The 216774-nt window shown below is 39.9% G+C and overlaps 8 protein-coding genes across 14 annotated transcripts; 3 read left to right on the forward strand and 5 right to left on the reverse strand.

Moving 5' to 3' along the window:
• The first annotated feature begins 70801 nt into the window (after window positions 1-70801).
• On the forward strand, window positions 70802-75322 carry hnrnpa3 (heterogeneous nuclear ribonucleoprotein A3). The gene is made up of 11 exons (XM_079231418.1): window positions 70802-70833; window positions 71592-71714; window positions 71847-71993; window positions 72160-72370; window positions 72460-72549; window positions 72668-72739; window positions 73427-73474; window positions 73924-74070; window positions 74199-74333; window positions 74435-74526; window positions 74628-75322. Exons 1-10 carry the CDS (start codon window positions 70828-70830, stop codon window positions 74509-74511), a joined length of 1056 nt encoding a protein of 351 aa, XP_079087544.1. The 5' UTR covers window positions 70802-70827; the 3' UTR covers window positions 74512-74526; window positions 74628-75322.
• A 3064-nt stretch (window positions 75323-78386) lies between these two features.
• Window positions 78387-84989, reverse strand: nfe2l2a (nfe2 like bZIP transcription factor 2a). The gene is made up of 5 exons (XM_079231161.1): window positions 84848-84989; window positions 81619-81885; window positions 81250-81342; window positions 80978-81157; window positions 78387-80020 (listed from the first exon to the last, which is right to left on the reverse strand). Exons 1-5 carry the CDS (start codon window positions 84881-84883, stop codon window positions 78770-78772), a joined length of 1827 nt encoding a protein of 608 aa, XP_079087287.1. The 5' UTR covers window positions 84884-84989; the 3' UTR covers window positions 78387-78769.
• Window positions 84990-89986: 4997 nt separating this feature from the next.
• Window positions 89987-114738, forward strand: agps (alkylglycerone phosphate synthase). The gene is made up of 20 exons (XM_079231102.1): window positions 89987-90189; window positions 93248-93337; window positions 94542-94632; window positions 94732-94852; window positions 94978-95052; window positions 96065-96136; window positions 97157-97236; window positions 98632-98712; window positions 99846-99971; window positions 100266-100374; window positions 103286-103413; window positions 103875-103926; window positions 105405-105481; window positions 105570-105682; window positions 107509-107578; window positions 108286-108347; window positions 109237-109326; window positions 110653-110752; window positions 110901-110958; window positions 114605-114738. Exons 1-20 carry the CDS (start codon window positions 90005-90007, stop codon window positions 114724-114726), a joined length of 1902 nt encoding a protein of 633 aa, XP_079087228.1. The 5' UTR covers window positions 89987-90004; the 3' UTR covers window positions 114727-114738.
• A 6886-nt stretch (window positions 114739-121624) lies between these two features.
• pde11a (phosphodiesterase 11a) lies at window positions 121625-153156 on the reverse strand (the record flags this gene model as incomplete). The annotated part of the gene is made up of 20 exons (XM_079230701.1): window positions 121625-121864; window positions 125795-125878; window positions 126710-126784; window positions 127139-127202; window positions 127282-127359; window positions 127547-127647; window positions 129387-129477; window positions 130753-130862; window positions 133508-133615; window positions 133762-133908; window positions 136056-136106; window positions 137119-137211; window positions 137304-137371; window positions 140323-140398; window positions 142500-142632; window positions 144244-144308; window positions 144480-144620; window positions 145141-145230; window positions 151566-151724; window positions 152368-153156. The coding sequence occupies 20 exons, from the start codon at window positions 153154-153156 to the stop codon at window positions 121625-121627; spliced, it is 2763 nt and encodes a 920-aa protein (XP_079086827.1).
• A 1229-nt stretch (window positions 153157-154385) lies between these two features.
• LOC306747359 (cytochrome c iso-1/iso-2-like) lies at window positions 154386-156287 on the reverse strand. The gene is made up of 3 exons (XM_079230414.1): window positions 156210-156287; window positions 155484-155660; window positions 154386-155385 (listed from the first exon to the last, which is right to left on the reverse strand). Exons 2-3 carry the CDS (start codon window positions 155653-155655, stop codon window positions 155240-155242), a joined length of 318 nt encoding a protein of 105 aa, XP_079086540.1. The 5' UTR covers window positions 155656-155660; window positions 156210-156287; the 3' UTR covers window positions 154386-155239.
• A 10018-nt stretch (window positions 156288-166305) lies between these two features.
• Window positions 166306-193721, forward strand: osbpl6 (oxysterol binding protein-like 6; the record flags this gene model as incomplete). Of its 5 annotated transcripts, none has more annotated exons than XM_079230444.1 (22): window positions 166306-166452; window positions 177958-178080; window positions 178495-178548; window positions 179449-179562; window positions 179653-179823; window positions 182270-182411; window positions 182554-182657; window positions 183002-183127; window positions 184811-184979; window positions 186015-186145; window positions 187637-187744; window positions 188153-188284; window positions 189050-189137; window positions 190334-190587; window positions 190983-191120; window positions 191400-191463; window positions 191677-191755; window positions 191845-191989; window positions 192066-192210; window positions 192394-192520; window positions 192717-192839; window positions 192969-193721. In XM_079230444.1, 22 exons carry the CDS (start codon window positions 166306-166308, stop codon window positions 193078-193080), a joined length of 2796 nt encoding a protein of 931 aa, XP_079086570.1. In that variant the 3' UTR covers window positions 193081-193721. The 5 variants fall into 5 exon arrangements, with proteins under 5 accessions (XP_079086570.1, XP_079086569.1, XP_079086571.1 ...); XM_079230443.1 differs by having other exon boundaries at window positions 183002-183094; window positions 184772-184979; XM_079230445.1 differs by having other exon boundaries at window positions 183002-183094.
• Window positions 193722-196279: 2558 nt separating this feature from the next.
• Window positions 196280-201433, reverse strand: prkra (protein kinase, interferon-inducible double stranded RNA dependent activator; the record flags this gene model as incomplete). 2 transcript variants are annotated; one of them, XM_079230665.1, is made up of 8 exons in its annotated part: window positions 196280-197617; window positions 198141-198303; window positions 198434-198528; window positions 198636-198753; window positions 198843-198921; window positions 199337-199418; window positions 199974-200149; window positions 201393-201433. In XM_079230665.1, 8 exons carry the CDS (start codon window positions 201431-201433, stop codon window positions 197460-197462), a joined length of 912 nt encoding a protein of 303 aa, XP_079086791.1. In that variant the 3' UTR covers window positions 196280-197459. The 2 variants fall into 2 exon arrangements, with proteins under 2 accessions (XP_079086791.1, XP_079086792.1); XM_079230666.1 differs by lacking the exon at window positions 201393-201433 and having other exon boundaries at window positions 198843-198918; window positions 199974-200064.
• A 971-nt stretch (window positions 201434-202404) lies between these two features.
• On the reverse strand, window positions 202405-206181 carry LOC306747787 (interferon-inducible double-stranded RNA-dependent protein kinase activator A homolog). Of its 2 annotated transcripts, none has more exons than XM_079230886.1 (7): window positions 206072-206181; window positions 205441-205522; window positions 204954-205029; window positions 204751-204868; window positions 204549-204643; window positions 204256-204418; window positions 202405-203744 (listed from the first exon to the last, which is right to left on the reverse strand). In XM_079230886.1, the coding sequence occupies exons 1-7, from the start codon at window positions 206145-206147 to the stop codon at window positions 203587-203589; spliced, it is 768 nt and encodes a 255-aa protein (XP_079087012.1). In that variant the 5' UTR covers window positions 206148-206181; the 3' UTR covers window positions 202405-203586. The 2 variants fall into 2 exon arrangements, with proteins under 2 accessions (XP_079087012.1, XP_079087011.1); XM_079230885.1 differs by having other exon boundaries at window positions 204954-205032.
• Between the last annotated feature and the right edge of the window lie 10593 nt (window positions 206182-216774).

Genomic DNA, 216774 nt, shown 5'->3' on the forward strand with positions numbered 1-216774 from the left:
GTGGTGTCTGTTAGCCTCCTGAATGTTAAAATCTGCCTGCATTGTGGAACTTGCTTAGCTGGCTATTCAACAGGGAAATGTTGACAATTCAGCCCAGTTCCATCTGGACACAATCTTCCTGGTCGAGCTGCTCTGTGAGGTCTCCTGTGAAATGATGTCCTCTATCAGCAGTGAATGTCACAAGCCCTACACCATTATTGCAGAATAGGATCCCCACAGACTCTGTGGCAAGAAAGGGATTCAACATCTCTTTTGCACCTTTTTCGACTCCCTCACATACGAGGAGTAAAACAATCCAAAGCTATAAGATGCACCTTCACCTGAATCTTGAATGAGCAGAAGCTATCTGCATATTATCACCAGAAAACAGAGTGCGACTAACTAGTGAGTCACTGGTTCAGAAAATTAGCTTGTTTTGATTAAGGCGGAGGTTTTCACAAAACAAACCAGTTTGTAAAAAAAAATGTTTATAATGAAAAATAGCAATTGTCGGACCACGCTTTTATTTGCTTCAATCACTGAACTCAGCCGGCGTATATTTGATACATAACAGCCCTTGAATTCCTTTTGCACAAACTCTTGATCAGCAAAGATGGGCTATACTATCAAATTGTTTATTTAACTCAGTATGAGTATTACTTTTAAGCTATAGAAGAAAATATCAAATTCAATCATTAATTTGATCTACCTCCCCATAAAATGGTGCAGAAAGAAGATACAATAGTGTTTGTGTCAGTTAATGTACTGTCTTAGTTTGAAGAGCGAAGTTAGCAGATAGTGAGCAAAGAACTTGACATGACTATATTCACAACTTGGATTCATAAAAAATTTAAACTACATTTTGATTCTTTTGATTAGTTGTTGAAAAGAATATCAATAATGGAGGTATGGACACATATTCAGACAACTATGTCTCGCATGTACAAATTGATCAAAGTTAGCGTCTAATTGAGCAGCCCGGTCTCACCAAATGACAAGTCATAGCGTGCAATAACAACGTGACTGTGTCTCTGTGTGTCATTTTAAGCCATTTTATCTCTACTCACTGCAACTTTAACGTATAGGCGTGAAAACATCGTATATAAAGCTAGGCGATGGAGGGGTCAAGCAAACACAGGACTTGTTAGAGACTGGCGTTACTGAAGTTAGATTAGTGCTGTTTCTTACTTGTTCTTTGTACTTATGTTACTTTGTTTACATTTAACTAAGTAAAAGTAAAATCACACATGAAAAGCCTGAAACAAGTAATCATGCTACATGGACTGTCCTTAAAATGTTATCCTGTACATACGGCTTCCCATGAGATCCGGTTGATTTGATTTATCCGAACATGTAGCCGCACCCGGTGAGTTAAAGGGATTCTGCGTCTAAGTGGGGCTCGGCTTTTAATTGAAGTTTCACAATAGTTGTTCTGAATGACCAAACTTGAAGGTGAAATGAAAAGCCTGATGTAATAGAGAGGGCAGGGATGAGATATTTGTTTAATTACAGGGATTATGGACCATACTTTCGAACAGTCTCTCCTGGAAGATTTATAGTTATGCACTTGTTGCACCCACAAAAAGTAACAGAAGTATTTGTGTGAAGACAAAACATTTATAACTTTCTTACCTCCACACACTTGGCTAATCGTTGTGTGAAGTGTACTGCGTTATTAGATGGTATGTTTGGGAAGATTTCTCTGAAAATTTTCCCACAACAGGCAAACGATTAAATTATAGTTTTCAACAAGGGCCTGGTGGAGAGGCCACCATAAAAACGTTGGTACAATAAATACAAACAACATAAACAGCATGTAGAGTCGCTTTTGCATGTTTCAAAAGTTCAACAGTTATATGATCTTCCACAACTTTTAAAAATAAAAGCAAAAACAATACATTTAAAAGCAAACACAGACCAAGAGTACTGAAACACATAGCTTCAGTGCAGTCAGTTTCATCACCTGCTTCCACACTGTGACCTACATGCAAGGCAAACAAGCCTTAACGCATCATGAATTACATTATGACCTGATGCAACATTACTCCTGGCCTACTTAACTCCCAACTCTTTATTTAAAAACAGATATTTCATCTTTGGTGGAAGTTGTCTTGAGTGAGAGACTGAACCACGTTGTGCACAAGCGCTGATCAAACATGGAAGCTGACTGTCAACTCAAGTCAGAACTATGAAAGGTTCTAGGTCATCAAGTTCAACATTTCTAAAAAAAAGGTAATGCAAAAGGAAACAGCTGTACTGCATTATGCTATAAATAAAAGCAACTTTGCAGCAACTGCTATGTGTTTGGGACCGGCCAAGGCTCATGCCGACTTGAAAATAGTGCTTTAAACCATATTATGCATTTGGATTTAATTTTCATCTGGACTATGCAATTATAACATGCCTATCATTCTGATTATTGTATTATATGGCAGACAGTTGCCTCATACCTGTGATTAGCTCATTTGCATACAGAGCAATGCTGTGGATGTCTGAACTGAAGCAGAGTCTGCACCTCTGAACCCTGGAGCAAAGGCCAAGGGTTCAGATGGACAACATGGCCCTCGGGCAGAAAATATGAACCCTTCCTACCTTAAATGACAAACATTGAGTGCATCAGCAGTGCAGTATTTTCCTGAAGCTGAGCAACCCACGAGTTGTATTGAATATTTTTACATTATGGAGAGTTTTTAATCCACTTATGGCACCAACCGTTCTGAGGATTTGAAGCAGCGCTGCAACAAATTCAATTTAGCACCACGGGTAATTCATTTTCGTCCGGTGTATGGAGATATAGATGGACATGGACGTATGGTGGTTCCTCATACACTTTAGCAAGGACATTCTAAATGGAAGTTAATGGAAGTTTCAAGTCATCAAAAAACTCTGAACTTGTTCTGATTGTGAACCAAATTTGTCTGTTATAAAACTAGATATAAAGTCTTTCAGTACACAACTCGCTATAGTCTTAATTAGGTGGCTACCATCAAATGGGAATTGTCTAATCACATTGGTAAGACTACCACAACATGGTCACCCCTAACCTTATACATTTATGAATTTCAATATTAACAGGGGCAAAGAATACTTAGAGGAATAATTAATGCCAGACTAAATTGAGTTTGAAAAGCCTGTGGTTTACTGTGTCATTGATGCACACTGTCAGCCAATTGCAGAGGCTGAGAGATTGGGAGGGTCAGTGTGTAATGTCCATGCGATGAGTAGTGCTGCTTTACGACTTCCATTTGCTCCGGTGTGGGCAGCTTTCCCACTGGTCCTCACTAATGACGTCGCTCTAATGCTGCCTGGTGGAGCAGAGGAGGCTAATGTAAATGGGGATAAGGGAGCCACTTGGGTAAGAATTAAAATACGATAGTTGATAATATTTCAATGTAGCTCAACGGCATTGCTTCATATCATGTTCTGCAGGATTATCAATGAATAATTAATACAATTTAGACGTATTTCATAATTAAAATGTATGAGCATTGGATGTTGGTCTGCTGAAGTACAGGATAAAACAAAAGGCTCACCATGAAAGCAATTCTCGAAATATGAGCATTTTTTTGAGTGGAGGCTGTAATGAATGTTATCCTCCTTGGGTTTGTTTTATTTGCGGCTTTTATGAATTCAAAGTATCGCTGTTATGAATAAAGCTGCCCATACCTTTCTGTTTCTCCACATTTTCCTCATTATTACCCCAATAGCTTGCGACTAGAAGACTTCTTATCTTAACAGTAGAGATCCTACAGTAGCACAAACTGGGCCCCTCATACATACACAATGTCATCGTATATGTCTTTCATGATGTCTGAAACATCTGCCCTTTTTAACCTCCATGCTATTAGCAACGCGCTTTGTTTTGCATAGGTATGTTGTTTTATGGGGGGCACTGTAGTGAAGGTAATGGGTTAATAGTCATCGAGGGCTCTTCTATAGGTGAACTGGAGGAGTCATTAGAGTCAACTCCAGTGTCATGGTGCTATAGGCTCTAGTCGTGTTGTGCTTCGGAAGTAAAATAATTGCAGGAAGCGGGCGACCCAGCTAAATCATGCCAGTCTGGGGGAGTGAGGGCAGCAGACAGGAGTTGCACTATTCGGCTGTGATTCCTAAGTGCATTTCCTCCTCCGTGCCCCCTCTGATCCAGCTGTCCCTTATATCAAAGATGTTCTGTTTATGTTTGGAAATCAATTGACACTGTGCATGATGAATGACCTGTTGGCAGACATGCCCTCTCCTTGGAGTGGAGTCAGAGGTGGCCCGATTGAATGGATAGCTTGTCGGCTTGGAAACTAAATGTGCATCTATACAGGAGGATAAATATATAATATATACAGCTAGTGGAGGGCGGTGTTAGGTTATATATATGTCATGATATCTACAGTGAACATGAATATGATGAGTGGTAAGACGTCGGCCCTTCTTCAATTCAAACTACCATCAGATGGCATATATTTCATTTCATGTCTTGCAAATTGTCTTGTCTAAAAGCTGCAGTTATTGAATTTAAAACAGACAGAGGTAAATATTTTTTGCGAGGACACAATGTGACTCAGAGGAGGCTCATTTTCCACACATTAGAAAAGCTGTCACGGACATGACGCTTCACAAACATTGCTTGTTTAGATGGTTCAGTTTAAGGCAGATATAATAGGTGGATTATTAGGTGCTGGAGTGCTTTTTAATGGATCCGCTAGTGCTTCTGCCTTCAGATAGTCTGGGAAGTATAAGACAGATAGGTGGTCTAGATTAGATAAAGCTGTGTGTGTGTCTTCCCAGTCTTATACAAATAGGGAGAGCCCAGCAATAGCCATCGTCTGAACGTGCACTTTCATCCTGGTGCTTTTTCTTGCCTCCAGCGATGGGAGTGGATGACCTTTTACTGTCAACTTCTAACATGACAAATTACAGAGGCTGGATGACCGTGTTTTTTAGGAATGCAAGAGTTCACTGCCTGGTCAGGCCGCTAGCAGGGCAGTGGACCCCTACAATGGAGACAGATGTATTAATTGATAGATAATAGTCATAGATATATTGGCTGGGGGGCTCCGTATTTTGAGGCCAGAAATGTGATAGCCAAGGAAGCCTTAAAAGGGTTTCGCGATTCTCTCCCCAAAGGGAATGCTGGAGCAGTGCAGACCTGCACAGAAACTAGATCATGTACCCAACATCAGAGCAGAATACTCCTGTGATAAACCTCCATTGTGCTTCCAATGGCTTTGCATGAATATAAAGACACAATTAGGTGCAACCATGTTTTCTGTGCTGCTTGTGTGCGTGTGTGTGTGTGTGTGTGTGTGTGTGTGTGTGTGTGTGTGTGTGTGTGTTCCTTCACAGACTCGTGGTGAAAGCTAAGGGAGTGTGTGTGTGACATGTCTTGGCTTGTAATGCAGAGGTGGCTCTCATGGTCTGCTCTGTTGTGTGATGTCAATGGCATGTTTAATAGGAGATCAGCTGGGCCAAATGCAGCGAGAGCTTTGCTTTTTGGCCTCATCGGGCTGATCTGTGCCATCCATTCAGCCCACTCTGTTGCAACCACATCAGTCACAGGTCTGTCAGTTTGCACAAACAGCTAGTAAGTATTTATTGTACTGATTTTGTGTGCAGCACTGACTTTCCAAAGGCTGGTCTTTTAGGATGCACACCTGATGTTTACCTAATTTACAGCCCTTCCTGCATGTAGTGAGGTCATGGATACATTTAGTGCTGACCACACTGACAACTGCATGATCAGGGTCATTGGTAAGGCACAGTGATGGCTCTTCTTCCACCCGTCAGATGTGCAGCCATGTGGAAATCATTACATATTTACTTGCAGTGTTCATTCTGCTCCACACAGATTGGATCATTACATATTCCTCATTTGCTGAACAACACTACTGTATTATGCAAATGCTCATTGTAATGGATTTAGCCCCATAGACCAAATATTACTGCTGTAGTTATCACATATTGCAGTGTAGCCAACAGTTAGTGAGCTGAGAAGATGAAACAGAAATTGCACAACATCCCATCCACATTTATGGAAGTGAGCATTCTGCATTGTGGTAAAAAATGATTATTTTATCCCTGGGGTTTTGAATTGCTCATAAACAATCACACAGCTTTCTATGCAAGCAGAAATTCCTGTTGGCTATGATATTAACTCAGGTCCTGTTGGATTTCAGTTATTCCATAAGAATTAATTCCACTCAGTACAAACAGCGAGTGTTTGCTGCGTTAACCATAACTGCACGTTTTATTTGACTAATTTGACTCCATAAAGAGTGTGGCAACAAACGCAGCGAAGGTATAGCTTATATGTTTTTGTTATAGAAGTACATTTTTGCATTTTTCTGTAAATAGAACATCATAAAGAACACATGCTGATGTGTAGAGAAGGCTGAAGACCAAACACACATCTGTTTGCTATTTTCACCATTGAACTGGAAAGACATATTCCTGGGTGCCTTCAGTGTGGAGAAACAAATGCTTGGCTAATAAAATCTCTCATGCAGACTGAGGGGCTCAACCACACTGTGGCAATATCACTGAAGGCTACCTAGATTCATGGCTAGTCCTCCAATAAAATAAACAGCCAATAAAACATCAGGCCGGGACTCCCCTGACAGCGCTTTAACATCATTACACTTTCAACAGGCTTTCATTGAAAACTTGAATATATATTTGACTGTTCCCTATTACTTGTAGTCGACCACATGGGTCCAGACAAGGTTTTATGGCCGTCTACTTAATATCACATATCTCAATCCTCCGTGTGAAGTGCTGCGAGCTCAGTGAGTGTGAGCATCTTGTGGGGAGATCTGGGGCCGATTTACGCTTACCATTGCTTACATAAACTCCATTTCCACCTAATCACTCTGCCTTGACATCAGTAGCCAGAGAGCATATGGAGCGTACACATTTTCCATCCACAGAGGAATTCAGCGGGATTTTTACCATCGTACAGGGAATTATATCACTTGAATTAGAAAATAATAACAATTATATTAAATAATGACTCAATGATAGCAGATTATGGGAGGAAAACTTGCCCATTAAAACATCAAATTGTAATTATGCAAATTGAGCATAAATAAACTGTATCACGGTTTGCATTATGTTTGGTTTTCATTTTGAATCCCGTCCTTCAGGAAACATTTTCTGAATAATTCCATTTTCTGTGTAAAAATGTATCTCTATATGATACATGTGTAATACAATGACAGACATAACTTGCAGGTAATATGCAGTGGTATTGTTAAATTATATTTAGAAAATCTATAGAATTTTTACATACAAACCGAGCCAAGAATCAACTTTGAACTAGCGCTGCTTTTTTCTTCTTTTTGGAAACACCATGAGATCTCATTCTGAGAGGTTAATCCGATTGACCTTTCCTGTTGCTACAGTATTTAACCTGGTGTGTATACAAAGGATTTTCAAGAGGATTACAGAAGTCCTTAATGGGGGATTAGCCAAATCCTCATGTTGTCTGTCCCAAATTCTATTGAAGCCAGGGATTAGCTGATCAACAATAGCTGAAGGCAGCTGGGTTCAGAGGATGGTGTTGATCTCCTCATCCTAATTGGACTTAAACAGTTTGTAAGCTTCACAACACAGTGAGTGTAAAACTAAAGGGTCAAATTAAAGGGTTGTGTACCACTTTCCAATGAAATCAACTCACAGTGGGAAGGTTTGAAAGACGTCACACCAGCAGAGACTGAAGAAAATGTATTTCCCTCTCTTTTTTTAAACTCTGAAGTTTGGATTTTGCTGGATAAAGTCTGTAATTACAGGCTGACGACAGGATTGCTCATTCCACCAGTGTGTGGTCCAGTGTGTGTGTGTGTGTGTGTGTGTGTGTGTGTGTGTGTGTGTGTGTGTGTGTGTGTGTGTCCCCTTGACAGACAGAGGTGATGCCATACTCCCCCTATAGGACTCCACCAGTACTTCAATACTTCCGTGAGGGGTGGAAACTGCCCTTCTCATTGATAAAGCAATTCAACTGGAGAAATTCATGAACACATCAATCATCATCAATAATGGCTCGTCTTGCCTTTTTATTTATTTATTGATGAAGTGATCTTTGTCTGTTATTGCAACACATTGTATGTTTTTTTGGCGCTGTATTGTTGCGTTATTGTATTAAGCCACTGATCTGTACAACTGAACAAGACAATAAATGAATAAAAATCAGCATATTAATTAATAGAATCCACAGTGGATATGCTTGATCTCATAGGGTTGGACTAGACTGTATTCATTTTAGCTTGGTGTATAGCTCAAATGTGGCAATTCAGTTCATGTTTAGATGACAATGAAATTTATAATATCACCCAGTAGAGCATACACAGAGTCAGTTATGTATATTCACGCTGAAGAACCCTCCCAACACCATCACCTCTCGCTCGCCCTCGATGAGACACCGAGAGGTTGCTTTCCTTTGCGTTGGAGTTCAGGCTGTACTGTTCGTTTGTGTGTGAGTGTGTGTTTGCTATACCATACCGGAGGTGTAACCAAAGGCCAGCACACTCCTCTCTCTCCTCTCTCTTGTGTTCTTCATTGTTTCCTCCTCAAGAAACACAAATAACTCAATTTGTTTGTGACTTATGTTTTGAGGCATCCCGCTTGTCAACATGATATTCATGGTATTTCGGTGAGGAGCTTCACAGTGAGCCTGAGCAGAGAAGCAGGGAGGCTGACAGCGCTAATGGCTATAAAGATAAGTGGAAGAATGTTGACGCTCGGGAAAGCCACAGGCAATGGAAGAGGATGAAAGAGAGAGTTCACCACTTAGAACGCTCCCTCACAACGGGGGGACACAACTATGTATCAGCTCTCACACTTCAAATTATTCCCTTTAAATGCCTTCTTGTAACAGTGAATAAATATAGCCGACTTATGCAATGCCACAAACCAGCACTGTGCTTGATGCCATTACATCATACTTTGTCTGTAGATGTTTTTGGCCACTTGCCTGATGCTTGAATGGGAGTTTGCAGCAACATCAAAGCTTAAATAAGCACAGAGAAGACAGTGATCGTTGCCTATTGAGAAATAAGATTGTTGCAGCCAGCCTGTTTTTTAAATGTCTTTTTTGGCCCTCATCTCTCTCTCTCTCCCTCTATCTGCTTCCCTCTGAGGTGCGGCCAAAGTAAACACCATGTTCAGCGCTCTCAATCACAGGATCTCTCAGAGGAAGAGGGGGCAGTGCCCTGGCACAGTGCTGGTGGCCCGGCCTGTGGAGTGGGAGAGGAAGTAGGCCACTGCCTCAGAAACGTTCCAGCACCAACAGGGAATTCACATCTATCAGAGCATGTGCTCGCACACTCAAGTGCTGATACTTGACATAAATATTTGCATGACATAGGTTGACATGGGAGATCCTATCATAAGTCATACAAACTCATCATAGCCCATTACAAGCAGCACTCCCAGTGACCACCAAGACAGACAGTGGCTAAGTAGAGAATAATGGCTGACTCCTGGACCGGCAGCAGCTACAGTTACAGAGACATGGGATCATTCTGTCATCAGGTTTTTAAACAAAATGTCATCCCTGCTATTACATTGTCATTTTTAGCTGCTCTGTCACAGCCCTGCAAAAAGACCAGTGACGGATCGTTCTCTTGCTGAACGCCTCTCGGCGGTTATGTGCCTGTGCTTTTTCCCACATACTTCAACCTTTGCCTGACTGCAGCACACATCACTCTCAATTGTGCTTTTTGTAGCAGCACGAGGAAGAGCATCTCTGTTATTTTTGGTGTATGAATGTGTCCGTGAGGTGTTGTGTGTTTACGACAGGCCTATTCATTTTCATTTTCGTCCATCATCGCTTACTGTATTTGAGAGGAAGCACTGACTTCCGTGCAGCACAGGGGCCGGTTTGCGTCTATGTGGGCATTTCCTTCATTTAGAACAAAAAAAAAACATACTTTGTGACAACTACTGGGTCGTTTTCAGGCTCAGCCCGCTCTTCTGATTCAAAGTGTGTGTTACAGATAGCTTTGGCTGGGAACCAGCACAGTTTGCCAAGCGGGTTATCCCGCTGTGCTCTTAAACATAAATCTACTGCTAAATAGTAACTCCTTGACATGCAGACACGTCGGTCTAAGTAGCTTGAATAAAAAAAACACTTATGGGATGTTGAATTGGTGTTGGGTTAACCATACGGGATAAATAGATGAGCAGAACAGGTCGAAAATGTTTCTCACTTGCATGTAAATCTGAAATGTGTCTCAATCTCAGTGTGAGCCTCTTTACTGATCGTGTCACACGTAAAGGATTATTTGACCCTCTAGACTGTTAGACCCCTTAAAATAATGGATGTCAGTTTGGTCAGTGCAGAGGACTGTCAAAGTACGAATTATTTGCATGCATTCATGCTGCGACTCTGTAGAGGATGATCACTGTCATCCCGAGCCAATGGAGCTGATTTATGAAATATGACAATACTGAGACATTCATGATTATTGATTGGTATTGTTAGCAACTTTAAAAGAGCCATATGTCTTCATCTTCAGCAATGACACACGTATAACAAATAAGTTTACCGCACTGTGTGAAATCCAAAGGCAACATTTTAGGATTCTGATACACATCACAGGGTTACTCCATTATATCACGTGCCATTATAGTGAGATTCTTGCATGAATTAGCAAAATAAATGAATACAAACCTTTTTCTTGACAAGCACATCCATAAAAAAACAGAAGGGAAAAGTTTGTTATTGAAACACAAATGAGTTCTTTCTTAGACAGGTGTGCACTTATTGCACTGTAATAAATACAATATCATAATACACTTACAACTGCACTTACAGTGCTGCTTGGGAAGAAAAATACATTATGTGCATCACATGCATCTTAGTCAAGCGTGATTCCTCTTTGAAATGTGTGCATGAAAATAATTCTCTATTTGTTTTGAATTGTCACAGACCGGAGGATGTTGCCTCCTCTCAAGGTTAGCGAACTTGCTCAGATGAATGGTTGTTTGAGACCGCGCTCGTATGTCAATGTTTACCCCATTAGTGACAGCTCTGAGGCAGTAGGCCACTTAATATTGTCTGTGTAGCCCCAACTGTCCCCGCACGCCGGTTCAAAAGTTCAGTCACTTCCTCAAGGGTCTCATCACATTCTCGCCACATCTTGATTTTCAAAGCTACACAGAGAGACTCGACCTGTCAGGATAGATACCACAAAAAAGCATGATTGAACACAGGTTTGGAGCCAAGGCCCTTCAGGCCAACCAAGCTGCCTCCTGGCTCTCTGGTTAGGGGGCCTGGACGATGGAGCTCATATTAAAGGCGGTGTAGTGGTCTCGGGCACGACTGCCTGCATCGAGCTAGAGGAGGAATTGATTGTTCTGGAAACTGATGAAGCTCGGGCACAATTAGATTGCAAGGCAGTGCTGTGAGGTGAGAGAGCACCCTGCCTGCCTCGCTGTTGATTGATGGTAAAATAATAACCGCTGCGTATTAACTACAGAGTTCACCACCAGGTTAAGGTGGGCCAAAAAATTGCTGCTCTTATTAGATTCCAATATGATTTGCGATGTAAAAAGATTATTTTCATTGTGGCAGTGGACAGTCATTTTGCATGCAGTGAGGTGGTTTCCTACAGTATCTTGCTGTCAAACGTCTAGGTTTTGAGTCAGGAGGGTTATTGGGTCAGGAGTCACACCAGGACATTAGCGAATGTTATTCTGGCATTCCAGCCTGCAAAAAACAGATGTGAAGCTTATTCAAATACAATCACTCACACTGAAGGTATTGTAGTGTCCCTTTATGTTTCACTGTTTCCTTATATCTCCTGCACTGCATCAATGTCCGTGCAAAAATGTAGCCCCTAAAAAGCTGGGGGAGCATCAGTTCATCATATTACTGGATTTTAAAATGAATATCCTCTTTCATACACATGTCAAAGAGCCAAACCAGTGAGTGCACAACCATATTACAATATATGGGTAAATACATGTACAGCTCATGGACAGGGGTAGTTTCACTGAGCAATCTATCTATGTTTTAGATAAGGATTAGGAAGGCCAAATAGTCAAACAGAACATGTATCTTTTCGTGAAGAGTGTTTTCTCAATGTGTGGTCACAAAACAATTTCCCCTCCTGCTCAAAGTGTGTAATCCTGCTGGTCATTTGTTAGCTGGTGCATCTCCCATGTGCAGGCAAGGCCGCTGGCAGAGTGTTGGGGTATACAGGAGGTGAAAGCTTATAGTAGCATATCAGAGCTCTGAGATTCATGCTCATTTATCTCCATTTCTCACACACGGTGTCTAGTAATAAAGGCTCAAGTGAAAATGGTGTTTATCATTGGAATGACAACATCTCCCATGCTGCAAGAAGAAATCAAGAGAAGAGATAAGGCATTACAATAACAAGTCCTTACTCTGCGGAGAATCCAATTAGATGAGCCTTACATCATGATAATCTAGCGGAGGTGGACTGGTTCATTTAGACCAGGGGATAACAGAGCAGAGGGAGGTCTGCTCCTGGGGATCAGGGTTAGTTGCAGTTAGACGTGCTGCATTCATCAGCAGCCATCTAGGTGGGGAGGTTTACCCCCTAGTGGTTTAGAAAAGGATTACAAGCCTGAGCTGCTTTTAATACACATTATAGAAAATGTGTTTATATGCGGATTACTGCAATATAGTGAAACACCAACAAATGACTGGAAGCATCTTATGGGTTTACATTTTTCAAATAAATTCAGGTAAATACAGCTAAACAATGTAAATTGCAGGGTTTATGCTGCAGCAACCATGCTGGAAGTTGTTCTATGTGCTCATATGTGCACATGTTCATATGTGCATATGCCAGGAACGGCTGTGATGGTGGGACATGTTGTTGTGTTGTTGTGGAATGGGTGCACCACTGGGCATGTCTGTTCTGGTGTGTTGGTTTCCTGCTGCTCAGCATTTCGCAGGGCCTCGGGGGGACACAAGGGGGGACATATGACTGGGCCATGCAAAGCTGAGCTAGTCACTCCTACCGTTCCGCAACAGACACATCCCTTTGGCGTCCTTCTGTCTCTCCATTGTCAGCCCACTCTTCAGCACGGCTGCAGACATGGTGTTGAGCCTGATGTTCATCTCCCTGTTAGTTAGCGGCTCCAGATCTCTCACATTTTATAGCTGGAGACTACAGAACAGGTGCACATGTTGCCACAAGGGCAAAATGGACATTTCTGCACTCCTTTCTCAGCAAAGCTCTGTGCTGACATAACAATTTACCACCCACCAGCCCATACTATGTTTGGATCACTCTTTAACATTTACATGACCATGCAGTGATTTATTGATGCTGTGATAACTCTTTGCAAGGTGTAAAAGTTGGAGAACTAATAATGCTGACATATTACATTCCTGTCTGTTAGCAATTTTCTTTTTACAATAAAGCATGTGCACACAAATATCAACCAAGATAAAGGGGTTGTTTCATATACAGTATGTTTTATACAGAAGTAGATGTGTTCAAGATAAAAGGTGAGCTGATTTAACTTACAAAGGCAATACACATGACACAGATCTCATGCTCCAGTCCATCCAAGTAAAATTAAGTTTAATTTAAGATGGAAAATTTGCACAATACAGTAGCACAAGGAATAGTATAAAGATGTACAAAGGAAAACAAATAACTATTTAAAATAATACAAATACAGTAAAATGTAATCAGAAATTAAAGCAATAACATTCTATATTGTATATGGCTATAAATATATATATATATATATATATATATATATATATATATATATATATATATATATATTATATACCACGAGACTCACTATTTCAGCATATGTTTAAATAGTGAGTCTCGTTGTGTATTGTAATAGTCAAACTTGTTCCAATGCATGTTGTATACGTTATGTAATTGAAGTTACTGCGGTATTTATATTTCTTTCATGATTACATACATTATAAAATACTAATCAGAATTTCTGTATGAAACACACTAAATAAACAGTTAATGAGTTTCCTTTTTGAGGAAAAGCACAAATGTAGTGAGAAATCGATGAATACTCAAGGGAGAGAGATCATGAAATATGTTTTTGCGTAACTACATTCTGGCTCATATGAGCAGCCCGTGGTGACTGATCTTTTCTCTGTGCTGTGGGCCAAGATGTGCATTGTTTGTGATGAGCATGCATTCTGACCTCTGACTCCTCCAGTGGCCTCTGCAACCCCCTGAAAGTTCATAGGAGGGTCAGAGTCCTCTACAGACGCTGTGTTGATGGAAACTCCACCCCATCTCGTCCACCCCCACAGTAAATCTGTCTGTCTCTCTGTCTCAGTCAGAAACACACACACACACACACACACACACACACACAGACACACACACACACACACACACACACACACACACACACACACACACACACACACACACACACACACACAAGCAGCATTGAAAGATTTGTATCATGAATGAATAAAATGAAAAAATGCCGTTATCTGCATCTATTTAACAAAATTAGGCCTGTTTTGTGTTTTCACACAGTCATCAATGATACCTGCTTTTACTACGTGTCACGGTGCGGCTTTCGGGGCCTCAGCTGCTGGGGCAGATTCATGCATTTTCCTGCTCTGTGTCTTCAGGCACGACCATAGGCAAATAGGGTTGATGCTCATCACATGAGACACCACATGCTGCTAGGCAGAACATCTACCATGTCCTCATGTGATTTGCTGCCGGAACATGGAGATCATTTTCGTTTGGGGAAGCCATTAATACTGAATGTCTCAGTCCTTCTGATTTCACTATGTAAATTATTTTCTGTGAGCCCACAGCATGGCAGAGTGCTCTGGGTTTGCTGTGATAGGTTGTTTAGGGATCAGATTAGGCCCTGTGTCATTTCATGCTAGAGATGATAATAATGGCCGCTATTGCCGAGATGACTGTTGACATCATTACTCATGTGTTCTGCCACACGCATCAATCTTCACATGCTGTACGGACGCTCCTGAGGTGAATGAATTTTTCACTTTGTAGTTCAGAGCGGGGTCACGCAGACACATACGATCAGATATGAGAGGAGCACAGCAGGTAAACCAAAAGACTTACAACACTCATTTTTCTTTCCTTTCTTTTTTTCATTCACTGTTTCAGATTACTTGGGCTCTTCTTAATTTTTCCGCTCAACAGCCTGATAAGTTACTGATGGAAGTATGATGCTATCAAGTTCAATGACACGTTGGACAGCAGATGTATGCATACAAATCAGCAGCTGGATTGAAGTTTTGATGTAGTCCAACAAAAAATCTGATTCAAAGATCCTCACAAATGCACGTGTGCAGAGTGCTTCTTTAACCAAGGGTGATGCAGTGAAAATACAGTCTATAACCCTGCAGTATTAATGCCCCCCCTTTCGGATCTCTGGAATCCAGGAGGACAATACAGATGTAGATTTGATGGTGACTCATGTTTTAAGAGAGGTGTTCTCCACTGACAGGTGGAGTGAAGGTGTAAGAAAGGCAGGATTTACCCTCCTAAACTGTGTGCTGTCATCTTTACAAAGTATGTTCAGGGGGTGTGAAAAGGATCATTAGTTGTGTGGCAGCGGAAGCAGCCGTGTTGTCAGCTACCTGCTATTTACCTCCCCTCATTACTGTACGCTGGCTGGCGCTGGTAGGAGTGTCAACATCATTAACATGACTGTCATTAGTCCTGTCCCACACTGCATGGAGAAGTTAGTCCTGGGGAGAAAAATGAAGCGCCTTTCACCACCAACCTCTCTGCTGCTGCAGCTACTGCGCCTCCATTCAGTTGGTCCTGATAGAGAAAAGGTAGGCTGAGAAGAAGAAATAGCAGCTCTGCACAGTGAATTGAAATAGCTTGCTGTGAGATGCATCATTGATGCAGTTTATGCCACTTTTGAATAACATCAAAATATAGAATAATAGTAATACAGCAATACAATGTAACTGACACACTTAACTGAATATAAAAGTTGACGCATGAGCAACAGCTGAAATCATAGCACCAATCATTTCTGACAGTTGCCCAAAACGTAAAACATGCTTTAGAATATTTTGAATGAAACCTTTTATGAGAACATGGACTCATCCGTAGACGGTTGATGCATGGATAAATATATGAGAAAATCTCGATTATTCTGATTCACTAACTAATCAAAATACACTCTGGATTGCATCTCTGTTGTATTTTCCCGCAGAGTGTCTCTTTTGAATTGGCACCTATACAGGTTTAAAACAAACAAGCTCCCTCACACCTTGTCATCTGCCTGACTTGGTTGGATGTTATTGTAGCCAACTTCAAGGCCTCAGCAGCAGCTGCAATCACTTATGGCAGTCTACCTCAGTGCAGCCCCTCCGTGCCCCCAACTAGTTTCCCATCAGCCTTGAGGGGGTAGAGCTCCTCGCACTCAGTTTCAACCCTCCCGCTCTGTCTTGCCTCGCTGAGACCTCCTCGACCTCTGCAGAGGTGACTGGAGAAGTGGAGCAACCCAGAGCGTAGTCGTGCAGAACTTGTCCCCCTGCAAACCGATTGCGAGTGGATCCGCATACTCTGATTCCACATGGCTTTTGTATGTGGCTCGAGTTCAAAGTGGGCTGGGCTTTTAGAGGAACAGTGTCGTCCAATGGCAAAGGCGGGATCGCTGTTTGACTCGTCTGATTTACGGTACCATTAAGTCAGCGCATTCCTTCTCCCTGTGGCCCAGGTGGCTGTGGGGCCTGAGGCCCATACTCACAGGAGCAGAGGCCCTGCGTGGAGCACAGCACAGCCAAGGGGAGCCGCACATGATACGGAGAAGCAGCTGCAGACCAGCGGATCCAGCTCCACACCACAGCCATGCACTGCAAAAACAGCCTTTCTAGAAAGAAGCAAAACATTCTTATATTCAATCAAATCATCCTATATCAAAGCAAAAAAAACTTACCCCATTGGCATATTTTTTTGCTTGACAAGATTTCTTAAAATAAGCCAAAAATCAAGAAAAGTAAGGCATACTTTCCTAAAATTAGATATTTTTTCTAATCAAAACATGCTTGACAAGATTAATATTCTTTTTTTGGGCAAATATGACTTATTTTCTTGATACAAGGCTTTTTTTACTTTCTTGAAATTCCTTTTTTTGCAGTGTGGCACATCCTTCCATGACAGGAAGCACTTAATGCAATACATATTAGCACCTTCTGTGTCTATGAAGGATATATGTTGTCTTATTTATAGGCCCACAATCCTGTTTTCATTCAACTTCAACTGCGCTACGACTGCAACAAAGATTTAGCGCTAAAAAGCAAAGAGGGTGACCTATGACCTACACAGCAGTAGCATGTGTTACAAACAGGCAGTCATATATAATTTAAAATGAAGAGATTATTCCTCCCCAAAAATGAACCATCAGGCTAGATTGATGAACAGGTCTCATTGTGGAAAATGCATTGGCTTGTTCCTGTAACAAACATTCATTATATTGAGGATTTATGTGTTATATATTACATGTTGTAATTAGTAATTTACACCCTTTTGAATGAATGATCTGCCAAACATAGTCTTTTTTCATCTCCAATCTCTCAGCAGTCACAAATAACTGATGGTGTCTTGAGTCTTGAGAGATTTTTGGAGCTGCTTTGCCCTCTAGTGGTAACTCACAGTGTCAGAGTCCACACAGACATGTACCCGCCTCCTGTAACACACCAGCAGGCAGCCAGTGTGCATGAACCACAATCTACAGTTAAACACTTCGAACATGGTAATAAGATGACTTGTCAATCTTCACAGGGTTTCACATCAACAGCTTCATTGTGTGCACACTGACAGTAAAATAAATTAGCTGTTAGAGATTTCAGCACTTTATGAAACTTTACAAGCAGACTTTAATATTTACAAGGCTACTAAAAACTCTGGCAGTCCTTTCAGCTCTGACCTACGCATTAGTGACATACTGTGGTTTATGTTGGGGAAAGAGGCAGCTTACAGAAACTGGCTGAACAACTGTTTGATGTATCAGTTTTATGGTTTGTTTTATAACTTTAATAGACAGTACATATGTAAGTGGAGGAGAAAGTTCACAGCAGACAGGACTCCAGAGTGTCTGACAAAATCAAACAAGCCCCATTTGGTGGTGTGATGTTTTTAAGAGAGCGATTTTATTCACTATCAACGATAAGTTTATTGAGGAGGCGAACTTGTTAGAAACATTGTGGTGATGACACTGTCACTGTGTGTGTGTGTGTGTGTGTGTGTGTGTGTGTGTGTGTGTGTGTGTGTGTGTGTGTGTGTGTGTGTGTGTGTGTGAAGCCCCACAGAAATTGCCGTAGGTGTCGGTGAAAAGCTCCCCGGCCTCTTCGTTGACAGTGGTAACGTGAGACAGACAGTGTGCCATTTGCCGTGTCTGACTGAGATGTCTTGACCTGGCCAACTGGACAGGCCTCACTCTCAGCTCTGGCTTATCTCTCTGGCACAGCATTGGTCACTTCACACCCAGCGGCTTGATCGGGCACATTTGCATGGGATTGGTGAGACAGAACAAAGTCATTTTGCGGCATGTTGTAATGGTGTGGGTGTTACAGTGACATAAATAGAGTAAACTACTTCTATACATTTTATATCAGTGGCTTTGAAGCCGAATAGAGAAGTCTGTTGAAAGCTCCACTGACTACATTTTAATGATCTTACTTTGTATACAAATATCCTTGCAGTTCATTTGTCTAAAACACACTTCTTGTGTGATTTACTACTGTGTGTAACTTTGTTTAAAGTGGCCTTTATGTCTATTTGCTTTAATGCCGTTCTGTCACTGTGACTGCAGATGACAATTAGCTTTAAGCTAACTTTGGCAGAACATGTCAAAGATAAACTGTTTAATATCATACAGTTTCCCTTACAAATAAATAAATATGTATAGCCATCTTTACAACAAGTCAAGTATGAAGAACATACATAAAGATGTACTTGTTTTTGCAGGATTACTGTACTATTTTCAAAAAGATGTACAAAATATAATATATAATATTACATTATACCTTAAATGCATAAAAGTGTTGCCGCACATTCCTACTGACCTATTCCTACTATATACCCTACCTATTCAACATATATTTAACTACATATTTTTCAGTTTTTAATATGTACTTAATATGTAATAGATGACAACAAATCACAACTGTCAATGTGAACTTTTATATTCAACGTTTTTAAACATATTGTATCAGTTATCATTGCCAACCACAAATATATCACACTTGGCACATGTTATCTTGTGGTCATTGCACTGTGTGCAGCAGCTCATGACTTTGAAATAATACTTTGGTTCTGCTTCTGAAATATCTGACTGACCACTTGGGGGGAAATATAAAACCTTGTAATCAGTTGTTTGAAGTACATCTCCATCTTCTTTGTTACTTAATGTGAAAGTAAGCTAACATACACAAACGTCTTCCTCCCTATGTCTGCATTCATTTATCAGTGACTCAAAATGAGATTAAGCAAGAAAACGCATTACCTAGTACCTGCATACCTTGAAGAGAACCCCAATTCAAATGCTTCTTGAACAAAATGAATGAATTAAACATGCTGTGATATGGTCTCAGGTCTCTGAAGACATGGTGCGTGTGTCTTTGATGCTTTAAAATAGACACATGATGAAGCACAATCCACATCCCAAGTCTGAAATGAAAAAACATTAAAACTTCTAGCAAGAAAAATACCATGCAATGCCAGTAACACCAACACATAAAGCCCAAGTCTGTTTGCTGACACAGTAAGCCTGCAGCCGTCACACAAAATAAATGTTCTGCCCAATAGGAAAGCAATATTGCAATGCATCACTTTAAGTGAGTGGACCTCTGTCTCCTAACCTTTCCTTAATTCGTATTGTCTTGTTATGAGCTCTCAAGAACAACTCTGTCTTTTCACAATTTGCGAGCACTCCGTTCTATCTGAGAGGATGAAAATGTGAGTCAAAGTCACATTTTGTTGTCCGGCCATCCGCTAGAGTCGATCCAGCTGTTTCCTCTCTTATTCAGTCTTTGAAGACGCACAGAAATACTGCGTTGCAACATGAATCCGACACTCTGGCCTGTGTGCCTCTGGCTTCCTATTTTGAGAGCGCCGTCATTAGTGTGTTCAAATGAGAGGATAATAAAAAATAAGTTACTGCAACTTTCACTGCACACTTGATTTACTGCTTCCACCTTTCTTCAGCACACAAACATCAAACACTCCATTTCAACAGAGAGCTGATAAGGAAATGTTATCTCAGTGTGAAGGAGGCAGTAACCTCCCCTCTGGCTTGTAAGAGGTTGCATGAAAGTATTTACAGCATTGTCCCGCAATGCTATCCTCTGAGAGCCAAGCATAACTGTAGCAAATGAGCACATGGAGAGTGCTGTGTGGTTTTAATCTCGCCAGTGCTGGGAGCAGGCTCATAGTACAGGATTTGGTTTCATCTCAGTTTTATAAAAAAAATAAGTGTTGTCTGAGGAGTGCAGCTTTTCCACTTGTACATGGCATCATCACTCTCGTTCAACAACCTGACACATATGTTGGTAGGATTGTCGCCACAAGAAGGAAGTTGTAAACCAGAGAGGCTCCCAGTGCAGGAAGCCTCCTTTCATTGTGGTTAATGTCACCTTGAAAACGTGGTGGTCCTCAGTAGACCCTACACAGAGCTTATACTAAGAGTCTGAACAACACAAACCAGGATACTTCATAGCCCAGATAAAGTGTTAAAAATAATATAAACTCATTCCAAAGTTGGTGTAAAACAAATCTCAATCCATCGTGTCTGGAACAGTTGCAAGCAACACGTTTCAGATTGGCAAATTCAGTTTTTAGGACTTGTTTATGTTGTGTTTATTCCCTCTCATTCCCTGGACACTTTGGTAACTCCAACCCTTCATTAAGCCTTATTACGCACACCACTCACTCAACATCTGGCTTAGGGCTCCCAGAATGGCTCATTTGCCGTGCTTTTTATTGCAGTCATATAGTTGGAGTTGTAAACGACTGTGTGGCTATGTATTGTTTTCTGTTGTGGGGAACACACAGCATTCTCACCAGCGAAGGGGAGTGTTAATGTGCACAGGTTGTCTATCACATCCTCTTAACAAATTTTTGCTTTTGTCTGCAGGTTTTTGGTGTGAAAAATGGTTAATTTTTTACCCGAAAAGAACAGTGTCATTTATTAATTATAGCTGTATTAGCAAATTCCATTAGCAGCCACAATTTTCAGACTTTACTAGAAGTGGGTTGTTCAATTTAGCCAACGCTCGTGATTGGACAAATGTCAGTTGAGTAAGTGGCAAGTAGTGGAGGAATTGGCAGCTCTATAACTCCCTCAGACAGGTTTGTCATCTGTGTCAATGACCCACCAGGGAGCCAGTCCTAATATCAAACCCAATGCTGATGGATGACCGCAGTTCCAGCTGTTAAGGCACTGTCACAAACAGGTTCCTCCATAGCCCGTCACTGTGTGCATGTGTGTGTTGTATTGTGGGATGTAAACCCATAGTCAACCTTGATTTTTTTCAGTCTGTGGCTACAAGAGCTGCTGCTGTCAAGAGTATCTCACAGGCCCAACAATTACTTGTTTGTTTGTTTGTTTGTTGTTTTCATGTATTTGTGAGAGGTTGGGGAGGTCTGACAGACAAAGGAATCACAACTAGAAGTGCAAGCAAGAAATGTTCTAACAAAAGAAATCAAACCAATACAATGTATTTGTTTTGTTTTGGCTAATTCTGACTACGCCCATGTTCCAGTCTTAAATGCATTTTGGACTGTGGCAGAAAGATCGATGCACATGCATACGATTTTATTCTCAAACAGATTGAATGATGTTCACTGCAGAGAAATAGGATCATATTTTTGTAATGAGTCTACAATTGAGCCACTTTACAAATCACATCTTTGAGTTTGAGAGATTAAAATATTTTAATTAAAACAAATGACATAAATGTCACATGAATATCTGACACTGAAGGACGTATGGTTTGAATTATGCTGAAGGTGAGAGAAGGTGCTTTACACAGGCACCTCTCTACAGTACATGCTCTCATTGTTTCATTGTTCTGCCTCGCTTCTTTCAGCAAACGTGGTTCATAGTGGCTCAAGTGTAAACTACAGTACATCACAGGAAGGAAGAGGGACCTGGTTGTGGGGGTTGGGAGTACGATCCCAGACCATAAAACCTGGCAGCCGCCCTCCTGCATTGTTCACCACCACCATTCCAGCCCAGTTTCACTGTTTTCTCCCAGTGCTGTGTATCCTGTCCTTCAAGAGGCAGTAAATGTTGTTGTTGTTCATCAGACAAACATGAGCGACCGGGCTGCTCGTCTGCCTTTGTTCTTACCACGAAGGCTCTTGAAGGCAGGAAGAAGGTTGGGCCAAAAAAGCAAATGAATTACTTGGTTATAAAGTTTGACACAGGATTTATATGGGTCCAATCAGACACACATCAGGTTGCATGCTGCATGCATTACACTGCATAGAGAGCATAATAAATACATACAATTTCAGCTTTTCAGATGGATGCTAACACATCCAAATCTCCTCTTACAGCACCACCTTGTGGTGGACTACGTTGTTTTCTCTACATCTTCAGAAACATTGACTGCTGCAGTGTCATATATCACTAGAAACAGATAGTCACTTAAACTGGACATCATTTAAAATATGCACATTTCCCTTTTTCACTATGCTGACATGTAATTAGTATTACATTATTTTAAATGAAATGCAAATATAAAATGTATGGATAGCAAAAAGAATAGAAAATGTCTTCACAAAATTAATATCCCTGCATCTGCAAAAGTAAATAGTGAAAATTCCCAATCACACTTTTTAAATACCACAAACTGTGACCATGAAACTGTGTCAAAATGTAATTTTCTATCGTGAATTAATTCTCTGTTGTGTGCGTGACCGCAGCAGGAGAGTATAACTTTTGTGGAATCCAGATGCTTCTCTCTCTCAGTCTATCTATGTGATTTAAGGCTGTCAAGGAAGCCACAGGCTCCAGACAGGAGGCTGGACATGACAATGAAGCTGGAGCGCTGCAGGAACTGCTCCCCCTGCTGGCCGGGCACAGAGGCATCTGGAAACGCTGCATGACAACCAGAGGAAGGAATGTGCTCACTGAAAGTCTCCATAGTGTGTAACTGTCCTGTTACGATGGAATCGTCGAAACACTATTAGTCAGATCTAATTTGGAGATGAAGAAAGCAAGAAATAAAAACACAAAATGAATGTAAAATGCTGGACATAAAATGTTTATAGTGTTTGTGAAATGTTTTCCTGAACTTTATTTTTAGAGATTCTGGTTCAGTTATGAGAACAATAATGACCAAATAATCTTGATTTATGATCACCCATTTTCACCACAATCACACGTTCATTCCCAGTTTGTCTGATAACCACAAGGCCACTTGTTCTCCTATCACTCCTTCTGCTTGTCCACATGCTCTTGCCAGGACCAGAACTGTAAACAAAGGGGAGAAAGTGCCTGTGCTCTCCCGGCTCCAAATAGAAAGCTGTAGACGCAGGATTTTTTTTTTGCAAACTGCTCTACACTAAACTAAATGCTGGCTTTCTTCGAGATCAGAAGGACTGATGAAGCCTGTCATAATCATTTCTATGCTACATTAACAGAGGCAACACTGTAGTTTGCCTTGGCTCGGGCAAGTGTTGCTCCATGGCCTCAAACATTTATAGACTCAAGCCTCCACTCTGCTGAAGTGAAGGGTCAATGTCTGTCTGAGTTTAAGAAGTTTCACATCAGGAGCACTAGAGCTGCTTATTTAAAAAAAATCTGCTTGTGTATTTTGCTCAGTGGAAAATAAGCAAACTATTACTGGAAAGTGAGTCTAGTTCTAATTGTCACTTTGTATACCTACAAGTCAAAATCTAAGTATAGTTATCAAAGTTTATATTATACATACAAGATGTTTTTTTTTGTTTTGGGTAACTACATTTGGTCCTTTCTCAGATCAGCAAGCTCCTGGGAAACACCCCACCGTTTTCAGGCGCATGGTTTGTATTTTCAAAATCAATTTCTGTCTCACAGTTGCTAGCAGTGCCACTGAAGTCATCAGGGTTACGCACCTCCCTCCATAGTCGTTTGCCAGCCGTTTCCAGCTGAAAAATTGAGCTTTCTGGACTAGAGGGGTATATGAACAGAGATAGCTTGACACAACCATTTGTTTGGCTCAGGTGAATACAGCCAGACAGCAACACAGTCCCTGCTCTGCAATGGGGCTTGCACTATGGACAGATCCCACTGGACACTCATTCCTCAAAGACACTCTGAAGCTCGGCTCAGACACACTGCTACTGTACTTTGCTTTTTGAAAAAAACACAGTAATTACTATATATACAGTATTTTACTCAAATAATCATAAGTTTAGCTGAGGTGGGAATGTATATTTAAAGAGCTTTTCATGGATTAGAATGAAAAGAAGTGACAGCATAAAACGGTAGATGTGATATATGTCTGTTTTAGTAACATTTAACATACAACTGATAGTTTTTTTTTAGATAGATTTTGTGAAGATATATTATTTAAAATATATATATTTTCTCAAATACAAAATACATATGTTAAGAAATAATGTAAGTCAAACAAAAACTAGGTATCAAAATCTAGTGATAGAAGAAGTCTTCAGAATTCGTAATGGCATAAAATGCTTGATTAAGGGAAAGTTTGGCATTACGTATAAAGTACATCAGTGGTATCCAAAGTATGAGTACTCATTATGCAGCAGGATGGTCCCTGTTATTATAGTATTATCATACTCTGGATGATACTATCATCCAGAGTTACTGGATTATTTCCCCAATGCATTAACATGTAAAAAGCAATTTAATGTGGAGCTATACCTTTAACAATCTATTAGTAGATTAATACAATCTGTTACAATGCATCATATCTTGTAAATTAATTGTGTTTTGTTTGTCAATCTTAATCTGTAAAGTAACCATTGTCAAATACAAAAGTATAACAAGTACAATATTTACCTTTAAAATGTTATTTAGTATAAAGTACCTTAAAATTCTACTTCCACAGCTATCTCTCTGATCATATTGAACCACAATATAACTCAGAAACCAATACTGGAACACACAAGTATAGAAACATTCTTGTGACGTCTTGTGACAAGAGCAGTCTTATTGAGTGTTTGTCCATTTATATTATTCAATTAATCTCAAGATAAAGGGTTCTACTGTCACTGTGAAAAGTGTTTACAATCACCAAGTATATCTGACAAAAATACAGTGCTAATAAATATAATCAGTAAATAACAACACTAAAGCCAGACTCTGTCGACAGACGTTATCTTGCACCCATTCATTTCCCTGTTCTTTATTAACTGTGTTCGGTGACTTCATATACACTCTTGTGTCAACTGTCACAACTTCTCAGACTGCAGTTATATTCATGGTTATATACATGTATGAACAATAACAGCCCGGCACCTGAGGTGTAATGAATTTGAATCTGTGGCTGATTCAGTATTAGTCTGGGTTACCGCTCATCCCTGCAGGAAATGAATTGCCCTTTATTTACCATTACAAATTACAGGTGACCCACAGTGAGGAGAGCTGTGAGTTTGAAAGGTGCGACAAATAGATTTAGAGGGGCAATGATTCCCACTTAGATTCCTGTTGTGCAAATGCAAGAGATTAAATGACAGAGGATATTAGGAAAGAATTTGTGATTCCCACTGTGATAAACGTAATGTGGTTAGGAGACAATGAATATGTCTGTTTTTGTCACAATTCGATTAGATCAAGTATTAGATTACATTACATTGATTTGTTGTATTGCAAATTGTCATGTTGACGGTGCTAGCAGAAGGCAAATGAGGATATAGGGTTTGCATTGCTGCAGGGGTGGATTTGTTCGAGGTTACAATCTAAGTGCTTCCGGTGTTGACCGAACAACACCCTCATTAGACACATTGGACCCCATAGTAAGGATTAAATCCTCCCTTTTCCGTCAGTATTGTCCTTTGCCAATGTTGTTGCTAGCAAGTAATAACCTAGCTAAATCCTCCACAGAGAAATCCTGTTGTCAGCATGGTGGCCACTTTTGACTTTGCTCTCTCAGAGACCATTCAGCCAGAGTTAACCACATCAGTCAAATGGTAAAATCATATTACCCCGGAGATAAATCCATCAGTCCCCTCGTGGACGTATCGAGGCGAATGTGTTCAATCCACGCTTTACACCATTTTAGGCTCCCTCTCCAGCCAGTGACTTGGCCTGTTGAGTAATGAAGTGTTGGGGTTCAGTAATGAGACTGTTTACAGGGCGTGCTTGTTTCACATGAATCAAGCCCAGTGTGTGGTTAGATAAATACCAGCTTGGCCCTGCACGAAGCCAGTCAAACCTTCTCCTCTGCTCAGGAAATGGCAGCCAAATTCCTGTGAAATGAATGAAGAGGAAATCTGCGAGTGGCAGGCTACCACGAGATTGCTCTGAAAGGAGAGGGTGGAAAAGCCATGGCCCTTCCTCTGGCGTGGACCCGGGCCAGGGCTCACTAGGTGAGACTGATGGAATAATAATACACATCCTGAGTGTTCTTTTCATTAGCAGCACGGTTTCATGTTTTTCATCATCCTGCTGAGAAAAATGGAGAGACCCTTATTTCTGAGCTGGACAAATTACCCTTTCCCCTCTGGGAGATGCAGCTGCATTCAATATTGTGTGTCTCTATGTGTGGGGGTGTCCCGCTGGTGTCAGTGTGTTTCAGTTGAGGGTCGTAGCTGGATGCAGGGATTTCCTGTGGAAATAATAATTAACCACAACATGCACAAAGGGCCAGCGATAAACGCTTGGCCCTCTCGCTAAATATCGTCTTTTACAAGCATCCAAGTAACTGGATTCATCTAATTTCCTACATGAGATTTAAATATGTAGGAAGCATCTATTAGGATATAAGGAGTTTAAAGCCATGACCTCAATCTGTCAGTTGTCCAGGTTATTTGAACTGAAGTGACAGCATGGTTGTCCATATTTAGAACACATTATCGGTGATTCATATTAGACCTTAACCAAAGCAATCCCTACATTAACTCTACCTGCAAACACCTTATATCCCAGGTGACCTATTTTCCCAATTACCAATGCCATTACTCTGCACTTCCCTTCCACACCAGCCGTCACCAGCCATCCAGATTTGAGCCGATTTCATAGAAACTCCTCTGACGGTTACATTAGTGTACATTTTTGCGCACTCTTATTACAGAGCACAGAGATGAAGAGTTACAGTACCTCTCAAATGAAACAGGCTTGAGTGATAAATCTCCGGCACTAATGCACATGCTTAAGAGTTTTTGACTGTAAATAAATTCATGGGAGACATGTTGTACTTACATGGAGAAAAGCCTTGAGGAAATGGCTTCCCCTTTGAAAGAATGAATGGGTGTGTATGTCTGCAGCCAATCAGAATACAAGTTGAAAAAAAAAGGCTTTTTTTCTTCTTCCTGGAGTCTTCACCAAGGCCTCATTGCTGTTTTTGTCCACTTGTGTGTGATAATGTAACCTAATATTTCACAAATTATGACCTAATCATACTTGACCCATATCAATAACAATAAACTCCTGTTTCAGATGTTCAATTTCTTCCTCGAAAAAGGCACATAAGATAATCTTTTTGACAATAAAACAGGCAGAGGAAACAGCCATATGAATATTTGTCAGATAACTGGGGAGGACAGTTCATTCCGTGTCAATATATAGCTTTTCATCATGATCATCAAAGCGTCATCCATCTCCGTGTGCAAACACTGGTGACACCTTCATTGCCTTTGATAATACATTCATCCTGTCAAAACGAGTTGATAATCAACCACAGCAGCCATCGATATCTGAGCTGAATCTGTTCATGCACCGTTTAAAAAAAGGTGTCACAGTTAGACACCTCGGAGGATATTCAGGGAACCTGGTAATCTTACTTTTTAAATATAAGCTGCAATCTGTAACAACATAATACACAGTTGATGATTGAAAAGAAGCAGAGAAAATATACATATTGTATACTTGCCCCTTTTCTCAAAGAAATCCAACCTAGACATCCAATAACGAAATGGTGACATACGGACGTATTACAACTGAAAAATCAACTTGTAGCTTCATAGTGGCCAATATATTGGTGACACTGTTTCTAAATTACAACAAACAATAGTTTGACAATTCTCCACTGCAATTTTGTGTTACTTATTGGCCCTAATGTGTTTCCAATGTAGAAGATGGGGGACAAAATGTACAGTCCTCGTTCTGCGCAAAACTACATTAAAGAAGATACTTTTCTGCAGAACTATCTTTTGTTCACTAAATTCCCTCTTTGCATTAGTGATCCTCCACAGCAACAATCAAAAAGAGGGAATTTTAAACTTAAGAAGATATCCATTTTTGTTTGACTCATTCTGAAGCTTCATGTTTGCTTCAGGTTAACTTTTGTTTTTAAACAAAACGAGGACTGTGGATTTTATCCCCCATCACATAAGTACATTGGGAAGTTCATAAGGCCAGTGTGATCAAGAGGAATAATTACTGAAAGCAAAACGTGTTTCAATATACTGTACATATGGGTATGTGAGTATTGTTTTAAGACAGACTTGAAAAAATATGAACCTATCCTTTAAATTCAAAAATAGTATATGATGTTTGTACATGAGTTTTTCCCTCTGTGATCATTATTAGCTGTTCTGAACAAAAAACAACCTGCTAATTTACAGAGATGATCTGTTTTTTGCTCTATACACTAAGTTGTATTGCCTTTAACCTAAGGGCAATACAACTTAGTGTCGGACATTTTTCCCTTAAGCCTAAGTAGCTAAAATATGGTAAAGATATTGTAGATTATTTGTAAAGTTTTCAGAATAAACTTATAACACAACATATTGTATCTAACACATGCTGTTGCTCGTGTGAGAGTTTCAGAGTTGAATTTCCTGGCACTTAAACGCAAAGATCTGCTGGGTGGCGACGTATTGACTATTTAGATTAGCTCTCACTGGAGTGGAAACCTCCTTCACGCAGACCATCAAGTGCTAATTGGTTTGGAATGGAGGAAAAGTATCAAGGAACAGATTCCACATGACACTCCAGTGATGGAAACATCCTTTAAGTAAATGTAGCAGTCGGCTCCAGCACACTGCACCATGCTTCATCTGCAGGGGACGTCTGATCATGCAAGCAGCGACTGCCAGCCGAATCACAGGGTTCCTCAGAAGTGTACTCTTTGCTTTAATGAAGTGCACGGCTGCAGTTCTTGCTCTGGTTCTGTGTGAAAGGTATCTGCCCCTGCCTGTACTGTATGTGGGAAAGAATCTGAGGCAGCAACTTCCCGATGGGATGCAGTACAGATGGAGCAATTAAAGTCGAGGCACAACAATTGTCTTTTTTGATGCAGACATATTGGAGAGTGAGTAGAAACAATGCATCCAGTTTAGAATATGTTACTGAAGTTCAGTGAAAACAATATAACTAGCCACAGGAGGACAGAGCATGTGAGACTGCAACTAAAATAGCCTGCAAGTCTGTTTGTTCAGTAAATCTATATTTTACTGTTAAGAGCTTCATGAAAGTGAAGCTGTGTGTTTATATGTAGTGTGTCTGCTCTATGTTTTATTTCACATCTCTTAAAACAAGTAAAATTCAATAAATATTGAATATTGGGAGAATTGAAATATGTTAATCCTAAATGGTTCCCAGTTCCACAAAAGCCAAAACTATGTACTGGTTGTTCCCCATAGAAGATCATTCATTCTCTGCATTTTGGAAAAGAAGATACTCCCATGTCTATCAGAGATCATTTTGAAGAGCAGACTATCCTGGCTCTAATAGGCCGTCTCCTCAGCTCAGTGGGAGAGGGACAACAGCAGGAGGGAGTTGGTGGAAATTGTATTTTCTCTCTCATCATGGGGTCTCCTCCCAGCTCGCTGTGCTCTGGAGGTGTCTGGACGCTGTGCTGAGGTTGATGATATCAGGTTATAATTAATATAGAAATCAAATTCCACCCACTTTGCATCTTCTCTGATTTGATTATTTCTGTGTGGGTTAACATCATATAGCACCACCTTCTCCATATGACATGTTTAACCTGTTTACTATGCGTCACCCACTAGATACAGCTTGATTCAGGATACAATCGTATATCCCTTCAAAATCACAAATGCAAGAGCTAAGTCTACGATATATAACCTCTTTATCTCTTTACACATAGACAATATTCTCTCAAATACTGTAACTCATAAACATACTCTCATATAGCTAATAGTTGTTACTTTTTACAACAGTGTCAGTCTGATGTGTTGTACTGGAGGCGTGTTGCTGCAGCAGGAACACAGATGGCTCACACATCAGACACTCAGCACATCATTCCATTATGGCAATTAAACAAAGAGGACCTGGTGGGCAGAAATGGAGAGTAAGCTGCTTGGCTTACAGTACGGCTCAGGGCCATTTGGTCAGCAGTCTTTATCACAGACTCAAAGTTGTAACTGAACTTGTCCAGCAGCTCTCTCCTGGGTTGGGACCACTGTTTTGATGAGCAGCCAAACTCCTAGCCTCATTTGCAATTTACTACAGAAGTTCCTCTGTGATTCTGTCACATAATGGTCCCTCATCAAACCTTAGTGTTGTTGTTTTTACCTGGTATCCCGCAGTGAGTTGGATCTTCAAAGTTATTTTCAGCAGATGTTTTTTGTCTGCCCGGAAAGAAGAAAAAAAGGTTCCACAGACTAGAATGGAAATATTTAGGAATAGTTAGATGTTAGGGAAAATACGCTCAAGCTCTTTCTTAACGATATCAGATAGGAAGATTAATACTCTACTTAATACAGCCAGCAGCCAGTTAGCTTAGCTTTGCGGTGTTTATTAATGATGACAAAATCTGCCAACCAGCACTTTGAACCAACCAGCAGCTCAATAATTACCACAGTATATATTTGTTTTCCTTTTAACAAACAGGGAAACAACTCATGGGTTTATACCAACCGCTGGTAATGGCTTCATATTTACTGAAGGCTACTTACTTGACATTGGAAATAATCGGGTTGGATTTCAATACTAGTTTCATGTATCTTCATTCCGGGTAGAAAATACAAATTCATTAACTTTTTCCCCTTAAGTTTGAGTGCGGAAAGCTATCAGATAGTTACTTATGAAATGCTGAGGTTATATTGGGTGACTAAACTTAATGCATGTGACTATTTCACACATACTGAAGTCGTTTGCGTGCTCTTAAACACACTATTCCCTTCATGCCAAGTGCTTTACGCCTGTCAATGCTGTTCCTGATTATATAATGAAGATGCAAACCATAAAAGAGCTATACTTAAATAGTTGGTGACCAAGCTCTTACATAAGGGCATGCCTCTCTGTTTGTACTGCTGTTTATTGATGAAAAAGTACGTATCTGTTAAATGTAATAATGAATCTGCAAGATAAATTGAGAGACGTTACTTCTTAGCTCTAGTTCAAGCTATAATGAGTGCAGCAGCAGACAAAACAAAGGCTTGCTTAATGAACAGGATTATGTCTTTGGAAACATGAAGACAAAAAGCATAATCTAAAAAGTTCTGAAGCAATGAGTCCTAGTTGCAACGGACAATAATGTTAGCTGTAGTGAAGATATAGATCACGGTTTGACAAATGATTATGATGATTTTGATATTTCCTGCAGACAATTCAACTTTTTCATTTCCTGGTAAATTGTCTCAGCTCCGGTCCCGTCCTGGTGGGCTTCCCTCTCGGTCCCGTCTTCGCGGTGTGCGTTTATTAAAGCTAACATTTGTCAGCAGGAAGATGGTTGATATGCAAAATGTGGAGCAGCTCACACCTCACACTTTAGTTATTCTGGCTGTTTGAGAAATGATATATGAGGAAATGCCCTGCTATGACACAACAGATAAGAGACATGAGTAATGTTCAGAAGATTTGGGTGTTATTTCTCTTTATTATATATTTATTTATTTGTACCTGAGTATGTGTTGAAGAATGATGTCACTGGAGAGAAAACATTGCATTTCATCAACAATTTAAGATTCCTATAGAATATGTATTGAACATGTTTTAATCTGCTGGGTGCATCTCATGTATTCTTTCTCATGGAATAGTAATAATGTAAAAGAAAGCATGTAAACAAATTAAAATAAATCCCAAATGGGTGATTGCTAAATTTAAATAGATAATGTTTATTGCATTGCTCACTGGAGTGTGAATTAATTTGCAGCATTCAGCCATAATATTAATGAACAATTATTTACCACAAATCTGCTCCATTCATACTATTGCTGGCTGCCACAATGTAATTGCAGCAGCCCCGAATGTCAATATATTAGGTGTCACATGATCCCACGAAAATGTAATTAATCTAAAGCCTTCATGCACAGGATGAGATAAATGTAATTGTTTCTAAATTTCAAAAGCTATTACTTTCCAATTAAATGTTTAAATTGTTTAATATAATAATTAAAATGTCCAGACTATTGCGATGTGATGCTGATGAGATTGGAGCATAATTTAGGTCAAATAAAACTGCTTGGATTTTTCATAAACGTATATTAAGTTTTTACTCTGACATATAGTACACAATGTTAGTACAGCAACAGTTTGCCATTTGAATGATTATGTATCATAGCATTTATCAACTCAAAGGGACAGATCTTTTCCTCTTCACCTAATCGTGTTGGCAAATCAGATCTGTGATACAATAAGGTGCAGAACAGTATAGTTTGATAGCAAGGCAATTTCTCTGAATATAATTTCTGCTGGGAAGATGAAGCGAAAGGACCATGCTGTGTGAGGAAATTGTTCTGCTAAGTGACTCTTCCCCTCACATTGCCAAGCAGCATCTCTCTATATAAATGGCCGTCCAGGCTATTTGTCAGGAACACACATCAATCTTGGAGCGTATCGCCACAGAGCCAAGAGGCGAGGCGGTGTAGTGCTGCTGTTCCCAGTCAGAAATGTGTTGAGCTTGTCTCCTCAGGCTATCCTCACTCAGTACAGTAGAGGAACAAAGCTGCAGCCACCGTTCTGAAGACTGGGCACTTTCATTACAGAAGACTTTAAAGGAATGACAGGAGCCCGGCTATGGGTGTTTCTTGAATTATCGTACTTGGATTTAAATCAATTCATCAAGAATATAACTGAAAGGCTTCAGTAATTGTGACAGAAATGTTTGACTTTTTGTGAGAAAAGGAAAACTAAATATTTTGTACTGTGTGTGTGTTTAAACCCTAATTACACTATATGAGGCCAGAAGGATAATCCAGTAAGGGGACTATTTCAATTCTTCAACAAGGTGCTGAAAACAGGGGTCAGGGGTCTTCACAGTGACTGAATCATTCATTAATATGCCTAATTTTAAAATATACATCTGGTAATATTCTGTTTCTTACTATCAACAAAACTATGATGCTAACACATACTTTCTGTGTAAAATATCATCAAAATCTGAAAAAGGTATCTTTTAATAACATTTTCCACTGTGATGAGTGAGTCATCAGAAGGTTGAGAGTAAAATGATGATTATTGGTGGAGTGAAACTGAATAATCTCATAAAATCTTACGAGATCTGCAAGTAGAGACCAAAAAGCCCTTTTAAATGCGAGCCTATACTCATTTCTCAAATCGGCCAACTTTACTGGAGACACTTGAAATAAAGAAACGTTCTCATCTTTCTTCAGCATCGTTATTTCTGAAGATTTAGTTGTCTGAAAATAATCAGTAATCCTAAATCCGGCGTATCTATATGTGGATATCCACCGTTTTTTTCCTCCACTCATTTTTCATGCTTATATTGTCATGACCCAGAAGAGTGTGTATTCAGGGGATGTTTCTGATCTTGTGTCCTGAGCTGTGGAATAATGTAAGAGCACTGGTGTGTTGCTGCTGCGGCTGGGGGAGCGTGTTGCCATAAAATATTAACGACTTGGAAGCCCAGCCACCTGACAAGATGAATGTAATTGGCCCTCGCAGCTCTATCTGTGCATGTTAATGAGATGGGATGGTATTTAAATCAGTCGCGCCCCAGACACTGTGGCTGCAGACTAGAAAACCACAAACAAAGACGCAGTGAGAGAGCCTGGATCCAGTGAGATAGATACAGAAAATGTCACTTATTATTCCATTTTGGGGACTTGCTGCTTGCATCTCTTTGTATTATTGTTGTTTTGCGTTTAGCTCGACAGACCCCCATGTGGCTCTGCCCCCCCCCCCCCCCCCCCCGTGTTTCAGTAGCCGTAGGAACCCCAAATGAGTTCTAAAAATTGTTTTATTTTATATGATTTTTTTCAGATTTGTCTCGGGAATAAAATGTATATTTTCAAAAAAAATCACTTCACATCATAACTATGAATATCCAGCATGATATGAGCAAGATTCCCCAAAAATGCCTCCTTGAGCGGTCCCCAGGTTTTTCAAACTGTATGGTTCAGGGCCTTAACGCCAAACATACCAATAAGGCATCTTTTTGGAAAGATTAGGACCTAAAGAATCGGAATCTGCAACAATATCACAATCCAACAAAACATTGGCATGTTAGGAAGGAGTTTCAGTCGAAAAACCGTGTTGTTCGGTTCAAAAATGGAAAATCGACTCATTTTATGGAAAAACATTGTCCGATTCAGGCATGCTGGGTACTGAAATGTTCAGCAGCTTCTGCATGTGCTGTATGACACGGTTTTAGAAATGTGGGCGGAGCAGGAAGGCTACAGGACTCATAGTCTGCCGGAAAAAGAAAAAAAAGAACTCCGGCCGTTTTGTGACTTTACAGGTACTAATAAGGGGTTTATAAGGATTTGCTGTGTTAGATTGAATGATTGCTTAGTTAGACTCCCACAAGCCCGTAGGGTTACGGGGATGTGTCTTTTATTGAAATCCGATGTTGTAAGGGGTACTTATGTAGGATTTAGTGAAACGTTACAGTCGCCGCGGCAAGTTTACGTAAGTACTTTTTTAATTTAAATGAAGTTAAACAACCATGTGGTTGCGAAGATAATTAAGGTGCCGTTCTTAACACTTTTCTTTTGTCCAAAAATGAGGCGCTGGGGGCTTAGGGCGCATAAGGTAAGCAGAACAATATTTTTTGCTGAGCCTTTGAATCACATTTGATCAAACTAATGAAAACTAACGCTGAGATGAAAAAAAAAAGATGAAGAAAATGTAAAGCTAACAGCAAAAAGATGCTGTGGGCTGGGGGAAGAAGGCCAGACATAAAGCTGAGGTAAAGGTGTGCACCTGCACAGCACCTGTCCTGCCAAGGTGCTGCGGTCAAGCCCTGCCTGTCACCAGGGGTCTGGAATAAAGCTGTAGTCTCATAAGCAAAATGTGACCACCTCAGGAGAAAAAACAGGGCTCTGGTAGCCACAAACAACAGCTTAAGTCTGCTCTCCCAGGGGGCAGGACTCAGGAAATTGTAGCAGGTAGCAATAATATAACCTACATTTTAAAGGGAAAAAGGCCAGATTGTGTGTGTGTGTGTGTGTGTGAGATAGGCTAAATGCTTCTCAGATCTGGAAAACTGAATGAATAAAACAAGTTAGCAGATGGGAAACTGTGTCACTTTACTTTCATTATTCTGACAACTTTTGCCTTTTATGTGACAGCGTTGTGGTCATCCTCACTCGCACCCCATAAAACCCCACTCATGTCCTCCGCTGCAGTCATGTGATGCTGGCTGGACGAAGGTGTGATGTATCAAAGCCGTGGTGTCTCAGACAGAAATCGAGGCATGCTGTGTTTGTATCTGTGTGTGTGTAGGTGTGTGTGTGTTTGTGTGTGTGCAGACTGTGGGAGACCTGACGCCCAAAGGGTGGGGGAAGTGCAGGCAGGAGGACAGATGGTCTCCCTCATGGTGGCTGAAATAAAAGAGGGAATTAGAGGACTCCAAGGTGTACACTCTGACGGCAATTACAGCAAATAGATTGGAAGTGGACCTCCAGGCACCCAGGGAGACAGCTCCATGGGGGAGAGCTCCACCTCACTGCATCTGGTTCGTACACCCCCAAACAAGTCAAGATAAAACCACACACCCTGTCTCGCTGAAACAGATCTTACTGACCATTAGCATAGAACTGTAAATCAGAATAAGTGTCATAACATTAAAAAAAACTGAAAATAAACTTCATGCGCGCTATAGAGTTTGAAATGGATTTCTATATTACCATTTTTCTTAGTTTAGATATGTGGCTGAAGGATTTGCAAAACCAATTTCAGACATCCCTGGGAGCTGTGTTGGTTAGTTATTCTGCTGCCTGAAGGAGTTTGAAAACAGTCAATTATTTTTGTCTTGCTTGCTTCCGCCCATTGATTCTCAAACGATTTTCACTGCCCGTCCAAGTAAGAATATGCAGCAATTGAATTAAATAAGCCCAACCAATCAATATAAAATACGTAACACATCCACGCTTTTCTTTCATAGCCTGTGGAAACTGAGAATTCATTGCAGATGAAAATGCATACAAACTGAAAGATACTTTTATAGTGCGATGAAGGCTGTTATGAAGTTTATGGATAGCCATCAAATATTTTGAATATAAAATATTTAATGAATTACTTCTGGCAATATTTGTGCGTAGAATTTCAAAGAGAATTTGGGCTATATTCTTTCTTTCTCTGAAGTCATTTGGAGCAGTATCAGCAGCTTCTATTATCCTTGCCCTGTGGCTGAATGAGTAAAATACAATTTAGAGAATGTGTCTCTAACCCCAAAACCTTGCGTTCATCAAGGCATTAATGATAGAGACATTCTAATGAAACAAAAGTCCCCCTCCAAATCTGTCCATAAAAATAACATTTGGGTTGAAAGAGACCTAAAGCTTATCCATTAACCTCAGAAAAGTATCGTTACTGTTACTCCCACATCACGTTACGATCTGTGGAGCCAACGCCGCTGAAATACATACAAGACAACAAGGATAAAAAGTGATTCAAACTTTATACTTCAGTGAGTCCTTTTGCAATGCATTCCAAAGATCTGATGGTCAAACTAGAAGCATACACTGCCTAAATTGCCATGCAAAGTTTTATATTGTATGGAAAATCTCATGATGATTATGAATTTCATGACATTTGAAACTCATTTGAAAACAAATATGCATAATGCCTGGTGTTCCTTGTTGGCTACAGAGAGACATTGTGCAATTGTGTACAAGCCTCACGTATCTCCTAAGAAGATTTACACACCATGCTTAAAACAAAATGAGAAATCAGGTTTGTATTGTATACAATGTAAATAAGGCCGACTTTTGGCCCGTGAGTTATGGCCTCTAGAACTGGCTGCTTTCCCTTGTTGCATAAATTCATGAACAGTAAATCACTGGCTTCTGAAAAAACAAAGACAAAAAAGGAAAAAAGAAACCGATGCATAAAAGATAATTAGGCAGTGAACATATGTATTCAAAATATTCTGTTTTAGCACATTGTTAACCGTTGACAAATGTAAGAATTGCTTTAATCTAACGATGCAGATGGGCAACATGTTTCTTGAATGAAGGAGGACTCATGAAATTAGAGAAACAGAAGAAAAGAAGAGAACGGATGTAGGCTCACTGGAAGCGGACACAATAATATGTTACAGACTCAAGACAGAGAGAAAGTGTATCATTAAATACAATTAGTTTCATGTTGAATCATCAGGGGCCATGCCATGGAAGAAAGCATGCAGAGCAAGAACAAAAACTCTCAAAGAACCATGAAAATGTATAGCTAAAGTTAAAATCCCTCCTATTGATGCTCTTGTGATGCTGGTCCAAGGAGAACCCAGAGTCCCATTGTATCACAATGGTGAGATATTTAAATGTGTACTATCATATAGGTCAAAAGGCAACATTAGTGGGCATAAGGTCAGAGTATCGAGGTATATCAGGCTGTAAATGTGAGGTTTGTGACGACCATGGGCCTCTCTGAAAACATTTCATTTGTCCCAGATGAGCTCATGTCACTTTTCTCCTGTTTTCTTACTTAAGTGCAACCTGAAGAAGAGCTCTAAACTGAAGGTACAGCAGATCTGCATGTTTATGTTTGGGGATGCTCTTCATTTGTTCTATCACTATCTTAGCACTTTTTCAAACTTTTTTATTTATTGGCAATATGCGTGATGTGTTTTTGAAATTTGAGCAATCTTTGGAGTATTTGCAGCGGCTTCTTAAGATGCAGGGAATGAAAACATCGGACCTTCACTGTGCATGACTGCTGTGTTTGTGTTGGATGGGAAAGTCTGAGAAGCAAAGTAAGAAGGGCTGCTGAACTCATATGTGATCATAAATCATGGACAATACTTCTCCAAATACTTCTCCATGTAGCTCTGAAATGGTTAAATCATTTTGAATAAAAACATACAAAACTATAAATCACAAAAGCGTATGCCTTTTTATTTTGTATGCAATGACATGCTGTCTATAACCCCTAAAATAAAGTTCGTAACAGAGAAAAATACAATTCAACTTTAGATCTACCAGCTTCACTCCACACAGTCAGTGCAACGTCTTCAATGGTTTTTATCTGCACGCTCCCAGATGTTTGTCCGTCTGAACAGCAGCTGCCGGAAACTCCCTGCCTCGACTAGCAAACATGTTCTAGTAATCACAGAAACAAAAACATACTTTTGCAATGAACCAAACAATGTCATCTATTTATTTATTTATTTTCATGGTATTTTATAAGTTAAATTAAATCCAACTTTTCCCAGTAAGCACCAACCCAAATACATAGAGCTGAACGTTACCAATTTAATAAATATAATTAAATTAATCTCTTCTAGTAGTAGTACTGCTGGTACTACTACTAGAAGATATTTTACTTACGTAAAGAAATAACACCACAGTGTAAATGTTGTCTGTTACAAGTTGACCTGTAAAGTAAAAGTCCATATTTAGTCCATAGTTGAGTGAAAATGTACTTATATCGAAGAAAAAGTACTAATTATGCAGAATGGATAAATATATACGTACAATTGGGAAAAATACTTGATTTTAATTATTGTTGTATTATTGTGCATCATTAATGTTGCAGCTAAAGGTAGATTGTTTAATATACTGCTGGGTAGCTAAATATTTTATAATACATTATGCTGTATTAGTCTATCTACACTTTGTATCATAATCTGAATTTTCAAAGTAACTTTGATCTAAAATAAAAATATATCTGTAGCGGATTAAAAGGTGTCCCTCTGAATTATAGTGGAATATAATTAAGTGGCATTAAAAGAGTGCAAGTACCTCAAAACTGTACTTGCAATTGAGTAAATGTATTTAGTTACATACCACGATGGTGCAATTATATGTCAAGTCGGATCTCACACATTTTCATCAAGACATTTAAATGTGTACAACACATAGTGAGCACAGTATATCTCATTGAACAGATCATTTTCCAGCAGTATAGACTGAGGTTGGTATTGCTATATAAGTACCATGTGATCCCTGAAAGAGATTAATGTCTTCACACAAACAAACATATAAGACATCAAACTAATGACTAAACGCAGCTGCAATAAGCATAAGTCTGCTTTTGTATTAAATATAATCATCATAAAAACATTTAATCAAATGAAAATAAATCTTATCAGATATTTGAAGTCTTTAAAGAACTATTCAATATCCTCCATAAATGATTATAATAGAGTGAGTCATATTTCAGGTGGCCTGCTTTTCAGATTGTATCACTGCTCAACATTTGTCACCTGTCAAATTATTTCCCCCCCGCATGTCATGTTCATTTGTCAAAACAGCGTTGTTCAAAGTTGCCTACTGCTTCACATCCAACTAAATCAGATTTGGGGGGGGCATTTTTATTTGGATGTCATATTCGTGGTAATGTTAGTCTAATAAAATTGTACAGATTTTTAAATGTCATTAATCTAAGTCTAAATGTATTGCACATATCAGGACTAATGACTGGACCATAAAGTGAGAATGAGCAGTTGAACATATTTAATCAGTCCCCCGAATACAGAAACAGCTGCAGACAGCACCTAAATATGAATCTCTTGCCAAAAGCAAACAACTACAGTCCTGTTCAATGAGAAGGCAAACAACAAATGTAACGATTGTTTTGAAACTATGTTACTTGAATTTTGAAGGAGCATTTAACCCCTTCACATTAATGAGAGCTGGACTTGGCCGGAGTCCAGACGACAAGAGGCCACGACTGTTCCCAGGGTGGAGACTTACTGCTACCTCTTACCAGGGCTTTAACACGTTCATATTTCTGCAGTTTCTGATCAATGCCAGAGAAAACCATTTCTTATCATTCTTCCAGCTACTTAGAGCCACATCTGAATTGCGGTTGGTGTATCCGATGCACATTTATTCTTCCCTCCTGACAGTTTTATGGAACTCATTATCCGCTTTGTGGCCATGGCTGTGAATGGGGAACCTGTGGGGGTTTTATGTGTAGCCAGTAGCTCCTCCACTGACCACATTTAATGTCCTCTCAGAAACAAAAAAACAGGCGGGTCGAGGGGGGGCATCCAAGTCCCCTTTGACAACAGCAGCAAGCTCAGCTCACATACAGAGTGCCAGTGTTAGGTCTGTTGATATGAGGGTGAGGGCGCAGACAAGGATCCTGACCAGAGTTTTATTTACCTCAGGTGCAACTGCTCATTATAATGGTGTTAATGAGGAGCAGATGTAGTTGGGTGAAAAGGGAGGAGGCGGGCAGGCGGCTGGAGCAGCGAGGTGTGGCCTATCCAGAGCAAGCCTACATGGAGGTCCTGTCCAGGGATTACAAAATCCCTCCTCTCACTACAAGCAATACACCCGCTTCTCACGTGTTAATATCTACTCAGCAAGTGCTATTAGCAAAAACTGAAAACTGCCTACCACAGTGATTTAGTGGGCCCCTCCTTACATTGGCTATGCTGAAAGGTTATTGGAATATAACTGTATAAATGAGTCTGACGCAACATCTTGTTTAAGATATTTGAATAAGGTTGTTTGGGCTTTTGGTTAGTGGGTACACACAGAATAAGTCTGGCGGTATAAAAAAACACACCAAAACCTTCAATTGAGCCTTTGCTTAGCCCCGCCCCCTGCAGCTACTCTAGTGGTCAGAGCTACTATGAAGCCCATACTATCACGAACTGCACCCCCTGCATAAAGATCATATTTTGGAAAAAACTGAAAAGCAATTTCAGAGAGAAGCAGACAAAGGGGATATACTTTTGAAGGATATATCCAAGATGTCAAACTGATTCTGTGAAAGCAGGTTGAAAAGATAAAGATAGAAGCGAAAGCCTATAGATCACAGTGTAAAAGTGAACCACCACATCACCTGGCCGTCAAGACAGAAGACAATACAATTTAAGAACAAGGCTGTTCCTTTGAAGCCATGTAGGTCTGGTTATTAATCTGCTAGTCTCAGATAATTAAGAGCCAAACTATTATTGCTATATATGGAAACACATTGTTAAAATAGAGTAAAATTCAAAATCTCAAAGTCATTTTTCAGCACCAAAAAAACAACGTATTTTCATAAATCTGTGATATGGCTGATATATCTGTCCCTTAATGCCGGATCTGAATCCCTCAGCAGAGAGAAATGCAACCCTCCGATAGTGACGAGCCCCTTTTTGCTGCTGAATGGCTTCAGCTTGGAGTTTGCCATTGTGACTTCTTCACTGACTGAGCCCTGGCAATAATAATCTCCATGAGCCCTCTGTGCATGCCAATGGTGGGCCATAACAGTCTTTATTCACCATGAAACCTCCACTGGGAGCATCTCGTGGTCCCCAGGACAACAATACTGGTAGCCAAGCCTACAGTCGGCTGGCTCGTCTTTTACGTTTTTATGGGCTTGGCCTTCCCCCTGCTATTGAGGCAAATGTAGGCCATCAAACAAAACAATTTATGACCCAGTCTAAATTTGACCTTGGGCCTCCTGAAATGCCATTGCCCTCAGAAAATGTGTAAACCCTATGAATGAAAAGATGTATATATGATGGCATTAACTTGTTTCTTTATTTTTCAGTGTGCTTGGCATTACATGAGAACATTTCACTGAGAAAACGTGCAGCATGGGACTTTTGTTCCAAGTTGTTGCACATGACTGATCCTGCTCGACATGCTCATATCTAATGGGGAATTTTAGGATCAAAGCCTCCACATTAGCGATAATAGTGTTGTCCTTCATGCCTGGAGCAGAGAGCGACTGCATTTTTACTGCCTGACCTCAAATATTTCTCTGCTATTAGTATTTTTTAGTTACTGACACAACACAGTGACCTGGTCGACTTTTGCCTTCTGGTTTGTGCAGCAGAACTGCAGGGAATTCCTTATTTACTGCAGGGGTGTGCCTTGCCTTGTCTTCATTCAGCAGCACATGTTAGATTGCTGTCTCTCGCCCCGCTGCAAAGCTTCAGTAGTTTATGGCTTTAGTTGTTTATGGCTCAGCCTTTCTAGGAAGTGGAAAACCCAAAGCTGCTGATTGTGTCGCTCCACATTTTCCAGATTTGCCTTCTACTTTACCCGCTCCCAAAAGTTTTGTTTTGATAATTTATTTTATTGGTATTATACTTATAAAAAACACACAAATTCAATCAAACATGAAACACGGTCATGTACATTTCAAAATATCACAAAATAAAAACAAAAAATTATAATAATCAATCATTAATTATGAAGCGAGACACATAGCAACACTAAATATTGATGTGTCTCTGTTACATTACAGATGTATGTGAGAGTGGTGATATGCAGATATGCTTATAGTCGATAAAGTATTACTCTCGACACCAAATTGAAGGAACGTGCATGCATCTAAATTTGCAGCCATAAAAATTAGAATACATCTACAATTTCAAATGTAAGAACACGTCATCTTTCCTCTTAATATGTGTACACATGTTTGCTGGATTCTTGTGTTTGCTGTAGAGAATGACCAAGAAGCATGAATGATACAAGATGAAAGAAGGGCTCTCCATCTCTGTATGTTATATGGATTCTTCTCACGCATTTCCCTCTGAGACAAGGGGTTCAGTAATCTGTATCCTTTAGTGAGAGAACCCCATGGAGATGCATTAAAGAGATAAATTGGTATCATCCCCAGTGTGACAGACTCCTCATCTGTCTCTGCTCGCCTCCATTGATCACAATTTATTTTATTTGTGTTGTTTCATTATTAGGCGGAAGAAAAGCATTGCATTAATAAAGCCCTGATTATATAGTTAAACAGAAATGCTATACTGTTACACAGGAAGCCGAGGTTAAAGCACGAGGCTCCAGCTCGCCTGCCCTTGTATCTTCTTACAGAATAAACTGAGATCACAGGCGGCACTGATCATTCACTGGAGATCTAATTCATTTCTTAACGATTATCAGGCTTTCCTGGACTGGACACACTTCTCTAAATAGATCACTAATATCTTGCATTTCCCAGTAGTCTCGTCATATCTGAGACAAAGCACTGAGGTGAGCTAAAGGAACATTTAAGTCCTGAAAAGCTCCTTATTAAAAATGCTATCAATATCTAAATCAATGTTGACAAATATTATAAACTTTATGATCCTGTGACTCAGTTAAGATTAAATAAATAAAAAAAGATGTATCGATGTAATGTATCTGATGTAAAAGTATTTTATTTGTAATAGTAGTATAGTTTTTTTAACTGATAATGTACTTTCTCTCTCAGTAAATGTATTGTGGAAATGATTGTAATGTTCATCTCATTGAATGGAGAAGTATTAAGATTCTATAGAGCAAGTTCACACTTAAAAAGTACTTTATTACAAGTAAAAGTCCTGTATTCAGAATTGTACACGAGTGAAAGTAAAATGTACTTTCAGTGTCAATAGTAAAAGTACTTGTTTAGCAGAAGGGGCCCTTTCAGACTATTATATATTTTGCTTTTATATACAGTTGGGTGGTTTTAATCCATAATGATATATGACGTATAAACTAATCATACATATCATAGTTGTTGAGTTGCATTAAATGGAAATAAAAGGAATTTCAAAAATCTCATTTATGTACTCAAGTAAATGTACTTACTTTATACTACTGGGTACATTTAATCTAAAACAACAGTATTACTGTGTAAAGATCATATCATTATATCTTGTGTGACTCCAGACTATATGTATATTTAGAGAAAATAATTTTCCCGGAAGATGAGATTGTTAGGTTTCCACACGACAATGTTTTAACAAACAAAAATTGTTCAAAGTGTATTGGACTAAACATAGTCACTCTGTCGGTTTCAAGTTTAACTACAGAGCACACTTTTTTTACTTTCCAATCCACAGTAATCCAGCTGTCGTATTGAAGTAAGTGTTGAATCACTGCTCTTCCTGCAGCAAAGCAGTCACATAATTCAAACACAATATGTAATGGCAAATTTCTCTCCAGACACAAAAAAATGAGATGTTGTGCCAAGATTCCCCTGATGAAATCAAAGAGTTTGTTAGACAAAGCTGGTGTCTAGATCCTTTGATAAATAGATTGATGTATATGTATTTATTAGCAATCCTGCAAAATGACTGCAGTTAAAATTATTGTAATAACGGTTGGACGGTTGAATTTCCTCTGTTCCTGGCTCAGGTCACAGCGAGGAGGCAGCCAGCAACAACACTGTGGTAACGGACTGGGGCCTTATGCTGTGTGCCCCAACTGTATGTCACGAGGTGATGTGGTAATGTGCCGACAGCACAATATTTCAACACCATTTTAGAGTGACCTGATTTAATATTTTTCCCTATGAGCCCATACGATTCACCATAAACACACTCAAACAGGCAGCAACCTGGATTTGCACTTATTTCTGCTCAGTTTAAGTGCTGATCTGGGATCAGTGACAAGGTTGGAGCAAAGTTTGCTTAAAAACAATCTATTTCAAAGTAGTCACGTAAAACAGCTGAGTGCTTTATTTGGAATGCCAGTAAATGTTTTGAGGATTTAAACAAATATACATTTGTGAATGAGGGTTATAAGGGCCCTCAAATGTTAGAAAAAAAGGTTTGATACACTGAGAAAGTGTATTAAATCAAATGTAAATGCATCATGTAGACAAATATAAAAAATCTGCATAAAATACATTTACAAGGGAAGAGTTGTGTGATGGGTCACATGTACATAGTGGGCAAAAGATACCAGTGAGGTTGCCAGTTGCCAGATGTGGCCTTAACCATAAGACTACCTATCAGCATTCTCACACTAAGACACCTATAAGAATACTATAAATATCAATTTGTGAAAAGGTCAGAGATGTATTGAGAAAAACTGTACAAATTATTTGAAATTTAACCATGATCGTGTTTCATGCACTTGGTTTTCACTGGCCTCTTCACTCTTTTTGTACCACAGAACATATTTCTGGTAGATGCTTTCTTTAATTAAGGATCATAGAAAATGTTCAGGGTGAAAAGACATTCATGCTGTGCTGCACAGATATTTGTGCTCACTATAAAAAATAACCCAGGATGGAAATAATTTATTTTCCTTTTTTACTGCTCATCACAAGAGTTGCTAAAAAGCCTTTTTCACATTCTCACATCTCAGGAAACAAGCAGTCATCTGAACCAAATAAAATAAGTTGTGAAATAGGAAATAATGGTACCATGGCCTGTGAGATTTAGTGGTGAATGTGTGGCAGGCTCAGTGTGACAGAACTAGAATGGGGCGCTCTGGACGCCCACATGTCATGTGCTTCACACCCTCATACAGCAGGAGCTCCTGTTAAGGTTATTTTTACTCCGGCACCTGGAGATGTTACAGACTTGCTCTGGCCTGCACATTCTTTTCCCTAAGCACAATCAGGTGTGAGAGCAAGTGATCTTCATTCACTGCAATTAAGATTCTGCCTTCATCTTCTCCTAGTACACAATTACTGCTCTGCTGCTGTTTGCTCTAATTGCTCTTTCTGCAGGGATTGGTGGGAAGCCAGTGATTGTGATGGGTCGGGGATTATCTCCCTTCCTTTACTCTGCCCCCTTAAAAAAAAATCATTTGTAAACTCCCCAGTGTAATTACTGAGCCTCATGATTAATTGTCTATTGAAATTAGTGCGGGCCTAGCTTTCATTTTTACTGCATTGAATATTAATTAATGTTAACTCTCCCATTTCCTTTTTTCACCCTTTTCTAAAGCACCTCTTTTGAATATTCATTGTTGTCTTGAAAAATGGGCACAAGCCAGTACCTTGAGTCCGAGTACTGACACTTGGCTATCACAAAAAAATGTCTATCTGGAATTGAAAGATGTGTTTTTGGGCCATAAATAATATTTACAGGAGGTCGACAGGTGAAAAAAGCGAGTTCTTATTTAAATCACGTCTCATCTGTTAGTCGAGAGGTGTCAAGGAATATGCAAAGCAGCATCTCAGCTTTTGTTTCTCTTTGGAGAGGGAAGAATAGACACATTTAATTCAGTATGTTTATTTAACCCTTGTGGGAAATGACAAGTTGAATAAGTGCCATGTAATCACATTCAGCATATTGTCATAACATAATGTATAGAACGCAATGTCACCTTGAATAAATTGTCCACCAGAAGAATACATTTGGGTAATAATATGGAAATTTACACTATACGGTCCGAATCAGATTAACATTAGAATATCTCCATATTTTATCAGGTTGAGAATGCTCTCATTGGCCTGGACCCCAACCTAGAGCTCAACCTCTACAAACTCCCTCTTACATGGACAGTGTATGAAATCAATTGACATATATTGTTCACATTTCTGGTCAAATTCTGATACTGTAATTATAATCCGATGTTTAATCACATAAGGGAGTTGATACAGTAGATTCCAAATGTTTTCTTGCAAACTATTTTGTTAAAAACAACACTACAAACTGCTTTACAGTAATGCAAATGCAGATGAAATTAAACCGAAAACGTAAAGGATAAGAGAAATAGGTGGTGCTGAAACATTAAGACAACGACTTCTCCTTCATCCTTACAAATTTATTCAAAATATATTTTGCGATCAAGAGTGACATAATGAAAGATACAGGTGGCCATCAGTCACGAGTGTCTTGAATCTTCCCTCATTACGATGAGCACGGACACTGTAGTTTGGACTCAATCCCACATTCACAGTCCTGCTGCCGTACACCAAATGTGTATTAATCCATGGTTAAAAATAGCCCCCATCAAATACACAATCTACTCCTCTTTGAGTAAAATGTGCTTAAAACAACTGTGCCGAGCTGTTCAATTATTTAACTTGTTTATTTTTATTGCTTTAAAAATGTATACATAGAAAAAAGTCCACTCATTAGAGTGCAGATCTCCACCAGGTGTTTCTGCAACGACCTACAGTAATGTTTGTTTTAATGAATAGAAACCATAATGTCCCCTAGTCTAGAAACATGTCAGACACGTCTTTCACTTGCACGTCTCACGCAACAGATACACTAACAAACACGCTCTCATTTTAATCAATGCAGCCGTATATTTATCCCACAAGTGTTATATCAAATGCGTCTTCAAAGTGTGTGAATCACTGCAACCACGAAAGCATACAGTAATAAATTAGCACAATAAATATTAGGATGATGGGTCCAGCAGCATGCAAGATTAGCCGTGGACAGACAATCACATAAATGCACACACACACACGACCAAATACATAATCTCCTGGCTGAGATAATCACTTCTATATTGTATCCTTAAGTTTGGCTGATTGAAGAAAGGTTAAAGAGCCTTTCTTCCAATGTAAAACATTAATAAACCTTTTGTCTTTGTCTCCATTCACTCACTCTCTCCAGTTACTGCCCTCTTTGTCTCTGTGTGCGCACTACAAAAGGTACAGTCGACCTTCATCTTGCTTTACTCAATCCACATTCAGATAAAGGGATCATACCTGGCAGATCAAACTAATGTCTTCACCCCTCAGCGTCTCTGAACGACCACTGAATAAAATCGCAGCTGCTGTGAAACGGCTGTGACATAACTTGATCCACGCAGTGACGGCGCACACCATCGCTTGCACCCTGCAATATATCAGTGCCAGGAAACAGTGGACGTGGAGACACACTGATTGAATCAGAGGCCGTGGAGCTTCTGTGAAGAGTTCATCTATACACCTAACCGGCAGCAAACACACAAGAATCCCTCTAACAGCGTCTGCTGTAACTATGTTTAAGGATTTAGAGGTCATTCATTCAACTTCTTCCTGACAAAGCACACAAAAGAGAAAACACTAAAGTCATGAATTTTTCCAAGAAAACCGAACCACCGCAAACTAAATGTATGGCAACGGATGAAACTGCAAAACAGCCATCGTGTTAAAGTGTTTTCTGCATTATTGGTGTATCCTAAATGTGTGTGCATAATTTTAAATGACGTGTATAACTTTAAATGACGCACATAAAGTTGTCTTTATGATCATGGACTTGGCTTGAAGCAGTACAAGCATTAGCACTGATCTTATTGTTTTACAATTCACATTTGATTTGCAGCTGAGAAGCCTACACTTTATTTTCTGTGAGCATAAACAATTAAGTATTTATAGCCGTCACTCTGCGCTTCCTTCTTTATGTCTTTATGACTCATCAAGTGTTATACATCTCACTGTACTGACACATATCATTGTTCTGCTGGGATAAATGACCAATAACTTTGAAAAATGACAGTACATATTCAATGAAGAGAGATAATAGAATTGACAGTTTATGTTATGGGGTTGAGCATTTTTAATATGAAGATTACATTAATATCCAACAAAAGTGTACTATTGTAAGGTTGCCAAAGGCATTTTGCTTCCGATATAGCTGCCTTGGTAGTATTTAAACTATTTTGTGTCTTTGCTTTATCATTAAAATACAATAATAATAGTTGATACCCCATGACCCAGAGAAATATGTAAAGAAAGAGAATATGTGGATGTATGATCATCTTTTCCATGATCATGTTTGGCTATTGTGGTGGCAGAGGTCTGGATCATAGACTGTATTTAAGAACTTGCGTACTGCCGTTTTGAAGCCTCAAACTCTACATGGGACCATTATTTACAAAATGAACATCATGCTGTATTGAAGAAGACTTGAAACTATTTCATAGTGTTTCAATGTTTACTGTAATCAAGTGACAAGTATGGTCATTTCCTCATAGACTTCTAAATGATCACGCAGATTTTTGCATCAAGATGAGTCGCCCCCAGAAGTTGAAGGCACTTCTACACTGGTTCACTTTTCAGACCAGAATGCAGGTTGAAGAGGAACACTACATAAATGGAGAAATGTAATATGTCACTTCCATTGGAAAGTTCAATAAGTATTTGTGACCATGAGCAACTCTCTCTCTCAAAGCCCAACTAGAGAAGCAAGACTACTTGAAGCTGCTCCAGAGACAATGAAAAGACACTGATTTTGTTGACCTCCAAAATGTTTTGTTGTCATGTTTGTTAATATTTTTGAAGTGTCTTAGACCAATTTTGAAAATAGCCATGATTATAGGACATTTAAACTACTTTTTTTGTTAAAAAAAATAATACTGATCAGGAAATCTTTTATAAGGGGTTATTCTTAATTAATATTTTTACTTGATACAGACTACTGAGCTAGACAAATGTAATGTTTGGCTGAGAAATTATGTGGTTCATCAATACTTTTACTGGAAAGATCACTTCTTGTGTCTTTGATGAGTGATTGATGAACAGAATGAGTTAGTTAGGGATGTATTTGTATGGAGAATTATCCTGACAGCTACTGAAAGAAATTACAGATGCCATTGGATGTTGCTTCCTACTTTGGATGTGATCAATTAATTTGCCTTGCTGTATACAACAGAAATAAAAAATACAGGAAACAAGATGGTGTGCTTGTTGAATAAATCTATTCCGTTTAAATCCTCATGATGACATTATTTTGGCACCTGTAAGGAAGCAAAAATTATCGAGACGTTTTACAGAGCTTAAAACATTATGATTTGTGGAACTGTTCTCTGAGAAGCGGGATGTGTAATGTATTAAATAATATCACACAGTCATTTTCTTAGTTGGATTTTGAGTGATAATCACTTAATTTAGTTGTAGGATTTCTGTTTTATTGTCCAACTGCACTCTACATGTTACATACAGTAATGCATCTCTCTAAAATATGATGTGTTATTAAGTAGTTCCCTATTATGCTAATTTGTTAAATTAAACTGTCGTTGGCTCAGCAGGAATAATAAAGCAAACTGATTTCAAAGAAGTCTCGATGCTACTGCTGATAGATGTTTTGACTCAATCCCACATACACCATCCTGCTGCTGTAAATACTTACTAGTACACCAGATGTGTATTCATTTATACTAAATAATAAGTACACTATTAACTCTGTTTTTAAACATTTCCATCTGTATGAATGGGTTTGGGGCCACACAAAGGGGACAGCAAGGTATCATTGGTTGTCAATGAGAACATATGGAATAACTTCGAGACTATATCCTTTAATTTAGCTGATTAAATAAATATGCTATAACATAAATGTATCTCAGCTGCAATAAGTTACATATAATGTATAATCATCAGTGTTGTTGTTACCTATGTCTTCAAGCTGGGAACAAGGACAACGGAATTATTTCCCTCTCAAATGTTTGAGCTCACCCCTTCCAAAAGGAAAGCCGGCTCCGTTCCTCCTCCTCACGGCTGTGACCCCGATCCTCTCCGGAGCCGCGCTGCTACAAAGTAGCCTGCGTTGCCATAGTTACCTCCTCCCTGCTACTTCGTAAGGTCAGCCTCGGTGAGCTCTTCCCTCAGAGAACAGGCATAACTAATGCAGGTTCAGGCTTGATGTAAATAGTCTCAGTTGACAGTCTACTGTACAAATACTCAATTACGTTTGCTTAAAGGAAATGATTTGTTGTAACAGTGAGCACTCAACTTGTGTGACATCAGCGTTGCCTGGGCAACCCCGGCTGATTGCACAGGCTGGAATTAGGTATTGATCAGAGGAGGGGGGCTTGGCGCCAGTGAGGGACTGGAAGCGATCCGCCACTACGATTTACAGAGGATGGGGGTGGGGGTGAACCTGCACACTTCGCCCCAGCTCAGAGAGCTGAAAACCCCTCAGGAACCAATTTACACACCGCTACAGTGCAATATCTGCAGCAGTCAATAATGGAAATCTGATGCCCCCTCTGCCATCAATGTGACCGCTCCTCTGCCTCTCGTTAGAGCACCTTGAAAGTTCTAGGCCAATCCATAGACACAATAGATTTCCAATGGAGTGGGGATATTTTGACTTTTGTATTCTCTGTGTAATTACACCTCTAAGTAAGGTTGGAGCTTTAAACAGGATCTGTTCTTTATAGCCCTTTTAAAATGACTCCTTCTTTAATTTAATCATCTCATCACATTCATACTCCCCTTACATCAATTCAAACTACTTACTCTTTCCTCCCATTTGCTAGTCAGTAAGTACAGTGCATATTGCTCACCTCCTGCTGACACACATGTGATTTAAAATGCCACTCAAATAGCATCTTCATTGAATGAATTAAGAGCCTTCAGTGTATGTTAATATGGGTCTTACATTACTGCATGCTTTTACATGCACAGTGTGTTTAAGTCCATGCTTCCAAGCTTCAGCTTGCAGGGATTGCTTTGGAAAAAGCATTTTGGACAATTTTTTTACTAATATACTAATACTAATTTAGCTTAAGATGTACATTTAATACATATTCTGAGCATATCTGGGCACATGAGCATCATGATTATCCGTTTGATCTGGGAAAGCCGTGGAAGTAATTGCTTAAAGTAGGTGCCAGGTGTGAAATCAGTAAACATTCCTTTCCGTTTACACCTACTTCCTTCATAAAAAGGTTGAAAATAAATTAGATGGACAAGTGGTGACTGTGGTAAGCACTCAGTTTATTGACCACAGTCCTTTCTACTGCAACTGTGGAGTTTGTATGTTCTTCTCGTGTTCATGTGGGTTTTCTCTGCGGTTTCCCCTCATAGAAAAAAGACAAGTATGTTAGGTTTCAGGCACTGACCTCAAAACAGCCAAGTATTGCATGAAGCAAGCTGTGTTACTATTCAACAGATGATATGTAAAAATAGAACTTTTGAAGATCAAACTTCTTTTCCATTGGGGAGCTGTCATTAACAACACATTTCAATCACACACAAGATACATTTCACAAACACAATACGGAGTACCTGATTGTGGTTTAACAAAATGTTTCTATTACTGAACTGAAGCTGAAACCAGCTGTTGAATCATGTTTTTGCTGCAGATTCTTCATGCAAACAATGTGTGCATCTTTGCTGTATAGACATGAAGTCACTGGAAGGTAATGCTGTCTTAATGGAGCCAATCCAATTCTTGACAAGAAAAACTCCCTCTCCTGGAAGCACTCTGAAGTGCAATCCAGAGTGTGAAGTAACACTGTGTGACATCTGAGGACGTTTAACCCTGCGGGGCTCATTGTAGCCAACTTTCCTCCATCTTTGAGGCGTCTGCGCTCCAAAAGACAGAGCTGTCTCTTCTACATTACACAGACCTGGGAGATGTCAGAAACTTGTCTCATCACAGGAATCGATTATATAATACATTTGCTGTAATGTGATATATGCATATTACAGTAAAGCCTCAAAGGCAAGAGAGACTGCCTCTTTAATAGAATCCAGCTATCATCAAGAGTAAATTCCAAGACCTCGATGTAATGGAAAAACTGCCCGTTTGATCTTCCCAAAGCTCTTGTGTGGAATCTAAAAAGCAGATTGCTGCTGTTGTGCGCTGTGAACTGGTCTGCAGTCACAAGGGTGTTATGGGTAGTCAGCCACGACATCCAAGGGAAGGGGGGGGTTGCAGGTTGATGTCACCAAAGACACACATTTGCTGCAAAGTTATGGCACCATCATCAGCAAAGCAATGACAGCTTCATAAAGTTTGATTTAATCAGACAGGAGAAATTTAACCATTATATGAAATAATCTATAACTCTGTGGTGATATATTTAAAATGTGATGTGCATTGTCATTGATTAGAATTCATCCCTTTGCATGCAATCCTTGAGAATGTAATCTAGAAAGCAGCTTGCATTGAAAAATCTCTACGAAATAACCACCTGTGTGTGTGTGTGTGTGTGTGTGTGTGTGTGTGTGTGTGCGTGCGTGTGCGTGCGCGCACGCGTGTGTGTGGAGTCTGCCTGCCAAACATATCCATTAATTTTCCTCTGTTTTCTGTGGCATTATTACACATTGGCTGGCGTTGCCAGTTTAATATGTTGTACATCTTTTTTTGTCTCATTCCTTATAGTTGGTTCAATGTCATCTCTTTGTTGTCTCAAAATGCAATCAATGAAGGTCTTCCTACCCCATCCACTGAAAGTCAAAGCCAACCTATCTAGGGCCTCTCTGAGCTATTCTGTCAAATCTAAGAATCAAGCCCATATTTCTTGGAGTCATGTTGTGCTAGTCCTCACTCCGGTTTGTGTGTGCCCTCGCACCTAATATACAAAAGATCTATTGAAATATGCATGAGGCCCATGATGCCTGCACTAAAAATACACTCAAATAGGGAATACATTGACAGCTCTGTTATTGAGCTCTCCTTGAGCTTTCTCTGTCACAGCAGCCACAGATCGTATTATCAAAAGCATGCAGCACCGCTCTCTCTCCTTCCCTCTGACACACACACACAAAATATATATCCTCTTCACACACTCACTATCCCTCCATGTTTTATCTTTATCAGTAAAGAATTACATGTTTCCGAAGAAGATTTACACATGAAAACCGGTTGCAGCACACACACTTTGGACACAGAGATACTAAATATTTACACATACTAACTGCCAGTTGTTACTATTGGATAGCTAACGTTAGCTGCACGTTAGCTAATATTGATGTGAGCAGTTTACATTGAGGAGTAAAGGCGCTAATGAATTATTTTTTTAAATTATTTTTTATTGTAAAAATAAAAAGGCAATACATAGATGTAACATCACGAGGACAACAAAACAGTGAGATACAAGCAGGCAAAATATCATATATTCAGGGTATAGAAGTACGGTGTGTGTGTGTGTGTGTGTGTGTGTGTGTGTGTGTGTGTGTGTGTGTGTGTGTGTGTGTGTGTGTGTGTGTGTGTGTCCGTGTATGTTTGTGTGTGCGTGTTTATTATTTCATCTAAAAAAGCCTGATGAGGGCAGATTTATATGTATGTGCGTATGCGTGTAAGCATGTACGTGGGTTCCAATTGGGTTTCAGGCTAAAAAAGACTAAAATGTGAATATTAATAGAATGCCTCATGTTTGCAAAAACAAAGTGAAGGATGACCAGATGGAGTGGTGTTCTGTTGTATTGTAAATAATGGAGAAGGTTAGATTTTCCATTGAAATGTATTCATTCATTAGGTTTCTCCAGTGTGTGATATGTATGTTATTCCTTAATTTCCAGTTCATGAGGATAGTTTTCTTGACGATAGTTAGGCGCTTGGCGCTAATAAAATTTGATCGAAATGATGTTTAAAAAGTAATGCCAAAATTCAATTTCACAAAATGAATACAATTTACCAAAATGTATAAAACATTTTGCCACTAATGTGAGCCCAAATATGCTTATGTTAATGGTATCTGATATCACAAGTGCACAAATGCTACAAACACACATTTTCCATAACATGTATGAACAACAATATTATTATTTACAAACGATTTCCTGGTTCAATATCTCTTGGCCCCCTAAATCTGTTATTCAGAAGTTATCTTACAGCTTGCGACGCTGCAAATAACCCTTGATTGCTCTTGAATGGATGGCATTACACATATTTTTTAGCAACTGATTTAAACATTAGTAAGGTCTACTCTATACTATAGACATGCCACTTTTAGTGGTGTACCCACATTTAGTACATCACTTGTTTGCTAGATGTTATAAAGAACAGTATGAAAAGACTTAGTTACATAAAAAATTGGATTTAGCTGGTGCAAACCAATCCTTGGGTTTACCAACTTTTTTAAACACACGCCAAGGCACCATGTGAATAAATGTAAGGAGCAGTTAAAACCAACCACCTTCAAAGTAATTAAAAAAATTATTCCTGTAGTACAGTCACGGCCTCTTTTTACTACCATAGATGATCTAGAGGTCACAGTTTTATGCCACATTAGCCGCTGCTCGACCATAAAGAACGATGAAGGGGAAAAAATTGGCCACCTACATACATGTACAGACCCTTTTATTTGACATAATATGACATAAAAGCAAAGCTCATATCACACAAAGACCCTTATGTTATTGGTTCTGTTGAAACATTTTTTCAATATAAACTGTGCTGTTGTCCTGTCCGCTTTGACAAAGGTGGTGGTGCTTTAGAATTCGGACTTCGGGGCTAAATTGGTAGGCATCCCTACCAGCTACACCTCTGTAATTGGGCAGATTTTAGAGAGGTGCTATGAAATACACCCCTGCAACTTTAATAAGTTCCAGAGTCCTGGGCTCCAGGTTGCTGCTCCCAAGGTGCTGGTCTGAGTTAGCTAACATTTATCACATAAACATCTAACACCGCTCCTGCTAAAGCAGACAAATGCCTTCCTGCTCCGCAATCCTTTCCGTAGCCATCAGAATCAGGGCAACAAATCCAGCTTTAATAGTTATCTATGGAGTCTCTCGCATGCAATGAACACCCACATTTATTTCTCTGCTTTCTCCCGATGAGGGTAAGTGGATCAATTAGTGAAGACTACAAGTTCAGCATCTTTACACATAGTATCAATTGTTAAGTTGAGCAACAGCAGGTCCCCAGATTATCTCAGATCTGTACCTCCCCTCACTCCCATCCCTCCTTCTCTCCCTCCTTCTCTCCCTCCTCCATATCCAAAGCTAGCCTCATTACAAATGATCCTCTGATACACACAACCTTGGCATACACCTTCTCGCTAATGGCCCACGGATTGATTTTTAATTAGTAACACTTTTGGATGGTGGCCAACTCAAATGGACTTTTATGAAAAACTAATCACCTTTTAGCTTTAAGTGTTAAAAGGTGTAAGCGGATTGTTTGAAGCTCTACCAGTGTTAGGATTTAAGAAATTAAAACAACTGAAACCTAATTATTCACAAGCCAACAATTGTATGATTTATACTGGTAGCGTGATATATTTGAGGAAAAACTATTCATCACCACACAAAGAGCACAAAGATGACCTTAGCTTTCTTAAAGTTCTGTGCTGAGAGGACGGCAGGGAAGTAAATGAAAAGTGGGTCAGGTCAGATATCGTCTCAGGGTTGCAGAAGATTTTGGGCCAATGAAATGTCAGTCCACATTAAACAAGCAGGTCAGATGAGACCAAAACTGTGTACCCAGTGAGTTCATCTGGCATGAGTTCATTATCAAAGTGTACGCAGCTTTAATAAACTGGGCCAGTATTTATGGCAAAAAGAGACATGAACAACATCTGCAACATTTTAGTCCCAGATGTATAATTTGCTGGGTCAAGTCTATGAAGTCTGCTGCAGAGGAATACGCATGCTATCCTGTAGGGTTTTAGGATTATTTTTCATCCATTGATTTTTATGTTTACTGTTCACTATTATTATTTTATTGTAATAATTATTTGTGCAAATTGTACTGCATCTTGTTTGTTGTGTTATTAGAGGCACCTTTTGCATCACGAGTGCCTCATTTTAGAAAATGGAGTATCAATAGATATGTCTGGATACACCGTGTTTTGGCACAATGTTCTCTTTTATCCATATTGTTTTAAGTGCCAGCTTTTTTTTGTTATATTGTCGATCTATACTGGACGAGTTTTCTTGTTGAGTTTTTTTCTTTCTTTCTTTCTTTCTTTCGATTTGAGGGTCTCTTGATAGAGGGTGTTGTACAGATTGCAAAGCCCTTTGTGGCATATTTGAGGTTTTTGTGGCATGATAAATAAAAATGACTTGACTTGACCGTGTATATATTGCATGTTAAATCATTCGACCGCATTAATATTATGTTAAAGCTTATGCTGTCATTAAATACTTGCTTGGGTTTCATGGCTTTTGCTATTGTCGGCAACTAATGGCAAACATGCAGTAGATGTGAAAATGTAAAACAAAATTTGGAGCACACACGCCTGAAATAAAATCATGTCTGAAGCCACACATATAGGGAGCCTTGTGGACATTCATGGGCAATGCATTTCCCATTTGGAATGACAACCAAAATACATGACTGTTTTTTAAAATTTTAATTTAAAATTGTCAGTGAATAAGATGACTGACAGAGTTTGCTGTGCACATTCTACAGTTTACACTGCATATTGCATGGCATGCATACACATGTCTGTGATTATGTGTTTATTTGCCTGAATTTGTATTTCCGCTCAGGGGGGTATTCATACTTTCCTGGGTGCTCAGGGCCATCACACACTCACTGCAGCTCACACACACACTAACACATCTGACCTAACAATCCACTCAACAGTAATTTATCGGTGTGATCCATCATTATCATGTTTTATTATGGCCACCGTTGGAGATATAATTCACAAATAGGCACATGCTGTAGTGATGACAGTGAGGGAGAGGGATGTCCTTTACCTTCGTCCTCTGCCATGAGCCTTCAGGAGTCTCTGCGGCCCGGTATGCAGGAGACCAGACCCTGAATGGGCAGGGAAGCTGGGGATCTGGGGAGCAAGAGCCTGCCCTGTTAGCCCGCTGCATTGTGGGCCAGCAGGACTCCCATTAAGTGCCAGAGAGAGGGGGGAGTGAACACACCACAGCAGCAGCAGAGCGGTGTCGGTGCCATGTCACATGACCACGTTTGTATTCGGTAGCCATAACTCACTGCCTATGCGTGGGGATTGATCCCAGGCTAGACACTCCCCGGAGGAGCCCTGGCACTCAGCGGAGTTTGATCCCTCAGATTAATGCAATAGGGATTCCTGGTCCAGGCCTTTGTCTCTAGCCAAACACTTAACGTCCCCCGAATTTGTATCCAGCAAAGGTTGAGTCCCATGTTTATTTGGGTAATGAATTGCTGTAATTAATGCACCTATTGATTCCTCCTCAGTGACTCCTACAAAGGCCAGTCCGATATCTAATTTAAAGGGAGTGGGAGTGTTAGCAAGAGGATGAGGAAAGGGGAGGAGAGCCCAGTATAGGCAAAACAATTGCACTATGTGCTCGCAGAATGAGAGCGTAATTGTTCAATGAATCACATTTGAATACATTCAATTAAATCTTTCGAGTTGAGGGCGTTCGTTCTGTGCGTGTGCTGTTATATCACTTTGGTTTCCCTCTCGTGTTGTAATAAAAATGTAAATCCTTGGAGGGCATCTGAAAGCCGATGAGGACGTTTGCCAGATAGCGTCTCAGAGCTCTGGTGTCACGCTAATAACCACAATGCAATTTTCTCACACAAACAGGCGAGAGAGCATTAGCATAATCCCCTGGAATTATGACTATACTAATCTCCATCACGTTGTCCTCCCTGGGGAATTCCGGATGTGCACTTACAAAACTGTTACAGCATGTAGAGGAATTTTCTGAGCATGTTAAGGACAGGAGGTTTCTAGTTACCACACTATGATGAAAACATTCGTTTCTGTCTGGATCACTTGTGTGTAGTATGGCTCGTGTGTGTTTTCTTTGATCTGAGACCTTTGCAGGGCTCCTTTAAATGCTGTTTATGTCCTTCCCCTCGCCGTGAGGCTGTGTGGCTGTGCCCTGTGTAAACACCTGGTCACCGCCACTGTGCAGCGTCTGACCACAGAACAATGAACAGCCAGCTGGTCCATCTATTATTGTTTATTGAGGTCCACCTCAAGAATTGCATTTGTCCCCTTGTGAGTAATTACAAGAAAGTGTGCCTTTGACCTTTGATGTATATTGGAAAATAAAACTTTAAGAGTAATATTGTCAATATGTGTGTATTGATTACAACTGTAATTACTACTAAATAGCTTGACAGTGCAGAGGTGGGTGGTTTCACTGTTTAAAAGAGGTCTGCTGCAATGTAATAAATTGCAACACAGAAAACAGATAGCATTACTCTAATCACAAAATAGTCATTTAAATGTGTTCTTGCATACCGTTAAGTGTGATATTCAAATTGGTTTGATATTCAAGGAGAGCACAGATTGTGTGAGTAACAACAATGTAACGGGGCTAGTTATTCAGCTCATTAATAATACACTTTAACTAAATCATAGCCAGCAGTTCAGTCTATTGCTCGGTTTTTACCATTTTAACAACAATGATGATGAATAATGATTTGCTCTAACCTCCTAGATTTTATAAGAACCTATGGCATGCCTTATTAAAGACAAAATAGGTAAAAGGCTAATTAAGCAGACCAAATAGGAATGACGGCATGCCCAACTGCCAGAGCTAAGTAAGCACTTGAAAAATGGCTCCCCTGCTATTTCAATTAATCAGTTGTATTTTGCTTAATTTTGTTTGACGTTGGCAGAGGAAACGTCCTCTGGGAGTATCTGTCCTTTGACCACTAATGCTTTAGTAATTCTTCCATCAGTAGAAGCTGTGATTGAAACAATCAAGTGCGTGTGTGTCTGTGAGTGAGTGTGCACATTCATTTGAACCAGTGTTTGTGTGCATAACCCTACATGTATGACTGTATTCTAGCCTACATACAGTGAATATATGCACCTGTTCACAGCAGAGCAGTGTGGATCAGTCTTTCATTCATTTGTGGTGCGTTCATCATTTTTTTTCCCTCTGGAGACGAGTATGGAGGTTGATTGCAAAGCCCACACAACTGAGAGTGGAACCTGATTAACCTAACAGTGACTCCAGAAGCATGTGACCACCGGTGCTTCCCCTCCTCTCCAACCTTAGCCCAGAAAGGAGATGCTGAGCTTAACCTCTGCTACAGTGATGAATTAACAATAGAACAATTCAATGCCCCAGTAATTACCAAACTCTTTGGACACGGCAACATTTTTCAGCTCTGCCACACAGGTTTGTCAGTATTGGTGGCTTTCACCTGGAATCCTGGGGCTCTTTGCTCTTCCTAACTTTGTTTTCTCTGACGCAGATTAGATCTGCCACCCCATTACAGATTCATTTTCCTAATTTTTCATGTCTGCGCCGCGCCCCATCTGCACAGGGCTGATAATTGTGGGGACCAGCCCTGGTGATTAACATCAGCAGAATTAATTACGCCCGCCATTAAGGCTCCAGGTTGCACACAATGATCAAGAGAAATTAACTTTCTCCCAGGCCACTAAATCATCTCACCTTCAAGTGGAGTGATGGCAAAGAGACAGGCCCGGAGTCCTGGACCCTGCTCGGCACCTTCTTAACCAAACACGAGGTGCGCATCCCACACCTGCACTGCTTCAGACCAAAGAGATTATAGCCACAGCTGATGGGTATCAATTACGCTACCTTATGTGGTGGGATGAGCGAGAGGTGTCTCGGGTCTGGTGACTAATGGACCTGGGTTGGAGCCACCCTGCAGCTGGAGACCAGGGAGCTGACTGCTCCTCTGGCCAGGGAGCAGCAGCCAGATGCTGAGGGGCTCATTTCACTGGCCTGACACACACAGGTATATATCTGCACACCACATTTGACTGCGCAGTCTGGGGTAGGGTGGCCGTGTGATTGTAGGTTTGCCAGAAATTGATGAGGAAAAGGACTTTGTCACCTTAGTCATGGAGACAAACTGCTGGATCAGTGTATCAGTTTGTTTTCCTATAAAATCTTATCTTAAAAAGAGGCCTAATTTGAAAAGAAGAAAAAAAAAACGTCTTGTTTTATACCTTTTAAGATGTTACATCAAGGTTGTCTTGCAGCCCTACAGTAGATGAGCATCCGTAGAGGAGTGTGGCTCCTCAGAGAGAGAGAGTGATGTGTTTGTAAGCTATGCTAATGCAGCAGGACCCATGCCCCCGCAGCAGGGAGAACAGTGGTAATGTCAGGAGGAGATAAGCAAATTGCATTTGTATCATATTGACTTGTCAAGGTTAAGCAGTGTGAGCAGAGGGAGGAGTAAGAGGCAAAAATCCTTCTCACTCTCTCTTTCCTTGACTATTGAAAAAGATACATGAGGGCAGGAGGAGAGGGTGAACAAGTGAACAAGAAAAGCCAGAGAGGTGCCTTTGCCTCGAAGCAGCCAGCCCTCCAAAAACAGAGTCCTGTTGAGATAGCAATCACACAAAGCAGACAACAGACACACGTTTGAATGGGGAGGGTTTGGCTCTCTGCTCTCGTTTAGACTGATTTGATTTAGCTCCACAGGATCTAATTAAGCTTAGACCCAAACCTCTTCGGAGTTTCAGCAGCCATATTGTGAATGTCAGGCTTTGAGAAATGGCCATGAGTGATCAAACCTATGTGAGTTTTTAGGAACACACATCACAGTGATGGAATAATGGCTGTCAATGGATATATGCTAATAAAATCTGACGATCAGTATGCATAAGGGGCCATATACATTTTAATGACAGCAAATGTGTAGTAAATATAATAACCAAAACAGCAACAACAATGGCTCTGCCAAGTAAACTTGCACAAAAAAAAAGTGGAAAATGCTGTGAAAAACCACCAGCACTGCCCAAGGTTCATCCCATGGTGATTGTCACAGCGCTTCCCTTTCCCTCTAATTAGCTGAAGCAGTTTCGCTTGAATTCCGTGTATAATCCCTGGATGAAGTGCAGTCAGCATCTTTCCTTTTCCTAAAAGCACAAGAGGTGCAGTATCATCAACTGCATCTTCGCTCCAACACTGCCTCTGGATGATTTAATAAGGTTAAAAGACTAGTCAGCAATTACCCCCCGCTCAGCGGAGGAAAGCTCTGAAACACAATTGCATTACAGCTGTAGACAAATGCCAGACAATACATCCACAAAGAAAGTGGCTATCTCTGCCTTTTACGGCCCAGCTTTTTTAGCTACAAATATACAGAGGGGTTGGTTTACAAGTTATTTTTGATTTTGCGGGTGTTTGTGTGTCTATCTCCGAGCCTTGTAATGGTCATGTTGAGATAGTCCAGAGATTGTCACAGAGTGACATTTACGGCCTCTGCTGTGGGGAAACAGGTAAGCAGAGCACACCATCTACAAAGTAGTCCCCTTTGACATCAGCACCCTACAAATCAGGGCTGAAGGGCAGGCCCGAACGGGGGCACTGACACAGAGGTCCTTTAGAGTTCCAGCATGGCCTAGGAATGTGGCAGAGCGAAGGCAGCTGGGGCAGAACAACCAGACGTCTGGGATTTGTCTGGCACCATGTTTGATTTTACTAACCTCAACATAAGACAACTCAAGGGGAGATAAGTGTCTGAGCAGTTCCTGTCCCGCAAAACTAACTCCATACTTGCTTTCCAGTGATAAAGGTTTCTAACTGGGTTATCCTCTCCACCACACGACGTTTGAAAACTGCTCGTGGGGGGTATCAGCTCTATTGAAATTAGCCCTCCTAGTTGCACTTATTAGATAATACTTCCTGTATTAGTGAGGCAGCATTGATAGCAGGCAGATTTACAGCTCTCCGCGGCAGGCAGCTCACTTTAACATGGGCCGTGTTAACTCTGCTCATTAAACAGAGGATGTCATCACTCCACGCCACCGCTGCATGTTACATGTCACACATATCCTCCATAGGCCAGCCTCTGTCCGCCTACGTCCACAACATCCTCTAAATCTGTCATTGCCACCTGGCCCAGGGTCCCACGTTTGAGCGCACCGCCCGCTGCAGCTTCGTATGTGCATGTGGTGGGCACATGTGGAGGAGAGCATTACACACCCAACCCTTCCTCCACTCCCTGCATGTGTGGACGGATGTGTGGGACAGCGGTCGGTCCATCCACATGGGGAGAGGTGTAGGCGTGATGCTCATTACAGACACAACTGTGTACACAGGCCAGATAAGCAGAACAGGACAAGATAAGGAAGCAAAGTGCAGCCAGATATTCTGATGCCACCACCAGATGAAACACCATCCAGTCTCTCTCTAAACATTTACTCTACTGTTCACCCATGAAAGCACAATTTTAATAAAATATTTGCCGCTGCATTTTAATCAATGAAGGGGAAAATAACTACTGAATCTGCATGCTTAGCTCAACAGAAGCATGCAAATTCAAAATAGAAGTCACTTACATTACACATAATCTTGTTTTATCAGTAATTTTATTACAATGCTAAATATTTCTGTTGTAGAAAATGCAGTGAATTGATTTAATATTATCAAATTAATATTGAGGAAGTATTCGTTTACAATAAATATGTACTCAAGAAGAGAGAAAGGGGCGAATGGCAATGGGCTGACCCTCATGCTTAAAGCTCCCTCCAAAGTTGCGTCTACGCATTGCATGTTATTTATTTTTCAAAGCGTCCACATACTTTTACATTCATTACAATTTGGATCAGGTATAGAAAAACAATCTTCAATCAAAGGGGTAAAATTAGTAAATATAAAAGTATGATTAATAATCTATAGCAAACACAAGTAGTATTATAGTATTTGCTGAAAGTAAATACAAGTATCACTTTTCACCAAAGGGACCATGTTGTATTACTTTGTTTCTTTTTATAAACTATCTTTTTTAAATGTTTTGCATCCTAAATATTTGTTTTAGCTTAGAATTCAGCTGTTTGAGAAGTTTCCTGAAATACAGAGAGCACCATTCCCCTATCTATATACCTTGATTAATGGCTTGTCCAGGACATGTTTATTGTGGGCATTGTATGATGAAAATGGATTTCTATAAAGTCTAAAAATGTGTTGAAATGCACTGATAGTAATCATTTCTCTAACTAGATAAAGGGCCATTCAGGATTTGCCTGGGTCGACTTGCAAAATGACCCATGCCAGCACTGGCTATTATACTACATTAGTCATCGACTCCTGGGACCACGCAGGCTCATGGTTATTCTTCTTTAAATGAAGTATCATCTAATTCAAAACATATAACTGTGTTTATCTGACTGCACATAGTATTGTTTCTATATGTTTGTGTATATAGCTATTTTGAGGTTTTGTGTGAGTGTGGACATGTATGCATTCATGCATGTGTGTTTATAAGACAATGCATGTTTTGTGCGTTTGTGCATGTCTCTTTGTGTGTGTATTCATGTCGGTAAACCAGTATTAGATCACCAGGTGCGAAGGTCATAATTCAGCTGCTTCATAGTGATGCAGATAGTGTTTACTGTATCCAAGTGGTGCCATTAGACATCATGTCTGCAGAAATTTAGCCGTTGCCTTTCATGCAATAGATTGCTCCTCTCATCATCAACAGTGCAATCATTCTCGGTGATAGTAAAGCACAGGGGAGGAAAGAAGCGCTGGCCCTCCAAGATGGATGTGTGTTATTGTTTGTGGGATGACAGTGTGTTTCAATCAGGTCCTCTGTGCTCTAATCCCAGGTAGAGATTTTGAAGTGCTGAGTCAGTTACTGCTTCATCGATCCATCACAGTGGGTTAGTAGTGGGCAGGTGTACTCCCCGGCTCCCAGGAGACAGAGGAAACACCTGCCCTGCGCTGCTCGGGACTTCATCATCCCACCATTCCTTTGTCTCGTGCTGCCGGGAGCTCAACGTCGGGCCACAAAAAACTGTGAAAGCAGCACTTTTGTGGTCGTTTGTTGCCCGTACACAAAAATTAGGGAAGGGGAGAGATGGTTTTCCCTTGCCTCCCACACCCGCCCCCTCCGTTATTCCTCACCCATGAAGAAGGGACATGCACTGAATGGACCGCACACCACTGCCTTGGAGCAGATCACTGTGGGTTCAACCCATTTAAACAGAGAGCAGACATGCAGGGTTACACTACAATGCATTCCACTAATATGAATTTTATTAGACAATCCCTGTGTTATCAAAATGAATACTCTTTTACGATAGCGGTCGAGGAGGATGACTTTGGAAGTACATTCAGAGGAAACATAGCGGTTATTATTACATCTGAGAGCAGTGCACCAGTGAGGGGTGAGAGTCTATGTTTCTCCTGCTGCAGGCAGTCAATTAGTGCCAGAGGGAAACACAGCACTCCTCTGTTGCTCTCCACTGAGGAGTTGTAAATAAAGGTTTTTATTACACCACACTAACAGCGTCTCTTCTCTGGACATCAATAGGCCAATGCATTGGACTGTTTACTAACATAATCACTCCTCCTCGTTTCTATTTCTCACTCAAATCAAGACGGAAGGTCACAGTCGCTGACTTAAAAACACAGAAATAATCACATTTGTGGATCGATAGGTATTTTCATATTGACTTTAGCACCAACTTCAACACAAATTCTTTGAGTCCTGTCAACGCAATTATTCATTTGAAAAATTATTGACAAACCAAACAACTTCACACACTTTATTGCTCCCACGGAGCATTTGGAGAAAACCTGTCCATGTGAAGGAGAAGAAGAAAAATACCTCACGCCCATCCTGACCTGTAGATCATTTAAAAGGGCTTTGTCCTGGCCTGTCTGACAGTAGCAATGCTCAGTGTGATGTATCAGACTAAAAGATTCAATAAAAAAAAGCAAACTAAGTGCATAGATGTTCTTAGACAGTGTATCTGAGTCCTTCAGGAAAAACAAGAGTGAGCAAAAATTCTCCCTTTAGCAATAATTTAGCAAGACTCCTTGCTAAATTATATAAATTATTGAGACAATGTGATGGTCTTTATAACAGTTAACATTGTCATACATTAGCTTACACTTACCTTTTCTCTATTTCATATCTACAGAAACAGTTATGTGTTAATACAATTACACATACAATACATTGTTGACACCAGGCTTACTTAGTAAAAAAAACTATGTATGTATAAAATGTATAAAATGATGTATTAATTTAGGACAAGACCATGCAAATACATGTATTACTTTAGAAAACTATGCCAGTTTACCCCACATATCACTTCAAATTGTATGAGCATTATTATCACATATGATATGATGACATATATGCTCATTGGGCTCTTTAATCTGTAAACGGCAGAGGGCTGACTAATCTAAGTTACCAATGACTGATATATTTACCACTGATTATTTTTCAAATATATTTTAAATTGCAGAGCCACATAACTATCATTTTGAACTCTAAAACCTGTTTTAATCATTCTGCTGTGTAGTCAGTCTGTATAAAGATAGGGATTATTCCAAAGAAATATAGAAAATAATGCTTGGGTAGATTTCCCCCATAGAAATATGTTACTAATTATAATATTATTTTTTATCTTATTTGATCTTTTATGCTGTCATCCTGATAACATGTAATTATGGAGCATGGTATAGAAAAACACATTTTTGTTTTGTTTTCAACTCCTACTGCAGACACATACATTTTAGTGACAGAAAGAAGCAAACTGCATGGCCACTGTAACCAACTTTAGCTCCCGCAAATTGAATGCTGATTCTATTTATATTTGGTGTGATTTACACCCAGTTTCCTCTATGCAAGTGAACAGGAAACAGATGCTAGGAATTGTTCTTTCCTTAAATTCCTTAGAGAGAGATTCTAGTCAACACCGACGTGTGAGATTGGCTTTGTACTTGCATGCGAAAAGGTAGTAGACAGTGACTAAATTGACTCTCTGGTTTCCCTGCTCTGAATCTCCATTTCCTCAGAGTTTCCACTTGCGTACGTCCGTCTACCCAAACCCAGGTTATGGCAGGCAAGCTTCCCTGATGGAGTCATGGAGCCAAGTATACGCTTTCTCAGGACAAGGTCAACCTTAACACCCCAGGCGCCACAGACAGTGAGGGGTAGGGTTTGCGAGGGACATTAAGTTCATGAAAATATTTCAGTGACATCCGATAAGGTAAACACGTATGACTTGTGTAGCTAAAGATTAAATAAAACCAGTTGCAGAATGCACTGTTATTCATTGCAAATATCCTAAAAGCTAGAATGCAATGCTTTAAATACATCAATCATCTTGCAACAGCACCCCTAATAAAGTACACTATTGCTATAATAAAAATGTGTTCCCCATAATTACATTAATCAAGGAAACAAATAGAAACAAATACAATTAAGGTTTTGAGATGATTGCAGATAATCAAGTAGCCAGACATGTGACACAAGGGAAACATAATAATTTAGTATCAGGGAATATTGTTTGACATTTACAAGGTGATATGATTTGAAAATAAAAGGCCTATCTTTTTCCATGGACCATGGTGCCATCTAGAGGACGCTGAAAAGGAAAGGAGAATCAGGCACAATATGGCCTCATTTGAGAGGTTACATTGTTGGTGTTAGCTTTGAGCAAATTACATATCTTGTAATTGGGGATGTTCTCCCAGGAAAGGGGGATTTCTGTGTTAGTTGAGGTGGATTAAGTGGATTTAATGGAAACAAAACCCTGCAGGCTCAGCAGGTCTATGACCCTCCACACTGCCGTCTTCTGTGGAGCATTATGCTATGGTGCCACCTACTGTTGGATCACTTCCTACAAAACCTAACTTTGTGCAAGAGCAGCAATGCTATCAATCCAATCAAATTAAATTGATACAAAGGTCAAATAAAAAATAAAAACTATAGAGTAAGATAGGTGTATGTGTGTGTTTGCGTACTCTGTAGTTTCACCTCTTGCCACCTGATAAGAATAAAAGGGGGGAAAGGTCATATTTATGTCATCCCGCGCCTCACAGATGATTTGCAGCCACTGGCTCCTCCCTCACAAAGATTTACTGTACATGAAATTTTTGCTGACATGGTACTCTTCGGCGGCTGCTTCCCAGATATATGGCAAACCATAATTTGGAGGTGTAAAATGGGTATAAAACCTGTATTAATTATTTAATCGTGGTTCTAAGTGCTGCCTTTTAGTCCACACTAGGCTGTCATCCCCCTTTATTTCAGGGGATAGTTATATCACTCATTTGTCACAGAAAGAAAATTACAATCAAGACTGAGATTGTATGGTAAATCAGAGCAAACCAAGACTTTTTTATTGATGCCATAAACTGTTACTTTTATCAATTTTTCACTCCATTTGATAAGTGAACTGCTAATTGCATTTAAATCTCAGTTTTCTAAAAGCTGAGCCTCATAGAAGAAAAAGAAAAATCTGTTAATCTTAAAATGCCATGTGAAAGGACAAAGCAGCCACCACAAGTGCACAGAATAGAAACATCCCTGGCAGGTACCAGTGTGTGGGACCTGTGATATATCTTTGTGTCAGGGGGCAGTTAGGTACAAACTGCGGGGTGTGATCAACAACCAAACTAACATGTTGTCCTGAGGTTGGAGCAAGGAGGTGGACACAGAGCATCCATCAAATACATCTGTGAGAGGCTGATACTGTTTAGTCTCAATACACTCGCTACACTCAGCTCAGCTCCTCCTTGCTAATCTCACATGACTTTCAATTACTGTATAAGATTATTTATCCGGACCGCAGTAATGCCTGCTGGGCATTTGTTCATCACAGGTCCAGCATGCGATAATGACCATGTAACACAAATCAAATCACAACTTCACCTACTGGCAAGTTACATACATACTTTATTATAATGTTATTTGATGACCACAATGGTATCCATTAATGCATATGCGTTAATAATGAAGTTGTTCTCAATGCCACAAGCGTTGTAAGAGTTTTCATTCACTGTTCATTAAACAACCATTATTCTAAAACTTAATATCCTATGATTGCAGTCTTAATTTAATCAGGCAGTTACACACATATAGTATTCAGCAGTTGTGGAAAAAGAACCACACATTTTTTTTAATCCATAAAAGAAAGTTGTGCTTTTTGAGGTACATCATAAATATATACTTAAGTATCAAAGGAAAAATATTCATAAAGCAGGCAGAATGGCCCCTGTCAGTGTGACATTATTATGTATTATATATTAATAATATATTATTTGATTATCATTACTGATACATGAACTTGTACGCAGCATTTAGTCAAGATGGAGCTGATTATTACTATTGTTAGAGTTTACAGTTTTTGCATGTAAAATATGAATGTGCTGATATTAATTATTGAATGTACAGCAACTATAACTGTTGTTCGGTAAATATTGCGGTGTGTGTTGTTAAATAACATATGGCTGTTGTCAGAAAGAGTACCTGTGTAAATGTTTCCCATTGACATTTGGTGATACATTTCAGACACTCTAAAGAGAAAACTACGATGCATCAACACATTCGCTTTATTTCCAAAATCTGTGATTTTTAGCCTAAAGTGTCAGGAAAACTGTAGCTGTCTGGAGTTTAGGTTTATGTATACATGGCAATACTTTTTCAAACGCTAATTGCAATTAAAATACAAGTAATCCATGTAACAAAGCTACAGCATCATGTCCATCAGATCAGTTATCAGACATAATCTGGTATGCAGAGTTTTTGTGGCATGATTACATAATGCATTCTAATGCTTGTTTAGGTTGTAGCTCTTTCTCGTTTCAATACAGATATAGAAAAAACTCCCCCATGACATTTGGAGTATACCCCAACCATCTGCTCAACTTCAACAACAGTAGCTCACACGGGCCTCAGATGCTAAGTGTACCATTGGTCTTGCTGAACATGCATCCACTGCAAATATACAGATAATATATAGCCCATTATTGTTTGAAATGCCATCACCATCCTGAAATGGTGCAACAGGGATCCATTTTCTACATGTTCCCACATGGCAGGGCAACACAAATAAATATGTAAAACAATAAAAAATGGAATTTTAGTATTACTGCTTTCAATAATGTTCCCTAACTAATATAAGGGTAACTTACTGTATATGCTCAGACGTGGTAATAATGTAACCAATTCCTCGTTAAGAGTTTAATTTAAGAAAGATTTAGTGTTTAAACTGTAATTTGGCTGTGATTTACTCATATTTGTTAAAGATACGAGCAAAGGAGAAATGTCAGCTCAACTATTTGCTAGCATTAAAAGCCTAATGTCCCCATTATCTCTTAGCAGATACAGTAACTGCAGTAGAATAAAAGGAGGCAAACCCCAGACTGTCTTGAATTTGAACTATGGTCTGATCATAAATACTCATCATTAACAGTGTCAGAAAAACATTACCCTTTTTATTGGGGCTGTATTTTTCTCACACACAACAATAAAGTTAATGACAGACATTGTCTAAACCATAAAACAGTCATATATTTGGATGCTGGTCAGCTTCAACAAGGCTAGTAGCATTTGGCTCATAGATCATGCTTCCCCGATCAAGTATTCTTGTCAGAGAGATCTGACTTGAACTGAAAACATAATATTTATACAATAACAGCTGAATATAACTTCATTTATATTATAACTAATATAAATCGTGGACACTTTTAATTATGCTCGGAGACCATTTGGTTTGAGACATTGCTGCTTAATGTGTAGCATCATGCCAATGTACTATAATGAATGAATGGAAGTTAACAATGACAGTGGATGTTTGAGATGATGCTACTAACGAAGATAAACAAAGAATAGCACGTTGGGAATATACAACTCTTTTTAGTTGTTTTAGCTTGTGCCCCGAACAGCTAGCGCAGGCAGAAAATCCACGGCCCGCCACTGACAGGAACTGATTAAATGATCGGTTAACACAAACATGATGTGATCATTGAGATTTGATATTGCCATCAAAGTTAATCCACGCCAAGAAGTCTCTATTATTGAACATTTAGCGGTGTTACTTCAGGCTAACCCCACAGTGTTGTATTTTAAATCCCTTGCATGTTTTAAAATGAACAGGTCTCCACTAGGTGTCTTTTAACAATTCAGGGGTTGGATAAGCATTACTTTATTCTGTCAAGACGTGTCCCTGTTTCACCAGTAGATGGCGCAAATCATCTTCTTCATTGCACGAATCCAGACGGTAAAAAGGGACAAAGTGTGCAAACAAAGAAAGAATAAATAAGCAATGCTTCATTGAAATATAACGCTGTACCATCAAGTGCATGCACGAACAACAGTAGCGTTCATGTGGTAGTTTATAGTTTATAATCCAGGACGGACCGACAACTACATCGATTTCCTGCTCACGTGACCGAGTCAGATCCGCGGCTGTGGACGTCTGCAAAATGGAGGTGAAGCGCTCGCAAATATTGCTAATGTTATACTGTTATTTGTCAAACGCAGTGAAGCTATTAATGATTGTAACATTAACGAAGCACGGTGTGGTCTTGTAATGTGTATCTTCTCTGTAGCTTTGACGTCGCTCGTGATTCAGCGCAGCTTATGGCATCTGACGTTGCGGCGAAGCTAATGGTTGTCAGACTTACAGTACGGCAATGGGATAAGCTAGGCGGTGTCTCTCCCGGAGAGCTCTTTGTTGACTTGTTGTTGTTTCAGTGCGGAATGAGCCTAACCCCAAAAGGATAGTTATTGTAAATAGTGGTGGCTTTCGTTAATGACATAATACTTAACCTGCAGCATTCCTGAAGGTTGGCTGTCAAAGCGAAAGTCGTCCTGCTGTGGTCGTAACCGCGGGCCTCAGCCTTTTTTTTCCTTCTCCATATAACCTAATGTAATATGCTATATATGTAATGTAGCCGTAATAATTAGTGTCCACGCTCTGGGTTCATTTGACAGCCTAATTTTACACCAATGCACAAGAGTGCGTCCCCCGTCCCCCTCCCCTCCCCCCATGAGCTGAGTCTTCCAACGGTAAACGTTACAATTACAATGTAGCGTTAGTTGCAGACATTGTGCATGTATCAATCTGCAGGAGCATATTGCGATTTAACCACGCTGTAGGTTTCCTCAACTGGATTCCCTGTGACACTATTTATAACTGTAATTATATTAATTTTATTGTTTTGCTTTTTTTATTTTATTTTTATAGGACCGTGAAGCTAAAGAACCCGAGCAGCTCAGAAAGCTGTTTATTGGAGGTCTGAGCTTTGAAACCACCGAGGAGAGTTTACGGGCCCATTTCGAACAATGGGGAAGTCTCACCGACTGCGTTGTACGTATTTTAATTGTAATATGTGGCCAAAATGGCCTCAGATAATCATAAACAACATAATACATTCTAAACATAGCTGCAGTCCTGTTAAACTGTTCTCACTACCATTGTGTGTCGTTGTGTTGCTTATAGGTGATGAGGGACCCCAACAGCAAGCGATCAAGAGGGTTTGGCTTTGTGACATATGCCGCTGTGGAGGAAGTCGACGAAGCCATGAAAGCAAGGCCCCATAAAGTGGATGGCCGGGTTGTAGAACCCAAGAGGGCTGTGTCCAGAGAGGTAAACAAATCCGAGACCTGAAGGTAGATACCTCAACGAGGATAATGTGTGTGTGTGTGTGTGTGTGTGTGTGTGTGTGTGTGTGTGTGTGTGTGTGTGTGTGTGTGTGTGTGTGTGTGTGTGTGTGTGTGTGTGTGTGTGTGCTCATTCAGCCGCTCTGTTTCAGGACTCCAACAAACCAGGCGCTCATCTGACGGTGAAAAAGATCTTTGTTGGTGGTATCAAGGAGGACACAGAGGAGTACCACATTCGGGAGCATTTCGAGAAGTATGGAAAGATTGAATGCATTGACATCATGGAGGAACGCTCCACTGGGAAGAAGAGAGGATTCTGCTTTGTCTCCTTTGAAGACCACGACACTGTAGACAAAATTGTTGGTATGTGTTTAGACCCCGTTAAATGAAGCTGTTAGATAACATTAAGCAGTGGTATGTAAGTGTGTTTTTTTTTTTTCTTCTCTTTACAGCCCAGAAATTCCACACAATCAACTTCCACAATTGTGAGGTCAGAAAAGCGCTCTCCAAACAGGAAATGAGTGCTATGTCCACTAACCGGGGTAAGTGCAACATAAAATGTGGAGTGAAGTTATACTTACTTGATCAATTTTGTATATACTGTCTGCAGTAAGTTCATTGATCTAAACCGCTCTACAATGTCACCTTTGTACATACCAGGCAGGAGTGAAGGATCAGGAAACTTCATGGGGAGAGGAAATCATTTTGGAGGTGGTGGCAACTTCGGTCGAGGTGAGTAGTATTTAGTGCCTCTAGCCTTCAACATACTAATGCAGGATCATTTGATAGTGATGTTTACATGTCAATAGGGGCTGCAGGATCGGGAAGTTTAGCAAACACACTGACACTCTGCAGAAAGTAAAAGGGTTGCATTTCTACTTTCCAATGTTTTTGTTTTTTTAAGTGTCAGCAAACAACTAAATGGTGCATGACCATAACCATCTGGTAAAATCGATAAATCAGCTTGATCTAGGTAGAGGTGAGCTCTCTTCTGTTGCCTCCAACTCTCTGTAAGCACGTACTTACTGTAACACATGTTTTATCTCCGCTGAATTCACTATTTGGGAGATCTGTTGTCAGACAATAGGAGTATAGAAACCGTGTGGATTGTTCATGCAGTTGTCAGACAACATAAGTCAGAGGTGACAAAAATGTGTTTTTTCAACATTGCTGCCATGCATAAATAAATTGTAATGTTTGTATATTGTTCACATGTAAGCATTCTCAAGATGCTTTGTTGTCCCATCTAACCGACTGAAAAGTCTGTCAGTCATAGGCCAGAGCAGAGAGAGAGAGAGCGAGATTGTTTATCACGTGAACCTACATTAGTGTGGGCATGGTGTCATCCGTGACAAGGTTTCAAGTATTCAAGAAATTGGTCAGATTTAATGCCTAATACGTCTAACCCTTGTTTCTTAGGTGACTATGGTGGAGGACGAGGTGGCTATTGCGATGATTATGACAACGGTGAGCTACTGTGATAAACTTTTAACTTTTTTTTTACTTTTAACTGACAAAAAACAAGACTGTCAGCGAGAAGATTGGCTATTTCTATTTAGCTACTCTTGATGCTGGTCATCAGCGCCACCGGGTCGAACTCCGCACAAAATCAGATGAAATCATGCAGGTTCACCAGAAACTCCTTCAGCTCAGACTCCAGCCCACCAGCCCACCGCAGACTGACCCAGATCTGGCTTTGCGGCCCCTGTCGGCGCTCCGGCAGGAGATGGGGACCTCGGTGCCCGGCAGCAGAAGCTCTTCCTCCAGCTAGAAACAGAACAACGTCCACAATAATTGTGTTGTGTCTTTAGAAAATGCTTTATAGCAGTGCTATGTTAATACCAATCATGAGCTATTCATTTCACTGTTATGAACAAGGTTAAGTTGTATGTTTGGCATGTTGTCCACTGTTGCAGGTCCAGGAGGAAATTATGGTGGAGGACAAGGTTATGGAGGGGGCCGAGGGAACTATGGAGGAGGTGGTGGTGGTGGTCCAGGGTACGGCAACCAGGGCGGTGGATTTGGTGGCAGCTGTGATGGAGGTTACGGAGGCAATGACGGAGGTGAAACAAACATGTTACTGACTCCAAAATTCTGTTTGTTAAAAGAAATGCAAGGTGTAACCCATTGTAAACGTATCAGACAACTGAAATCAAGTCTTGCCTTAAAAAATGGACACTTGCATCTTCAGGATATGGAGGAGGTGGAAATTACAACGACTTTGGAAATTATGGTGGACAGCAGTCCAACTATGGAGCCATGAAGGGAAACAACTTTGGTGGCAGAAACTCGGGTGGAGGAGGAGGAGGAGGAGGACCCTATGGCGGTGAGTTTTACCCTCCAAAATGATACATCCAGTGGCATAACATCACAATTTCTCCTGAAGAGTATCCAATGTATTTGGCGGTGACCAATCCTTAACTGCAGGTGGCTATGGCTCTGGTGGAGGTGGTGGTGGCGGCAGCGGCGGAGGTGGAGGAGGCTATGGCTCACGCCGATATTAATTATTTCATGTTTCGGTAAGTTGCATTCATTTCCACACCACCCTCGTAGCACAGTACAGAGTGAGCCCTTGAAAGTGCAGAATAACTATTTGTTCTATCCTGTATCCATTCAACAGGCTTCAGTTCTTAGCAGGAGAGGCGAGGAGGTGAGCAAAGGAAAGGAATTGTCAGGAAAAGCTGCAGATTACTTTGAGGCAGTCATCTGAGAGCATTAGAGGAACACACAAGTCAGACTTTACTGCAGCTAAATCTGAGAAGTTTATGGAACAAGGACTGTATACACAAGACATGAGTTCAGATGATACTCTTCCCTAATTGTGATAGATGTGTCCCTACCCAGCTATTTTCCTTCTGTGCGTCTGAAGTGTGTGTATTGTGCCTATGGTATCAGGGGTAAAGAGTCAATTGTTTTTTTGTTTTGTTTTTTATCTGAAGTCAGTTCCTAATATCTTTTTTTTTCTTTTTCTTTTTTTTTAATGGGTTAGTTTTCTTCTGGTCAATTAATCTTTTGTCTTTTAACCGGGTTTTTGTCATATAGCATAGTTAAATCAGGCCCTCAGATGAGCTAGAATTACATTTTTTTTTTTCTTTCTGAAGATATTATGATTGCTCAATTGCAAGTGTCAAGTGTATTTTAATTTTGTATGTGAAGCACAGTATGTAAATCCTTCGTAGTACCAGTGTCAACAAATATAAGCAGTCTGGATTAGAATCAAGGGCATCCCTCACTCTTCCTGTTGCCAGAAAACAGAATTCTAGATTGTTCGAATATTTTGATTAGAAGAAAAAGACTGAATAAAATTGTGTAGTAAAGTAACATGAGGTTCAGTGCGTCATTGGTTCAGAAAAAGATCAAATGAGTTATTGATTCATCTGTTGCCTGCATATTGTAACTGAAGTTTAACTTTCTCCTCCTTTTGGGAGGATAGTGTATATACTGTATTTACTTGTACAGGAGTCCATGACAAGGGAGTTTTGTGTAGTCCTAAGGCAATGGTCCATACACCACCTATGCCAGTGTTGAGCAAATAGGATTATAACAGCCACAAGCACCTGCAGTTGGGCCCTCAGCATCGCTAGTGGGGAAGATTGCAGATGACTGTCAGACAGGACGCCTTCAGCCCCAGCACAGTGGACCAGTCAGCATTTTGAGAGAGAAAGGAGAAGGCAGCATCGAGCACAACGCCCATGGAAGAAGCTTGCAGTGTCGTTCCTGGTAGTGAGCATCTATCTCTTTCAAGGCTAGCTAAAGACCTCCAGCAGCTGGTGCTGGCGAAGAAAGACTAGTTCCTGGACACATTGGAGATCCCGTTGAGTCAGAGATACTGCAGTTTTACCCGCAAGTGCTAGATTTCAGACATTAACAAGAAAAGGGAGTGAGTATTTCACAAAAGGCTCACTTAAGAAGATGAAGCAGGTAAGAGTAACTGCTTTGCTTGATTTGCAGATGTGGAAAGAGGCATTCTCTTCTTGCTGAAAATCTGTAGAGACCTGATAACATGGAAGGTTCTGGATGGGTAAGACTTTTTCAAAATATATTGTAATTTCAGTGCACATGGTGATTATACAAGGTGCAAGGGTTCTTTTAAGGTATACCAAGCAGGAGGACATCCAGTAGGGCGCCACTTTGACCGGAATGAGCCTGTGACCTTCACCACACTGACTGGAATACCTTGAAGGCAAAATGTGTTTCCATGTCAGAGTCTTGATAAAGTTGATCGTGATGAAACACCCAGGTAGAAATAACTTTAGGCACACCAATACAATTTAATACAGCAGATATGCCATCAGATATGCCAGAAAATCTGCCATTGACTCAATTAAAAGTGTAGGTGTTTTTTTTACGTTGTTAGGGGTGTATATTCAATTACATGTGTATTACTGAGATCATAGTTAAAGCTGCACAGGACAACAGTATTTTGAGCATTTATTTGTCCTCCATACTACATACAATGAAGGGGGCCATGTCCAGTAACACCACTAGTAACTGTAACCTCAGTGTTAAAACATAAGTGAATTAACCAGTTTATGATTTCAAAAAAGAACATAAGCTTCATAAAAGTAGACTTAATGGCAGAATAATTGGATCAGATTGCATTATATTGTACAGGGGTACCTAATAAAGTGGTTAGTGAGTTTATATATTAATGACAAGCTATAACTGGTCTCCTGCAGTGTTAACATGAATGCAAATAAGGTCCTTGTCAGTCTGTGTGAATAAGCAGAACAAAGTCATCATAATATGCAAATAACTTGCATTGAACAGCAAAGGGAGGCCAGCCATATAAGTATAATGTAAAAAAAAAAAAACATGTTACTATGCACTTTTATAAACAAGTTATAATGCAACATCATCTCCCCAAAGCGAAAAATATTTATGAAATAAGTCTATTACTTGAAAGGCAGTCAAATGAACATATGGAAACATGTGTAAACTGTACTAGAGGTACTGAGGTGTCAACTGGAAAATAACCAACAGGTCTGACAATCACAATATATGCAGAGTATTTAGTTGGCGCTGTCTGAAGTGTAAGCATAGATGATTTTCATTAGGTGCTGACATTTTGTCCAAACCCTTCGTTCACAATGAGTTAAACTCAAGACCGTCTGCGATGCTACTGTTTGTAATTATTGTTCTTGAAGATGTGCTAGTTTTACAGGAAGTGATTTAACATGGTGAGTTTAAACATGCATTCCATTTACACATCTTAATAAAAGAATACATCTACATTTTGGATGATGTAACTTCTTTGCGATAGATGCAAATCTAAAACATTGTTAAACTTATGTCGGGGGCAAACAAGTCACGCTTTATCAGTGTAAAATGACCCCCATGAGAAAAAGAAGAAGAAAAATTTTTGTTGTGTTTGTGGTGTTACAAATGGGTTACGGCAGAATTTCGTTGGGCATCTCTGTGTTGCTTAATGGCAATAAATGATCCTTGAATGGTTACCTACAACAATTCTTTTTGCGTTTGAAAGTATTCATTAAGATACCACGCAGGTCAGGCCTGCTCGGTCTGAAAATGGAGAAACAATGCCTGCTGATATGTTTCTCAATCAGTTGAAGGATAGTGTTTCTGCAGAGGAATGTAGAAGGACCAACTCGACTACACAGATAAAGCGTTGTTTGGAAAAAGCAAACCAGTGTCAATGAACTGTGTTTGCGAAACAGTTCAGTGTTTCTTGTGCTCTTAAATAAAGATATTTTCAATGACTTGAGTGTTTTTTTTCAATTTCTAAAACAATATTCCGAGCTTTAAATACCTGTATTTATTTTTTGTAAAATACAACTGTTCTTCATGTGAAAATGTGTCATTTATTCCACGGGTGTCCATGAGTCTCGCCAGTTTATTTCAACAGACACCAACTGAACTTTGTCACGAGAGCAGAAAATGGGCTTGGCGGTCAAAGGTAGTGTTTGTGTGTCAAAGTGCACGTAGCGCTCATACTAAAGCGTAGGGCTTCACCTTTTGAATACGCTCGTCAGGGTTGGACCATTGTGAAGTCGTCATGCATGGTTCACACTGAGCATGCGCTACTGTAGCTCCACAATTATGCTCTTTGTTATGTGATATAATGAATGCACTGGGTGTGATTTCTTTCAGACGGGAGTTACCCAGTTGTAAAAAGATTTAGATTACTGTACAAACAAGCTATCTCAAATAAATAGCAGATCGTACAAGTGGTTTAAGCCCAATAACTCTTTTGTTCAGTACAGTATTTATTTTCTTTACTTCTCTATAAGCCCTCAAGAACATGTGGTAAGTTACATAATCGTCCTTTTGACTATACATCCATCTGGCATCAATCTGTTGCAGGCCAGAGTACTACACATAATGTTCTTTCAGTAAATAGGAGGCCATACAGTATAGCTAAAGGAATACTTTATTGAAAAGCACAGAAGTCCAGATTTTATAAAAGAGCTTAGGCAGCAAATCATACACGGACAGTTATAAAATATGAGTAACAATGATTGTAACAATCAGAAATATGATATATACAATATATATACACACACATACAGTAATAGTTTTATCAATCTCAAAAGCAAGTAATGTATATATTTACAAACAATATCGGTTAAAGAATCTGTGTCAGGAATCTTGAGTACAAAAGAAGTAAAATATCAAAAATATTCCAACAATCAAGAGAAGTGCGCAAAAACTATACAATAGTTCTGCAGAGCTACTAATGCTTTAGAGCGGAAACAACTAGAAAGTTATTGCATAGTATTACGATGATAATGCAGTACCATATTACAAAGGAGATAGGAGGTGGTCTTCGCTCTTGATAAAAGTCTTTTTGATGCGAGGGACGAGAAAGACGCTGCCGTCCGTCGACTGCTGGAGGGAGTAGTCGGAGGGCGAGTAGGAATTCCCCTTCTCATCCCTCAGCATGCTGAAGACCTCCAGGTACAAGCTGTTGAGTTGCTTCTTCATTTCCTTCAGGTTTGTGACGTTCTGGCTCTTCTCACTCCGCAAACGCTCCTTCTCATCCTTCAGTGAGTCCAGGTTGCTCTCCAGACCCACTATGTTCTCCATCTTGCGCTTGCGGCAGTTCTGGGCGGCCACCTTGTTTTTGCCGCGGCGGCGTATGTCTCTGACCAGAGCGAGCTGGGCCTCGTTCAGTTGGTGCTTCGACATCATCTCGTTGAAGTCGTCAACCGGGAGATTGATAATCATGTCAACGGTGAAAGGGATTTTGAGGGCCTTGGCCCTCTGCTCGTCTCTGGAGAGACGCTTTTCCGAGCGTTTCTTCTGCTTGTCTTTGGTGAAAGGGGCACTGTTGTGGCCGCTCTCCTCTGCCGGATCGGTCTTGTGTTGTTTGGGATTCTTTCCCTGCTGCTGATGTGGCTGCCCTATCGCTGAAAATAGAGAAATTGCCGGTTGAAGGTGATCAGGTTGGAAATTTAGTGAGAACATGTCTGAGTAGTCAGATTCTACACTTGCAGGGTTGTGGTCCATCTCTTCCATGTCTGAATCGCTGAAACCAAAGGACTCGTCTCCATGAGAAGACTTCCCAGGTGAACTCGCATTTGGGCTCGTGTTTGAAGAGATTCCTGAATCTGAGTCTGGCATTTCTGCCGTCAGATTCTGTTTTCCTCTGTCAAATGCATCTCCAGATGAGAGGCTGTAAAGGTCCACTGGTGTGAAGGGAGGCTTGTTTGAGATATCAGACTTGGCTTTACTATCATTTCCTTCAAGGCCAGTGCTCTCTTCCATACCGTCATTGGGGTAAAACATGTCGCAGAAACTTTCTGCAGTGAAGTTAGCATTTAACTCAGGAGCTTTCTCCTTCATCTGGCTGGGACTGTCTGGTGGGACCATGCTGGGAACAGAGCCGTCAAAAGTATTCATGAACGGTGCAGGACAAACATTTGTGTTTGTTTCCCCGTCTGTGTGATTCATGGGGTAAAAAGGGTAGTTTGGATTCTGCACTTCAGGGCTATTTGCAAGAGGATACGCTGTGGTCTCCAGTGTGTCTTCCAATTGCATGTTCAGGCATTGCTAGGAGAAAAAGATAAAGAACCATTAAAGTGAATACAATGAAAATATTACAGTACAAGTGTAGTCACAAGATGAGAGTGGAAATAAAAAAGGTCAACACGTGTTGTATGTGTGGATGCATGTATATTATGTGCTTATACATACACCTTCAGTTTCTTCCAAAACATGGCCTGTGTCACATTGTGATGACTGACTTGGTCTGGACTGACAACATACATACTTATTTATTATTATCTAAAATAAAAGGTTTCATTCCTGGGGCTTTTAACTATGCAGTTGTTCAAGTGACTGATATTTCACTGACAATACTGGTAGAGCTTGGTGTAGCACAAGACCAACTAAATATTCAGTTGTTGAAATAGATCAGAAATCTCCAACCTCCCAGCTTGCAGTTGCATAATCTTTACAAAGCAGCTAAAAATAACCTCCTTTTTCTACAATTTAAAGTCTTATCAGCAGCTAACTCATGCATTGCTATGTAAGCTGTACGGTTAGAATTGTAGTCCAGTCCACAGTGAGAGGTCAAGGCCACACAATCACACGGCTACACCCATTCTCTAATGCAAATATGAGCTGCCTCAAAAAATAAAACAATAAGGCAGCTATTGAGAAACTACTGTGCACAAATCTTAACATTGTGGCTAGAAAGTACAGGTTTTACTGCCACACCCTCTCGAAACAAGACGTCTTCTTCTTTTGCTAGATAATTATAGATACTGCATCGCCTCTTAAACACCCACCTTCCTAATTGTCTAAAAAGTATCAACAATTAAAGCTAACCACAGTTGAATGGGCCAGCTGCACCTGTCTCAAATGTATGAGACCCCATTTTCACAGAGCAACAAAAAGGTGTTTGTCCTTTAATGCAGGGCTCCTGCCCGTCGATGCATTCTTTGAGTATTTGTTCCACAACGCAAAACACTATACCATTGATGTGGTAGAATCCGTGTATTATACCTGCAGCTCAGGGAGGGACAAAAGCTCCATCCAGGCTTGCTCCAAATCGGGGGACATCCTCTGTGGTGGTGGTGGTGGTGGTGGACCTGGTGTGAGGGAAGCAGGAGGCAGAACTGGATGCTCAGGGGACATCATGGGTGCTACAACAGCAGCAGTTGTATCCAGGCAAACAGAGGTGTTCTGTCAGACAAACACAAGCATATGACAGTTGTTATACAGCTGAAAGTCTTGTTGAAGGCTGCTGGCTATGATGTGCAATTTGTTGTTATTACCTCAGTTTCCTCTACAGGAAATGTCTCTGCCAGTAGCTGCAGACATTCATCAAATGACATGCCATCGTCGTTCTCTTCTGTGAAGATGACATTCTGCAAGAAAGGTTCAAATACATATTAAACTTTACCACCTTACGTCCTTTGTTGCATACCGTCTTTTAAAAACTGCGCATCCATTTATATTTATAGAACTTATGTCTCTGTAGAGTAGCTTCTTGAGCAGAATACGCCGATGCAAAACTACAGACCTACCTGTGTTTCTGTAATTACACAGGATGAGTGGTTACCTAGCTACGACACAGCGCAGCCTATCAAAAGAGGTGGGAGTGGTCCACCTCTGACATGAGTAATGATGGCCATGTGCTGTACCTTTGTAACCTCTAGAGGTGTGACGGCCGACTGCAGTGGAGCGCTGGGTGGCGAGCGGGGTATGTACTCTCCCGTTTCCTCGTCGAGCTGCAGCTGTGCCAGCAGGGCCTTCTCCTGCTCCCGGACCAGATGCTGCCTCTTCTCTTCTTCTAGCTCCCGCTGCATCCGCAGCTCATGTTCCTTCTGACGGTGGTTGTAGTCAAACACCTCACGCCTGGCGCCGAGATCAATGTCCTGCTTCCACAGTATGTCAATCAGGTCCATGTCCTAGAAAGAGAGCCGCAAATCAGTTTAGTGAGTTGTGAGCGGTGCTGTCCTGCAGTGGATGTGCATGTGAGCTGCATTGGAGCAAGCAAGAGTGCCCTGCTGTGAAAGCGTGGCTGTTGCACCTGCCACACCCTGTCCCTCAGTATCCGTTCACTGACAACACGGGCACTAAAGTCGAGGGGGAGAAGCCGCATGAATAATAGATGTACTTCTCTCTTTCCCCTGCCACCACACGCCAGCAGAAGTCACGTATCCTCACTTGATACTCTTTCTGAGGGAAGCGATCATTACCCATCTGATTACATTGAGGTGTGAGTTCATTTGTCTCATTCAAACTCACAAACAGGGCACAATCTCAGTCATGCTTTTGCTCAAGTGACATCATGATTAGTTCTCGGAATCAAGTAAAGTAAAATCCCAAAGGTTCATGTCATACTATGCAGTATTTATAAAATTGTATTCAAAGTAAGTATATATTTGTTTTTGTTTTTAAGCATGGTACCACAGACTTTTTTTTTTAAATGACAACACGGTAATATTTTTTTAGGCCAGTACAGACAAATAAAATACGGGATATAAGGCCGTAGCTCTGTTGCTGGGTCCAGATCTTGTTTCCTTGTTTTCCTTCCTGTGATAATATCTTCAAGTAAACAACTACAACTATGAAGAACTCACCTCTGCGTATTTTGTCACAACACTGCACAAATTATTCTGTCCTACATTTAGTATACATTAAGTTCAGGGCTGCTGACAATGCAGAATGTTAGACACAGCCTTTCCTGTAGAATTCCCAGTCAGGCTGAATGTTTTTGAATGTTTAAACAAGAATGTGCAAAGATAAACTGAGCTGCTCTCTTCCTTGGGTCTTTTACGCAGAAAATGTTTACAGAAGGAAGCCATTTCTCAAGGCCCAGGGATGTTGCATAAACCCAAGACATTAGTTCACAAGAACATGTCTACACATGTGACTCATGTGTTTGTTCCTCAAATGTGTGTATAAACAGAACTTATGGGAAAGGAACCTTAATGCTAGCAATCAGTCATATGGTCTGAGCAGACATAGCTAGGGGGAAGCCAAGAAGGAACTGAAGGGAAAGAATGCACAAAGCAGAATAATACACAACAAAGAGGATGTGGAACTAAAGAGAAACACTGCATATTAATATTCCCTTCTTTGATTTTTGTATTCAAATGAGTATGTGGTAAAATGCATGAACTCATAATAATAGCAAACAAACATCTAAATATATTCCAAAACATTGTTGACACCGTTTTTCGGACTACAGTTGTCGCACTGAAAAATAAGAACCCACTAACCCTCTTTGACTCAATGTTGCATCAGAGCCGTGACCACTGAAGGATTACACGTCACTGAGGCAGCCTGCTATAACGGAGTGAGGGGTGAACACACAACCAGGCATTATGGCTTCTGAAGGAATGAGAATGTAGCCTAAAATGTCGAAGTGGTCATCCGTGTTTTCCAAACTAATAAACCACATTCCTGTGTGTTTGTCACACCTTATAAGCTCATCTGACAAGTCATACAAGTTCCGAATAGAACAATCAAATGGCTTTCTGTTAGGCAAAGCAGTTAAACAAGCACTTTCACTGTCACTGATTAATTGTATTTTCACATAATGAATAACCAAACTCACTGATTTTGTCTGCCTCTTAGTACCAAATAGATGTTGTAAATGTCAGTGGGTGTAAGATCTATTTGGTATCAGCAACATGGCTATCACTGTCAAGACCTGAATTGGCACCAGAACAAGGAAACTGGCTCATACAATTTCCCAGACGTCTCTGCCACACAATACACAACTATGACTGCCAAACAACACACCTTTAGTTTGAAATAGCAACTAAATATAGAGATCAGACACCTGACAAATAAGTTGTACAAATTATGTTATAAAACACACATTAAACAACACATACAGACATACTTTGAAAACAAACAGAGCTCATAGCTATTGTGCCCCCTTTGGCTATCAGACTGGGTGATAGAGGAGGGATACAAAGTGTGTGTGCTATGGGTTGCTCATTTACCTCTCTTCATCTTAAACAAGAGCCTCAAGACCTGACTTCAGTGGTTTATTACAGCTTCTTGCACCAGAACTCGGTGTACAGCCACCCTTGACCAAGGATAATGAACACAGCAGCACATGTTCCAGAGCAGCCCTTTAGACCCCATCAGTCAACCGGGTACTTCCCCTGACCCCCCTTAACTTGTGACAGAGTTAACCTAACACTTAAGATGTATCACATGAGAAATAATCCAAAATTCAACATCTCATTCCAATAACAGTGATCATATGACCAATAACAAGAACAGACTGTGGTCGTGGTTCTTTAGCTATGTCAAAATACACGGAAAAACAAGCAAGAAAACACTGAGGAACAAGTATGGCCTTGAGATAAATCATTCACAATGGTTACACGCTTGTCTCTATCAGACATGGTAGCCTATCACATGCTTGGAGGAAGAAGCGAGGGGGGCTGGGCAGTTACGAGAAATAAACTGGCGAGATTCACAGTTTACCAGACGTGTCAAATAAAGGATATCATGTCATTTTATTCAAAGTAACAGCACCAACACGAAGATAGCAGACTGATTTGTAATATTATGTTACTGGTTTATGTTATGTTTTTATTTCCTGCCGAGGAAAAAACGTCACAACTGAATGACTTGCAGAAGTGAAAGCTGTATTGAGGGCAACCTTAATATCTCTTTAACCCACGCTGTATGTTGTATGCTCTTCCCAGCAGGTGTTATTTCTAGATTATAACCTCTTAACTGCGTTATAAGCAGGTTGTTACTGCGTATTGTTTCATTTGCTTTAGCGAACATTAAAAAGTTTACCTGAACTATTCGGCTATCACGTCTGTCGCTTTTAGGACCGTATAAAAGGGAGTCAGCCGTCAACGTCCAGCGGTCACTTTTAAGAAATTCTCTATTTACCTGTTGACCGGAATGCATCACCTCCATTTCCATCATCGTGGAGATCTGTCAGGCCGTAAAGAGACGCCTTGTGCTTGTTAAATGTGTCCGTTATTCCTTCAGATGGCAGATTAAAATGGCGAGAGGACCGAAGCCGATAGAGTCCGTCGTCGCAGCTGAGCGGAGAGAAACATTGCTTCCTTTAAATCTAATGAACATTACAGAGAGGATGGCCCTGCCCACTGCGCGGAGGCGCCGGGATCGTCCCCCTCACGCCGGCCTATGAGGCGGTACGAGCTGCGTGTGCATGCGTGTGTAGCTCGCTAGGTTGAGCTGTTAGAGGCCCGAACACACGGGGTTACAAAATAAAAACACTATTTGCAACACATTTATTATGTGCATGTTACATGTGTAATACATCTTAAAGACGACCGTGCACCTGATTGGAAATTAATTCAAAGGATAAAACAAACCAGCACTGGTTGTATGAAAACTATTAAAGCCACAACTAGTCAGGCTTAAGCTATTATTATATATCTGAGTGTGAACATTTCTATCTGCTAAAAAGCCAGCTTATATGTAGGCCTATTTCTGAAACTAAAAACAACATAATCGTTTCTATTTTAACTCCGCCATCAGAAGAGTTTTGATTGGTGCATAACGCCCCCTGCTGGTTAGGATTCCCAGTGTGGAGCTGGAGGCCCTGGGGCCCTAATGTCCCCGTGGAAACACTGAAGTCATCCACTGACGGCTGGGAGATTGTCACAAAGCTGTATGGAGACAGATGTGGGCTTTGGTCTGTGGTGGAAGAAGCATTTAGATTGTTTATTTAAGAAAAGAAATAGCCTACTCAACTACAAGTTATAGCCCTGCATTCAAAATGGAACTTCAGTAAACATTAGGAACAAAATGGAGCCAACTTAAGTAGGTTATCTACAATACAAGGGATCATTATGCAGAATGGTCCCTGTTCGTATACATATTCTTATATTTTTGGATCGTAATGATTGATGATTTGACACTTAAGCAGTGCTTACAATGCTATTTATTAAAGCGGCCAACTAGAGACATAACCAAATAAACTACAATACTGCAAGCATAATTATATACAAATAATAAAGCGTACCCATACATAAAGTGATTAGAAAACTGAGTCAGGTGTACACCAGTGGTGAAAAATAACTATTAACATTTACAAATTATTTACTGAAGTACTGCACTGAAGTCCACTAAAGTACAATTTTGAGGTACTTGACTATTTTCTTTTGAAGATATATTTCTATTACATGTTATATGTGTTTTATAGGCAAACATGATTCATTTAAATATGATGTCGTGCTATATCAAGAAGCCGTCTGTAGCTAAGTACATTTCTTTTTTTATTATATTTTAGAAGGCAATAGTCTTTACTCCACTATATGTATTGAACAGCTATACTTTACACAGTAGGATTGACAAACAAATGCTTTGATGTATAAAACGCCTTGCATTGTTATGAATTAAACTACCCAGCAGTATATAAAGTAATATAAATCATCTCCACCCTGGCCAGCTTAAGCATTTAGAAGCTGCTCATGCATGAATACTAATATTGCAACACTATTTTATATGATAATATATCTTTTAATGGGCTCATTCTGGTGCATAATTAGTATGTTTACTTACTTAAAGTTGCTGATACATCCTTATAGGCTATATAATGTTATGCAGAACTTTTACTAGGAGCATTATTACACTGTATTATTACTACTTATACTTAAGTATTTGGTCTGAATACTTATTTCACACTACTATGATACACGACACATGAATGAGCTTTCTGACCATTCAAATACGACCTAGACTTTAATGCATTAGTATCTATAATCCAGTTATATAATAACGTGATTATATAAACAGAAATAAATAATTGTCTAACTTTGGCTGTCGTAAGGTTAATGATAGATCGTTAAGATTAGTTTTTGTTTTTTTAGCTTCATCTTAACTTGTATGAGGAAAGATTTTATTGTTATGTGACAATTTCAACCCAGGCTAAGATCTGAATAGCCTACTACTTCTCTCATTGTGGAGAGGCATGCAGGAATATAATATTGCTGCCTTAACTGCTATCCTTCTGCTATTTAAGAAAGTTGTTAAGACTTATACGAGTTCATTACATTTGAACCATTCTGACACATCAGCGTATAAGTAAGAAGTCGGATCGAGATGTAATTAAGTGTCTTTTGAAATATGTCAAGCTAACAAGACAGACTTAGCCCTTTCTGCAGCACCTATCTGTGAAGAACCTCACACTAAAGTGCAGCTCACTGTGCCACTGCCTGAAATTACAATAAAAAAGGCTTTTTCTCTCCCTCCCCCTGCACTCCCTCCCCCTCTTTCATGCGCGCTCATGTACACGCGTTCACGTTTGGCAGCTCCACGTCGACATTCTTCCAGCTGCATATAGTGAACTGCACAGGACTGGGGGAGGAAAAGGTAGAAGCGACGGTAGCCACCTTACGATTAGAGCACTGCAAGCCCGCAGACGGACACCTACCGCAGTGAAAACAGGCGTTTGCACTGTAAATCCAGCCACGGCCTGCAATATCCTCAGATCGCTTTTTGCTTTTGCATTTTATCATCAAGACTACTTGCCCCTCGTGTTGGATTGCAGCTGGTCCCTTGTGTCCACCTATAGCCTACCAGGTACAGTATGACTTGAAGAAGTTACTTGATCATATTTCTTCTTGTGTAAATCAGTGTCAAGATAATGATTGTGACACTATTTGTTGTATTGCTTTCTTTTGCACTTCTGAAGTTGCTGTCACTTGGTTGCTGTTGAAGCGGCAAGTGCGTTGAGTACCTTGAAACTGACACAACTTGATACTCTTGGAGCTCTGCTGGCCTTCTGCACTTTCCTCGTTGTTGTCCCATCCATCTGCTTTCTAAAGCGAATAGCTCATGTGTCCACGGTTTGTTCCGTTCAGTTGTTAAAGCTCAACAGGTAGACTCAATGACACATGACAAAGGAGTGATACACTAGAGTTAAAGATATCACCATGAGTGGAAACTTCAAACATGTCAGTTAATATAGAGACTGCTTCAGTTTGCAACCAGATGGCCAAGGGTAAAGAGGTAAGTAAATACATTTTAGGATAATTTAAGGTGGGATGTCTGACAGGATCAACTATTGCGTATGCCTTAATTATATTTAGCCATTTAATTATTTCTATAGAGGACTGAGCATGTGTAAAAAGACTCCTCTGGCCTGCTTTACCTGTCTGACACTTGGGAGGACCCACCAAACAGCGAGCCTTTCTGTAGGCCCAGTCCTTTAAGTCTTACCCACTTCTTGTTCACAAGTCTTATAAACTCAACTAAACCATCTCTTGTAGCTCCATGTTTCAAAAGTCAATACAATGAAACAATATATATAATCAAAGTGGATGTCCTGTTTACCTTGTTTTTTGTTCCTTACAACAGGTTAAAGGAGCAGCGAGTTGGATAAGGCTCTGCACAAGGACAATCCTATGAGGTGGCACTGTGGCTTTCCAAATAAAGTTCTGTGATACACTTAGACTCTAATTGCTTGCAGTCAGTGCATTACAGAACTTTGTTTTGTCAGTTAATACTTGATCCTGTGCAAAATAGACCTTCAAACGTCTGGACATTTAAGTTTTCAACATTTTTCTATATTGCTGTTGATAAATAAAGTTTCTCTCTGTTTTAAGCACTTCTCACAATCTCTGTCTTTTTTGAAAGTTTCAATTGAAGTTAATTTGTATTCTAAAGTAGTAATACTGTTGTTTGTCATGTTTGTACTCTGACTTAGTGTTAAATCATTACTTAAAGAGAGCTGCTGTGTGCCATATGGAACCAGTAGTCAGGTGAGTGAGTGGAGGTGAGGCAAGGAGGTAAACAGTTTAGCCATATTGTTTCACTTTACTATTTTTTTTAAACCACGTCAAAAATTACACATGAGGACTTTTAACACTATGATGATACTGTTTTCACGAGTACAAATACAAAAAAATATGTGGCAGACAATGGGGACAAACATTTTTTTAAACTAGATTTACCATCTTAGGTTTAAAATGGCAGTTTTATAGAAGAGTCTGTGTGGGGTAAAACATATAGTGTAAGTCTGATTAAATATATATATATATATATATGTTTCTTTTCCACTGTTTAACTGTCCTGCATTTTTCTGGGCCAAACCAAGCTGGTGTTAATTTCCATTGCCTGGTTTTGCACCAACATGACTTCATTACTCCACTTTATATAAACCAACATGACTTCATTACTCCACTTTATATAAACTGGATAAAGGCATTATTTGTACGCTTCAGTTAAATTTAACATACTGTAGGTTTATTACTATTAAAAACTATCCAAATCAATTGTGTACACGACTTGAAGTACTCTTGAATATTTAAGTGGTAGGGCTGAATTCATTTTGCTTTTAAAAACGATATGACCGTAAAGTCCATTCTCCGCAGTCAATGGAGTGTATACAACCAGTCGTGTGCCGCAAGGCATGCTGGGAAATACTTAAAATGGTGCATTCATGTGCAGAATGAAGATAACTTTTCATTTGTGTAATTGTCTAATTCTCAGGTTTCAAAGTCAAACATTAAAAAAACAATGTAAACATAAAACACGAGAATCGTCTTAGATCCTCAGGTGTCATATTCCCATTGCTTGTTATATCCTACCTGCAGTGCAAAACCCCACACATAGTTAGACACAACCATCATTTAAGACAAAGAAATGCAGCAGATTCTCATAATTGGGAAACTATGACAAGCAAATGTAGGGCATTTCCAATGATAACTTCATTCAATCACACAATATTTTTATTTCAATCTCCTAATTGATTAGTTGATTTAATTTCATCCCTAAACTTAACCAATGTATAATAGCCATTCACATAGCACACAGTTAATACAACATATGTTTTATAATGTATTATATGGTAACACTTATGTTTTCATGTTCCATATGTTAAATCTCCGACTGCCAAACGTGTCATGGGAGATTCCCATTTTCCAGTTGCCAGATATTAGTTACTATTTGGATCATTCATGTGTACCGATAGCGATTAATCCCACGAACTCTGAACGCAGCGCACTTTCCCTGGGCTGACCTCTGACAGCCGCTCATGGATCCGCTCCCTCCCTTCACAAACACGGAAGCAGCATGGCGTCCAACAGCAGCGGCGGCGGCTCCGACAGGCAACGGATTGCCCAGCAAAGACTGAGAATAATTGCTGGGCATTTACGGAGACCGGAGGACGTCAACTCGACCATCTTGGCCGCGGAATGCAAAGCCCAGGGCGCCGAGGCAGACGTCTCCAGTGAGGGGAAGACGGTGCCGAGGAGGAGGTACAAGGCTGTGATGGAGCGGTGGACTGGGGTCCATCCTCTGTGGCTTTAGCTAGTTATTAAGTCAAACATCAGTGGCTTAATGTGTAAACAAAACCCGGTGTGGGTGACCTGCTCTGACAGACTTGCTTGCCTTTCTTTAACAAGCATCTATTACGCAGGGAGACGTGGCGAAAGCTGCTTTTAATTAGCCTGCGAGCTAACGTCAACGTGCTTGGCTATACAGAGTGGGTGCGGCTATAGTTTTACTCAGGAGTTTCACGTCGATGTGGTCGACTTCCCTAAAGTTGGTCACTAGACGCTTTTCTCCCGTCCTGTGGATTATAATATATAATGTAATGTGTTAAATGGCTGTTTTTCTGTGTAGGTATAAGCTTGTAAACATTACGGCTAACCCGGCGTTCATTGATATGTTAAGACAACAAAGTCGTTGAAGCGAATTGTCGAGATTATCAATACAGTTAGTTGAGTTCCACAGTTTTATTCATTCAAGAACTGTAACAATGTAGCGTTGTTACGTTTCAACTGAGAAAAGTGCGTCACTCTTTATTTTGACTGCGATGCACACATTATGGGAGGGTAATCGTTGAGAGACGGTCTGTTGTAACGTTCAGGTTCGTCTTAACTAAATGTCAATATAAAGGAACAACTAAGTCATTGTGAACAACAGACGAAAGAGACTGAAACTTCTGGTGTCTTCTCTGTCTCTTGTGATTGGTCAGGACAAGTGGTGGTCTGACTTTCAACCTATTGGCAGCTCAGCTCCTTCTGAGGACCGCCTTCAAACTGTGCTGACGTCTCATGTCAGTCTGAGATCACAGCTGTAGCTCGAGGTAAAAGCAGCACTCAAAAGTGTGAGCTTTTGGCCTTGTGAAATTCATCATGTCCTGTCTGGTCAGTGTGACACTGGTGATATGATCCAATGTTATGTCTTGCACCCTTGTCTGTGGTGCCAATCGTTATGCTGGGCTTTTAGTGTCTTCAGTGTTGGCCGTTTAAAAGTTAGGTCAACATAGGTCAACAGTCAGTGGGGTTGTGCATCAGTATAATTTTAAGCATCAACATTGTAAGATAATGATGTGGGGCATCAGTAAAGGGCAAAGTTATAGAGCAATATATATATATATATATATATATATATATATATATATATATATATATATATATATATATTTTTTTTTTTTTTTTTTTTTTTTTTTTTTAACAGAAGCAGGGGCAAGCCAACAGTGTGGTGAAGTTCAGGTAGCCTACTCATTGCCCCTGCCTTTCGATACATAACCACATACCATGTTGTGATAGTAGAATAACAAATACTCACTTTTTGTTTGAAGAAGTGCCAAGAGTCACCTGTCCAGCCACACTTTTACAGTTTCGGTCTTCTCCCTGCTCCTTTCTGGTATGGCTAGTTTGGTGGTTTCAGGCAGGGATCCAGATTTGCAGGTTGCGAGGTGTCCCAGCTCCTCGCTCAAACTAGTAGAGTTTAACACAACAGCCCAACAATCAATCCTGCCTTCATGGAGGTTAACATTTAACAAAGGTATTCATTCATTTTGGTCGAAGTAGGGCTATTGTTTGTGCCACTGTTGAATTGTATTGCACTATACTAAGAAGCATTCCCAGTATATGTCCACTGTAGTCATAGTCACATTTCATTGTTTTGTTTTTTTACTGTATATCTAGTTAATTCATGAAAGGGCATATGTATTTATATAGCCCAAAATTGCAAATCACAGATTTGCTTCCAAGGTTGTCTGTACAGCATGCTTTATCCCAAGACCCTTGATTCAGATCAGAAAAAACACTTGAGATACACACAGGCAGAAGTGAGCTCAGTTTATCAAAACACATTCATTGAAACTTACTGCTTTGCCTTTTAAAAAGGACCTTGCTTATGTCCTAACATGTTTAGTAATTTGTACAAACTTGCCACATTTATTGATACATTTTTCTTCAGTACGTTCAGCAGCGTTGACAGCATATCACCGGTGGCGAGGATTCATTAAAGTACGACTCAGTGTGTCACTCTCATTTATACTCTCACTCTCAATTTATAGGAAACTCCATTTTGTCAGGTATTAATCTTAATTATGGCTTTTACTCCACTGTGTTAGCATCCCATCCCTAGTGACCCATGAGTTATGGTTGCTCTGTGAGTGGTGAGCTGTCTTTCTGCAGACAAGCACACAAGCTCTGCACAGCATTGAAGCAGAGACAGTCGAGCATCATCTCTGGTTGTGGAGTTGCTGGTTATAATGCGATATCCTCAACAGCATAGTAGCAATTGTTTCCAATCCCTAAGTAGATCATTATAGCTGTACTCCATTATGTTGTCAATTCCACAAAAAAGATCAGAAAGTATGGCTGGAGCATGCATACTATTGAAGGTGACGTGCTAAATAATTAGCTGAAGCTTGATAGTCAGCACACATGTTTGGACCTAATCATAAACACTGAACAGTATTGAAACTAGCAGTGGGAAACTATGACTGCCAGGCGCCATAAATGTAACATATTTGAATGTGCTTGATGGTAAATAGCTGTCGGCACAGGCTGGTAGCATCCTCTGTTGATGGATATGTTATTTGAATGTGTCGCTTCTGCATCGGCATGACAATGTCAACAAGCTGTGTGTTTTGTGCAGAGCATAGCGTAGCTGTAGGCCCCCGGGGAATATTGTAGGTGTGCTTGCCTGCTCCCTCCAATATTGTAAATTTGCCAACTGATATCCAGCCCCACCTAGATTAAATGCAAATACTGTGAATGACTGAATAGAATATGGAGACTTTTACATTTTCCCTCAGTGAATTGCTATATGTCTGTTTGTTAAGATTTCAGCATGAGGGATATTATCAGCACGGACTGAAGCCATTCCTCTTTGTCTTTGTAGAATTGCCCATGCCAAGCTTGTGTCAGCCCAGCGGGACTATGGCGGCAAGATATACCAAGGCGCCTTCATACTTGTTTTTTAACTTCCTCTGCTGGCATTTTATGTCTTACCCTCAGTGTAAAGTGTACAAATTGTAATGCTTAACCTTTGCCAATATTTGCTTTTCCACAGGCAGGAGATTATGAAATGGAATGGCTGGGGATACAGCGATACAAAATTCCTCTTCAATAAGAAAGGTCAAGCAGAATTTACCGGTAAAAGGTACGGTATAATATCATATCAACACTCTTAGATAATATGTATGCTTATCTGTTAAGGATTTAGGAAACTGTTCTATATTCACAGCCTCTAATCTTGTTTTGTCACAGCCATTGTGCCTACCTTCATTCATACATTTGGATAACTTGAGGATGGTGATGGTGCTGCATTGTTCATTTTCCCTGCCAGCACTGAGGGCTTTTGAAATCAGTTGCTAGCCCCTTCTCTCACAGCAATGTGGTGCTATTGCCACCTAGTGGCTGGCATTTTAACTGTTCATTGTCATCTAAAAAGGTCACTGGTTGTGATTGTCAGCTCTCCCCAAACTCTGTTGCCTGTTAACAGAAACCACTTTCTAAATCTATTCAAAACTGGAGCATATTATGTCAGTAATTATTGTTGTGGGTACACACAGGAATTTACCCACTGTTGGAGACAACCTATTTGGTTTGAATGTCTGAGGGAAACAAAGCCAGTTGTCCTCAAATTTACTGAACATGGTTTCAGTTTACAACAGCGCCTTTATCCATGTCTCCCTTGACAATAGCATTGGTATCGATGAGCCCTGTGATTGTAATCATGACATGTGACTTTGGCATAGACAGTCCTGCTTGTGAGATTGTAAACACGGAGAGCTGTATGAGGATGTATTTTTAGTAATGAGCTAAACTGAACAGGATGTTGCACAGCGAATGGTTTCTGCCTGTGCAAGCAGTTGCCACAAACCGCTCTGTGCCCTCTCGACTGAAAAGCTACCTGGTTGGCTTACAATACCCGAGGCTGGGGTGCTGTTGAATGAGTGTCAAAGACGGCATTCTCCTCCTCCGTGCCCACTGCGACAGAGGCTTTTTCATTATAGAGTGTGTTTCATGGTCTCGTGGACAAAGGCACACCACAGTCCCCTGATGGGCTGGCCCGGGCTGTGCCAGCAGCTCAATTATGCAGAGGCTGGCGAGGGCGATCATACGGACAGCACTGTCATTGCTGCTCTGCTTGTCTAATAACCTCATTGGACTCAAACCTCACACTCTATTCTTATTAGACACAGGCCTGGTTTTCCAAATGAATAAGCCCAGTCAAGCATTTAGATGTTTTCAATTGAGAGCTTTGACTTCCACGACTAAAAATCACTATTACATGAGGCGTAGTTTTCTTTTCTTTTTTTAATTGGTTGGTCACACAATCTGTCTTCCTTTACACATTCCAGGTATAAACTAAGTGGTATGATCATCCCTGCTCTGAAAGACTGGATGGAAGGCACGTTTGGAACCAATATGCAGCATAAATCTCCAGCAACAGTGAGTGTAATTCATATTTATTTGTTGGGTCTCCAATGAATGGCGAAAAAGAGCACTTTGTCACAGTTACAAAAATCACAATGGCTTGTTTTGTTTCAGCCCATTCTGACTAGCAGTGCTGTGCAGCCTCCCACTCTGAACGAGGCCTTTGTGGAGGAACTGAAATCCATAGGTATTCCCTTCTCTCATGATGCAGAAGACCGGGTGTTTCGTGCCCACGGTAAGGCATGCTGGAGACTTTGAACACATCCCTATTTTTTTAAATTTAGCACCACTGTTTTTATTTATAATAATCACATTCATATTTCTGTGTGCTTATCATCTCATTCCTGTATTTTCTTCCAGGCCATTGCTTACACGAGATCTTTGCTCTGCGAGAGGGGAAAGTTGGTCGTGTTCCAGATCTGGTGGTATGGCCAAGTGAGTTCAGAAGCTGTGTCATCTGTGTTTTTATCGGTCTGTTTTTCTCCACCCACGTAACATCGCCCACCCCTACTGGCTTAGCTGATTTAAAGGGTTAATCTCTGCAGAGGCAGGGATATTAATATGTATGAGTGGAGGCTTAATAAGAATCGTCAGGGGGAGGATGGTTGACACCCAATACTCCATGGTCTGGCCCTGCACAGTGCACCCATGAATTATGATTCTGAGATTGGTTTTCTCTTGTTATGGCTGGCACTATTTTATCATGCAAATGAGTGTTGACTGATGGCTGGAACTTGATTAGCACCCTCCCAAATGGGCAGCAAATCATCAAGAAACTGGAGGCATCGTTTCATCCTCACCAGCACCGTATTTAAATTTGACCAACCCCACAAATACGCTCTCATTTGCTATGTATAAAATGGATATTTTGACCAGTAATTTGCTTTCCTCAGTTGTCCCGAGTCAAGCTGTGTATTTTAAGTGGAGATTTAGTTAGTTGAACTGTAATCTTTAGGCAGAAGCTCTGTGTTAAATTGGATGGCAAAATGCAGGCATTTCTCACTGCCTCTAAAAGCACTTTGGGCCAGTGGAGCACATCCATGTAGGTGGGCATTGCTTCTCTTCCCATTCCCTCACCACTCCAGTGTGAATGGATGTTAGCTCCATGATTGGCTAAAGCTTGTTTATATTGATCCAGCACATCCCACCCCAGAGAGCGTAGCTTCATGCAGTGTGGCTCTGCCTGAGGAAAGCCCCTGGCAAATCACAACTATCAGGCAAATCAAAATCCCCCAGCTCTAATGGATCGGACCATATACATTTATGTATTGTCTCCTGTATACACATAGTGTTATGTGCCATTTTTATTTCCTTTACAATGTGTCTACTCTGGTTATTACACACTTAATTTATGAATGCAATAGAGTACGGTAAATGAAAATGATTTCTTTACGATGGCCACTAACTTCTAAATACTTCTAAATCATAATATTCTGTGTCTTTGCAGACTGCCACAATGATGTAGTGAAAATTGTGGAACTGGCGTGCAAACATAACGTTTGTTTGATACCATATGGAGGTGAGTCGTGAAATCAATGTCTCTAATCAGCATAATTAGCTGTTACATACTGTATGTACTGGCCACTTGATGTGTATTTATATGGAATGTACTTTAATATCTTCTTTACTCACATCCCACACTGGTGAAATTTTATTATAATTATTTTGTTAATGAAGCCACGTAATCTGTGAATGAACCTTGTAAATAAGATACTGCTGACAGTGCAGTAGATGTTATGCATAATTTTATGTTTTGCCTTGTGTGTTTTGCACTGGAGCGATAGAAAATAAATAACAGGCATTCTGGGCCACCAATCTGAGCACACAATGTAAATCTGCACCTCCTATCATATGTAATAACCCCCAAACCATGTCTCCTGTTACTGTTTACTATTGCATGATGACTAAATGGCTGAAATCCTATATAGTATTCAATGGCTTCATGAATTTTATGAAATACAAGTCAGTCATACATTTATGCAATTACCTGCTGACGCCTCAAGTCTTTTTAGAAGAACAAAGTAAGAAGGAGGGGTTGTTTGCACTGTGCAAACTTTGCTGCTTTTTTTTACTGTATTTTGCATAACTGTCACTTCAAATACACACACTTCAAAAACTGTCACTTCAAAAATAATAAAAGTGGTGTTCATTTGTAAAGATTATCTTTCTGAACAAAACGTGTACGTATCATGCATTTGTGTTCACCTCAGAGCTTATATCTGTAATAATCAAAAATCCCTTTTGCTTTTTGTGGAGGGAACCAGAGCCATGCTAACCTCTGGGGTCAGCCTACACAAATACATCATCCCTGCAGCTCTCTATATGATACCTGAATTTGCTATTTATACCCAAACAATACTTTTTCATATCTTTCTTTGAGATATATAAACACTTTAATTTTCATAAACATTTTTGTATTTATTATTTAAAACCAAGCCCTAGATTCACAGGTGTGGTTTTGTGTGAAGAACATGAACGCATGAAAGTGTTTGAAGGCATCTCTGCTGTAACTCTTGTGACTGTTGTTTTTCTCTCTCAGGAGGGACGAGTGTCTCCAGTGCCCTTGAGTGCCCCCCAGAGGAAACTCGTTCCATTGTCTCTCTGGATACCTCTCAGATGGTACGTAAACACCTGTGTCTGAAAGTGTCAGAAGAGTTGATCTTCACTAATGACAAGATAATTGGAAACCAAATAAAATGCAGTACGATACAGCCAAATTAATACTATTATTGTGAAACCAAAAGGTTTGACTGGCTTGCATTAAAAGTGTTTTTATTTTTGCATGTATGTATTATGGGAGATGGTGTTTATAAACGCCACAATGAAAAATGTAGCAATTGTATTGCCCATGTTAGCATTTTTCTGTATACTTTCAAATACCACTTTGTCATTTTTCCAGAGGGAATGTTCTACATATTCAGAATAATCTTAAAAATGATAAATCAGTTGAAATGTATTATCTTTATTTTAATTTATCAAGCAATAACATTTTCTAGTTCTACATTCTGAATATTATTTTTGTTTATAAGTGTAAATTAAATGCACTGGGATCTGAGAATTTGATGACAATATTTCTCAGTATTTGTTCACTTCACTAATGAAAATAAGCAATAATTTCCGCCATTTTCCGAATGAGCGTACTTGTTGTGTGTAGGTGGGACACAACTTAATTCCTGTTTGTTAATAAATGTGTTACTTTGGGCACCAGCCATGAAGTTGAATGGAATCCCGATAATTTGACTATGAACATGATTATGTTTAATTGGATATGATCTGAAACGATGAATATCGTCACCAGCACCGTTCAGCCCTTTGATCCAGGCTCACATAGAGGTGATATATAAGCTGTCTGGATGCTGCTAGCCTAGCAGTCGTTGAGTTTCCACAGACACCAGTGACCAGTGTTCTGTGTCAGGGGTCAGAGGTGAGGTGGCTCCAATGGAAGCACATGAAAGGAGCAGTGTGGTTGGAACATAAAGTTTATTACCCCTGGAGAATAATTGATGGCAGGTGTGAAATTACCTCCTGTAGGTAAGGGTAGGCCACATGCCCAGCGGCCCAAATAAGAGGCATATATTTGGAATCAGATGTTAAATTGAGTTTAACCTTGAGGAAAATGTCTCCGTCCTGCTGCCCCGCTGCACTCATTTATCCTCAGACATGTGACCGTCAGGCTAGAAGGACATGCTGGTGCAGAACTTCAAAAAGTATTGTAGAGAAAACTGCCAAGGAAATGTCCTCATGGACTGCTGTTCAGGATGGTGTTTAAGTCTGAGCCTGAGATATTTCAAGTCAACAAAATAGATGTATGCAGTTTTAGAGTTCATAGGACAGATATGATGATATTTAATTTATTAAGATCTTGTAACCTACATCAAGGAATGGTATGTGTTCTTTTCAGACAGATTAAACAAACTGCATTCAAGAGTATTTCTGTTACACTGAATGGTATGAAGCATTTATACAGAATGTTTCATGACCTCCCTAGTCATGTTGCTTGTTTTTTCCTCACAGAACCGCATCCTGTGGATTGACGAGAAAAATTTAACTGCCCATATGGAAGCTGGCATCGTCGGTCAGGATTTGGAGAGGTTGGTAAGTACTGCTCATCCATCCATATTCATCCATTAAGGGAGCTTTAAAATTCTGTATAATGTTGTGCCAACAATCAAGCTGTGTGACCATTCACATGCAGGTTGCCCATGCTCAGTCACCTTGGTACTCTTTGCTCAGTAGATCGAACAGCGTTTAGGAAGGAGTTTGAGACGGGAGCAGAGTGCCGAAGTGGAGAGATTAGAGAGTGAGGCGGTGGTCATGAGCAGATGGCACCATCAAGCTAATTCAGAAAAATGGAGAAGGAGCGGGCATTTGATGTAGGGGAATGCGTGAGCTGCATCTAAAGCAGACTCCACCTCTGCATTTAGACTGGGCCAATTTGATGGAGCAGATGGGTCTGCATTATAAACTGTCTTCCAGGGGAGTGCTGTGATAAAACTAGGCCTGACTTAACCCCCACGTCTTATGCTTCTGGTGAGGGTTGTTGTTGTACTTTAAGGTCCTTATAATTATTACTATTAAATGTCCTGCCTAAAGATGCAATCTGTTAGGGGTTGGGCTGCCTTCAGGAGAATGTGTGTTCCTGATGACCGACACATTTTCCTCAAAGCCGTAGGGATAGCGCATCTGATGAAGGTTGCTCAAAGGTTTTTTTTATGTCACCCCCAAAGTACATTGTCACATTGTGATGGCCATGTGGCAAGAAACAAAGAAGTCACTTCCAGTATTTTAAATTTGGCAGTCCTATGGAAGCTGAATGTGCACCAAAATGAGACGTAGCCTATATAACTCATATATTTACATAAACATGTAGTTGTAAAGTTTCTGTAATTGTATTTTTACTAGTATTAATTAGAAAAAGCCTATGCATGTTATTGTTTTCCACAAAACATCAGTTATCCAGTCGAGCAGTGAAATTCAACACTGATCTTGTTTTTAGTTTTTTTGTGCTCTTTCCACTTGCTTTATTTTAGGCCAATGTAAAAATGGATGATGCCATAAAACCAGAGTTTAAGCACTGCACCAAAACGAGAAGAGTGAATGCAGCAGCTGAGCTGCAATTATATTTTTTCTTTGCCTGCACACGTTTTTTTGCTTGTTATTAAAACATTCTTGTGGGTTTACGACGTCATTGTTTTTGGCTCATTCGTTTTGGGGATTTTTTTCCACAGCTTAATGAGAGCGGCTACTGTACAGGACATGAGCCGGACTCCATGGAGTTCAGCTCCCTGGGGGGCTGGGTAGCAACCAGAGCATCGGGCATGAAGAAGAACATCTACGGCAACATTGAAGACCTGGTGAGTTGCCCGCCCTCCCCTTTACCTTTCTGCTCATGTTTGCTCCAAAGCATGACTGTCAGCACACAGCTGTTACTGCACAGTAATTAGTAAGGAAATTATTAGCAGAAGTTTTGTGGACTTTACCCTCACCTCTAAAATGCAGTGGTCACAGTATCGGTTCTGAAATGTGTTCAAACATGGCGGCACTCTAATTATAACCAACATTTGTAAATCTGTGAAAGTAGGCTACAGTTTGTATATTTTGTTTCTAAAAGTGTTTGTTGTGTTGCTTTTTTGTGTGTGGCTGAATAGGTCATCCGCGTAAAGATGGTGACCCCCCAGGGGGTGATTGAAAAGAGCTGTCTGGGCCCACGCATGTCCACAGGGCCAGACATTCACCACTTCATCATGGGCTCAGAAGGTTTGCAACCTCTCTCAAGTGATTTCAGTCCACCAGGGAATTTGGACATGTGTGTTAATGTGTTGTTTGTAGGGTTTGTGTGCAGGACTTTGTGATAAAACAGTAACATCAGGATGGTTCTCATACTCAGTAACATCAGGATGGTTCTTACACATTAACCAGCTTAGGAGGAAATGTGATCTGGAGGTGTATAAGTTAGGAACCAGCAAGTGTCCTCCCCGCCCCATCTGCAGTGCCCTGTCCTTGTGAACGCCCACAGAGAATTCTGCCATATGCCTGGTTCCCTCCTAAATAATGAGGAGGTTCAGAGACTCTTGGCATCGCTATGTTTAACAGCTGTGAATGCAAACGTTTCATTCACCCTACAAAGCTCGGCAATCTGCTCCCTAACTAGGCTGGGATCACTGTAGAAATCTCCATTTATAGCCAATACAGCAATATCAGTACAAAGAGCACAGCTTTACATACAACATCAAAATCACAAGTGACTAATGTGCAATGTAGATTACAACTGAAAATGTTTCCACGACATGAAAGTATTTTTACTAGTTGATACGATTGTCAGTGTGAATGATTTAATACTCTTCAACTGCTTCTTTAAATAATTTATAAAATCTATTGCTAAATGACCTGTAATACATTTAAAAGGTGTTTTCCATATGTTGCGTATACACTCATTTAAAAGCTACATCAAACAAGCTCCATCCTTTAAAAAGAGGTGTCCCTTAAAGTGAATTATTGTAAATTATGCTGAATTTAATAACTAGCTATGCTGTCCTTTTTAATATTTGAAGATCTGCTGATTTACTTGATGAAATCACAAAATGGATTTTTAAAATCTCTTCCATAACAGCAAGTTGATTCAACCTCAACATCCGAAAATAGCTGGGAGAGAAATACTCTTTGAATGGATCCGTCTTATATCAGAATACCAGCACTGTGCGTATGTAACTGGAGTCCAAGGGAGCAGGTTGAATGTTTAAAAGGCTCCGTTTATAAATGAAGGCTAATAACACAAGTTAGAATAATGCTTCATATCGTTTGAAACATCTGGAGGTGAGTTTGCTGCTGGTCTTTGGTGGTCTAACAGAGATGGGACAGGACCTCACGTCTCTGGGAGTACAGATACTTCTGGGAGGCCTAACGCTGGAACTAAGAGGTCAAACCAGTGCACAGTCTCATTAAAATTATCTACTTCCTCACCTTAGGAACCACATCTGACAGTAGGACACAACAACAGCGAAGAACCACAGTCAAACCATCAACTAGGTTGTGCATGTTAAGTGGAAATTACGGTGAAACATCAGAGCTTCTCATTCACCTCACAACAACTGGGACTCACTATCTCCCTGGCCTTGAAGTAGCCTGAATGCAAAGTATTTTCCTAACTCTTGCTTTCAACCAGTGTAAAGAATGAGTGGAATAATCAATGATAATCCCTTTTCTCTTTTAAAACTGGTCTCAACCGTGGAGGATTTAATGTAGTTGTGTGAAGCCAACCAGTGCTAATTCAATATACAGAGTCAATTTGTAGTGGCTTCATGCTGGTCAATGCTTTTTAGACATTCTATGCTGGAAGCAGAGAGTTTTCTTCGTGAATAGTGCTTCTGCCCAAATTGTAATTCAGTAAGATGAGGTTTATTTATTGGAGATGGTAAATGTAAAAAAAAAAAAAAAAAAAGGCTTAAACTGCACTATAGCATTTCATTGCATTCGTCCCCAAGAGAGTGTTTTTCTGACCTTGCTGTTCTTATTACCTCCCTTTTTTTCCTCATTCACTCACACTCCTTTACTCACTCTCTCTCTCGCTCTCGCTCTCCATCTCTGACTCCTCCTTGCTCACTCACTCAGTGGCTCTTCCTGCTGGCAGTAAGGAGGAGCCTCTTTGAGGTGGAGGCCTAATGGAGTCACATGTTTTCCACCGGGCCACTAGGGAGCAGCGTGTGGCATGTAGTGTCACGTTAGAGGGCTCATTAACAGCCATACCGGGCGGAGGAAGCCTCCTAATGGAGCCAGCTATTTTCATCTCTAAATGGACATTGTCGACAATAACACTGAACATACAGGCTGGGGGGCAGTAATAGGTTTTGTTCTCACCAATAAAATTCCCAAACATTATATTAAAGAAGAAGTGAGATGAACACACTTCCAATATTGCTTGAAAACAGGAGTGGCATTTGTTTCTTTTTCAATGTTATTGAATAAAACACTATGAATTCATTGATGATGATTAAACTGAAAGAAAGAGATGGCTCTAAAAAAATCACTGTACACAACCTGCTCAGCAATAAATGGCAGCCGGACACAGTTAGCAACTGGCAAGAGTTGAAAGAGTCCTGAAACAGAGCTAAACAAAAGTGAATATTGAACTTCTATTTACCAGATTGTGACAACAATCTCAGTCTGTGTTATTTGGTTTATAATACATAATATTACAGATTAGGGGGATGGAAAATAGCACTGAACTCAGATATTTCCATGAAAGCAGTTGGTTGATCCAAGACATTTTTGCTGTGTAAGGCAGACACTTTTATTAAACATGCAATTTGACTCCTTCAGCAGCAGTTAATGGTTGACAGTTGTCGGGGTCATAAGGTCAGCCAGAGGTTTTGGCATACCTGTAGATATGTGTCGCTGCTGTTAGCCTCGCTGCCTTTGATAGGGCTTTGCTTTATTTCCTCAAGGTCTTAAGTTGATAAATCTTAGTTGTCCCCCAGTGTGTGGTAGCAAACCAGATCTGCTACATGAAATGTGAGACACAGGTTACTCAAAGGACCCTCGGGACGTGTACCAGAGCCCTGTAAAACAGGCTTACGTAGCTCAAAGAGGGTGTTGGGTCATATCAATTGTGGGGATGGATTTTAGTTTATTTTTTGCTCAACTCAAAATCTCTCACTGTGATTTTCCACAGGAACCCTGGGCGTGGTTACTGAGGTAACGATGAAGATTCGTCCCATGCCGGAGTATCAGAAATACGGCTCGGTGGTATTCCCTAATTTTGAGCAGGGAGTTGCCTGTCTCAGAGAGGTTGCCAAACAGGTAACTTGTTAAATGATCTTTGAACATGTGCCGCTCTGTCACTGTGTTCTCTCCATGTCTCTTTTTGAGTGTGCTGCCGGTTTGCCCAAACTGCAAAAAGCATTTTGCATCTGATTTGCAAAAAAATATCTGAATGTAGTTTTAGACCAACTTGTACTCTTTGTTAAAGCACTTTCTGCAGCTGTTGTAGAGTCCAACGTCTAATCGGACCTTAATGTTGAGACTCTTTGCTGCCAAGACATTGCATAAGCAAATCGAAACCTGACAGGGCCAACTTTTTTTTGTCAGATCCATCAAGCTAAAGGAACTAGACTTTAAGTCTATACACTGTACATTAAGCAATAAACTAAAAGCTATAAAGCTAAGTGGCACTGAATGTTAATTCAACAATAATAAATCACATTTGATGATGATGATGATGATTCAAACCGACTAATATGGACAAACTTTTATTTTTGCAGAGGTGTGCCCCAGCATCGATAAGACTCATGGATAATGAACAATTTAAATTTGGTAAGTTTTGTTTGCGCATTCACAATATAGTCCAGCCAAGACGTATTAAAGTGTTGCAGCTGCTGCCATTACAGCTTCACTCTGATTTAAGCCCTCTGAGTGCTTTGTGGTGACCCTTCCCTGTACAAGTAGGACTTTATTTGACCTGGTTTTATATTTTCAGGAAGTGCTTTTCTTTTTGGGCCCAAATGTAACCTTTGGCTTTGATTAGATCACTGCAGGCTTTTAACCAGCAGCATTATAGTAATCATTTTTATTTTGAGTTTAAATTTGTTTCTCTCACTGTATTATTTTTGGTCAATATTTGGGTTGTTGTTTTATTGATTACCAACTAACAATGATTCGCAATGTTACAACATGTAATGATTTTACCTTCTGCAGCACTGAATTGTTAAATTGATTATTGTTTCATTCTGCAGCAGAATAGCTGCACACACAAACAGTCACAGAATTTAAGCAAGCTGAAAAATGACCCTGGCCAAAATTAAGTAGTTGTTACATTGACGTTTTATGATGTTGTTTCTTAAGGTCCTGTGGAATGCATCTGGCATTGCTAGATCTCCGTAAAGTTCCTCAGTCTCCAGGGGTCTCATTATCTCCCCTATATTTCCACTTTTCACATAGTAGGCACTTCTTAGCATTAAGCAGGGAAGATGAAGCTGCCAGGTTTTCCACTAATAACTAAAACCCATGGCTCTATGATACCATCTTGGGTTTATTAGTGGATTATCCTTACTTTTAATCATGTTGGCTGTTGAGTAAGGAGGGTTGATGTATTCACAGGTCTTCTTCAGATTGGGATTACAAGTACAATTTAGTGCTCCCGGTCCTGATGCACAAGATGAGAAATGAGTGTTGCATTCAGTAGCAGTGTGTTGATATGCAAAAAAAACCCACAGAGGGGAGAGTTAAAAGTAGAATTATGCACAGTGTAGGTGTAATTTTCTCTCTCTGGATGTTGAGTATTTAATTAACGAGTATGATGGCTGCGAGAGACCTAAAGACCTGCAATCAAATTTTGGAATAGAAACAATTAGGACACTAAGTGATGAAGAGACTTGAGCATGGGGGGAAATAAATGAACTGTTAAGTCTCGGCAACATCACCCGTGACTTCCCCGCAGTGATTGATAACCATCCCATTGGCCCCTGCCTCTCATTTTCGCTTGTCCACAGGCGCTTTTGTGCGTCCGATCAGAAATAAATCAAAAAGTGTGGGTGAGGAAGACGGATATCGCTGTGTCAACCCCACTTCCCTTCGGAAACCCTCTGATTTATAGTCTCTGTCGCTGGCAGCCACTGGCCAGTTGTAAAGTTATTCAAATGTTACCATTTATTTTTCCTCCTTCTGTTTGAAACCTCAAATAAATCTGACTTGCTGGAGAATGTAAGCAGAAGAATATGACTAATGTGTGGAAAAAAAATTGTTGGACTACTTTGTGAATAGATGGAGCTGATCCTCAGCTCATATCTTTACAGGTCATGCCCTGAAGCCTCAAGTATCTTCAATGTTCACGTCCTTTCTGGACGGGTTGAAGACGTTTTACCTCACCAAGGTAAAGAAACAATAATTAGAAGTGATCATCACCAGTTGCTTGTCGAGTATTTTTCATGAAAAATGAAGCCGTCTCTTTCAATCACCAGTTCAAAGGGTTCGACCCCAACTGCTTGTGTGTGGCCACCCTACTGTTTGAGGGAGACCGTGAGAAGGTGCTGCAGCACGAGAAGCAGGTTTATGACATCGCGGCAAAATTTGGGTAAGTAATTGTTCTCCTTCTGTCTCATAACTAAGCATGTTGGAAAGATCAGTTACAGATCCCAACCGTGTTAAGAACCGAAATGACAAAGCACCATTTGGTGAGACTTTCGACATGGAGCTTGAGGCCCCGATGTCACTTTATTTAACCAGCCATTATGTATTAGCAGTGACAAGGATGGAGAAGCACAGTTACACACTTCAGACTGGGCTTCTACTCAGTAGTTTGTCTCTGTAGATTGATGGATCACCTGTGGATGTCCTCCTGTCAGGCCAGCTTTTATGTTAAAGTAGGTGTGGTGTGGGCGGTGATAGCAGGGCAGAGCTCCCCTCAGGACAGCGCAGGGCGAGAGGACACAGCCTGGGAGTGCTGCTGTGATTGATTATGAAACGGATCAATGAGGACTTTGGTGGAAATCAGTTCCCTGTCATACTGAGAGGGATTCTCTCTATCCTCTGCCTGCTTAACACCCTCAACAAAAGTTTAATACATGAGTTCATCCGAAGATAAATGAAGCTTTATGCAGTTCCATTGGTTATTGTTTGTTGGTGATTCTGAGATGGCTTTGAAGTCCGATGTTTCAACACATTGTTCCTGTGGAGTGTGGACTGTTTAAAACTTAAAAAAAATGTAAAATGTATTTTAGTTTTTAGTTAGTTTATGTATCATTGGTAGTTGTCAAATAGTAGAGGTTAGGCTTGGTAATGCCAACTATTCTTTCTACCCTTAGGGATATTATTTTTGCATTGTGTATTTATTTATTTATTTTAGAAAGAAAAGTTAATATTTTTTTAAATTATTATTATTTTCTTTTCATTCTGAAAATATTATTTCAAAAGTACCTTTCTGCTTTTTGTTTTCAAGATGTATCTTAAAGAGACTTTCTAAGATGGTCACTAGTTTGCATTTTCCTCTGTTATTTCCTATTACCACAAAAAATGTTATCTGCTTTTATCACAAGTGGACTGACTCTACTGCAAATGATATTGTCAGCATCCTTTCACTGCAAGAAACACAATAGCTTTTTGGGTACATGTAGACAGAAAAATCCAGATGATTGTTCAAACCAAATCTGTTATGTTGTTGCTAATCCATTCATGAAAAAGAAAAACAGTGAGCCTTATGTTTACTGTGCATACTAATTCAAGTTAATTTGTTATGTATTTTGTAGGGGAAACTTGCCAACAAAATACCTTTCTAAAATAAGAAACAATATTGATGTTATAGCAACTAGTCAGAAACCAATAGCTCATTACAACACACATTTAAGCGGGGACAAACCAGGGATCCTCACTGGGGAATGTCGGTGACTCCTTCCTAGGTAAAGCTTATCGATGTATATATTACTGTTGATGTGATTCTTTGGCTCAGTGCCAAGACTTGCATGGCGCTGGAGCGCTGCCCTGGAAACGGCCAGCAATTAAATCACAAGAAACTTGTCAGTTACATGCAGCATCCTCTGCTTTATTGCATTATTAAAAATAAATCGTGATCACCAATCAGATCAAGTGCCAGTGATGGATTGGTGCGGTTCTGTGAAGAATATTTTTTTGTGGTGTTGGGGAAACGGGAAGAAGGGTAAAAATCAATATAGCGATTTTCTAATGAGCTTGGGCTGATTAGTTTGGGTGGTAGATGAAAATCTGATTACCCACTGCAGGTGATGGATGTGTGGCTGACCTGTGGCGATGCACAGAGCATAGCTTCATTGATCTGTACATTGTTTGATTGACAGGCTCCCAGGCAGCTGTTGTGAGGCGAGCGGTCTGACCAACACAGCTAAAAGAAAGGAGCTGTTAAACATTAACCCTGTTATCTGCTTCCAGGGGGCTGGCAGCTGGAGAGGACAATGGGCAGAGGGGCTACATGTTGACCTTCGTCATCGCTTACCTCCGGGTGGGTCACTCCTCTGGCTTTTTTTCTGCCTGCGCTGACGGGCAGGTGGGGCGTGCGGGGAGGACGCAGGCTGACAGCAGATAGGATATTGAGAAACACAGAAAGGCTGCAGAATGTGACCTCGGGAGGTCTTTGATTTGATCTGGTCACGGTTGTTGTCAGGGTGTCTAACACTGAGGTATCTACACCATGAGGAGAGCACAGTGGTGGCGGTCAGAATGACAATGGAGAGTTGCCTTAGGTCAGTCCTGTCAGAAAGGCTGTTTTTCATCACAGGAACAAGCGAGGAGTTTACGTGCACTTGCATAACTTGGTTACTTTGAGCTTTCTGTAATAATGTGTTTTCTTAACTCTTCCCTTTTTGTTTTTAAAATAATTTGCTTTAAAGTTAGACCGGCTTGTGCTCTCATACATTTGTAAAGGGAAAACTGGCTCCAATTGCACCCAAACAAAACCCTTACGAATAAAACAACTAAGAAATCACCATCTTCTATCATTAAAACATAAAAAAATCAGTAAGCCGTAGGTTCAAAGTAAGTTTGGGGGTAGTGGAGAAAGGCCAGTACTTGTAGATTTTACAGTTGCTAAGTTGCTACAGAGCATGTCAACCTGATTTCCCCCAGTATCCTGGTTTCTTTTGTGCATGTAAATGTACTGAATGACCATTAACTGTTTGCCTACTAATGCTAATATTGTACTCCGAGCAGGACTTGGGGATGGACTACTATGTCATCGGGGAGTCCTTTGAAACCTCTGTGCCTTGGGACAGGTAAAGACACTGATGTGAGCTGTAGGCTTCTCACTGATCAGTTTGAATGCATGTAAACATGTTTCTTTTCTCACCTCTTACACATTCCGTCCTGAGAGACTCCTGTCCCTGCTCCTGTTTCTCCTTGTTGCTTTTATTTGTCTTTGCTTCTGTCTTTGCCATTCACCGTCATGCCTGCCTTCTCCCCCCATTAACCGGCTCTGCGTTGGCGGAAGCTTTGCCTCCTCAGCTTACAAACCCGGCATTACTGACACACACACACACACACACACACACACACACACACACACACACACACACACACACACACACACACACACACACACTAGCAGAGACCTATCCGTTTGTGTTCTGTGTGAGGAAATACAATATGAGCCACATATTCATCTCACATCCACATGTGGTGTTCTGCATTTTCTCCATGGTTTCATCATCATTTTGTGACACACACACACACACACACACACACACACACACACACACACACACACACACACACACACCAGGAACACACAGACGGCTCCATGTTGTGTAACATGCCTGTCGAGAGAGACCAAGAGATCAGGCACTGAGGCGAGCGTATGTGCCTGGCTCATTACCCATCCCCCCCCCATCCTACACACACTGCTGCACATGCTTAGGACTGGCGGCCATTTCCACACCAGTGGAAATCTCTCCCACAATGGTCGTCATGTTAGTCCCCTCCTTTTCCTCTTTTCCATGTACTTTTTCTGAATGTTGATGTTTCATTGCTAATTAAATCAGTTTAATGTAAGTTCCCTTTTCCATTTGAGTTTTATATACGCAAATATTACCATTTGGATTGTCATTTTGCAATTTGGTTTAATATGGTTAATTGTTTCTATTCTAACTTATACATTATTTCCAGGGTGTTGGACATTTGCCGGAACGTAAAGGCACGCATCATGCAAGAGTGCAAAGACAAAGGAGTGCAGTTCCAACCATTATCCTCATGCAGGTAATGCTTGCAAACAGGGAAATCCAATCCCCAAGGGCTGATCAGTAAAACATGTAACATACAAGTAGAGATACAGTACTGTTTTTTTACTTAAGTATAAACAATTTTTCAGAAAATCCTATGAAAAGATCAAAATCAACAATGTGTTAGACCATCTGTATATATGTTCCTTACCCAGTCTGTCACATTCAACCCCAAGCCTATTGGTTAACACTGAAGACACAAGTGTTTAAAAACAAATGTGTACTTACATTCTTCTTACATTCTTCTTACATTCTTAAACTAGCAGGCCACTGCCAGAAACAATATCGACTTATACATTCAATCTTAAAACAATCAAACGAGAGGAACATTTTCTCCAAAACTGTGATGTAAATCAAGAACTCTCTGTTGAAACAATAAGCACACAAGATGATGAATCTGACCAGACTTTATTTGCCCTTTTTTTTTATACTTTACAGCCAACAATACTCAACATTTTTATTTTAATACCAATTAAGTATTGAGGTTGTATACCCCGTCCCCCGGTGAGTTAGCAAGGGCCCCGCAGACAGACGGACAATCTGACAAACAGACGGCGAGCCGGTCGAGGAGCACCAGGCTTCTGCTCGCCGATTGCGGACAGATTAGACCTCAGCCTGATTATGCGACAGCCATTCATTTCCCGGCTGCAGTCTGTCACATGATTGATTTGTCCATTTAACCTCTAGAACAGTCAGTGTGCCAGGTGATGGGCCATGTCAAATGAACAAGGGCTCTGAACCCTGCTCCTCCACAGGGAACGAGGCCAGAGAGGGAGAACATGCAACCTGGGGTAGCATTTTATTCTGAACAAAACCGTTTTTTACACTTGTTCTTGATGGAGAAAATTCAAGCTCCATTTTTATCTAGAAGAAGCCACATGAGCAGGAAGGCTGTTTTGTTCTGTGTAAAACAACAGACTGATCCATTTTCCGTCTCGCATCAGTGAGTCATCCTGGTACTCTGCAGCACAAATGTTGCTCAGATGATTAAAAGCATTTGATGGCCATTTAATGTCTGATAATGTTATGTTATTAAAGGTGACAGTGCTTCTGCGCCGCCTCCGCTTTCGGGGAACCATGAATGGAATTGAGGTCGGGGGTTCACTGGAGAAAGCCAAACCTCCCACTTTACTTTGTCTTCCTATTATGAAGCAGGAAATGCATTTATTGTAGGAAAATGGAACCCCTTGCCAAATCTATTGCTCTTTGTAAGCATGTAAATTAGATTTCAGGAGCTGAGGGAGAAACGTTTCAGGAGTGTTTTATACTTGTGTAAACATAACTTTGACTTGTTTTCTTCCAGGGTGACTCAGACATATGACGCTGGTGCCTGTGTCTACTTTTACTTTGCCTTCAACTACAGGGGACTCAGTGATCCAGTACACGTGTATGAAGAAGTGGAGGTATGACCAGTTTAAGTTTATCAACATTATGCTGTGGTCCAGTCCTTTTTTTTTTTTATAGATCATAGTTATATCTGAAGTAAAGACATGTTGAATATCCAACACCCCAGAAAGTGAATGACCCTGGTTCTATTCTTTTATTCCCCAGCATGCAGCTAGAGAAGAGATTCTTGCCAATGGAGGGAGCTTGTCACATCACCATGGAGGTATTAAACCCCGAAAAATACATACTAAAAGATCGGGTTTGTTTTTGTGAACATGTATCAAATAGAGCACATTATTAAGTAGAACATTGAACGGGATGACATGTTATTTCCACTTTCTTCTCAATAATAATTTATGAAAAGAGGCTGCGGCGAGTAGAAAAGGCAGCACGGCGAGCTCTCCCAGCGTGTTTTTTTTTCATTCTAGCAAGCAGGCGACCACTCGTGCTATAAATGTGCATTTGGTCGGAGATCTTTCATCACTTCTTTCACGTGTCCAAAATACGCTCCTGCGGCTCAGATGAATGGCTCTGAATCGGCTATTTGTTCATCTCAGCAGTGACCAAATGAAACGTGAGCAGGGGAGGGCGGTGAAACGACTCTCTGGGCCCCATCAGGGCTAACCGAAATGGCTGCCTTATCTATATTGCCATCCGCCTTGCTGTTTTCATACATCACTTCAGGCTATTCATCACACCTGTCAAAAACAGTATGCAGTGAATCAGCTGCGATATTAAATCACAATTTTTCCTGAAGGCGGGGACGGGTTCAAAATTAAAAGATTGCTAATAAAAAGGAGGCGGTGGGCCGGGGTAAATGATGCCGCCGTTATCACCGGCTGTATACTGACCTCCAAACGGTGGCCCAGCCACCCCGAGCAGCACGGGGAGGTGACAGAGGGAGGGGAGGAGGGGAGGGGGAGGAGGGGATATTGATGCAGCTCCTGTGTGCAAGGCCCACTCTGTAATTGTGATTAATAACAGTGAGGCTCGCTATCTGAGCGCAGACAGGCCGGTTTGTCTGCCCACAATCAGTGCTTGACAAATGGAGCTAGTTTCACTGGGTTTTGTGTATCAAACAAAACAGATGTAGTCAAGGATGGTGAGGTGGGAGGGCACCAGAGGAAATATACATTTTGTGTGTCCCTGTATTTACAGCAGGTCAGTGTTGTGCTGCGTGGGCGGAGGTAAGGGAATCTGGGCGTGTAGAGCGCTGCAGGACATAATACTCAGCTACCACCACCATGTGGTGACTGCTGACTGCTGTCCGTCACAAAAACGCTAACAATTTTAAGTGTAGATGGAGTCTCTCACTTATAAAAAGATCTGTTTGATCTATGATCTCTGGTTCTGAACGTTAGGAGAAAATGTCCTCTTTAACTAGGTCACCAGTGTCGCAGCGGTGAAGAGTTGTTGAACATCCATCACCAGGAGAGTCATCCATCTATCAGCCAATACTCTGGCTCGGCCATATCAGAGGAAGGCAGGGCCGCTGTCTTCCCGTCTTTCATGTCCTGACCCTCATTTGTCAGAGAAGCTCAGGGAGAGCGAGAGCTTGTCGAGAGGTTGCGGCTCAGCATGGACACCACAATCTCCTCTGTACGAGGGCCACCCCGGGGTGCCCAGCATCTTCAACTCACCTTGTGGCTCTGCAAAGCTCCAATATCGCTAACTCTGCCCAACACACCTCCACACAGGTCACTGAACTAAGGAGGTCGAAAAATGACCTGATTCTGTGAAGTTCCCACCTCGCCTTTCGCCCGGCGCTTCCCCCAGGCTTTTCCACACAAGCGAAATATGACACTTTTTAAAAAGAAATCTGTCATTTCTGAAATAACTAACTGCTCGTCTTTGCATGTCTCAGCTGCACAGACCTAGCCGGGTGAGATTGATTGCAATAGCAAACAAAAAAGAGAGAATATGACAAGATAGATGTGTAAATTATCACAGTGATGGAGGCAATGATGCAGTCCCAGCACCTTCTGTTTTCTCTCCTTTTCCTGAGAGGAGGGAGGGATGGAGGTGGAACGAGGAGGAAGGACTGAAGAGGAGGAGGTTGTAGAGAGCAGGGTACTTTCTTAGTTATTGGGTAGCAGCTGATTGGTCCCTGTGTCACCATCTGGAGGTTTGCGTGGTATCAGAGTCCCTGGTGACCTCGCTGTCTGCCCTGTTTTGTCAGGAGACGGGCCTCACTAGCCTCAATGGCTGATCCCCATCTGGGGTTCCTGGCTGGACTCTCATAACATGCGGCTTCCTCCCTCAACATGCCCGCTTAACACTGGAGCTCCCCTGCTAGTGATGCAAAGAGAGGCGGGCGGGCGGGAAGGGAAGGCGTGTGAACACTCCCATCATGCACCTTCGTTTTTTCAGGCCTCTCTATCTAATCTCCAGTGGTTACACTGCTGATTTCAAGTGTTTACTCAGCGAGCAGCACCTGTTCCAAGCTGCCCTGTTCTCAAATGTATCTTTTTTGTTGTTTTGGAATATAGATACTGTGTTTGTTTTAAGTTGATGCAACCTCCAAAAGTTAACATTTACCCAGCTTATCTGAAATATTGAAAGCTTTGATGTTTCTTTGCTAATGTAGCCAACGTAACGTCCTTTGATTAAGGCCCTTTACCTTTCTTTAAAATGTTATGTTTTGATCATGAATAGCTGTTTTTTAGCCTCCAGATGCTGCACGCATGTTTGTGCTAGTCGTCAAAGACGGTGCATACTGCATAACCGCATTTCCACTAGTTCAATGCAGATGGCAATTAACTAGTAACAATTATTTTAATTATCAATTAATCCATAATTTCTTTGGTTCAGTCTAAAAAAAACAATTAAAATAAATCCCAAACTAAAAAACAAAGATATTCCACACCGATATAAAACACACATCCTCACATTTGAAAAACTGGAGCCAGGGAATTTTATATATTCGTCGCTGTTGAACACCATCAAATTAAAGCAACAAAACATGTAAACCCTCAGCATCTGCAGATGCTATGTTCAAGCTGAAAATCGCTCTTCATTGTACCGATTGTGGCTGAGTTTACACTTGGTTGACAAAAGTTCAACAACTTTATTGGCTTGTATACAATCAAAGTTCCCATTTCATGTGAAGTTCTCGAACAATAGTTTGGCTCTCCGATGAGGTTGTTCCAGTCCTCCTCGGTCACCAGACCTCTCGCTGGCTCCAGACTCTCCGCTCAGAACCTGTCGGGCTCAGGCGCCGTGGAGTATGTCGGACTGGACAGCTGGTGAAGCAATGGGCACCCTCACTAGGCTCGGTGCCACAGCCTCCCTCGCTCCTCAGGTTGGGGGCTTGGAGGCGGCAGAAAGCCAAAGTCCTGCTGACAGAGGGCCATTGTGTGGTGCTCTGTGGTTGGCGTTGGCACCCTGTTGATGATCAGGCCAGTGTTAGAGGGCACAGAGCTGCGTTCAGGACAAGCTAGCACAACATCCCTCGCAGGTCAGCTGGAGGAGCTCGCTCGTGTGCACAATGAGACAGAAACACACACACACACACAGACAAACGCTCCAGCGGCTCTGGAGGGAGGGAAACGGAGGGGAGTGGTGACTCAAAGAACGAGGAGCCGGGGACAGCCCGCTACAGCCGCCAGCCGGCCCCTCCTCTGGGAACACACAGAGCCTAATGAGTTTGATAGTCTGCTGAGCTCCATAAATCATGCCATGCAAAACATTTCTCCTCTCTGAATAAAAGCATTTATCACCCTCTGTTTATTCACTCACTCTCACAAGATTGATTGGCTCCCAGCAGCCCGCTGAGCAATCAGCCGTGCCGATTCCTCTATTTCTCCCCCTCGGTCCTCTTTCTTGAGTTCATTTATTTATTTATTTATTTTCTCTCCTCTGTCATTCAGTGGGGAAACTTCGGAAGGAATGGATGAGAGAGACCGTCTCCAATGTCGGCATGGGGATGCTCAAGTCTGTCAAGGACTACGTGGACCCCAATAACATCTTCGGCAACAGGAACCTCCTCTAATTTCCAGCTCACCTTTATCGCACCTTTTTTCTAAAAAAGCATCTTGTGCATTTTGGATTAATAGATACTAACTGTGAATTTCAAATGGACAGATGTTGTCTTTTTCATCAGTCATTTAGTGCCATTTATTGATTCACCCAAACCTTGTCTTTTACATTATATTGCACTTAATATGCTGTAACAATCATTGTCACTCACGGTGCAGCTCGTTTTTCACAGCCTCAGCTTGTTGGAGCTGTGGCCATGATGCAACTGGACATGATGCAACAAAATCTAGATCTTTTTTTTTTTTTTTTCATTTTCTTACGTTTAACCAGTTCCTAAATATCCTTGCCAAGTGTGTGTGTGTGCACGTGTGTGTGCGTGCTTTATAAAGCTCTGTGCCTTTCTAAAGCGTATGTTTGCCTTCCCTTTCTCCCACTAAACACTCTGCTGATGTACAGTGAGTCCCTTTGTGGAGCAACATGGACATGATGTTTTCTATGTCTTCATCTTTTCTTGCCCTCATGCCTTTGTTGTACTGACCTATTGCCATAAGAGACTTTTTCTCAACTGTACGTGTGTGTGTGTGTGTGTGCCTCTGCCTAGACTGAAGCCTCCCTCTGCCCCACAACATTTTAACAAGAACCCCCCCTAGAAATACAGTATGATTACAAAGAGAGATATTCCTTGTGTGTTTAGTTGTTTGTACTGAAAGTGTTTACTTGCATGTTTAGTTACTGAGAAAGTGAAGTGGGGGGGGGGAAAAAAAGCCATTGTGTTTTTCTATCACGGCCATTTCAATGTCACCGCGTTTGCAGTTTAAGGCCTCTGGATCCCGGTGCTCACGTTGTACCAAAGACTCAACACATAAGAACATGCAAACGCACCGTAAACAAATGTTTGACTGTGACCCTCACACATATTTAGTAACTTCATGCACAGCTAAAATATATATTTTTAATCCGCATTATGCAAAGATGACCCTTCTGAAAGCTGTAAAATGTAGATATGTCTGGAGCATGTGTTAAAATGTTCTACATTATGTGTCCAAGACCCTGTATTTAATTATTTCTTTTTCATAGTTTTGCTCAGAAATTCCTCCTAAAATAGTTTCCCTTGTTATCTGTACGGTGTAATAGATTTTTTTTTGTAACGGTTACTGTAATGTACTACAATTTGATACCAGACATAAACCATTTGCCACTGATAACCATTGATTTTGAGGCAAAGTAAAGCTTTGCTGAGGAAGTTTGCCTTTTTGCTCTTTCTGATCAATGTTTCACATTTTCCTGAACCACCTTGTCCTTTTAACTCATAATAATTCCCCAAATAAAAGGATTCGTTAGCGACCCGCCGGATGACATTTTACCGCCGTGTCATATAAAGTGAGAGAGCTTTTGAACATTATGGATGTACCTTTTGTTATTTTCCACTTCTCTTAACAACGTCGTAACACCAGAGTACATTTTGTCAATGCTGTCTGTGCAATAAATTGAACTAAAACATCTCATTTGTTGAATTTTTCTTTCAGTAATGTACAACACTATTCAGAGAGCGGAACTCTTTCCCTCTCTCCTACACATTTCCAATTCCGCTCTTCAATAATAGCTTTTATTCATGTTGTCTGACGCTGCTAAGAGGGTCAGCCTCGGAGCAGGTTTTTGTTCCTTCTACCTGTGCCACACCGAGTTCAAGGTAATGCAGCACGGGAGTTTAACGCGGCCTGTCTTTTGCCTCCTGACAAGATTTTTTTTTGCTACACACAGGCTCAGTAGGAAATCATCTTCACCCACACAGCCACCCACACACTGCTTGCTGACGTCACAGCCATCAACAGCAATAGAGATCAGCCGTGGACGATGAAATGCACCGCAGTTATCACACTCGCTGTCTGGCCTAATACTGAGGATCGTGTGAATAAATACAGCAGGTATAAATATGACGTAAAGGATTTAACATCATCTCTGATCAACCAATGTAATTGTTAGAGATGTATATATTTGCAGCTGATTCTAATGTTCTTGTTGTTATCTTTCTAACCTGATTACTTCCTGCAACTTCTTTTCAACGAAATGTGCCTTTATCTGCAGTATTCATTGTTACATTTGATGTGCAAAGATACATTTGTCCACATGAGGTCAGCACTGCACTGGGAGGAATACTCTGTAGGGTACTGAGCAGAAGCACAGATTCCTTCCACTTATATTCCCAAATATTCACTTTTGCCTAATTGGAAACTCTAAATGATCAACTTGAATCAATCAGAATCATGAAAGGGTTTCTCCTGGTGATCAGGTTTCTCCCTTTTATACACAAAATCAAACAAATGTTCTATGTTTCTGCCGCTCGTTCAATATATACAGTATTAATACAATTGCATGACATGATGGTGATTATAAAGAAGAAGTACTGGTATCTGTTAAAATGGTGATTTTAACTAAACTCAAGCTGATCAATAAAATGATCAATGTTACGTCATAACATTATTTTAGGTTAAAGACAGAAGATGGTTCTGTAATATACATTTATATTCTACTGGAAAACATATCTACTCTTCATCACTGAGGAGTTTAAGGATATTTTTTATATTAGCATTATTCACCAGTAATTTCTATTTCTGTCATTGTGTGAGTTGACTGATAATGAGTTGATCACTCACATCCTTTTCTATTACTTCAGTTGTCTGAGTGACAGCTCAGTTGATGAAACTCAGTAAACAGAATCTATGTATAAAGACTTTTAAAATGCAAAGTTTATCTGGCTTTAATAATGTGGAAAAATAACAGACGTATGAGATGAAAAATAATACATCCTGTCTGAATGGGCTCAAGTATGAATTTAAGTTTAGGACCATTTTCAAGACCATTTCTATTATCTATTTGTATACATAATTAACAAGATAATACAAGTCAATTAAATGTAAGTGAATTGTGTAGAGCAGCTCATATCCAACATGTCAAAACAAGTCAAAACTATTAAAGTGAAGTGAAATACTTTCATCAAAGTCATCTCTACGGCTCATTAATTAAAAATCTGCAAACATGAAGCCATGGTGAGATATTTTAGTGAGACTTTAAAGGTCAAAGGTCAAACTCTGGTTTCAATTTTCAGCATTGGATTCTCAGGTATTTTTAAACAAAGCGACAGAAGTCTGGTTACTAAATGTAACGAGCAGGAAATGAACAGCAGCGTTCACTCCAGATCATCATTCTTAAAATAAATGAAACCAGTTTGGATCAAATCGTGTCAGTGAGTGAACTGTGTTGAGTTGCAACAGTGACCAGTCTCACCTTCTGTCACTTTTATGTCTCCATGGTGTTCCTTTAGAATCTTTCTAGCAAGGTTTTATGAGCTGAAATGGAAGTTCAGATTCTGCAGAAAACCCAAGCTTGTGTTATTTTGTGATGATGATTTGTATAATTCTAGAAATTCAGAAATAGTTTAATTAATTTCCCCTCCATTCAAGATTTAGAGAAAGATTGTTCATCATATTAAAAGGTTAAATTCTCATTTATAAAAATGAATAATTTTGTAAATACCAACCGTTGCTCTTGACTACCAAACGGCCAAATAACACAAAAGTAGTCGACACAGTCTTTTAAAAGACGTCTAGTAGTGTCAATGTAAATGGTTCAAATGATTGCATAGCTGTTAATGAGGCTGTTATTAAAACTGTCACCACTAATAGTTAGCAAAAAAGCTACGAATCCAGTCACCACAATAGTATTATCAACATGCAGAGAGAAAAGACTCTGCAGATCGCAGGATGTCATTTTTATGTTTGTGGAGTTACAAATGTAACAACTGTTGTTACCAAAACTTGAATTTTCAGGTTTAAATTATTTTTTCAAATGATCAAAACTATATATATATATATATATATATATATATATATATATATATATATATATATGCCTACCTGTCTGCCTACCTGTGCGCACTCGGCCAGTGAAGTGCTCCTCACTAGAGTCTTCCACCAGCCTGACAGCTGTGAGTACTAACAACAGACATGTCCTTTGTCACGTGGATTTGTATCACTGCCAGGCCCCTTTAGGAGACTAATGCCATGTCCTGAGTCTATCAAGTTGAGTGGGAAAAGTGAAAGTGATCAGATTATGACCAATTATGTCGTCCCATAGTCACCAAAGTACATATTGGACCCATGTTTCAAAAGCCACATATCTTCTAAACTTTCTGATACTAAAATATATTTTTTCTGACATTAAATGTTCGAGACCTTTCTTTGTTGAGGTGGAGGGATGGTGGGAGAGGGGAACATGCAATGACTACCAACACTTTTACATAACAAACGGTGATACACTACTCAAGTATGAAGTACAAGTTTCTCAAATACTTGTCTAAATGTACTCTTGTGTCAGGATAAACCACAGGATGTATAGCAGCATATTTTTATTTAAACTCTGAACAGAAACATTGCACATTTGCCTTTTCATGCCCTAGGTTTCTTTCCATTTAGCCCGCTGATAAATGAATCCACAGTCCAAACTGAGTGAGTAAAGAAGAAATACAAGAAGCACGTTACATTGAAAAACGGACAAAGTAGTTTGGCCACATTTGGAGACCTAATAGAAAAATAGAACAGTGATATTCATAATTCACGTTACATGATGCAATAGAATCAAAATCATGCATTTCCGATGAGATAATGTGTTTACTGATGAAGTTCAAAATACGAGGTATTTGTTGGCTCACATGTTTGCTACATCCTTAGCAAGTGGTTGAATTTAATACTGCATAAAACATGCAATTCAAAATGTTTCTGGTCGACTTCAATTCAGCTCTTTCACTAAAATACAGTAGAGTACAGATCCATGCCACACAATGTGCACAGTCACGTTTTAAACTCCAATTAACAAAGCTACAACACAATTCATAAGGCAAAACCCCACCCACAAAATAATACTTATAATATTATTATATAATATGGGCACTTTAGTACTACAAGTGTCAGTTTCTCAGTCTTCTTTTGGAGATCATAAAATCTGTTAAAGTAGCATGTGTGAGCTGTGAGATACGAAAATAAATCAGATTAAAGCAAAAGTCAGACATTTGAAGAACTACACTTTCTCTTTCTGGCGGCAAGTTAGATTGGAGGATACCACCTTCAAATAAAGCTACTGGTTAGCAGCTTAGCTTAGCATAAAGACTGGAAAGAGGAAGAGACAGCTAGCCTGACTCTATCCAGAGGTATGAAAATCCACCTACCAGCACCTCTAAAGCTCTCAAATGATGCAGCATGTTATATCTAGAGCTGCAACAATTAAACCATTAGTTGTCAAATATTATTCTAGTTTGATAACAAAAAAGACAGAATTCTCAGATTTCACCTTTTCTAATATGAATAATTGATAGGCTCTTTACTCCTCTGTGACAGTAAACTGAATGTCTTGAGTTGTGGACAAAACAAGAGATTGGAAGACGTCGTCTTAAGCTTTGGGAAACACTGATTTTATGTTTTATAGACCAAACAACTAACCGATTAATCGAGGAGTGAAAATAATTGTTTGTTACTTTATTTCGGACAAAAGGTTTCAGAGTAAAAACAGAAGGTGAGTTTCACAAACTATTTTTCAGGAAAACATAGGTTGCAGAAAGTTACTGGCAAGAAAAAGTATTACGCGTAACTCTTTGTAAAACGTGTAACTCTTTGTACACTCCGGTTTTTGTTGAGATTAACCAAACAAAATATTGAATTAATGATCTTTGGAACTGCTAGTTGATGGATTTTATTGCCTTTGGATAAAGCCAGGCTAGCTTTCCGCCATCTTTTGTCTTTGTGATAAGCTGAGCTTACTTTCGGCTGGTGTATTTCTTAAAATATCAACTAGTGAGTTTGAATTAAATGTTTCAGCTGTCTGTGTTAAATCAGCAGATGCAATTTCTGCAGAAATGAATTGATGTCAGAACAACTTCATCAAGGCACATTGTGTGTGTATCTGTATGTGTGTGTGTGTGTGTGTGTGTGTGTGTGTGTGTGTATGTGTGTGTGTGTGTGTGTGTGTGTGTGTGTGTGTGTGTGTGTGTGTGTGTGTGTGTGTGTGCGCGCGCGTGCGTGTGCGTGTGTGTGTGTGTGACAAGTGGGACCCTGACTTTATAAAATTGGGCAAAATAGATTTCTTTATGTATATAATGTTCATGCATTGTGGTTAACATGGGATCAATACATAACTGCAATCATTAGTTTTAATAAATTATGGCAATAAAAGTCATGGTTGAACTTGGATTTAAATCTCGTTGAGGAGGCCATGCATTTTTCATTAGGATCTTAAAACAAGGCACAGGAAGGGAGGGAGCGGAGCACTCAATTTGCATTGCAAGCATTGGCACAGGTCCTGCTGCTCCTGTACTCCTTTATCCTTCAGAAACTCTACAGACACATTACAAGCCAGAGCTTACAGGTTATTCAACAGCACTTGTAAATAACTTAATAGTCTATGTACAGATTTACAAAAAATATCTTCGTTACCCCAGACAAAATGCGAGCAACGAGGAGGTGCCGAGAGCAAAACGAACCACAGCAGAAACAAACATTCCTCTCATAATTCTCCATGCCTTATTGTGCCAAAACATGTGTCCAATGCCCAGAATAGTTAGTGTTAGCTCGCTGGTTGACAGGTTGACACATTGGTTTGAGTTTCCTTTCTGACGTGGTGTCATCAGCTGATTTGTAGCTGCTCTGACAAGCTCGCCAAACACAGCTCTGTCAGCCTTCAGCACAGGAAGGATGCAGAAAACCCTCTACGATAGCCCTGCACTCAAGTTTAAAGCTCATCTCTAGCAGTAAAAGCGAAGAGGAGCAGAGCCCAAGAACCTCTGCATGCGCTGCTGCCTCTGTTGCAGGCTGCATTTAAGAGGAAGTAAGCCTAAGAAATCAGCTTGGAGATGGAATCAGTAGCTAACTAACAGGTTTAGATGGTGCTCCGTCAGCATCGCTGCTGCAGCAGGTTTTGCTGCCTGTTTTGGCCCCAGTGCAGCTGCTTGTGTCCGTGTCCGTGACGTCTCCACTGCAGGGGCTCGAGGGTGCAGAAACACTCTGGCCACGTTGTCTCTTCTTGTTCAGTTCCTCCCAATTGGCCCTGTTAGCTTTGATCATGTCAACCATCGGCTGAAGTTTGGGATTCAACTTGACAAGAGTCTAGGGGGAGAGAGGAAGGGAAGAAAGATGAGAAAAATACACTGAAAGAAATATAATAAAAGACAAAAAACAGCATCAGTATGAGAAGCAAAGGCTGCATCTGTTTAGGCCCTTTCCCAGGGCAGCTTATTGCATCCTAAACAACAATGGCCGCCCTGAAACAAGTTGTTTTCCGATGGCCACAACAGCTTCTCGCGGCACAACCCGTTGTGTGAAAGGAGCCATAACATTACATTCAGGTCACAGAGCTATTTGTTTTTCTAAAGTTATTGTTTAGCAGGTATAGTGCTTCCCATGTTAACCATTGTGGCGTAGCATTTTAACATGATAACATTTGCGTATTAGATCTAAACACAAAGTAGAGCTGTGGCTGATGGGAATGTGATAGATTTGGAGGTTTGGGCAAATTAACATTTTGACCTGATGAAAGAAGTCAGTATGATCCAGTTATATGTCCAACATCGAAGTCCATCTGATAGTTGTTTGGATATTTCAGTCTTTTTCCCGAAACAAAACAAAAGAAATAGCGGCTAAAAATGACATCCTTTCTCGATTTGTATGTGAACAAAATTGTTATATTACATTGGTGTAGCTCCTTTTCAATACGTTTTAATTTCATGTAAAAGATTGTGTTAAAGAAGCAAAATTCCAAATTCAGAGATACATCCATCATTGAGGAATTACCTCCACACGGCTTTTAACATTACGCTTCATGACACATTAACAAAGCACAGAGAAGCTTGTATTACAACTCGCACAGAGGGTTACTTCATTCACTGCTCGGGTAGATATTACTGCACCAGATCTTCAGCAAATAGTTGTTTGCTGCTATTTTAATGTTGTGAAAATCGAATTTTGCACCTTTAATATTTTGCATGTGTTTTGCATACTTCATGTCATGTTCAGCTTCCTCCATTAGGAAATACTGTCACAATTTGAGAAACAGGTCAAAAATGTTAATGATTATGCAGCAAACTAAATATGTTGTTCACCTAGATGGTTAGACGACACTGGATTCTGGGAACAACTTCAGAATACTGAGTTTTGTTAACAAAAACTACCGTATTATACATTGTTTAAATATCGACGATGCTTAGCTCTTTGACGAGAATGTAATGGGAATACATGAGAAGCACACAGGAACTGGAAAAGCAGCACATTATTAATCAAAAGTGAACAATACAGAGAACACGCTGCTACAATAACAGCAACATACAGTAGCCTGATAGTTTCCGACAATGAAGTGGCTGCTCTTTAGAGATTAGAAGCACATGTATGAAAGAGATAAGGTGCCTTTGTCATTCGTCCGTGTTGAACTGGAAGTGGCAATGTAGTCAAAGCTGTCATCCACCATTTTAATAAATTACCTGAGAGACGGGGGATTTTGTTCCCTCTGTTCTCCTCAAATTGTCTACTGTGTCTTTTGGATTCCCAGGGAAGTCTGTAATTAGTTATTGTTTCATTAACCCTGTGCTAAATGGAAATATAATATGGGCATCGGCACCACATACCAAAACGCTATTCACACATTTAAATTAAGCACATTTTCAGTAAGTACACTGGGCATTGTGTGTGTATGAAAGGGAGATCACATGTGTTGTTACAGTTAGAGAAAACACAACTAATCACAGCTGCCAATTAATTGAACTTTCAATGAATTTATATTCAGAGGGTATATTCACTAAAATAACTAAACCACCTGTGTGGGTGGTCAATCAGAACAAAGCTCTATAATGTGGCCAAGTTCAGACACCAAGACTATTTATTAAAAACAGCCCTGCTTACTTTAGTTAATTAAGAATGTCCTGAAAGATGTTTTAACAACTGTGCGACTCAATAATTCATAGTATTGTAATTGCTGGAATATGTGTGCTACTAATCATGAAGCTGTTCACCTGTGATGCCGAGCAACATTAGAGCACAATATGGATTTCCATTTCTGTGGTATGAGATAAAGTCGATGTCTGTATGGAATCAGACAGATGTTATGTTTTTGCACACATCTGTTTTTACATTTGTGTTTATAGCATGGTAATGTAGAGTTAAAGCAATTAGCTGATGATTGAATAATCATTTAGGTTATTTTAACATTCATGCGGCTTCTCAAACGGGAGGATTTGCTATTTCTTTCATCTTTTGTGAATATAAAAAAGGTTATTTTATTTTAGGGCTTTGGGATATATAAACAGTATATATATATATATATATATATATATATATATATATATATATATATATATATATATATATATATATATATATATAATAACAGCAACATACAGTATATATATATATATATATATATATATATATATATATATATATATATATATATATATATATATATATATATATATATCCTGTGATGGCATGTGGCCTACACAGTACACACCAAAATTGTGATTGTTTTTATCTTTATGGATTTGTTTGCAGGTTAAAAGATCAGATTTTATTTTATTTTAAAGGAGAACAATTTCTCTCTTTCTTTAAAGTATATATCCACAGTGGAACATTGTCGTTAGTCTGCACAGCATCATTATTCCACTGAGGTAGACTAAAGAGAAGAAGAAGAGAGAGACTGTCATATGGTGGGGTTTAAAGATGGACGGTTATATAATGGGGGATTAATATTCTACAAAGTAGCGAGCCACCACCAGGAGAAGGAGATCAGCGAGATCAAGAAGAAGATCTCTTACGCCCACAAACAAAAACCCTGCCGCCTCTGAACTTCCTTCGTTCTCCCCCTCGCAAGTTTAATTGGCAGCAGCATGATAGTGAGCTCCATATCTGCATTCTCCAAACATCAGCCTTTACATGAGGCGGTGTGGAGGCAAACCCCCCACACAGACAACACACACGGCTTTGATGCTTTTTATCTACACTACACAGGCTGTAACAATGGTGAAACCAAAGCCCCGCACAGATAAGTCGACTCTAACTTTTGACACTGATCCTGGGATAATTCAATAGCTGTGAAGATGATCTGTTGTTTGTTTTCAACTCACGATGACTAGGAGTAATGTGTTTAATATGACAGTAAAAAGGAAGGAGGTTTACCAATACAAAAGCAGAGAATATCACCCAATTATCTATTTTATCCTCTACTCCCTTCGCAACTGTTTGCTTTCATGAATTTAGCTTCAGCACGCCTCATCTCTGAACAGACCTGATCTCCTCATAAGTCAGCCTGCGTCTTCCTCCCACACAGCCGCTGCTGCCGGCAGTGGGAGGGGCAGCTGAGTCGGTCTTGACGTCATTCAGAAAGACACACACACACACACACATTACTATACTGGCGAGGTTTATATTTCCAATAATTCCTTGAAAGATAACCACATGCTCGAAGTCTGAACCTAACATTTGCTCGGCCCGGATCCTGCAATAAAAAGGCTTCTCTATCTGTGTGTTCGACTAAAAGGCCTTCCAGCTTTACTGTGCAGTAAAGCCCAAAGTACACTGTCTTACTGAGGGGATTTAACCCGCCTAACATCACAGCTCTATTCACACACTCCACTACCTCGGAGCAGCTTTGCAGTCAGAAAGTGCACACTCATTCTGCTATTCTCAAAAGAACAGGATGTAACCTTGAAGTTGTTTCCGAGCTTTCAAGATTTTTTTTTAAAAAAGCATTTATTTTTCAGTGAGAAATCTGTCGCGGCAAAGAAAAAGTTGAATAGGTGACGGTGACAGCTTCATTGGCGTCAGTGAGGGGGACAATAGCTGAGGAAGGACAGCGCCTACTGATGTCAGAGGCGGATGTGTGTGTGTGTGTGTGTGTGTGTGTGTGTGTGTGTGTGTGTGTGTGTGTGTGTGTGTGTGTGAGTGTGAGAGAGAGAGAGAGAGAGAAAAAGAGAGAGAGAGAGAGAGAGAGAGAGAGAGAGAGAGAGACAAGCGCGACACAGTGAAGGCTAGAGAGCTTCAAGCTTTTACCTCGTACAGCGGTGCACAAATTCCATCAATCCACTCCAGCTGAAGTCCTGGCAATTCATCCTTCCTGTTTCGATCAAAGATGGCCTGTAAGACGAAAGGTAAAATGTATTTCCTCCAACATTTGTGCTGGAGAAACAAAGGAGGAATTTGATTCTGCTCATCTACAAGCCAGGCTTACAGTCTCCCTCAGCTCTCGAGTTTATTTCACGTACATTTTCTATTGTCCGTCATTATTCTGCAGCCTGAACTTAAGAGGCTTCACTGAGGCTGTGCTTCAGAGATAGTTACTGGGCTACGACTTAGAAGTTAATATTTAATTTCCAACACCCACACACACAGAGCAGTAAAGGTTTGACACAAGCGGCAGACCTGAGGCTACGGCATTAGTTCTTTCAGAGGGGCGACAAATCGGGCCTGGCCCAATTAGTCAACAGCTATTTATTCCATACAGAAAGCTGTTGGTTTTTCCCTTTTAAGAACTTGTAACACAGTTCAGCCTTCAAAGCTCCTCAATCAAACACACAGGGCTTCTCTGTTGTGGCGCTGTTGCTCTGAGGACAGAATATGTTATGAATGAAGATCTTCATCTTCATTCTTTTCTTGCTATTACTATTATTCTGCTATTTTTACATTTATATGAGAAAAACAAATACAATTCATTATCCCGGCTAGTCAAAGCTAGTAGAGCTCCGAAACACCCAAAATGCTTCGTGTGTTTACAGCTGAATGAATGGAAAGGTCAGTGTTTGCTTTGAAGTTTTTCGTGTTACGAGGGACACAGTTTGCTCTTGGCAGTGGAGCCGAATTGTTTTGGAACTGCGGAGAAAATATATCTTCGGTGTCATCAACTCAGTGGAGGACACGGAGGTGAAACAAACAAAAAGCATAAAACCAGAGTTGGCTGTCTGGACTCACAGAGGGCGTGAGCTTCAGCTCCGATCTCTCTCTGTCGCCCTGCTCAAAGAACTCGCTGGTCACCAACTCTGCAACCTGGCGCGAGTGAAAAGAGGAATGGAGGGATTATTTTCTTTCAATTGATAGTTTGGTCTGTAAAATGTAAGGAAATGAAGTGCAAAATGCATGTCACGATATCCTAAAGCCCAAGGTGATGATGTCAAACACCCCAAATATGTTCATTTTACAATCACAAAAGAAAATCAGCAATTCCCTAAAATGTGGAAGCAGGGTGTTTGGTATTTTCTTCTTAGAAAAATGATTTAAATCATGAAACAATTATACCAAACGTTTTTTTTGAGCAACTATCAATGAATCAACCAATTATTTCACCTCTAGATAAAGGGTTTAGAAATACATTCATTTCATATACAAGAGAGTTGTTCTCACCTTGCGTGATATTTCCCACGGTTTCGTGACGGCACCAAGATCACACGCTGTCATCATCATGGATCTGAGAGGAATCAGACATTTATTTCACATAGTATTGATGAGCTTAAAGAACGGCCATGTTTGTGTGAGCAGGGCATTACCTGCACAGGTCTCGATGAGCCTTCAGATTCCAGTTGTACTCTCCTTTGCTGACCAGCTCAAAGAAAGTGTTTCTGTTCCTAAAAGGAAACAAGACATTTGTATAAGTGTAAGTGGCATAAGATCCACAAGGGGGCAGTGTTACCTAAAACAAACCAGTCGTGAACATTGTACAGGGACAGTATGCTTCATTGTAAATGGGTTGGTACACTGGGGTCAGCCAGTGGACATCTCACTATCAGGAGATTGAACAGCAGCAGAACATACTCAAAGTAAAGTGTGAGGTCTGTGGCCAGAATTGACTGTTTCAACAGCTGCATGAGGTCACCATACTCTTTGGACGAGAGGTTGGAGAAGATATTGTGACCCTGTGGAGACACATACAGAGATACCATGATAAAGAATTTCTCAAGACATTTTCACAAGGATCTTAAAATGAAGAACTACTTCTCCCTGGCAATTTACTTAACAGAAGGCCCATAATACTTTATTTCAGAGACTTTTATTTAAAAACAGCTTGACCAATATATTAAATTGTAAACAATACTAGCTGACAGAGATCATTGGATGTGGATATTTAATATACAGTATACTGCACAACATTTTACTGTTTGCCAGTGTCCTATTTCTGAGTGTGAAATGTATTTCCTTAAAGATTCCCACAATATAGCAAAGAACGTAGAGTTTGTGGCATACACTATTCTTTGTTAACTATCACACAATGAATGTGATGTGTTTCTTGCAATAGATACTGTACCATTGAGAATTTAGGGGGAAGTAAATGAGGCAGTGAGTCTTTAATGAAAAATGCTTTTGCGGTATAAAAAAAAAAGAGTTCATAATAAAACTGAATGGGGAGGAGGGAAGCCAGCAGATCTTAATAAGTGAGAAACATCTCTCACTTGAGGCTCTCTGTCATTAAAACAGGCCTCTCTCCATCATGCATTATATATTCATTCACCACTTAGGCACCCTCTTCGGGAGAATGGAGAAAATAGAAGATGTAGCAGTGATAACAGTAAAGGAGCAGAAGTAGGGGACCTGCAGAAATTAGATCTTCCAAATGGGTGACTTTTTTTCCTTTTAAATTTCGGGAATCCAAGTGTAAAGCGCCTGTGATTCCCTTCATGAGCTTGTGTTCCCATCAAATATTGAGCTACGTAGCAGCAGGGACACAAAGCACATCTCTCATTCTGTCATAATTGGAGCGGATGAAGGAGGGAGGGGAATAGAATAGGTGAGAATGACAAGAGAACATTGAGATTGACAAAGGGAGTGAATGACGTTTAAAAGTTTTAAATGAAGGGTCCGTGCGGCCTTGCATATTGAATCGTGAGCTTTCGACTTGAATTAGACACATTATTCATTTATATGTTAATAGGATAGCAGTAGAAACCATTACGATATTCCAAGCAAACATTTGTCAGTTTACTGTGTTGTCAGCACCATGGTAATGAAGCCACTGGAACAAACCCTATAAGCCTCATCTCAGGCACTCCCTCAAAACGTCTTTAATTACAACTTCATGCAAAGGCAGTCACCTGGTAAAGCGTCCCTCTCAACCAATTACCTCCAAATCTATCGCCTCTGTAATTACATTGATTTGAGGGCAGCATGAGCTACTCGTTTACTGGCTCACATACAGCAGACATTGAACCAGCGCAGTCGGCACACACTCCTTTTTTTATTTTGTATTGAAAGTGGGTTTTAATATATTTTAGGCATTTAGATTGTTAGAAAGTAAAGAGAGACCTATAAGCGGTAAGACACAGGAGTGTACTGCACCCATTATACCTAGTCAGGTGTATCGTTATGGTTCAACATAATTGCATCACTTTATCGGATTATTTTGAGATTTTGGTAAATATGCTTTCTTGCTGTAAATTAGATTAGAAGATCAACACCACTTTCATATCTGTCAAATGTGTTAAATGTGAATCTACCACCAGCAGCATCATACTGTAAGACTGGGAACAGGAGAAGAGAGCCATTTCCAGTCTTCCAGTACTCCGTTCTGGTTGGCTGACACAGATACAATATGAATTGGCCGGCATCAGCAGAACCTCAATGGTAACTGCATTGGAGCAGATATTGGAACATAGTGCACCTCACTCTGCAGGATCATAACGGCATGGTTGAAGTGGTGGTGCTCCAGTGTAGCAGAGGTCCCATAAAGCAGAGCAAGGGCTGAGCCCGTCCTGACACACACACACACACACACACACACACACACACACACACACACACACACACACACACACACACACACACATGCAAAAGCATAAACAAACACAGGGATCAAGGAGAGAGAGAGAGAGAGAGAGAGAACATAATCAGCATTCAACACATACTGAGAAACACAGTCTGCTGTTGACACCACAATAAAAGCCATAACTTATACCGCCATAACTGTTCAACATTGAATATGATATCATCCTGTAATGTTGAGAAGAATACTCATAAGAGAGTCTCGTGTAATGAAGGCAGCAGGGTTTTAAACTTTGGGATATCTGATTAGTTTAGTTAGTTTTCGTTTGTCTGTGATTTCACAGACAAACGTGGACAAATGTTGATGTGTGTACAGCTGATGTGTGTACAGCAGACAAGTCACACATTATTTTAGAATGGTTTTCTTCATACATCCTTAACTACAACTGCAGTGCACCGCCTGATGAAGACAAAACAAACTAAGTTTATTTGTATAGCACATTTCAACAACAAGGCGATTCAAAGTGCTTCACATAAAACCATTAAAAGCATCGAAACATAATGCAGATTTAAAAACAGTTAAGAAAACATTAAAACAGTCAAAAAGCAAAAAGCAAAATAAAAGTTGAATACAAGTTGCAGTGCAACTTGTATTCTAACTAAAGGCTCTCAAATGTTGATGTGTTCAGATGTGTTCCTGTGTAATCTGCTTTATTCACTACACTCGTTTCTCCTTTGTCTTGTGTCCCCCTGAACTAATTTAGCACCAGTCGAGTCAACAGTCATTTACAGACCATTTGGTTCAATATAAATATAAAACAAACTCAAAACTATTTTTGACAGTTAATGTGATGACACTGAGCAGTGAAAACACAAAATGGATTAACAACATTATTTCTGTTGACCATAAATTATTTCTAGCTAAGATTTCTAACTAAAGTCATGATTCTGATCATGATTATATCTGTCCATCCCATAGTTTCTATCTTGGTTTTATATTCAGTTTACTTTTATGACCTTTGTGAAGGCACAACTTGCCGCTTGACTCTTGCTGATCTGGGCTGGACTACTGCAGACGGTTAAACACACCATAAACAGTGTGTGTGTGTGTGTGTGTGTGTGTGTGTGTGTGTGTGTGTGTGTGTGTGTGTGTGTGTGTGTGTGTGTGTGTTTGTGTGCGTGCATGCGTGCGTGCGTGTGTGTGTGTGTGTGTGTGTGTGCGTGCGCGGGGAGCAGAGACTGAACAATAAAAAGGGAATACCTACTTTGCCTGAAAAGCGTTGTTGGTGCCCCTGTGGTCCAAGTCATGGCAGACACAACCCACAATCAGCGCTAAGGTCTCCACTTCTGTCAGAGTCTCCTGAAAGCCCGCTGTCTGATTGGCACAGAGGAGAGGAGGCCAATGAGAAAACAAACAAACACACAAATAGGAGCTACATCTCTCATTCTCTTACTCTATTAAACTATGAGGAACACATTGAATACAATCTTTTTTTGCTTGTTTTTAGGAGCATCCCCAGAAACGTTCTCTGTAGATAGCCAGTGGGACTGCAGTAACACAGTCACACAGGACGCGTTATGGCTTTGGGTAAGAGGCTTCTAGAGGCCATGTGCTGAGCGAGTCACTACAGGTCAGTGTGGCGATGACGGCAAAAGATGCACGTCCCTCAGCCCACTCATTAAAACACATGGCAGGAGAGTGGAGGGGCCCAGAACAGCTTACACATTACTATTTCATCTCTCTCTGCCAATAATCAATTCAGATGGGACACCATGTTGATTAAATGAACAACACTGTGGTTTTTGCATAAGAGCGCGTGTGTTTTTGTGTTTGTATGTGTTGCCCCAAGGACCTGATAAAGTAAAGGCCTGCTGCTGAAGTAATTCTCTTGGGGTCTCTATTCAAACAAACATGTCTGGTTTGGTTTTGCACAGAAGTATCTGTGTGTATAGTTAATTATACACTGAGTCGTAATTTCAATTTCAACTTCAGTCAATAATAACAAGATTTCGATAAGCACTGAAGTCAGGTTTGCATCAGCTACTTCATTCATGCTTCACAATCACTGGCTCATTCATCAGACTTGCTTGGCAACCAGCTAACTAGTAAAGTCACGTTATTCATGCACGTGTACAGAACTGTCATTATAAACCAACACTTCTCAGTTTTACTCTGATACCTTCATGCAAATATGTTTGCTGCTGCAGCTCACTCCACCATCACTCCACTGGTCGAAGAAGTATTTAGATGCTTTACTTAAAAATACTATGTCAGAAAAGGCTTGTTATTAACAACCCCGTTAGCCTTTAAGTGAACGGCAGTCAACACCCAGCACATGCTCGGACTCTATAGACACAAACAAACATCCTGGAAAAACATGTGACATTACAATCATATCTCACATTTAGAATAACATTACAATCTTCAATGATCCTATGGTTTACTAACTGGTTGTTTGCAAATGACTTTGATTAGCTAACATTACAAAGTAACCAAGGCCAGATCCATTCAGCATGGCTAAGTTACAGCTAGCAGGCTAACCTTCAGCTTAGGTTTGACTAGTTGGCCACCCTTGGCCTGCATAGTTCTGGGCGAGTAGGAAGCAATTGTCATGTATACACCTTTGCACCTCTACAAAATGTATTGTTGGTTCAAATTAACGCTGTTTTGTCGTAATACATACATTTGTATCATGGATCATGTTATATGGTACTAACATATCCCAGGGCTCTCAAGTTTTTAAGACAGGGAAGAGTGACATATTCTTCCCACCCCCCATATTATTATTAGCTTTATTTTCATTGGTTGCTGAATTATATTTCACCCAGATACAACAGATACGTTTTTCTGATTGGCTATTCGTGTAGCCCATTTCTTTTTTTTATTGGCAGGGGATTCGGGGGAGACGTGCTTGATTCCTCCATGGTGAGGGCAGCGCGACCAGGTCATGTTTGCGCGCTGCGGCACATTAAATAGCCTAGAGGTTTTTTTCAGCGTGAGAAATACGATGTGTGGCGGGAGGGCGTGACTTAAGACCGAAATGCGTGACAGTCACGCTCAATGCGTGACACTTGAGAGCCCTGATATCCACTTTTTGGAGCGTTTCGGAGCAAGCAAGCTAAGGTTAGCCCGTTAGTCGTAGCTTAGCTACGTGGCGCGAATCTGGCGCTGCTTCATAATGATTACGAATTTGCAAACGGAAGGCTAGACCAGCCCCAGGATTTTGGATGAATAAGCAGCTGTTATCCACAGTATTTTGTATACGGTAGATGCAGAGGGACAAGGCACTCGGGAGAGTGTGTAAATGATAATGCTAGCTAACTGACCATCCCTGACTTGCATTGCTCTTGGCTAGTAAAGAGCAATCATAGTTATGTTACTTTGCATAGAAATCTGTCAACAGGCTGTTCTGGGCAACCGAGAAAGTCAGGCAAGGTCTCACTTTTTAAGTTACGTTACAATCCGTTCACACGTGCAATACAAAATGATACATATGTTTCATGTAGTACCTTTTAATTAAAATTACCAACGTCAAAGTACTTTTTCATAAGTATACAAGTCCTTCATTCAAAATATTATATAAATATATTATCAGCTGAATGTACTTGAAGGTCTGGTTCTGCAAAAAGAAAAGAAAGGGCCCTATGAGTGATCTGAGAGGTTGTAAGATCATGGGGCAGTAAAGAAGAAAACACACTAATTTCTCTTTATTTTGTTTTATTTTCTCAGATCTATTTGATCTTACCTTTTTGAGCCTCAAACATTTGATTAAATAGAATAATCTGATACTAAGAGCAGAAATCTCTCTTAGGTGGAGCAGCTAACCTGTAAACTTCTCAATGTAAATAAGTGCAGTACTTGAGTAAATCTATGTAGTTACCACCCGTGTCAAACTACTTCTTATCTGCTTGGCTTTTTCTATTGTAGATTTAATTCAAAACGGTCTATTCCTTATTAATGCAAGTGTCTCTGACGGAAACTGATCTCAGGATCTGCAGCTATAGCAGCATGATCTTTACCGTTAGCATTGCAAACATGCACTGGCAGACGTTGAAGGCATGTCTCCAGTTGTGATAGAGAACCATTCTGTAGTTTTTTCTGACAGTCAGCAGCCATCTGCATAGTGTCTGGAGGGGAAGACAGAGCGGGATGAGCACATGGGTCAGCAGTTGTCATGAGGACACATTAGGATTCAGCTACCAAAGGAACCATGTTTTAGGCAAAATCAGTCAAGTATTCAAAGGAAATAAATAGACAATCAGTGTGGTCTCACCTCATAATCAATCTTGAATTTCTGCACCATTCCTAGCTCCATAAACATTCTCAAAGCGGCCGTTATCATGGCGTCAACGTCCAGGGAGAAGTCATCAAAGGAGAGTTTACCGATGCCCAGCTCGCAAACCAGGGGGATATTGGCAGCCTGTTTCATCATGAAAAGAGGAAGCATTAAGGAAGAAAGAGAACAAGAGAGTATGCGTTCAGAGAGGAGAAGAGAATAGAAGGGTCAGAGGATGCTATGCCACTCTCAGATGATACATGGAAATATGTAGACATGTTAATTATGACTCCGAGGACTCATTTAGAGAGGGTTAAGTTTAATGAGGGCGCTTTACCAGAAGATTTTACCATTGTTTACTTTCAGAGCTCATTGACGAACGTAGTTATGCAATAGTAATCATCAACAACCTTTTTCATTATTATTCAAAGAAAAACTAAAACGCATAACACATATGTGAATCCAATTAACCATATTCATTCTGAAGCATCCATGTCTGCCACCTTCAGTGGGGTCTAATGAGCAGATATGCCTTATCTGCCTCTAGTCAGCATTTATAATATAACCATTTCATGCTTTCTAACCTGAGTCAAAGCCTTTTTACAGATCTGTGTTAGAGTTTCAGTACAGCCATGTTTCTCTTTTATCTTCCCCTCTCTCCTCTCTAACAGCCATCAGAGCACCATGTTTTCCCACACAAATGTTTGCCTGTCAGGTTAGCGGGTATTCTCCTCTCTCTTAATTCACAGCCCCAGGTTACGAAATGTCAGCCGGGTTTGTTTGCCGCTGCCATTTTCACTCTGGTGAAATCCCAGTCAAGTGTACTCGGTGTGGCTCCATATATGTAGAGCAGTTATGAAAGAAAGTGGGGGAAAGGCAGGAAGCAGAGCGCGTTGTGAATGAGGGGGCTGAAAGATCACACAAGCTCACTGGGAAGCAGGGTTCCTACTTTGCGGTGATGGCCACAGGGGAAAATCTTACACATGAAAGTGCAGGAAAATAGGTCATATCTATATTTCAGAAGTGTCATGCTAATTAAAGTGTATATATTTTCATTTTTTACTCTCTATAAATAATTAATTGAGAATAATTGCCTATTGGTTGGATTAATCCATTCCAAATACCACAATTAGTTTATTTTCATTGGGGAATTTTCAGCCCATATTTTCCTTGTGTGTTACTGCAGGAGGAACAGGAATATTTAGTCTAGAAGACGGTCAGCCAATAATTCCTCTCTGTTGCCGTCTATTTTTCTTTCTCATTTAGGTTAATGGTGGATTGTAATTTAATTAATAAAATATATGCTAATTAAAGGGCCCATGAGTAAAATAAAGCAACATTTCCAAGACTTAAACTTCTCTTAATCAGTTATATTTTAGCTAAATCTATTTTATTGTAAATGCCTTGCATCATACTTTTGTTATGGTTTAGCAGAATCATAAAGGAACTTTATTATTTTTTTTTATATATATATTTGTCGTAATTTAACTCAATAGAAAGCAGATACATGAAGAATGAATCTACAGAATAGGGAAACAATTAAATTATATTATGGCAATTACCTGCACCACCAGAGCAAACCTGATTATCACAAATTGTAATCCACACCAATAGTACTGCAATATGAAGGAAGGAAAGCATTCATATGAGTCCTTTTGGAATGCAATGATAGACGATTTATTTTGTCATTGTGGTTGGAGGACTTGTTGAGTATTTCAGGAAACAGGGAGTAACAACTGACTCCACATCATCCATCATCCTCTTTGTGGAAAATGTGCATTAGAACATGATTAATCTGAGCTACAGTTAGTATTTTGTGTAATTTAATTAAAAGAAAATTACTGTTTATAACAGAAACATGTACTCCTATGATCTTGGTATTTTTTATAAATGTTTTCACTGTCAAAAGATCCAAAACAATAAATCAATCTAGTCTCAGTACTTTATTCCCTGCCTTTTCTGGAACATTGCAATGTTTGTTGGCACATTACTACCACCAGAACGGTTAATCAGCAAGATATTGTGAAACACAATGGCATGATGCCAGTCGCTTTTGCACCCATGTTGCATTTGCACAATATCAAATAAGGGGGACCCATTTATAAAACATTCCTCCATAGCTCCATTGCCATATTTGTGCTTGAATTTTACTGAATGTCTTATCATTTGTTTTGAACAGTACCTGTCTTTTTGTAAATTAGAAACCATCTTCTACAGTTGAAACCGAGTCCTTTCTTACTTTTATTAATAAGAATAAGAAGCATAAAACTGAAAATTGTAATGATGATTACCTTGAATTTGTCAACTTCAGTCTTGGAGCAAGTGGCATGGTAAGACAGAACCTGCAAAATAATGACACAGTGTCACTGTCAAAAGATTTTCAAATTATTAAAAAGATCAGTTGGGCTCTCAGAGAAGCTACGGTGGAAAATACTGCACACTGTGGTGTTATGGTATTTCAGTGGATCTTCCAGATGAGGAAGTTAACATTTGCCTCTAGAACAGTTTACAAGAGCAGCGATGTCAGCCCTGATTTCATGGCCATGTTCCCTTCATTTCCTGAGAGAAATACCTCGCACAGACCTCCAGTTGCTTATTTGATCATAAATGCTCATGTTTATTCAGTGCTGCCAGAAGCAATGCATCTACATATTAGTTCATCCTGTGCCTCTCCTTTAAATGACACAACTCTCTGTTCGCTGCTTCTAACTTGAAACAGTGCTAACTACTATAATGCACCTGAAAGTTCCCTATTGTAATGTAAGGTTGCACTGTAAAGGCAGAGTAGTGCTGAATGCCGACAAAATGCAGGGCAGATGAGGGATTGCTTTTCACTGCCTTATTAATTCTCAATAAAACCTTTGTGAGAAGGTTATCTACAAAGAAAGATCAGCACTTTTTTCTTGCATACATTCTTGTGGAAATATGAGTCTAAAAAAGAAGCTAAGCACAAAGACCCAGGAGAGAGGATAAGTAAGAGGAGGTTTTATATTAGCCATGCAGCAGCCGTTGTTTTCAATAACTTAACATATGTTTTGTGTTTCAGCACAAAGCATATGCTGACTGAAAAGGAAAATAAAGATATCATTAAAGATAATGGAATACAAAAACAGATAGGACTCTCAGGGAAACATCATCTGAGCATACAGGCATGACAAATGGAAGCTGAAGTATAAAGTAAGAGCAGTGCATAATCAACTTATAATTCAACACTTTGAAGCCGCATTACAGTTTGCATAGTGGTGCTTTTTGCAAATGTAAGTAAGATTTCTTTTTCAAATCAGGGAAATTTAATATTTTCACTTTCAAATTGTGATGCGAGGCAGGAAATCGAATGGGATGTTGTGTTCTTACATCCAAAGCTACAGACTGCTTGGCCCAGGACTTCTTCACCTGGTCGTACATGATGGTGTTGTTGATGCCGAGTCCACAAAAGATCACAAAACTCTGAGAAAAGCACAAAAAGCAGACATACTCAACTCCAATAATTTCTAATACACCCACTGTATGTTGAAAATATAGAGAAGCAAATGTAATACTTCAAAGAGACGCTGGTCTGCATCGTCGAATGGTTGCCCATCAAGCCTGTTCAGCACTTGGGCGACACCTGTTACACAAACCATATAATAACAACTTTATCTTTTTTACTTGATATTGGCAAGACTCCAGTGCACATAACTGCCTCCAATTAAAAGAAGATCAAACCCACACAATGCATGTTATCGATTAACTTTCATTAAGAATGGAAATTAAGCAGACACTCAACATCCTATCACATAGATATTCACTTAATGTCATGTCATCTTTGAACAGACATCTAGTTATTGTCCACAATTGGATTGAAGCCTTTTATTTGACAGCAGTGTTCCCTGTTTAGATGACTTCCCTCATCATCTAATTAAAAGTAGAAGAAGGCTTTGTTGATAAAGCATAAATATTTAATTGATAGAGTCTTTATTGTCACTGAGAAATTATGCTAAAAAGTAATTACACATACGTAACAGACAACATTTCATACATTACCATTTTTTAACCATCCGACCACAGTGACATTTTAATTTCAATGTATAGCTGGAGCTCCATAGAGGTGAAACGGGATTAGTACTGTACCTAGAACAATTTTCATTATGTTGTCATTCAATTTAAAATACAGGGCTGGTGTTTTCTCAGATCTATTATTCCTCCCTCTGTAATGAGCATGTGATGAGTTACAGCAGATGGTCTCAGATATAAGTTAACTAAAGGACTGCTTAGAGCCCTATGGCCACCAAGTCATATTTAACTACACCACATTCATATTTTTTATGAGCACAACAACCATAAAATGACAATAATTTGAAACTTTCTTAGAATTTTTTCATAAATCACCCATGTGTTGTATGATTATATAATCTACAGTTTGTTCACTGGGGGGCGGTGGGTGGAAGGTGGTGTCAAATTTTGCAACCAGCTCAGCCTAAGTTGACTCACGAGGAATTGTACCAAACAACCAAGCTGCACCCAAAGTAATATAGTAGATGTTGAACATATTGCCAGTGTCTGTTTTAAAGGAATACATTAAGTCAAACATGAATCCCAAAAAACAACAATGTCCCGGAATGGAAAAGTCCAGATCTCAATCCAATCCAGTTTGTTTAAAATCATCACCAACTGTAAGAGATAGCCACCACTATCATTGCGGTAAATTTGAAACATGTTTAATAAAATCAAAATACTAGTCTGATGGTCAGTCAGCATGCGAGAAATCTGAATCCTGATGCCATAAAGTTAGATTACCTATGATGGATGTCTGTGGTAATCTGCCCTACTTTGAGTGACCATCTGAACGTGAGCTTGAAAATCATCCATCACAACCAAACTGTGGTATAATGGTGGTGATTTAGTTGCATGTATTTATTTGGAAGCTACCTAGTTGTGATGTAATATTTGGACTAACCTGGCTCCCCCTCCACACACTCTAATACTGAAAAAACTACAGGGCAATTCAGGCTAGCAAAACCAACATGTTTTATAATTTGGAATATGAATCATCCAAAACACCTTGTATTTCCATCTACTTTTAATAAAGTACCGTTGATGACATTTTGCTAAAGGATGTGCTAATATGATTTTAATCACTTGATATTTGACATGAAACATTATTGTTGTTATAGTCACAACAGTATTTCCTGTGGTTACATTTTGAAGGAGCTGGCTGTAACCTTGGCAGATGACACAAGACATATATTTTCTACAGGAATGTATCCTTGGCTTGAGAATTTCATCTCCTGCTGCTTTGTTTGTATAATGTTTTTTCTTCTTCACTCCAGATCCTCAGGTGCCACCCACACATGCTGCATTTCTTTCTCCCCTCATTCTCTTTCTGTTCTTCTTCCTCTTCCCTCGCCCCTCCCCAACAAATGCACTTACGCCTACGCAAAAAAAAGACCTGAGTGCACATGGACATTACACACGCACGCACGCACACGCACACACACACACACACACACACACACACACACACACACACACACACACACACACACACACACACAGGTCTTAACCAACCATCTGCAGCAGATATGCTGATCACTTTGCACTCAAACATAACTAATGACTTCCTGCGTCAGATCTCAGTGGACCGAGAGAAGTGCTATCATTGCTCCTCCCTGCAATATCCAGCACCAAAACCAGACGAGATCAATGATTTATCGGAGTGTCAGTGTGGTGTTGGCCTTGGGCGGATTCACAAACACAAAGCACACAGCCAGAAGAAGGGAACTCCACCTCCAAGTGTGGAGTGATGCTGCAGCGTGAATCTAATCACACACATGCAGCCTCAGCTGAACACATGCTCAAGATGCCCTCTCTCCTATTTTCTACTATGCAGCAAAAAAGGAAAAAACACATTTACGTAATGAGTGCATGCGAGTGCTCCATAGATACATTATAAGGCCAGAATTATGTCGAAACTTCTGTCTTTTTGGCTGTTCCCAGCTAATCCCATTAGTTCCTATGAGGGTAAATCTTAAAGCTACATCATACAACATCAATGTGTGCTTCCAACGGTGTGGAAACAGTTTGAGAAAGGTACTCTCCTGTTTGAAGATGGCAGTGCTTCTATTCACAAAGCAAGGACAATAAAGAAAGCCTTGACCTTCAACACCTTTGGAATGAACTGGACGCCAACTGCAAGCCAGGTGTTGTCATCTAGCATCAGTACCTGATCTCACTAATATACTCTTGTGGAAAGCCATCACAAAAAGAGTGGAGGCTTGTTGTTGCAGCATGTTAATATCCATGGTCTTTGAATTAGACAAACACACAACCACATGGATGTAATGGTCAGGTGTCCATGTACTTGGCCTTATAGTGTAGACTTAGACTTTGATAGCTTTTCATAAACATTAGCAAAGGTATATATATATATATATATATATATATATATATATATATATATATATATATATATATATATATACAGTATACATATGTTTTAGAATTGATATATCCAATATAATTATTCAAGTACATATCAAATATGCTTAAGAGAAAGGGGAGCTCCCTTTGTTAACTTACCAATGATTTGGTGGTTGCTGTTCCATATGGGAACACAAAGCACAGAGCGGATGTGGAAGTCTGAGAACTGGTCTGCCTAAAAACAGTAGAAATAGTGTAAAATGAGGATTACCATCCATCTGCATAAAACATTTCAAAAACATATTGAATACAGCCTTACTTGTTTACTTACTCTTTGACCTGCTAATTTCATATTTAAATCACACTTTTACTCATTTTAAACTGTATTTATTCAGAATAAACCGCTCCAACTGCTACCAGAGCATTAAACACCAATGCATATTAAACTTATTTAAAATATGTGTTTATAATCTTCGAGGTAAGGTATTACTATGGGAAGTATAGCAGTATAAGCCCTTGTATTGGAAGATTTAAAATGATACCCAGCTCTCAAGTACTACATTATATTTTCATCACTGGATTGTATGCATACATGCCTCACCTCAAATGGAGGGACAAGGCTACAATGAAATATAAGAACCCTTAAAGCTCTTAAAAAGCGAAAAACAGCAAGTTCTCTATTTATTTCAGTGAAAGCCTGCTGGTAGTTTTTCCGCCCAGTAAACAGTTCAAATTTTTCTGTCACTGCTGCTTAAGGTTGACCATGTCAAACCTTTGCTGTGGTAGCCGCTGTGGGACTGATTAGCTCTACGCAGCTGCGGTTGATGCGTCTTGGTGTTAAAGGGCTTTTATCCGGTGGAGATCAATTAACAGTTGCAAAATTGAAAAATGGGCAGTTTATAAATTCTGACCATATGTTGTCAATAAAACAAAGTACTAAGTTAACAGCAACTGAACTTAATGTTGGGTTTTGAGGACTTTCCCAAGAGGCATTATCAATTCTGCTGACCGGCAGCTATTTTAGTCTTCACACCTGGAGTAGTCGTTAAGGTCATGTGTGAGTCGTTAAAGTCAGGTGTGAGTCTTTGAGGTCACGCAACAATCTTGTGAAATATCAAAGTCCTTTCGAAGTCCAATTAACGAATGTGAATTGTTATGAAACCTTGATTTGAACGTTTAGACAGCAGCGTAAACCGATATACAGCTTACAGTTTGATATTGATGATCTTCTTTATTTCTGTTTTAAACTATCTGTCTACTAAATCAAAATGCCATGCCGACATTGCTCCCGAGGTGGTTTCACAGCCATTAAAGAAATACTTCTCCCTTCAATCACTCACCCTGCGTTGCCTTAAATTCTTGAAGAAGTTATTTTCTTTCTCACCTTGTCTCCACGGTGAACAAATAATTCAAAATGGATGTAGTAGCAACACACTCATGTTACTTCAACATTGGCTGATTGCATGTAATTGTGGGCTTGATTCAAGATGATGATGAAACGAGCTACCGCATGTAGGTAGATCATTGGGTTGGTGTAGAGCCAGTTGTCTTTAGTTGAACTCCAAAAAAACTAAAGAAATCATTTTTGACTTTAAGACTGGTAACAACACGCACCAACAAATTACTATTGATTGCGAGGGCATTGAAGTGGTGGATGACAACAAACATACACAGATGCTATCTAAAAGAAAGTTCTGATTCATCCATCCATCAATCTTTCTAAAAATAGAGAAAGGTCTAGCTGAATTGAAGTAGGTGAGGTCTAGGTTTAACAACAGCAAAAAATATATGAAATCATCCAATTGCAGTCTCTCACATAACTTGTGCAGTATAATCCAATTCCCATGTACCCAATTGTGTGCTTAGTAGTTCCCAAACACATTTAAAACACTTCAAAGTTCAAAGTCTTTTAAACAGTAAGGTTTTAGTAAAGATGCATGTGTTTGTTAAGTGCTTTGGATACGACTGGATGAATCTTGGTTGAGCTTTGAGGTATTTAAGCAAATCGGTTTTCTTCAAATATTCAAGGCAATACAGGTCATTTTGTGGGCTCAGTATTCCTTGAATGAAACACATGTGATCTCATTGACTCGCATTTGACATTGACATGTAAACATCCCATGGAGTATTAAAATGTTCTACACTACTCAGTTTAACTGAAGATGCTTCTTGGATGAACGGTGAAACATCTTCAAAACCAAGTCTAGTTTTGATTGAAATACTATGACCTGAATGATAATTGTCACAGGCATATGTCCTACTGGTTTGTCTGTAATGCTGGTTGAGATAGTTTCCCTCGGCTGTCAAATTTGAAAGTTATGTTATTGTGTGTTTACCTCAGCATCAAAGCGAGGATCCTGATAGGCATCGCTAATGTTCACGGGGAGTCCTGTGGATGCTACCAGCTCTGCGATACTGTTGTTGATGAGCCAGTCAGAGTAAGACGATTTCTCCATACTGTCTTTGAAACTAGTGTCAGAAAATAAGACGGCAGGATTACAAAAGGAGCAGAACAAAAAAAACAGCACTGGGCCAAATGTGTCTGCTTACCTTTTTTTCTCAGGAGAGGTTTGATTCTCAAACACAATCCTTTCGCTGATAACTTTGTTATCATAAAAATAAGAAATACACTTTTGTATTGAAGTCAAAAATATTGTATTCTCTTTCACACCTGAACTGCAAGCTTGCAAAAGGCCTTTCTTCTTTCTCCTTGTGGACCCTGTTTTACATTGACTTGCATTTAATGAACTTCTCATCCAGTAGATATCAGTAAGCTTCTCCTGCAGCTTATGAAGTAATGAAGAGTTAATTGTGTGATTGTCTTCCTCATTGCCAAACGCCCCCACACTCTGCCACAGAAACACCTGCAACCCTGCATAGACCTCCCATTCACTTTTACTGCAGTGGGCTGTTGCTGACTTTTTACCTTCCCAAACGTAACATGGTAAATGTTCAATGTGGCTCATTTTGTCTTTCCAGACTAGAATAAAGATGCAGGGACACTTCTGTCGGATTTTTTGAATCCCTTTGATTTAGTGATACAGCTGTGTGTGCGGCAGGGAATAACCCTCATGGGTGTGATGGCAAGATGCTTTACAGTATCTATTTTTATTATTATTTCTCTCCATTTTCTCTGTCTCTTCCCTGTCTCACATCTGTCATTTATCTGCCACAGACACACTAGCAGCATTGTACACTCGCGCAAAATGATCCTCCCCATGGGGGCGGCTGGGGATTGTAAGGCACATTAGAAATCCTACAGTACGCTCGCCTTCTGACACAAAATGTATTCACTGAATTACACACATGAATCTTGCACAGTAGCCCTTGTTCTTCAGATGTCAACCTTTATGAAAACTAGTATCATCAAAGAGATGCTGTACATTTTGTCCTTTCAGCTTGGTTTGAAATGTTTAGTTTTTATTACTTTAACTCACAAACTGGCTATTTAGTTAATATGTTACAACAGAAACACAGATCCGTATGGGAGTGTGTTTTGTCAGAAAAACTAAACTGGTGATTTTTATATTTATTTAATTACAACTACTTTCTAACTTGTGGTATTTCTTGTGTGGATATTTTTTTAAATGAATGTTGAGGTTATTAATACTGCCTTGACATGACCATATCAGTTATGGCAAGTGCAGGACTTGGGGAATAATTTGTCTTCCTTTCAGCGTTGGTTTTCATCCATAAACATCCCACACAATATTAATCCTCTCTTTCTCCATTCAGCCATCCCAAGCAGTGGAGAGAAGCAGCAAAACCCAATTAAGTAAGGCTCCTACAATATGCCTTATATTCAGCATCAGCATATTACCCCCACCGCACTACAAATATTCAATTTTTATACTTCCCTTTTTGTCTTTGATGGAAGCTTTACAGATTCAAACAAGGCTCTGTGCAGAATTTGCAGATGCCATGGTGCCAAAGGCAAAGAAAGGTGGAGATATTACGATTTCATTAAAAGAGGTTACTGGGATGAGTAAACGTGAAAAAGGAGGACAAAGCTATGCTTTTCATTAGGCCGGCTCTCATTGAGGAGCAGAGTAGATTTTAACACTAAAACAACATACATACCTGCTTTCAATGTCTGCACTACACTTAGGCGACAGTAGCTCAAACGACGTTGTGAACTTCACCACCTGGAGGTTTTGAGAGGGGAAGAAATCACCTAAGCTCTTGGAAGAATTGCATGGAGGTACACAATGCTCAGTGGTAAAACTAGAGGCAGACAAAGAGAACAGATATGCACATGCACCAATGTACAGACACAGGATAGACATACACACACAGCAGAGGAAAAATAATAGTACCGGTGACTCAATGTCCTCCAGCAACTGAACAGAGCAGCGCTCGCACTTAAGCAATGTCTGGGCACGGTGCATGATCTTCCTGACAATCTTCTCCAGGTCAGTCTGCTCTTCAAACAGGTCATTGACTACCTCCAAGAGGGCCTAAACACCAGCGACAGAAAAAGATACCGCTGCCATCATTCCAAACAATCTGAACCACATGCTTAAACCCACTTTAAAAGCCACTTTAGATTTAAAAGAAAATGCTTTGCCATGGTAAGCTGTTAGAGCATGATTATTATTATTGTTGTTGTTGTTGTTGTTGTTGTTGTTGCTGTGTTATCTTTAAACCATAAACCAACAGGATGAAGATAAATTAGGCCCTCACTTTAAGGTAGTGACAATCCAATTTCATACACAAGCATTCACTGAGCTGTGGTCTCATTATATTCTCTTTCGTCACAGATCAATGTGTGACATGAATTATTGCATCTGTTGACATTACTTCAGCCCATCCCCCACTATAGATCCAGATAAAATGTCCATGCAGGACTGCATGCCGCTCTGTGATCCCCACTGCAGTGGCAGCAAGTGGGCTGCTGATCAATAGTCAGCCTCAGTGTCAGCATCAGGGGGGAGGAAGTAATGCTGATCCCAGGGATGGGGGCTTTATAGTCCTTACCCGACTCCTGTCATACTCCTTCCTTGAGGCGGCGAAGAGTTGGGCATTGGAGATTGCAATACCACAGAAAGGCAGGTACATCTCTAGCACCTGTGGACATATTTAACATACTTTTATTTTTAAAACCTTTTCTAGACATCATTAAACAATGTGGTCATCACTTTGTCTGTATTGTGCATGTGGCCTCCGCAATATAGAGTCCAATGGTTTCACTCTACAATGGGTTCACTCTACTCTACTCATCTGCCCTGAAAATATTTCATGAGGAGCTCTCAAAAATGTGTTGAATACACATTTGTGAGAGCTCAAGGATATACACACTGTGCTTTCCAGAGAAACTCAGAATGTAAATACCTAAAGAAGAGTCTGCATTATTATTATTGTTGGAGACAATTTTAGAAGTGACTATAAGATTCAAGATTGTTTTGTAAAAGAAAGCAAACAAAAAGAAAAAAGTTGAGACGTAGCTTTCAAATTGGAACAAATAAGAAATGGCCTTTCAATGGCATCATTACTTGCTGCGACAAATCAATCAATTCAACTGACATTTTACTACTTGACTGTGCCTTGGGCTGATAACATAAATTCCGTATTTCATTCATATTTTCCTTCACATAAATAATGTAATCACTTGGTGTGGCCTAATTAATTTATGTGATATAAATGGAAATCGAATCAACGTCTTACTATTTTGAAATTGCACATTTATTTTTTCCTCACCACTGTTGATTAATTATGGACACCAATATGCAGGATGCAGAGAAGTGTCTGCAACCGCACGCTGTTAAGACAGCTGTGATGTGAATACACAGGTTGAATTCTATACAACTTCAATTAGCCTTATCTGAGAGACACTCAGCCTCCGTAACATGGAATCAATAGAATTTAGGTTGGGTGCTTCCTTACGCTGCCTATTTGTTTAGTTATCAATCTTTTGCATCTGGCTGCTGTGCAAACAATACAATGAGTACAACAAACCCACTAATATTGACCAGCCTTCAGTTCGAACTGGGGGTAGGGACACCACAACAATACATGAATGGGAAGTTACTCAGCTGCGGCCACTGATACAGGGATATCTCTTTCACCTTTTAGAAAAGATAATGCATCACTTACTCATCCGTCACAAATGAACATGTAAAGAACACAATCCGATAGCAGTGTTGATCATTTGGAAGCTTGAGAAAAGATAGTCCTCAAGGTCACAACTTTGAGTTAGGGACCCCATGTGGAGAGATGTCTCATGCAAGAAATGAATATGCTCAAATTTGCTATTTATCTGTTTGATATGCTTTGTGAAATATATAAAACATATTTTTAATGTATATTCATATTCCAGTGTAATACTTTTGGAGCTTCTTCCATGCTCTTACAATTGATCACATGACAACTTAACAGGACTAATTGCTGGGGCCATGATAATTGTACACCAAAAAATGGCATCGCAGGCTGGATAAGGTTGAGGAACCTGGCTCTAATTGCTATAATTTCTCTTTAGAATCAAACAGATCTCCTGGATGTGTTTAATGTATGTCTATATGTCAATGGTAGTATGGCCATCAGAATTTAAAGAGCACTTTGACCATAGCAAAAGTGAATGGTTTATACTAATAAGAGACTCAAGAATGAGGGAACATATGCATACAATAGTGGAGTTTTTACATATAAATCAGGCTACAAATCTTTAATTGACAGATTTCATAAAGCTCGAAATATGTTTATAGTTTTGTGTATTTTGGATGACTAGAACACACAACGATGATTGACACCACAATGGTGTCAACCATTGTCTTTTTTATCCTCACTGATTGTTACAACTGAGGCAAAGAGTTATTTTTATTTGTGTGAAGTAGTTCATGTTTAATCATCAAATAAATTCAATCAATCAATATAAAACACAACAAAAATCGTATTCTCTGGCATGTCACACTGACGCGTAAATTATGATCCTCTTTTTGCAAGTGCAAATTAAATCACTAAATCAAAAACATTGCTAATAATAATGTGATCGTGATAATCTGTCGTGATAATGAGTACATTAACGTTATGCACTTCATACAATCATTATACATAATGAAGCACCTTATGCAATTGTTTTCAGACATGGAAAACAGATGATGCTGAGTAATAAGCTCATACGTAATGCTTTTCCAGCTGGCCTATGGAATTCTCTAGTAATGATCTTCCAGAAAGGCGGTGGCCATCAATAGTCCCAGCAGGAGCAGATTCATTAGTGAGCAGGACTTTAGGTATCTGGCTATGGATCTACAGGCAAACCCAAGAAAAGCACTGCTCTCTCTAATTACGTTATGTCAGGCAGGCCATTATACATGGTTGCATTACAAACGAGACGTTTCTGCCTAGAGACCCGTGGACTGACCGGTAAAGAGTGGTTTAATAACGAAACTAACTGGCCAAGGCCTCAGGGACAGTCAGTTCCTTTAACGTCAATGACTTCCGCTTCCACAACTGGAAGATGAGGCAAGCCAAGGGAAATGACATAGTCAACAGCTTTCTTTCTTTCCACTTCCCACTCTCCATAACAACTAGTGTTGCTGTGTTCACTTTGCATGTGTGGTAAGATTAAGCCAGTGTTGCTTTGCCAAGAATTGTTCAAAGCTCTCCATTTTCTCTTATCTCATATGGGACTCCGTTGCCTGTACCTTTTGCAAATATACTTAGTAATGATTGCTTCTTTGGAAGGTGATATCAAATATGTATGCATCATATGTATCTACATAAATAGTTCAATTAATACCGTGTAATGAAGGACAGTTCATAATTCAGTTTTCTCCCTTTATGCCACCATAAGATTTACAAAGTAAAATGTAATACAAATTGAACAGTTATAATATACTGAATTGACTTGCTGTAATTTATCACCCTAATACACAGCTAATAAACACTGTACCACACCATGATTGCTGCTCAATAACTATTACCCATAAATAATTAAATTGTTCTACACATTGCTGGCATGGAGAACCGCCAGGAGCAAAGGAAGGTTACAACAACAAAGCAGTGGAAGTTGCATCAGTGCAGTGACATCAAGACAAATCAAGTCTTTGTCAACAAGTATTGCTTCTCAGACAAATATTCTTGTCATCATAACATATGCAAGAAACTGGATGAAATGAATCTAACTACAGTGACTCTTTCGAGGTTTTTTTGTACTTTGTAAACAAGTTCACAAAACAACTACTAAAATAAATATGCCTTTTCTTTCAAAAGATGAACTGGAATTGACAATACGGGACAGAAAATGGCAATGACTCCTGCTTTTTGGTTGAATTGAAAGTTGTTGTTTTTTACACAACACAGTTGGGATCATATCTAATGTAGTTTGGTGTTTTCATTTGGGAAGTTTATTTAAAATAGTTTGTACCTTTCTGTACATAGCAGTATTTGGAGATAAGGTCAGTAGTGGTGAGAGACATTTGAATCAATCCCTGCATGTTTAGCCTTTACTTATAACTTTCTGAAAACACTCTTTCATTACACAGTTAGTCATACACATTTTGACAGTTGGTTTCGTATACTTATGTTAATTCAAATTATCAAGCATCCATGCTATCTTATATGTCGATAATTGTGTCAATTTTTTTTATATTTCCTCTTGATTTATGTGTATTTCGTGACATTTTGTTGTTATATAAAGAACTATGTAAGGAACTAGTTTGATATAATGCACAGTATAAGCTTGATTTGATCTGAAATCCTGCAGGAACATATTAAAGAAATGTGGCTCCAAGCAGAAATTGTGTTCTCTCTTCTTTAGCTGTAGATATTCATTGGGAAATTGTGTGAATGTGGTTATTACAGTATTGCTTTGAGCCAATTTGACAGAGAGTTTGGCAGCCAGAGGGAGCATAGCAGTGAGTTGAGAATGCTATTAGACAATTGACTACTACAGATGTTAAACTATATTGGCAAATGTCTACATGGGAGATCTTGATGTTATTAAGAGAAAATTCATGAAAATGTCTACCTGAGTAAAAAACCTCATGGAAAATGTATTAAGAGATATGCAAAGTGAAAGAAAAGCTAAATCAAGATAATAACGCAATATGTAGAGATAGGAGGATGAGGTCAGCTTGTGCACTTATTAAGTCAATAGCTATATCCCTCTACAGAAGATAATGAGACAACACAATTATGCATAGCTTCCCAAAGGACTCCCTTCCTGGAGGGTATCAACACAACACAATTAAGGCAGTGTGCGATTTAAAGTCAGCCATAATGTGTTTAAATATCCTATAAGCTTTCAGTATATAGAGAACAACATTTGTCCTAATAAAGGTAGAATACAGTTTCTAATGGCGTCTGCTATTGCAGTATTGTCTCATGCTTTGAAAAGTGTGATACATTTTCTTAGTTCTTCCATAAAAGCAGAGCTGCAGCTGTGCTGTGCAGGGAGCGTACTGTGTTCTCTGACGCTGGCATTGCATTTCATTACTAATTTAGCTGTAGCCATCCTGAGCATTAGTGTGACGGTAATGCAATGTGAAACAAACTCAAAACATAAGAAAGAAAAAAATGAATTCATAATCTGCATCTATTAAGAACAATGGATGTCATTTTGACAATAGCGCTCCAATGGAGAAAAACATACTATGAATAAAAAACTATAGTCTTTTGCAGTGAAATCTAACCCAGAAACAAAAGCACAGCTAGCTATGTGATGTCATGATTCATCTATTCTCCCTTTAGGGGCTCACAGCTGCAATGAGAGAACAAGTCAGTGCCGGCTTGTCGCCGCCTTTCTGTTACTTCTATTCATGTGCGCTGATGGACTAAACACGTGATCCTCATGCCTCTCTGATGATGGCAATAAGTCAAATAAACATTCATTCAGAAACAGAAGGTCTATCTGGATTAGTGTGAGATGTAACACCCCCACCTACTGCTTTGACATATTATAGCCTATTTGTATATTATATTCATTCACTTACATCTTTGCCTTTGTGTTTGTTGCAGCTGCCCACTTGACTGATCTGTTTGCTGACTGAGCTGATCCACGTAGGGGTACAATACTAAATAACAGTCACACCTGGAAGACCTCGTCTGATGTGTTGGCCAAAGAGCAGCTCCAGTGGAACAGTTGAAATACCCTTAACTCCGCCACAAGTCCTATTTAACTATTTAACTCTTTTCGTAACCACATACAGTGAATTGGGAAATTGAAATGGTCACACTAAAGACTGACACTCCCACTAAGCACAAAAAGTAAAGCGCTAACCACTTGGAGAACAGCTTATATAAAGTTGTTATTCTTGGTGACACTAAGACAGTGAAGGGCCCTGGCCCTTTGGAACATACTGCTTCAGGAAAATGTGATGACTCTGAGAGACAAGCTAGAAACTGAGCACTGAACACTGAGACATGACGCTAAATGCTACAAGTCATACTGAGCTGGAGGAATTTAAATATATATTAGTTCAGCTTGGAAACAGAAAGAAACAGATCATTTGAACATTACAGCCTGTTCATCAGACAACAGATATGCAGTTAGTGTTGCTTGTTAAATATTAATAAAGGATGAACGAGGAAAAGATAGATGTAAAGGCAGAACATTAGCCATGTTCAAACTAAAAGACTACAGTTCAGCAGTTCTAATAATGAGGTAAAAACAAAATGGAGAGTGAGTCTGAGCATCAGGCCACACAAAGGTTTGAATGAAATGTCCCATAGCATGTTCAATGCTTGCAACTGTGAATCATAACATACAAAATACGAGAGAAATACCTTTTTTACTTCAGAAAATCCATTTGTTTTATGAATGTATTATACCTGCTATTGCAAATATTTGTGTTTATAACAATATTAGCTATGCTGTGCTTGTGTACTTCTGAAATCATAAAACCGTATCATCTCACAGTTTACTCTGAATAAAACATGTCAGACATTATCTATGAACGATGAATGACTGTACCAAATGTTGCGTGAATCAATTATAACTGAAAACTGACATTTTACATAAACCCCAAATTGTCAACCTGGTGGTGGCGCTAGAGGAAAGGTCACAGGGTCAAGATTCACCCACTGAGTAGCATGTCTGTACAAAATGCCTTTGCTCTGTAGACCAGCCAACTGCCACTGTCCCTATAGTGCCCCATCACAGATGTGTCTACAACTGTGACCAAACTACAAGATTGCCATAAAACCACGTGGTAATATGTTGTTGTTGTTTTTTTTTATATGGAAGTCTGTCTTTTATAAGTGCAGAAAGCAAACATTTTATATGAACTGAGATGATAATACGTGGGTGTAAGTCAAGACAGCATTTGAATCAAACAAAGAAAGGCCAACACAATTATCTTGATCTATTCTGCACATGCCAAGCAAGCAGTGGGACACATATTGTGTTATGAGAGAACATTACCGCCACCCAGCATTTAAACTCATTACTATAATAGTGAAATTACCTTTTCATCATCTTCAGCGAAGAGTTCTCCACTTGAAGTCTTGTTGATGGCCTGAGCAACCCCAATGATCGCTCCATCACTGTTGTGAATGGGCATGCACAAGAGTGACCTGGTTTTGTACCCTGTCAGCTTGTCAATTTCATCACTGAACCGACGATCCTGCAATCCACAGGGACAGCGCAACAATAAAATACAACGTAAGAACTTATTGCAAAAAAATCCAGTTTCCCTTTTTACTTTCAGATTATGGTGCAGTGAAATGCACAACTCACCAGGAGTCTGTGTCTTCCAAACCACAAAGTCTATAATAAATACAATATGACAGACAAGTGTCTGACTTGAAGAGGTCAGCTGTTGATGGACATTAAATCAACAAAACTTTTCATTTCTATTACTCATTCCTACTGTAAACATTTGGTTTACCAAGAATAAGTGCTCTTAGACTTTTCTTCTACGCTAACAAAAAGCTCCTGGCATCAATGTGATGTCCTTGCACCTAATATCATTTAGTATCGTCTTACTTTCTTAAAATCAAGGTAGAAAGTGAAATTTGCAAAGACAAACGGGAGAAAATGATACCTCTCCTTAATTAAGTTGTTTTCATTGCTCAGGGATGTTTTTGTGAAGCTATTATTGGTGTTGGGTGTCCATGCTCTGTTACACATTTTCATTGACGATAAATTAACTGTGTCAGATAAAAATGACACTGAAAGTAAAGGATCTGTCTTCCTGTCTGAGTCTCTCTCTCCTTCTGTGGCTCATGCACATGCACGCGCATCCATGCAGAAAGAGGAGCAGGCACCTGATAAGCGTCAGAAATGTTCACTGTCTCTCCGTGTTCAGCCACATAGCCGATGATTCCTTTCCCCCACGGCACTTGAACTTCATCTGAATTAATTGAGGGTAAAACAGTGGTACCTGCGTGCACATCAAAGAATTTGGACACTAGTGTCTTCTTGTTTCCTGTTCCCTCCACTAAAAACAACGAGCACCGGTCTGCATCGACCATAATACAAACAAACACAAGGATTTTGTAGCTGAGACTCGTTAAATCCAAGTCGTTAGATATGTCTTTTACAAGCTCCAGGAAAAACTCTCTTTCGTTGTGTTCCTTGAGGTAATACTTAAAATCCACGGCTGTGGACGGGTACTGGGGGATGTTGACTCTGGACTCCAGCAGTGCGCTCAGGATGTGCGCAGTGGTCGGGGGCAGAGAGCTGGCTTTCCTCAACAGAGCTCTCCTCCTCATGCTCGTCAGGGGCTCCTGGGCCCTGGAATTGACATATTCGTCGTACGTCCTGTTGACATTGATGGCCTTTGATCTGGCGAAAGTTTTGCGCAGCTCCTTCTGCGAGACTCTCCTCTGCAGGCCATCGCGTTTGCTCGCCCAGCTGTCCTTACACGCGCTGCCCTTCTCCGCTCTCGGCTGGAGGAGAGCTGCAGCCGCCGGACTTTTGCTCGCCTTGTGATTCTTGAGCCATTTCTCCACCATGCTATATTTCCCCTTTCTGTTCAGGTAGTCCTCGAATAACTCGGGATGCGAGTCCAGAAAACTTTCCACGTCAGAGAACACCATAGTTGGCACTGCCATGCCTGTTCTTCAGATGGTCCTCAGTGCACCGAATCCATGAAGTCGCGCAGAGAAATACCATCTATAAGGCTTTACTGAGAGAAAAGTAGAGAATCATTTGAATACCATAACTTCCAAGATGCATTATCCTGGGAGCCCCTGGTGCTCCGGCTACATATCCAGGAGAAGGATGGAGACTCCCTTTGCGCACCAGCATATTCCTCCACAGCATCTCCACACCATTCACTCAATTTAAGAACATCAAAGCAGATAAGCAAAGAAAATTGCTCGCGTGGACTGTCACAAGCACTGAATATCTCACGGAGAGCCACTACCGAGCCCCGCCGTCGTATGGGTCTTCTTGTAAGCAAATGACGCTGGCTGTGGTTGGCTCGGTGCCGCTGACGCTGGCTTCGTCACACAGACAGGAGCTCAGCTCAGGGTTGCTTCGGCAGTCATTTGAACCGCTTGTCCTCCTTAAAGAGGCGCTCTAAGTATGATGGTGATGGTGCTGAGGATGATGATAAGTAGTGTAAAGTCATCGATCATCTTCTCAGCAGGCATACTAGATCATGCATATTGTAGATTCAGTATGAAAAGATGTAAACATGGATGTGTTCTCATTGGTGATCATACTTTCAGCAGTAATGCAGTGCTCCACTAGATGTGTAAGGCTCCTGAAAGGCAAAAGAGCCCCATGTTGTGTGAATTATAATTTGATGACATTATGCTTCAGCAGTGTTTACCATAATGGATTCCTATGCCATCCCAGACGAGGCTTTGCTGGGGGCACTGCTGGCTAACAGGAGTGACCACATTGAATGACTGTCGCCTGAAGAACAATGTGTGTGTTTCAGATACTGCACCTCGTCAAAACATCACAAAAGTCACAAACTAATGTGCAAATGTGGAACCTGCAGTGGTTTATCTATACAACTTCATAATGGAACGACCTTTCTTGGTAGAAGGTGGGTGTCAGAAAATCTAATTTGTTTAGACCATATTAGTGAGTCTGTGTGCAGATGTGACCTGTGGACGCTAGAGGGAGTTATACTCCACAGCATTGGTTTATAGACGCAACCCAACTCTGATGGAGGAAACAGTGGTAGCTTCTGTCTTCCGTCATGACGCTCATTGTCTCTTTAAATTAAAGCTACACACGAACATTTTGAAAAAGGAAATAATTACAATGAGTTTAAATAAAAGCAAATATAGAAAGTTCTGATATTTAACTCATGACACAGGTTAAACAAGTTTTAAAAAATCATTTTTTAATAATTGTTCCAGCATGTCTACCTGCAGTTTTCCAACAAATGCACTGTTAGCCAGACATCTGTAACACAAAATTGGGTGTCCTCCAACTTTTACCAAGACAAAACAACATTTCTTACTTACAAATCAGTTTCCAAATTTGCTTTTTAAAAATACAAATATTTACTTTCTTCGACCAACTATTCTACAGAGTATACTGCTCTAATTTGGATAAGAAATCTAGATGAGCCAAAACTGTAGAAACAAGAACACAATTTCAGCCTGACATGTACATCCACCATGTACTTTATAAGTATGTTTATTTAAGAAACCTAATACTGACTAAAGATTCACTTCAATTGAGTCAAACAAATTAGAAAAATAATTAACATGTAGTGTCTATTTAACTTGAACATTGAAAAATGACACAACGTAAGACTCTTGAGGGTTCATTAAACTGGGAGCAGATATGGAATATTCATTCTTAGAACAGACAATTATTAAGACAGCTTGATTGTGAATCGAGAAACTATTAAGACAAAATTCTGGATGGCAATAAGCAAACATAATGCACAGCTTTCGGTCCCTACATTTTGAATACACAGTATGTTTTAATAATTTATGCTAGAAAAGGAACCTGTTAAAACCAGGGGATATCATTTTCTCCACCACAAAGGAGGATCAGAAACAGAGCTACAGCTGTGACAAAGATGGAAACTCACCATGCCGATACCCTTCAAAGATTGCTTGCCATTCATGCCAGATTTTAAACAGAAAGATAAGTCCTGGCCTCTTTACCAGTTCAGTTTGTCAGGACACAAAAACCGTCAAAGATGCAACGACGACGAGTTCTTTATGAAGTTGCAGACTTAAGGTACGCTATGAGGTCAGCCCGTTCAGTCTTCTTTTTGATGCCAGCGAAGATCATCTTTGTTCCTGGAATGTATTTCTTGGGGTTCTCCAAATAAATCATCAGGGTGTCTTCATTCCAGGTAATGCCTGCAATCCAAGTGAGCAAACACAGTGAAACATTATGTTTGAGCCACAGAGTATCATTCCTTGGACTATTCAAATACTGTAAACTTAAAAGTATTTACCTTTGCTTTTGTTGGCATCGGTGTAGGAGAAGCCCGGTGCCTGGCCTGTTTTGCGTCCTAACAGACCCCAAAGGTTCGGCCCCACCTTGTGCTTTCCACCCTCATCCACAGTATGGCACTGGGAACACTTCTGGACAAACACCTTCTTGCCTTTGTTCAGGTCAGCAGGCATGGTTTCTAAGAAGGAAACAAAATACATACCATGTCAATAATTATTGACTCATGTTAAAAGTACTCCCATAGGCTAATCTAATTATTCTGGCAGCAATTGATGTTTTATTAAAACTATACCCTCATTCAGCCACTAGGGGTTAGTCTAAATTGCGTAACTGGGAACTGGCAGTGTTACAAAACTTTTGTTTCGGTTAATACACAAGCAGTATCGTAATGCTACCTCTCTATACGTTTACTGTATCCGTGATATGACGAAATCCAACAAAGAAAAAGTCGCATACAGTATCCTCAAATAATAGTAGTTGCCAATACAAGTAAAAAACCGATGTGACATTTGTCTAAATGATCGAATGTAAATTATATCGATATATTTTCGAGTAAAAGTAAGAACTGCTTTTAGATAAGAGGACAAAGAAGACTTTTCATTCCCCGGAAACAGCGTGACACCCGGCAGAAGACCACGTGGTACACGAGCGGACTCCAAAGACCGATTTAAGTCGCGTGGAAAGATACGTCACCGAGACCACGACCCAACAAACTGAAATTGTTTACCTTTTCTCGAGGTTTATTCAAGGGACTTATTGAGACGCAATTCCTCCGCTTTCAGCTTCCTACTGACTCGGTCACAAGTGGTTGGTGTAAGTGCTTCCGCTCTGTGGAGTTACTCCCGCTGAAACGTCATCAGTCAGCTGACCTGTTTCATCATCCTCAGCACGACATACGTCTTCTTCTTCTTGATGTTTTACGGCGATTGGCATCCATATATTTGGTGCATTACCGCTACCTTCTGCTTCGGAGTATGGACCAGACAGTAGGCTCTCTTTACCCCAGAAACAAAACCACCCCAAAAAATTAAAGAAAAAAAAAGAAAGAAAGAAATAAAAGAAAGAAATAATTAACCCTTGCACCTCATCCCTACATTTCCACGACATATGTGTTCAAAGACTTCTGTTATCAAATTGCGCAATGGAAAACCTCCACATCCCACAAAGTAACTGCTTCTTTCTGATATAGCAAAAATACTATAAAAAATCTACTTAAAAAAATCATATTTCCTCCTCCAATGTATAGAAATCAGAGCAATGACATCCATGTTATTTCCTATTATTAGACACTGCAGCATAATCATAAACATTATCAAGATGTGCCTTGATTCAAGGTGCAGTGGCTGGGATTAGCAATCTCTTTAGTGCAATGTAGCACGTAATAAATTATCCTCTGCAATGCCATGAACACATTAACATCTAATTGTGTCCTGGCATATACTGCTGGAATTGATAGCAGAAAATGTGTTGTCACCTTGAAAAGTGACCTTACAGACATGTTCACCAGTGTTTTACCATACAGTGATCACATTCATCCAATCACTCTGTTGTTAGTGTGTAGAAAGCCTTAAAATGAGAATATCCCACTATGACAAGGTTAATTCTGGCAATGAGTTGTAATATTTGAGGAAAAGCTTAAAGAAAAATGTGGAAAAGCCAGCCATGGAATCTGATGCCCAACCATTTTTGAGACAGATGCAGGCAGATGGAAATAGTTACCCATGCTCATAGTCTGCCTCTCAAGTTACTTTAGTATTCTCTCCATCTCTCAAGTTACTTTTGTATATAACACATTCCCTGCTGTGTGTGAAAAGCCCAGGAGTGCAGCGCACAAGTTTCCAGATCCATGGCTCTGCCCCTGGAGCACCGCACACTAATGAGCACCACACCATCACACACACAATTACTTGTCATAGTCTCTTTGCCCAGACTTCAATGAATAAAAACATAATCTAATGCTGGTCTGCCCTCTTCCCACATTCAATATTACGGTGCAATATAATAAGCATGATGTGAGGTCACCCTGTGTCGGGGTGCTTTTCTTTCTGTGTCTCAAGGCCAGTTGACCTATGGTTGACACATAATCAACTCAAATATGGGAATGTTGTTACCACTCATCCTCTGATTTCTACATTTACATAAGTAGTAGTCATTTGTTTTGAAAAAACAATTGTAAAGTATATCCCTGTCAACTCGAATGTAACATTAGTGGAGTAAATGTTGGACTATTACATGCTGAAACATAATGGAGCTGAGAATTTAATTTAAACATAATTACCCAAGGAAAGTGCTCGTACCTTCAAATCATACTTACAGCCGGCACAACAGCTGCACTTGTGCACATGTACTTGTATATAATGTTATGTTATCTTGTTTTAAACAGTGTACTCTCAACTTGTCTGAACTGCAACTAAAACATCCTTTGCTTAAGTAAAGCAGTGATTTTACAAAGTAAAAAAACTCGGTTAGAAGTAAAATTTCTACATTCAGAATTATACAAGTAAAAGTACATTAGTATTGGCAACAGCATTAACTTAAAGTATCACAATTAAGTATGTATTTTCCTGAAAGGCCCTCTCCAGAGTGTCGTTTTGGAATATTAATACAGCTTTTTTTTTGGCATGTTTCAATCTGGTCAACATGGAGCTCATATGTTTATGTTAATAGATAGATAGATAGATAGATAGATAGATAGATAGATAGATAGATAGATAGATAGATAGATAGATAGATAGATAGATAGATAGATAGATACTTTATTCATCCCAGGGGGAAATGTGTTTGTTGCAGCAAGGAAGTAAACATAAAAGTATTAAGTATGGGACACTCAATATATACAATACACTAAAATAGCAGAGCAGAACATACATTTAAGACAATTAAATAATAAAGAAAATGCAAAGTATAGTGTATATAAATACAGTAAAGTAGAAGCATATACAGTGACACTAAATGACAAAAGCCGTAGGGTTATTGATTAGTATTACAGATTATTCAATTCAATTCAGTTTATTTTGTATTGCTCAAAATCATAAATTTACCTCGGAGGGCTTTACAATCACATCCCCTGTCCCGGGACCTCACATCGGATCAGGAAAAACTCCCCCAAAAAATAGAAAAAAACCTGTATAACAATTATATTTTATACAATTACATTGTTTTAAATGATACATCCTAAACTGTAAAGAAGTACAGAAAGTGGAGCAGAGAGCGTAAAGTAAGGCATGTCAAGGACAGCATTGTACTTTTGAAGGGAGCTTTCCAACGTCCCAATCATTTTGCCGCTCCGCGTCCGAGCTTTGCGCCGCTCCGCTCCGGGTTTTGCGACCAGCCGCCGTCCGCTCTGTTTGATCCACTCCTGCGATTTCTTCCCGCTCAAAGCCGATCTTGCTGCAGGGAGGAGCGAGCGGAGTGCGGGTGAGCCGAGCCGAGCATCACAAGCCCCGCATTCAAGGAAACGGGCAAACACAGCACTTTCCCCCCTTACTTTCCGTAATGTTCTAGCCCTCCGAGCCGCACACGTACTATATACCAAGAAACATATGTATGTGGACGTGGATCCTTATGGGAGCCGTTTGTCTTTGAGGAGCCGGGAATCTCTGCCCAGTGAAGGGAGACCCCCCTCAATTGTGTCCTGCGCCAAGAACTGTAAAGACATGGCCATTACACCGCATCTGTGGTAAGGCAATACGCTTTTTTTCCCCTCTCTCAGTCGAAGGCCAGTCGTGTTTTTATCGAATAAAACCACCGTGTCATGACGGCGCTGTGTCTCGTGTACGTGTAAGTGTTTGGGTCCAGCCGCTCAGCCCGAGACTCCGGGCGCCTCATCCTTTTGTATTTGCATCCCGAGTGAATCACCGAGGACCAGTCAGACATTACTACCTCGCTACCGACTTAGCTAGCTGCTGCTCGCCTGACACTGGGGGGAGGAGAGGAGATGACCCCCCGACCGTGCATCCAAACGTGCGTATTAACCGACATCACGGCGGCTTTATCGCGATTTAGGAGCGCTATAAACATGGATGCTGTCGTTAATCAAACGGCCAGGAAGCCAACTGTCACGGACTTTGATGAGGTAATGCGTCACTGACATGTTCACCTTTCTAACTCGAGCTCCGTGGTTTCTCCCGTATATCTAACCTATTCATCTGAGTATTATTGACGCACGTGATCTCCGCTCATTAGCCTTTATATTCCACTCATTATGTCGTCAGGTGCCATTATGTGTCAGATGACAACTAATTGAAAGTTAGCCAACTTCTGTCACTGACAGAAGGGCTCCACAATATCACCCTGTCTCCCCTGTTTTCAACTGAAGGTCAGCCAGTGACTTTGCAGTTGTTTAAAATAGCCACGAATCACATCAATTAAAGAGCAGCAGAGGAGAACATGGGTGTATTTGTATGTGGCCAGTGGGCATGCTTTCTTGGTGTTGCTTTGACGATTGATTTGTCTGATATTATTCTTGGCCTGGCCTGAAGAACCCTCCTGCTGAAGGTGTCCCTGTCCCATTTAAATAAAATCATTGCAGGGCTTTGAGTGCCTCCTCGTTGATGGAGGGAGATGGAGCAGCCAACCTCACTGTGACGCTCACAATCGTGGGCAGATTGTCTTTTTTTTGTTTTGCCAAGTCATTAATATTGACAGTAAGGAGTAAATCAGATAATTGCTCCTTCTTACTCATTTCATTAGCTGACACATTCAAGCACATTCAATATATACGGCTTTGAGGCAAGGCCTATGCATCAGGCCTATCTGCTCCTTTGGTTCGCGTAATGACAGGTTCTTGATAATTGTTCATTCACTGTTATATGTTTTTTTTATTATTGTATTTTCCGGAAGTGTAGTGCTTTGCATCACTCAAAAATATAGACTGTGTATAGACCAAATGCATCAGTGTTTCTTGACACAATAACTGTGGAGTGACTTTGTCTAAATAAGATAAAATATAAAGTTACCAAATCGTGGTTCACACCAGGCAACAACTGACAGGATCTGGACAAGAATTCAGTGCCAACTTTTTGTTCCTAACAGTTCCCAATATGGGCACAAGTCAGTCAGGACTTAAAAAGTATTGCAGTGTGAAACCCGGCTCTACCTAGATGATGTAATGTGTGCAGCGCAGGATAAACTGGCTCTGTCCAGTTAGTGTTGTTATAAAAAAAGACAGGCTTACTTTAAAGAGATGTGCTGCCCGATGCTTCCAGATGTTACACAAGATCTACACCCTTTGAGCCCGCTATTGCACACCCAGGGAACCGGTCGAAAACTCTGCTGTGCTGATCAATATGCATTCGCAGCTGTAAACTCAGACAATACTTGTCCTCAAAGATGATGTAATATAATCTCGGGACACAGGTCTGCTTTTGTTGGCTACTTTAATTATGCAACAGAGAGGGGAGATCAGTAAACTTGGTTCAGTGTAGAGTGCTGGTCGATAATGTGGTGTTTTGGGTGGCTTGGATGTGGTGACAACACAGACATGAATGTCCTTTTCACCCCCATCGAGGCACAGTTCCCATCATGCTTCATCGTGTTACATGTTTGTGATGAGTGGTGCCATTAACATCCGTGTGGCTTTACGTTTGACGGGCACGAACATAGTAGGAAGTGATCGCTGTTTGTTTTCTTGTTGTTATTTTTCCTTGGTTTGTTTGGCTTCGGGTCTTGCACTTCTGCTCGACACACAGGGTGTCTAAATCTTCAGATCATTTTCTTCATCCCTCAGACTTCACAGAGCAGGCACACAGATAGATTGCTGTGGTCCTCTCTCTCTCACACACACACACACACACACACACACACACACACACACACACACACACACACACACAGCTCTCCCTTGCTTGACCCACTTCAGGACGGATTATCGCTACTGCTTTATTTGTGATACTCTGATCCCAGTGGGAGAAATTTGACTTCTTTTTTTGCCACCACCCCGTAAGGTCACACAGCTTCAAAAAAAAGCCCTGGAGCCTGTAGGAATTTAGCATGTTGTTCAAAGACATTTTCAGTAGAGCAGATTGTTGTTATTACAAACTTCATTAAGGCCCTAACAACTTTATTCTGGAAGAAGAAGAAAGTTGAATCATTCACCAGTGTGTTTCATATGGTCACTGATCTTGTGATCAAATGACAACTTTTAGTTGTCATTTGCGAAAATGCTTCAAACCTTTTAATTTGCTCATTTGATGCTGGGAGATATGGAGAACATAAAATATCGTGATACTTTTGGCCAAACACCATAACATCGATATAGCGGTGATATAGGGTTGAATATGAATGCTTTAACGAAATATTTACACAATGAGCCTTGTCTCCTGTTCACACCCGATGATCAGAGTTGTTTACTCAACTTGTTCTCGTAAAGTCTAGATAAATGAACCGTGCATATAAACATGTGGCCCTACATTTTTTTATTTATACATGTTAATCAGCTGGTAAGATTATTTTGTCGCTGACAGCTTTCATCATTAATTTAGATTTGGGAAAGCTCTTTCCCAAGCAAGAGAAATGGGAAAGGGAAGATTCCTGCTTCTGAAGACATTTCATGCACATGGAGCCACACAACATGAGGATAGGCGCCCTTCTATATACCATATGTCCGTCTATCGCCATTAAAATACGTACTAGAGAATTGCTTTCTAAAAACAATTTCTCAAACAATCTAATAAGAAATATCTAAAATGTAATTTAAAGTCTGCTGTGCATTAACGGCTGGAGTGGTTGGTGAGAGTTTTATTCTCCGTAAAGGAATTTGAGTACTTAGATCTCCAGTATATTCTGTATGGCTTTAGCATAAAGCACCATTCAGGAGTTCGTGAAATATGAACTGACCCAAAAACAGCTCCTCGTGAGCTCCTTTTCTGTCTTTATTGTCCCGCATGGCACATTTTGCTTGCAGCAGCGACTCATCAAAACATAATCATCCATCCAATTACAGACTAAAAAAAAACATAATTTAGAAAAGGTGTCATGTGATAGAGGAACAAACACAAAGTGATAATATGTAAAGGATAACCCAAATCTCCCAACAAGAACGATTGCTCGTTGAGTTGTTTGTCAAGCCAACAAGATTACAGGGTAATTCAATATAGTGGTGTTTGGTTTGACTCGGTTCTTGAGGTCTTGATCAGGTGCTTAAGAAGTGTCGTTGTAGTGTCGACATGGCAGGGCCTGCAGTCCTTCTGCTTAAAGGACCATAATCATGGTGACTGGATTTAGAAGATTAAGCTCATGACTCATCAAGTCTTGATCGGACGTTCCCCAACATCTTACTAAACTGGTCTGGTATGAAGTAACATGTCCAAATCTACGTACATATCGGTGTCCTCCAACTAAGATTCCTGCGTTTGTTCGACATAACAATACACCTTTTTAGATCAACTTAATTAATTAAATGATTCATTTAGAAAATGAGTGATAGATCAATTGATTACAAAAATCATTGTTAGTTGCAGTTCTATACTAAATAATGTATGCATGTACAGTGCAACAACATGTAATGTGTGTTGACAGTGGTTTTCACTGTTACTTACTGCGGATTTATATCTGGCATTTGGCATCTTTCCATCTTTTCACATGCTGCTTATGTTTTTAATTTACATGAAATGTCCCTGAAAGGACTCAAAATTCAGGCTTTCAAACTAGTTTGAACAATGTATTTAAATATCAGTAAAGTGTATCCTTAAAGTACTTCTCCCTTCTGCTTCCTTATTAGGTCAAGGAGAGTGGATCTATTAAATAGGCTAAGTGGAATACTCTATCTGAAAGGACTTAGAGCCTTGTTACAGTAGCTTAGATCCTAGTTGGCTTAAGACAGGGCCGGGATGATGACGTTGCTAAAGGATCTGAATAATAGATTATAGAGTGTGAGTATACTGCACGGTTGCATGTGAGAGTGCATACTGCTGTTCAGTGGTTTCAGGGAGTTTCCTTAACACACGAGAGAGCCTAAAACACACATACTGCAGTTAGAACCACGAGGTGCTCCAGAGTTGTATTCAACGCCAGAGTGAACACAAACATATGCATCACTGCATGTTGATAGTCCTGCACTGCCACACAGTAGTCTTTATCAATCCTTAGGATTATGTCGTTGGCTTCATCTCGTAAACATGGTAATGTTATAATAATATAAATAATGATATAATATATTTTAAAACATTATGTAGAATCTAACATAAATGTGGATAATTTAGTCATAGATTTTTGATGATATGAGACTTAGCTAGAGCTACAGTTATTTTCTTTATGGTAATCCATATAAAATATCATAAAATGGCAAGAAATATCCATCTTTATCTCCTAAAACCTAAAGTAATGTCAATCGATTTCATTATATTTTCTGACAAACAATCCCGAAACCCAAATATAATTAGTTTACTATCACAAAAGACAAAAACAATCAGCAGAAGCTATTGAAGCTATAACCCGTATGTTTCACATAATTGCCTACAATTTAGTGTAATCTATTATTAAAAGAGTATATTGATTGAGTAAATTTCTGCTGATCCAACTATTTGACAAAATAAACAAATTGACTATAATATTGTATTATTGAGTAGTTACACACAGGTTGACAACTCTGCTTGTCCTGCCATCAATTGCAGCACTTAAACCACATCAATGCATCAATGCCTTCCTCCATACATGATTTATTTTGGAGCTGCTGTTCATTATGAAAATAAACACAATGAATCTTACTTTTTGTTCATTATATCCATATTTCTTCTATCTGTTTTCACATGTTCTTGTGTGTAAATACAACATCCTCTGACTATTATCCTTAAATGTAACATTATCAACTTTGAGGTAAACGAATGAAACATATTGTGCTATTTGTCCTTGTAAAGCCCCAATAACCTCCCCACTATCTCACCAAGTGTCCCATTTTTAAATGAAAACTAAATTAAACCGAGTTTGTTAATCTGTTTGTTTTCCACTATCTTGCAATCGATGTATCTTTTGTCAGTGCTGAGACCTCCTGAGAGCTGAGACAATTACACAGCACCACTGTAGGCAGTATTGTGGGTCTCCGCATGGAGCAACACAGTGCCGTGACTAATGACAAAAACAAGCACTCCCCATCTTGCTTTGCTTAACATAAGGTTAACCAGAAATTTCAAAAGTAGTATATTTACACACAATATACTACATATATGGCTGTAACTCATGGGTAGTCATGAGTGGTCATCCTGAAATCACAAGGTAGCCGGTTTGATCCCTGGTCTCCCCATAGTTTCATGTCAAAGTGTCCTTGAGCAAGACACTGAAGCCCCAGTTGCTCCCCGGGCGCTTCACAGCAGCCCACTGCTCCTTAATTACTAAGGATGGGTTAAAATGCAGAGAATAAATGTCCCCACTGTGGGACTAATAAGGGATTAATTATTATTATTATTACAATGACTGAGGTTTAATAGTTTACCACTGGATGTTGTTATTCTGGGAGACTTGTCTTGTGTGTGTGTGTGTGTGTGTGTGTATAAACTATAAACACAACATTTATACATTTTCTGGAGTGAGTGAGTACGGTCAATTTGATACAGTGATCTTTAACGAGCGCTTTAACAAAGATGAAGGTTTGCAACCAATGATTAATCTGAAGAGTATATTCGTTAGTCTTAATTTGCTCTGTAAAACATCAGAAAATTGTGAAAAATGCCACTGAAAAAGATTTTAGAGCCCAAAGCTAACATCTTCAGGTTTCTTGTTTTCAGTCAAAAAAACAAAATATCCAATTTACTATAATTTAAGACAAAGAAGAGAAGCCAATTCTCCCATTTGACAAAAGCTGGATTGACAAATCTTTGGTATTTTTGTTTGCAACATTTTTGTATTATTTAGGCAGTTATTTTTGGACAAAAAAAAATCAATATGCTTCATACAGTAACCTGTAAGAGTACTCGTCATTCATTTCAAACATCATCCTGACAGTAAATGTTATCCCGAGGCTGTTTATATAAGGGCAATTCTCTTTGCAAACTTGTTGGACAGTAAAAACCATTTGAGATGACATACTGGCATTCAAGGCTCTAGTGAGGTACACAAAAAAGTTATTTCAGAGATAGAGAGAAAATGTTGCCAATACTTAAGACCTCATGGATGTGCCACAGCTAGGCAGCCGGCTAACAATATGCTGAAAATGTTATTATGGTATTTTAGCCCAATGGCGGCAAAAATAAAGCCCATTTTAATAGACTAATCAATTATCGAAAATAGCTGCCGATCAACTAATCTACTAATCGTTGCAGCTCTATGAAGATGTACAGTTTGATGTTTACCTGAAGTTAGTGGTCGGTGCACAGTTCGAGACTCAAGTCAATGTAGGTTAGAGCTGAACAGATCGGCCCATTACTCGATTTGTTGATCGGAAATTATACAATATCTCAGGTTTCAGCTTCTCAAATGGGAGGATTTCCTTCACCAACCTCATAGCAAACATAATGAAAGGCTTATCCAGTAACGCACATATAATGAGGAGTATCTTAAAACCCATGCTTCAAAGAATGGCTCACAGCGTCTCGACTGAGCATCTGTGAATGGGATTAACATATTTAAATTGATGGAGGATAGTTCAGGAAGCTTAGAAAAGGCCCAGACACTCATTTATTCAAGGAGTAAACTAGACTAGGAGTCGCTTGACGAATGATAGTGTGTGAAGAGAGAATGAGGAAGGCAAAGTAGATGTGGTAATGTAACTTCCTGACCTTTTTGTTTTTCAGATGAACAGCAAGCAGTGAGTGTGAGAAACCTTCAGAGGATGCACCTGATCTGCGGGGCTCAGTGTTGAGGGAGGTACACAGAGCCAACTGGTGTCCACCATGTCTCACCACCAACACTACCAGCGAGGCCCTCATGGCCGCACCATGAGCTCTGACGATAGGAGCTCTCCGCCAGTCAACAAGAGCTCCACGCCGGTTCACAAGAGCGCCTCCTCCTCTTCCTCTTCCCAGCGCGACAGTCGGCAGGTAATTGGAGTCTAAGTGGAGTTTCTAGAAATAGAAGCACTTTGAATGAATGTAACTTGAGCAGTGGTGATATAGGGAGTGAATATTATTTTTGGTCGCTGCAGTCTTCTTTCAGTGCCATCCTCTTGTGAGAGTTTACGCAAACGGAAGGGAACTGCCAGGCAATAGTAAAGCGTGGAATATGACTTCAGCAGTTTTAGTGTGCCGGGCAAAAACTGTCAAAAAACATTAGTTGATGACTTGGTCATTTAAAAAAAATCAGCTGCCCCCAATTTTCTCTGCAGATATTTTATGTGTGCAATTAGTGTTTTCTTTGTAGGATTGTCCTCGACTTACTTTGTCGACTAAAGCAGAACAGAAACTTAACATTTGTATTAATCTTGCAAAATGTGTTAACTATCTACCTTTCTGTGCGGCCAAAGCGTACCGTATGACCTCAAACTGTACAGGTCAATTCCCAACATAAACACGGTTTTGTCTATTGACAATTCCAAACAGCAATTGACAGAAACAGAAAGGCAGCATGATGTCATGCAATTACACTGCTGACTCAAAGCAGGAAGAAAATGGATAAACACTAACAAATGGCAAAGAAGAGGCGAAACATATCTTTTGCCAGGTCTGTAGTGAAGCTCAGTTTGATTTATCTCAGTCAAGGCTACTCACAGCAATAGTACTCCAAAATATCTTGCCAGAGATCCATCCAGTCGTCCAACAGACAGATTATTGATCGTTCGGGCAATTAATCATGGGTTGTGACGCCCCCTCAAACTAAACACCAAACACAACCGATCTGGAAGAAATTCATGTCAATCCTATTAATTCAGTGTTTAAATTGTTTCTTTATTGTTCTGGTGCCCTCTGCAGATTAATTCAGCCATACAGAACAATGTTTTCTGATACTGACAAATGATTAATAGTTAATTTTCTCTGAAAAGTCCATTAGGAAAAAGACTATCAACCCCTCAATACCTTATCAACTGATTAGATGACTAATTGGCCAAGTCGGAGCAGCCATATTCCCTGGTTTGTAAGTAAAAACCTTGCAGAGGCGTGGTAAACAATGAGGTACACTCTTATTTCACAGTTCACAGGACAAGTGCTTAAACGTAGCCCCGGCAGTAAGCCGTTTGAAGCCCCCAGCCCGCCTTACCTCTGAGCTGCTGTCTCACTGTGGCCGCGCAGAAACCGGACACCGAAACTGGAATCTCTGACATCACAGCTTTTCCGTCGGCACAAACAAGGTGATGCATATTTCATGAGCGACAGGCGGAGGGCTCGGCGCTCTGCTGAACATGTGGCACGCTCTGGTATGCTGTGTGGCAGCCGAGCTTTGTCCACGCCGCGGGAGATGGCTTTCTGAGGAGAAAAGGCAGTTGGTCTGAGAAATGGGGCCGGTTTGAAGCGACGGCCTGCTGCTTGACGAGACCGGCAGTTAACCCGTCTGTTCATTGTTCCTTTCTTTCATATCACTACTTGCTTTTGATAACAAGGCCTCCATGGGTGAAGGGTCTCAGCATTTCATTTGCCAGCGGCCCCTCTGAGAGCGAGGTTATCTACCAGCACCTCTTCTCTTATACATCTCCTTTAATGTGTTTAATGAAGTCAGGTACTATCCAAAGAGGCAGCCGCTAACATAGAAATAAAGTGTTTGTCAAGTAGATTCCTTTGAATTTTGCATACCATCTTGATCAAGACTTCGAGATAGTCAGCAGCATATCATGAATTTAAAATGAGTTCTTGATTGTTGCGGCGGTATTGTGTTATGATCTCCCGTGCTGGCTAAGTGATGCAGCGATGTACCTGAGGGCGATCTAGACACTTGATCTGTCTACTACGGAGGCAGGTACACGGCTCAAAAACAGTTATAGTTACAAATCTTTTTCCATTCAGCTGCCTCTGGGTTTCAGCTCACAACCATTATAAATATGTACAAGGTAAGAAAGAGCATATGCCTGATGAGTACAGTTTAAGAAACTGCTCTAAAGTCACAGTAAAATGGAGGAAAAGTGTCTTTAGCCTCTAAATTGGCATAGCTTAATGAATGCGGCGTGATACGGCGCTGTAGAGGGCTGTTGCTCTCCACCCTCACACACTCACCCGCGTTAGATAGTAGACAAAGTTTTGATCGTTATCCCTCCATGTTGGTGAAAGACTCAAGAAAAGGTTATGTCTGCCTTTGAAACCACAGTGGAAAGCAATCTCAACACAAGGTCTTCTTTTTATTTTTATTTGAAAAATGTCGGTGGACACATAACATGACAAACATGCATTTCAACTGACACTTCCATCTTTTTCTTGACATATACAAACAATACAACATACCACCCCTCCCACTGGTACACCCACCTAGAGTAGAGGAAAATAAATACATAAAAATAAATAAAAAGAGCTCACCTCATTTCGCCGAGCCAGACGTCTGCACACATACACGCACCTAAACACACACATCTCTGGTACATCTGAACGTAAACACACCTGCTTCACTCTGCACATCAAACAGTCATCACATCACACAATCATATCCACAAGCTAATTGGCAGCAGTTCTGGCCAGTAGGCAGAAACCAGAGCGGCCAAATTATCGCCTATCCAACAATCAGATTAAAACATGAAGAAAAGAAGAAGAAAAAAGGGTTATGTCTATTGTGCGCCTAATGATTTAGGGACTATACCAAAAGATACTGCTAGGGGGCATCAGGCATAGTTTTGAGTTTACCCAAGTATGTCAGAACCGGGTCCCAGGTGGAAAAGAATTTGTTCCTTGACCCCCTCCGCGAGTATTTAATTTTCTCTAGATGAATGAATTGCATCAGGTCACCAAACCACATAGATGTCTTGGGTGGGTTTGTTGATTTCCAGTGCAACAATATTCTTCTACGTGCAAGAAGTGTCATGCTGTTTTTATGTTTTTTTGTTATTGTGCAGTGTTGTCTGTCTGTGACACCAAATATAGCTGAAGTTGCGTTGGGTTGGAGATCAATAATAACAGCCTCAGAAAGTGTTTTAAAGATCGTACACCAGTAAGATGTCAAGCAGGGCATGACCAGAACATATGAGTTAAGTTGGCTGGGGTGTGATGGCATCTGCTACAACTAGCATCCGAGTTAGGGTATATTTTAGCTAATCTTGCTTTTGAAAAATGAGCTCGATGCAGAACTTTGAATTGGATTATGCCGAGTTTTGCATAAGACGAGCTGTCATTCACTCTTTGTAGAGCTTTTTAGCAGCTTTCTGTTGCTTCACACTGTCTTCCTCAACAGATGGAGTTTTCTATGTTTTCATAGCTCAAATATCAATTTTTCACGTACACAACAGGGGTGGAAATCTCGAGGCACCTCACAACTCGATTCCAAAGTCTACGATGTGAATATAAAACGATTAGCGATTCATCTTGGTGCATCAACTTTTTTTCGATGCATATTTCATGATTTCAAAAAAAAAATGAATTTACTTCCATTATCTTTTGTTAATTCAATATTAGTAACAAATAGAAGATATGTGTATACTGGAGGGTTACATTTCCAGCACTGCAAAGAGAACCAACAATAATATAAATAAAATAATGCCTGTAGAAGTATCCTAGTAGTAAAAACACAGAATTCCATGTTCTGAATCATTTTACATAACAAGCTCGCCTTATTTACAAATAAATAATACAGAATAATATAGCCAATGAGCATTCAGCTCTCATACAAAAATATGTATTTCTGGAACAAGTGTGCTCAAACTACAGTGATAAAGTGTGTGGTTACGATCACACTTTATTCTGTGGTAACGGATGTCCACACATGGCGTGTTACTATCATTCGACCCGCTTACCTCAGTGACCCCAGGACTTTAGCTTTGGTTTTGTAAACAACACGCATGTGTATCATGTCTGTTGCGTTCAGGGCCAGCAGTAAGGAATGGACGGCCTGGTGCCACAGAATTGTTACAGGTGATCACAACGTTGAGAAGTCCCAATTATTGAGTCATAATCATTCAAGAGAGAATCCTAAATTATCTAAGAATCATTTTGTTCCTCCCACTTTGGAAACTGGAAAAGGGTCCATTTAGTAGCTGTTGTTGAGCTTTCAATCATATAACATGATTTTCATGACAACTGAGCGAATCGTGGGACAGCGAGTAAATGGACCTGGTGGTTAGACTGCACTATCCCCAAGGTCAAGAATGGACTTTTATAAATTATTGTTAGTGATTTGTAAGGATGTCTCCAGCATATTTATTTGTCTAATTTATTTGACACTAAGCCAAGTTATACCTGCACATAATCACAGAGCTTTCCTGCATCGCCGTCTGCTTACTGTGTTATGTATGTTGTATAGTGGGCCGGTGCTGAAGAGACTATGCAGTAAAATACATCTTCCCCGGGGACATCCTGGGGAAGCACAGTAGACGCTGAGAAAATACCTGAGCTAGCTTGGCTGCGCCTCAGTTTCTGAGGAAAAATGAGAGCGGGGCATTTTGTTGGGGGAAAGCCTTAAATGAGATCCAGGCCCCATTTTACAATCAATATATGTCACTTTCCCCTCTGCTGAGGACTGCTGTTCACTCTGGAGATCCTCATGAGAGCAATTAGAGGCACCACCTGCAGTAAGCACGCACACACACACACACACACACACACACACACACACACACACACACACACACACACACACACACACACACACACACACACACACTTTGTGGATCAAGACATTACACTTTCAGGATGTCGCTGCAACTATCCATTTTTCCCCTTGCTGCTTGTCATTTCCTGGTTAGATAGTGTTTCGGCTTGGAGATAGTAGGAGAAATAGATGGAGTCACATGCTGCCTATGAGTTGCTCTATGGTCAGATAATGTCTGTTTTTATGTTAATGACCATAACAAAACCAATGTTAGTGTAGATGAAAGAATGATGGAGCACTTGCACTGACAGCAGCATCAATCAGTATCTTTCCTGTCCTGTAAAGATGTATTTCTTTATGTATTCTATTGGTTATTCTATTGTCTAATGTGCTGGTTTGACATGTATTATCAGACATGACTTGTCTGATAATATACTTTTCCTCAGCACACAGCAGAGCAATTAAAAAAGGAGAGGATAGAGAACAGAAATAAACTGGCACATCCTCTTTCTAAATATCTTAATATGAGGAGTGTGGCTTATTGTCTCATAAATTGTGCCGTGAAAAAAAGTCAGATTGTTCCCCAAGTGACTATATCATTTTTTAGAACTATTGGTCCCAATCTTGACTGAAAATAACACAATGTCAGGCCCCTTCTCATCATGAGGTTGGCTCAATCAATATTTTAAATGTATTTTTACAAACTATATATTTTTTATGTACTTTGACTGTTTTAAAGAAAATACATAAAAGTGCAGATCAATAATTTATCATAATATAAATATTGCTGGTCTGTAAATGGCCTGTTTTTGTACCCCTTTCTTGTCGGTTTTGAATATGTTTGTTTAATTTTCTAAACAAATTCAACCCCAGGGCAAAAAGCTACTGTTTCCAAGGTCAAGAATGAACTTTCATGTTCACACATCCTGAGTTCCCCTCCTCTTCCTCAGTTTCCGAAGATGTTTACACTGAATCAGCCTCAGTATCTCTCCTACAAGTCAGCAGATCACACATGTGGACTTTGGGTGTGTAACTGAATCTGTGGTGTTCACACAGAGGACGAGTCTCTCAGGGTGAGCTTCTCCCCCATTAGGCCAGTCAGACCCTGCAGTGAAATCCATCTTCACAACAATGCCTCTGTGGTTATTATTTGCTGAAATATCATTGTTGAGTGGTAATTGTGGTAGAAGAGGTGGGAACATTTTACAGTTATTCGATCAAGGAGTACAGTATTTTCTTACACAAGTACAATAGGAGACCACATACTCAGATCTGAAACTTGAATTATTTAGTATTTGGTATTTCGAACACACGTGATGAGGTTAGCTGAATTTACTAGACTGAAGTATTAAGCAATTTACCAATTTACCACCACACCACCTCTACCTTTACATGCTATCCTTCACCCCACCTACCAATCATCCACCTTTTGAATATAACCTTTATTCACCATGGGCCTCTTGGCTGCATCGCTTGTCAGTGCTCTCCTTGTTCGGCTTGTAAGTTTAGGTGGACGGCCGTCTCTTGCCATGCTCTTTCTATTTCCGGGTAATGGATTGAACAGTGCTTCGTGACATGTTCAAAGCTTGGGACATCTTTTTATAGCCTAACTCTGCTTTAAACTTCTCCACAACTTTATCTCTGACCTGTCTGGTGTGTTCCTTGGACTTCATGGTCCTGTTTGCTCCCCAATATTCTCTTAACAAACCTCTGAGGCCGTCACAGAACAGCTGTATTTGTACTGAGATTAGATTACACACAGGTGGACTCTATTTAGTCATTCGGTCAACATGCAATCATTCAGCAGTCATCAGGCAACTCTGAAGGCAATTGGTTGCACTCAGAGAAAAGGGGGCTAAATAATTTTGCACATTGCACTTTTCAGTTTTTGTATTCGTGACAAAAATTTAAAATCATGTATAATTAGGGCCCGAGTACTGATGTAGTCAGAGTCGAGGACCTATTGTTATTCGAATGTTTATTTATTATTCTTCACCAATGCGCAGGGAAAAGAGGTGCTTGGGATGAACCTAAATTCTTCAAAATTTGCACACCCATCCGACTCGGCGAAAATTTTAATATAATTTGGGTGTGTAAAATATTTCTATACTTTGGCTTGCTTCTCTTAGTCGGTCAATCAGATCAACTTCTAATTCCTTCTAGACAAACATAAGACTTTCATGACGCCAGCCCACAAAGCTTTTGATGTTTCGTGAAACGCTGTTGCCGTGGCGACCCATCCTTCGCGGTCAACAATAAAGTCCCTTTTGAGGGACTAGGCATGCTCGACACGTAACTAAACTTGGCAGACACATTTAAAGGCAAAGATGTAGTTACCTGATGTGATTTGAATGACTCAAAATGGCACTTTGGCTCGATAGCGCCCCCTACAAATATTCAATTAAGCAGCCCCAGCGCTACGGTTGACCTACATGTATGAAACCTGGTAGCCATATGTAACACATGTAAACTTGCTCTAAACCGTACAGGAAGTCAGATAGCGCCCCCTAAAAAAACGTGTGTTTTTTTTGACAACCTGTGAGATGTGATAGCCCACAGTTTTTGGCCTGAAATTTGGCACACATGTCCGGTTGTGTCTGCTCTACAAAAAAGTACGTGGTCGTATTAAACTCCGCCGACTTAGAATTTCAACTATTTTTAATTTTGTGAAAAACAATTTTATACCCAAATTTTCCTAAACGCTGGGTTCAATTTGTGCAAAATTCTCTGTGGATCATTAATGGTTCAATTTCATGCAAATATATCAAAAGCTTGTTTGTATCTCATTGTGTTCAGAAGAAAAGGACCATTGGACTTCTCAGGAGAAAATTCAACTAAATTCAACAAAGCAGCCCTTGCAGTACGTTCAACATAGACATACAATATTTGATAGGCGTATATACCACATATCAACTTACAAATAAGTCTCTTGGGACCATGCTCTAAACCGTACCGGAAGTCGGCAAATTTCATTTTCTTCGTTCATTTCTAGTTCAAATTGCCATAGTTTACCAGTAGGTTGCGCTTTGACTATGAGTTAATATTGACATGCAGAAGTCTTTAAGCCATTACTCTCATAAAGCATGTTAACTTTGGAACAGTTTTGACACAGTACAGTGGAGTTACAACAGCTTGCTGCATGATCACGAACCATATGAAATAGTCGTCACACCACTTCCACGCCGTTCCATGAAACCTCAAGCTTTTGATCACTTTTAATACATATTTGTATCTTTTATATATATTTATATACATATTTACATGTATAAAATATATATACATATATTCCATTTTCTAGAGGTCAACCTTTCTGCAAAAAAGAGGAAATATGTGTCTGTCATCACATCAAATGACAGAACTCAGTCTGCGCTTCCAAGATCTTTCTGCCATTGAGAAAGAATTCAAGCTGTTCTCAACTCCCTTCCTGATGATGCAGAAGAAGTGAAGAGAGTCTGAACTAGAACTGATGGAGATGCAGTGATGAATTTCTGAAGAACCAGCTTCAGTTTCCCTCCCTACCGACTTCTACTGGAGCTTGGAAAAGGCCCAAAAGGCCAAATTTCCTCTGATGTGATTCTTTTATATATAAATATATATATATATATATATATATATCCCTCTAAATTAAAGCTGCTCACAGCTGTGACTGAGCCGAAGGATCGCCGGCTCTCCCGGCCTCGAACATCCGCCTGGCAGGCGAACGTTCTCGGACGGACGAGCCGGCGATCCTTCGGCTTACCTCGCGAGGGCCCAGTCACAGCTGCGAGCAGCTTTAATTTTATTTGTACTTCACAATTGTGTGACACTTTGTGTTGGTCTTTCACATAAAATCTCCAGAGGTACGTAGCTTGTTACTTAAAAAAACCTGGCCTTAATTTTCTTTATTTTGGGTAATAAATAAATGATTATATTAGGCCCTTAGATCTAACACTCCCATGATTAAACAGATTTGTCTGTTTTGTTACTTTTATCACTCTTGTTATTACATCATTACGTTTTATTGCACTCGACTAACCGTAAAGTAGGAAATAAAATGAAGTGAACTGAAACAATTGGAAGATCTTTTGATTAATATTTGATCGTATTGTGTTTATGTAGTCCTTCAGTCATTGAGCAGTCAGTAGAGACACAGTTACACTTCACGAAGAGCAGCGTCTGTGTCAGAAGCAGATGTGTGAGAGACACTTGCCATCAGAAGTGGGCAGTTGGACTGATATTTAAAGTGCTGATTTCGCCAAAGGTGTCCCCAAGGAGTGTTTGTCCTCTCTCCTGCTTAGGGAGACGATAACTGTAAAGTGTAAGTCATTGCAGCATTCAAACGTCTGCTGTGCTACAGGTTCTCTTCAGGTAGTGGACACTAGAAGACCTTCACAGGATTGATTTAGTTAGTTGATGATTGGGATTATAAACGTAATTTGAGTGTTCTGGCATCTACTGTAACCATGTTGTTAAACTGATGTGAAAAAAAGGCAAAAAGCTAAATTAATTCAAAGTTATCCGGTATCAAACGAACACGCTCGTGGAGCAAACCTTTAAACTTTTTGACAGATAAGCAGACCGCTTCTGTTTAAGTCTGCCAGTAAGATGAATGAATGTGGAAATCACTTTGGCTGAATTCAGTTTGGTATTTAAGGTCAAATAACAAAAGCGAATCCTCTGACTACGTGTAGCCAGAAGTTGAGTGGACTATTCCTCATGAGGCATTTAATGATTTCTATCGTTAATGGTTCGGATCTTAAAATGATTCCCAGGAAAGTGCATTCAATTGCAATATTTGCCGGACAAAGCCATTCTTTATTTAGTGCGGTATTGATTTATTAATTTAGATCCAGTTGAAAGTCTGTTTGTAATGCCCCAGATAACGCACAGGAAGTTTGTCTGAAGGGTTTCTCAAAGACCGCTGCTTGTTATTGCCTCTTAGAGAGGGTGCTTGTCACGTTTAAGGCTGTTATGGTCTGAATACAGAAGCGTTGATGTATCAATCATTTCACATTATACAGTTGAATTGTTCAACTGATAATGACGTAATTGCTTCGGGCATAATAAGTAGACCGTTATCTTTTATGACATGATTGCTTTGAATGGTGATGTACATTTTTGCTAATGAAGTTGAGCTGCTCCACTTCCTCAATTGCACAGGGCCACTGGAGGGAGGGGCTCTCGTCAGCGGAGAAACATGACCTCATCAACAAACAGATCTGTTTGCCGGTCATTAGATTAAACACGCTGTTGTCTCCTTTTGTTAAATGTCCTGCAAGCCAAGGTCGGGTGTCGTAGCGCACACCCAACCAGCTGTCTTGGAGGTTGAGGCGTCACACGAAGCAGTGAAGCGCCACGAGCTATTATTTGGTTTTCCGAAGAAAACATGTTACGTTGTGCGTTTTGCCATGAAGGCGGATTCAAGTATGAAATCCAAAATCTGACCTTTTTTTCGCAAATATTACATTTAAATGCATTCCTTTGTATTAATAATGTACTTAATATGATTGCGAACAGCCCAAAAATACACAATGTTAATGTATTTTACAACATCGGCAGACTATTGCAGTCAGACGATTAGCTGTCAGTCAAAGTTGGTTACGCTCACTTTTTTTTTTTCTCACCTTTTGACGCTCCATTAATATCACGGTTCCTCAATGTTCACCCTCTCTGTGACAAATGTCAAGAAACCTCTTTAACCTTCAGTTTTTTACTGTCCTACTGATTAAGAACTGATTATACTGACGCACTCTGAGGAATATGAGGCATTTAGTAAATGAACTGCTTCTCAATAACACATTGTCCACTAAGCGCTAATAAACTTCCCTCCAGTGAAGCTGTGGATCACATAACTAGCTGACATATTACACTTCAAGATAATTAGGGTTTATCTTGATTAATAAACCAAAGCAATTTAAAAAATCATGGTCACCATTTATTGTGTTTCCTAAACAACACACACATTGAACACAAACTCCAAAGTAGTGCCTCTTTTTCCGTTCTCTTTTCTATTTTGCGCCATTTTAAGGAAATTGTGTTCAAATTGAAGCAGATCCCTATTCTGTATAAATGGTAAAAGTTTTGCAGAAATGCTCCAGTAACATTATTTGAAAGAAACGTTATGGTTGCTTTCTCCAGCTAAAGTTTAAAACACAGAGCGAAGCTCAGTTGCAGACCTGTTCCTTTGTGATTGTTTAATGCCACTAAAACAATCCTCTAAATGATCAAATAAGCAAAAGTTTTGGAGATAAAAAGACTGGTGGTCTGGCAACATTAGCAAACCACCTCTCAACTGTCATCAGATTTTCATTAAAATGTTCCTTTTGTTGTTGTTTTGTCAAATATGATAACTTCTCCCATGACATTTTATACTATTACAACTGTCTTTTACTATATTGTCATTCATTCTCTTTCTGCCTCCCCTTATGGGGGCCAGCAGGAGGAGATGTAGTTCTTGACATTAATAAACACTGAAGTCTGATTACCACTACACTACAGTGTTTTGTAAATAATGTATTAAATATTCGGACTTAAGCACAAAATAACATCTGAAGTACGCTAAATGGATCATATGGGATGTTTTACCTGTCCCTGCCTGACTTTGCTGTCCCTCTACTCCAGAGATGTCACTTTGATTTACAAACCTAGTCGTAGCTGGAAGAGCAGAGTCAGGGGAAATCTAATGGAGTGGAAATGCTGAGAAAGCAGGAGGAATTTGAATGGGGCAGTATTTCTTTAAATGTGTAGTACAGGGGGAAAAGAATAAAGAAGCGTTAAGCGTATTCCTGTGGTTTAGACGTTGGGCATGACTTGAGCATCTCTTCTTTTCATGACTTTTTTTGATATCTCTGTTTTCTTCCTATTCTGGAGGAGGGTTTGTTCTGACTCCACTTCTTTTTATTCCTGTCTAGGAGGCAGACAGCTGGGAAATCATTGAGGGGCTGAAAATCGGCCAGAGCAACGTGCAGAGGCCTGATAAACACGAGGGTTTTATGTTGAAGAAGCGGAAATGGCCCCTGAAAGGCTGGCACAAGGTAAGATCTCCAGACAAAGTGAAACACAAAAGCTTTTGTTGGGGGAAAAACACTTTCAAAATTAGCCGCTTCTTGAATGTTAAACAGTTTGCTGTCTGGTGAAGAAATACGGTAAGTTCCCCTTTTCATTCCCCTTGCTTTACCCTCTCTGGGCCTCTTCCACAAGCAATGTTTCCTTTGAAGTCACCGCCTTCAGCATCAGCTTAGCTGTTGTTTTCTTAAAACACTGGAATGAAAGTGGAAATGAGTCCCTGTTGCCACCATATTTGAACACCACAGAACACACAACTAATATGAGAGAAAAAATGGTAGACGACCTGAATCCACAATATAACCAATGTGATATATGTATTCAATGTCTGCCCTTCCTGTTATTCAAGCAACACATTTTTTTTCTGCTTATATTCTCTGCAGCGTTTTTTTGTCCTGGACAATGGTATCCTGAAGTACTCCAAGTCCCCCATTGATGTAAGTAACTCTGACTATATAACCCACAGGCAGAAACAGGGCAGCCTGGCCTGATATAAGCGTGGCTGGACAATGACTCAGCAGAAACATCTGCAACACGGGTCATAATGTTCAATGTGTTTCAGCACGACATGTCACTTTGCAGGAAAGCTCACAATTTTACGGACAAAGTGGAAAAGTAACACATGACTGTGAAGAGACCAAAGAATCATGCACTCTGTGGATCAAAATTGCTGGTAAAATGTGTGTAGATTAAATGATCAATCAATCAGTTAACTGTTTCAGCTCTACCTGTTTTGGCTAAACAAATTTTACCTGAAGACTGGAACATTGTTAAAGGTGCAAGATACGAGATTGGGAACATTTCGATTGCCTCTCGACATGGTGACGGCCAGTCAGCCCACCACAGCTAACGGTGCTAACAGCGCAAACAACAGCAACAGTGCTGACAGACCTCACCTGAGGGGGAAGCGGAGGGTGGATGCTACACGTCCGTGCCGCCGCCGTTATCAGCTGTAACCGTCATACGAGAGCGGTTCAGAGCAGCGGCCATGAGCTAATCAGTGGGGGACGCTCACATGTGCTAACTTATTATGTCAATAAAGAAAAGAGGAGCTCTGATAACAACTTACACAGAGGGAGAGCTCATTCTCTGCTCAGGTAGACATCCCTCCATTATATGTTTACATAGCTAATAGTTGATTGCTGCTATATTAATGTACAGCTCCTTTTATAGTGAATACAAGTGATCAACAGTATGGGAGTTTCTTTGGTTTCTTCAGACATTATTTAGTTGTAAATGTAGTTACAGATAAAAATGACTTGTGCACACATTATTTAACTGTTAACTTTGAGTAAACTGCGCTTTTAGTAGACTGATGTGTTGATCACTTACCTTAGATCCAAAAAGGCAAACTTCATGGTAGCATCGACGTTGGCCTCTCTGTCATGTCCATCAAGAAGAGAGCCCGTCGCATCGACCTGGACACTGAGGAGCATATCTATCACCTGAAGGTAACACTGATGGGACGAGTCAATGTTGTCATTTCAGCAGCGATAAACAGGACAGGAGAGCACAGGGTTGAAAGCTGTCTCCCCCTTTAGGTTAAATCTCAAGACATCTTTGATGCCTGGGTGTCCAAGCTGCGTCATCACCGGCTTTACCGACAGAACGAGATTGTGCGATCTCCCCGGGAGGCCACCATGCGAACGTTTCCTCCCCCAGCTGCCCTGGAGTCGCCCAAACCTGCCTCAAGTGTGGTACGTGAAGCCAAGGTGAGAATCCTACGATTATCTTCTCTATTAACCATTAAATCCTCGGATTTATAAAAGGTTCCCAAAAGCCCCCAAGTGAAATGTTCTTGTCTTGTCAGAAGAACAGTCCAAAGATATTCAATTTTCAATTATATTTAATGGAGAAAAGCAGCAATCCTCACTTTGTAAAAGCTTGAACCAGACACTATTTATGTGCTTAAACAATATTTGAAATTATTAATCATCGGAATTATTGCTGAGGAATTTCCTTCACAGAGATCAGCTGAAAAAGACAGTGTTACAAATGGGATGTTGACATAGACTTCTCTAATCAAAGTAACCTGAATATTTATTACTTTTTTCTTATTTTACTACTATCTCTTGCTGCTGTAATCCTGCAATTTCCCCACTGCGGGACTAATAAAGGATTATCTTATCTTATGTTTTCCTACTGCTACTCTGTATCGAGCTTGAAAGCTGTCTCAGCAGAGTGCAAAGACTTATTCAAGAAGGGTACTTCATGGGGAAGGAGACATCACTAAGTTCTGTTTTCATAGGGAACTGGGATAGTGTCCCAAAATATCATCCAGAAGAGAGGAAGTAAAACTCACTGAACATTTACAGTAACGGCAGAAACTCTAAATGGTCAGACAAGATCGTGTCTGTCTCTGTTGGGATCACCCACCTGATAACTGTACTGTGTGCAATGTTGTCTTTTCAACTGCAAATGGCTGGTGTTAATTTAATATATTTTTAAGCCAATATTTTACTAAATTTAATTTTAACACATCGTGTAACCGTGTCTATGATCTGTGTGGCTATTTCATGGACTAATGGTCGTGAATGTGTACACTGATATCTGCCCAATTCAGTCCCACTGAATGTAACAAAATAGTTGATTAAAAAGATGACAATCAGAAACATGACTCAGACTGAAGAGCTTGTCCAGTTTAACTCTTTCATTAAAGCTTCTGTAACTGAAGTCAAATAACATAAGAGTGAGGGCTGAAGCTGCCGTTCAACACCAGAGAGAATATCTATAATACGTCAGTTTGATCTCTTTACAGCAGTTTTCAGCAACGTAACGTTTGTAGTTTGCCAGCCGGTTTAACAGATTATTTAAAGTATTCCCAAATTCTAGCAACGGTTATTTACATGATCAGTCTCATGGTCCCTGGTCAATGTTGACGCTTCTGAACTGTGTGTAAATGTGAGGATGCAGCCAGAGCAGGTTCTCCTGGGAGGGTGTCTCTCATGCAGGCCATTAGAGGTGATCAGGAGAATCTGGATTCAGAGCAGCTGGCTGCAGCCTGATGAGCTCTCCCAAAAGAACAGCTTAAGCATGAGTCTCTAATCCTAGAGTCAGAATGAACTGCTACATCAAAGAGCTTTGGAGGGAGGACCATCATATGTTGGTTGGTTACCAATGACTAGTGTTGATATGAATTTTCTTTTGCATGCTGTAACACGCACTGTTTAATGTTTTTATCTCAAGATATCCCCCAACAAGTACAGATATAAGGATATGGAGTAGCCATCCAGTGGGAAGTGGCCAGCTTCTTATGCCACTATTCCATTAAATACATTGATCTTAATTCTTGCATATTTAATGAGTTTGCCCACCCGATAGTAAATATGTAGAACAGAATGTCCGCGGGACATTGTTTGGTGTAAGACCGGTGGAGTATTATTTTTCCATTCAGTAGTTATTAGACGACACTATTTCAGCAATGTCTCTAATATAGCTGACTTCGTACATGGTCACATAGTTTAGTAATTAATGTTACACAACAGCATTTGCACTGCAATGTGTTTCAAAGCTAAAACACGAGACAATACTTTTGCTGAAAAAGAAAGTTGAAATTGAGATGATAGCCCTGGTAACCGGACGTCTCCTCCCTCTCCACAACTTAATGTTGTGTGCCTATAACAGGTGGGCTCCGGTACTTAAACAAATAGCACGACACACCTGGTAGTCAGGTGTTTGGCCGATAGCCTGCTCTTACGGAAATGTTGTTCATAAAAGTGAACTGCTCTCTTATGGGGTCAAACCAACCAATCAGATGTTATTAGTTATTTCGATGTGGCATTTTTATAATTGGTTGAATCAACGAAGATGAAATAACATGCTTCATATTTTTTTTTTATTTGGGGCCATTTATTAAGAAAAAAAGCTAAATATTTGCAGCTGCCATGTTCTCAAATGTAATGATTCGTTCTTAATCGAACAAAACAAGGAATTCAAAGACATCAGTTGGAGCAATTGAAAGTTTCTGGCATCTATTACACCAGAGGTTTACACACAGAATATTCCTTCTTTCACAATGTCAGTACCACTTGAACTGAAGTATGTTCAAAACCAGCTGAACAAGTAACACATTTTGAACACAGTACAGTAAACTCTGACGTGAAGTTCCAGACAAAACAATCTTGCCTCTGTGTCTGTTCCCCTTTAACCCCTCAGCAGGCCAAGCCGAGCAGCTTGCCCTGGCAGCCGGAGGCCCCCAGTAGCAACAGCAACAGCAGCCTGCCGGCCTCCTACAGTAACGGCCAGAGCAAGGTAGTGGCTTGGCTGCAGGAATCTGAGGAGATGGACAAGTGCTCAGAGGGTAAGTGCAATCTTCTTCCTCGTGCTGGGAACAAATCTGATTTCATAAAGAAGTTACTGTCAGTCTTCTGAACCCTGAGAGAAGGATTGATCCCCATTTCACGACTCGCAACACTGAATGTGAATTGATTTTTTTCTTTTAGAGCTTGCACGATGTCAGTCCAATCTGACTGATCTAAGCCGGCTATTGCAGAGTTTGGAGATTCTACAAAGGACCCAGTCAGCGCCCAACTTCACAGATATGCAGGTATATAAAGACACAGACAAAGACTTATTTTTTAAAGTGGCCTTTTTTCCACCAGGGAGGTCACCTTGACTACCTGTCTAGAAAGACAGGATTAACACATGCCTGCTTCTCCAACTGATCTGTATCTATTGAATTTAAAGTTTTTAGTATTATAATTTTGGGCTGAAATGCATTTTTTAAACACCGCACATTTAATTTACCTCAATAATTTGTTTGCAACTCATCGGTGGGAACGTTGTCCGGTTTTTCCATTTCAGTGCAATGCTTTTGCTTTATTTATTTATGTATGTGTTTGTTCTATTCTAACCACTTTTTGCATATTTTGATCCACGTGTGTTACAAAGACCAATTGTGTAGAATTGTCAAAGAAAGAAAAGCGCTTGAACAGAAGATGGAGAACAAAAAGTGTCGGCAAAGACGCAAAATTCCAGCTTCAGGTACCTAAGTCACACACACATATACTGCACTTAGTAAACATTAGATAGTATGAAGTCTCCTTGTAATCCTTATCATTTATTTATGACGCAATTGATACGTATATAGTGAATATATTATTATGTATAGTAGTTATTGTATTTCATTGATTTCTTTGTTGGATTTTTGTTTCAATAACCACAATAATTGTGTCCAAAAACTCCTTCAGTTCTATGTAACTATCTAATGAGCTGATCAACAAAATGGAAAAATACTTTCAGACACTACTCGGGTCATTACACTGCTGTTTCCCAATTAAAATGAGCCAGATCAGCGTCGACTGGTGGACGCTACATTTTTGTATTAAATACATATTGTGAGTTTCTTCGCATCGAAATGCTCTGAGTGAATTTAAGTTCCCCCGAGAAGCAGTAATTCAGCGTATATAGCTCAAGCTTTCATTGTGAAAGGTTAGAAGTAAAGTTGTCAATGTTGGGGCAATAAACGTACAAATAAATAAATATATATATAGTATTTTGTGGCTGTTTGGGTTGTGATGCGCTAACTCTCCTCACATTGAATATATTATTTTTTCGGATGGATTTGGATTATGGATTTGTCTCAAGCGTGCTGCTCTCTCCTCTCGTCCATTTTTGCTTCAGCGCAATGCGTGATGTGTTTAGTGCTCGCTTAGTCATCGGTTGCACACTACTTTTCATGAGGCACTGTGGGATACTTTGAGTCCACTATATAGGCTATAATCATGCTCACTCATGCTCATATTCGGAATGCTCTACAAAATGGTCAACTCACTATATAGTCAGTAGGGAGTGATTTGGGCCAATATATTTTGCACATGAAGTACACCAAAGTAATCTTTCAATATGAAAGTGGTTTTAAAAGTTTGGTACTGGCCAGAGAGACACTGATGTAACAGATTACAGTCACAGGTTTGATTCCTTCATGAGCCTGTATGTCCAGCTGAAGTGTTTTTGAAGAGTGAAATATACTCCATAGCATTTATTTTTTATTTTTGTATTGATCTTTTTGGTTCTTTAAATGGTCTGCACTGCAACTGGCACTCATCAATGTGATCTTTCATGGCCTAATTTTCCTTTATTTTGCCTAATATATTCATCTGCAAGTTCTAAAAAAGACTAAATGTGCTTTCATACACTGTTGCTTTTCTTTTTAACCACCTAATATTAAGACGTTCTTCTCTCGTGAATATATTTGCTATCTCCGAATCTAAAAGCTCCTCAATAGTCTTTCGTCCTTAGAGATTTAGTAGATGTAGTAAGTCAAAGACAGCAGGATTTGTTGTTCGTCCCAAATAACAGAGCTTCTGTCACATCTACAGGACTAAACATTCAATTGCCTTTGATTTGCTAGTTATTGGTGTCTCAAACCCTCATGAATGAGACTCCTCATGAATTTGAACTCAGAGAGAATATTATCAGTAGGTGTAGAAGAATGAGGATGGAGTTATTTTGTTTTGGTATTACCCTTTAAAATCATTTCTAGGACAGTAATGAGAACAGTAATGAGAACGTCTCACTGCTCCCCAGTGTAACATGTTGGTGTGATAACTGGTATCATTATGGTGTGTAATTTTGAGTTAGCTGTGCCTTATTGGACCACGGTTCTTGTTCTTCACTGTTGGTTCTGTCAGACAAACGGCACATTATTGCGCCCGTCAGCTGACTGACTGGTCCTCTGTGGTCGTCCTCTCTCTCCAGGTCCCTCTGTCTGCCAGCATGTCCCCTGTCCGTCTCCACTCATCCAACCCCAACCTGTGTGCCGAGCTGGTGGACTTTGCACCCCCTGTCTCCCGGCTGACAGATAGTGTTGAGTGTGCCAGTGACTACATTAAACTTCAGGAGGAATTCTGCACAATTGCCCAGAAAGGTAGGGAGGCAGGCAGCATGCACGCATGGCTGCAGGGTGTTAAGGCGAGATGTGTCCGAGTGTCATATGTAAATGATAGAGGATTATTCTGCTTGCTTACAACCTAGATCACATTTTCATACATTAGTTTTGCCAATTATTTCTGTTGGTTATGATGCCATTGTACTTGCCAAGTTCATTTCTGAGATCGTTGAACAATAAAAACAAGTCAGACAGAAAAGAAAACAATCACACAATTAGCTATCAGTTTACCTCCAAATATAAACTGCTTGTTCACGACTTGTTCAATTAATGTCGTCGTTTTCCCAGATACCAGCGATTAACATTTTATTGTCACATATAGAAACAATGGCCAAAGCTAAAGTCTGAATACACTTTTTTTTCACATTATAATTTACTATATATAATGTTGGTAATTTTACCTGATAGTAATAGAAATCACATGAAAAGTTTATTTTGGTGAACTAAAACTAACTCAATGTGTCACTGGGTTTATTCAATATAGCTATAATAATAATCATCATAATAAGAATATGTTTTATTTATTGAGCACTTTTCAAGATACTCAAAGAAGCATTACTATTTTAAAAAAAAAATGTAAAGCCTAGAAAACTAAAACACAATACAGGGGAGAAGTAGAACAGGATTTGTTAATCAAACATCAAAAGTATATGGAAGGCCATTTCCATCAGTAAAATAAAAATAATTATGACATAAAAAATCATAATTATCCGATAGAAAGTCATAATTATGAGATAAAAAGTCAAAGGTATGATATAGAAATTCATAATTATGAGATAGAACGTCGAAATTATGAGATAAGAAAGTCAAAATTATGACTTTTTATCTCATAATTATGACTTCTATCAGATAATTATGACTTTCTATCTCATAATTTTTTTCTTTTACTTGCGGAAATGGGCTTCTATAAAAGCATGTGTGTTGAGGATAATGTTTTTCTTTTCGAGGATTGTGACAATGCAACGGAGAATAACTTCTACATGATGCTGTTTTAATTTGATCCTGTCTCTGCAGTCCACTCCCTGCTGAAGTCGGCCTTCAACACAGTAGCCATAGAGAAAGAAAAGATCAAACAGATTCTGTCTGAACAGGAGCAGTCAGACCAATCAGCCCAGATCAACTCTCTCAGGAAGTCTCTGTCACAGGTAATAGACTGTCTTCAACCATTGCCTATGATTTCTCTTTTTTTCTACCATTAGTTAGGGTTAGTTATTCTGAGCCGTTTGTCTCACATATTTGTCCTCTTCACATTCTTAAAGCATGAATAGTATGATGCTGTGTTAACAGGACATTAATGGGGAAATAACTGCAATAATCTGAGCCATGTATCTTTCTACACTATTCTACAACTACACTATTGTCACGTTATGAGATACTCTCACAACGACGGTGTGTCAGATGAAACACACAAGCTACAGTTGCAGCAGTCACTGTAATCACAATTGAAAAAGATGACGTGCGGAGATGAAAGCACAAGCAAGTGAATAGTGAAAGTTCAATCATCTTTTCCCAAATTAATTGAGAGAGAAAGATGTGCTGTGCAGTTCATTAACTCGCCTCCTTGGGGCTGTCGCTCTACCCCAGTGATTTAATTGGACTGTTCCTCTGCTAACAATCGACATCATTTCAGTGAAATGTTTCTTCTGCTTTATCTCCACTTTGTTCCTAATTGGATAGTTGCGTGACAATATTGTTGGAGGCTGGAGGTCAGGTTTTTGTGGGTTTTTGAGTTCTGTGGGAAGGATTCAGGGTCATGACAGCGACAGCTGCTGATGTCAGCTGTTTTAATCTCTCCGGGGTTTGTCACTGAGTTAATTTAGTCTGTTTGATGTTTTATTTCATGTGTACACATTTACGTGTGAGTGGCTATAATCAATATGTTTATTTGCAATCATATGAAGAGATAATTATCACCTCATTCTGCAGTTCCCCTCAGCTCTACTCATTGTTTTAGTGTCTGTTTTAAATAAAAATATGAATAAATTCAGATATTTCTTTAGTCTATCTTGAATATTCACATGTCCATATGCATGTTTAGAGAGTCATTTGTCCATTGTGAGCATTCCTCCTGTTAAAACTGGCCTTGAAGAGACATCCTCTAAAAGATGACAGACAAAAAAAACAACTGTCCTCGTTCTAAGCAATGATGTATTTCAAAGTTGGGCTTGAGCAGTCTTGAATTTGTCAAAGAAGTGGTATCCTTGTCCTGGCACCAAGAAAACACTGATCATGAAATCACAAAGAGGACATTTCCTACTAAATGACCGTAACTTTGGAAGATATTCGCTTCGACTTCTGAGCCGTCCTATTAGCTGAAAGTAACCTGTGAAGACTGGCTTTTGACCGCCATCTTTTACAGAGTAGTTGCTAAGGGATCGCTTCGCTGCCAGTATGGAGAGGAGGAATGTCAACAACTTCTCATGTAAGATAATTGAGATATCCTTGACAAAAGATCCAACCAATCCTTTTTTCTACAATTTTCCTTTTTATTATAAGCTTTTAAAAGTCCAGTGCATCAGACACTATATCTTTCCTCCACCCCTGCCCGACAGTATCAGACAAAACAGTATCAGACAATCTACAAAGCAAGTGGAAAATAAACCACACTTGTATTATTTACTTTTATTATTATTCAGGCCCTGTCCCAAAATGCAGAACTTCGAACCCGACTCAATCGCATTCACTCTGAATCTGTCCTGACTGAACAAGTTGTCAGTGTGAAGATCATCTCCACGCCTGATGAGGTAGGTCTCTGTGGTCAATCTGTCACCAACAGAGCAAATTTCTGACTCTTACATTGCTAAAACAATGAGGCTTTCCAGGCTGACCGGATAGTTGGGGTGTTTGCATTCATCAGTTGCATTATTGATTCCTGTGCTTATAGACTGATGGTTTTTCCAGTGCACCCTGGCAGGTAAGCTTTAAGGATCAGTACTCTATGCACAACCTGACATCAAGGTTAATGAAAAAAAATGACTAATTAGAAACGGATGGGAGCTTGCCCTCAGGCAAGGATACATATGCTGCGAAATGAACCCTGTGTCGTCTTCCGGTGGTGTTTGTGTTTTTTCAGATCTGTTTTGGTTCTTAAACGTGTCATCATAGCAAGACACAGTGAACATCTCGTGTGTTTGCTTGTGTTTTTCCTGCAGGCTGGAGAACAGATGGGGATCCCTCTGACTCAGCAGGCCTCTAATGAGAGTCGACTTTCCATGTCGGAGTCTGTCTCTGAGTTCTTTGATGCCCAGGAAGTGCTTCTGTCAGCCAGCTCGTCGGAGAATGAGGTATAAGAGAGTTGAGACGATCGAGTGTTTAAGAAAGGACGGCAGTTTGGACCGTAAGCGGCGGGTTGTAGAGGAAGGAAGGGGTTGAACTAGCCCTGCTGCTGGGAAGCCAGATAAAACGTCACTGCGATGGCGATGTGTGGAGCTGGAGTTAGTCAGCATTTACTGAGAGCAGCATGAAAAGCAGAGATAGCATATAACAAAAACTCAAATAAAAGCCAGGCACACAGGAGGATGTCTGTTCAATCTGCCCCGAGGCGCCATCCCTTAGTTGTGTCACAAAATCATAACACTCTTCTCCTGTCTGTTCCTCTTGATTTGTATCTTCTGTCTTTGTTCAAAAAGGCAGTTTGTACCATCACTTCACACTCCTGCGAACAGATTGATCCAAATATATGTGGCCTCTGAAGAGCCATTAAGCATTGTAGCTCCCAGGCATACGTTGAGCCGTGTTGACGTATTACTCCCCAAGGAAAATTCATCAACCCTCCCATCATCCAGCTCCAACAGTGGGCCCATTCAGACCAGTGTTAGCTATTACAACAAGTTGTAGTTGCTACAATATGCTCCACTTTGGCAGCGGCAATGGCCGCATTGTGTTTGCTATATATAAAGTATGAAAATGCTGCAGCGCCTCATCTTGTGATTACTGCAGTGGGACAGATAGCCGACGACTGCTGCAGTTTGTTAGCCACTGGCAAAACTGTGTTTGTGTTGTACTCTACCGCACTGACTCACTCCGCTCTGTACCTGTTCCCCTCGCAGGGCTCAGACGATGAGTCATATGTCAGCGATGTGAGTGATAACATTTCAGAGGACAACGCCAGTGTGACCGATAACGTCTCCAGACAAAGTAGGTCCAATCCTGCACCATCATGAGCACCAAGCATGCACGATTTCCTCGTTAGAAATGAATGGAGCGGGATCCCAGTCGGTGGATCAGCCGTGCTTCCTTTTCAACATCCACGCACACAGACACATCTGGCAGGATCATTTATCAATGTTGCAGAGGCAATTGACTTTGCAGCGTTGCTCTGTGCCAAGGGCTTCTCTGAGACTTTATGAAAGCAAACTTTGTAACAAGGGATGGGATCTCATCATCTTTGTCACATACCCCACAGGAATATATATTATCTCACAAAGCACTGTGAAAGTTGGGTAATTTTACAGGGATTTAGATATAGAAATGCAACAAAAATGTGATATTTTCTACACATTTCTACGTAGACTCACTGCCATTTTAACAGATTTGATGTTGTAAACCCGACAGCAACCACAGCAAAAGTGATGTGTCCCAGTTAGTTGACAGCAAAACCAATCAAATAAAATCCTGGCTTCTCACCAGAAATAAGGAGACGTGACCTCATCACACATGTTTTAGCCTCCACTGACAAACAGTGTGTTTCTGGATGTTTTAGGATGGTCCTTTGCTATATTTCTGTCCTTTTCATCCCATACAAGCCTGTACAAGACCTTTCCAGACACTATAGTGCACCAGGCGAACCAGAGGACACAGAACCTTACCTTTGATTGTCCCAAAGCTTTAAACATCCTACTAATGAGAATGGATTATATATGTATTTAATTTTCTGATATTACTTACTATTGGTTTACCTACTTTATTCAGGTCCATTTCATGTCTACTGTTTAAATCTGCAATTCATAATTTCTTAATCTGATGATTATTTCTTCAATTATTCCCTAATCATTTAGTCTATAAAATGTCAGTCACAGATTTCCCAGATCTGACTTTAAATGTCTTGTTTTATCAAATCAAGAGAAATATATATTTCAGTTTACTGTCAAATGAATGAGAAGTTTCTCATTTCTATAGATACATTAAGGGACTCATTTCTGCAGCTCTCTTATTGTTTTCAATTAGATTTTATATAAAATGCTGTGATTTGTTGTTTTAAACATGCTGCACCTTGTGCTTTATAAAGGGAGATTATGATTATATCATTAAGACCATGTTACAGAGGAGAGCAGAGACGGTCACAGTTCATGTTGGACCGATTGTTAGTGAGGTGCTATTCTTCTTCATCCCAGTGGCCAACGGAGACTTTGCTGGCAGTGCCTTCCGTAACGGCCGGCGAAGCTGCCTGCCGGCGCCGTGTCCCGACACCAGCAACATTAACCTCTGGAACATCTTGAGGAACAACATTGGCAAGGACCTGTCCAAAGTGTCTATGCCCGTGGAGCTCAACGAGCCCCTCAACACCTTGCAGCGTATGTGCGAAGAGCTGGAGTACAGCGAGCTGCTGGACAAAGCTGCTGAGACCGAGGATCCCTTTGAGCGCATGGTAAAGAAGCCGTCAGTCACAAGCACTCAAATCAAATGTTCATCCGGTTAGGTGCAAGAACGTGATGACACCTGCATTGCTGTAATTCAATGTGTGGGTGGTTTTAAATTCCTGCTGTATTTTGTGTCCATCATACCGGTATTTGTTTATGTATGAGGTGACATTGTCAGTCACAACCAACACAAATAGTCTCACTCAGACGCCCGTCTGCAAGGGGGGGGATATGCTCTGATGCAGCTGTCGACCTTGCATCCTCCTATTTTAATCTGTCTCCTGTCCTTTTGATAGCGGCTAGTGCATGCTAATGTTTGGCTTATTCGCGACGAAGCCTTTTAATACGAAGTGATTAATCCCCTCTTGTTTATATTGGCTGTGTTGCTCTGACTCTCTGACAGGTTGTCGTCGCTGCTTTTGCCGTCTCCGGCTACTCATCTACTTACTACAGAGCAGGAAGTAAGCCATTCAACCCGCTACTCGGAGAGAGTTATGAATGTATTCGGGAAGACAAGGGCTTCTGTTTTTTCTCCGAACAGGTATGTTGTTTTTTTTGTTTGGCGAATGAAATGTTTTTAGATACAACGTGCATTTTAAACAGAAGCATTATCTTGGATATATCGGTGATGGCAACAATAAACTGATTCAAATGTGGTGGTTCTCACGAAACACCTTTTTGGGTACAACTCAAGAATTAACATTCTAATTTTTAAAATTTCACACAAATGATGAAGCTGACGTTTTGAACAGACATGGACGTAAACTGCGACTTGACTGCTTGGCGGAGGCGGTAATTCTAGTCTGATCTTGTGTCACAGGTGAGCCACCATCCTCCCATCTCTGCCTGCCACTGTGAGTCGAAGAACTTCACCTTCTGGCAAGGTAAGTTACATCCCTAATTAGTGAGGGGTGATCTTCACGGGGACTGTGGCTTAGGAGCTCAGCCTTCCAGTCTCATTTTGCCCTTTTCATATCCAGCTGAATCTTTACTGATTTAAAATGGCTTTTTTTTCTAACATTTTGAAAATAAATGCAACGACTTGAGTGATCAATACATTGTTTTTTATTTCTTATGTTGTTTACCTTACCTTTCAGATGTGAGATGGAAAAACAAGTTCTGGGGGAAATCAATGGAGATATTACCAATCGGGACTGTGAATCTTATGATTCCCAGGTATCTTTGATCCAGCAGCTTTGAGTAATGTTTAAAACCAAATCCACAGATTCATCTCTACAATCAAGGTTGTTATTGTATATTCATAGGTTTGGAGATCAATATGAATGGAACAAAGTCACCACCTGTGTGCACAACATCCTCAGTGGACAACGGTGGATCGAACACTACGGGGAGATCACCATCAGAAACACAAAGAGCAGCGCTTGCCTCTGCAAACTTACTTTCGTCAAGGTAAAACCCCTTCAGCAATCATTGTTAAGAAGTGATTTAAAAGCACTGCATTGTCAACATGATGTTTGTCTTTCAGGGAAACTACTGGAGTTCTAATGTGAATGAGGTGCAAGGATTTGTGATGGATCAAGAAGGGAAAGTGATCCACAGGCTTTTTGGAAAATGGCACGAGGGCCTTTACTGTGGTGTCCCGCCCTCCGCCAAATGCATCTGGAGGCCAGGTAGGCACTGGGTCTCTGTACTTCACCCTCTGACTGGTGTTACTGGTCACTTAAGGTCCACTGGAACTTTTTTGACAATATATGTTTTTCCTTGTCACATTTCAGTCGATGGGGTAGGAAAGATAACAAAGATTAGAATTGATTTTTAAGATACTTGCTTCCGTTCTTTCCTCTCCTTATCAGGCTCCATGCCGACAGATTATGAGCTGTACTACGGCTTCACCAGGTTTGCCATTGAATTGAATGAACTTTGCCCCGAGTTGAAAGATGTTCTGCCCCGAACAGACGCCAGATTCAGGCCTGATCAAAGGTACAGCATCACATCCTCAGCTGCTACCGAATGCAACATAAAATGCCATTGATTTCCCAAAAAAAGTATTATTCTGGGGAGTTAATCTTGTATTTGTCTGAGTGCAGACTTCACAAAATGAGTGAATGCTTGAGTTTTGTAAACACATGTGTTGCTGCCGTTCTTTGTACAACCATCTGATGTTTGGGTCACGCAGGCATCTGGAAGAGGGGAACTTGGAGATGGCGTCCTCAGACAAGCAGCGCATTGAAGACCTGCAGAGAGTCCGGAGAAAGTGCAACGATGAGAGCAACATCAAGCTGGAACCACGCTTCTTCAAGTAAGCACAGTACTAGGAACCAGATGCATAAAACTCAAAGACAGAGACATGTATACGCATTCTTATTGAATGAAATATTCTCCTCATCACTTTCAATTACAACTGTCACTTCTCCATCTTTCCTTCCAGGAAAGTGGTTGATGCCAATCGCAGGGAGAGGTGGGTCTCCAACAACACGTACTGGGAGCTCCGCAAAAACCCCGGCTTCATCAATATAGAATCTACAATGAACCTGTGGTAGCACACGGATTGCCATGTCCATCTTACCTTCATCGCAGACAGGACGGCTGTTGCCTATGCACAATAAGGTGTGAAGAGAAACATCCGTGTGCAGGGATACGAGCGACTACAGAGCTAAAGGATGGCCCGATGCCCAGCAACCCTGCCGAGGTTCTGTGGCACTGCCACACGGTCATCCATCCATGGAAACATCCTATAGGATCACCTTCATTGTGCTTGTGGAAGCTGGGTTGTCAGTGCAACAACCGTACCACTCCCATGTAGATCTTTCCTCCGCTCCTTTGACTTCTGAGTATGTCCTTGCCTTAAAAAGACACCCATACAAGTCACATGATTTAACGCTTTTACGTTGAAGCCATTTGATTTCTGACAGCAGTTTGGGGTAGACTAGTCTATGAAGTAGACCTTTTTGATTACCTACGAATACCTATTTGCATGTTTAGAGAGCAGCTTTCACTGGCATAAAGCCGCATTTACTATATCATCAATCATTGTAGAAAAAAGGTATTTTTATAAAATATCTTGGACTCATTTAGTGAAATAGCATTATGTAAATTGGCAGATTTTATTTGTTTTTGCCTTTTTAATACTGTTGAATCTGTGTGATAGCAGTACTTTCTCTCGGGAAACAACTAATTTAAAATGAATCTCAACTGCAGCAGAGTCAGTATGGCGACCATAGATGGAGGTATTAATGAATATTTTCAAACAGCGGCTCTCAAAAGCTGATAATAGTGTGGAAGGAGAAGTAGGGATCAAAATGTAAATCCTATTCCAGTGTTTTGGACATGTGATAGCAGGAGACGCCTACAACTTTCACAAAATGTTTTCTTCTTGAAGCGGTCCACACAGATCTGTTATGGATTCCAGTTTCGCCTCACAGTGGAGATTCTGTGTAAATAGAGGGTCAACCTCACCCGGCCCCACTGTCTAAGTTTAAACATTGTTACATGAAACCACCTTCTTTTGAATCACATGGTTACATAAATACACACATAGCTCCCTCCATATATAGCACACCGTATATAATGGACCCTTGCACATAAAACACTTATCTAAATCAAAGGTCAGATAATGTATTGGGTTGTATAGGTTGTAAAGCCCTCAAAGACGCTTTATATTTAGACTTGACAGTGAAACATGAGGACAACAGTCACATATTTTGTATTTTAAAAAATGTAATAAATGTACATTCTTGTTCTGAATAACAACCAAAAATTTTAAATAAGATGAAACAAAACAAAGAAAAGAAAAAACTATTACCATCAACTGTATGGTATTTTCCTTAATCGAATACCTACTTTATTAATCAATCATAAAAAAGGAATACATTTTCTTTTGATAAATTAATTAATTATGTCAGCACTCCCAAAACTCATTCAGCCAAAAGTAAACAGTTATTTCAATATAAAAGCATCAGAGCCACCTACAGGTCATGCCATGAAAATGCCATATCAGTGTTCTGGAGGTCAAAAATATAAATATTTCCTTAAATGTTTTAGATGTTTAAAGCTAAAAAGTTTCATACAGTAACAATTTTACAGTTCAATAATTAAAATGTGTGTGATTCCCCAGAGACCGTACTGCTACATTCTGGGCTTCTGCACAGCACCAGTTACCTATTTTTCGTTTGTGTATTTATTGCAAAGCAGATTAGCTTAAATGTTTTAACTATTGTTCCCCTTTTGCGTTACAGAGTTAGGAAATATAATTCAAATCAACCCCGAACACAAACAAGTAGTCGCACATTGTCCACACCTTGTGTTTGAGCATATTCGAGTTGATGCCCCTTGTACAGGACCGCAGGGGGACACCGAAGGAAGAAAAAGAGGGGATATAAATATGTAGAATGAAAACTGTGGAGCAAATCCATCATGTGTGCACTGTTTATACGGTACTGTAGATTACAAACCAAAAAGGTAGAACTGCTTTGCATCCACATCTTTTGTTTTATGTACTTAATGTGTTTTTAATTTTACCCCCGATCACAAACTCAATGCTAGAACTTGTCAGCGTCAGTTTCACTTGCTGTGCCTTAATGCATTTATTAATGCCTCACAAACACAATACTGATAGGAATCCCCATGCAAAGAAGGTATGCCATTAAAACACATGATCCAGTCTCCACCTGCCTGCAGATGATCCATTGTACTGAGAGCGTTGAGGGTTTAGCTGGAGACTAAATGTCTCATCTAAAGTCTTGAAGGGAGACGGTTTGACTGTAAAATGCTTGCAGATAGTCTGCACTGCGACTCCAACATGTAACCAATACAATTTTGTTATCACTGTAAATACAGCATATTTAGAAGATGGGTCACTACTTAAAAAGCTGATTCCTTTTTCCTTCTACATCAGTGATTTTTTATTTATTTTTTTTTTAACAAGACTGAATCACAGCCGTTGAGTGAAGAGGTAACAGCAATGCTTTGCGTAGTGTTTGGTGTCAGTCTGACTGGTATGAAAAAAAAAAAATCATGAAAACCTCTTCATGCTCTCTTCATCCACTGTTGCACCTGCATGTCTAGACAACTTAGCCTGCCAATGAATATTGCAGATGCCTTACCAAAAAAATAAGTTTTTTGTTCAATTGGACTTTTTGTTTTGCTTTGGACTGACATGGGACCCAAAGCAGTGTCAGCTCAGTTTCTTTCAAATCTATTTCCTGATGGGTACCTTCTAAAGTGCAATTTTAACAAAGTACATATCTTTCCATGAACACTGTACACTGCTGCTACATAGTGCTTGTTCTAATAAAACTGTAAAACTCAACAGGTGAGGTGTGGTTTATTTGTAACACAAGTTGTTGCAGGTTCAATGCTGCCATCAGTCAGAATGATCAAACAAGACTTTCCAGCAGGTTGTCAATTATTTGACATAAAAGGTCAAACTAAGTAGCTGCTATCAATGAATGTAATGCTCTATTTTTTATTCATATCAAGTATACCATTAATGTAATATAAATGTTTCTATTGAAAAGCAGGAAGTTTACTTAGAAGTTGACTTCTGACTGCAATTATGTTGAGTATAAATGCATATTGTTTATTACAATGTAGACCACAAAAGTATCATCATTTAAATCACTATTAGTCGGAAAAATTATGTTCCTATAAATTCTTTCGAGCTAATCCGTTCTCAAACAGACAAAAACAACTGCTTGGCTCTATAAACACTAGTTGGTGAACAACAATAACATCGGTTGGTCCCATTGACATGCACCTTTTTGTCTCTTATTTATTAAACCGCTCAAATCGAGAGTGAATGATTACATCAGTGCGCAGGCCCTGAACTAATACAGCAAGACATGCAGCCTCATGAAGTGATGGCCGTCAGGTGGTCGGCTCCCACGAGAGACGTTGCGTTCGATGCACGCGGCTCATGCAGAGCAATCTGTTTAATTGGACGAGCATTAACCGAAACAGACACTTGTTGACATTAAGTGTTTGGTTTATTTTCGGGATTCACACACACATGTTGCTGCTCTCCACCAGGGATGTGTTTATAGAGCGGATGACAGCAGTCCGTAAACGTATTAAATATATCACAAGGTATTATGAGGCACACTACAAAAAAAAAATGGCAACAGACCAGAAGGATGGGAATATGAAGTAATATGTTACTAATATATATATTTTAAGTAATCAGATACAGACAGCAGGGGTTGTACTGTAGATTGCATACCGACAGATGGAGAATGGAACTGGGGAAAACTAATTTGACTTATACGTAGATCAAAATGCAGACTATCTTTTCAAATATAAGACAAGCCAAAATTATTTCACTTTTACAACTTACTTTCATTTTAGAGTTGAAGCAAATTAAAAATGTAAGCTCTTCTATTGGCTCAATACAGCGCAATATAATGCTACTGTGGTAAGAAAAAGGAAAAAATGAAGAGAACTGGAACCTAAAAACATCTGCATCCTGACTAGAAAAAGGCGGGAACAAGTCCCAATAAAGCAAGACAAGAAATGTGGATAAATACAGCATAAACTCGTTCTGTAAAAATGTAATGTTGAAGTGCTTCATATTATTCACTGCTCCTATCTCATTTACACATATGCATTTGCTTAAATATAGTATGTTGTACACTCAAGTAGTATTCTAACAACCTGAAGACATTTAATTTCTATTTTATTCTTAATAATGAGAAGGTTTGTCACCTCACAAATACTGCTCGAACTGATTTAAGTCACTGCACGTAGAGTTATTATCGACCATGATCTGCTTTGTGATGCACAGACTTATAAAAATATACCTTGACCTTATAGCATCCATTGGCAGGGAGACTAGAGGGAAGTACAATCTACAGCATCATCACAATTGGACATCAGCTGGTATATGTGACGAGACAGGGCGAAGCAGACTTTGACTGTGGAGGTTTTACTTGGTGGAGGCCATGATCTTGATATACTGAAGGGCGCTGTGTGCTGCGTCGTTGTGAGCGTTGCTACAGGAAATGCCGGTGCCATGGCACACGGTGATCGGGGAGGTGGACAGCTCCGCCAGGCACTGGTACTGGCCGTTCACCGTCAGCTCATCTGCAAAGTACAACAGCAAGCTTTACACCCTCGACACGACCCGCGAAGATACAGAAATGTAGTGATTTCTTAGTGGGATTCCCATTCAGCTAATTGCGCTTCCTCCCGTCCTCCAACCCAGGAATCGGTTCAGAGGACGTTGCAAACCACATTTTTGATAAAGATTTGTGGTCAGAATAACCATTAAACGCATTTATAGTCAGTCATTATCTCTCTGTTAAGTAGTTTTAATTTTTAGTGGCATTTAATGCAGAGGTCTAATACGTTACCGCAAATGCAACTAATTATAGACATCATTTAGAGCATTTACAGCTGGTTTTATTAATTCCTCACAGCCGCTTTGTTCCGTCAATGATAAACCCATATTGACTGTCTACTGGTTTTGTTCAATCGATATATCTACTATCAGTATTGGAGCCACAGTCAACTCGGCATCAGGCGTTTTCCCCTTTGAGCTGACCCAAGTGAGAGGAGGAAAGCATCCTGTATCCAAGCAACACTAATGCAGTGTGTGTTTTCTTACCAATGTTTAAGTATGTGGCCTCAAAGCCCTGCTCCATGGACAGCTCCAACATCATCTGAATATAGTCTGTGTTGGGAATGCTCAGTGGGTTTCTTCTCAGTGAAGAAATAGTCTCCGCTGATGAGTTCCTTAAGTTCTCAAATCGGACGCTTGGTTTAGGCGTCTGAATAATGAAATGTAACACAAAAAATGTACACACAATTTAAAGACTTTGAACTGTAAGAGGATGCGCTAAGAAATGCTGCAACTGCCTCCAGTGGTCTCTTCTGACAAGTGAAAAATATTTGACTCACCCATGTGATTTCAGAACAGCCCGACAGACTTTGAAGTTTTAACACCATTTTTTCGGCAGCTGCCTTTTTCGCTCCCTTTTTTGAATTTCCTACAGCTGTCGAAAAACACGAGGCAAGAAGAGATTAACAACAGGATGAACGACAACACAAAATGGCAGACACTTTGATAGATTTCACACAGACGTCTGAGAAGCAGCCGTACACTTCTCTGACAGAGACTCCAGCCTACAGGTAACAGTGAACTCTCTCTTGTGTGGCGGACCAGCCTCCATTAAAACTGTGTATTCAGGAAGACGCCATCCTCTCTGCAACGCTAACTCCTGCAATGAAAAAGAAGAAAGATGAAAAAAAATGAAAAAGATGTGCTAAAATACAATCACACACACACACACACACACGATTAACACACCTGCAGTATCCCCACTGAGTTGGGATGGTTGTTTGTTTCTGCTACAACACCGTTGCTCTCAGACTTCACAGGAGCGCTGCTGTAGAGGATTACGTCACAGCGGTTACCAGACACAGCTGCAACCAATCAAAACTAAATCGGGCAGTCAGTCCAGCAGTTTCATGTCGGTTTTGCAACAATGCAATGCTAAAAAGCTCATAAGAGACAAGGCTTTGACGGACACAACATATTGCTGCACCTAATGGTTATTTTCATTATCAACTAATCTGCAGATTTCTTTCTTCATTAATCATCTCACAAAGTTATAATTGACCAAAGACCAAGAGGATACATTGAAATTGTAAAGTGTAACTCAAAGTCTAAAAGCCGAATACATTTAGTTCACAATCACAGAAGACAAATATTCCCATTTGAGTTTTGTTTTTAACTATTAATCGATTATAATATTTATTGCCAATCAATTTAATTTCAATAATAATTTCAGCTCCACTCACACTGTGCCGGCATCCATCTGCAGAATATTGAGGGCAGCTTCTGCAGCCTGGTGTTTAGCAGCCTTTTTACTAGGACCTTGACCTGGAAAAACAATACAATCACACACACAAAACTACAGATTATGTAATACAATAAAAATAACATTTTTACAGTCAGATAGAAAATATCACCATGACCTCAAGTCACTAAAAAAATGAATATGGTGTATTCTGGAAAATAAAGGTCAACCCTGAATGCTTACTGGAAAGAACGCATAAAATAACGCAATGACACAAATATGTCCCTTTTTAAGAGCATACTGTTGTTTGAAGTTGGCAGATGTAAAAGACTGGGTTATTTATTGTCACCTTCACACGCACATCTTTGCAAATGCTTTTCATCCACTTCTCTGGACCTGCACTATTCTATCCCTGAAGCGAGATACCTCAGTTAAAAAGCATAGGCATAGAGAGGACATACTTAGAGTACACTGCAGCAACAGACACAACTGACAATGAAGCAGTGGTGACACATAATACTTTGAAAGCCGGAGCTCTCTTGCTGAATGACCAACGTATGACTTTTCAAGTCAAATTAAAAGGCTTCATCCAGTAGCGGGCCGCCATCAGCACAGCAGCAGGTGGGACAGTGACTTACCTGTGCAGCCGACTTCTCCGATCTTCAGGCTGAAGACAAAGTGGGGTTGGTGAGCCTCTCCTTCAGCCTTCTCCATCACGTACACAGGAAGGTTGCCACTTTTGGTGCCATATTCATGCAGGATTTGTATCGGCGTCTTCCTGGGATTGGTCCTCTGCAGTTCATGTATATTCGAGCTGTATGGAACAAGCGCCACAACCCGTTAACCGAGACCAGATGAACTGGAGGTTGCTAGTGGACGGCTGCAGTAAACTGTCTGAGCTGCAGATCAGTCAAGTTTACAGACCACATATAATGAATGCCAAAGGCAAAACCAATTTACAGTATTTAGATGCCAAATAATCCTTTTTTTAATACAGTATATACCTCACTGACAACAACTGCCTGCTGCTGACGGGACTTAAGTCCAGTTTGGTCTCAGACTTGACAAATGTTTTTCAAGGCCTCAAGGCTGTGCTGCTGTGAAACGGACAAATGCTCAAGGTCTCAGTCCTCTATGCACATGTTTTGTGCGTCTGTAATAATGTAGACCTGTGAGAATTTCCCACAATTTGAAGCCCTCTAATGTTAAACAATTAAATGACATGACAAGTCTATAAGCATTAGAAGAAGAAAAAACATTGACGGAGCAAGAGCAAGTTTACATGAACATCGTTGGTCTCTGAAGCATAATCGTGTTCACTTGAAATTGAATGTGATCAGATGTTTCTGATACAAGCTATTACTATCATCATATTCTTCACGGGCTATTTAAATTCAAAATGATCTCTTCTACTTCTTTTTTTATACTGGTGCAATTATTTTTTTAAAGAAAATCTACACCTTTGCATGGATCTATGACAGCATACCTTCATATTCTATACATTTCCCAGCCATAACCACCATTTAATTTCATTAAACTGCATATGAAATGTTAGCCTCTCTCTTTACTAACCACATAAATGCTTTCGCCTCAGCCTCCCTGCACATTTCCACTGAACACTATGAAGTTGAGTTAATTAACTGAGGTCTGCTTGTAGTTGCTGCGGTGGACAATGAAGAAAGTATTGCTAAAAGTTTTAATAAATAATTTACAAAGGGGAAAATACCAACAAACATACAACGTAGAGGATATAATTGAGAAATCAAAAATATTAAACACGAGAAAAGAGGGAGAGGAAAGTAAAGAACGCTATGAGGAGGAAAATGAAGCACTGGTTTCACCTGGACACACAGTGTTTAGGACAAATGACAATAAAATACATTAAATACACTGAAGTGCGCTGAGCTGCAAGAAACAATGAGGTAGTTTCAAAAAATCAAAAGCGGGTGTATGTATGATACATTATTACAATGACCTCAGCCTATTAAATGCTGTCAGCGTGTTATTGTATATTTACAGCACACTTTGAACGTAGCATGAGTAATAAATCAACAAACCTCGTGTCCGCGGAGGCTGACTGATATCCTTCTTGAGACATGTTTACACTGTTCTGTCGTTTTGTTTGCGGGCTGACTAAAGATTATATTGCGGGCAAAACTCAGGCACCACTTAAATATAATATTGTGGGCATCTACTAGTTTTGCTATTATGAAGAACGTGAAATGGCCTGAAAATGCTACCAATTCTTCATTGTAACCTGTACTGGGAAAATACGGAATGTAACATCATATCAACATCCGGGTCACAAACGGATCATCTGAAGGAATATGAAGTGTTTACCGCCCCCAGCTGGTGATGGTGGGAAGTTTCTGCCTCGGAGTCCATTTGTTACCAGATTTCAGTCAATTTAAAACCTCATGTCATCTTAAAAACACTGGTTATCATATTCATTTTTTATATTCAGAATAAGCAGCAGCAAGAAAAGAGGAAGAAAGTGTTGAATTTTGGTGGTGAAAATGTTACGTTTTATTTTGTATTTCTATATGAAATATCTGCATATGAATGTACTATACTATATATAAGTACACAATGTACACGTTTATGTATGAACGTGGATGTCTCTGCATATAGGATATTATAGGCAGCATGCAGCCCTCACCTTCATGGGTTTATGTCACTTTGTTTGTTGATTAAAACTTCTTTTTTAATGGAGTAAAACATAATAATAATAATAGAGCCACAGGTAACACATCTTCTCCTTTTTAATGAATCTGTCAATTACTTTTTGTATTAGTTTGATCAATAAATAAAATTGATTGATTGATGGAGATTCATTTGCCTTTATCGACTACTCAATTAATCAACTAATTCTTTTAGCACTATTTGGTAGATTCACATTTTCAACTTTGCCGCATATTTGTGACATTTTAAAAACTTCAAGCTGAACCCTTCACTGGGAAGAGCTGCATTGAGGACATAGCAAGTTACAAATGTAATAGACTGGAACAGAATATTTTAAAGGGTGCACATTTACAATCGAAATGAATAGAAACTACACAACAGTTTGACAATGGCAGTGCATATATAATTTATTGCATCATTGATAGAAAATGTATATATTTTACTTTGTAAGTTATCATGGATGTGTGACAGCTGTTTGTATAAAATTATATTTTCTTCAAATGGTGACAATAATACCATCACATTCATGTTTAAAATTACATTTAAAATAAAATAGAAATAATGTAGAGGATGTTGGTTGTTGCACTTACATCTGGATCAATGTGAATGATTAGCTCAAACAGTTCATTAAAGTTCAACATTAAAACTGTAAATAGAGGAAGGGAGTTGAACTTGTGTGTACACGTTGTGACTCATACCAGGTATAAAATTAAGAAAAATTGTGACAAATGTCTGTATTTCATCAACTGAAGGTCCACTTCCAAGCCTTTTCAGTGCTTTTAGCCACACCCCAAGGTGCATTAGAAATGGAGCTGGCTGAGGTGTTGTTGTTATGAAAATACAAGATAATGTAGGACAAAAACACTTGTATCTCAGGGATCATCTGATGAGTGTCAAGCAGGCAGCAGATTGTTGTCGTCAGTGCGGCAGGCTGGGAGGAGCGGCTTCCGGGATCGGAAACACCACTTTCTTCCTCAGACAGAACGCTGGTTGAGGCATCTGCTTTTTTACTCCGGAGGAATCAGTCTTCTGGCTAACATCTGCATTCACTTTTGTCAGGCAAGAAAAAGGAAAAAATTAAGAGAACTGGAACCTAAAAACATCTGCATCCTGACTAGAAAAAGGCGGGAATAAGTCCCAATAAAGCAAGACAAGAAATGTGGATAAATACAGCATAAACTCGTTCTGTAAAAATGTAATGTGGAAGTGCTTCATATTATTCACTGCTCCTATCTCATTTACACATATGCATTTGCTTAAATATAGTATGTTGTACACTCAAGTAGTATTCTAACAACCTGAAGACATTTAATTTCTATTTTATTCTTAATAATGAGAAGGTTTGTCACCTCACAAATACTGCTCGAACTGATTTAAGTCACTGCACGTAGAGTTATTATCGACCATGATCTGCTTTGTGATGCACAGACTTATAAAAATATACCTTGACCTTATAGCATCCATTGGCAGGGAGACTAGAGGGAAGTACAATCTACAGCATCATCACAATTGGACATCAGCTGGTATATGTGACGAGACAGGGCGAAGCAGACTTTGACTGTGGAGGTTTTACTTGGTGGAGGCCATGATCTTGATATACTGAAGGGCGCTGTGTGCTGCGTCGTTGTGAGCGTTGCTACAGGAAATGCCGGTGCCGTGGCACACGGTGATCGGGGAGGTGGACAGCTCCGCCAGGCACTGGTACTGGCCGTTCACCGTCAGCTCATCTGCAAAGTACAACAGCAAGCTTTACACCCTCGACACGACCCGCGAAGATACAGAAATGTAGTGATTTCTTAGTGGGATTCCCATTCAGCTAATTGCGCTTCCTCCCGTCCTCCAACCCAGGAATCGGTCCAGAGGACATTTTTGACAAAGATTTGTGGTCAGAATACCCATTAAACGCATTTATAGTCAGTCATTATCTCTCTGTAAAGTAGTTTTAATTTTTAGTGGCATTTAATGCAGAGGTCTAATACGTTACCGCAAATGCAACTAATTATAGACATCATTTAGTGCATTTACAGCTGGTTTTATTAATTCCTCACAGCCGCTTTGTTCCGTCAATGATAAACCCATATTGACTGTCTACTGGTTTTGTTCAATCGATATATCTACTATCAGTATTGGAGCCACAGTCAACTCGGCATCAGGCGTTTTCCCCTTTGAGCTGACCCAAGTGAGAGGAGGAAAGCATCCTGTATCCAAGCAACACTAATGCAGTGTGTGTTTTCTTACCAATGTTTAAGTATGTGGCCTCAAAGCCCTGCTCCATGGACAGCTCCAACATCATCTGAATATAGTCTGTGTTGGGAATGCTCAGTGGGTTTCTTCTCAGTGAAGAAATAGTCTCCGCTGATGAGTTCCTTAAGTTCTCAAATCGGACGCTTGGTTTAGGCGTCTGAATAATGAAATGTAACACAAAAAATGTACACACAATTTAAAGACTTTGAACTGTAAGAGGATGCGCTAAGAAATGCTGCAACTGCCTCCAGTGGTCTCTTCTGACAAGTGAAAAATATTTGACTCACCCATGTGATTTCAGAACAGCCCGACAGACTTTGAAGTTTTAACACCATTTTCTCGGCAGCTGCCTTTTTCGCTCCCTTTTTTGAATTTCCTACAGCTGTCGAAAAACACGAGGCAAGAAGAGATTAACAACAGGATGAACGACAACACAAAATGGCAGACACTTTGATAGATTTCACACAGACGTCTGAGAAGCAGCCGTACACTTCTCTGACAGGGACTCCAGCCTACAGGTAACAGTGAACTCTCTCTTGTGTGGCGGACCAGCCTCCATTAAAACTGTGTATTCAGGAAGACGCCATCCTCTCTGCAACGCTAACTCCTGCAATGAAAAAGAAGAAAAATGAAAAAAAATGAAAAAGATGTGCTAAAATACAATCACACACACACACACACGATTAACACACCTGCAGTATCCCCACTGAGTTGGGATGGTTGTTTGTTTCTGCTACAACACCGTTGCTCTCAGACTTCACAGGAGCGCTGCTGTAGAGGATTACGTCACAGCGGTTACCAGACACAGCTGCAACCAATCAAAACTAAATCGGGCAGTCAGTCCAGCAGTTTCATGTCGGTTTTGCAACAATGCAATGCTAAAAAGCTCATAAGAGACAAGGCTTTGACGGACACAACATATTGCTGCACCTAATGGTTATTTTCATTATCAACTAATCTGCAGATTTCTTTCTTCATTAATCATCTCACAAAGTTATAATTGACCAAAGACCAAGAGGATACATTGAAATTGTAACTCAAAGTCTAAAAGCCGAATACATTTAGTTCACAATCACAGAAGACAAATATTCCCATTTGAGTTTTGTTTTTAACTATTAATCGATTATAATATTTATTGCCAATCAATTTAATTTCAATAATAATTTCAGCTCCACTCACACTGTGCCGGCATCCATCTGCAGAATATTGAGGGCAGCTTCTGCAGCCTGGTGTTTAGCAGCCTTTTTACTAGGACCTTGACCTGGAAAAACAATACAATCACACACACAAAACTACAGATTATGTAATACAATAAAAATAACATTTTTACAGTCAGATAGAAAATATCACCATGACCTCAAGTCACTAAAAAAATTAATATGGTGTATTCTGGAAAATAAAGGTCAACCCTGAATGCTTACTGGAAAGAACGCATAAAATAACGCAATGACACAAATATGTCCCTTTTTAAGAGCATACTGTTGTTTGAAGTTGGCAGATGTAAAAGACTGGGTTATTTATTGTCACCTTCACATCTTTGCAAATGCTTTTCATCCACTTCTCTGCACCTGCACTATTCTATCCCTGAAGCGAGATACCTCAGTTAAAAAGCATAGGCATAGAGAGGATATACTTAGAGTACACTGCAGCAACAGACACAACTGACAATGAAGCAGTGGTGACACATAATACTTTGAAAGCCGGAGCTCTCTTGCTGAATGACCAACGTATGACCTTTCAAGTCAAATTAAAAGGCTTCATCCAGTAGCGGGCCGCCATCAGCACAGCAGCAGGTGGGACAGTGACTTACCTGTGCAGCCGACTTCTCCGATCTTCAGGCTGAAGACAAAGTGGGGTTGGTGAGCCTCTCCTTCAGCCTTCTCCATCACGTACACAGGAAGGTTGCCGCTTTTGATGCCATATTCATGCAGGATTTGTATCGGCGTCTTCCTGGGATTGGTCCTCTGCAGTTCATGTATATTCGAGCTGTATGGAACAAGCGCCACAACCCGTTAACCGAGACCAGATGAACTGGAGGTTGCTAGTGGACGGCTGCAGTAAACTGTCTGAGCTGCAGATCAGTCAAGTTTACAGACCACATATAATGAATGCCAAAGGCAAAACCAATTTACAGTATTTAGATGCCAAATAATCCTTTTTTTAATACAGTATATAGCTCACTGACAACAACTGCCTGCTGCTGACGGGACTTAAGTCCAGTTTGGTCTCAGACTTGACAAATGTTTTTCAAGGCCTCAAGGCTGTGCTGCTGTGAAACGGACAAATGCTCAAGGTCTCAGTCCTCTATGCACATGTTTTGTGCGTCTGTAATAATGTAGACCTGTGAGAATTTCCCACAATTTGAAGCCCTCTAATGTTAAACAATTAAATGACATGACAAGTCTGTAAGCATTAGAAGAAGAAAAAACATTGACGGAGCAAGAGCAAGTTTACATGAACATCGTTGGTCTCTGAAGCATAATCGTGTTCACTTGAAATTGAATGTGATCAGATGTTTCTGATACAAGCTATTATTATCATCATATTCTTCACGGGCTATTTAAATTCAAAATTATCTCTTCTCTTTTACTTCTTTTTTTATACTGGTGCAATTATTTTTTTAAAGAAAATCTACACCTTTGCATGGATCTATGACAGCATACCTTCATATTCTATACATTTCCCAGCCATAACCACCATTTAATTTCATTAAACTGCATATGAAATGTTAGCCTCTCTCTTTACTAACCACATAAATGCTTTCGCCTCAGCCTCCCTGCACATTTCCACTGAACACTATGAAGTTGAGTTAATTAACTGAGGTCTGCTTGTAGTTGCTGCGGTGGACAATGAAGAAAGTATTGCTGAAAGTTTTAATAAACAATTTACAGAGGGGAAAATACCAACAAACATACAACGTAGAGGATATAATTGAGAAATCAAAAATATTAAACACGAGAAAAGAGGGAGAGGAAAGTAAAGAACGCTATGAGGAGGAAAATGAAGCACTGGTTTCACCTGGACACACAGTGTTTAGGACAAATGACAATAAAATACATTAAATACACTGAAGTGCGCTGAGCTGCAAGAAACAATGAGGTAGTTTCAAAAAATCAAAAGCGGGTGTATGTATGATACATTATTACAATGACCTCAGCCTATTAAATGCTGTCAGCGTGTTATTGTATATTTACAGCACACTTTGAACGTAGCATGAGTAATAAATCAACAAACCTCGTGTCCGCGGAGGCTGACTGATATCCTTCTTGAGACATGTTTACACTGTTCTGTCGTTTTGTTTGCGGGCTGACTAAAGATTATATTGCGGGCAAAACTCAGGCACCACTTAAATATAATATTGTGGGCATCTACTAGTTTTGCTATTATGAAGAACGTGAAATGGCCTGAAAATGCTACCAATTCTTCATTGTAACCTGGACTGGGAAAATACGGAATGTAACATCATATCAACATCCGGGTCACAAACGGATCATCTGAAGGAATATGAAGTGTTTACCGCCCCCAGCTGGTGATGGTGGGAAGTTTCTGCCTCGGAGTCCATTTGTTACCAGATTTCAGTCAATTTAAAACCTCCTCATGTCATCTTAAAAACACTGGTTATCATATTCATTTTTTTATATTCAGAATAAGCAGCAGCAAGAAAAGAGGAAGAAAGTGTTGAATTTTGGTGGTGAAAATGTTACGTTTTATTTTGTATTTCTATATGAAATATCTGCATATGAATGTACTATACTATATATAAGTACACAATGTACACGTTTATGTATGAACGTGGATGTCTCTGCATATAGGATATTATAGGCAGCATGCAGCCCTCACCTTCATGGGTTTATGTCACTTTGTTGATTAAAACTTCTTTTTTTAATGGAGTAAAACATAATAATAATAGAGCCACAGGTAACACATCTTTTCCTTTTTAATGAATCTGTCAATTACTTTTTGTATTAGTTTGATCAATAAATAAAATTGATTGATTGCTGGAGATTCATTTGCCTTTATCGACTACTCAATTAATCAACTAATTCTTTTAGCACTATTTGGTAGATTCACATTTTCAACTTTGCCGCATATTTGTGACATTTTAAAAACTTCAAACTGAACCCTTCACTGGGAAGAGCTGCATTAAGGACATAGCAAGTTACAAATGTAATAGACTGGAACAGAATATTTTAAAGGGTGCACATTTACAATCGAAATGAATAGAAACTACACAACAGTTTGACAATGGCAGTGCATATATAATTTATTGCATCATTGATAGAAAATGTATATATTTTACTTTGTAAGTTATCATGGATGTGTGACAGCTGTTTGCATAAAATTATATTTTCTTCAAATGGTGACAATAATACCATCAGATTCATGTTTAAAATTACATTTAAAATAAAATAGAAATAATGTAGAGGATGTTGGTTGTTGCACTTACATCTGGATCAATGTGAATGATTAGCTCAAACAGTTCATTAAAGTTCAACATTAAAACTGTAAATAGAGGAAGGGAGTTGAACTTGTGTGTACACGTTGTGACTCATACCAGGTATAAAATTAAGAAAAATTGTGACAAATGTCTGTATTTTATCAACTGAAGGTCCACTTCCAAGCCTTTTCAGTGCTTTTAGCCACACCCCAAGGTGCATTAGAAATGGAGCTGGCTGAAGTGTTGTTGTTATGAAAATACAAGATAATGTAGGACAAAAACACTTGTATCTCAGGGATCATCTGATGAGTGTCAAGCAGGCAGCAGATTGTTGTCGTCAGTGCGGCAGGCTGGGAGGAGCGGCTTCCGGGATCGGAAACACCACTTTCTTCCTCAGACAGAACGCTGGTTGAGGCATCTGCTTTTTTACTCCGGAGGAATCAGTCTTCTGGCTAACATCTGCATTCACTTTTGTCAGGATAGACAGAAGATCACCACCCCTAGAAAAAACAAAAGCTACTGTGAAATAGTGAACTAATTAGATATTCTCTCATCTCAAACATTCCCATATCAAATAAGTAATTAAAATCATTACATTAATTTATATTCAAATCACTTACTTTAAATAAAACTACCAATAACACACAATACAAAATACTCTATTTTAAGTATTAGACCTGCATTCAAAATGTTATTTAAGTAGAGTAGGGAAGTATTAGCGACAAAATGTACACATTATGCTAAATGCCCTCTGTCGGTGTATATTATCATATTATTGGATTATTATCATTGACATATGAATATGTAACCGTCGCTTTACTTTTGTAGTCTGTGGAGCTAATTTGAACTATTTTTTTACTGTTTATGTATGTTTTCTATGCAAAACCTTGGAAATGGATGAAGTAAAATGTACAATATTTCCTATTGAAATGTAATGGGTTAGAAGTACAAAGTAGCATACAATGGTAATACTCAACTAAAGAAAAGAACAAACACATAGGCCTACAACCAATAATTTAGCCTAGTCCATAGGGCCAGCAGGCTGGATAAAACCAGATAACTCACCATTAGTAGAGCGGGAGACGACGGTTGGCCGCCAAGTGAAATCTGCGTAGGACAGTGTCCCTCAATTCACTCCTGAACTTCTTTGTTAAATCCTTCTCCAAAGCATAATCAGGTTGGCCTTTCGTTTGTGGAGCATCGACTGTCTGTGATCAAAATGATTTTGCTCCTTTTTTCAGGAGAAATTTAAAAATCTGGCAAGTATTTGTCATTATTATATGTTATAAAGGCTTAAAACACTGTGTAAAAGGTTAAGAAATTTACTTGAATTTGTATCCTATTTCTCTACTAAACAATTGAAAATTAACATGACCAAAGCTTTTGAGATTACAGAAATGATATGTAACCTATTTTACATCTTCTCAAACAGTTTTGTTTGCATAGAGCATTCAATGTCCAATGTTATAGGCTTTTATGTGTCCGTGTCCAGGCGTTTTAGAGCACCAAACCAGGTATAAACTGAGCTGCTATTGGCTGACTCTTGCAGCAGCAAGAAAAGAGGAAGGTTGTTATGGGCAAAGAACGTACCTGGTTTGGTGCCAGAGGGTACAACTTTGTGCAACTTGTTTGTACACTGACAACTATTTATATGAGCTATAACATACACGAACTTAACGGAGACTTTGCGCAGTTCCTCTAAACTGAGCTGCTATTGGCTGACTCTTGCAGCAGCAAGACCCGAGGCCCCTAAGGCCCGTCCATAGCGCCGGGTCTGAACTGAGCCCGTTGAAATAAACCATTTCTGTCAGAAACTCCTAAAGACAAACATCATCTTTGGCTTTTTATGATCATTTAGTCATGTACCCCCACATGCTTTGCCTATTTATTTATTTTTAGGAAATGTGCTGACTCCGTGTACTTAGATAGTCAACTGAGTCAAGGATATACAACTTACAGCCATGAGAGGCTACATTCATTTATTCTTAAAATGAACAAACAAACAAACAGGTAATCCAACATCATTACATGCAATTCTTACTTTTGATTCACATCACATAAGAACATATGATAGCAAAAATATACCATCAAACATAGTTCAAATGTTTGATCACCATTTTGAATCAGTGTGTATTAAACTGCAGGTAACCAGAACAACAATGCAGTTCTTCATTCAGTGTTACCATTTGACTTACATGACTAAAAGGATTTAAACAAACTATGATTTTTTTAATGGATAACACTTTCCTTTTCTGGTTGGCATTTCAAGGTGATATACAGTATATAATAAAGACGTCAGCTGAGGCCTCCACTCTGTCGGTTATTTTGAGTTATTATGACATTTTGTGGTGCATTTCAACTAATAAAGTAACATATATTAAACTCTCTATTGTGAGCCACAGATACCTTTTAAGTAGGCCTGTAATATCCCTAAATAACAGTTAAATATTCTAGTAGTTAAGTCGGTAATTCAATAATATAATCTGGAAATAATATTAACTATTTGTAGTAGAGTGTGTTTGATCTGGGTTTGATCTTCAGGGTCTTGATGTGTCCTCTGGGTCTCACTCTGACACTGAGCCACGCCCGGGTGTTAGATCCTGAGCTGTTCCATCTGAAGGACTCTATAAAAGACCCACATTCACACACACACACACACACACACACACACACACACACACACACACACACACACACACACACACACACACACTCTAATGCACTTTAGTGCTGACGGTAAAGGTGAATTTCAACTACTTTGTGTATTTCATCTTCTGGGTTGCTTGTGAATAATAACTGCTTCTAGACATATGTATTTATGCGTCACTTTAATGCACATCTAGGACAATTATTCCTGAACATTGCACATATTCTCTTTACTATGAAAGTATGAACACCCTCTGACTAATGTTTTTACACATCCTGCAGAAAACTGCAGCTCTCTCATGCTATTATATTGTAGGCATACATGGTACAGTTATATTGAACATATTTGTTGTAATCTTTTTCATATTTGTATTGTAATGTTTCTATGTTTACTTGATTTTTCCAGTATAATAATAATAATAATAATAATAATAATAACACATAAACAAATACATTAATAAAAATAGAGAGCAGGGATATTAGGGGCGCCAAATACACTTTAACTAGTCCTATGAAGAGGAATACCATGGCATGGACACTTACTGTCAGTGATGAGGGAGTGTAAAGTGGTGGTGTGTCTGCGTCCCAGGCCGTGACTCTTGGACAGCACGCAGTCCAGATAGAGGTCCCAGAAGACCCGGGCCAGGTCCCAAAACAGCGCCGTGTGTTTGCTGCTGTCTGACGACCTGAGGAACACCATCGTGTCCCAGAAGGCGGGCACAGTGTCAGCGATCCTCGGGGAGCGCATCTCCAGCAGCAGAGCGGAGGAAGAGTCCCAGCACTGCGGGTTGGACCGGTGGGCCGTCAGGGGGTCGTCGTGAGCCGGCTTCTGGCTCTGCAGCGGCACGGCACACATGCAGCTCAGCACGAACACTGTAGCCACAGGTGTGTTCAGGAGCACCGTGACCATCTGCAGAAGATGCAACAGGTCAGATGTTTCTATTGATTATCAGTAAGGTGAGCTGACATTACTGATTAGGCCATTCATTTAGCTATCTTTAAAGCTCAACAAGTTCAGCCCTAAAAACTGACACACGTGTCTCAAAATATTAGGAATTACCTTTAAATGTATGTAATGTGGATGCTAAAATACTAATGCATTTCAGAAGGCTACATCTGCAAACATAGAGGCAAACATATGCCCTATATCTTGTATTATACAATATCCACATTTGTTTTAATTACAGGCTAATAATTCGCCCTACAATAAAAAAGTATTGACCATAATCATCTGTGCAGATTAGTTCTTTAATTAACCAGGAAACATGAAGAACCCCAAACAAATAGTAGAGCAGATCAATAAAACCAGCAATAAACCAGAAAACGGAATATGGTCAAATATAAATGATGATAATATAAAAGTAAGTCTAAATAAAGTCTAAATAAAGCGCAGTAATGAAGTAAAAATGTACTTACCACCAAAGCTGGGCCGACTAACAAGACTGGTGTTGATTGGAGCTTGGTAAATATCTGTTGGGTCTTAATTGACGTCAATGCCTCCCTCCTTTGCGAGCAGTACTTGTGTACTACCTTTATGTTTTTAAATATGTACTGCCTATGATGTGTATAAATTCTACCTTTAAAGAACAATTTGCTGACATTATTAATGTTGTTGGAGACTATTGCTCATGTTCAGGTAATCTTCTTTTCAATGCTATTTTGTTTGTTTAACAGCAACTGTAATTATTTGAATATCCTTGTTGCATTATTTCCCAATTCTTCATTAATTCATTTATATTGTGGAAAAAGTGCAAAACTATACTGCAAAAATATAAGTTGTAGTTTAGTTTTTCTGCACACACAGATCAACTTGGTGAATCAGGATGAAATCCAGTGGCTCTTCTAACTCAATAATGATCAATACTTTAGGTAGATTATCTCATGTGGTTAGTTTCCCTGCTGCGTCCAAAAATGAGAACATTTGAGTAAAGAGATGTCTTAATATCGCCTTGTTCAGGTTAGGATCCTGCCCAACAAGAGAAACTCTATATGTCCAGCTGCTTCAGAGCATCTTATTTAAGGCTTATTTCTGCCATCTGCCATTCATTTTCATGAAAAAAATCAAATTGTTTGTGGTGCAAATAAAGAAAAAAGAAGAATTTTGTGACCATATCCACATTCAGAGCTTTAAGTCAGTGGTATATTATGCTTAATGTATACCCAAGACGTTTTCAGATAAAAACCCAGCAGAAAACATAAGCAATCTGACATCAGTTCTGCTTTCTGTAAAAGAAATAGCGGAGTTATGAACGGTGTTTCAGTGAGTGATGCACAAGTAACATTTCTATGCTTTTACTGAAATGTCACATGCATACCTGATCTCAAATGTAATTACTTTCTCAGTGAGGGGCCATGACTAAATGTACTGGGAAGTTTTTTCCCCATTCATTCATTCTTCTAAGGAAGCAAGGGAGCAGAAGGTATATGACAAAGCCTAAATTATAACTTTTAAATGAAAACCATTTTCAGATTCATATTGAAACACAAGCTGTGTTGTTAGGATGCTTCTAGACTGGAAGAGAGGGTGGGAAGTACAAATTATTGTTATTAACTCAGAAGGTTGTTTAGTAAGCATGGGCAGTGTTGGGGTAGTTACTCAGAAAAAGTAACTAGTTACAAGTTACTAGTTACTTCTGAAAATTGTAACTAGATTACTTTACTAGTTACTGCATTTGAAAAGTAACTACACTACTAGTTACTTTACTTTCCATTTTTTTAAGCAAATGTACAAATTAACCGTGAAGATACATGGACAAACATCATGGCCCTTTCATCACTTTATTTTCAATGTTCAATAAAGGGCATCTCTTAGCCTTTCCACATAGTGTATTGTAATTGTAAACATGTAAAACAAAATGGCACATACAAGTCAGCCATTAACTTGAACGAACATTAACCCTGTTCACACTTTAAAATCCACAAACAACAGGATACAAGAGGTTATGTATGGTGGGGACATTCAGGTCAAACAGCATAACACATTGAAAACAGGCTTTGGGAAACATGAGACCCCACTAAACCAAATGTTTAAGAACAAAACCAGCTTGTTATAGGAATCATTGTAGTGGTTTAAGAAAGATAGAAACATAAATGGTACTTTTGGTGATTGGACGCTGCAGCTGAGCGGACTGATCGCTGGAGTTTCATACTAGAGTGAAGACGATCACAGATTAAACTCAAGTTATATGTTAAATCTGTTAAATTATTCACCATCTGGTTAAAATATGTTCATTGTAGGTCTGAACCACAAAAGGACCACAAACTACTGTCTTCTAAGATTGTCTCTGTTGTTTCCCTCAATAACTTGTATTATGTATGTCATTAAAATCAGAGAGCTGGAGAGAGGAAACACTTTTTACAACACGTAATGAAGAGAAACTATATTTATATTGTGGGTTATTTTATAATGATGTAATAAGCAGGACACATCACAGTATATAAATACTCAATGCAGATTATTAAACGGTAACAGACGACAGAGAAAACATCTCCACTCTGACACTCATGATAACTGTGTCTTTATTAATGTAAGTAGTAGTTTAACACCATTAAATCAACTATTTTAAGTGCATTTTTAATGGAACGTTCGCTAAAAACTCTCCGGACAAAACTCCGTCAGCTGTTAAAGCGACTGACAGCTGATCAGATGTGATCCGCTGTCAGTCGGTCGCAGTCATCAGAAACCTACGTCGCTTCACGTGACGCTTCAGAGGAAAGGACGTCTCATGTCTATTAAAACATATTTCCTCGCGTCTTCTCTCCGCGCTTGGTTGAGGGAAACAGGGATGCAGATAAGAGACTTGGGACGTACCCTGTGATAGACTGTTCATGCAGGAAGTGTTGTGTGACTCGCGCGCCACTAAAAGAAAACTTTTCGGACTGGTAAAAATGTCTTGAGTAACGTAGGAACACGCGTTACTGAGGTCTAGTAAAGTAGTGTAGTTACCAATATTTTGAGTGTAATGCGTTACTTTACTTCGTTACCTATAATAGTAATTACGTTGCTGTAATCCGTTACTTTGTAACTCGTTACCCCCAACACTGAGCATGGGTTATGAGGGAATAACATTTCGGGGGAGATTTTTTTTCTCCACACACCGATCATCAAGGTTACAGATCAATGATTCCCACCTAAGGGCACCATGTGCACAAGCTTGTACCTTCAACTTCTTTATAAATAATCTTTCAAAGCAAGTTCATAATCTAAAATTTTGGAGAGCTTCTCGAGCCGCGGACATTGATCACCACAGGCGCAGCTGATCGCCCGTCTCAGACATCAGCCGCTGCATGCCGCTGTTCTTAAGTTTATTTAGCTCTTAAGAAACTTATGGATGTGTTGAAAGCACTCATAATTATATGACAGTGCTATTAGTACATCATACATATCATTATTGTAGAACATGATTAAGGTGATCGTGATGAGATTACAGAGAATCACACATAATTTATTTTCACTGCTTCAATTGATTGAATTTCTGATTATGAATAATACATACATACTGATCCGCCCATACACATATTCAAACTCATATACACATATATAGTACATGATTCATACGCGCATACAGTACATATATCCTCATAAGTATATATTTATTCGTAAATATAATCTGATTGATTTGGGTGATGAAGCACTTCAAATTAGCCGATACATTTTCTCAAGACTGACGCATTTAACTTGTCTGATATATTTGCGACGCTTATGTCTCGCAGCGGGCGATGTTAAAGTTGCGTTCACGGCAACAATGTTGCAAAAACGTTGGAATACTCGCAACGCGTTTGCTGTGAGTGACTACGGTATTGACTTCCTCATATGCCTTCATGATCATCTCCTGCTTCTCATTAGAGAAATAAAAAGAGGTTCCTCTGAGTTTATTTGCCACTGTACTGTTAGAACATCATGGTGTCAGTGCTCCATTATTATCCCTTCTGAAGAGGAGCGGGCGCGCGCATTTATCCAGATGACTGAAGTCTGGCTAGAATTAACGAGACCGTTTCAGCGCGGATCAGCCGTGAAGAAACCCAGATAGCCTGATGTCAATCATCTCGCTAATTTAAGATGGAGAATAGGACATTTGCTTGACTTTGTTTAGCCAGGTACGAGAAATAGGGCCCAGGAGAGTTGTATGCTGATCCAGCAGTAAAACGCTACATTGTCATTAAACTAAATTAAAATACTGTGGGATTTTTTTTTTTTTAACTTTAATATAGATTTATGCTCAAGCAGTCAGAAATATCCAATAGTATGGACACATATTTACCATTTGAAACCAATTTTTCAAAGGCACCAGACTGTAGCCACAAACATTTTCAATATCAACTTCAACCATTTAAATATATCTATCGTTTTGTGTAATACACTCAAAATAATTGCTTGAACATGTGTAAAGTTGACCTCGCATTTTAACTTTTGACATGATATGATAAAT

The sequence above is a fragment of the Taurulus bubalis genome (assembly GCF_910589615.1).
Source record: "Taurulus bubalis genome assembly, chromosome: 15".
NCBI lineage: Eukaryota > Metazoa > Chordata > Actinopteri > Perciformes > Cottidae > Taurulus > Taurulus bubalis.

Excerpts from the sequence above, each read along its gene's own strand:
- hnrnpa3 (XM_079231418.1), top strand. Across the intron at positions 71,715-71,846 it reads GAAGTCTCACCGACTGCGTT|GTGATGAGGGACCCCAACAG; the intron begins GTACGTATTTTA and ends TGTTGCTTATAG. Across the intron at positions 73,475-73,923 it reads TTGCGATGATTATGACAACG|GTCCAGGAGGAAATTATGGT; the intron begins GTGAGCTACTGT and ends CCACTGTTGCAG.
- nfe2l2a (XM_079231161.1), bottom strand. The coding sequence starts at position 84,883 with ATGATGGAAATGGAGGTGATGCATTCCGGTCAACAG. Across the intron at positions 81,886-84,847 it reads TGATGCATTCCGGTCAACAG|GACATGGACCTGATTGACAT; the intron begins GTAAATAGAGAA and ends CTCTCTTTCTAG. Across the intron at positions 80,021-80,977 it reads TGTCCCTCCCTGAGCTGCAG|CAATGCCTGAACATGCAATT; the intron begins GTATAATACACG and ends TTTTTCTCCTAG.
- agps (XM_079231102.1), top strand. The coding sequence starts at position 90,005 with ATGGCGTCCAACAGCAGCGGCGGCGGCTCCGACAGGCAACGGATTGCC. Across the intron at positions 93,338-94,541 it reads GCAGAATTTACCGGTAAAAG|GTATAAACTAAGTGGTATGA; the intron begins GTACGGTATAAT and ends TACACATTCCAG. Across the intron at positions 105,683-107,508 it reads GACATCGCGGCAAAATTTGG|GGGGCTGGCAGCTGGAGAGG; the intron begins GTAAGTAATTGT and ends ATCTGCTTCCAG.
- LOC306747359 (XM_079230414.1), bottom strand. The coding sequence starts at position 155,655 with ATGCCTGCTGACCTGAACAAAGGCAAGAAGGTGTTTGTCCAGAAGTGT. Across the intron at positions 155,386-155,483 it reads CGATGCCAACAAAAGCAAAG|GCATTACCTGGAATGAAGAC; the intron begins GTAAATACTTTT and ends CTTGGATTGCAG.
- LOC306747787 (XM_079230885.1), bottom strand. The coding sequence starts at position 206,147 with ATGGAGAAGGCTGAAGGAGAGGCTCACCAACCCCACTTTGTCTTCAGC. Across the intron at positions 204,644-204,750 it reads GGAGTCCCTGTCAGAGAAGT|CTGTAGGAAATTCAAAAAAG; the intron begins GTACGGCTGCTT and ends GTTTTTCGACAG. Across the intron at positions 203,745-204,255 it reads GGCCACATACTTAAACATTG|ATGAGCTGACGGTGAACGGC; the intron begins GTAAGAAAACAC and ends TGTACTTTGCAG.